This window comes from Patella vulgata, chromosome 4 (assembly GCF_932274485.2).
Source record: "Patella vulgata chromosome 4, xgPatVulg1.2, whole genome shotgun sequence".
Classification (NCBI taxonomy): Eukaryota; Metazoa; Mollusca; class Gastropoda; family Patellidae; genus Patella; species Patella vulgata.
In genome coordinates this window covers 72,173,144-72,417,347 of record NC_065882.2, presented here as the reverse complement: position 1 = coordinate 72,417,347, position 244,204 = coordinate 72,173,144, and the positions used below count along the sequence as shown (strand labels likewise).

The following is a 244,204-nucleotide window of genomic DNA, read 5'->3' as shown; positions in this document are numbered from 1 at the left end:
GTCTGTTTGAAGACGAGCGCTGATCTGATTTGCTGTGATGACACGATTTCTCAAGGCCAAGGTACGGATAAATCGATCCTGGGCTTGAGTTGTCGCCCTTGGTCGACCTGAGCGTGGTCTGTCCTGTACAGATTGTGTATCACGGTATCTGGACCATAGCCTGCTTATGACAGACTGAGAAACATTCATCGTCCGCGCCACAACCGCCTGTGTTGTGCCGATCTGTAGCATGCCAAGGGCACGTAACCTTTCATTTTGGGTAAGCCGACGCATATCAAAATTTGTTTTCTGGTCACTAAAACAATTAAACTGATGTTTCCACCCTGGAATTCAATGCCACAATGACTGTAACATTCAAAGTCAGAGTCGTGCAAATCTTGGGTTGGACCCCCATGATGATCCCAAGCATCACCTGCATTCCATGCGGTAGCTATTGGTGCGTTTGGGCGTCACATGTAACTGGAAATGTTTCTTCTGTTAGTTTCTATAGTGACTTTTTTCGTAGTCATTTGCATATTTTAGTATTATGCCCCCAAAATCAAATATCCCCTACTTTTTTTGAATAGTATATATCAAAGATCCGGGCATTTAGATGCATATAAACCGTAAAGAAATGAAATGAAATGGGGGTTTAACGTCCTATTGTTCTGCTCCGAACTGGGCTAATGAAGATGGGCATACGCCATACAGTGTGTTATATCGAATTCCATCCGCCAAGTGATCTTTTACGTGCCCGCCAATTTCTACCCGGGACCTCGGTTTTTCGTACCATCCGAACGACTAGACAGCCCTCCGTCCTGCATCACTGACAAGGAGGAACCACGCAAAAAATTTGGATGAATCTTTTCGGCCAATGCAGGGATCGAACACGACCCCTTCCCCTGCATAAAAGCCGGTCCTTGAAATTGGCTTTAGTTAGAAGGCGTTTCAGATTGGGTGGCTGTCTTAGTGATTTAATTAATTGAAGATTGACAAATTTCATTCGTAGGTTGTTGTGTGATGCCAGGATTGACCTGCTTTCATGCATTGTTTTAAAGAATTTGGGGTGTTGGGGGTTATGGGTAAAAACAAAGGTATTGGTATTAGTAGGCCCCAGTGTTTTGATATCAATTGCCAAAGCCTTATTCATTCCAACTTCTATTATCTCGATGGGGTAATGCTGAGTCAATCCAGTAGACGTGGTACAAGGGTTAATCAGCGAACTGTATGTATGAGATGTGTTGTTGACGTTTGGGAAAGTAGGACGAGGGGAAATGTGTAGGGAGTGCTGTAAAGGGATAGTTAGATGTATTATGAATGGTTAGAGTGGCTGTGGTGTTACGGTGAAATACTATGCCGCCACCGTAACACCACAGCTTTATGATTTGTTAGACAGGAGTGATGTAATGGGTGTCAACAACTGGGTATGCTGGTACCGTCGCAACGTAGCCGTGAAATATATATTGTGGGGGGGGGGGAGGGCGGAAACGGAAAAATATACAATGTTGACAGTATGTGCCAGGCATGAGACTGTGCAGACCGAGCGGCAGCTCGATAGGGAGTGTGTGGGAGGGTCACCCTCATAAAATTTTTTTTTTTAAAATTTCAGTTTTCTGTAAGCAGTGAAAACACTATTTTGGCATTGTTTGCGGGGTTAAACCTAAAAATCACATTAATACACCTATTGCACGATATTGTGAAACTAGCTGACGAAGACAGCTCGGGCGGCGATTGTTCGACTCGGGGCTGCTCAGTCAGTATCTAACAAACGCATTTAGTTCGCGTACAACTTTTAAAAACCGAATGTCAGTATGGTATTTCTCACATAATTGGTTATCGCAAAAACAGAGTAAACTGAAAGCCAGTAATCTCGACTCAAACCTATAGTCTATAGCCCACTTACTACACTGTCACTAGGCTTCCTATATTATTGTTTGTGGACGGTTTACTACTCAGTGATAAGCCTGCGCCGCAAAAAGAGGTCTCGCCTTTTATAATTAGTATAATGACTTCCTCATGTGCGGCAGGTTAGTTTGCTTCTAAAAACACTGTTTTCCATTCCAAAAAATACAAAAGTAATTTTCTACCAGATGACCATGGTTCTTTTCACCGAGACTAGATAATTTCTCTCGGTGTAAGGATATAGCTATGGATAAGTTCATACAAGGTCAATAAATCCGCGGTCACTTCGGGTCACACTGTTGAGAAAATAAACCGATGGGTTTGTTTAGTAGCAAATCGAGCGTGAATCAACTGAGTTTGTACTGAAAAATTTTTGAGTGATATGTATGAACTGTCTTCACACATTCGGTTTATAATTAGCGATACACAGGTACAGTGGCAAATGTTGTACTTCACAGACTGTTTACCTCCGAACTACCTCCGCACGAAATCCCCGATTTGGGTACTTGTTAAAAGAAAAAGAAATAGTACCTGTGCGCGTGCCAGTAAAAAAAAAACCTAAGAGTTCGCGCATAAAAATGCCCGAACGTACCAGGCGCCAGGTCATCAAGTTCTTTTTAGCTCACCTAAGGTCTTCATCGATCACAATTGTACATACTTTACTAGCTAAATGAAATGAAATGGGGTTTAACGTTACTAGCTAAAGCGAATGGTATAAATAAAATAAAACCAAGTACGAACAATCCAAACCATAAGACAGAATTCGAAGTCCTAAAAAACATTATAGCAAAAATTGTGTAATTAAGCAAAATAGTGTAATCAGACTTATCCATTATAAAGATTTTCCCCCGTCGTTTCACTAGAACGTCCAAAAATCGATTTGGGGATCAATTTGCAAATCGATCGTTTCAATTGTAAATTTGGTATCTAACTCAGTCACTATATTTTGTAAATCTACAATGTCGCCAGCTCGTTCATTCCAAATAGAGAATACATAGTCTAGGAACCGTTTTTATTGAATTTATAAATATAATAATAATAATAATAATAATAATAATAATAATATATATTTTTTATAGACCGTTACACACAAATTGTCTCAACCGTCTTTACATGGGCGTACTACACATTGTATTTACATAATAATAAATAAATAAAAACTATTAATAATTGGTACAAATGTATGCCTATAAAACATTAGATTGACTAGTAGTATTATTGCCTAATTGAATAAATATGTTTTGAGGTTGGATTTAAACAGGCTGAATTTGGTGAGTGATCTAAGTCTTAGTGGCAGCTCATTCCAGAGAGTAGGCGCGGCACGACTGAAGGCGCGATCGCCATACAACTCACTGGTTTGTTTTCCATGTGTTTTGTGGGAAAAGGGTCGCAACTTCACCTCATCACTGCTTCTAGTCCGATAAGATGGAACTTGAATACTAATGATATTAGTGAGGTAGCAAGGCGCTGACTCACTATGGCGTATTAACTTGAAAATTATACATGACAGTTTAAAATGAATCCGCTTCTCAACTGGGAGCCAGTGTAGTTCCCGAAGAATGGGCGTCATCTCTGCGTGACGCTCCAGCTTCCTTCGGATTACCAGTCGAGCAGCGGAATTCTGAACTTGTTGTAATTTCTTTAATTTGTATTTCGGGAGACCATAAAAAAGACTGTTACAGTAATCCAGTTTTGATGTCACAAAGCCATGCACCAATTTCTCAGTACTGGCCTGGTCTAACAAATGCCGGATTCGCCCTATACGCCACAGCGAGTGAGAAGCCCTGCTACACACACTCTTTATCTGATCATCCATCAGTCCAGCCGAGTCCATCATCACCCCCAAGTCCCGTGCGGAAGCCGATGGCGAAACAAGCACCTCACCAACTCGTACATCACCCGCGACAACCTGCGGACTCGCATTTTTCCTGTACGATGAGAAACGGACAATTTCAGTCTTATCGTCATTGAGTGCAAGTAAGTTTGCACGCACCCAGAGACGAATCTCATCTATACAGGCCTCAATACGACAGGCAGAAATTGAGTCTGTTCGCGAGTCACAAGTGATGTAGAGCTGGGTGTCATCAGCGTATATTCCGGCATTTAGACCATGGCGGCTGATAATATCCTCGACTGGAGTCATGTATAATGCAAACAGAACCGGTCCTAGGACCGAGCCCTGGGGAACTCCAAATTTTAGGGGATGGTCCTTCGACACCGCCGATCCAACTGACACTCTTTGTGTTCTTCCTCGAAGAAAGGAATTGATCCAATCATAAGCCTGACCACAGACGCCAAAACGTTTACGCAATCTGTTCATGAGGATGTTGTGATCGATGGTGTCGAAGGCAGCAGAAAGATCCAGTAATACCAATATGACATCATGTTGCTTATCAAGAGCAAGCACAACATCGTTCAGGACTCTAAGGAGCGCCGTCTCGGTGCTGTGCCCCTCTCGATAAGCAGACTGAAATTTGACCATGGTCTGTTGACCACGCCATAATTAATTTCAGAATTTAGTATATTTTCTTCTGTATAAATATTTCAACTTACCAGACACGTTGCTATTGCTAATATAAGTGACTTTACTGTAGTTGGGATTGTTACTGCTACCTGCATAGGTAGATCTTCCGGTTGGTGATGGTGTTGTGTTAGGAACACATTCAATGGTTGCATAATTTCGTGATGCACAGCCCGTTTTATTAGTATATGAACAGTTAAATAAAGATGTTTCGCCGCCCACACAGTCAAACGTATAAGATACAATACTGTAATTAAGTTGCGAAAAGGTAGAGGCAGCAACAATACGAATGATACCAGAATATCCTATTTCTCTACAAGCCACATCGCCATCTGCCAAATCAAACCCATCCGCACAAATAGCCCGTCTTTCAGTATTACCTGTACGAACTAGGGCAATACCAATATTATTTGAATCATCGTGGAGACGTACTAGAAAGAATTGAAAGAAAATAGCCATTATAAAAGTATAAGTATATTTGATCAACCTGGTGATTACAAAATATAATTTAAACAAGTGTGACTCCGTCAAGAACAATCTCATGGTGTTCAGTGAGCTCTTGTCAAATTGCGGTCATGAGGGGCTGATTTAATTCATGAATGATTCATTTCGGTGACAAACGAACTGTGGGTCACTAGAAATGAGGAAGGGAAGAACAAGCAAGTGGAAATTGGATACCTTATGGTGCTAGCACAAGGGGGTATTTTACCTATGTTTTGCGTATCGATTCAATAAATTAACAATATACCACCATTGATATGCCATGGATCAGATAACATAATTGTGACCTGTGGTGTACACATGTACACATACCTAACAAATGCTTGCTGTACATGTACATTTGCTTTAATTATCGAAAGAGGAATCCACGTCGTTTTTCGTCAAATTTCACCTAATAGGCACACCATAGCTGATGGGTTTTATGTGTAGCAAATGACAGAAATAAAATCGTTATATACTCTTCAAAAAAGTAGGGGATATTGAAATGCAAATACCTATGCGGGTTGTGATATGATAAATAATCATGGACACTTAACATGCTTTGAGAGTATGTTCACAGATGAAGAACTTATCGCCCCAACAGAACCACTGAGCTGCATGTGCGACACGCAATAGCGCCATACACGTGGGAAGATTTGATGAAAACTGCCGCTTGCTGGTTTATCCTATCCATGTTTGCTTTCCTATCGGTTCTTGCATAAGATTTGCTGTTTAACGTATCTTTGCTTTAGTGTGTTACGTTTAATTTGATCGACAGACGTGTTCGTCGACGTCAACGTCAACCGACAACACTGCAAGAATTGGCTGTGGCACTGCAAGAGGAGTGGGTTAGATTGCCCCAAATCGTGATTGGACGGTTGATTAGGAGCATGCCACGACGAATTGCTGAATGTCTGAGGATTGGTTGAGCAATTACTCATTATTAAGACAAAAATCAAAAACGTCAATTTTCACTTTTGTCAGTGTATCTCTTTTTGAGTGAAATGTTCATGTTCACGTGTAGGCAATTGGCCTGTTATTAACATACACTGGTTACCTCTAATAAAAACAGCAGTGCATTTCCGCAGTGTTGCTTTTTTTCTGAATATCCCCTACTTTTTTGAAGAGTATATATATATATACTATGATCTACGGTGAAAGAGTAATCATATATCGCTTTTTAGGCTGTTAAGCGAACAGATACTATCATAATTATACTCTAATAATGATCATTTAGCAAACGCGGAGTGGAGAGAGAGAGGAGAGAGAGAGAGAGAGAGAGAGAGGGGGGGAGTGGTACTTGGTAGAAGAGCGTAGGGTATGTTATCTTTTCATCTTTGATTATGTGGGCAATATCAGCAAATTTTCGTAAAAATCAGTAATTACCTTGTCCAAAACAGGAAACCGAAACAATATCACGACATTTATCAAATTCAGAATTGGTAGAGTTCAAACTTTCATTGTAGCTATATGACCAATCATCGTCTTTACAGGATTCAATTGTAGAGCTACCATAAAAGCAGCTTAACTGCGCTCCCCACCATTTAGTTCCTAAAAAATTTAGAAAATAAATTGACAAGCGACATATTCACGAACGTAATAATTCAACAACCACAAGAACAAGGAAAGTTAACTCTGAATCAGACAGGATCTCTACTTGTTTATAGTAATCTATAAATTATAACATGACTACCGTTGGATAGTGACATAATCCTCTATCACGTTTTACTGGTCATGATTCAGGTCACCACATTATTTGTGAGGTAGCTAATCCAATTTATAGTTGGTCCACGTAATACTTTTATATAAAAAATGTAGGCTCAGTGTGTAAGGTTCTACTTCACTAATCACGGAGTCCACGGCTTTGATTCTACTGTTGGCCGATAAATGAAATAAAATGATATGGGGTTTAACGTCCTACTGTTCTGCCTGGTGTCGTGCAGAATGGGTGGCCTGGCAAGGAAAAGGTATGCTAAGTGGTGTACTCGTTCGCGTAAACATAAACGAGTTGAAATACGAAGAAGAGTTGGCGGAAACGCAGCTCTCCGGGCCAAAACTTTCCTAATAACATACTGCATGGCGTATACCCATATCCATTAGCCCGTTTGGTACAAAATAAAATAGAATGTTAAACCGTTTTTAAATAATATAAGTTTGTAAAATCTTTATAAATGTTGACAGGCAAATCTCTTAATTTAATCCGGATACCCAATATTTTCTGAATATTTAAAAAGCCATCGTTATACGTTGATGCCGGCAGTATGTAGAAGCAGGATTTAATATCTTTACCTTCAGGAAGACTGGGTGATTCTAACGGTTCACCTCTGTTAAAGCCGATCGTTTTGCAAACTACTGTAGCATCGGTATCATAGAACCCATTAAGATCACAAACGTAACCTTCTTGGTTATCCTTGTTACGGATAAGTCTCCCATGATCACGATTTTCTAATCTGTATTCGTTAGCTGTAAAAGAAATATACACGCACAAAAGAACATAAAGGTGAAATGAATGTATGGATGAAATGGTGTTTAAGTGAATTCCATCTGCCAAAGGTTCATTTACTTGCTGGCCAACGGGTGCAGGTGATCTCGGATTTTCGTCCCTTATCAGGCTCTGTCGTGCACCCCTGACAAGGGGAAAACAAGCTGGACAATCCCGGCGCCACATACTGGGGATAGCTGTTTTCCATAAGTATGTGTTATAGCCTGGCGAGAGGTATAAGCGTGTAATCATTGTTAATTTATTACACTTAATACTAAAGATAGCTCCCGTGTATGTACATGTATACATGTGGTTGTTTTTCATAGAAGTAAAAACCCTGGTCACGGGTGTCAATTAATAAATGTATGAACGAATATATTGACAATCCTAATATTGTTCGGATTTTCTTGTCTTGGAGCCTAGATCAGTAGACCACCACTATTCATTTGGGTTAATGAGCTTGTATTCATCACCCTATTGCTTCATATGACAGTTTTAGATATGATCTTTTTGATTGATGAAGAGGTACTTTGCACTAGGACAGGACAAAAAGTTATAACTCAAACTAAAAGCATTTAGTCATATTTACCATCAGATCTGTTATAGCAAAAGACACGAGCATTGCCACGATAAGTTGCAGCATCATTATCAGTCGAGTCTTTGTAGGGACAACTGAAAATACTGTCTTCGTCTCCTTGACAATCAACATCAAACATCCATCTTCAAAGATAAGATCGCAGTAAAAGCCACTGGTAAAAACATCTATTAAGCTCATCTATTGAGATAAACTCTATATATTTGACAGATTATACGATACAAACATGCATCTACAGATTAAACACACGATTCTGTGAGGAATCCACAATTAAATCTCAAGAGATTATCCTATATTTCACGTCGATGGTCGGAATTGAACAATATATCGACTGGTATTCTTTTTAGAGATTCAACCCGTAAAATGACGACCACAGACACCTTCGAATCTTATAGTATTAACATTACCGTGGTTTGTCGAAGTACATTGATTGTTTCGTCTCGCCGGTCTCAAATCCCTGTTCTTTACATAAAACATGGGCATCCACATTGTCCCATTTATAAGCATTTATGTTACCCCATATACCATTTTTACTGACTTGAACAGTACCATCTATGATTTCTATCAAATTATCTAGGATATAAAAGGCACCGATTAATTCTTTTTTCAAGCAATAATTAATAAAGTATTTTATGGATTAGAAACAAACCATTTTAAGCAATCTGAAATATTTTTGGAGTATTATTTAAAAACAATTCCAGAAAAAGTAAACATATAATAAAAGTAATAAAATTATTCTGAGGACTAGGTTCTTGGAATGTAGGGACTCGATAGGCTAGTGTCAAGCAATGGACACTATTGGGCTAATATTGCAACTTGGTAGCACAACCTGTTTGTTGGAGTCCATACCCTGTAAAGATGCATCATTACACTAGTGCGGCATGATAAGAAAACACAAAATAATCCCCAGTAAAGATATGCTATATTTGAAACTAGCTTCCGCCTTTAGGACATAGCTGGCTTATTACAAGAAGATAAGTCCGTGGGCTTCTTAAATAGTTAATCCGTAATGCGATATTTAAATACATATTTAGCGTGTACAGGGCAAACCGGTGGCTCATTTAGTAAGACGCCAACTAACAAGGAGATCCTCGGTTCAATACCGGTGTTGCCGAGGAAACTGCTCGGGATTTAACAGCCTGATGTCCTCTTGTCAATGGCGTTGGACGGTGGGGCTGGCAAAGAACAACGTCTAGTCGTTCAGACAAATAACCAAGGCCAAGGTCCCTTGAACACGTTGTTTGTACGAAAAACATCATTGACGGTTGGAAATCGATGAAAGTAGTTGGACATGAAATGAATTGGGGTTTAACGTCCTACTGTTCTGTCCCTACCGGAATAATGAAGACAGGCATACGCCATACAGTGTGCTATGATGGAAATATTACCCGGGCAGCGGCACTATGGCGTACTCTTATATGGAATTCCAACTGCCAAGGGATCTTTTACGTGCACGGTAGTGTATACATTCGTTTCATCCGATTGACTAGACAGTTGTCCATGTCTGGCCCTCCGTTCTGCACCACTGACAAGGGGAAACCACGTCGGAAAAACCCGATGAACTTTCTCGAAGAGCAGGTGGAAGCGTCGCTATCCTGGCAATAAATTCCAGCATGGCATTTGTCCGTCCCGTCTTCATTAGCTTGATTGGTGTAGAAAAGTAAGAGGTTAAACCTGAATTTCATTTCAGTTCATTTTACCTTTTACGACTGACGTTCCATCATCACAGGCAACAGCTGCCGCACCTCCATGACATGTGGTATTGCTGTTATATACTGATGTACATTGTTTCATAGAAGTGGCACCATCCGAACATTGTAGACTAGAGAATCTGACAGAATATCCGATATTATATACTGATGCTGGTAATATTAATCTAGCATTAATAAATCCCAAATCTTTACATACAGCATTAGCTGAGTTCATGTTAAACCCATCAGAACAGAAAGCATAGTAGTCACGATTCTCTCCTTTTAAAATGGCACCACTACTATTCTTAAACTTGGTATGTAGTCTTACTGAAAGGTAAAAAGTTCATGTTAAAGCCATCAGAACAGAAAACATGGAAGGAACTATCCTCCCGTTATTAGGTTATCCTGCTACTGTTTCTGAACTTTGAACGTAACCGTACTGAACATACAAGTAACTTAAATTAAACTTTTGGATTAAAATACATACCCGTAAAATATAAATTAAGAAGGATAGAATATGACGAGCCCTGTGGCGTGTTAAATCCGAAAATAAACGAAATCTACTGAATTTTATGGATGAAATATAAAATAAGTTACATAATAGACCCTACAGGGCATGAGTTACATACATGCATTACCATCTCGACAGCACTTAGACATGCAAACACGATAAAGCCCAATAGTAAATCGGCAACTTCGCCTACATCCTCGGTATCCCCAGTGGTATCGTGCCGTTCAACTACACTAAACCCTGGACCCATTCACGGGGTTTTCACGAATCAAACTAATTTTCCCTTAGTGATTTCATTGACCACGTAGGTTGCTTTTACGAACCAATCAAAAACAGTTTACATACCACACCAGTACCCATTGCTATCTATGGAATTTTTTATTGTTTATGTTCAATCGGCGCATGTTCAGTGATATCTTTGTTCAATTTCCGCCTCCTTCACCGCATGGTGTACTTGTAACCATTAATGAATTATAATGTCTTTATAACCTCAATTGTTGTGTTCCTGTCGTTGAGTTGTTTTGCACTGGTCGCGTCATTATTTACGTTCACCACAATGAAACAGTTTTTACGCTCTATTATGAGACGGGATGCAAGAAATTTAATGTCAAACAACTGACATGCCTACAAAACGAATTCCTAAAATGCGAGTTACTTCCCCTTTTTGACTTGTCGATAAAAATTGCACAATTATGAATGGACCCGGTGGTTAGTGGAGTAGAGCGAACGATACCACTAGTCAGGCAGAACTATGACTGAGCCTGGAAATTGTATACAAAGTTTTTTATGATTGATTTTATTAGCCTAGGGTGTTCTCTTGAATTTCTCAAAACGCTCAAGGGTGACCGAGGTTCACCCGGCAGATTCTGAAAGAGGACAACATAGGCTACTAAAATCAATCATAAAAAAAATTTGTATACAATTTCCAGGTTCACTGGAAATATTGGGTTTGACGACCGGACTACACTGGGGATACCGAGAATGCTTCGTATATCACCACATGGGTTACAATGAGTCGAAACGACTCGCCTGGACAATTGTCCAAACTGCTGTCCCCCATCTCACGTCCCCTTTACCTAATAACCACATGGTTGACAATGAGCCACAACGATTTGGATTATGGCATAACTTGAGTTATGTTTTATATTTACTTACATGTTCCATAACAGAAAACTGAGAGTGTATTTAAGCGACACTTTTCAGCGGTGTACGTGTCACTGGATGTTATGTACTCCCAACCCCAATCATACCCTTCACAAACATGGAGGAAGGGGGGTGTTTCATAACAGTTAAAGAAACCTCTCCACCATTCATGGTTTGTGGTAGTCACCGAAGTATGATAATTTTCACCGTCTGTAAATCCCAGACTTCGACACACAGTTCTAGCTTCTCCATTATCACTGGTTCCGCAGATATAGCCTGTTTTACCATCTTTAGTGGCCTGTACAATTCCATAATTAGTCCCACGTCCTACCAGAGAATAGTCGATAACTAGAGAAATAAAAACACCAAATATATCAATAATTGTACTTAATTTAAAACTACAAATCAATATATTTATCTTGATGGTTTAATTGCTGACGTAAATTGGTTAATTAGGTAAATAATAGAACTTTTGTCGATAATCTTTTCCATCTAATAATTGTTATCAATTAAAAAGCCTATATTTGTAGAAATTATCCACATCAAATTTGTCACTTACCGTCGGTATCATTATAACAATACACCATTGCTTTCTGGCTATGACGACATGACCTGTCATTCCCATCTATTCTTTTCAGGTGACAATGCTTTAGTTCTTGTTCGGATCCCGAACAATCGGCTTCGTACAACCAGGTAGGCGTATCTTCATCATAGAAGTCAGCTTCATAAGCCTTTCCATTTTGAAACCCTGCAGATTTGCATGCTACGTTAGCGTCTCGATCTTCCCACTTTGAACCGCATACTGTACCCCAAATACCGTCATATAGTATCTCTATCCTTTTTGATTCTTCGATTTTAGAGTCCCCGTCGATGCCATCTAAGACAGAAAAAAGGTGAACAATTGTGTTTATATATAAAGTTGCTTTCGGAACCCACTCCTTACACTAGAGCAGTCGACATATCTTTAAAAGCGGTGGTTCTGTAATCCCCACAAAGTGTCCGGTGGTAAACATAATACATTTCAGAGCGATATTCCCAAAAGGCTTGAGTCACAATTACCATTTTCAGCTAGTTTGTATCTATAACTTAGAGTAAGAATTACAGTACACCTAATCATGTAGGTTGTCGTACAACTATTAATATAGTGCCTGGTGCACTTTTAGGGTCAACTACACTTACTTCCACTGGGTCCCATGCACCTAAACATATAGGATCTCGTACAACTAATCATTTAGGATCCAATGCATCTAATTTCATAGCGTCCAACGCGCCTACGCCCACAGGGTCCCATGTAAATGAAAGTGAAATGAAATGGGGTTTAACGTCCTACTGCTCTGTTTATGCACTTAAACATATAGGGTCTCGTACACCTAACCCATTAGGGCCCAATGCACCTAATATTATAGGGTCCCGTGCATCTAAACATATATGGTCTCGTACACCTAATCTCATAGGGTCCAATGCACCTATTCCCATAGGATCCTGTAGGTTACAAACAACCACATTAAGTATCGTACATCTAATCATATACTATTTCGTACACTGCATGTACATAATCACGGATAAGCTTTGGGAGTTCTCTTAGTAATAGTCTTAGGTTATAATACCTCGAATAATCTGTGGCTCCGTTATATCATCAAGAACCGGCGTTATTATGTTCAGATATATGAAATGATATACTAGGATATTTCTTTGAATAGTTTATGATATCAATTCCTTAATTTTCCAGATGCTCGCGCTGAAATAACAACGATATTGCACCCTGTACACCCTATTAATGAATAAAGCATAATATTTTATAAAGAAATTATAAATCTATAACATTGAGGCCTACTTTAACAATACCCCCACTTTCTGCGTTCATTCGTAATAAATTACACATACCTTGTATTCCTTGAACATTGTTGGAAAAGCAAACGACGTTGGCTATAGCGTCAATACTCGAACACGGTGATTTTTGTTCTGTACATTCTGATAGGCTGTTCTCTGTTCCTATACAAGAATACCATTTGCTTAGAGGTGTGCCGTACGTTGGATAGCTGTGGCTGTTGAGGAGTCGTCCACCTGATGGGAATCCAACTTCCCTACAAACTACATTGGCTGTTTGATTATCAAAATGGTCCGAACAAATTGGATAATAGACACCATCTTCATAAAGGAGAACAGCACCGCTTGATATAACGTTTGTTGTACTAAGTTTAACTGTTTGAAAAGAACGAACATTAAATCATTATTGTAATGATCTTGAATTCGAAAATGAATAACATCACTTTAATGATGTCGAATTTGCGAATGAATAAAACTAATATAATAATTTGAGAATTAGAGAATGAATGACAGTATTATAATCATTTATAGCTAGAATTCATACTAAAGTATTAACGCCATTATCATTTTCTATTCACAGCAAGTCGTAAAGAGAGAGAGAGAGAGAGAGAGAGAGAGAGAGAGAGAGAGAGAGAGAAAATGGGGTTTAACGTCCACTCGACACAAACTAGGTCATTTCGGGACTAACACATGGTTTAATTTTATTTCAATAATTCGCTTGCGCGTAGGGGTCTTTAGCAGCGGGAGGAAACCGGAGGACCCGGAGAAAACCCACAAGGTTGGACCGGCGACCCTCCTCCTTGCCACATACAGGCGGGGATTTGAAACCACGCCAGTTGAGTCAATGACAGACTTTCTAACCATTCAGCCACCCAACCCCCCAGCAAGTCGTAAAAGAAGTGCGACTACGTCTAGAAAGTCCCGCAGTTGCCAGTGAACATTACCAAGTTGCGGTCATGAACGACTGATTCATGCCATGAACGGTTGATTGTAGTGAGAAATGAAAAGTCTGTAAAAAGAACAGATAGGGAGAGGAAATAGAAGAAAAGACCACGAGCGTCGATGAAACTGGCCCCACGAAGGAAAATGCATTAAACGAAATTGATAACACGTAAGTAACAATACATTGAAGTATGTAACATAGAACTGACAATTCTCGCTATAATTGTTTACAAATAGATATTGAACAGGGGATATATTGAATATTTCAGTTAAATGACTTTGTTCTGATGGAAGTTATCAGAGTTTAAAGTTTTGATAAGAATACCGTGGTATCGATAATTTTCATTGCTACAACTGTTACGATAACATAACCAAAATCTCGATTATATGAAGTTATAATTATATAGAAAATCACAACCATCCAACATATTGTATTTTTTTAAGTAAAATACTTTTTAATTAAATTGATAATATATTAAGTTACACTGCATTTAAGTGAATATTTAATACTAATTTGCTAGATATTAACATGTTGAACGTACCATCATCATGACACCTGACAGCTGGAATATTGTTGTAACACTCCGTGTTAGAGACATTTTCATACGTCCAGCCAGTGTTCGAACAACCGTCGATCAACGGAAAAAACATATGACAGGAGAATGAAGTCTTCCAAGCACCTCCCATTAAGTTGATTAAGCCTGGACCGCTGTACTTGGTTCCAGATTTATAGCCCAGAGTTTTACAAATGGTATAAGGTTTATAATAATCCATTCCATTTATATCACATAACCAATCCCATTTATTTTGAATTAAAACTTCAACATGGCCAATGTTCGGTATTGGTCCGCCTTCAAGTCTGTACTGGTTTACTGCAGTTATTGAAAATAATCTTTAAGTGGCATTTAGTGATAAGAAAAAAACCCACATACTTATGGAAAACAGCTACTAACATAGTTGATAGAAGGAACTGTCACATCCCTGTACTGCCACAGTTGTTTTCCATACTTATGGAAAACAGCTACTAACATAGTTGATAGAAGGAACTGTCACATCCCTGTACTGCCACAGTTGTTTTCCATAAGTATGGTGTTTTGTTTATTATTGAAAATAGAACATTATTCTGGCACAATATGATATTGAAGATATTCTACTATTTAAAATATACCAAACAAAACCTAATTACATTCCCTTTAAATCAAATAACAAACTGAAACAATTAGGCTTTATGTATGGTATGCTATGAGCTAATTCATTTTTTGCTGTTATGTTTTCAAGGTTGTATGCATGATGGGCCATGAGATAATTCATTTTTTGTTGTTTGGCCTTACGTTTCACAATATTTTTTGCCACATCCAAACTACTAGAAAATCTAAAATACTGCCAAAAACTTCCAGAAATTAAGCATTAGCAAAACGCCAACTTACACTGGGTGGTGTTGTAGCAGAATGCAGCAGCTTTAATGCCATATAGACATACTGTATTCCCGGAATCCTGGCCATCATACGGACAATCCATTAAAGTAGACTCTGAACCATTGCACCGTATATTGTAGCGCAAATAGTTGCTTCCATAACCGTAATAAGCAAACCCCATGCCCGTTTCAAAACCAAGCTCCTTACAAAATACACGAGCATCAACATCATCCCAACCATATGAACACAATTCTCCCCACACACCGTCTTGTTTTATGAGTACAACATGACTCCTCTCCCATGCTATGTGTTCTGTAGAAGCTACAAAAGATATATTTGTTTAGTAATATGATACAATAATTTGCTAAACTTGGAGGGGGGGGGTAGGGGAGGGGATTCGGAGGAAACCCGCGTGGTTGTGCAGGCGACCCTACTCCTTGTCACATACAAGGATCGGATCGAAACCACAATAATCAACCGTTAAGGAAGGAAATGCCACAAAAGTTAGAGAACTACATTTAACCATACGATTGCTTTTCCCAAAGTTGTTACAATGTATCCGCGTGTATCATTTAAGGGTCTTTTATACTGAGCAAGACCACGAACGCGACGACCGCATTTGGTTGCTTAACTGCTACTTCAATGAAGTCATTCATACTGACGGCGAATGCAAACGCGGCTGAATGTTTGTTTGTGCGGAAAACCGCAGATATTGCCTCTAGAGTGATTTTTGGGAACAGTTCGGGCGAACGATTGTCATTAGCCAATCAGAGTGCGACGTCAAAAGTCGTACATGTGACGTATCTGTGGCAGGTGACTCAAGACGTCTTCGCCATGCTAGGTGACAAGACAGACGGGCGAATTTCCGTGCGCATCGTCGCTTTCAGTACGAACAATGATTCGCGCGGAAAATCGCAGATTTCGCGGTTGCGTTAGCGATCAGTATAATCGAACCTTTAGGCCAGCAAGCTTTACCAGCTATTAAGGAAAATAAAACCTTCATCAATTATATACGGATTCACATACCCTTATAATGCACAAATTAGAACGCACAAAGGGTGGTTTTGCTGATCAGGAAGACAAGAATGTATTTTATAATTACCAGGCAGGATTAAGAAAATGTAATAGGTTGAGCAGAGTAGAATGATTACATGGTATACTTACCTAGTCGTTCTTTTAAAGATGTTGTTGTCTTGAATGATAACGTTGTCAAACCTTAAAGCAATCACAACAGTTAAATTACTATTAGCGGCAGTGTAATCAATTTATGTGCAGTGCACTTTGAGAGCTACGCGCTTGTAATGCCTAGTGTTACGCGTTGGATTTGGAGAGCTAGTGGCCCGAATAGGTTTTCATTTTCGGCCGGTTTGTTATGCATTTATTACTGGCTTGTGTGCAATGCTAAAAATAAAGGTTTGTAGGAAAGCTGCCTCAAGCGATATTCAATGCGTATTAATCCTTAAATTCTAACTGTAAAGGATTCTTAACGCGTTTCCCTACAAGTGGCAAGTGTCCGCCAGGTCTACACCTGGATTCCAACCACATTAACCACTAGACAACTCGCTTAATATGGTCAGCGGATAGTTGTTTAAAGTTTATCAATATAATATCATAGTCACAGGACATACTTCACCTTGAAGCAACAAATACATAGCTGTAACATTTATATATACTATTCAAAAAAAGTAGGGGATATTTGATTTTGGGGGCATAATACTAAAATATGCAAATGACTACGAAAAAAGTCACTATAGAACCTAACAGAAGAAACATTTCCAGTTACCTGTGACGCCCAAACGCACCAATAGCTACCGCATGGAATGCAGGTGATGCTTGGGATCATCATGGGGGTCCAACCCAAGATTTGCACGACTCTGACTTTGAATGTTACAGTCATTGTGGCATTGAATTCCAGGGTGGAAACATCAGTTTAATTGTTTTAGTGACCAGAAAACAAATTTTGATATACGTCGGCTTATCCAAAATGAAAGGTTACGTGCCCTTGGCATGCTACAGATCGGCACAACACAGGCGGTTGTGGCGCGGACGATGAATGTTTCTCAGTCTGTCGTAAGCAGGCTATGGTCCAGATACCGTGATACACAATCTGTACAGGACAGACCACGCTCAGGTCGACCAAGGGCGACAACTCAAGCCCAGGATCGATTTATCCGTACCTTGGCCTTGAGAAATCGTGTCATCACAGCAAATCAGATCAGCGCTCGTCTTCAAACAGACACTGGTGTGAGAGTGAGTGGCCAGACGATTCGGAATCGACTGCATAGGGGTCACCTTCGCGCCCGACGTCCTCGCGTGATCCCTTGTTTGAGAGATCATCACATTCAGGCAAGACGTCGTTGGTGTAGGGATCGTCAACACTGGGATAATCGACGCTGGAGCAATGTGATGTTTTCAGATGAGTCAAGGTTCACTGTTGATTTTTTGGACAGACGTAGGAGGGTGTGGCGTCGTCGAAACGAGCGCTTCCAAGACGTTAACGTCATCAGACATGATCGATTTGGGGGTGGTTCTGTTATGGTGTGGGGAGGCATCACTGTTGCTGGAAGAACGGCTTTACATGTTGTTGCAGGGCGTGTTACAGGCCAGTACTACCGGGACAACATCTTGGCAGTCCATGTTGTGCCGTTCGCACGACGTCATGGCCGCCGTTTCATCTTCCAGGATGACAACGCAAGATGTCACAGGGCCAGGATCGTTACAGGTTACCTCCAACAACAGAACATCACCACATTACCTTGGCCAGCACTGAGTCCCGACCTCTCCCCCATCGAGCATGTCTGGGACATGCTTGGACAGAGGTTACGTCAACGTCAACAACGTCCTGCCAATGTCCAAGAACTTGCTGCTGCGTTGCAACAGAAATGGGACAATCTGGACCAAAATGACCTTAGACGTCCCATTAGGAGTATGCCACGTCGGATCAATGCTTGTTTGGCAAACAGAGGAGGATTTACCCGTTACTGACTTGGTTGTGATGCTGTGGTAACTTTGCTGTTTGACCCCGGGTATCATTTTACCCTTATAATGGTCAGTCTGTGCCTTACTTAGTCTAACGATCATTTGGAATAAATCGATGAATGTGAACTTCATTTCATGTTGTCATTTGTTTCTTCGTCAGTTTCATTAGGTGACTTTAATAACACTTAAAAATCAAATATCCCCTACTTTTTTTGAATAGTATATTATAAATACTACTATCGTTTTTATTGAATTACTTAACGTGATCACTATATTTATAGGTCGTTGTGGTTATTTAAATTAAGGGTTTTTTTTAAAAAAAATAAAAAAATATATATATTTATTTTAAAAATCATGCAAGATAGACCAAACCGTATTTATTCGTTCTAAGCAAATCATAAAAATGCATTTCAGCCAGTAGTAATCTGATAGGTCTATATTGTCCTTCAAAACTAATCAGGACAACCCTTATTAATAAGGCTCTGGTTTTATAAATCCAATATGGACAATACCTTTTTGGACCACAGATTAAAGAAGCAGGTCGGTTCTTCTTTCGCTAGATTTATCATATTTTAGATTAAAGATGCTTTATATAAGAGCTAAATATGTCTATTGTAGGTCTTTCTGTTAACCTCAAATGCTATATAAATGATAAATGAGACATTTATTCACATGCAGAGTCTGTAATCAACAATCTAGTCCATCGGATGGTCGCGATTATCAATGGATTGAAACAGGATCGTCATTTAATAATTTAATTTAAAAATGGAAAATCAAGACATTGTTTATTATCGTAAATATGGTGCTTGATATTTGAGGTTATATTGCGAACACATCAAAACCTGATAACTACGCCAAGAAATGAGTTATCTGACTCAAAATGTCAACATATTCATTTGTCGTTATCTATTTCTGAACTAGTATATCAAGAACGACCAGCTCTTTAATACATCTTTAAAGCAAGTTCTTCTGTGGGCCGAAACGATCGGCCAATGAGCTGTCTATAGATTATATTTGATGGTATAGAGATACTACATGACTCAGACTTGAACATTTCACAACGTTGTACACATTGTCTGAAGGTACAGTTATAGACAAACCATGTATTATTAGTAATGCAATTCACAACCCAAAAATACAAGTAGTGCACATATCAGACACCCCCAAATTATGCTACCTGGTCATAAGCCCAATTCAAATTCAAATTACTAATCAAATACAAGTAGTGCACATATCAAATACCCCCAAAATATGCTACCCGGACATAAACCCAATTTAGTTTCACACTACAATCACAGTTAAAGTTATATATATATATATACTCATTAAAAGATATATGATTGGGACGCGATTGGAAACATAGTTTGAATAGTTTTTTTGATGTACTCTGGAATAATAAGTTGTGTATATCAAAAGCTGTTAGTCAAATTGATTTCAACGAAAAACAGTTCTTATTAGCAAAAGGCATAAATACAGGGTTACCTCCCCCCACCCCAAAGAACAATCGCATAATTTCTTTTAGTAAATTCTACGAAGGTTCATCAAATTTTAAGAAAATCAAATACAAAATAACATCTTCATATGTAATAAATCTTACCATCAGTAACATTTATGAACACAATCGTTGATATTACAGAACACAGCAACAGTACGTTGCATCCCCAATATGTATCCATGCTAACTTACAGCGAAAAAGAATTTGATGTATTTCGTTAAGGGTTTTATATATATTTGAATTTGTTTCAGTAGTTATGCATAGTAGTCAAGGTATTGTTGATAAATAAATATTAATAAGGGATGTCTCCACCCTCAAGTTAATATTTACCATCATGTATCCTATATCCCCTCACACAATATCATTGCGAAATCGAATGAAACTTTAGTATAAACATGTTTTTTTATATTGCGAAATAGATAACCCATATACTAAAGTGACGTGAATACATGCTACGCTAGCAAATATTGCGCAAACTAATGGAAGATGTTTTAATATATATTACTAATTTTAAAATAACAGCATGATTTGTGTCAGTGAGTCCGGGGCATAAATGCATTACCCTCACTGATACACGGGTTATATTTTTTGTCGAAATTCAAGATTTCAAAAAATGAAAATATAAAAATAGGCAGTACTAGCGGTTGATCCGTACATGGTCAAAATTCGTCCACTATAGTTTTGAAGGAGTTTTACGGCAAAATCTAATAGCTTCTCCCGTATGGTATTGGTATCATGCAGTTGCCCGATTATCCAGTTAGTTATGATCAAGATGTAAAGACGTTTTATTGTTTCTAAAACAAGCCATTAAGTTTGAAACCGACCGCCCCCCCCCCCCGGGGAAATAATTTCGACCATCATTGGGGTAATTTCGACCATCGTTGGGGTAATTTTGACCACCTTTCATTTTAAAAAAAAAAACAAGGTTCAGAATTTAACTAGATCTATGTTATGATTGAAAGTGTCAACAAATCTTCATCTCATATTTTTTATTGAAGTAGTCTCTAGACAGAACACACTGTACGTCATAACATAGATAGCCAAAATTACAATATTGTTGAGTGCCGTATTTCTGACTGTACTTTTAGGGTAAAAACTTTGCCTTCAACTAAACAACACCATAGTTCAAACTTTTGTTGAGTATTTCAACGATATTTATGGAATCTGTTCGTTTCAAATACCCGGATTACTTTGTAAAGCACTTGTCGCTGTATATAGCGACATTATTTTTATCCCACTGGTTAATTGGTTCTTCTTTCAGATAATACGTTGTCCCAACGGCTAATTCCCGAAATCCCCAGTGATGCATTCCGCCGGTATAAACCCCTTTATCACGACTTTCTCCATGTCTATATAATACCTGAAATAGACGGAGAACATTACTCATTTCCTACCCCAAAAATGTATTTTGAGATTGTCTCATACGATCGGCAACCCTTGACAGGCCTTTAAATGGTTTATACATCACCTGTGTAGCTGAATAGGATGTCAATCAAGGAAGGAAGGCGGAGCTAATTATCCAAAGTTTCTCTTACGTCTGTAAACAAAATCAAAAGGTCGCGTTTCGCGGGGTTTCTGTTAAAATATTATGGGATATGTTGTTGTATCACGTGATGATCATATGACCCGGAAATAAAACAAACGACGTAGCGACTGAAAAGTATATGCATGTTAAAATTCAGGAAGACAGGCCTCCATAAAGTAACTGGTCGGAATTACCCCCGTGGATGAATTTTGACCCCTATTCTGCACATTATTTCAGAAAGAAATTAAATTAAATGAGGTTTAACGTCCAATTGATCTGCACCATCCGGACTAATGGAAACGGGTTTATTTTAGATAGAAAGATGTTTTAAAATATATTATCTTTAAAATAACAGCATGATTCGTGTCAGTGCATCCGGGGCACGCATACATTACCCTCACGTATACATGGGTTAAATGTTTTGTCGAAGTTTATATATTGTAAATATAAATATAGACAGTATAAATGTAAAGAAACACTGTCAAAGTAGGTGAGGAGGTGTACATCTTTAATGCGGTGTTTAACCCATAAAAAACCGAGTTATAAGTATTTTTAGTAAGTTCAAGTTTTAACATCATTAACGAGACTAAACATGTTACTCAATATTATTCATGATATTGTAAATTAAAAACACGAATTAGAATTCAACATTGATCCATTTCAATCAATAGTGGAAGGTCGCATCAGAGGTCATGCGAGCGGCTTTTGACCCTATGCTGTTAGCCATTTCATTAATCATTGATGCCTCTAGTGGGTTACCCACAGTTCCGTGCACCTCACGCCAAAAACTCGCCGTCAGGCCGTTTCATTGGCTAATCCCTCACATAATCCTGAACGCGGGTTATATAATAACTCTTCCAGATCCTAGTGCAGTAAAGACAAGTAAAACGAAATTTTGAACCATAAAAACGAAACGAAATAAGATATGCTTTTTAATCAGATTTGGGCCTACTTTTAGGTCGAATTCCATCTGCTAAATGATCTTTTAAGTGCACGCCGATGTGTACACGGGGCCTCGTTTTTTCTATTTATCAGAACGACTATACGTTGTATAATGAGAACAGGCGCGAAAAGGTAAAACTCTATAAAGATCAAAGGTCAAAGTTGGGTTTTTCCAAAGTAATTCAGTAGCTTATGACCCCGAGTTATCGTTTACGGTATGTTTTTTTTAAAAATATATATACTACCTGAATCTAGACTCTAAATAATGACTGGTATATTGCAACTACTTTGTTCGAAAAACCTGGTACTACTTTGTTATAAGGACGCCAGTATCAATACACTACTTCCTCACTCTGCATATTGATTTTGAATTTGAATTATTTCTGATTTTAGTTTACATTTGAGAAATTGTTGCCTAAACCCTATTGTTAATTCAAAATCTGGAAATACACTGAATAGAAAATTTAATTGCCTTTCATATAACATAACATAACATCCAAATTTATATAGCGCAATAAATATATACTTGTATTAGGATTTCCGCATGCGCTTGCAAAGTTGTACATTTTGGGTGAGTTTTCAGTCTTGTTTTGAAAAGGCAGACTGACTTTGATTCTTTTATATGAAGGGGTAGTGAATTAAACAAGTGAGCTGAAGTGTATTGGAATGAACATTTGGTCATTTTCCTGGAATATATGGGAAGATTAGATAATAAGGTTGGTGGGATTTAATAAATTTTATCTGTTTTCCTTTTGGGATTACACATTGACGAGAAACCGAGGTCCCGTGTCATTTGAAATTCGACGAATAGTAGGCATACATGCCGCTGTTCATACATACCGCTGTCCATACATTCCAATGTCCATACATGCCACTGTCCGTACATGCCACTGTCTATATACATGATGCTGTCCATAGATGACACTTTACATACAAAACTGCTATCATGGAGTATAATACTCACCTTCATTAGCTTGGTTTAAGACATTAAACCCTGTCACATTCACTTGGAAATACAGGAAAACGATGACGTGGAATAATTATATTTTGGGACAAAGTGCAGCCAAACGTTTAGTTAGGCTTATGACATATGCAAGACATATAATCTAGTAGCATTAGATTCACTGACAAGATGGTGAACGGTTTTATAAATATCGTCTAATAACCATGAGCGGAAAACCGTTTCCAGAAATCGCCGTGTAGTACTGGTTGAGCGATTAAGCACCAAGTCGGCTTATGAGGAAGGTGATACAGCATGTACTATGACGGAAAGTTTGCCCGGACAGCCGTGCTACGACCCACTTTTTCCATGCACGCCAAGTTATACACGGTACATCAGTTTTTCGTCCCATTAGACACTCTTCCTTGCCATACCCTCCGTCTTACACCATTTACAAGGGGAAACCACGCTGAAAAATCTCGGCCAACACCGGGATCAAACGCGGGACCTCCCGGTTAGTCGGCCAGTGCCTTACTCATAGGGCTACGCATAACAAAGGCAGCACAGTTTCAATACAATTTAAGTAATGTTAAAATTTACTTTAAGATAAGGATTAGAATGAAATTTGCTAACATGAAATGTCATGTAAACTACAAAATTTTGGCTAACCGTGCATTTCATTAGTTGGTAAATGTATGTGGTCATTTCTTTCTGGTCAGATCCCACGCGGTTGGGCAGTCGAACCTACACCTTGTAACGTACACATGTGGGCTCGAACCCAATTTTATTTCAAAATTGTTGTGATTGAGCTTAGAAACACTCATGTGTAATGAAGCGCTATATAAAACGAACAACAATAATAATAATTTATGATACCGTCATTTATTATTTAGTTGATCTAAAAAATATTACAGAATACAGAACTTCATGGGACTGTCAATGTCATTTATTTTTTAGTTTATCTAAAATTTATTACAGAATATCATTTTTATTCATTATGTTGTTTATATAAACACATGATCCTGTCATTGATTATTTTGTACTATCATTTATCATTTAGTTTATTCAAAGATATTACAGAATACATAACATATGATACCGTCATTTTTATTATCATTTACAGAATACATAACATTATGATACCGTCATTGTTATTTATTATTGAGTTAATGTAAAAATATTACAGAATAAATGACATATGGTTCTGTCATTATCATTTATTATTTTGTTTATATACAGACACTACATAACAAGTGGCACTGTTATTGTCATTATTAAAAAAATATATAGAAATACATATTTAACACGTTTTGGTATAAGGCATTTGAATAAAACATAAAACAATATCACAGAAAGTTTAAGAATTATTGTAAACAACTTGGTTTGTCTATGGTCCAACCATCAAGACCAGAACCATTACCACTAAACTGGTCAACATCAAGAAACTTGTAGCTGAAACGAAATGAAATGGGTAACGAGCTACTGTTCTGTTCCGACTGGACAGTGTGCTGAGGGAAATTTTGCCCGGACAGAATTCCAACTGCCATGGGGATCCCGTCTTGCATCACGGGCAAGAAGAAACCACGCCGAACTTCCTCGGCCATCACCGGGTGCGAACCGGTGACCTCTAGGCTACAGAGCCAACGTCTTACTCACTTAGCCACCGTGGCTTCCCTTGTTGAAAAGAAAACAGAATACAGCTGTATGAAACAAATCAATGCTACAGTATTCACAAGCACATCACGACAATTTATTAACAATAAACTAAGATTCTTAACTGATTAAAAATATCATATGTTAAGATTCATACTGTTTTCAAGAAAATACAAGCGGAGAAAAGGTGGCCGTTTCTTTTTGAAGGGTTATATTCTGAGGTCTATTATTTATTTGTGAATTAGAAGGACAGTTCGGGGCACGTATATAGACTCTCTATAAGAACATTTTTTAAAAATGTGGGATTACGAAGGTAATTAAAGCGTCCATCTCTTAAGCCACCTCTACATTTACCATGGACAGATCAGCATTATATTATGTTGTAGAGAAGACTTTATTAAACCGTTTGTACCATACAGCTGTAATGTTTGATCATATTACATAGTACAGAAGAAATAAACAGAACATTCATCCTGATTTAGTACGCTTACTGAATTTATTTATTTTATTTTTTTTTAGGGGGGGGGGGGGGGTACTGGGGCGGTGGATACAATGTATTATTTAGTTTATTAATGATTGTTTCGGCAACATCGGTAATATTTCAATACCTTAAAGAAATGTGTCTCGATATTTCATCTAATGGAAAATGTATTCAGGCTGACGGGAGAAGCACACATTTGTTGCCAAATACCAGGTAATACTTTAAAGCAAGCATATATTTCAAACGTTACATTACAGGTACTATTATATGGTAACATTGCCGTTGAATGGCCGGCTTCGCAATGCATTGCGTGTGATAACTGGGTAACGTGTGACTAAAGCAAAAAAATGACCAAACATTGCTTGTCAATGTAGTAAGACAGTATGCATTGCAAATTACACCTTTTAAAAACGAACCTGGCGTATGATGAAGGTTGGAACTTCCACTGTTATTGTTGTTGGTAGATTCAGGTGAGGTTTGGAGTTTTTGCTGTTGAGAAGTGGTGGTGGATTCTGCTCGACCTGTTGGATAAATTGAGAATTTAAACGATGCAGTTTAACCAAGTGAGATTATACCGAATTATTCATCAATAACATTGATGTCTATTTTAACAATACCCCCACTTTCTGCGTTTATTCGTAAATAGGGAATTTAAACGATGGGGTTTAACCAAGTGAGATTATATCGAATTATAAATGTACAACAGTGAGGCCTATTTTAACAATACCCACACTTTCTGTGTTTATTCGTAATAAATCACCATACCTTGTGTTACCTCTACAGGGTCTTAAGCAAGCAACATTGGCTATAGCGTCATTACTTGAACACGGTGATTTTTGTTCTGTACATTCTGATAGTCTCTTCTCTGTTCCCGAACAAGAATGCCATTTGTTTCGAGGTGTGCCATACGTTGGGTAGCTGTTGTTGTCGAGGAGCCTTTCACCTAATGGGAAGCCAACTTCCCTGCAAACTACATTGGCTGTTTGATTATCAACTTGGTCAGAACATAATGGATAAAAGCCACCATCTTCATAAACGATGACAGCACCTCTTGATATAACGTTTGTTGTACTAAGTTTAACTGTGTGAAAAGAACGAATATTAAATCATTATTATAATGACGTCGAATTTAAGAATGAATAACATTACTTTAGATGCGTAATTTGAGAATGAATAAAAATATTATAATGATGTCGAATTTGAGAATGAATAACAATATTTTAATGATTTGAGAATTAGGGAATGAATAACACTACCATATTAACGCCGTTATCACTTTCTATACACAGTAATTCGTAAAACAAGTGCGACTACGTCTAGAAAGTCTCGGTTATGAACGATTGATTGCGGTGACAAGCGTGCTATAAATGACTTGTAACATTGACACCTGCTCAACATGCTTGTTGTTATTGCACAGAAAACACACCCCACTTCTCTATATGATTTCTACTAAAACTAGTGTAAACCAGCAAAAGCGTGCAATAACATTGAACATGACAAGTTATTGCACGGTTAAGCTCCAGCCAATCTACTAGAGGGAAAACAATCTGCTTATTCGACGAAAAGAACAAAGGAAGATCTCCCTTCCATGTTACAAATTAAGTTATAGAACTACGATTGTGTTTCAATTCTTTGAAAACCACAACTATCCAATGATTAAGGGGGTTGATTATGGGCTTGTCGTGTCAATAAATGTCGAATTAGTAAATTAATAGGGAATGAGACCCAAAGAAAGACATGCAATAGGCAGTTGTAGCTCTTACACAGGCCTATTGTATCTTTCAGTAAATGTTTAAGTAAATTGATAATACATTAGGTAACACTGCATTTAAGTGAATATTTAAAACTGATTTGATAGATATAAGCATGCACTGTTAAAATTATATGTATATTTACAGACAGTAAAAATACAGTGTCGGATTTTTCAGATCACATAGTTTGTCAACTTATAATTAAAACGATGTAAATGCATATGAATACAAGGCGTGTGTAAGATTAATACAACTACATGCTATTTTATAAAATGTGAGCTGTTATATTAACAGAAATGTCATCTGAAATATTATTTTTACAGCGAATTGTAAATTTACTGTCAAATAGTGGCCACATCGGTTATTCCCCCTTTGACGACATGTCGAATATTTTTTGCAAAACATTTACCGTTCTGTCAGTCAGTTTAGTCTATTTTAGAGAAATAGTTTATTGCAAATATGAATGCACCTAACTGGATAATGAAGCAAGCAGGCATGTGCCACACATTGTGTTGTGGAATATTTTTGCTTGGATAGTTGCATCCAGCCTAATCCTTTCCATTGTCTAATGGTGTTTACCTCCTCTACTGGACGGTTCCCAAAACTTTCTTGGTTCGCAAGGATCGAATCTAGGACTACATAGCTAATATGGGACATCCCCATTCCTTTTATTGCAATTTTACCTCGGCAAATTACGTAATATATAACTCTACACTAGAATGGTAAATTTACTTCCAGAAAAATTGGCATTTGCAATGAGGTATAATTACATAAACTCTGTCAAATTACACAGCATGTTTCTTTTACAATGTTATTTTAACAATTTATGTTAATAACTACATGGTAATATTACATGTACTCCATTTAAATTTACTTTGGATGTATATATAGCTAGAGGTAAAGTTACATTACAGATTGTGAAATAACATGTTAAAATACAGGTATAATAATGACAACATTTCTGCCATCTTAAAAAGGGTAAAAATAAATGATAATTTTAACAGTGAACGTACCATCATGGTGACAACTGACAGCTGGAATATTGTTGCTACACTCCAAGTTAGAGATGTTTTCATACGTCCAGCCAGTATTCGCACAGCCATCAATCAACGGAGTATACACATTACAGGAGAATGATGTCTGCCAAACACCTCCCATTATGCTGCTTAAGCCTGGACCGCTGTACATGCTTCCAGACTTATAACCCATAGTTCTGCAAATAATAATAGCTTTAACATAACCAAATCCATCCATATCGCATAGCCAACCCCATTTACTTTTAGTTAAAACTTCAACATGGCCAATGTGTGGTGTTGGTCCGCCTTCAAGTATGTACTGGTTTCCTGTAGTTATTGAAAATAATCTTTTAGTGGAATTTAGTGGTAACAAAAACACATACTTATGGAAAACAGCTACTAAAATAATTGATAGACGCTACTGTCACATACTGTCACATCTCTATACTGCCACATCTCCGCATTAGTATCTGTTTTCCATAAGTATGTATTCTGTTTATTATTGATTAAAGATATTCCGCTATATAAAATATACCAAACAAAACCTTATTAAATCCCCTTTAAATTAAATAACAAACTAAACCAATTAGGCTTTATGAATGGAAGTTCTTGAGATAATTCATATTTTGATGTTATGTTTGGCCTTTAGTTTTACAATATTTTTTGCCACATCTAAACGACTAGAAAATCTGAAATACTGCCGAAAACTTCCAGAAATTAATCATTAGCAAAACGCCAACTTACACTGATCGGTGCTGTAACAGAATGCAGCAGCGTTTACGCCATGTTGACATACTGTATCCACGTAATCCTGGCCATCATACGGACAATCCATTAAAGTAGACTCGGAACCATTGCACTGTATATTGTAGCGCAAAAAGCCCTTTTCACTACTGTGATATGCATACCCCATACCCGTTTCAAACCCAAGCTCTTTACAAAATACACGAGCATCAACATCATCCCAACCATATGAACACAGTTCTCCACACACACCGTCTTGTTTTATGAGTACAAGACGACTTCTCTCCCATGCTGTGTTATCGGTAGAAGCTACAACAGATATATTTGTTTAGTGATATGATACAAGAATTTGCTAAACTTGGGAGGAAACCAGGGGATCCGAAGAAAACCCATGTGGTTGTGCAGGCGACTCTACTCCTTGTCACATACAAGCGTGGGGTCGAAACCACGATAATTGACCGTTAAGAAAGGGGATGACACACAAGTTAGAGAACTATATTTAACCATACGCTTGCTTTTCCCATAATGTGTAAAATGTATGCGCGTGTATCATTAAGGGCCTTTTATACTGAGCGCGACCAAGAACGCGGCGACGGCATTTGATTGCTCAACTGCTATTTCAAGGAACGCGACAGAATTTTTGTTCGCGCGGAAAGTCACGGAGATTGCCCCCAAAGTGAATTTTTGGAAACAGTTCGGGCGAACGATTGTCGTTAGCCAGAGTGCGAGGCCAACAGTCGTACATGCGACCTATCTGTGGCAGGTGACTTACGACGTCTTCGCCATGCCAGGCGGGCGAATTCCCGTGCGCATCATCGCTTTCAGAACGAACAATGATTCGCATAGAAAATCGCAGATGTCGCGGTTGCATTCGCGCTCAGTATATAATCGGACATTTAGGCCAGCAAGCTTGGCCAGCTATTAAGGAAAACATCGCTCATCAATTATATCCGGGTTCACATACCCTTTAAAATTCACAAATCAGAACGCACACAGTGTGGTTTTGCTGATCAGGCAGACAAGAATGTATCTAATAATTACAAGGCAGGATTAAGAAAATGTAATTGGTTGAGCAGAGTCGAATGATTACATGGTATACCTACCTAGTCGTTCTGTTAAAGATGGCGTTGTTTTGAATGCTACCGTTGTCAAACCTTAAAGAAATCACAACAGATAAATTACTATTAACGGCCCTATTTATGGGCAGTAAATTCTGAGAGCTACAGTGTAGATCATCGGATGGTCGCGAATTACAATGGATTGAAACAGAATTGGCCATTTAATGATTTAAATTAAAAATGGACAATCGAGACATTATTTATTATCGTAAGTATGGTACTTGACATTCGAGACTATATCGTGGACACATCAATACCTGATAACTTCGCTCAGAAACGAGTTATGACTGACAGTTTCAACATATTTATTTTTTCATTATCTATTTTTGAACTAGAGCAAGAACGACTCGCTCTTTATATAAGCCCTACATAATACATCTTCAAAGCAAGTTCTTTGTTGGGCGAAACTATCGGTCAATGGGCTGTCTATAGCGATTACATTTCATCGTATAGAAAATATTATACAAGACTTGGTTAGGAACATTTCGCGCCCTTGTACATATTGTTGTAAGGTACCATGATCGACAACCACTATTTTATTAGTAAAGTAATCCACAAGCAAGAACTAGTAGTGCACATATCAGATATCCCTAAATTATGCTCTGTTCATAACTCCAATTTAATTTCAAACTACCGTCACCGTTAAAGTTATATACGCAGTAAAAATATATGTTTCAGACACGATTGAAAATTTAATTTCACAATTTCATGAAGATATCTTGAATTGTTTATGTGATGTACTCTGGAATTATAAGTTGTATATCAAAATCTGTTGGTCAAATGGATTTCGAGCGAAACAAACCAACGGAAACAGTTCTGGTTAGCAAACTATTTTTTACGGTTAATAAAATATGCCCCAGAACAAATACTATATAATCAAAAACTAATTCAAATTTGTTTCCATGAAAAGACAAATATTATTTAAACCGCGAAATCTCTCACTAGGAAACAACAATACTTCTATAATAGACTGATGAATATACAATTCCATAAATATAAAACAAATAAAAAATATATACAAAACCAGATCTTCATATGCATGAATCTTACCGTCAGTAACATTTATAAACAACAGCAAAAGTACGCTGCAACCCCAATTTGTACCCATGCTAACTGAAGAACTTATACAGGTTTTCTATATATATGAATTTATTTCAGTAGCTATGTATAGAAGTCAATGTATTGCTGAATGCATTATGTTGATAAAATGACGTAAATACTGATAAGGGATGTCTCCACTCTCAAGGTAATATTTGCCACCATGTATCGTATATCCCCTCACAAAATAGCATTGCGAAATCAAATGTTGCTTTATTAGACACGAAACCGAAAATACTCGTTTTGTGTTGTAATAGATATCCCAGTTACCAAGGAGTCTAGAATACCTGCTACGTTAACAAATATATTGTGTACACTAATTCAGAAAGAAATTGAATTTAAAAAGAGGTTTAACATTAAATTTTCTGCACCATCCGGACTAATGGAAACGGATTTTAGAAAGATGTTTTAAACTATATTATCGTTAAAATAACAGCATGATTTGTGTCAGTGAATTCGGGGCATAAATACGTTACCCTCGTAAGATTTCAAGAATTGTAGATATAAAAATAGGGCAGTATAAGCACCCTCCCTCCCACCCCTAAAAACGTAGGTGAGGAGATGTACATCTTTAATGCGCTGTTTAGAACTTAGTGATGATTAAAGATAACCCATAAAAACCTGTTATGACTTTTGAGTAAGTTCAAGACCTCATGAGTTTTAACAACATTAACGGGACTAAACATCTAACTGAATATTTTTCATGATATTGGAAATTAAAAACACGAATTAGAATTCAATATTGATCCATCATGAAATATTTGCTTCTAATATCCAATATTTAAGACACAATGAACATTTTAAGACCACTACACAACCCATATATTCTGTAGACATAATGACCTCGACCACCATTTGCAAAGACCAAAGAAAAGCATATCCCAGAAGACAATGCGAAAGTACTTAATACCCCCCCCCCCCCAAACCACTCATATTACGGTAATGTGTGCTTTTAGACCCATTGTCGTTTATTTTAAGGTCCCAAAGAATGTAGCTGTATACACCCTTTAAATAAACAGTGTCACATCTTACTATATGTGTAAGAATTATGGAAAGTTGCAACATAATCCATGAAAAACTGCAAGATTTAATGATGTTAATATGTCACACCATGACATGACCTGTTAGAAAAATGAGTGATTGCACATCGAATTTTCTAGTTAGTGTTAATAGAACGGAAGCTCATCAAGTGAGCACAAAGTTCTATTTGAATCTAAACGGTTAAGTTGACGCCGTTTGTCCATTTTGAGTTATGCTAATTAGAAATTTTGTTAAATGGTACCCTGGAAAATGAAAGAGAAATAAAATGGGGGGGGGGGGGTAGCGTGCCACTGTTCTGCTCCGACTGGACTAATGAAGACGGTCATACGCCATACAGTGTCCTATGAGGAAAATTGTTCCCGGACAGCGGCGCTACGCCCTACTCTTACGTCGACTTCCAACTGCCAAGGGATATTTTACGTGGGAGTTCGGGTTTTCGACCTATCAGAACGACTATGTTGTCCCTTACCAGACACTCTGTCCTGTACTACTGACAAGATGGAACCTCTTCGGAATAAATGATACAAAGGGATGTACATCCTGAGCCCAAGGAACGAAAAGCAACACTGTGAATAATATCTGGGACGACACTCGGCTTAATAAGGAATGACGAATTTTGACTGTAATATAGCCCTGAACCTATGAGATAAGGAGGGACTGGGGACCAAACCTATCCTCGTACAACCTTCATACTATTAAAATAACTTCTAGAAAAAAAAACCCAAGTTCTCCGTACATGCTTAGGGTACTGGGATAGAACAAAGGCCACAGGTTAAAGTTGGACTCTTCCAAAGTGATTCAGTAGCTTATGATCATCAGTTATTAATTAGGTATGATATACTACCTGAATTGTGGTTTTTAAATAATGACTGATCTCGTGCAACTACTCTTTTCGAGACACCTATAGGACTACTTTGTTATCTATTGATTTTGAATTTGAATGCCCTGGTACTACACAAAATATTTCTGATTTTAGTTTACATTTGATAAATTTTCCCCCAAATCTCCTTTAAAATTTAATTCTCTTTGATATTAACGTTGGAGCGATTTGGGATTACACATTGACCAGAAACCGTGGGCCCGTGTCGGTTGGAATTCGACTGTCCATACATGCCACAGTGTATACATGCCACTATCTATACAGTCCACTGTCCATAAATGCCACTGTCTATACATGCCACTATCCATACATGCCACTATCCATACAGTTACACGACATGGAGTATAATGCTCACCATCATTAGCGTGGTCGATGCATAAAAATAAGACATTAAACCCAATTTCATTCACTTGGAAAAAATGGAAAACGATGATGTGGAATGGTTATACTTGGGAGAAAGTGCAACCAAACGTTTAGAATGTATGACACACGGTTTAATAAATATCACCAAATAACATGTGTCGAAAACCGTTTCCAGAAGTCACCGTGGGCTTATGAAGAAGGAATACGGCATGCAATGTACTATGAATTTTACCGTGCACGCCAAGTTATACACGATACATAAGTATTTCGTCCCATCAGAAAAAAACTAGACGCTCTTCCTTGTCAGACCTCCGTCCTGCACCATTGACAAGGGAAAACACGCTGAAAAAACCCAGCCAGTGCCTTACTCATCGGGCTACGCATAACAAAGTGAACAAAGTGTTCAATACAAATTACGTAATGTTATAATTTGAGATACAGGATTAGAATGAACTTTGCTAACATGAATAATCATGTAAACTACAAAATATTGGCTTATAGTGCATTTCATTAACTGGTAAATGTACGTGGTCGTAACGTACACATGTTGGCTCGAAACCGCGCCACTTGACTCAATGACAGACCTTATGATCTGTACCATACTTACAAACGGAGTCAACATCACAAGAAAGCAAATAAGGTTGATGTGTCCCATATATGACACCTGTTATTTTTATTTAAACATATATAAAACATTCAAAACTACATAATACATGATACGAAACTGTACATTGTACCCCATGTCACCGGTCCGAGATATTTAGGCTCTGAATTTTCAATACAACAATTAAGTTCTTAAAAGTGACCATACCTCTTAAAATTTCATTTTATTTAATCTGCACAAATTTTGATACTATACTGTAGTTTATCTAATGTCACCATTTCGCATAACATGGCTACAAAAATCAATTTACATTTTGTATTTTTGAATTTATGCACAATACAACTAGCTAAAACATGATCCATGTATTTAGACTCTGAATTCGGTTTTACAATATAACAATAAAGCCAAGACTAAAAGCGATTGAATTACACAATGCCACACCCCACATCACTTTAAAACAACAAAAATATTAGAAACTTACATTCGATATTTGAAAGAAAATTGTCATACAACACGTGACTCAGTTAGCCATCTGTATCCGTTAAGATCCAATTTCAAATTTTGATGTATGTTATTGTCATTATCATTTATCATTTGTTTATATATTAGAGAATACATAGTACTGTCATTGTCATTTATTATTTAATTTATCTAAAAATATTACATAACACATAACATATGGTACCGTTATTGTCAATTATTATGTATGGTACTGGCGTTGTCATTTATCATTTAGTTTATGTAAAAATATTACAGAATACATAGCATATTGTACTGTCATTGTCATTTATCCTTTATTTATGTAAAAATATTATAGAATACATTACATAACATATTGTACTGTCATTGTCATTTATTATTTTGTTTATATACAGCCATTACAGACACTATATAACACATGGTATTGTTATTGTCATTATATTAAAAATATAAAAATACATATTTAACACGTTTTGATATAAGGTATTTGAATAAAACATAAAACAATATCACAGAAAGCTTAAGAATTACTGTAAACAACTCGGTTTGTCTATATATATCGTCCAACCATAAAGACCAGCACCATTACCACTAAACTGGTCAACATCGAGAAACTTGTACCTGAAAAGAAAACAAAGAAAATTGTATAAGAGAAAGAGAGAGGGAGAGAGAGAGAGAGAGAGATAGGACACAAACTAGGCCATTTCGGGACGAAAATATGGATCAATTATTCCAATAATTCGCTTGCGCGGAACCGGAGGACCCGGAGAAATCCCACGAGGTTGGACAAGCGACCCTACTGGGTAATCGAAGCCCCGCCAGTTGACTCAATGACAGATCTTATGATACAACGCGCACGCGCTAACCATTCGGCCATCCACGCGCCCCCGCTTTCCCCAAAGAATTGTATAAAGTATAAAACATAATCGAGGCTATTGTATTGACAAGCACATCACGTTCTGTCAATTTAACAAACTAAGATGCTTTGTCAAACTGCGAAATGTAATTCAAACATAAAGATACAAGTAAGCCAATTTAGAGTTGTTTTAATTGGCTCTTCAGTGCTAGCCTTTTTACAAATATCTAAAATGATTACACGGTTCATGCTATTAATTCTAGCAAATGGGGTGGACCTAGAATTTTTGGAAAAAGAGGAAGATGGAGGAGGTGTACAACTATGTGAAGGGATGTGTTCTGAGGTCTATATTATAGTTGTGGACTAGAAGGAAGGTCGAGGCACATATAGTCCTTATGAGAACATATTGCTAGACAATGTCTAGTAATTGACTATTTTAATCTAATATGGTCTTATTTTGCAACTTCAAACTATGATGTTCTCTGTCATGATGGTAAGAAATATAAGACATAGTACTTGGCCTAATTACGAAAGATAAAATGGTGGATATCTTTATTGCAATGGTGGATATCGTTATTGCAATGGTGGATATATTTATTGCAATGGTGGATATACCTTTATTGCAATGGTGGATATCTTAATTGCAATGGTGGATATCTTTATTGCAATGGTGGATATTAATGGTGGATATCTTTATTGCAATGAAATACAAAATGTATCAGTGTTACAGTATTGATTAAATAATTAAACCTTTCAAAAACGTACCTGGTGTATGAAGGTTGGAGCTTCCACTGTTACTGTTGTTGGTAGATTCAGTGGTCGTATTCACAATAGGAGGATTTGCTGGATCCACCGGATTAGGTGAGGTTTTGGGGCTTTGCTGTTGAGAAGTGGTGGTGTTTTCTGCTCGACCTGTTGGATAGATAGAGAATTTAAGTATGTTGTTTAACCAAGTTAGATTCATGGACAAAACTATTGTATGTGTGTGTGACATTCTAATTTACCAACGCCATAATTACGAGATGTTTTGTAATATGATATTGTACGGATCTAACAACATATAATTGATTTTATGTCCTTAAAGAATTCAATTTGATTTCCCAGATTGGATTCAATTATATAATAATAACATGGACCGCGCAAGGCTACGTACATATGTTTTAGTGATATTTCCTTGCACAGACAGGAACGACACACATTGTAGTTAATTGTAGTTAGATGTTTACTTACTCGTCCAATTGTAATTAGAGGTATAAGGAGTAAACGGGGTAACTGTAGTATTGTTTGTATGTGTTGCGTTACCAGAACAAAGCACAGAGAAGGTGTTAGAGTCACCAAAGCATTTCGAGAATGAAGAATTATCTTTGTCTGATCCATACTGTAGTGGCGACATCAGACACGCTTCTAGAATAGGTTTGTCATTACACACAAAAGATGCTCCCCACCATTTAGTACCTAAAATAGTAAATTAAGATAATTAAAACCAGATGTCCACCATTAAGAAATTGAAACCGGCTACCTATCATACAGTATCTAAACAATAAAATAGTATGATTAAAAATAGCTACCCACCATACAGTACCTTAAATTGTCAATTAACATAATTGAAAATAGATACCCGACGTTCAGTACCCAAAATGGTAAATTAACATAATTAAATCCCGCTCCCACTATTTAGTAACCAAAATGGTAAATTAACATTATTAAAACCATTTAATAAGTAAATCAACTTGATTACAATTAGCTACAACCTAACAACAATTAACACCGCTTATACAGTTACGTTTTTATAAATTTCAAATCATAAAGATATGAAACTGAATGAATATAAAGCAAAATGATATTATGCCCCCCACCCCCCAAATGGAATTTCATAACATATGTGTGTGAATGATATATATTGTGAGTATGGCACACTTGGTTTGTATCAAATTAATTTCCAAACTGGCAACAATGTAGTATAATCATTACCTGATGGCAGGCTTGGGGAAGGATATTTATAACCGGATACATAACCAAGAGTTTTGCAAACTGTATTAGCATCATCGTTATCAATATAATCAAAATCACAGACATAACCAGTCGTATTGTTTCTTGTCCACAACAACCTTCCATAGTTACCGTTTTCTAGTCGTAATTCGCCGGCTAAAATAAAAGATAAAATAGGTATATAAATATTATTTCAATAAACATTTGCTGTCATTATGATTTAAAACACAAATTTATATGGTAAACAATCACTGGGTTTATTTCACACTACGTTTCAACAAGTTCCTCTTGTCGTTCTCAAGTAAGTAATGACAGTATAATAGCAAGAAATCAAATTATATACAAGGTAACAAAAACAATAACTAATATGAAACCATCAAAGGGCTAAAAAAGTACAATAATAACATTACCAAATAAACATAGAGGATATTGATTAAACAATTAATTAAAAATTACTATGTGAATCCATCACAGGGCTGACAAACAGAGTCGTAATAACAATATGAACATCAAAGATATTGATTAAGGATTAATTAATTAAGATTTGAATCCATCCAAGGGGTCATAAACAGAGCAGTCATAACATTACAAAATGGACATGAAGGTTATTAATTAAGGATTAATTAAGATATCATAACTCCTTGGGAGAAATAATCCCTTGTCTCTATTTAGTTCAGGTTTAAATCTATTGATTTGGATGGCTTCTTGTAGTTTTCTGGATAAACCCAGTGATTGTTTTCCATATACATTTGTGTTTTATATCATATGTTCAGTTACCAAGTTCCTTGGCGTAATCTTTGACCGAAGGCTGACCTGGAAACCGCACATCGACGAGACTGTAGATAGATGCACCAAAATTCTAAACTTAATGAGGAAAATAACGGGCAGCACTTGGGGGGCCAACAGAGTCACACTAATGATGGCGTATCGTGCTCTCATACGATCTGTATTAAACTACGGCTCTCTGGCCTTCATGAACTGTGCGCCATTACTCTTAAGGAAGCTTTTCACCATCCAATACAAAGCTCTGTGTATTGCGACTGGCGTAGGGCAAGGGACTGGGAGAGAGGCACTACTGCAGGAAGTCGGGGAGTTGCCCCTATCCCTAAGAAGAAAAGAACTAGCGACAAGGTACTGGGCTAAGATCTCGCAACTGGGCGAAAGATCCCCAACCTTTGTCAGTCTAAAAAATACAAGATATGTGAGAGATCCTAGAAAGAAAAGCTTCGGCCAGGGTATCAGGGAAACAATCAAGGAACTGCGACTGGGGGAGTTCGTGATAAATGAACACGACCCCCCAGTGATCGCCCCTTGGACGCTCCCTATACCGCCGGTTAATCTAGATCTAATACAGAAAACCGACAAGAAAAACAACCCCACTGCTGCACGTGCTTTCTCTCTAGAACACCTGGAAGACAACTGGCCGTCTGATGACTGGGACCATGTGTACACGGATGGCTCACGCAATCCTGAAAGGGGCACCAGCTCGTTTGGAATATACCTGCCAAACGGGGAACAGGGAATAAGCAGGAAACTACCCAATAACTGTTCGGTGTACACTGCAGAGCTTGTGGCCATTCGTGACGCTATATCATGGATTTCCCATCAAAAGACTAGTAAGTTCGTCATTCCAAGCGACTCTCTGAGCAGTCTGATTTCAATCCAAAATGACAACTCGGACTCAAGACCAGAAGTCATTTTGGAAATCAGGCAGCTGTACCAGAGGATTTTAGAGAAGGGAAGCAAAGTAGAACTCGTGTGGATTCCATCACATGTCAACATTAGAGGAAACGAGGAGGCAGATCGACTCGCCAATGAAGGTCTCAAGGACACAGCACCACTCCGCACCATAGACTACAGCACCACGGAAATCTACAGTATGGTCAAAAGACACGTCAATTCAATCTGTGAATTAAATCTCGTTGAACTTGACACATACAGATTCCGGCTGGATGACAAGATCTACACAAAGACAACACTCAATCACCCTAGAAGAGATATTTGTAGACTTATATCGAAGCTAAGGGTGAAAGAGCGGCTGCGAGACTACAAACACCAAGTCATCATCTGTGAGTGCGGAGAAGAATGTACCGCCAACCATGTCCTGGTAGACTACGAGGAGGAGAGAAGGGAACTAGTGAGAACAATGGAGACCAACAACATACCATTAAACACTAAGAACCTACTCTTCCCGAGACCAGATCTGAAACTGCAAATCTTCGAACAAATCCACGCCCTAATGGACACAGTTGGACTAAGTAGAATAGTGAAGTAAGAGGGGGTCACGGTTAGACGGGCCCGGCATCTAAACACTAAACTACATAGGGGATTTATACCAAACTGGCAGGATAGTGGAATATGGGGGAGTCACGATCAGACGGACTCGGCATCTAAACACTATTCCACCAAAAACAGACACCAAACCTGGGGTAGTGGAGTAAGGGGAGGTCACGATAAGACGGGCCTGGCACCTAAACACAAACCCCACAAAGATGACATCTACCAAACTAGCAGGATAGTGGAGTAAGGGGGAGTTACGGTCAGACGAACTTTGCACCTAAACACTATTCCGCAAATAAAACTGATACCAAACCCAGAGAGTGGGACAGTGGAGTAAGGGGAGGCCACGATAAGACGGGCCTGGCACCTAAACACTAACCCCAAACGATGACATCTACCAATCCAGAAGCAGACGAGATCATCTACCAAACGATATGTTTTGTATTAAATAAAGGGAAGAACTAAGGCCAAATGGAAAGATTGCAAAATCATATTCTAATAAACAGGAATCAGCTTCGGCTCTGCTATGTCTTTTCTGCGATATCACTTATGTGGAAGCAGACGTTAAACACCAAGAACGATCGAACGATATGTTCAGTTACTAAATGTCGTATAAGGATGTCATTATGATTGTCATTTAGTAAGTCTGCCATGGTCCTTTGAACATTGCAAATAATATGACTTCACAGCAAACCAGACAGAGGGGCGTACTCGTAATGCCACGGGAATGGATAATTCGACAGTTCCCGTTTCTGTCCCACTATATGTTACGGCTAACTACCATTACGTCCAATTTCAAGGGCACGCGTTTTATATTTGGTTTGTTCTAATATTGAGACTATGGCCACTGTTGGCCAGCCCCTCTTTATATATGGCCCCTCTAAGTACTAGTATGGGATGTTCTGATTGTTACATTTTATGTCGTCTAAACTATGAGAAATAAAAAAAGAACGAAACGAAAATTATATCGGTACTCTGACACTATTTTGTCTTCATTGTATATTTTTAAATGTTTTAATTTGAACCAACCTGTTGACGGATTATTACAATATACACCCGCATTATTATAATAATTAGAAGATTCGTTTCCGGCAGATGATTTATAAGGACAGTCAAAAATGCTCGCTTCACTGCCAATACATTCAACTTCATACATCCACCTGAAACAAAATAATGATATTTCTTGATATTTCACAGGGTTATTAGTGAAACGTTCCTTAATCTTGAAATATAAGATTGTTTAGATGACTTTAAATGGAAAAGTTCGTAAGCATTGTATTACCTGGCACTTTCTGTGTACATATATGAGTAATGAGATTTTCCTGTCTCAAAACCATTCTCTCTACAAATCACCTGAGCATCAATATCGTCCCATTTATAACTGTTAATGGTACCCCACATACCATTTTTACTCACTTGAACAAGACCATCTGCAGATATTTTAGTCAACCCATCTAAACAAACAGAAAACGGAACATATCAACACTCTATCAACATGGTATTACATATACTGTAATTAATACATCCTAAGGTGTATTTAAAGAGCATAGGCCAAAGGGAGATGGATAGAATGATAGAGATCTTCTGAAATAACCCCAAAAGGCAAAAAAAGGTAGAAGGTGTTCTTATAAGAGTATACAAGACCTGGGCGATGTTCAACAACCGTTAGTACTATGGCATGATTTAAGAAGCTCCAGCTATATTGAGTAGAATAAGATAATCCCATGGCACCTGGGCGATGTTCAACAACAGTTAGGACTATAGCATGATTTAAGAAGCTGCAGCTATATTGATTAAAATAAGATAATCCCATGGCAAAAATGTTACTGGAAAGCTTTCAATACATCAATAATGTCAGTCCAGCAATTTTGTTATAAGTTCCACTGTTCCAGACAAGCATTATTTTTTTTTAGAAATATCGGTTATATCTGAAAACAAAAACCTATTAGCTCTTTATTGTAGAAATATTAGAAATGGTCCGTAGTACATAAAACGCGTTAAGCCATCAGTAAATATCAATATTACCCACCTTTCACCAAAGGTTGGCCGTCATCACAAGCAACAGCTGCCGCTCCTCCATTACAAATGGTATTACTGTTATATACTGATGTACATTGTTTCATAGAAGTGGCACCAACAGAACATTGTAGATTGGAGAATCTGACATAATATCCGATATTATATACTGATGATGGTAATATTAATCTAGCATTATTAAATCCTAAATCTTTACATACAGCATTAGCTGAGTTAATGTTAAACCCATCAGAACAGAAAGCATAGAAGTAGCGATTTTCTCTTTTTAACAGAACACCACTGCTATTCTTATACTTGGTATGTAGTCTCACTGAAAGATAAAATCAGGACATCGTATGAGATACAACCGTTTCACTAATTGTAAACGTCAATGTATAGAAAAAAACCAATTTATTTTACATATACCAAGTTTTATATATTTTATTTTCGATTGATGGGATTATTTAAAGTAACAGCATTCTTAAAAGGCACACTATAAATCGAGCGAAATATCGTGATGTTAATACATGAATACTCACATGTTCCATAACAGAAGACAGAGAGTGTATTGTACATACAATAACTACTACTACTATTCATTGATACGTAGTTCCAGTCATTATCTTTGCTACATAGTTGTAAGGCTGGCTCAGAATTATAACAAGAAAGATAACTCTTCCACCAATTGTTGTCGCTAGAAATAGCTTGCTGAATAGGATAATTATCTCCATCAGCGAAACCAAGATCTTTACAAACAGTTTTAGCTTCGTTATCATCGAAACCTCCGTCATCACAGATATAACCTGTTTTACCATCTCTAGTGACTTGTACAATACCATAATTAGACCCAGTTCCTACCAGTGAATACTGTACACCTGGTTTGTTTTAAAAATAAAATGCAATTTAGAAATTATGCACGGGAACAGACAAATCGATAAACTTAAATATACACCCATGTTTATAAGAATATAACTATACTTACTGTTTGTATCATTATAACAATAAGCCATCGCTGAATATCTGCAGGTGGAATTGTCATCGTCGCTATTTCTTAACTGACAGTCCTTTAGTTTGGTTTCGGATCCGGAACAATCGGTTCCATAGATCCATACCGGTCTCGAATTACCTTCATAGTCATATTTTTCATATGCTTTACCATACATATGACCTGCTTCCTTACAGACAACGCTAGCATCTTGATCACCCCACTCTAAGCCACATACCGTACCCCAAATACCATGATACAAAACTAAAACTTGTCCTTGTGAATCTACTATGGCATCACCATCGTTACCTGTAATTAAATCCAAATCTAAATATATGCAAGTGTTGAGTAGAAAGTAACGGAAATACGTTTAATATTAACAATATTTTTCTTGTAAACTATACATTTGGTCATAAATCATTCTTATCAGAGAACAAATATTACAACGAGATTTCAATCGTATAATCTAAGAGCTGGGGCAGCTGTTTTATGTTAAGGTAGTACACCAAACTTCCGTGGTCGCTTCAGCCATGGCCAGCACACCAACAGAAATAAGTGTGGGGCTTGCAAATGGCAGATAACTTCCCTTTTTTTGTAGAAAAGTGAAATCTTAACTACTGGTTGCGGCCCAGATTTGTCAATGTTCATTATGAATGTGACTATTTCGGGTTAATAAATTCTAGTAACGACCGCATAAAAATTCATTGATACTACTTACCTGATATTGGTGCAGCGTTGTCGTCAATACACGCTACACTGGCATATGAGTTATTACTAGGACATACAGAACTTTGTACTGGACAATCCGATAATCTACTCTCTGTTCCTGTACAAGAATACGATATGTTTGAAGGTATACTGTAAGTATGATAACTGCTGCCGGGTAGTAGTCGTCCACCTGATGGGAATCCAAGCTGTTTACAAACCACATTAGCTGTATTGGCATTAAACTGAGCAGCACATAACGATCGGTAATTATTATCACCATCAAAGACTAGCACCGCACCACTTGAATTAGCATACTTTGTACTTAGACGAACTGAAGGAGAAATAAACATTTAAAATAAAATGGTAGTTTTGGAAATTAAAATATATAGAATGAGCACGTGATGGAAATGTGTTGGAGAGACTGTTTTGTAGGGGTTTAATCTCTAGGGGTTGTATAACGAATCAAACTAACAAAATCCCTGGACGCAATACTAGGTGTACACACATCCTCGGCAATATTGCATCACCGTTTCAGTTCCGTTGAATATCAGTATGTCTTTCTTGTTATGGGTTATTTTGGTTCAACAAAATATATAACAATGACCGACCTTGTATAAAACTGTTATTGTTATTATGAACAAAGGCATAGGGTCAATTTAATGTTGACCTTGTTTGTAAATGGATATGTTGTGACATTGCTATTGTCAGTTATGTTGATTGGTTTGAGAATAAACATGTTGCTGATTTGTAAACAAATTTATTATTTTTATTATGAGCACAATCATCAGGGTGAGCCCAATGTTGACCTTGTTTGTAAATGAATATGTTGTGGCATTGCCTTGACCATTTTGATTTGGAAATGAATCTATGGTTCATCTGGGAATAAACGTGATGCTGATTTGTAAATAAAAGTATGTTTGATTTTAAAATGAAACTGTACATTGTAACGTTCAAGAGTTGCTTCGTTGAATTTACTCATCATTACTTGGTTGTCAATGGTTTAGTATTGGTGGCAATAGTAATGCAGATGCTATGACAAAAGACTTATTATCTAAAACTTACCTTCACCGTAGCAGAATACAGATGCTGGTTGAGAGTAGGAACATTCCGAGTACGTAGAACCGTCCTGGTATGTCCAGCCATTGTTTTCACATGCATCCAGTATTCTCATCCCGTATTCGCACGAAAATGAATTCCTCCAGTACGTTCCAGTAATATTATTTAAGTTATTACTATAGTAGGGTTCTCCATATTTATAACCCATGGTTTGACAAATAATATTAGCTTTATCACCATAAATCCCATTCAAATCGCATAGCAACGCCCATTTATTTTGCGTGAAGACTTCAACTCTGCCCATGTTTGGTTTTGAAGCTCCAGTCAGCCTGTACTGTGCTACTGCAATACAGAAAATATACGCTGGTTTTCAATTCTATGTGAAAACATACATACTTAAAGATACATTATTGGAGATAAGATAAAGAGCTGGCAGTTCTCACTATAATAGTTAAAACTAAATCATGTAAAGGCAATTTGCTGACAATTTCAGTCAGATTGAATCACTATGAATCGAGCATTAAGCGATTAAAATTTCGGCCAAGCCTAGGTCATCATTAAAGTCTGTACGATAAAAAACAGTCTCGATCATCCATTTCATGATTAAATTATGAACGGAAATCGAGCAGCAAATGGGATCATAATCCAGTAAATATCGCAGGCTAGCGATGCCATTGAGAGTTGATTATGGTCTGGATAAGTTAATTAATAACTAATTAATAATTTAGATAACATTTCAGGCCTAATGAAAGACCTGCAATAGACAGAATTAGTTCTTGCATAATGTATGTTTATGATTTGGTTTTTAATATACAAAAATAAGTTTACAAAAGCGTCTTCCGTGCCTGTAAATATATATTCCTATGAAGTTTTGAACAAATCCTTTGACAACTGTCCTACATTGCATTGCGTATTATTCACTGGAAATAATCAACCAAGCAGTTTGTTACGTAAATTGTTCATACGATGTATGAAAGGTTCGACAGACAAACATCATGATTGATGCTTGTTAAGCGGTGATTAAAACAAGTGATAACAGTATCGTCAAAGTGGTTAACTGGTACTCGCATGGGATTAAGTATGTTATCCATGTAAATTTGTTTGATATCCTAAAATATTAATATCAGAATATCTAACTCTGAAGAAATCATTCAGCTACAAGTACCTAATTATTGAGGAGTGATAATACTATATACTTACATTCTGCTTGGTTATAACAAAACGCAGCAGCACGACCTGAATATCGACAGGTGCCATTTTCGGAGTCCTGCATATCATGGGGACAATCCATGAAACTTGCTTCTGAACCAGTACACCGTACATTGTAGAACCACAGTGGTCTATAATCATCACGATAAATGCGTAATGCCATGCCCGTTTCATAACCAAAGTCTTTACAGAATACCAACGCATCAACGTCATCCCATCCTTCACTACACACTCCGCCCCACATACCATTTTGTTTGACGGACACAATACGACTTCTTTCCCATGCTGTGTTATTAGTGGATGCTGTAAATAATTAAATATAAATGAATTATATTGGTTTAATATGATCATTGCCTTTCGATAAAATTTGACACACTCAAATTAGGTCAATATTTGTTAAATTAGTTTTTTTTTATTATTTTGTTTACTAGGACGACAATTTGCCTTCATACAAAATTTTAAAGATTTGTTAAGGCATGTGTATTCCTCTGGAACCTGTAATAAATTAGTAAAGACGCAGAATTTCGTAATTTATTTTCGGAACAAAATTTTAATCATATAGAGCTTGTACCACCACAAATTGAAATACCATAGTCCAATTAAATAATTTATAAGAAATCTAAATCCCTTACACCATTTTATGACATTTGTTAAATGCTAAAAAGTGGTTGTTCATGTTGCAGTGACGTCAAGAATAAATACTAGAATTACTAATCATATAGCGAATTATTTGATTAAGAAGAAATGAGAATAACTAATTATTATTAATCATGCAGATGAGAACTAGAACTCCATAAATTCGATAACTTACCTACAGGAACTGAGTAGGATGGTGAAGTGTAAAAATATGATGGGGTTGTCGTTGGAATTGGCAATGCTGTTGTTGTATGAGGGACACATGACACAGAAATAAAGTTAGTGGATGAACAGTTCATTCTAGATTCATCGATAGTGTACGAACATTCGTTGAAAGATCTTTCATGACCAAGACAGCGTACAGCCATTACCGAAGGATGCCAGTTAGAAGTAACAATAGAGTTGTCGTAAGAGTTGTTGGGAAGAACCTGACCCATCCCTGATACAAATCCCATTTCACCACAAACAACTTGGGCAGCTTTATCATCAAAGCCATCGTTACATACAGCTATCCACTTTTGATTATGGCGAACCAAAACGGCTCCGGTTGTGTTCAGATACTTGGTGTGAAGCCGGACTGGAAATAAAATATTACGATATGCTTACTCGTTTTAAACCGTTATTATCATTAATATAAACAAACTCGACATATATGTTTTGAACGTGGATTTGATTAAACGTAAAGTTTAAATTTTTGAAAGTGCTGAATTATGACCGATTTTGTTTTCAATAGTTCACGATTTTACCAAAACAATAATAACCAGACCTACGCATGCTACACCCACTTACTATAATACAGCCTGTGTTATTTCTAATCGTCGCCTGTCCAACCTCGTGGGTTTTCTCCGGGTCCTCCGGTTTCCTCCCACTGCTAAAGACCCCTACGTGCAAGCGAATTATTGAAATAAAATTAAACCATATGTTAGTCCCGAAATGACCTAGTTTGTGTCGAGTGGACGTTAAACCCCATTTCTCTCTCTCTCTCTCTTGTTATTTCTAATCAAGTTAACACGTGCGAACGACTTCAATCTATGGTTTCTTTTGATATGAATCCTCGTGGATTAAACATGGTGATTCAATATATAAATCATGTTTTTGTCATGTTGAGAATTTAATATCGCTTTAGCTGTTTGATGTTATTCTATGATGTGACTTGTGGATACGTATTCATTCTTAACAGCAATTTTACAAAATTCGATTAAAAATACACAAATTAAACACTACCTTGACCATAACAAAACATTGAAGGAATGTGATATCTACAGGTATTTCCATCAAAAGGTCCCTGGTAATTGTATTTCTGCCAATCTGTTCGTAGACAAGCATCGATTGAAGGTTCATTACTGTAGCAATCAATGCCAGTCTCCCAAAATACAGTTCCATAACCTGGTTCGAGTACAGGCATGTTTAATCTTTCTCCTTCAGTAAATCCAAATTGGCGACACATTATATTAGATTCTGTGTAATCAAAACTATAGTTGGGACTGCAAACGAAGCCCGTTGCATTTTCTCGGGTAACCATCAACCGCCCATACCGGATCCCATCCCCATGAACAAGACTGTATTGGTTAGCTAAATAAAAATACATTGCATTATATTAGTCCATACAACATATAACATATTATCTCTCAACTATATCGTATTGTGTTTTACGGCTTTTCGTAAGCTCTAATTGGGTTTTCTGTATAACTATTTACAAACTATGGAATACTATTTGATTATACAATATCAATTTTATCTAAGGGGTTTACACCTACCATCAATACCATTGGAACAATAAGCCCCAGCATCAAAGGTATAATAACAATACCCAGTAACAACTTCTTTATTGCACTCATCTAAAGACGTCTCAGATCCACTACAATTCATATTTTTATAAAATCTTGGTTTATAATTGTCCAGTTGTATTTGTAATGCTGAACCTTTATCATATCCCAGTTGCTTACAGGCAACCTCGGCATCCTTATCATCCCAGTCATCATAACAGATAGTACCCCACGTACCATACTGCTTTATTAATATTCTGTTCTGTTGACCGAATTTGATAGATCCGTCAGGCACTGAAAGAATACAATGACATAGTGGCCATTAATAGTCTGTACAATGGGATCTCCAGGTGCTGCTCAGGCGAAAGACCTTCTAGTAAACGAATCAAATATAATATAGTTATTATTACAATTCTTACTCTTCTTTCCTTTTTACCAAGGGCAAAGTTTGTCGAAATTGGGGCGATTCTTGTCATTAACTAGTAAAAACTCACGTGAACTATCTGGATCATTTGGATCAAAACAAGACAGGACGACTTTTTCTGAGCAGGAATTGACCTGGTTTTCCGAATACTGGTATGTACATTGATCAAATGATTTCTCCGTTCCTGTGCAGGAAACGTTGCTAATGCGGATTCCATACGGTGAACCATTGTAGTAGCTATCCCTTCCAAGCTGACCACCCTGGAAACCCAAACTGTTACAAACCACATTTATAGCATTTTGATCAAATCCGTCAGCACATACTCCTCGATATTGTTCAGCATGATATATTCCAAGAACGCCACTGGAGTTTCTGAATGGAGTGTGAAGCCGTGCTGGAAAAAGAAACAAAAACGGTTCTGATTTAGTACATTTAATCGATGGGTTATAGTTGTGGTCGGACCTCACATATTTTATAGTATAATTGCAGTATGTTTTTAATTACCTTTAATTAATGTTTAATGTTTTAATGTATGAATTAAACTTCCTTACATTGTGGTAGTTAACTATAATTTATTGGTTCAATTGATTTTAAACCAATAGTTAGTAAATCTGAATTTTTCTTACCGATTCCATAACAGAACACGACAGGGACCTTGTAATTGCACGTTGTTTGACCATTATTTGTTTCTTTAATCCAAGGTCCAGTTGTACAGGCATCAACAAAATCTACTCGATTTTGACAGTTTACATTATTTGACCAGAACGGTGCACCATATGGAAACTGGTGGGTTTCGATTTCTTTGTACTCCTGTCCGGTTTTAAAGCCTAGATTTCTACAGACCAGATTGCTTTCTTCATAGTTGAAATATCCACTTGTGTCACATAAGTAGCGAGTTTCGCCCTCTATTGTTATTTGAACTTTTCCGGCATTGGTAGAATTTCCATCGATGAGAGAAAAACTTGGAGCTGAAAATCAACACTTGACTGATTATATATTCCACTTAAATTGTGTATGGAGTGGCGTAGTGGGGATTGTAGCAGCAAAAAGGCCAAGAATTGGTAAGGGAGGAGCAGCTACCGCAGGTAGCGAGAAAATAAAAGCCAGGCGATTATGCCTTGAGGGGACTGGGGAGAGTTTTAAGCCTGTAGCTGTCCATTTACACTTCTGTCCCTAGCTATCACCTGAGGCATCCTTTTGGGATCTAGAAGGTGATACAGCGGTTTTGAGTGCACTTTGTTCTAAGAATTGTGTAAAACCAATTTCCCGCTGATAACTCATATTTGGCTCCTTGGGCATTGTATAGCCTCTCGCGGAACTAAATATTATACCCCTAGCTATCTGTAGGAGAACCCTTTTTCAAGTTTTGGATTCAATTTTGTTGTCAAAAATTAGCAATTAAACATCCAGATGTGTATAGTATTTCAAAACATATAAACGCCGAGACCCCTTAGTAAGCCGCCCGCTACAGAACGTAACTTGAAGAAAACCTCCCTTGTTTTAACCTATGCTAATTGTTGGCAAAACTCTAATCAATAGCCACTTTGTTTATTTTACACATCATCTGCGATCTTCGACAACTAGGTAACTTTGGGATCACTTTGATATGTGGCAGTAGCGTTTACAGAGTCTTTTTTCCCTTTAGATCTATATAGCGAAAAACTTACCAGATGAGCTAGCATTATAGCAGTAGGCGCCCGAATCAAAGGTGTAATAACAATACCCAGTAACTATTTCCTTACTGCACTCATCTAAAGACGTCGCAGATCCATTACAATTCATATTTTTATAAAATCTTGGTTTATAATTATCCAGTTGGATCTTTAGTGATGAGCCTTTGTCATATCCCAGTTGTTTACAAGCTAATTCAGCGTTGACATCATTCCAACCATCATAACAAATGGTACCCCACATACCATACTGCTTTATTAATACCCTGTCCATGTTATCTAATTTTATTGATCCATCGGGTACTGTTAAAATACAATAAACGGAGTAAGCGTTACAGTACTACTAAAAACAATAACAGGTTTCAGAGTTGACGGTTGGGCTGTTTTTTAAAATGTTTCCTGCTTCAAACAAGAATGTTTAGAGTAAACGTGTGAAACCATTAAATGTCTATTAGACCTCATTTCTTTTGTTTTTGGAATTTGTATCAGATTTCAAGATGTTATGGCAATTAAGAAAGGGTTTTAATGTCTACACATTTGCCTGGGATTATCTTTTACGTCACTAGCTTCCACGCGTATCGGGAGACGGGTTGTAGGAACGTTATGGGACAATTATATTATTTCGAGGTTTAATGATAAAAAGTAGGCATATCATGCATCTAACCTCTACACCTATCAGGATTACCTTACTATTCACAATCACTTAACAAATGTAATTAATTCAAAGATTTTCATTTGCTATAACTACTGTATTGTTCCGAAGGTAAGCAATACTTCAGCTGTTGTTAAATTACACAATTGAAATGTTTCGGGTCGATATATATGTAGTAAAAACTCACGTGAACTATCGGGGTCATTTGGGTCTAAACAAGACAGGACGACTTTTTCTGAGCAGGAATTTATCTGGTTTTCAGAATACTGGTAGGTACATTGATCAAATGATTTCTCTGTTCCTGTGCAGGAAACGTTGCTAATGCGGATTCCATACGGTGAACCATTGTAGTAGCTATCCCTACCAAGCTGACCACCCTGGAAACCCAAACTGTTACAAACCACATTTATAGCATTTTGATCAAATCCGTCAGCACATACTCCTCGATATTGTTCAGCATGATATATTCCAAGAACGCCACTAGAGTTTCTATAGGGAGTGTGAAGCCGAGCTGAAAAGTAAATTATGGCTATTTAAGTAAATTATGGCTATTTAACATGAAGAAATTTTCAAAAAGTCCTTTAAGGACACGAACAATGAACTTTTAGTCCCTGGAAAATTTACGTAATCTAGCCAAAAATGATTTCGTACTGATATACTTTCAAAGATTTTATTAATTACATCATTTATGTATACTGTTATTTTACCTGTTCCATAACAGAAGGCTGAGGGTGTATTGTATACACATTGGTCTGAGGAGGAAACGGGTCCAGTGCGACTTTCCCAAGTTGAACGGATACACGCCGAGTAGCTGGGCTCCGAACCTCCACAATTGAATGTATTCTTCCACCACGCGGTAACTGCAGTGATTTGAAGTTCATCAGAATATGGGTAGTCTCGCCCACTACGGTATCCCATACCTCTACATAAAACATCTCCAGAAGAATAAGAAAAATATCCATCAAGGCACAAATATCTCTCATATCCATCCTTGGTCACCAGGACTCGTCCATAGTTACCGTGCTCCAGTGAAAATATAACTTCTAAAACAGAATGAAGACACGGCATTTGATAAAAATATTCAGCGAAATAGATGGGAGATGAATTTATAAAAGCCAATAACTATATATTGTACTTAACCTGATTAAAACACAGGTCCTATGTCGTTTTGTTTTTTTTATAGTTCAAAATTTCGTTGTTTTACTTGTCTTTAAATATACTACACTAGGAACTGGAAGAATTGTTATATATATAACCTGCATTTTGGTTGATTTGAGGAATTACGGCGAGTTCTTGGCGTGGGGTGCATGGAACTGGGGGTACCCAAGTAGAAACAACAACACTGATTGGTTAATCGATGTATGGCGTCATAGGGTGAAAAGCCACTCGGATGACCCCGACACGACCTTCCATTACAACCGGTCAGATCTTCGTGTAATGTAGGTCATCGAAAGTATAAAAAAACGAAACGAAATATAGATCTGTTCTTTTATAATATGTAAGTATTTATCTAATAAATATTATTGGAAAAAAATGGATGGGTCAAGGACAAATTATTGTCGATTTGTTTTTTTCTAAAGACGCATTGTTGATTGTGGCAATCTATAAGGATCTAGCATAGTCGATACTTACCGTTAATCAATTCAGAATCGAAGAAGATTATTGTCCAGTAGACATAATCATTTATAACCAGGGAGTTGTTCAGTAGTGCAGAACGAAATGTCTCACAAGGAACAATGACTAGTGGGACGTTAAACCCCATTCTATTTTCATTTATAACCAATTACTGTTTATACGCGACATTTGGACCGGGATGTTTGTCGTTATCAGGTAAATAATATATAGATATATATTATGGTTTTGTTCATTTACAGAGTATGAAGATTCATATTTAAACCAAGGTGACCGAAGTTACACATAAAGATAATTACCACTGGACTGATTATAACAATAAGCAAAAGCTGAATTGTAGGTACTGCTATAAGGTCTGCATGTAGAACCATTATCGCCAACAACAGAATAACTGCAGTCTTCTAATCTAGCTTCAGATCCTTGACAGTCAAATCCAGTTGCTAGAGTTGGTATATTTGAATCCCCCGAACTATTGTACGCAGCACTGTTTGACCAGCCGAGTCCTTGACACAGCACCTCTGCATCTCTATCATCCCAGTCTGTAGCACAGATTCTACCTTCAACGCCATTCATTTTAACCTTCACGGACCCATCTGAATCTACCCTGACACTGTTTGCTGTGGATGAATAATTAGATATATTAACACGCATGTAAATGCAGAAGCATCCTTTTGATTTCGGTTAGCGGTCAAGCGGTCTAACGCGTGCGCATTCGATTATGAAGTTTGTCATTGAGTCAAGTGGTGTGGTTCGATCCCTGGCTCGCATGTACGGGACAATGAGTAAGGTTACCTGCCCATCATCGGTGGAAACGAAATATTAAAATATCTCTCTTTTTCTGCCATGGTCCTTTGAACATTGCAAATAATATGACTTCACAGCAAACCAGACAGAGGGGCGTACTCGTAATGCCACGGGAATGGATAATTCGACAGTTTCCGTTTCTGTCCCACTATATGTTACGGCTAACTACCATTACGTCCAATTTCAAGGGCACGCGTTTTATATTTGGTTTGTTCTAATGTTGAGACTATGGCCACTGTTGGCCAGCCCCTCTTTATATTTGGCCCCTCTAAGTACTAGTATGGGATGTTCTGATTGTTACATTTTATGTCGTCTAAACTATGAGAAATAAAAAAAGAACGAAACGAAAATTATATCGGTACTCTGACACTATTTTGTCTTCATTGTATATTTTTAAATGTTTTAATTTGAACCAACCTGTTGACGTATTATTACAATATACGCCCGCATTATTATAATAATTAGAAGATTCGTTTCCGGCAGATGATTTATAAGGACAGTCAAAAATGCTCGCTTCACTGCCAATACATTCAACTTCATACATCCACCTGAAACAAAATAATGATATTTCTTGATATTTCACAGGGTTATTAGTGAAACGTTCCTTAATCTTGAAATATAAGATTGTTTAGATGACTTTAAATGGAAAAGTTCGTAAGCATTGTATTACCTGGCACTTTCTGTGTACATATATGAGTAATGAGATGTTCCTGTCTCAAAACCATTCTCTCTACAAATCACCTGAGCATCAATATCGTCCCATTTATAACTGTTAATGGTACCCCACATACCATTTTTACTCACTTGAACAAGACCATTTGCAGATATTTTAGTCAACCCATCTAAACAAACAGAAAACGGAACATATCAACACTCTATCAACATGGTATTACATATACTGTAATTAATACATCCTAAGGTGTATTTAAAGAGCATAGGCCAAAGGGAGATGGATAGAATGATAGAGATCTTCTGAAATAACCCCAAATGGCAAAAAAAGGTAGAAGGTGTTCTTATAAGAGTATACAGGACCTGGGCGATGTCCAACAACCGTTAGGACTATGGCATGATTTAAGAAGCTCCAGCTATATTGAGTAGAATAAGATAATCCCATGGCACCTGGGCGATGTTCAACAACAGTTAGGACTATAGCATGATTTAAGAAGCTGCAGCTATATTGATTAAAATAAGATAATCCCATGGCAAAAATGTTACTGGAAAGCTTTCAATACATCAATAATGTCAGTCCAGCAATTTTGTTATAAGTTCCACTGTTCCAGACAAGCATTATTTTTTTTTTAGAAATATCGGTTATATCTGAAAACAAAAACCTATTAGCTCTTTATTCTAGAAATATTAGAAATGGTCCGTAGTACATAAAACGCGTTAAGCCATCAGTAAATATCAATATTACCCACCTTTCACCAAAGGTTGGCCGTCATCACAAGCAACAGCTGCCGCTCCTCCATTACAAATGGTATTACTATTATATACTGATGTACATTGTTTCATAGAAGTGGCACCAACAGAACATTGTAGATTGGAGAATCTGACAGAATATCCGATATTATATACTGATGATGGTAATATTAATCTAGCATTATTAAATCCTAAATCTTTACATACAGCATTAGCTGAGTTCATGTTAAACCCATCAGAACAGAAAGCATAGTAGTTACGATTTTCTCTTTTTAACAGAACACCACTGCTATTCTTATACTTGGTATGTAGTCTCACTGAAAGATAAAATCAGGACATCGTATGAGATACAACCGTTTCACTAATTGTAAACGTCAATGTATAGAAAAAAAAACCAATTTATTTTACATATACCAAGTTTTATATATTTTATTTTCGATTGATGGGATTATTTAAAGTAACAGCATTCTTAAAAGGCACACTATAAATCGAGCGAAATATCGTGATGTTAATACATGAATACTCACATGTTCCATAACAGAAGACAGAGAGTGTATTGTACATACAATAACTACTACTACTATTCATTGATACGTAGTTCCAGTCATTATCTTTGCTACATAGTTGTAAGGCTGGCTCAGAATTATAACAAGAAAGATAACTCTTCCACCAATTGTTGTCGCTAGAAATAGCTTGCTGAATAGGATAATTATCTCCATCAGCGAAACCAAGATCTTTACAAACAGTTTTAGCTTCGTTATCATAGAAACCTCCGTCATCACAGATATAGCCTGTTTTACCAGCTCTAGTGACTTGTACAATACCATAATTAGACCCAGTTCCTACCAGTGAATACTGTACACCTGGTTTGTTTTAAAAATAAAATGCAATTTAGAAATTATGCACGGGAACAGACAAATCGATAAACTTAAATATACACGCATGTTTATAAGAATATAACTATACTTACTGTTTGTATCATTATAACAATAAGCCATCGCTGATCCGGAATATCTGCAGGTGGAATTGGCATCGTCGCTATTTCTTAATTGACAGTCCTTTAGTTTGGTTTCGGATCCGGAACAATCGGTTCCATAGATCCACACTGGTCTCGAATTAACTCCATAGTCATATTTTTCATATGCTTTACCATACATATGTCCTGCTTCCTTACAGACAACGCTAGCATCTTGATCACCCCAATCTAAGCTACATACAGTGCCCCAAATACCATGATACAAAACTAAAACTTGTCCTTGTGAATCTACTATGGAATCACCATCGTTACCTGTAATTAAATCCAAATCCAAATATATGCAAGTGTTGAGTAGACAGTAATAGGAATACGTTTAACATTAACTTTGTTTTTTTTTCTGTAAACTATACATCTTTTCATAAATCATCCTGATCAGAGAACACATATTTCAACGAGATTTCAATCCTATTATCTAGGAGCTGTAACAGCTGTTTTTCTATCAAATTACAAGCCATAGCTGAATATCTATAAGTGGAAGGTGGAATGAGTAGCTTAATTAACTTGCAAGAAAAACATCTTGATAAACGAAGCATAAACTCGTCTTATCACCCATTTAAATCACGTGTATACATATACGTCAAGTGACCTCTTAGTACTCCGAACTCCCGGGGTCGCTGCAACCATGGTCAGCACACCCAATAGAAAAAATTGCGTGGCTTTCCTAATGGCAGGTAACTCCCTTTTTTTAGAAAAGTGAAATCTTAACTACTGGTAATAACCGCATCAAAATTCAGTGATACTACATACCTGATACTGGTGTAGCGTTGTCGTCAATACATGCTACACTGGCATATGAGTTATTACTAGGACATACAGAACTTTGTACCGAACAATCCGATAATCTACTCTCTGCTCCTGTACAAGAATATGATATGTTTGAAGGAATACCGTAAGCGAGATAGCTGCTGCCGGGTAGTAGTCGTCCACCTGATGGGAATCCAAGCTGTTTACAAACCACATTAGCTGTATTGGCATTAAACTGAGCAGCACATAATGATCGGTAATTATTATCACCATCAAAGACTAGCACCGCACCACTTGAATTAGCATACTTTGTACTTAGACGAACTGAAGTAGAGATAAACAATTGGGATTAAATAATTGGGAACAAATTAGATGACAAATTCAAAATCATATTGTGGTGTTGCAAATGTATAGTAGTAATTAATTTTTCATAATTCAATTGGTTCCAACAGTATCTGAAACTTACCTTCACTGTAGCAGAATACAGATGCTGGTTGGGAGTAGGAACATTCTGAATAAGAAGAAGCGAGCTGGTATGTCCAGTCACTGTTTTTACACGCATCCAACAATCTCATGCCGTACTCGCACGATGAAAATGAATTCTTCCAGTAATTTCCAGTCATATTATTAAGATCTTCAGCATAGTAAGTTTCACCAGATTTATACCCCATAGATTTACAAACGATATTAGCTTTTCCACCATGAAAACCATAGGTATCACACAGCAAAGCCCATTTATTTTGAGTGAAGACCTCAACTCTGCCCATGTTTGGTTTGGAAGCTCCAGTCAGCCTATATTGTGCTACTGCAATACAGAAATATATACATTTGTTTAATTATTTTTTTTTGAAAACACACATACGTGTTAAAGATAATTCAAACTCAACAAAACATATTACGAAATGTTCACTAAACATTTGCCAATTAGAAGGGCAACTGAGTTACCGTCTTCGTAACTCTAACCAAATTTATTGTAGAACAGACATATTCGAACACTGACATGGTAGAAGTGAAAATTAAAATAATAAGTTTACGTTTAAAACTTTTACAATACTCATCGCGAACAAGGACAGGCAAATACAATACAATACTTACAATCACTTGTGTTATAACAAAATGCTCCTGCTTCTGGTCCATAAGAACACGAACCATTATAGCTTTTCGTATCATACGGACAATCCAGCAAACTTGATTCGGAGCCAGAACATCTCACATTGTAACGCCATCGTACTTTTTGATCATAGAGATAAAGCGATAACGCCATACCAGCCTCACAGCCCAATTCCTTACAAAACACTGTAGCATCAACGTCGTCCCATCCTTCAAAGCAGATACCTCCCCACATTCCATTTTGTTTAACTGTTACTCGACGATTTTTCATCCAAGCTATGTTATTTGTACTAGCTGAAAGATAATACGTGTATATATATTTTAAAAACACATTCGTGATCATTTGCTGACCCTGAAGTTGGAAGAGAACTTTATTTGGAGACATTTAACTGACAAATTTTAGTCTTTTCCGCGGGAGGTACTAATGATAATAAATTAATAGTAAATCTACTTACCCAATATATCACTGACGTTAGAGTTGCTGTTATTTGAATAATATGGTGGTTTGGTAGTGTAATAATTTGCTGGGTTGGTAGTGTTATAATACATTTTGTCGGTAGTTGTAGCATAATCTCCACATTCCACGGCTGCATAGTTTCGGTATGAACAGGTTTCGTTAGTGTACGAACAGTTAAGTAACGATGATTCTCCACCATTGCAATTAAATCTATATGCTCCAATTTGATAACTGAGATATGAATAGGTGGAAGCAGGAATTAAGCGACTGATACCAGAATATCCCATTTCTCTACAAGCTACATCACCTTCAGTTAAATCAAATCCATCCGCACAGACAGCTAATTCTCCATTATAATCTGACTGTACCAAGATGACACCAGTTCCATTACCAAATGGAAGATGGAGTTTCACTAAATGATAAATGATTAAAGTTATTGCAAGATATATCCTAAAAAAAATAAGAATAATATATTGTTTGGAAAGATTGAACTGAAACTATCTTATATCATGGAAACATTTATAAATATGAAATGTGTAACAAACGAAAACAAAACCATGCGCATTATTTTAACAATTTGGTAAAGTTATTCTACAGTGATTATACCTTTTCCATAACAGTAAACCGACATCATATGATAGTCTTCGTTACAACTGGATAACATATAATTACTCTGTTCTGTACCATATGTCCAATTAGACTTAGTAATACAAGAATCTAACACAGGATAACCACTATAACAAGCAATATCCACTCCCCACCAGTTAGTTCCTGAAAATGAATGATATTATAACAATATAAGTACATGTACACGTTATAACATGCTATAGCTCACATATAACATACTTCAGCTATACATTGTAATTTTATACAATCAAATTATCTATGGTAGATATGACATATTTAAGCTCCCAATCTGATCAAATAATCAGTAATTGTTTTGCAATCTCCGATTTCCAATCAATCAAATTAAGGAAAAGAAATTGTAGGAGTATATTTACCATTATATAAGCGTGGAGATGTATATTTCTCTCCTCTACCGTATCCCAATGTTTTACAAACAACATTAGCATCCTCATAGTCAACATATCCTGTATCACAGACATAACCTTCTTTATTGTCTTTAGTTCTAATCAATCTTCCATGATTACCATGTTCCAGTCTATACTCATTACCTAGATATATAAAATCAGATTTCTATAATGATCAATTGTCCACATATTAATGATCCATTCAGATTTGTGTTATCTACAGATTCACCCTTCAATCAATCAGTATTTAGTTCAGTCCCAAAATGCCGGCCACCAGACAGGATTGGTCACACCTATTTGTTCTAATACGTGTACAGCAGCGTCGGCATTTTACCGTGCATCAATGTGAGCTACTGTCTATTCAATATCCATTTCATTATAAAGGCAATTGAACAAATTAGCTGTGTTGGCCCCCAAATACAAAATTACCTTTAGGTAAATTGTAGCAGTGAACAGCAGCGTCACTATAATACCGCGAATCATTTTGTGCTGTTGTCTTGTAAGGGCAATCTAAAATACTCATTTCATTGCCTTGGCAGTTTACTTCAAACATCCACCTGAAATAATACGAAAACAGTTACTAATTCTTTCAGTGCAAATGAGAAAACAAACTACAGATATCTCAGAGAATAATTGATTAATGTCACATTGTTTAATTTCCCTTAATAATATTGACCATCCACTAAACAATAGAATTTGTACCAATCAACACAACTAAGGTCCTTCGCATTGAATTACGTCGCGAGTATCCTAATACCAAGTCATTCCATTGCAAATCTATCAGGTTTATCAATCATTTCAATTCTATCAGGTTTATCAATCATTTCAATTCTATCAGGTTTATCAATCATATCAAATCTATCAGGTTTATCAATCATATCAATTCTATCAGGTTTATCAATCATATCAATTCTATCAGGTTTATCAATCATATCAATTTAAAATAATAATCCATTTTCCACTCAGTTTTTACAAAGCATTTTTACCTTGGTACGTCATGGTTCATACCATACTTTGAGCTTCCGGTTTCATACCCCTTCTCTTTACAGATAACCTGCGCATCGACATCATCCCATCTATAACCATTTATACTACCCCACATACCATTTTTACTCACTTGAACAGTACCATCATTTAAAATTCTAGTCAAACCGTCTGAAAACAGATTTAGAACAACATTCATTATGATAGGGAAATAACAAAACAAATAGTTACCAAATCGCTGGAATCATTACTGATATTACGTGTTTGTTGACATAACATAGCTAATCGTATTATGTGTACTTTAAACCATTTAAATGTAGAACTACATGGGAGATAAAATTGGTCTTACCTGTAACCAAAGGTTTTCCATCATCACAAGCGACAGCCACTGCACCCCCATTACAAAAGGTATTGCTGTTATATACTGATGTACATTGTTTCATAGATGTAGCACCATCAGAACATTGTAGATCGGAGAATCTGACAGAATATCCGATATCATATACTGATGCTGGTAATATTAATCTAGCTTTATTAAATCCTAAATCGTTACATACAGCATTAGCTGAGTTCATGTTAAACCCATCAGAACAGAAAGCATAGTAGTCACGATTCTCTCTTTTTAACAGGACACCACTGCTATTCTCATACTTGGTATGTAGTCTCACTGAAAGTTACAATAAGGATATATTATGAATCCCCATGTTTTAATATATAAATCTATCGAATCAACATAAAATGTGTTTTAGATTAAAACACGCATTCCGAGTGTGTAGCTGCAACTATAGGCGTTAAAGTTGCGGTGTTAGCTTTCTACAGATGCTAAATTCATAGGAGATTAGGAGGGGTGTTTCTATTTGAGTATCTATGTGGGGTGGGGGTCTAATTGAGTGTTGCCACGTTCTTCTGGTTCAATAGGTCATTGACGACACTTGTCGTTATCACGTTTCAAAGGTGTGGAGATATTGGTCCAACGTAAGGCTATCTGTTACGCAGTCCAACAGCGCATAGTCGGCGATGAAGAGAAGTACGCGAAGCTTGTCAGGTCGATGAGCTGCCGACAACTAGTAGACCATATCTGCTGAAAACTATCGCCTGCTTTCAGGATTGTAGTTTGGTGATATCCAAACCTTCGGGCATCGGATATGCTACTCGGACACTCTTAAATTAACGCAATGGTGCGTCGTGTACAAGTGCCAACGTTAGAATATAGTTACTTCTTTAGTCGAATTCAAATTTCCATATTTGCGATATACACAGTATAAATACTCACATGTTCCATAACAGAAGACAGAGAGTGTATTGTACATACAATAACTACTACTACTATTCATTGATACGTAGTTCCAGTCATTATTTGTGCTACATAGTTGTAAGGCTGGCTCTGAATTATAACAAGATAGATAACTCTTCCACCAATTGCTGTTACTAGAAATATTCTGCTGAATAGGATAATTATCTCCATCAGCGAAACCAAGATCTTTACAAACAGCTTTAGCTTCGTTATCATAGAAACCCCCGTCATCACAGATATAGCCTGTTTTACCATCTCTAGTGACTTGTACAATACCATAATTAGATCCAGTTCCTACCAGTGAATACTGTACACCTGTAAATAGTGTATATTATGTAAGGTTATATGCAAACAAAAGGAGATCAATATACACCAACCTGTTATTCTTAGTACACGGTGTGTATTTGTTTGTTTGTTTTATATCATCCCAATTTTCAGATCGATGTAAAAGATATTGTACACTGTACATGAGAAATACCATACATACATATTTTATATATACATGTATATTGTGAATACCATATTTTGTTCATGATGTAACTATACTTACTGTTTGTATCATTATAACAATAAGCCATCGCTGATGCGGAGTATCTGCAGGTGGAATTGGCATCATCGCTATTTCGTAACTGACAGTCCTTTAGTTTGGGTTCGGATCCGGAACAATCTGTTCCATAGATCCATACTGGTCTCGAATTACCTTCATAGTCATATTTTTCAAATGCTTTACCATAAATATGACCTGCTTCCTTACAGACAACGTTAGCATCTTGATCACCCCAATCTGAGCTGCATACAGTGCCCCAAATACCATGATACAAAACTAAAACTTGTCCTTGTGAATCTACTATGGCATCACCATCGTTACCTGTAATTTATTCCAAATATATATATATATATATACATGTATAAATGTTGAGAAGGCAGCAGTAACGCGGATACTATTAATTTAACATAACCACATCTCCCATCCCATGTAAACGTGTACGTCACGTGATCTCTTAGGTTAGTTCACCCAGTTTCCGGGGTCGCTCTTACCTTGGTCAGCACACCCACCATTCAAACGGGTGTCTTGACCACGAAGGGAAATAAGTCTGTGTGGCTTTCCTAAGGGGAGATAATCCCCTTTCCGGGAGAAAAATGAAGTCACACCACTTGGTTGCCTTCCAGATTTGTCAACGGTTATTGTGAATGTGACTTTTTCGGCTTAATAAATCTTAGTAACAACCTACTAAAAATTCAATAATAATATTGTAATTTTATGATACTACCTACCTGATATTGGTGCAGAATTGTCGTCAATACATGCTACACTGGCATATGAGTTATTACTAGGACATACAGAACTTTGTACTGAACAATCCGATAATCTACTCTCTGTTCCTGAACAAAAATACGATATGTTTGAAGGTATACTGTAAGTAAGATAACTGCTGCCGGGCAGTAGTCGTCCACCTGATGGGAATCCAAGCTGTTTACAAACCACATTAGCTGTATTGGCATTAAACTGAGCAGCACATAACGATCGGTAATTATCATCACCATCAAAGACTAGCACCGCACCACTTGAATTAGCATACTTTGTACTTAGACGAACTGAAGTAGAGATAAACAATTGGGATTAAATAATTGGGAACAAATTAGATGACAAATTCAAAATCATATTGTGGTGTTGCAAATGTATAGTAGTAATTAATTTTTCATAATTCAATTGGTTCCAACAGTATCTGAAACTTACCTTCACTGTAGCAGAATACAGATGCTGGTTGGGAGTAGGAACATTCTGAATAAGAAGAAGCATCCTGGTATGTCCAGTCACTGTTTGTACACGCATCCAACAATCTCATACCGTAATCGCACGACGAAAATGAATTCTTCCAGTAATTTCCAGTCATATTATTTAGATCATCAGCATAGTAAGTTTCACCAGATTTATACCCCATAGATTTACAAACGATATTAGCTTTTCCATCATGAAAACCATAAGTATCACACAGCAAAGCCCATTTATTTTGAGTGAAGACCTCAACTCTGCCCATGTTTGGTTTGGAAGCTCCAGTCAGCCTATATTGTGCTACTGCAATACACAAATATACGTTTGTTTCATTATTTTTTTTGTTGAAAACACACATACGTGTTAAAAATAATTTAATCTCAACAAAACATATTATGAAATGTTCACGAAACATCTGCCAATTTGAAGGGCAACTGACTTACGGTCTTCGTAACTCTAACCAAATTAAACAAATTAATTGTAGAACATAATCGAACACTGTCAAGTAATTCGTAAAAACCTACCCGTTGGTAGAAGCGAAAATTAAAATAATGAGTTAACATTTAAAGGTTTTACAATGCTCATCGCGAACAAGGAAAGGGAAATACAATACAATACTTACAATCACCTTTGTTGTAACAAAATGCTCCTGCTTCTGGGCCATAAGAACACGAACCATTATCGCTTTTCGTATCATACGGACAATCCAGCAAACTTGATTCGGAGCCAGAACATCTCACATTGTAACGCCATCGTACTTTTTGATCATAGAGATAAAGCGATAACGCCATACCAGCCTCATAGCCCAATTCCTTACAAAATACTGTAGCATCAACGTCATCCCATCCTTCAAAGCAGATACCTCCCCACATCCCATTTTGCTTAACTGTTACTCGACGATTTTTCATCAAAGCTGTGTTATTTGTACTAGCTGAAAAATAATATATCTATTATAAACCACATTTAAGATCATTTGGCGGATGTTGGAAGAGAACGTTTTACCGTGGTTATTACTGTGAATTTACATAACCAGTGTATCAGTGAAGTTAGAGCTGCTGTTATTTGAATGATATGATGGTTTGGTTGTTTTTGCCGCAGGGGTGGGGGTGGGGTGGGGGTAATAATGATAATAAAATAATAATAAATCTACTCACCAAGTGTATCACCGACGTTAGAGGTGCTGTTATTTGAATAATATGGTGGTTTGGTAGTGTAATAATTTGCTGGGTTGGTAGTGTTATAATACATTTTATCAGTAGTAGTAGCATACTTTCCACATTCTACGGCGGCATAGTTTCCGTAAGAACAGGTTTCGTTAGTGTACGAACAGTTAAGTAACGATGATTCTCCACCATTGCAATTAAATCTATATGCTCCAATTTGATAACTGAGATATGAATAGGCGGAAGCAGGAATTAAGCGACTGATACCAGAATATCCAATTTCTCTACAAGCCACATCACCTTCAGTTAAATCAAATCCATCCGCACATACAGCTAATTCTCCATTATAATCTGACTGTACCAAGATGACACCAGTTCCATTACCAAATGGAAGATGGAGTTTCACTAAATGATAAAGGATTAAAGTTATTTCAAGATATTTCCTAAGAAAATAAGAATATAGTGTTTGCAAAGATTGAACTGAAACTATCTTATATTATGGAAACCTTTATAACCGTTTGTAAATATGAAATGTGTAACAAACGAAAACAAAACCATGCGCATAATTTTAACAATTTGGCAAAGTTATTCTACAGTGATTATACCTTTTCCATAACAGTAAACCGACATCATATGATAGTCTTCGTTACAACTGGTTAACAAATAGTTACTCTGTTCTGTACCATATATCCAATTAGACTTAGTAATACAAGAATCTAACACAGGATAACCACTATAACAAGCAATGTCCACTCCCCACCAGTTAGTTCCTGAAAATGAATGATATTATAACAATATAAGTACATGTACACGTTATAACATGCTATAGTTCACATATAACACACCTCAGGTAAACATTGTGATTTTGTACAAAAATATTAATGGATGGTGTAACATATTTAGGTTCCCCGTCTGATCAAAACACCAGTTACTTTTTTAAAACCTCCGATTTTCAGTCAATCATATTCAAAAAAAGAAAAGAAAGTGGACCCAACCGAGATTAACTGTAGAGCTATATTTACCATTGTATAAGCGTGGAGATGTATATTTCTCTCCTCTACTGTATCCCAATGTTTTACAAACAACATTAGCATCCTCATAGTCAACATATCCTGTATCACAGACATAACCTTCTTTATTGTCTTTAGTTCTAATCAATCTTCCATGATTACCATGTTCCAGTCTATACTCATTACCTAGATATATATATAAATATATATATATAAAATCAGATTTCTATAATGTTCAACTCACAACATATAAATGATCCATTCAGATTTTTGCTATCCATAAAGTTGCTAAGAATATTTCACCCTTCAATCAATCAATCAATCAGTCCCAAAATGCGCGCCACTAGACAGGGCTAGTCCCACCTGTTTGTTCTAAAAGACGTTCAAATACGTCTAAAGCGGCGTCGGTATTTTCCGGTGAAACATTTTGAGCCAAACTGATTAAAACACAGATCCCAATCGTTTCGTTTTTTATAGTTCAAAATGTCGTTTTACTTGTCTTTACTAAACTAGGGTCTGGAAGAGTTGTTATATAACAGGCGTTCTTATTGATATGGGGAATTAGCCAATGAAACGGTCTGTTACGGCGACGTCTTGGCGTTCTCTGCGCTGAACTGTGGGTAAACCCCTAGAAACGTCACCGCTGATTGATTAATCAATGTCTAACGCCATAGGCTCAAAAGCCGATCTTTTGATCCTTGACGTGAAATCCCACTATAACTTGTTAGATCTTCATGTAGTGTAGACCATCGAAAGTATAAAAAAAACGAAAGGAAATATAGATCTGTATTTTACTCAGATTGATTTTGAGCTGATGTCTATTTAGCGATTTAACAGATTACCTATGTGTTGGTTCAAAAATACAAAATTACCTTTAGGCAAACTGTAGCAGTTCACGGCAGCGTCACTATAATACCGCGAATCATTTTGTGCCGTTGTCTTGTAAGGGCAATCTAAAATACTCATTTCACTGCCTTGGCAGTCTACTTCAAACATCCACCTGAAATAATACGAAAACAGTTTCTACTTCTTTCAGTGCAATCGACAAAACAAACGTTCGATATTTCGGGGAGTAATTCATTAACGTCACACGGTTTAATTTCCCGAATAACATTGACCATCCAGTAAACAATAGAATTTGTAGATCAACTGAATAAAACAATATCATTTCTACCAATCAACACAACTAAGGCCCTTCGCATTGAATTACGTCGCGAGTATCCCAATACCAAGTCATTCCATTGCAAATCTATCAGGTTTATCAATCATTTCAATTCTATCAGGTTTATCAATCATATCAATTCTATCAGGTTTATCAATCATATCAATTCTATCAGGTTTATCAATCATATCAATTCTATCAGGTTTATCAATCATATCAATTTTAAATAATAATCCATTTTCCACTCAGTGTTTACAAAGCATTTTTACCTTGGTACGTCATGGTTCATACCATACTTTGGGCTTCCGGTTGCATACCCCTTCTCTTTACAGATAATCTGCGCATCGACATCATCCCATCTATAACCATTTATACTACCCCACATACCATTTTTACTCACTTGAACAGTACCATCATTTAAAATTCTAGTCAAACCGTCTGAAAACAGATTTAGAACAACATTCATTATGATAGCTAAATAACAAAACAAATAGTTACCAAATCGCTGGAATGAATCATTACTGATATGATGTGTTTTATTATGTGTAATTTAAACCATTTAAATGTAGAACTACATGGGAGGATAAAATTGGTCTTACCTGCCACCAAAGGTTTTCCATCATCACAAGCGACAGCCACTGCTCCCCCAATACAGAAGGTATTGCTGTTATATACTGATGTACATTGTTTCATAGATGTAGCACCATCAGAACATTGTAGATCGGAGAATCTGACAGAATATCCGATATTATATACTGATGCTGGTAATATTAATCGAGCTTTATTAAATCCTAAATCGTTACATACAGCATTAGCTGAGTTCATGTTAAACCCATCAGAACAGAAAGCATAGTAGTCACGATTCTCTCTTTTTAACAGAACACCACTGCTATTCTCATACTTGGTATGTAATCTCACTGAAAGTTACAATAAGGATATATGTTGAATCACCATGTTTTAATATATAAATCTAACGAATCATCCTAAATGATATTTAAATTAAAACACGCATTCTGAGTGTGTGGATGCAACTATACACGTTATAGATTCGGCGTTAGTTTCCTACAGATGCTCAATTCATATGAGATTAGAAGGGGGTGTTTCTATTTTACCTTGACTTCTGCCACGTTCTTCTGGCTCAATAGGTCAATGACGTATATCACGTTATATTTGTGTCGTTGAGTAGGAAGGGGGGGGGGGGCTATTTGAGTGCTTTCAAATTCTTCCGGTTCAACAGGTCAATGACGACACTTACCGTTATCACGTTTGAAAGGTGTGGAGATATTGGTCCAATACGTAAGGCTATCTGTTATGCAGACAAACAGAGCGTAGTTGGCGATGATCAGAAGTACGCGAAGCGTATCAGGTCGATGTGTTGTCGACACCTAGTGGACTCTATCGCCTGCTGAAAACTATCGCCTGCTTTCAGGATGGTAGTTTGGTGATATCCAAACCTTCGTGCATCGGCTATGCTACTCAAGCACTCTTGATTAACGCAATGGTACCTCGTGTACAAGTGCAAACGTTAGAATATAGTTGCTTCTTCAGTCTAATTCAAATTTCCGTATTTGCGATATGCTAATTACTATACACAGTATAAATACTCACATGTTCCATAACAGAAGACAGAGAGTGTATTGTACATACAATAACTATTACTATTCATTGATACGTAGTTCCAGTCATTATTACTGCTACATAGTTGTAAGGCTGGTTCAGAATTATGACAAGATAGATAACTCTTCCACCAATTGCTGTTACTAGAAATATTCTGCTGAATAGGATAATTATCTCCATCAGCGAAACCAAGATCTATACAAACAGTTTTAGCTTCGTTAGTGTAGAAACCTCCGTCATCACAGATATAGCCTGTTTTACCATCTCTAGTGACTTGTACAATACCATAATTAGATCCAGTTCCTACCAGTGAATACTGTACACCTGTAAATAGTGTATATTATGTAAAGTATGCAAACAAAATGAGATAAATATACACCAACCTGTTATTGCTAGTACACGGTGTGTATTTGTTTGTTTGTTTTATATCATCCCAATTTGCAGATCAATGTAAAAGATATTGTACACTGTACATGAGAAATACAATACATACATATTTTATACATACATGTACATGTATATTGTGAATACCATATTTTGTTCTTGATGTAACTATACTCACTGTTTGTATCATTATAACAATAAGCCATCGCTGATGCGGAATATCTGCAGGTGGAATTGTCATCGTCGCTATTTCTTAACTGACAGTCCTTTAGTTTGGTTTCGGATCCGGAACAATCGGTTCCATAGATCCATACCGGTCTCGAATTACCTTCATAGTCATATTTTTCATATGCTTTACCATACATATGACCTGCTTCCCTACAGACAACGCTAGCATCTTGATCACCCCACTCTAAGCTACATACCGTACCCCAAATACCATGATACAAAACTAAAACTTGTCCTTGTGAATCTACTATGGCATCACCATCGTTACCTGTAATTAAATCCAAATTTAATATATGCAAGTGTTGAGTAGAAAGTAACGGAAATACGTTTAAAATTAACAATATTTTTCTTGTAAACTATACATTTGGTCATAAATCATTCTTATCAGAGAACAAATATTACAACGAGATTTCAATCGTGTTATCTAAGAGCTGGGGCAGCTGTTTTATGTTAAGGTAGTACACCAAACTTCCGTGGTCGCTTCAGCCATGGCCAGCACACCAACAGAAATAAGTGTGGGGCTTGCAAATGGCAGATAACTTCCCTTTTTTTTGTAGAAAAGTGAAATCTTAACTACTGGTTGCGGCCCAGATTTGTCAATGTTCATTATGAATGTGACTATTTCGGGTTAATAAATTCTAGTAACGACCGCATAAAAATTTATTGATACTACTTACCTGATATTGGTGCAGCGTTGTCGTCAATACACGCTACACTGGCATATGAGTTATTACTAGGACATACAGAACTTTGTACTGGACAATCCGATAATCTACTCTCTGTTCCTGTACAAGAATACGATATGTTTGAAGGTATACTGTAAGTATGATAACTGCTGCCGGGTAGTAGTCGTCCACCTGATGGGAATCCAAGCTGTTTACAAACCACATTAGCTGTATTGGCATTAAACTGAGCAGCACATAACGATCGGTAATTATTATCACCATCAAAGACTAGCACCGCACCACTTGAATTAGCATACTTTGTACTTAGACGAACTGAAGGAGAAATAAACATTTAAAATAAAATGGTAGTTTTGGAAATTAAAATATATAGAATGAGCACGTGATGGAAATGTGTTGGAGAGACTGTTTTGTAGGGGTTTAATCTCTAGGGGTTGTATAACGAATCAAACTAACAAAATCCCTGGACGCAATACTAGGTGTACACACATCCTCGGCAATATTGCATCACCGTTTCAGTTCCGTTGAATATCAGTATGTCTTTCTTGTTATGGGTTATTTTGGTTCAACAAAATATATAACAATGACCGACCTTGTATAAAACTGTTATTGTTATTATGAACAAAGGCATAGGGTCAATTTAATGTTGACCTTGTTTGTAAATGGATATGTTGTGACATTGCTATTGTCAGTTATGTTGATTGGTTTGGGAATAAACATGTTGCTGATTTGTAAACAAATTTAATATTTTTATTATGAGCACAATCATCAGGGTGAGCCCAATGTTGACCTTGTTTGTAAATGAATATGTTGTGGCATTGCCTTGACCATTTTGATTTGGAAATGAATCTATGGTTCATCTGGGAATAAACGTGTTGCTGATTTGTAAATAAAAGTATGTTTGATTTTAAAATGAAACTGTACATTGTAACGTTCAAGAGTTGCTTCGTTGAATTTACTCATCATTACTTGGTTGTCAATGGTTTAGTATTGGTGGCAATAGTAATGCAGATGCTATGACAAAAGACTTATTATCTAAAACTTACCTTCACCGTAGCAGAATACAGATGCTGGTTGAGAGTAGGAACATTCCGAGTACGTAGAACCGTCCTGGTATGTCCAGCCATTGTTTTCACATGCATCCAGTATTCTCATCCCGTATTCGCACGAAAATGAATTCCTCCAGTACGTTCCAGTAATATTATTTAAGTTATTACTATAGTAGGGTTCTCCATATTTATAACCCATGGTTTGACAAATAATATTAGCTTTATCACCATAAATCCCATTCAAATCGCATAGCAACGCCCATTTATTTTGCGTGAAGACTTCAACTCTGCCCATGTTTGGTTTTGAAGCTCCAGTCAGCCTGTACTGTGCTACTGCAATACAGAAAATATACGCTGGTTTTCAATTCTATGTGAAAACATACATACTTAAAGATACATTATTGGAGATAAGATAAAGAGCTGGCAGTTCTCACTATAATAGTTAAAACTAAATCATGTAAAGACAATTTGCTGACAATTTCAGTCAGATTGATCCACTATGAATCGAGCATTAAGCGATTAAAATTTCGGCCAAGCCTAGGTCATCATTAAAGTCTGTACGATAAAAAACATAGTCTCGATCATCCATTTCATGATTAAATTATGAACGGAAATCGAGCAGCAAATGGGATCATAATCCAGTAAATATCGCAGGCTAGCGATGCCATTGAGAGTTGATTATGGTCTGGATAAGTTAATTAATAACTAATTAATAATTTAGATAACATTTCAGGCCTAATGAAAGACCTGCAATAGACAGAATTAGTTCTTGCATAATGTATGTTTATGATTTGGTTTTTAATATACAAAAATAAGTTTACAAAAGCGTCTTCCGTGCCTGTAAATATATATTCCTATGAAGTTTTGAACAAATCCTTTGACAACTGTCCTACATTGCATTGCGTATTATTCACTGGAAATAATCAACCAAGCAGTTTGTTACGTAAATTGTTCATACGATGTATGAAAGGTTCGACAGACAAACATCATGATTGATGCTTGTTAAGCGGTGATTAAAACAAGTGATAACAGTATCGTCAAAGTGGTTAACTGGTACTCGCATGGGATTAAGTATGTTATCCATGTAAATTTGTTTGATATCCTAAAATATTAATATCAGAATATCTAACTCTGAAGAAATCATTCAGCTACAAGTACCTAATTATTGAGGAGTGATAATACTATATACTTACATTCTGCTTGGTTATAACAAAACGCAGCAGCACGACCTGAATATCGACAGGTGCCATTTTCGGAGTCCTGCATATCATGGGGACAATCCATGAAACTTGCTTCTGAACCAGTACACCGTACATTGTAGAACCACAGTGGTCTATAATCATCACGATAAATGCGTAATGCCATGCCCGTTTCATAACCAAAGTCTTTACAGAATACCAACGCATCAACGTCATCCCATCCTTCACTACACACTCCGCCCCACATACCATTTTGTTTGACGGACACAATACGACTTCTTTCCCATGCTGTGTTATTAGTGGATGCTGTAAATAATTAAATATAAATCAATTATATTGGTTTAATATGATCATTGCCTTTCGATAAAATTTGACACACTCAAATTAGGTCAATATTTGTTAAATTAGTTTTTTTTTATTATTTTGTTTACTAGGACGACAATTTGCCTTCATACAAAATTTTAAAGATTTGTTAAGGCATGTGTATTCCTCTGGAACCTGTAATAAATTAGTAAAGACGCAGAATTTCGTAATTTATTTTCGGAACAAAATTTTAATCATATAGAGCTTGTACCACCACAAATTGAAATACCATAGTCCAATTAAATAATTTATAAGAAATCTAAATCCCTTACACCATTTTATGACATTTGTTAAATGCTAAAAAGTGGTTGTTCATGTTGCAGTGACGTCAAGAATAAATACTAGAATTACTAATCATATAGCGAATTATTTGATTAAGAAGAAATGAGAATAACTAATTATTATTAATCATGCAGATGAGAACTAGAACTCCATAAATTCGATAACTTACCTACAGGAACTGAGTAGGATGGTGAAGTGTAAAAATATGATGGGGTTGTCGTTGGAATTGGCAATGCTGTTGTTGTATGAGGGACACATGACACAGAAATAAAGTTAGTGGATGAACAGTTCATTCTAGATTCATCGATAGTGTACGAACATTCGTTGAAAGATCTTTCATGACCAAGACAGCGTACAGCCATTACCGAAGGATGCCAGTTAGAAGTAACAATAGAGTTGTCGTAAGAGTTGTTGGGAAGAACCTGACCCATCCCTGATACAAATCCCATTTCACCACAAACAACTTGGGCAGCTTTATCATCAAAGCCATCGTTACATACAGCTATCCACTTTTGATTATGGCGAACCAAAACGGCTCCGGTTGTGTTCAGATACTTGGTGTGAAGCCGGACTGGAAATAAAATATTACGATATGCTTACTCGTTTTAAACCGTTATTATCATTAATATAAACAAACTCGACATATATGTTTTGAACGTGGATTTGATTAAACGTAAAGTTTAAATTTTTGAAAGTGCTGAATTATGACCGATTTTGTTTTCAATAGTTCACGATTTTACCAAAACAATAATAACCAGACCTACGCATGCTACACCCACTTACTATAATACAGCCTGTGTTATTTCTAATCGTCGCCTGTCCAACCTCGTGGGTTTTCTCCGGGTCCTCCGGTTTCCTCCCACTGCTAAAGACCCCTACGTGCAAGCGAATTATTGAAATAAAATTAAACCATATGTTAGTCCCGAAATGACCTAGTTTGTGTCGAGTGGACGTTAAACCCCATTTCTCTCTCTCTCTCTCTTGTTATTTCTAATCAAGTTAACACGTGCGAACGACTTCAATCTATGGTTTCTTTTGATCTGAATCCTCGTGGATTAAACATGGTGATTCAATATATAAATCATGTTTTTGTCATGTTGAGAATTTAATATCGCTTTAGCTATTTGATGTTATTCTATGATGTGACTTGTGGATACGTATTCATTCTTAACAGCAATTTTACAAAATTCGATTAAAAATACACAAATTAAACACTACCTTGACCATAACAAAACATTGAAGGAATGTGATATCTACAGGTATTTCCATCAAAAGGTCCCTGGTAATTGTATTTCTGCCAATCTGTTCGTAGACAAGCATCGATTGAAGGTTCATTACTGTAGCAATCAATGCCAGTCTCCCAAAATACAGTTCCATAACCTGGTTCGAGTACAGGCATGTTTAATCTTTCTCCTTCAGTAAATCCAAATTGGCGACACATTATATTAGATTCTGTGTAATCAAAACTATAGTTGGGACTGCAAACGAAGCCCGTTGCATTTTCTCGGGTAACCATCAACCGCCCATACCGGATCCCATCCCCATGAACAAGACTGTATTGGTTAGCTAAATAAAAATACATTGCATTATATTAGTCCATACAACATATAACATATTATCTCTCAACTATATCGTATTGTGTTTTACGGCTTTTCGTAAGCTCTAATTGGGTTTTCTGTATAACTATTTACAAACTATGGAATACTATTTGATTATACAATATCAATTTTATCTAAGGGGTTTACACCTACCATCAATACCATTGGAACAATAAGCCCCAGCATCAAAGGTATAATAACAATACCCAGTAACAACTTCTTTATTGCACTCATCTAAAGACGTCTCAGATCCACTACAATTCATATTTTTATAAAATCTTGGTTTATAATTGTCCAGTTGTATTTGTAATGCTGAACCTTTATCATATCCCAGTTGCTTACAGGCAACCTCGGCATCCTTATCATCCCAGTCATCATAACAGATAGTACCCCACGTACCATACTGCTTTATTAATATTCTGTTCTGTTGACCGAATTTGATAGATCCGTCAGGCACTGAAAGAATACAATGACATAGTGGCCATTAATAGTCTGTACAATGGGATCTCCAGGTGCTGCTCAGGCGAAAGACCTTCTAGTAAACGAATCAAATATAATATAGTTATTATTACAATTCTTACTCTTCTTTCCTTTTTACCAAGGGCAAAGTTTGTCGAAATTGGGGCGATTCTTGTCATTAACTAGTAAAAACTCACGTGAACTATCTGGATCATTTGGATCAAAACAAGACAGGACGACTTTTTCTGAGCAGGAATTGACCTGGTTTTCCGAATACTGGTATGTACATTGATCAAATGATTTCTCCGTTCCTGTGCAGGAAACGTTGCTAATATACATTCCATACGGTGAACCATTGTAGTAGCTATCCCTTCCAAGCTGACCACCCTGGAAACCCAAACTGTTACAAACCACATTTATAGCATTTTGATCAAATCCGTCAGCACATACTCCTCGATATTGTTCAGCATGATATATTCCAAGAACGCCACTGGAGTTTCTGAATGGAGTGTGAAGCCGTGCTGGAAAAAGAAACAAAAACGGTTCTGATTTAGTACATTTAATCGATGGGTTATAGTTGTGGTCGGACCTCACATATTTTATAGTATAATTGCAGTATGTTTTTAATTACCTTTAATTAATTTTTAATGTTTTAATGTATGAATTAAAATTCCTTACATTGTGGTAGTTAACTATAATTTATTGGTTCAATTGATTTTAAACCAATAGTTAGTAAATCTGAATTTTTCTTACCGATTCCATAACAGAACACGACAGGGACCTTGTAATTGCACGTTGTTTGACCATTATTTGTTTCTTTAATCCAAGGTCCAGTTGTACAGGCATCAACAAAATCGACTCGATTTTGACAGTTTACATTATTTGACCAGAACGGTGCACCATATGGAAACTGGTGGGTTTCGATTTCTTTGTACTCCTGTCCGGTTTTAAAGCCTAGATTTCTACAGACCAGATTGCTTTCTTCATAGTTGAAATATCCACTTGTGTCACATAAGTAGCGAGTTTCGCCCTCTATTGTTATTTGAACTTTTCCGGCATTGGTAGAATTTCCATCGATGAGAGAAAAACTTGGAGCTGAAAATCAACACTTGACTGATTATATATTCCACTTAAATTGTGTATGGAGTGGCGTAGTGGGGATTGTAGCAGCAAAAAGGCCAAGAATTGGTAAGGGAGGAGCAGCTACCGCAGGTAGCGACAAAATAAAAGCCAGGCGATTATGCCTTGAGGGGACTGGGGAGAGTTTTAAGCCTGTAGCTGTCCATTTACACTTCTGTCCCTAGCTATCACCTGAAGCATCCTTTTGGGATCTAGAAAGTGATATAGCAGTTTTGAGTGCAGTTTGTTCTAAGAATTGTGTAAAACCAATTTCCAGCTGATAAGTCATATTTGGCTCCTTGGGGATTGTAAAGCCTGTCGCGGAACTAAATATTATACCCCTAGCTATCTGTAGGAGAACCCTTTTTCAAGTTTTGGATTCAAATTTGTTGTCAAAAATTAGCAATTAAATATCCAGATGTGTATAGTATTTCAAAACATATAAACGCCGAGACCCCTTAGTAAGCCGCCCGCTACAGAACTTAACTTGAAGAAAACCTCCCTTGTTTTGACCTATGCTAATTGTTGGCAAAACTCTAATCAATAGCCACTTTGTTTATTTTACACATCATCTGCGATCTTCGACAACTAGGTAACTTTGGGATCACTTTGATATGTGGCAGTAGCGTTTACAGAGTCTTTTTTCCCTTTAGATCTATATAGCGAAAAACTTACCAGATGAGCTAGCATTATAGCAGTAGGCGCCCGAATCAAAGGTGTAATAACAATACCCAGTAACTATTTCCTTACTGCACTCATCTAAAGACGTCGCAGATCCATTACAATTCATATTTTTATAAAATCTTGGTTTATAATTGTCCAGTTGGATCTTTAGTGATGAGCCTTTGTCATATCCCAGTTGTTTACAAGCTAATTCAGCGTTGACATCATTCCAACCATCATAACAAATGGTACCCCACATACCATACTGCTTTATTAATACCCTGTCCATGTCATCTAATTTTATTGATCCATCGGGTACTGTTAAAATACAATAAACGGAGTAAGCGTTACAGTACTACTAAAAACAATAACAGGTTTCAGAGTTGACGGTTGGGCTGTTTTTTAAAATGTTTCCTGCTTCAAACAAGAATGTTTAGAGTAAACGTGTGAAACCATTAAATGTCTATTAGACCTCATTTCTTTTGTTTTTGGAATTTGTATCAGATTTCAAGATGTTATGGCAATTAAGAAAGGGTTTTAATGTCTACACATTTGCCTGGGATTATCTTTTACGTCACTAGCTTCCACGCGTATCGGGAAACGGGTTGTAGGAACGTTATGGGACAATTATATTATTTCGAGGTTTAATGATAAAAAGTAGGCATATCATGCATCTAACCTCTACACCTATCAGGATTACCTTACTATTCACAATCACTTAACAAATGTAATTAATTCAAAGATTTTCATTTGCTATAACTACTGTATTGTTCCGAAGGTAAGCAATACTTCAGCTGTTGTTAAATTACACAATTGAAATGTTTCGGGTCAATATATATGTAGTAAAAACTCACGTGAACTATCGGGGTCATTTGGGTCTAAACAAGACAGGACGACTTTTTCTGAGCAGGAATTTATCTGGTTTTCAGAATACTGGTAGGTACATTGATCAAATGATTTCTCTGTTCCTGTGCAGGAAACGTTGCTAATGCGGATTCCATACGGTGAACCATTGTAGTAGCTATCCCTACCAAGCTGACCACCCTGGAAACCCAAACTGTTACAAACCACATTTATAGCATTTTGATCAAATCCGTCAGCACATACTCCTCGATATTGTTCAGCATGATATATTCCAAGAACGCCACTAGAGTTTCTATAGGGAGTGTGAAGCCGAGCTGAAAAGTAAATTATGGCTATTTAAGTAAATTATGGCTATTTAACATGAAGAAATTTTCAAAAAGTCCTTTAAGGACACGAACAATGAACTTTTAGTCCCTGGAAAATTTACGTAATCTAGCCAAAAATGATTTCGTACTGATATACTTTCAAAGATTTTATTAATTACATCATTTATGTATACTGTTATTTTACCTGTTCCATAACAGAAGGCTGAGGGTGTATTGTATACACATTGGTCTGAGGAGGAAACGGGTCCAGTGCGACTTTCCCAAGTTGAACGGATACACGCCGAGTAGCTGGGCTCCGAACCTCCACAATTGAATGTATTCTTCCACCACGCGGTAACTGCAGTGATTTGAAGTTCATCAGAATATGGGTAGTCTCGCCCACTACGGTATCCCATACCTCTACATAAAACATCTCCAGAAGAATAAGAAAAATATCCATCAAGGCACAAATATCTCTCATATCCATCCTTGGTCACCAGGACTCGTCCATAGTTACCGTGCTCCAGTGAAAATATAACTTCTAAAACAGAATGAAGACACGGCATTTGATAAAAATATTCAGCGAAATAGATGGGAGATGAATTTATAAAAGCCAATAACTATATATTGTACTTAACCTGATTAAAACACAGGTCCTATGTCGTTTTGTTTTTTTTATAGTTCAAAATTTCGTTGTTTTACTTGTCTTTAAATATACTACACTAGGAACTGGAAGAATTGTTATATATATAACCTGCATTTTGGTTGATTTGAGGAATTACGGCGAGTTCTTGGCGTGGGGTGCATGGAACTGGGGGTACCCAAGTAGAAACAACAACACTGATTGGTTAATCGATGTATGGCGTCATAGGGTGAAAAGCCACTCGGATGACCCCGACACGACCTTCCATTACAACCGGTCAGATCTTCGTGTAATGTAGGTCATCGAAAGTATAAAAAAACGAAACGAAATATAGATCTGTTCTTTTATAATATGTAAGTATTTATCTAATAAATATTATTGGAAAAAAATGGATGGGTCAAGGACAAATTATTGTCGATTTGTTTTTTTCTAAAGACGCATTGTTGATTGTGGCAATCTATAAGGATCTAGCATAGTCGATACTTACCGTTAATCAATTCAGAATCGAAGAAGATTATTGTCCAGTAGACATAATCATTTATAACCAGGGAGTTGTTCAGTAGTGCAGAACGAAATGTCTCACAAGGAACAATGACTAGTGGGACGTTAAACCCCATTCTATTTTCATTTATAACCAATTACTGTTTATACGCGACATTTGGACCGGGATGTTTGTCGTTATCAGGTAAATAATATATAGATATATATTATGGTTTTGTTCATTTACAGAGTATGAAGATTCATATTTAAACCAAGGTGACCGAAGTTACACATAAAGATAATTACCACTGGACTGATTATAACAATAAGCAAAAGCTGAATTGTAGGTACTGCTATAAGGTCTGCATGTAGAACCATTATCGCCAACAACAGAATAACTGCAGTCTTCTAATCTAGCTTCAGATCCTTGACAGTCAAATCCAGTTGCTAGAGTTGGTATATTTGAATCCCCCGAACTATTGTACGCAGCACTGTTTGACCAGCCGAGTCCTTGACACAGCACCTCTGCATCTCTATCATCCCAGTCTGTAGCACAGATTCTACCTTCAACGCCATTCACTTTAACCTTCACGGACCCATCTGAATCTACCCTGACACTGTTTGCTGTGGATGAATAATTAGATATATTAACACGCATGTAAATGCAGAAGCATCCTTTTGATTTCGGTTAGCGGTCAAGCGGTCTAACGCGTGCGCATTCGATTATGAAGTTTGTCATTGAGTCAAGTGGTGTGGTTCGATCCCTGGCTCGCATGTACGGGACAATGAGTAAGGTTACCTGCCCATCATCGGTGGAAACGAAATATTAAAATATCTCTCTTTTTCTTTATCTGAATCGACGGGATGTGTACATTTATAAATAAATCTAACCCTCCTCGCAAACATGATATGCTATGGAGTAAAACGTTTTGTAGTTTTATGTCTATAGAGATGAAATGTAAAATGCATTGATAATAATCATAAATATGTATGAGGAAAATGTGATATTTCAAATCACTTTTTATTATCTCGCAATTTTCACTGGATTAGTTAATTTTTAATTTAAAAGGGCATTAGGTAAGATTACATAAAGAGCTGACAGTTCTCGCTATAATAGTGAAACAATAGATAATGAAAACAGAATATGCTAAAAATTTCAGTCAAATTGCTTCTCCCTGAACAGAAATATTAGCGATTCAATTTTAGGCTAGCCTTGAACGTCATTACTTACTTTGGTGCGGTAAAAAAAAAACAGGTCTCGATTATCAGCTTTTACGTTAAATTATCCATCACAAAATGTATTCAAATCCACTAAATATCGCAAGCTAACGGTGGCATCGAGAGTTGATTATGGTCTGGATAAGTTAATAAATGTCAAATTAATAGTTTATATAAAATAAAACCAAGTACGAACAATCCAAACCATAAGACAGAATTCGAAGTCCTAAAAAACGTTCAGGACTAAAGAAAGACTTGCAGTAGGCAGATTTAGCTCTAGAATAATGTATGTTTAATAAGGATGAATAAAGTTTAGTTTTATTATTCAGAGAACGACGAAGCACGTTTTATTTCATTATCGAAGTTACTGCTCGTTTTCATGGTAGAATCCAGAATGAATTTTGATAGAACTTAGGTTAACATTTAACTTGTTTAATGTTGTCTTAATTAAGTAAGCCACGAGGATTGTTGGTGGGGTTGGTTGATGGAATAAGACAACATTGTGGCTTAATGCGGACGCGGGCATTATTTCACACATAAGTCTCGACTCAATCTGTTTCACAGAGTGTTAAGAAGGTCTTCTAATATCTCTGTAAAAGATGACTACCGTCAACACGGGACGTCTCATCACGCGGCATCAACCCCTGGCTCAATGACGAGTGCATTGTTTACATAAGACGTTACTGGTTCGGGCAGAATGGTGTTTTTTACTCATTTTAATACCTATTTACACTAAATAGGAAATAATTTTTACATAAAAATACGTCAAACGTCTTTATCTATTCTTCTAATATATAAAAAAATGTTTAAGAATTTAATTTGTCGGAGGAAAAAAGTTAATATTTGTGGCTCATTAAGTTGCATCGATGTCATCCTTATCAGTGATTGTAGCGGCTCGACTTTCCGGTGTTTTCTTGTTTACAAGAAAGAGTAAATGCTATATATTGAGACACCGATTTATTACCTCTAACCGGATCTGGTGCAGCTTTAGTGTAAGGATTTAAAGAAGTTAATAGTTTTTTTTTTAAAAAAAACATCAAATCTAAATAATTCAAACGCACGTTAAAAAGGCCCAGAACGCCATTACCTGGATATTGCACCAAGGTAGATTACTGCACGATCCATAAAACCTGCGCAAAAAAAGCACAATCATTTGACCGTGTACCGTCCACAAATTTCATGGATCTTTTCCGCAATATCTTCGACGATTTTGGCACACGGGCCCGCTTACTTGAAATTATAATGCTTTGATGAAGCTTTGCTCGAGGCCAACTTTTTTGGTCTTTTAATCCATACATGATATATAATGCACATATCTGACATGTTCTGAACAACATTTTTGATTTTTTATTCGCTATTTAAAGTAATATTAAAAATATTCAGAATGTATTTCTAGAGTACGGCGCCATCAATAAAGAGAAAGTCCACGCATCCGCCAGAAAAAAATCGCACGCGTTTAATTGAAATTGTATCTTTTCGTTAAGTGTTAATTATTATTTTCTTTAAAAAACATGTCTCTTAAATTCAATAAAGTGTTTACCCTATTTATGTGTTTAATTTTTATGAGAAGGCGGAGTGAGAAAATAAAACATCAACATAATGATATCGATTAAAAATGCAGTCGGAAGGGGGGGGGGCTGTTGATCTTGCCTAAGACCTATTTTTAAAGTTTCGAAAAAATGCGAAATTGTTATTTTTCTGATGAATTTTCATCCATGAGTTTTTGAAAAATTGTCTGATCTTCATGTTAAATTTTGTAGGTGGATTGTTAGTGACTATGACGTTGTTGTTCTTAGTGTTTAATGTCCTCTTCCACTGAAGGTGATATCGAAGACAAGTCTTATTTTTTTATTTTCATTATCTCCGCGCACCCGCAGGGGTCTTTCCTGTGGGAGGAAACCGGGGTACCCGGAGTAAACCCACGAGGTTGAGAAACCACAACCGCAAGCCAGAGGTGACGGGCCAGCTAGAGATCGAAGCGCGGCACTCTAGACCACTAGACCATCCCAACACCCCTAATGACTATGACACGTCCTACACCATTTTTATAGTCGTCGCCGCGTCGCTCTTCCGCCTACAATGAATTTTTAATCCGATTTTCCATAAAAATGCTGTTTAGTAAAACGATGAGACTTACTCATTTCGGCGATTTTTGATAACAACGTCCAGAGTTATTGCTCTTAGTCACTTTATATAATCTTTTGAATGCTCTATCAACATGTATTATCCGATCAATTTGAAATTTACATACATTATTCGTAGAGTTGTGACCCTTGTTCACTTAATATGCATTGTACAGATTACTGATACAAGAACGTATATCCGAAAATTAAATCCGCCATGGCCGTAAAATAGATTAAATTTTAGAGAATGTCCTTCAGCGTAATAAAACGTGAAATAAGTCTAACGAACTGGGCTAATGAAGACGGGCATACGCCATTCAGTGTGCTATGAGGGAAATGTTGCCCAAACAGCGGCACTTCAGCCTATTCTTATATCGAATTCCAGCTGTCAAGGGATCTTTTACGTGTATGCCAATGTGTAAACGAGACATCGGTTTTCCATCCCATCCGTAAGACTAGGCAGCTGTCCTTGTCAGGCCCTTTGTCTTGCATCACTGACAAGGGGCAACCACGCCGGAAAATCTGGATGAACTTTCTCGGCCAATGCAGGGATCGAACACCCAACCTCTAGGCTGGCGAGCCAGCATCTTACCCGCTTGGTCACCGTGATCCCCAGTCTTTGTTTTTAAGTACATGCACTGTTGTTGTGGTACCGAGAGGTTGTCCATTCAAAGTTGTAAGCACTACGCAAAAATTAAATGACTATCATATTAATTTCATCTAAAAATAAATTATCATTATGGCAAGGTAATAAAGTATCATATATTATAAAATGTCGTTGGTTATTTATAAAATAGTCTATATTGTCGTTGCTAAGTAATGATCTCTTTTCAACATTGATTTTAACTATCTGATTCCTGGAATTCTATTTCAGGCGGTTCTTAGAAAGACTATTGTCCATAAATTAACGTTTATTCCAAAAATTCAATCAATCGCTATTATGGTTCTCGTTTAGATAGTAATTTTGCGGATTTTTTCTTATCCAAAGAAACCACAGTAAAAATAATAATATATGTTAAACTTTATTCCAGCGACATTAAAATGAAAGCCACTATTAGAGTCAGTTTTTGTTCCCCGGGCAAGGCATGAAATCCATTGTCTGTTTCTCCGTAAAATTACTATAGAAGAAACCTATTAAACAAAAGTGATATGTCCATGTTTCTCCTGGTTAAAATACAGCATGAGCAAAGATGGTTGTAATTAAAGGGTTCGCAAACTTGGTATTACATGTACATGATTTAACAAGGGGGTGGCCATTTGTGAAGTGGGGAGGCCATTTTGAGTTTCAGTCCGATTTTCACGAAATTCGAACACAACTGTAATTACGATGTAACTAACGGTGGTATATATGAACGTTTTTATATACGCCTACGTTTTCATGTGGACGTATTTTGTCGTCTCACATGTGCGCCCGGATCCCACAATTTGTTTGTGGACACTCAACAGGTACCAATTTTTATCCGATTTTGACGAAACTTGAAATACTGGTTTATTTCCCAAAGATCTTTGTTCCTGTCGATATTGGCATGTATCGAACAGTAACTTCATTGATTATGGTTCTTGATTATACGATAAATCATGTGCTGCACTCCGAACAGAAATATTAGCGATTCAATTTTAGGCTAGCCTTGAACGTCATTACTTACTTTGGTGCGGTAAAAAAACTACAGGTCTCGATTATAAGCTTTTACGTTAAATTATCCATCACAAAATGTATTCAAATCCACTAAATATCGCAAGCTAACGGTGGTATCGAGAGTTGATTATGGTCTGGATAAGTTAATAAATGTCAAATTAATAGTTTATATAAAATAAAACCAAGTACGAACAATCCAAACCATAAGACAGAATTCGAAGTCCTAAAAAACGTTCAGGACTAAAGAAAGACTTGCAGTAGGCAGATTTAGCTCTAGAATAATGTATGTTTAATAAGGATGAATAAAGTTTAGTTTTATTATTCAGAGAACGACGAAGCACGTTTTATTTCATTATCTAAGTTACTACAAGTTTTCATGGTGGAATCCAGAATACACTTTGATAGAACTTAGTTTAACATTTAACTTGTTTAATGTTGTCTTAATTAAGTAAGCCACGAGGATTATTGGTGGGACTGGTTGATGGAATAAGACAACATGGTGGCTTAAAGGGACAATAACACTCTTGCTGGCTTGAAAGCTCCAGAAAATAAATAATATCTCTATCTAAGTACTAGATGTTTAAGTGTCCTACCTGTTGTGTAAATTATCCATTTCATCCTAATTTACTTGTCCAGAGGGTTCGAAAATATTTTTAAATCGAAGTTTCATTTGAAAAGGTTTACGTTAGACGTTTCAAACCATTATGTTGAATTTTTCAAAATTTTTAAATAAGGTGTGTTAAGATGAATTTTGTATCATCAATTAAATGAAATATTCTAAAATAGTACAATTTGTTGACCAGAATAAAGATTGGGACATATTATTCAGTTACGACAAGAGTGGTATTGAGCCTTTAAAGGAGCTGAATCGCTAATATTTGGGACCTAGAAATGGACACAAATGGGTCGCAAGGCATATAATAATGTAATGTGAATGTATATAAACTGATTTACATTCAACCGTTTCTGTCTTTACTGTTTACAAAAGAGAGTAAATGTTAGTCTATACCCGTATTGGTTACGCTTAGTGGTGCAGAACATATGTTTATAATTAAGAGATATGCATTTATATATTGTGACACCGATTTATTACATCTAACCGGATCTTTTAAAATTTTGAAAGAATGCGAGATTGTTATTTTACTGATGAATTTTCATCCATGAGTTTTTGGAAAATTGTCTGATCTTCATGTTAAAATTTGTAGAAGACGTGATAGAAAGTTAGTGACTATGACGTTGTTCTTCATAGTGTTTAACGTCCTCTTCCACCGAAGGTGATATCACAGACAAGTCTTATTTTTTATTTTCATTATCTCAGCCCACGCGCATGGGTCTTTCTTGTGGGAGTACCCGGAGTAAACCCACGAGGTTGAGAAGGCGCCCCTATCTCCAAGACACATACGCTCACACCAGGGATCGAAACCACAACCGCAAGCCAGAGGTGACCGGTCAGCTAGAGGCCGAAGCGCGGCTATCTAGACAACTAGACCATCCCAACCCCCTAGTGAGTATGACACGTCCTACACCATTTGTATAGTCGTCGCCGCGTGGCTCTTCCGCCTACAATGCATTTTTCATCCGATTTCCATAAAAATGTTGTTTAGTAAAACGATGAGACTTATTCATTTCGGCGATTTTTGATAACAACGTCCAGAGTTATTGCCCTTAGTCACTTTATATAATCTTTTGAATGCTCTATCAACATGTATTATCCGATCAGTTTGAAATTTACATACATTATTCGTAGTGTTGTGGCCCTTGTTCACTTAATATGCATTGTTCAGATTACTGATACAAGACCGTATATCCGAAAATTAAATCCGCCATGGCCGTAAAATAGATTAAATTTTAGAGAATGTCCTTCAGCGTAATAAAACGTGAAATAAGTCTAACGAACTGGGCTAATGAAGACGGGCATACGCCATTCAGTGTGCTATGAGGGAAATGTTGCCCAAACAGCGGCACTTCAGCCTATTCTTATATCGAATTCCAGCTGTCAAGGGATCTTTTACGTGCATGCCAATGTGTAAACGGGACATCGGTTTTTCATCCCATCCGTACGACTAGGCAGCTGTCCTTGTCAGGCCTTGTGTCTTGCATCACTGACAAGGGGCAACCACGCCGGAAAATCTGGATGAACTTTCTCGGCTAGCGAGCCAGCGTCTTACCCGTTTGGTCACCGTGATCCCCAGTCTTTGTTTTTAAGTACATGCACTGTTATTGTGGTACCGAGAGGTTCTCCATTCAAATTGCAAGCACTACACAAAAATTAAATGACTATCATATTTCATTTAAAAATAAATTATCATTATGGCAAGGTAATAAAGTATCATATATTATACAATGTCGTTGATTATTTATAAAATAGTCTATATTGTCGTTGCTAGGTATTTATCTATTTTCAACATTGATTTTAACTATCTGATTCCTGGAATTCTATTTCAGGCGGTTCTAAGAAAGACTATTGTCCATTAATTAACATTTATTCCAAAAATTCAATCAGTTGCTATTATGGTTCTCGTTTAAATAGTAATTTTGAGGAATTTTTCTTCTCCAAAGAAACCACGGTAAATATAATAATATATGTTAAACTTTATACCAGCGACATTAAAATGAAAGCCACTATTAGCCTATAGCGGAGTCAGTTTTTGTTCCCAGGGCAAGGCATGTAGATATGGGTGCATGGAATCCATTGTCTGTTTCGCCGTAAAATTACTATAAAAGAAACCTATTAAACAAAAGTGATATGTCCATGTTTCTCCTGGTCAAAATACGGCATGAGCAAAGATGGTTGTAATTAAAGTTTGATCAAAAATTGTGACTTCTAGGGGGTTCGCAACCTTGGTATTACATGATTTAACACAGGGGCGGCCATTTGTGAAGGGGACCGGCAATTTTCAGTTTAAGTCCGATTTTCATGAAATTCGAACACAACTGTAATTACGATGTAACAGTGGTATATATATACGTTTTTATATACGCCCACATTTTCATGTGGCATGTGGACGTACTTTGTTGTCTCCCATGTGCGTCCGGACCCAACAATTTGTTTGTGGACGCTCTACAGGTACCAATTGTTATCCGATTTTGACGAAATTTGAAATACTGGTTTTTTTTACCCAAAGATCTTGGTTCCTGTCGATATTGGCATGTATCGAACAGTAACTTCATTGATTATGGTTCAAGATTATACGATAAATCATGTGTTTACCTTGTGGACACAACTCTAGAGGTCACAATTTTTGTCCGATTTTGATGAACTTAAATATTAGTGGATTCTTGGTGTGTGTCGAGGAGGGGGCGGTGTGGGGGCTAAGTGCCCCCATCCCATACATCTCGCCCTTTGATTTTCAGCACGTAGTAAAGGAATTGGTTTGCAGAAAATATTTAATACTCTTGTATTTAGAAAAATGCACACGGCTCTCGATTAACATAATTATGAAGATATTGATGTGTATAATATTATTGTCTGTGAAAATGGCGAATATTGTTTGTGAAAATGGTGAATAAAAAATTACGAATTTGAAACTGATATGAAATATGAAACTTACCATCTAGAGACTGGAGTGAATAGATTAGGGATATCAAGTTAAATATTAATATCGTCCACCAATGCCATCTAATTGTCATGGCTGCTGAAAATAAATAATAATTATATTGTCAAACAGTGAATCTATTTGAATATTTAAATTATTAGAAAGAAATCGATAATAGATTCAAAGATAATAATTCCCTGGAGGTTTATTTATGAACAAAACATATCCGATTCGGGTTTTGTTACATAAACAAGATTCATGAATAATACACACTGATTGTGCATGTGAAACACTAAAAAATAAATTTGCTGTTGTCGTTCGGTTTTAGTTGTGTGGACTTGTAATTTCCCGTTATTCAGCTAATGAGTCATCCTTCTTCTGTAATATACTGTATATAAAGAAGTAGTAAATAAACGCTGAAATTATGTTTGAAACTATTTAATACAGTAAAACTTATACGTAGAAAAGGTGGGTCAATTTAGCAGGTATTAAACCTAGAATGATGAAAGGGTGTGTACAATTCATCAGTATATAAAGCCGCTACCATCTAAGGATTAAGGTTAAGGTACAGTTACCAAACCTAGCTTACAATGAAATATAAAAACAATTACAACTAATGAAATTAATAAGGATTAAGCTTTTTACGCAAATAAACGTTCTTGTGTCAACTGTCTGTTACAAAGCACACAAGACTAATGGCTTCAGTTCTATAGATTCCAATCTAAATAAGTTATTAAAACAACACGTTAGACATAAAATTAATTAATGAATAAATGTGTGAATAAATACTTTAACGAAACAATGAAGAATACATACAACAACATGGAAATATATACCCAGTACAAATATATTTGTGTACTTAGAGCATGTAATAAACCAAGAAGTAATAAATCCATAAAGTTGTGTTATTATGAATACTTATATGGTATTTACAGAGTATATAAAAATGACCGCTGCAAAAATTACACATCCTATGTTCGAACATAACTTGAATGTTACCATGTGTCTATTACTGAACCATGTGTTAGTACCGAAATCACCTAGTTTGTGTCGAGGTAACCTGGATATCCCGTGCTTAATCCCGGTGTGCAACAGTTCCCCCCCCCCCTTTGTTCGTGGTAAAGAACGGAGGACCTGGCAAGGACAACATGATCCCTTGACAACTGGAATTCAATTGTCAGCAGGGGCGGATGTAGGAATTTTGAAAAGGGGGGGGGGGCGCCGCAAAATGAGGGCACTGACAGCGGAGACGGGGCACTTTTAGGGGGGGGGGGTCCCACAAGAAAATTATCCGTCATTTCCTTGCATCTGTAGCCATTCCAAGAGCTATTTGGCTGATATTTTCGTCTAAGTTAACGTTCGCAAATCGTTGAAAAAGAGCCTTAAAATCGAGCAAAAAAAAAAACCAGTTGAACGTGCGACTCGAAAATTGTCAAGGCGAGCGAGGCATTATGATGGGATAAAAGACGAATCTATTCCCTAGCCAATTCACTATTTAAACCTTGTAACTTGTACTGTGTACTGTCCACACATGAAACAATGCTACATCAAGTTGCACTCATGCGCGCCGGTGATGGGCATATACGCCGCCGATTCCACAAGATGCTATCATTGATGTCTGTCTATAGTCACTCTATAGGATTAGCGCACCGTCAGCTAAACAACAAAAAATTCGTTTGAAAGTGGAAGCATTAATTAGACCAGACTGGTGTGTTTGAGTCGATGGTTTGAGTCATTTGGGATCCCTGCAACGGGTTGGGGACGGACATATTGGGTCTGAGAAAAGGCACTTTCAGCACTAAAAAAAAGGCACTGTCAGCAGGGGCGGATGTAGGAATTTTGAAAAGGGGGGGGGGGCGCCGCAAAATCTTTCCTCTGATCATAGCACACTACATGGTGTATGCAAATTTTCATTACCCCGATTGGTGCAGCAAAGTAGGACGTTAAACTCTATTTCATTCATTCATATTTCTCACAAGGCAGTGAGATATTACACGAGGTTTTCATTTGAAAAAGAAAATTAAAAAGAACAAATATTTCAGTAATAAGGTATAGACTTTAACACCTGTACATTCATTTGGTCACTGGGGTTGCACGCTAATTTTACAAACTGCTATAATATAATAAGTACGACGTAGCTTCGATGACACCGTATAGAGTTTGGGGTTGATTCCCAATGTGACCCATCAATTGAACCGTAACGGTGGTGGATGTGTACTATTTAGATGTAAATAATAGTAACATCTACTGTATCCCCTATTAAATTGACATAATATTATGCTTTGTACACCTGTTATAACAACACCGACACATTTACTATATACGTCAGCGAATCCTTTAAACTGGATCATTAACATACATATAATGCGAAAATCTTTCCGCAAATAACATAAGCAAAAGAAATCAATGACGTATAATGACCATTAAGCAATGACACGCTTTGTTACATGCACAACGATTTACTACGCTGAAATGTATTATAGATATACTTCACCTACCTGCCACCTGGTGAAATAAGCCGGCTAAGCTATAATGTCACATATATGCATTTAACGCAGATAAATTTAGACATTAGTAATATCCTAGAACTGAGGGCCGTATTGATTGGACACACAAAGGATGTCTACGTCACTGATAAATGTGTACTTATGTGAAAGCAGTTATTTCTCACGTTTCAAAAGGGCTAGGAAATCATGTGTTACCATACCGACTCCTAAATAAAGACCACATAGAAGACGATCCCAGGTAGATTGCGAAATAGCTAATTGATCAGATACAATCTAACCTTGGCCGGAAAAATCGTGTGTTATAAAGCTGGCGTGACATTCATGGTGTATATAAACATATTCATTTGATATCTTAAAAGCTTATTCTGGCCGTATTTATACCTCCTGTCTTTCGCGAGTGACAAGTTAATATTTTCCACTTAATCAGTATATATCAAGGACATAGTAAACAAGCAAAATTTATACAAACATGATATCCATGGAAGACGTTAACAAAGGCCAGAGGGAAAAAAGCATACGTTTAATATATTGGCAGTCGTGAAAGCTGGTCTTGAGTTTCTGTGAAAATGTATGGGTTTTTTTTTGCTTTAAGAAAAAGGCATATCTCCGGCACCCAGAATTGAAGTGATTTGATGTTTAATACTATTGATTAACTATTCTTTCAACTCGGTTGCTAGGCAAGCTGCCACAAATCAATAGAAAACATAAGTATTATGCAAAGGATTATTAGATGACGTTTAACGAATTGAATATTGTTTATGCATATGGTTCTTAAAAAAATTCAAAACACCGTTTGCATTTCACCGACTAAATTTCAAAAGACAGTTATTTTAGATATCGCGTAGTTGCTATAATAATTAAAAAAATATAAAGAAAAAAAAAAAAAATAAATAGATAAATAAAATAATATAATATAATATAATATAATATAATATAATATAATATAATATAATATAATATAATATAATATAATATAATATAATATTACTATTACTATACTATACTATACTATAATACAACAGTCTCTGATCCCTATAAATTGGGTAAATGGGTTAGTTTATATTAAGTACGCTTCCATCGAGGAGATATCACAGACAAGAAAATAATACTCCAAAAGGAGAGTATAAAGTATACATGTGTTTGAATAACGATATTTTGTTTGCTTAGTAATTGTGCTTAGTGGGTGTAGCTGATTTTACACCCTTTTCAGAAGTCCGTGGACTATATTTAGTTTTAAAAAGTGACTGTGCCATTGTTTAGTAAATAAACCATAACGACAAATATGGTAGTCCTTGTAAATAAGCAATAATAATACATATGATAGGCCTTGGGTGGCATTTAGCGAATATTTGAGCATACAATCAAACCGAGACTAGTTTGACTTTTGCAGATATATATGTATATCTATAAGCTCTAATTGATTACCGACTGGAAATATATCCAAATTAGCAATCGCAGTTAATTAATGAGATAGAGGCAGTCCGCATAAGGTGATTATTAGCTTTATCGTGTAACCGATATTCATTAATTTTGAGCTTAGTCACTGTAATTATTTTCCGTCTATTGTCCCCGGTCATTAGAAATATCATATTGTTAAGAATATATATAATAACTCACGTCTTTATGGATTACATTCACTAGGTTTATTAACACCGGGATCGAATATTGGACCCGTGGAATAGCGAGCCAACGTCTTACTCACTGAACCACGAGAGGAATTGCGAGAGTTAAAACTATATTTATGTGCTGTAAAGTATATCCTTTGTGATCCCCTGAAAACTTTTTTACCTCGATAGTTTTTCTAGATCTTGCCAGTATCGGCGCTATCCATAATAACTATCATCATTTTTAATCAAATTTCAATATTTGAAAATTTCTCGTTTCAAGTAAATCATATTATATTGGAACCAATAATCAAAACGTGCTCGCTTGTAGAGACATTATGTGACAATATTTATTGAAGATTCAGGGAAAAGGTTTCCCGTCACAAAATCGAAAGAGCAGCCATTATGTAACCTAGCATGTTCAAATGAAACGGGGTTTAACGTTCTACATTTCTGCCTAACCCGGTTATTGAAGAAGGGCATACGCCATATAGTGTGGTATGGGGTGTCTTTTGCCAGGACAGCTACGCTACGATCTACACTTGTTTCGAATTTCGGATGTTCCCGAACTTGCATATCTATATGTACATCTGATCTATGTTTTTCGTCTCATCCGAATGGCTTGCAATACCAACAAGGCTAATAATAATAATAATAAATCTTTATTCAGTATATCAGGTCATTGACCCATAATACAGTGACATTTATTATGACATTTGTATATATTTGCAATACGAAGAACATAATATATACATTAATAATGTTTCAACAACCAGCAAGCTACCCCTAGAACAAGTAATGTGGTGCAGGACCGAGGACCTGGCAAGGGGCAACGTATAGTCGTTCGGATGGGGCGCAAAACCGAGGTCGCGTGTACGAATTGGCTTGCACATTAAAGATTCCTTGGCAGTCGATATAAGAGTAAGCCGTGGCGCCACTGGCAGGGCAAATTTTCCTCATACCACATTGTATAATGTATGTCTGTCTTCATTAGCCCAGTTGGAGCAGAACAGTAGGACGTTAAACCCCATTTCATTTCATTTCATTTCATTAATGAGCAGAATTTCAAATTGTTATGATTTTGACGTACATTGCAGAATATAGGTAATTGGAAACAAAATGTTATCTGCAACAGCGTTACAACACATTTTCCAAACAATTTCCTCATTCTTAATCCCATCACAATAAAGGGACACTGTTGACAATCGGTAGTGTATTTTGAAAAGCATTATAGATGATTGATGAACATTATAAAGGTTTCCATCGTATAGTAAATCTTACTGTCAATATGTCAAAAACTATATCATCTATCTTGTTCACAGTCATTTAGCGCATGCAAATTTATTATTTAAAAAAATACTCAAAATATTACTGACACTTTGTATTTTTGGCGACATGGGTCGGGCTTGTAGAAACTGGCATTTTGGTAAAAGGAACCCGCTCATCAGAGTGTAAATTGTCTTAAATGTATCAAAACAACCCAAATACATTCTTATGACTGCTGCATTCTCATTATATTACTATATCAAAGGCATATTTTATGTCTTAAAACCATAGCTCTTTAATGAGTTAAAATCATAATTGTACATTGCAGTAGCAACTAAAGCTCCCATACCTAGTCCAATCTTTTAATAATTACATACGACTGATTACTATTGTCTGTTGAGTATTCTTAATTTATTGTTTTGTACTTACCTGTTTACCTGTAGTAACTAAAGCCACCATACGTAACACAATCTTTTAATAATTATATATATGGCTGATTACTATTGTCGATGGACTATTCTTACTTTATTGTTTTGTACGTATCTGTTTACATACAGCTATAAAATATGTGTATTTTCTTCCTGGCAGATTGCCATCCAATGTGGACACCAATTATTCTTTGAGATGATTTCAAAACTATATGTTAGGACCTATACGATGAACGCGGGTTTAATACTTTAAAATATTACAGCACAGGTATTACTTTTGACAATAGAAATCAATTTTGACAATCGAATTTACAAAACATTTAACATCACGTTTCATTTATTTTGATTGTTGCCATAGTTACATCATGAACGTATACTTATATGAGATGGACTATTTACAAGTACTTCCGTGGATTATGAATGTCAAATACAACTCCATTTATATGCATCACGATAATGTGCTATTTTCAATACAGTACCATAATTTATAAGAATATAACCAATTAGTTACAAATTACAATATTAATATGAGGTGTAACAATGTTGGGCGGGGCATTTTAAGGTATCCGAAGCACCAGGGTATAAGTGACTCTCGAGGAGAACTCCCACTGGATTGAATTTCTGCCTTATACCTTCAACGGGATCTATCTCATCATGGCCGACGACAAATTTGTCTGATGGTGTTTTATTTTGCACCACCAAATCGTTCTAAATACTACTTCAAGCATTTTGTTTAGTTGGAGTAAATAGTTGATCAATTTGTCCCCTAAATTCATATGTCAAGGTAGAACCAGTTTATTCTCAATAAATCAGATTCTTATTAATATGCATTGTTATGGGTAGTGAACGCAATACGTTGTGGGTTATGAGTGTGAATGTCCATCTAAATATGCTTGTTTCGCTCTCAAGAACAGTACCAAAAACAACTAGAACTGCGATGCAGTAATGACGGGTTTCACATTACCCTGGAACTTATGTCACTTCCGGTGCCAGTTACCCACAAATATTAATTTCATTTATACATTTGTTACCATGTGTTACATATGTCAAAAAAGTGATCCTTACAAAATTTGTTACTAACTTACCGCTAAGTTAGCTGACTTTTTAATGGGAAATTTCTCGACAAGGGAAGATTCTAGAAGCAATTTTTGGACATCTATATGATCGTATTGATCCAATCTATATGTCCATTGGAATCAAATATCATAATGTTAAACGAATGGTAAATATAACTAACTTCAAAACAATTTGAAGGCTAATAATACAGTTTTTGCCAAAATTACATTACTTCCGGTGATAATAAAATTTTTACATTAATTCCATGAAAATATAAATGGCATAAGGCCTCACATGGTGAAATTTTTATGATAATCGACTAATAATTGACACTTTTATAGACCAAAACCTATATCTCTGCAACCGAACAAAATAGAAATCATTTTGTGATATCTATATGGTCGTATGGGTTTTTGCTCAAATGTCGTCATTTTCAGTGACAGTGAAAATGTTAAATTGGATTGACCTAGTCAAAGGTGGCATGAGGCATCACATGGTAACAAAAATTGAAAATCGAACGATAATTGACTCTTTTACAAGCACAATAACGTGAAAAGTGACGCATGCAAAATTGCCTATTTCTTTGCAAATGCGCATATTACAATCTAATTTTGACATACATTGTCCTCGTATTGATTAATGCTACAAAATTATGAAAGTTGCGTAGAAATAATTTAAAATATGAAGACGATGAATGGGTTGTAAATAGCTGATTTTTACTCCTTTTTTCAACCTTAAATCCAAATGGCGCAAATACAAAACTGATATAAAAAAAACCCAAAAAACTAAGCCCGACATATTTTGCGCCTGTAGTGGGAGCATTCATCTTCATTGATAAGATTTGTAGAAATATCATAATGGTAAACGAATACTAAATATAACTCACTTCAAAAGAATATTTGTTTTGAAGGCTAAAAATACAGTTTTTGCTAAAATGACATTACTTCCGGTGATAATGAAAATGTTAAATTAGTTTTATGAAATCAGAAATGGCATATGGCATCACATGGTGAAAATTTTATGAAAATCGAATAATATTTGACACTGTTATAGACCAAAAACCTTGAAAAGTGACTAGTAGAAAATCGTCTATTTCTCTGAAACCTTAAAAGTTAGAATCCATTTTGTGGTATTTATATGGTCGTATGGGTTCATTCTATTTGTTGATTGAAATTAAATATCATACTTTTAAACAAATAACATATACGACTCATTTGAAAAAAAATATCGGTTTTGAAGGCTAAAATTCAGTTTTTGCCCAAATGACGTCACTTCCGGTGACAGTAAAGGTGTTAAAATGGTTTAATCTAGTCAAACGTGGCATTCGGCATCAAATGCTGAAAGAAAATTCTGTATGATCGTATTGATTCATTCTATTTGTTGATTGCAATCAATGATCATAGATTTAAAAACATTACAAATCAGTCTCCTCTGAAAAAAATATCTGTTTTGTTGAAGGCTATAAATACAGTTTTTGCCCATATGACGCCATGTCAGGTGACACTGAAAATGTAAAATTGGATCCGCCCAGTCAAAAATGGCATTAGGCATCATATGGTGGAAAAAAAAAGAAAATCGGATTATAATTAACTCTTTTACAGGCAAAATAATGTGAAAAGTGACCCATGCAAAATTGCACATTTCTCGGCAACTGCTAATATTACAAACTAATTTTGACATAAATTGTCAAAATGATGCAAATGCAAAACCGAAATAAAAAAACCAAAACAAAGCAAGACATATTTTGCGTCTTTAGTATGAGCATTCATCTTGATCTATTAGATTTGTAAACATTAATATTTGCTTTTTAAAACACCTTTCGACACGTCAAAATTGAAGTTTTGGGCAAAATTACGTCACTTCCGGTGCCGTCAGAAACTTTTATATGTAGAAGTAAGTTGAGAATTTGCACCAGGTGGGCTTTTCTTTTACACAAATAAGGCAATACACCCATACACGGAAATTAAAATGCGAAAAATCTTAAAAAGTGATCCTGACAAAATTGGTTATTTCTCGGCAAGGGAAGGTGTTAGAAACTATTTTGTGATATCAATATGATCGTATTGATTGATACTATTTGTCCATAGGAATCAAATATCATAATTTTACACCAATAATGAATATCGCTTACTTCAAACAATTACTTGTTTTAGAGGCTAAAAATACAGTTTTTGACAAACTGACGGTACTTCCGGTGATAATGAAAATACTAAATTACTTGTATGAAATCGTAAATGGCGTTAGGTATAACATAGTGAAATTTTTATGAAAATCGAATAATAATTGCCACTTTTATGGACCAAAAACTTTGAAAAGTGACCTGCTGAAAATCGCCTATTTCTCCGCAACTGAACAAGTTAGAAAACATGTTGTGATATCTATATGATCGTATGGGTTTATTCTATTAGTTGATTGGAATCAAATATCATAATTTTGAAAACATTACAAACCAGGGGGCAGTTTCACAAAGCAACTTACGATGAAAAATTTGCGTAAGTTTATCGTAACGTAAACTTACGTAAAAATCGCGTTTCACTAAAATTCCTAACTTACGAAATTCGTAACTTTTATCGTAAAGTCTACGGCAACTCTCACCTTGTCGTAAGTTGGAATTTTTTTCGTATCTTTGACAAAATGGCCGCCTTGTTACTTTATGCGGATCGGCAACTTCGACGAGAGAGAATATTCTGGGATAGATTAAACCCTCTCGACACCCATACAGATGAGGAGTTAGTTTCGCGGTACAGACTTGATCGGACCAATATATTACATCTTATTAACTGTATTATTATTAATAATGATGATATCGAAACCGCAACTTACCGATCGAAATCCTTGTCATCACCTGTACAAGTCCTGATTGCATTACGATACTATGCCACAGGTAGCTTCCAAAAACTCATTGCTGATGCACATGGGATGAGTGTACCATCAGTGTCTAGAGTAATTTATCGTGTTTCACGAGCAATAACAACCTTTTTGACGATAAATTATCAATAATTTCCCCTATTCCATGGAAGATAGATATCAATTCTACAAAGGAAGGTTTTCACCAAATAGCAGGCTTCCCAAATGTAGTGGGAACGATTGATGGTACACAAGTTGCCATCATAGCACCATCGGGAGAAAATGAGCCGCTGTTCGTCTGCAGGAAAGGGTTTCATTCCATTAATGTTCAAGCAACAGCTGATTCTAAACTCAGGTAAACGTACGAATTATCGTCTTGTTTTAACTTTAAGCTTCAACATGACACGCGATAAGGGGAAAGCGATAAGGGGACTCGTCGTAAAATTACATAGTTCACTGCATAGTTCCTTCAGAATCCCATAATTCTGTTCAACCCCCTTAATTAAAACACCGAGAGCTGCCGGGTTCCAATTTTGTTTTCGCCTTTTTGGTTCCATTTCGGCTTTTGGCAGACTTACAGACGACGTATGGTACTATGTCACGCGCTATGACGTAGCAAACAAAAACAAGTAAACTAAGCTCAGCGTTTTTTGCGCCTTTAAAGGGCACACTCTTTTAGTTATATCAGTTTTAAAAAAACTAATATTTGCTTTTGAAAAATGGTACCTAACTGTCAAAATTGTAGTTTTTGGTAAAATTATGCCACTTCCGGTGCCGACAGATAACACTATCGGTAACAAAAAAAATGACAATTGAGACAACAGAGCATATGAACTTTGTTTTATACAAATCGAACAATAAATAATTTCCGCACAGGCACCCATTTTTCACAATTTTGTCAAACTTTGGATACCTTTCTTGACTACTTCCGGTGATTAGAGGATTTTCATTTATAGTTCATGCACTGATTTGGTCCTTCGACTTCATATATCTGAAGTTTCAGAAAAATCGTTCAGCCGTTTTAAAAAAATAAGAACTCTACGATTTGACCAAAATGCGAAAAGAAGTGAAATATCAAAGACAACATTTCAGAACAAAACTTATATTGTTGGAATCGGATGGATGTCAGCTATCCAAAAATATAACTGAAATTTCAAAATTTCCAAAATTAAAAAATTTAGAAAATTTTGAAAATTTTCAATTTTTCACCAAAAAAATGAGAGCTACACAGTTTTGAACTGCTATCTGCTCAGAAATGTCTCCAGCTATCCAAAAATGTAAATATCTGAAGAATCCACTGAGAATTAAGAGAATAATGGCCGTTAAAGATTTGACGCATTTCTGCTGTGCGCACAAACTTCGAAATAGCTTTAAGCAGTAGCTGCACACCACTTTTCCGACAGAAAATCAAATTTCAAACCTCTATCTCTTATAGTTGCTGAGATCTAGCTTCCCCCAATAAAAAAAAATAAAAATAATAATAATATTAATCTTAGTAATAACAATAGCCTTTCACCGAAGGTGAAGGCTAATAATCTTAACAAAAACAATAGTGTTTCACACAAGCTACGCAGTGTGAAACCCTAAAAAGCGCGTGATTTTCTTTTGACAATATTTCGGCATTGTCCTACTGTCTTTTTTAGTTTTTGCAAAGTATTGTTTTCAATTACTGGGAATGCAGATTGTGCAATTCTTATCGATTGGAGAATCAAACTCATATCAGACGATGCACAGAGACATATTCTAAAAAGAAACTGGGACTGTTTGATGAAATCACAATAACAACGTGATCAACACAATAATGGGGCGGAAAACGGAGAGACTGGGTTACTAAAATATTAGCAACACATCTATGTTGCCGAATAACATCAATTAGTGTTGAAATGTGTACTTAGTCTCTATTTGTAAATGATGTACATACTATTGCCTAGTGAATTTATTGATGAAGCTAAGGTAGCTGTGGCAATTTCTATAATGTATTGTTATTGTCATTGATTATGACGACACGGTTGTTAGGGGCGAAATTTCTTTTACAAAGAAAAACCTGGCTTCCTTGTTTCGCATTAACTTTGAATCGTTTTCCAAGAAAGTAGATGTCAGGAGTACTTGCATGCGCAGAACCTGCCTGTTAAGAAAGAAAGCAATTTAACCTCACCTCCATCAACCCATATCCAACTATCGTGGCCTTTAGATTTGAAAATTGACATAGTTGACAATTTGATATACGAATTTCTATATAAATACTTTATATAAAACAATATATTGAAGTTATAATTTGTATTTCTTTTATAAATTTACCAGCAGAGTACAGCGTAATGTTAGCATCACGACTGTGGTAGTTTATTATTACACACGACATAATTTGACTAGAGCTGATAGTACTCTATTAAAGATAATTTCATCATTTATAAAGCACATTAATACTAAAGAACAGTTTGTAAGGGCTGTTGGTTATTATATTCACTAATTATTTACAGTTCAGGCTTTTGAAACAAGAATGTTTTAAAATGACCCACAGATGTTAATTTTTCCATAGACTTAGGTAATTTATTCCACGGAAAAGGCCCAACGTAAGAAAAGGCACTTTTCCCAAGTTGTAAGTTAATAGCTGGTAGTATAGGGTTACACAAAACTTTTTACATAAGATTCAGCTTGGCCGTTTAACGCTTTGAAGACAAAGAGGAATAACTTGAACTTAATTCTTTGCTCATGAATTGAGAGCCAATGCAGGGATTTCAATACTGGGGAGATGTGCTGATGTTTTCTGGTTTTAGTGAGTCAAGTTGCTGAATTTTGCACATGTTGTAGTTTGTTAATCTGATAGGGTAAGCCGTATAGTAAGCCACGATGGTTATCTAAATCTAATTTAGTTGAGATGAATGCGTGAATGACTTTTTTTTTCATAATTGAGGTAACGTTGGATCTTTCCAGTTCGATGTATGATAGAAGGCAGCGGAGAAAATACATTTATATGTGATTTTAAACGACATGTTTGAGTCTAATATAGCACCAATATTTCGAGCTTTATGTGTTTCTGAAATTATTTCTTTATCCAAATTAACTAACGTTTGATCAACTTTACGGAGTTGTTGCTTGGTTCCGAGTACTAACAGTTCTGTTTTATTTGGATAATTCGATAGAGGGTGTATTCGCAGAAAAAAATACCTTTTGTGTAAACTATTAAAGTAGATAGTCTATAATGATTTAGATAGTGTACAAGAATAAAGCCTAGAATAAGAAGGGGGTAAATATAAAAATAAAATAAAACCAAGTACGAACAATCCAAACCATTAGACAAAATTCAAAGTCCTAAAAAAAAAAGGGTACAGGCAAAATAGTGTAATCAGCAAATGGACTGTTGACCGTGTACAAAATACACGACACGCAGTGGTAACAGGTGTCATATAGCCCCCATGGCCTATCACCCGTTACACTAGCATTAGAATTATAATGAAGATTATGTTGCTTTAGGCGCATTTTGAACAACAAAATACATCAAAGGAAGTCAAGTGTGATTAAAGTGTTGATAACTATAATTTTATCAGTCTTAATGATTGTGAAACGACCAGTATCCTAAGGCAACGTCTTGTAAACTATGGAATTTGAATATATACCTAATGGAACACCAGTGTGGTATGCGTTAAACAAGAATTGCTGGTTAATAAGCCCTAAGAATTTGATGTCCTCCACATTGTTTGAGTAGCTAAATCTGGTAAATAAATCTGGACATAGGGAACAGGGAGGAGGTGACCCATGATTTTGCATGAGGAACAAGATCCCGTCCGGGCCCCCAAAACAATATTTATATGTGTGTGCGGGAAAGGAGGGGGCTGGGGCTCCCAGTCCCGCTGAGTAATGTCTTTATTGAAACCAATGATTATGATTTGTTATCGTGACCGGAAAAAGTTGTGGTTTAACCCCTGTTCTTAGTGCTATAGGATAGTAGTTACCTCCCTTGAACTAACACATTATTGAGGTCACACGATGCGACTCAGTGTAGTAAGATCATCGCTGGAAGCCCTGAAGCAAATTGTAGACTTCAGAGTTAAAGCCGAGGGGTTTGAATCTTTAATGAAAGGTGTAAGTATATAACATTGGACATATCTAAACGAATTCGGATACTATTTGCATGTTTTAAGGGGCGATTGGGTGCATTACGGACGGGTGTAAAGGGAACTAACTCTTATTTTTGATGAAAAGGAATCAAACCACATCTCTTTTCTATTTAGTCACCTGCTATCTTTAAAAGAAAAAAAAGAAAGAAGACAAAAATCTGTGTAATGTAATCCTGGCTAGGTACGGGAAATAATTCACGACTCTCAAATACCCATTACTTACATTGCACATGCAGGGAGCAAGTGTTAGCGATGTAAAATAAAAGCTATAATGATATAGCTATTAGTTAGAATTAAAAAGTCCACTATATTTTTGAGGTCTGTTTTGTAATAGAATTTTCAATTTCTATGAATGTTTACATTCTGACTCTCTCACCTTTAAATTATGATTAGTAACGACTTCTCAGCTTTTTCATCCTGGTTCAATGAGAATTCTCTCGAAGGAAAATGCACCCTATTATCTCGCTTACCACACACCAGGGTGTAAACGAACTCACAGTCAATAGTATTGTGGTGTTAAATAAAGTTTAACAATGATTTGTAATGCAATTGTCACTCCTCGATAAACGCTAGTAAATACCGCGTTTGTAATTTATTCCGGGTCACGATACACACGGGAAGTAGGTTATTTCGATTTAAGATTTATAACCGGATGTTTTTATTTAGGCCTTCATTTTATGTAGAAGTATGTTGTCACTTCTTTCTGTTGTAAACACTCAATATTCATAATTTTAAAAGTGTTTAAAAATTGTTAGCCTATCCTATTTCAGCAAATTTTGTCAATTACTTTTAGATTTATGGCCGTTGTTTTACTTTGTTGAATATTGTGAACGTTCGAATGATAAAAGTTATTATCCGATCTGTATGAAATTTATATGCATTATTTGAATTAGTAAAACGAAAGCGCCTGTAAATTCCTTCCAGAGTTACGGTCCTTTTTTTCAGTTTGTAGAACCACGAAAATAACAATCCGGTCTGTATGAAATTGTCTTGTAAATGGCCCCATTTACCCCCAAAAGAACGAATAAGCGGCAACCCTTGTCGACCGCCCCGACGATTTAGCTGTTGTGGGCGTATGTTTTGTTGCCTGACAACCAATCTTCCAAACTTGCTGGGATTGTGCGGCTAGTGATAAGAAAGAGTCTCTATGGATGTTCCAGTCGCGTCTCTGCATAAAACTGCTGCTTGGCGTAGTTTTAGTTGTTTACTATACGATTATTTTTATTTAGATGGGGTATATAGCCAATCTAATTAAAATATAGATCTATATTTCGTTTCGTTTTTTATACTTTCGATGGCCTACACTACATGTAGATCAAACAAGTTATAGTGGGAGTTCACGTTGTATGACGTCAGGTACCAAGAAAGCGACATTTGACCCGATTACGTCAGTCATTCAATTAACCAATTAGCGACCGCGATGTATTTTTTATCTACTTTTGTTTTGTTTTGATTTCTATTGCCGCTAATGTCTACCCACAGTTCCGCGCAAAAAAGGTCAAACACTCGATTCGACAGACCATTTGATTGGCTGACCCCTCATTTCAAGCAGAACACGAGTTAAATAACAAGGCTTCCAGATCCAAGTGTAATAAAGACAAGTAAAATCGAAATTTTGAACTATAAAAACGAAACGAAAAAGGATCTGTGTTTTAATCAGATCGGGTATATAGCCATATGCATTTACTGGTCTGCTATAGTGTGTCGAAATCGAATATGACGATTCAGATAGAGGTTGTCAATAAGTGTTATTCTCCGAATATTGTAAATATGGCGTATTATGTGGCTCCCCTCTCTTTGTAGACTTTTCATAAAGAAAAATCAGAACAAAAAGAAAACGACAATATTCAGTTCCGAAATGAAATATTAAGTTTTTTTAATTTCATACTGTTTCGGTCAATATCGAACAACAACAGGTTTCGTAGGGTCGAAATGGCGATCACTATTTTACTGGAGTAATTTCTAATATACATTACAGATTAAGGTTGTGGATGGCGGAAATGGTAGATGTATTTGTGAATTAGCTGTAAAAGAACATGTTTTAAATGGTATTGGTTCCATGCATGGTGGAATGGCCGCCACGTTAGTTGATGCCGTATCTACATGGGCGGTTATGACCGCAGGGGAAAGCAGGCCCGGTATCAGTGTTGATTTAAGTGTTTCGTAAGTTTCTGCTATTTTGCATAATCTAATTTTAACCCTTTCGATGCCACTGTTAAACGTTTAGAAATGGCCCCTTTATTCCAGCATTGTTACACATTGTAAGTTAACTCCCTGTACTACATTTGCAGTACAAATGAAATGGGGTTTAACGTTCTACTTTTTTGCATTAACTGGGCTGATGAAGACGGGTTGTTGTACAAATGATGATGGAGTTTTTGGTGGCGCTAGCTAAATAACCATCCCTGTTTTGGCCGAGAAAATCCCCAGGGAATTTTTAGCGTGGATACCTGGCAGAATGTAATAAGGCGCTAGCTACATAACCATGGAGTCCCGGGTGAGACCCCTGTTTTGGCCGAGAAAATCCCCAGGTAATTTTCAGCGTTGATACCTCTCGTCTGTAGTGATACATGGGGAGTGGGTGTCGGGGGTCTGGCAAGGAAAGCGTCTGCTTGTTGAAATGGAACTACCCACCGGGGGTCCTAGGTACAAATTGGCATGTACGTAAATTAACCCTTGACAGTTAGAAACGCCAGTGACCATACACAAATTCCTTCATATGGTAACCTCATTAGATTTCATTTCGCAATATATGATTCCCCAGTTAAAGTATGCAATAAGCATTTCTATAACATAAACAACATACATCGTATATTGTTTAATTTTTTTCTTGCTTAGGTGAAAGTTGGGCAGTTAAACATGCCTCTGCAACTGTATTTCTCCCCTCTTCTTGCATAGACGGGTGGTGGGAGTGGCTGAATGGTTAGCGCGTGCGCATTGTATCATAAGGTCTTTCATTGAGTCAACTGGCGTAGTTTTTATTCCCCAGTTGTACGTGACAAGGAGTAGGGTCGCCTGTCCAACCTCGTGGGTTTTCTCCGGGTCTCCCGGTTTCCTCCCACCGCTAAAGACCCCTACGCCCAAGCGAATTATTGAAATGTTAGTCCCGAAATGACCTAGTTAAACTCCATTTCTCTCTCTCTCTTTATTGTATAGACATTAAAGTAGGATTTTATGTTGGTTTTTTTCTCTTGAAAGGAAAATAAGTTATTCCCTTCCAATTTTTGATCCATACGCTTTTATTACCACTTGTAGTATATATCGATACAGTCCAGACCTCAGACCCAATAAAGGACAGGAGTTGATGAAAAGCCTATGAACTGAAGTGTTAATATTCATCCGCGGGATTGCAAACTGCGAAGTTCTCTGAACAAGCAATGTGCAACGGTTACACGCCTTTTAGTTGTCCGTGAAACTCAGTTTTTTGTTGTTATTTAATTCGATCGATAAGTCTGCACTTTCTTTGTCAACCTCCCTGGCAAATGGGAAGGCGACTTAAAACAATTCTAGAGGACCTTCTTGGCCCACGCCGTTACTATTCAAAATTATTTATTTGGTAACTTCTAGCTTCAGTTCATGTAGTTTCTAAATCAAGAAATTTTCAGACGAAACAGAAGATATAATATTGTTAATTTAATTTGGAATTTTGACATTTCTACCTTAGCAAACCACCATAAAGACTTCATTATTTGATGTCGCCACTGCATGTACAATGACTGCTCCTATTTAGTCAGAGCTCTTCGTGCTGCCAATGTTATACACGGTGCACCTTTATTTTGTCTCAACCGAACGACTAGACGATTTCTATGCCCCCCACCCCCGCCAAAGATAACCCCGTGGCTAAAGAGCTCAGCGCACAAGCGAAATACGTATATCGTATAAGCTAACTATATTGACTTCATTTATTTCAGATATATGAAACCAGCTCTCCTAAATGAAACCCTGATCATTGATGCTACCACATTAAAAATTGGAAAAACATTGGCCTTTTTAAGTGTGGATATTAGAAACAAAGAAACAAATAAATTAATTGCACAAGGAAAACATACTAAATTTGTCGGTTAAATAATCGTATTTAATTTATTGTTGTAAATATTTTGTTATTTTATTATAGTAAATTATTGAAATGTCATAAAAAATGTCTAAGATTTTTTTTTTATTAAATCTTGGTAACCGTTACTTATAAATCTGCCACGTCAGTGATTTGTAAGAAATGTACATTTTTCAAGAAACGAAGACCACGTCAACAGAAAGTATATATATATATATGGATGCTAGAGCATGTTCTTTTGATGGAAGGACATTTCGAATGACTTTTATTGTGTATTGATTAACAATAATGATAAACATAACAATTAACATAGCATACCATTGCATCGAAAAGTCAAAATAGACTGCACATTATCATTCCCGCAAAAATGTCTTTATTCCTATTCTAATTGGATACATGTACTTGGTTTATTTTCCATACGGAAACAATCGAACCAACGACCGTCGTTTTATTAACTATTAGGAATTTCGAGGTCTTCCCAGGTACTTAAAGACGTCTTTATTCAGAGTCTGATTATTTGTCATATAGAATCGATCGACCTAACGATCTGATGGTGTATACCCTTTCTTCCATACCGTTTATTAACTGTTAGGAATTTCGACATCTTTGCAACCACTCTCAGAATATTTAAAAAAAAAGACATTGGTGGCTGTTATCCTTTTGATTGCTTAGTTATGAGCTGGTATTATCAATAAAACAGGCCCCCATTTGAAGGATAATAAATAAAAGATTGTAAATTCATTAGCGAATTCTACAGCCACGAAACGTCAGCAACGAAATTGGCATAGGAATGTCTATTAAGTACTTATATTAATTACGAAGCTTTAGAGGGGGTGGGGTGATCACACTTCATAGGACGAGTACATCATCATACAATCTAGGGGGTGGTCACACCTTAAAGGATAAACTTCATCTCCATAGAGGTGTTTCGTCACATCTACACCATATGAAGATTAATATCCGTTATTCTAAAAGCATAAATAAGCAGATTGTCTTCATAAACCTAATATTTCTATGGTTAGAATAGGGGAATTTGGCGATTTGCACAGGTAAAACAAGTGCTAGCTAACCAGTCTTTAATTGCTGTTTGTCTGGATTTAGTCTCTGAACTAGGACATATAAATTTAGGGAGTTCAATTTTTTGCTCCTTGAGATCGTCAAGATTAATAACATTCACATCCTCTAAAACTGCTTCTTCGGCAATGGGGTGTTCTTCGGAAACTTCAGTAACGAGTGGATCTTTGAATTCTACGGTGGGTGGACTGTTAGATTTGGCAACTGGTAATGTAGGCTGTTCAGCAGGACGACAGACGTCGACAGTCTGATCCGGTTGCTTCTCAAGGTTGATGTCAGTAGTCTCTTCATTTTCAGCTTCCGGTGGGTTAGAATGTATAGATGGGTCGCTTGAAACTGTGACGTCATCGACCCAACATCGCGGTCGAACTTTCTTCCGTCTCGGTGTTGAAGAAGCTTCCACTGGTTTCTTGGGTGTTTTGATAACTTGGCGAGGCGTTACCTCCTCTGGAGTTTCTTTATTTTGTTCGATCGCATGGCTGAAACGATATAAGAATTAAAAATAAATGATATATTGTAATATAAAATATTTTATATAGAAACAAAAAATAAAATAAATTCCAAGCTTTGTCAACAGCCCCCCAAAATTGAGAAGCTGTATCACTTTTCCTTCTTCTGAACACTCCTCACTTGCTTGAAGGTATATAGCTTCGGAGCACATTACTCAGCTGGACAGGATAATAGGAATCACCTTAACGCAATACGTCTCTAAAATATAATGAAATGGTTTTAATATCCAACTTTCTGCACAATGGAGCTAATATAGAAAGACATAGGCCGTCAAGTGTGCTATATGCGGGTAATTTTGCCCGAACAGTTGCTTTTCCGTCGCCTTTTATCGAATTCCAACTGTCAAGGGTTCTTTTACGTACATGCCGCGTAGGTCTACACGGCTGGACCATTGTGTTTTGTCCCCTTTAAACGATTAGCGTAACGCTCATTTAGCCACCGTGAATCCAATAGTTTTTGTTTTAAAGTGTAGGTTTAATGTCAGCTTCCACATGTAACCTTTAACAATTTAAATTATTTCTATTCAAGAATTTGACGAGTTTCATGCCGCCATATTATCTATATAAATACAATCAAAGATGTGTGTATGTATGTTCGCCCATAACGCTTCGTCGCCATGATTCACCCTCACAATATATGGTATCAAATTAACCCGCATGACCCCGTGAATCTTTTTAGGCCATCATTTATGAAGGTCAGGATCATCTATTAGTTTAACACAGCCAAAAATATGTGCCTCTGGCCGGACTGTTTTATTGCAATTAACGGTTAAAGGGGGGTTACTCTGCTTATTATGGTAAATAATTTCAACAATAGTAACGGATAATGTAAGCTTGCGGAAAGCGTCAAAAACAGGAAGATGCCGAGTAAGCAGATCTTAAATGATATTTAAAACCAATACCACCAACAGTTGTAGTTTAGTGGGTGGCCACCCTACCGAATATAATCTTATTGTATGAGTATACAATTTATAATGAAGTTTAGACAACTTATCTAGTTGACTGATTATTATATATCTAAGGTCAAGATGGGATCATCTAATATACAACACTTATTGTGTTTATCAAAGGTTTAATCAAACACTTCATAAATTACATATAAGATACTATACAATTGTTAGATTTATGACTGACTTTTTAATCTTTGGCAAAGTATATAGATTATTGTATATGTCGCCATTTAACTTGAAACTCTTTATCTAATATACAACACCAAGACCATGGTATTGGTTGACTTAAACTTTGATAAAAGAATTAAAGAATGTATACTATTCAACCGGTTCCATTGTATAGTTTATAGGTTTCCATTTATATTAAAACCCTTATCTGTGATCCGACTCCAAGATCGTATTCGCTGACTTCATTGAGGATAAATTTGAATTTTTAGAAATTGTATTCTATTCAACTAGGTCAACGGCCATTAAATATCTTATTTCTCCTATCATACTGAGACAGAGAGCCGGGTTCCCAAAGCAAATGTACGACATAATTTTCGGGACTAACATACAGTTCAATTTTATTTCAATAATTCGCTTAGGGGGTTTTTAGCAGTAAAAGAAACGGGAGGAGTGGTAGAAAACCCACGAGATTGGAAGGCGACCCTACCCCTTGGCACGTACACTCTGGGCACAAAACTACGCCTTTTGACCTTATGATCTAAAACGTGTCTTAGACCTGACAAGGAGTAGCTTCGCATGTCCAACCTCGTGGGTTTTCTCCGGGTCCTCCGGTTTCCTCCCACTGCTAAAGACACCTACGTGCAAGCGAATTATTGAAATTAAATTGAACCATGCGTTAGTCCCGAAATCACCTAGTTTGTGTGGAGTGGGGTTACCCCCGCCCCCCTCTCTCTCTCCCGCGCGCGCCGTCTTAGACCATTCAGCTACCCATCCCCCCACCAAGACTTGGTAGTCTTAAAATGTTGGCTATAATAACTGAAAGAGTGGGCGTGGCAAAAAGTCACTCATAGCGCACTGCATCACGTATGTAGGCCGAACGGAAGCTTTGTGTTGCTCAAATAAACTCGAACTCTACTGTGTGTTTTAATATCTTATATTTGATCTGTAGAACGCACGGAAGCTTTGTCACTTTGTGTATGGCTCAAATAAACTCGAACTGTTAAGTGTCTTTTAATATCTAATATGTGATCAGAGGACACCCTTGTTCCTTTTCAGGCCATACTTATTGACATATATTTTTAAAGGTATTTAAGGCAACGGGAACGAAGTGTAAAGGGCGTGGAGCCATGTTTTTATTATTCAGATCAAGGGTTGAACGACAATACTGTACACAATTAACCTGTTTGATCTATTGATGAAATCAGCCCAGTACACGTTACACTTTTTTGTCTATTTGTCTCACAACATCTTTCCCAACGCTATACGAGTATAAAATTGATTATTGGTCTATAGAGAAACCATTTCGCACAACAATTCGTGCTATAAGTATTGATTAATTTCTTCGTAGCAATAAAAAGGCAATAAGCCTCAGTATTATTCAAGCAAACCAAATTATATTTAATTACTCTATCATTGATAGATATATTGATATTTTAACTAAAACGTACAATACGTGGCTTGGAAAGAGGCGACATTGAAATAAAATGTTTAACTTTACTGTAACAACCGGGTTAATAACGACCGCAAGGTTAAAGTCTACTTTTACTTCGATTTTCAACTAGGGGGTCACGACACGGTTCTCGGCCAGCACCGATATCTAACTCTGGATATAAGGATGAAAGATGTATTTTTTCCTACTTTTGTTTTTGTAATATAGCTACCGTATCGACTTTCGGATAAAGAAAAACAAGAAGATCAGTATTCAAAACAAATGAAAGTATCTCATGGGTCACTTGATCAGTCTCTGATACGCCTAGAAATGGTTCCACTACTGATGTCTTCCGCCTTGCTCTAGCCACAGTAGTGGACCGTCTTAAGGCCTTCCTTTGAGCAAGTTTTATAGTCATTGACTACAAAAACGTTACTGACCTATAACTCCCTTAATTTCCAATTACACTGATCCCGTACTGTAATGTAATGTACATAGCTTAACATATAATAAACCATTTCTCTCGAAAATAAAGAAAAACTGTTCGGTAACATATGATTATGATTTCAGTGTTTCACTCTTCACTATTTGTAACATAATTACTTATTGCCATGCAAACAATTTTGCAGTTGAACCTAATTGTAATTGCTTCAAGCCTCGAATAGTGTAGGGGAGGGGAGGGGGGGGTGGATGGCCGAATGGTTAGCAAGTGCGTGCTGTATCAAACGGCCTGTCATTGAGTCAACTGGCGTGGTTTCGAATCCCCGGTTGTACGTGACAAGGAGTAGGGTCGCCTGTCCAACCTGTCCAACCCCTACCTACGCGCAAGCGAATTATTGAAATAAAATTAAACCATATTTTAGTCCCGAAATGACCTAGTTTATGTGTGGAGTGGACGTTACCCCATTTCTCTCTCTCTCTCTCTCTTTCTCTCTTTCTCTCTCTTCTCCAGGTCCTCCGGTTTCCTCCTCCCACTGCTAAAGACCCCTACCTACGCACAAGCGAATTATTGAAATAAAATTAAACCATATTTTAATCCCGAAATGACCTAGTTTATGTGTGGAGTGGACGTTACCATTTCTCTCTCTCTATCTCTCTCTCTCTCTCTCTCGAATAGTGTATCAAATAAAGCGCAGATAAGAATGATCACGGCTACAAATTGCAGCTATGCTACGCCCAACATAGCATTCTGACAGATTTCCTATTACAATAGAGAGGCAGTTAAGAAGGTTTGAATATTGGACAGAATGAATAAATATATGTACTTTCAAATCCTGAACAATAATCAGATTAAGTTATAATATGTAATATGGGAGAGAAAAATCCTGATCGATTCGTTACTGCTTGATAAAGTTTTATACATTATACAAGGGATTTATAATATACTATTATAAACGTCTTATCGGGCAAGACGTATAATATATTTATGATCCTACTATGTATTACATTATTGGACATTCAGCTCGAGTAGCTGAGTTCAATTAATACAAGCTTATTTGAATAAAAACACTTGACATAGTTTGAAGCAATTTGATCTACCTTTTATGCTTCTGTAATTATGTATAATAATCACGTACATTTGATCCGATAACTCGACAAAGTTAAAGGGGTAATAGAGAGTATGCATTTGATTGAACTTCAAAATCCAGTTCTTGTATTTAAGAATATTTATTTCGACTATTCTGCAGCTAAAATTTTTCCCCTGTTTTCAATACATGTCTAGATTTACATAAACATCATATGTTCTATGTCTGTAAATACCACTTAAATCACAATTTTTCGGGGAATTCACCAGGGCCAAAAAGTTTTGTATTTGGTGTGATTTTGTCCGGCTGTTACCTATTACCTCTCAAATATAAGAAGTAATGATTGTCGCTCCCATAAGCTACGTCTCATTTTACCAAGACGTTAACAAAGATGATACATTTTGTGGACCTTGTTTGGGATGATTTGTGGTGACTGCTGAAAGCTCCCCCTACCATCCGTGGGGTTGGATGGCCGAATGGTTAGCGTGTGCGCGCTGTATCATAAGGTCTGTCATTGAGTCAACTGGCGTGGTTTTAATTCGCCGCGTGTGCGTGACAAAGAGTAGGTCGACTGTCCTATCTCGTGGGTTTTCTCCGGGTCCTCCGCTAAAGATCCCTACGGGCAAGCGAATTATTGAAATAAAATTGAACAATATATTGGTCCCGAAATGACCTAGTTTGTGTCGAGTGGACGTTTACACCCCCACCTCTCTCTCTCTCTCTGTCTCTCTCTCTCTCTTATTACCATGTAGAATGACGTTCTATTGTTCTAAGACAAATGGGAGATGCATTCCTTGAAAATGAATAACATCAAAACGAAATATATTCTGATTATTTAAAACACGGGTGAAATAAAAAAAAAACAAGTAGGAAACTCACTCTGTTTGATCCAGAAGTTCGGCGTTTTCTTGTTTGACAGATCTGGGACTCAACATTTGTGTTGAGGATGATAAGCTGGATGATGATGCTGATGATATCGAAGGAGCTACATATCTCCTCGAATAACTTCTGATCTGTGATTCCGTTCTCAGCTCAGGTATTTCTTCACGTGGTAGTATTCCATTTTGTTTTCCAGATTCGATTAATTCGGACCACTCAAAAACACTACCATTTAGACTTTTGTCCGATGGGTTCTTGGGAATTAGCAAATATTCACTCGTAACTGAACTACATGTGGGAGAATTTCTTGGAGATCCGAATTGTGGTTTATTGGTAAATGCTACTTTATAATTACAGTTGCTTTGACTTAAAGTTTTTTTCAATATCTGGATAAGAGGATTGCTGATGTTCTATGGCACCAATATGGGATTTTGGACGTAATCTAATACTGCTCAACAGAGCAGATGTTTTGTTGTACAAGGGACTACCGATATGAGACGGTCCACTATAGTTCTGTTTGGGTAAATAATCACAACTTATTCTACGATTTTTTGATGGATCCGACTTAGCATTCTTCACTACATAATCGAACATTCTTCGACTGTATTGACGTTGGTTTTCACTCTCGGCACATGCTTTTAGTATAGAATGTTCTTTCAGATTCTTTTGATGTTTCCAGTATTGCGCCAAATTCTGGGTCTCGTTTCTGGAATAATCCATTGGAAACTCATCCAAAGTCCTGCGTCTCTGTAAAGGAGCAGATTGACATCGCATTTTAAACTTTGTATGAAAATCTCGAGTGACCGTTAAAGTCATATTTTCTATTGAAAATAATCTCTATTATTCTAACAAGAATTAATAATAACAACGCGAAGTGTTGATAAATTCACAAAATAATTATCCATCAATGTGAGCTGTTTTCCTACGATACGTAAACAATGTTATCGTCAAAACACACGCTGTATTTTTTTTAAAATGTCTATCCCGTTTGCACAGAATGACAGACTATGATAAATATGTGAATGATATCCCTTCTCGCGAGAAAACAATTATTCCGTAGGTAGTCTATTACCGATAAGGTCTGAATTAATTACACCTTACAATGACTGTATTCTTGTGGCTGGTTGCTAAGATCTATTATGAATTCGTCTGCTGTGTATCGGATTATCTACCCCCTGTATTTACGGTGGTATGTCTTAATCCTATTGATCAGGTAATATCACCTGTGTTTGTGACGCGATGTAATAAATCTACCTGAAATACCTAGCTATCAATAGAACATTATTCTACTTATAACTAGATCTTGTCATATTCATATCATATCACCCAGCCTTTGTTCTTTATATACGTTTGCCGTAGGACGTTAAACCTTATTTCATTTCATTTATCTGCATGTGCACTGGTATCTTTTTCAATGCAGTTAATTTGTGGAAAATGGAGTTAAAATAGGCGAATTCAGCGATATTATTCAACACCTACAAAAATTTGCCGAGATACAGTAGTTTATATGATTTATCTCATTTTAATTTTGGTACAGATGACGTGTATCTAATATTTTACTCCCGAAAACTCATACGTAACTTGTTTTTTTCTGCCAAAATACCCTCTATTTTTCAATTCTCCAATTAATATTTTCATTTGCTACAATGCCATTTGGGACGCTTACTTTGTCGGACAGTACAATTATATTTCAGATTTTGATTCTATATAAATCCTAAAGCTTGGGTTTGGGGATTCGGGGTTGGTAGGAGAGGTGGGATACTTCGCGGCTGCTACATTGCAAATAACGCTTGTTGTTCTATTGGGATACTAACATGATGCAATACACATAACACAATTTAATTTTTGCCTCATATATATATAATAACACATGATACAATTATATGGAATACAAATTATACTTGTAAGATTTATTTCTGGTGACGTTTCGACGAGGATTCCCTCGTCTTTGTGCTTGATATAGACGAGAGAAACCCTCGTCGAAACGTCGTCAGAAATAAATCTTTCAAGTATAACTTGTATTCCCTATAATTGTGTCATGTGTTATTCTCATTCAGTTACTAAATGCCGGTCAAACAATTCATATATATAAGTTTAAGTATGTTTTGTGATAGGTGTTCTGTTGTTTTTTTTGTGTGTAGGTGTGTGTGGTTGCGGTGGTAGGGGAAAACACAAACGGTACTAACTCTAGCTGCACCACACCATATAACCATTTTAATTATATTCTCTCAGGTTAATCGTTATCTAGAGCTCCTTCAGTATAGACGATTATGATAATCTTTGTACACCTTGCCCTTGTGAAGGATTTGTATATCTATCATTGGTATTATATTATAAGAATGGTATTATCATCACAAACAAAGGGGACTAGAATGCATTAATATTATAAATACTTATTGCAATATAGACGATCAGATAATCTCCATTGTTATGCGATCTGGATATATGATTAGATCAAAAGGTTGATTAGTTGATTGACGTGTACTGTAAATACGATATAAATTAAATAAAATGGGGGTTAACGTCCTACTGTTCTGCACCAACTGGGCTAGTAAAGACGGGCATACGCCATACAGTGTATTATTAGGGAATTTTTGCATGAACAGTGGCACTACGGCCTACACTTGTCAACGATTCTTTTACGCGAAAGCCAAGAAGAAAGGAATATAACTTTGTATTGATTCTGAACTATTTTTAGTAAGCACAAGACGTTTGTAAAGTGTTATGAGTCTTGTCAAATGTTTTAGTATTGTGCAATGGTTTGTCGAGGCAATAATATACGAGTATATTTAAAATTCGTTCATTTCTTTTGGAGTCATTTAATTAAGAAATCTTACAATAAAGGCTCGTTCTGTGAAGGCAATATGTTCAAAATTTAAAGATTTAATATCATGCCATTATCCGGCATCTTTCCTTAGAAACATGGCAGTAGTTTGCCGCTACTCCAATTGTATTATTTAACACTTAGATATGTAAGTCTCGATAACCCCGCAATGGAAAGAAATGTGTTTTGCACATTCGTAAACTATTTAATGCTTAGGGGGCATTATGAGGGATTAGAGCTGACAGTTATCGTTATAATAGTTAAAAAATAGATAACGTAAAGAAAATAATAATATGCTGAAAATTTCAGTCAAATTGCTCCACTCTGAACCGAGATATTAGCGATAGAACTTTACGCCTAGCCCCGATCATCATTACTGAAGTCTGTACGATAAAGACAAAGTTTCGATTATCCATTTTGACGTTAAATCATCCATCAGAAAATGTATTCAAATCCAGTTAATATCGCAGGCTAACGATAACACCGAGAGTTGATTATGGTCTGGATAAGTTATTTAATGTCTAATTAATAATTTAGATAGCATTCTAGGCCTTAAGAAAGACCTGCAATAGGCAGGGTTAGTTCTTGCATAATGATGTTTAAATAAAAGAAATGTTGTCTTTTGATATTCTTGTTAATGAATGCTCTGGCGAATCTAAGACATAAATATTTTGGTTGTTAGATTATAATCCTGTCCCACGACTTGATGTTAAATAATACTTAATTGGTCAAATATATGACTTACCAAAAAATGTTTTTCTTGGAGATAAATGGATATAACATCAATTATTCGTGACAATAGCTAAATCTTAACCACTACCTGCAGGTATTAGAAACTAATAAATACTTTAAAATGAGTCTGTATATTATAATGTAATAGAATAGCGAGTCGTGTAGCAACAACCTTTTGTTATATAAATATTGCACTTTCTAACATTTGAATTCGATTTGGAGTAAACAAAGCTTTGCATTATATGTCACTTTCCTTGGGGATTAGCGACAGATTAACCGAATACTATCTATATACATATCAATATTAGAATTCATATTTTTAAATAATAACGTTTGACATACATGTCTTGTTTTTCAATAGGTAAATAATAAGCATAGAATGCGTTGGTCTAAAACCCGTTGATCTTTAGGAAGCCTTTAGTAAAGATATACAATAAATTATGTCAATAATATATAGATCTGTGTAAGTTAAATTGAGTAGATTGGCAATATAGATCTATAGAAATAAAGCGCACAATACGGCTTCTTATGCAGCCACAAACCCATATCCATGTGCAAGCTCTGTGTACCAAGTTTACTAAATTCTGATCGATGTTAAAATGCGATTATTTCTGCTGACTGGTTTCTTATCCAGGACATACACAAAATCGTGTATTTCGCCAAGATTTGTGACATTTTCTATGAGAGGCCCACTGCCCCGCCCCCCTTCTGGAAAATTTTAGCTCCGCCACTCTCCAACTCGAAGCGTTTCCACTAGCAAGATTGATGAATGGGATGAGACGGAATTGAAACCGCAAGCTCTAGAATTCTCTAGAATTAGTTCCGGTTACCTCAAACAATGTATTATTGTTTTAATAAATGTATTATTGATCAAAATTATTCGGTTTGGGAATGACAGATTTCGATGTCAGCCAAAAGATAAATCGTTCAACGATGGAGCTAGGGTAAAGCATATTGTGGTCACCCCTAACCTCACCCCGTCAGACCAAGAAAGGAATAAGAAAAATTCCAACGCAAGAGAGAGAGAGGGAGGGAGAAAGAGAGGGGTTATTCTGGGACTAACATATAGTTCAATCTTATTGTAATAATTTGCTAGCGCATAGCGGTCTTTGGCAGTGGAAGGTAACCGCAGAACCCGACCCGGAGAAAACCCACGAGGTTGGACAGGCGTTCCTTACTTCTTGTCACGTACAAGCAGGAAATCGAAACCACATCTCTTGACTCAATGACAGACATTATGATTTCGCGCGCACGCGTTAAACCACTAGACCACCCAATGCCCCTTCAACCAGAGAACACGTCAACAAAATAGGGAAATAATATTTGTTTGTGATTTGTAGACTATAGGAGATACGCACGGTCTGTCTTGTGCAATAATGTTTCATTGAATATGACTGTCACTTTATTTAATGGCATACTTTTATATTCTCCGGGAGCCACGTTGGCGCAGTGAGTAAGGCGTTGGCTCGCTAACCTGGAGGTCACGGCGCTGGTCGACAAAGTTCATCTGAAATTTTCCGGTGTGGTTTCTCCTTGTTGGTTGTGCATGACAGGGGGGTCTGACAAGGGACAATGTATAGTCGTTGTGTACACATTGGTGTTCACGTAAAAGATCCCTTGACGTAGTGCAGCTGTCTGGGCAAAATTCCACTCATAGCACATTCTATGGCGCAGAGCAGAACAATAGGACGTTAAACCCCATATCCTCATTTCTATATTCTCTGTTCGATACATCATATCAACAAAACGCTACTTTTGGAGGATGGAAGTTAAATAAACACCCGTTTTAAGATCAGGCCCCGAGTTCGCAAAGCAGTCTCGGACTTAAGTTAAGAATTTACTAAAAATTGTACGCCTTATTTCAACTAAAATATAACCGTTTATAAAGCTTCTGTTGTTTTAATGCATACATCAATAAGAAACTATGTACAAAATTTTGTGTATCTCGATCAAAGATATAACTCATAAACAGTAATTGAAACTTGAGTAAATTCTTAACTTCAGCCTGAGAATGCTTTGTAAACTCAAGGCCAGAACGCTCATCAAGTCATTACTAATGTAATATATCATCAACCATTAAACTATACTGATGACAATGTGACAGAAGATATTCCATTAAAGGATAATTAAACACGAATAAAATATTGCTTACCATTTCACAGGTATCTTTGAAACACGCTTACAATATACCAATGACGCTTTAGGCAGCTCCGGTTTCTTTTAGACCTGTTTTGTATTAAAAAATCCCATCAATTAACTGATGATAAGGATCTACATGTTTATCATTCTAACTATTGGTCGTTATAAACTCATTGATTTCTGCTTAGTTTTGATGGAAGTCCTATGTTATATTCCTATTAAAAACCAATCCATTACAGAAAAGACCTACTTGACCATGGATAGACCTTAACGCTAAATAATTAATAATCACGCAAAGCAAACTGAATATTACGTACCACAATAAATCATTGTATAAGCCTTGGAATCATTTACGTTCTAATGGCTGAAGTTAATATTTGATTTCAATTCATTATCGATGATAAAATAATAATATCGATATAACATTAAGAATTGTAAACACGATAAATTAACGCGTCGTGCTAAAATACTTTTTTAGAGTCGTGATTCTTATTGAATGAGAGAAATGCCATAATTGAAAAATAATGATATTATGTTTATTGGTAACCACGAGTGGTGATCTAAACTGGGTGGGGCAGACGATATCTAAATAATTGAAGGGAGATAACTCGAAAATGAATGTCGTACAATCCCAAGGTCCAGCAGTGATTTCCCCACTGACTTTAGTGTTAATTCTCAATTCTCGTCTCTTTGATATTCACCTAAAACCCCTTACTTCGATTCCACTCCCACAAGAAGCAGCCAAATTCATTTACTTAATTCTTTTATGAGGGGTTTGGGGGGAGGGGCGGGGGGCTGTCATCGTCTAACTATCTACGTCACCCGACTTAATCTTTTCCATTTTATTGTTCCTTTAAAACTTTTCTAAAAGTTTGTTTTATAAATGACACTTTATTCAAGTTTTTGAATGGGGTTGGGAACCATCATCCTCAATGTGCATGTGTAAATATATTTATGGTGTGATTTCCCCTTGCCAGTGGTGAAGGTCCCGTGAAGTAAAAGAACCCTTGACAGTTGGAATTTGAAAAAAGGGTAGACCATAGCGCCGCTGCCCAGGCAAAATGTCCCTCTTAGCACACTGCATGGCGTATGCTTATCTTCAAAAACCCAGTCGGGGGAGAACAGTAGCATTTCCCATTTCATTTCATTTCACAAAGGCGTGTTGCCTAGCTACTGACGGAAGGCAGGCTAATACAGAATTTAGCTGTGATTTTTTTCAAATCAATATATATATTTTTTTGGGGGGGGGGGGGGGGAGAACTATTGTTTTTATGTGCGATTTTTTGGCAGGAGAACTGTTGTTTTAATGTGCGGTCTTTAACCCTGTATTTGACTTTAATTCTGACATGCCATCCCCTTACGGGACAATATTGGTGGCAGTCATTATCACATATGTGATAGAGCTGGTTAAACACATTCCAAATATAATTTTAACACAGATATCATTGCTACGATAGCTGAGTAAAACAGGTTTCCTGAATCGGAAGTGACGAACGCCAAAGAAAACACGAGTCATCCCTCTATAACTGACTGAAGTGACGGGTGATAACAGATAGATGGGCGAATTTCTGCTCACTAATAATTCCTTCGAAGATCAAAAGTTGGTGTGTGTCCTTTAATCTACATTATTATTCAAACCAGTGGTATCTAGCAAGCTTCGTTAAGTTTCGGCCATAAACTGTCGATTCCGGTCATTGACTGTTTCTTCCGGAGACAAACACCCTGTTTACAAGAAGGGCTAGATCTATTTCTAAATGCCAATTTTCGTCAAGGTCGATGAGATGTAAATAAGGTTTGGGCACGTGATTATGGTTGGGGTAAGCGTTAGGGCTAGGTCCAGGGTTAGAGTTAGGGTTGGGATTAGCGCTATCCCTGTTTACATCACGTGAACAAACTTGAAGTTGGCCTTATGAAAGAGTTCTAACCCTACAAGAAGACAAGGCTAGAACATAAGAAAAGAACACGGGCGGCGGTTAGACCAGAATGGTCTTTAAGAAACACGAAGTATAATTTCCTTTGTTGATTTATTTACATATCTTATTAGCCGATATTGACCGTTAAGTTCATATCATAGACAATAAATCCACAAAAGCAACTGTGCAGATTATTTCAGAGGGGAATAGCCGCCGTTCAGTACATGTTCAAATATACAAGACACCATTAATTCAACAGACACCGATACAAATTATATGAAAGCTAGATTAATTAATTCTGATTTGATTACCGGATCTGTTGTCAGATGAAAAAATAAACTGAATGAAAATTAATGAAACTTTGTTAATAAAGGAAAGATAATTTGACAACTGATATACGTTTTGACATCTAATCATAGTTATTAACTTAATACGTAAAAAATATCAGACAATATACACCAGTATATGATCTGTAAAGGCAACAGTGTAGTGAGTTTATATATTTCTATTTCAGAAGGGAAGAGGAGATCAAGTTTAATGATATATATCTTGTAACAAATTTAACAATGCTCACTAAGAAACAGACTTTGACAAAGGTAGGGGCTCTTTCTTTCTCTTGTTTTGGGAAGTGTGTCGGAGTGGGGAGAGAATTGGTAGGGTATGTGTGTATAAACTATGTTTCATAGAAACCCTAACAGGTTAATTCTAAATGTGTGTGTGTTTACTGTTGTTTATTTCAGTCCTTCTGCTTATAGAAATACAGACTAGAATATGAGCAGAAGGACTAAAATGGCGTCACGGTTGTTTATTGGCGGAAAGTTACGACTACTCACGGAGAACGGCGGAAATATACCTGTTGAAATTTACCCGTGGCAGGTAGCATTGACATTCGGGATCGTGTTATACTTATGTAAAGGATATGCTGGCATAATTCCTCACTTTATTTAAAACATTTACTTTTGGGGGTGGGAGTTTTCTCTTAATAATAATAATGATTATAATTTTCGATTTAATAGATTTACATTATAGATTGAAGTGCCAAATTTGAAAAATGAAATGTAATGGGATTTAATGTCCTATTGTTCTGCCCCAACCGGGCTAATGTAGTGTATTATAAGGAGATTTGTATGTGCACGTAGATGTGTACACGGTACTTTTCAACTCAATGGCTAGACGCCGTTCCTTGCCATACTTTTGCCCGGCGCCACTGACAAGTTGAAGTCACGCCGGAAAATGCCGAGGAAATGTCTCGGCCGACACCGGGATCGAACCCGGGAAGTTCAATTTAGCGAACCAGCGCCTTACCCTCAGATCCACACGTCAGTGAGTTTAGCTGAACAATTGTGCAGATAATCCAATTTAAATCAAGTTAGTAGAGGTATTTTGGAGGCAATTTTAGAATTACATGTATCTGCATATAATATTGTTAAAAAAAACTAATTACGTTTACATGTATAATTCATTGTTGAAAGTGATAATACCCCATTAAGTTCACTTTATCTGTAATGTATAACTGGAAAAAGTGTCCACTGTCCTCTTAAATAGTTAAGATGCAAACAAAGTTGGTGTCAGTCAATATTAAATATGTGATTCCAAATATAATTTTAACACACAGATTACATAGCTAAGATATTGGGTTCAAAGTATATTTGGAATGTGTTTAACCAGGTCTATCACATTTTGTCGTCAACATTGTCCTTTAAAGTAGAAATTCTACCTACTTATGTATTCGAACAATAGCATAGCGATCACAGAAACCAAAATGAGCTTTAAAAGTATTTAGACGCCCCCACACCAACACACACTAGCAACTGTCAGTCGGAAAAGGAAGAAAAGGATAAACATTTAATTTCGAAACACAAAAAAAGACCTATTTTATCGATTTACTTAAAACAGCGATATTTTCGTTCAGCTTAGGGTGCCACACTAACAGAATTGGTAATATTGATGTTGCCACTATGTAATTATGTAATTAATGATCGCTCTTCAATGGAGGCACCTAGAGGAGTTTTTTCAGTTGATCCAAGTAACTGCCATCATTATCTGTTTTTGTTACAATAAAGAAACGGCGGGACCATCCCCATTAGGTGTGAATTTTAAAGTAAGAGGAATGAAGGAATGCGTTCTGTTTAAAACTAAATGCACAACAAAAGTTTGTTAGGTACACGAAGGAATATCCCAAAACCAAAATCTGAAGATGTTACATCGACTATTCATTTGATAGGCAGTATACTGCACAATTCATAAACATTAGCTGGTTTAATAATTGAATAGCGCAATCGTCAAAATCTTTGTTTTTTACAGATGGCTTATGAAGGACTGCAGCTCAACAATGTGCACGTAATGCAGAGTAACATTTGTAGATCAGCTGCTTGCTGTTACAGCTTTCCGGATAAGGTAAATCATATCTGTACAGCTTCCTTTAATACACGTTTTGCAGATTTTGTTTTCAAACTTACTGGGATCGTTTGGATTTAAAAAAAAATGTTCACAGAGTGACTGCCCCTGTCAACGAAATATTTTAAAAACTCTAAAGGTCTTTTAGATTATGTTTTCCAAATTACTGGAATTGCTAGGAATCTTAAGGACTTTTCGTCGAGTTACTTTTTCTATCACCGAAACCTTGTAAACGCCGTTCGGATGGGGGTTATTCAGATTTTTGTCGCAAACTTGGTGAGATTTCAATAAAAACTCTATTATCGCAATTTTTCTTGGGTAACCAAAGCCTTGTAAACGCGGAACAACCCAAAGAATGTTATAGAACTTGCTCGGAATGTTCAACTATAGCCACACTGAGAAATCCTATCGATATTCAGAGTTGCGCTTCAATTCTACGCAGAGTTATCACGTCTGCTCTCAGATTTAATTTTACAACTGGAATTGCTCTGCAAGTCACAAAGAGTGGACTTTGGAAATTCAGAGTTCTTCGTCATTTGTTGGCGTAAAAATTGCCCCTGGGCGAAAAAAAAACGAACAAAAAAAAAAACAAAAAATAAAAAAACCCAACAAAAAACGTAACAACCAACTTTACAATTCTTCTGTTGGGCTTATATTCATTTCCTACAACCATGTATCTTGTTTCATTAGTTAACCAAGACAATCTTCGCATCAATATTAAGATGATTGAAGTGAGATTCGTGTAAACTAGACTGTTATTTAGAATATAATTAAATGTCATTAAAGGAGTTAAATCACTAATATTTGGGACGTAGAAATTGACACAAAAGACTCGCGCGCATATAATACTGTAATATCAGTTACTTTCGGCGAAATACGCCAGAACTCTCAATCGAATGGCAATCTTTAGACTAGTGTATGGTTATTCCAGACAACACCGATAATATTTATTGCGCATGCTCTGCAGATAAGAACATGGGGTCATCGTTTGTCATGACTTGTGGCATATGTCTAGCCTCGTACTTCGAGTACTTTGTTACAAATAGCGCTACAACGCATTATGGTACACGATTCGTGTACCAATAGTAAAATGTTTATTTTGTCTTAAATATTGGATATCAGAAGCCCATCTTTACCCGGTAAGATTACAACATCAATGTTGATTTAAATTGACAAATAATTCGTGTTTTCAATGTCGAAGACTTTGGATGATATTGAGTCAGAGACTTAGCTTCTTTAAATAGCACATGTCCCTCTTCATGTAAATGTAAACAAAACACATTACTATAAGAATGACTTGTTTCAATGGCGGTTGAACATCCAAATCTGCTGGACATTCAAAGTTGGTAAGAGAAATATTGATTGGTTATTTCTATAACTGATCGGTAAAATAACTGACATGAATTAAACTATTTTAGTTGATTTGAAAATTCGTAAGAACACTGTAAACTTGTTTTCTATTTTCAGAAGAGACAACGGACGACATTTTCCCCAGTACAAGTCTCAGTCTTAGAAGAACTTTTCACGCAAACCCAATATCCGGATATATTTCTTCGCGAAAAGATTTCTCAGAAAATATCACTTTGTGAAGCTAGAATTCAGGTACTGTAAAGTTTCTACGGTAAATTGTCTGGCGTAACGGAAGTCGCACACGTTAGGTGGGTTCCAGAAGTCTTCATGAGTACGAACAGAAAAAATCAGACTGGAATTCTATATTTCAAATTATTAGATAGTTGAGAGCCGTAATTATAACGGTCCTATGAGACATACTTTGCATTACATGCTTTTCAACTGCTTTAACTTACATATGCTAGTACGTCTGTCAACGTCCAGCTATCCGCCATATCATAATTAATTCGTATTCCATCTTTATTCCAGGTCTGGTTTCAAAATCGAAGAGCAAGATGGCGTCGAGAATTTAGAAAAAAGTATGGAAATTTCCCTTGGCCAAGAGGCCGAGTTAGCTCTGTATATCATGGCACCCAATCAACGGATGCTGTCCTGTCATCTACTGCGGCAGCCAACCCAGAAGCAAGTCTTTATTCTAGGACGTTATTGGATTTATATGCCAGACATAAGAATGAGTAGGTCATTTTATAAAAATTTTATATGTAAATAATCAAACACCAGTTGGCCAAACTGGTGTACTACAAAAAATACCATGCGTGCAATACTTCCCGAATAAAAGAGAATACCCGGAGCTCTACCTGCACGTTCTCCATCTCCGGTTTCTTATTGATATATGTGACTTCACAGATTGATTAAAATACGGCTAGAAAATGTAAACATGGCTACTTTAGAGTATGTGTATACTCACTATGATGATTCCAGCGCATTAGTCTTTATATTATGAAAAGAGATTTTTGATGATTCTTGATAAATAAGCAAATGGTATCTTCAATGCCGGAAAGATGGTACTGTTCTGAAATTTCACATTTTGAATAGTTTATTGTGTAAATTACTAAACGTTCTCATGTCACCGACCAATTAGGGTGTTTCCATATTCCTAAAAAACACACATTATCATGATGGTCTTTAGAATGCATGGGACTTATTATTTGTCTGGGTTGCAAATTCAATCATTCAGATGGTGACACCCATGACTAAATGATTTAACTTTTCAATCTTCAGATCTATGTATAGTGCAGTCAGTTTCGGCATCCAAGGGTCCCCGTCACTGATGCCGTTTTTATTACCAGTAGGATCAGCATTGCTACCAGCCGCTACCACATCTACCACCAGCAGTCAACCTGCAAAACAAACCTGATGAATTATCATCTGCATCTTCAATGCCAGTGAATGTTGTGTTTATTTGACGTGCTGTTTGTAATTATGTAGTGTCCAACCTAAAGACAATAATTTGATATCGTCCTATATTATCATATTGGTGTATGTCAGTATTACATCAAGACCTAGGCTGGAGGGAGGAGCCGCGGTGGCTCAGAGAGTAAGGCACTGTCTCACTAACAAGGGGTCCGGGGTTCGATCCCGGAGTTGGCTGATTTAAATCCCCGGGATTTTCCAGCGTTGTATCCCCTTTTCAGTGGTGCAAGAGTTTCTAGTCGCTTGGATGGGACGAATCACCAAGGTCCCACATACACGTTGACGTGCACGTAAAAGTGTAATGACTGATGAATTACGAAATAAGAGTAGGCCATAGCGCCGATGCTCGAGCAAAATTTCCCTCGTAGCACACTTCATTAGCCAGGACCGTACAGAAAAGTAGGACGTTAAAGCGAATTTCATTTGACTAGAGGTCATAAAAGTTTTTAAAATGAAATTTTAAATTAAATTATTAATTTGTAGTTTGTAATTCATCACATGGCGTATATCCAATGGAGGCAAATCATTATTGGTATGGATTAACTAACACCCATTCAGACAAGTTAGACTTCATAATATTCAAAAAAGTTGGTTTCTCATAAAACTTTAGGGCACTAAAATGTTGGGACCAAGTGCATTTAAGATTTTACACTTTAAGTGGACTGAGCTGTTATGATCGTCTATTTCATTCGGCCCGAGGACAACAAATGACATTTCCGCCATGTACAGACTTGCTGTCTGGATGGTTGGTTGGACATTCAAGTGCATCAGTCACCTCTTGATATTAGGAGAATCTGAAATATGATTTGGATGAAATGATTTTCAAATCTTTGGCTTTAATTCTAAATATTCTACACTCGGTTATATTCCAATCTGATTAAAATACAGATCTATATTTCGTTTCGTTTTTTATACTTTCGATGGCCTACACTACATGAAGATCTGACAAGTTATAGCGATAGGTCACGTCAGGGATCAAAAGACCGACTTATGACCCTATGACGTCAGACATTTGATTAACCAATCAGCATTGATGTTACTAGATGATTACCCACAGTTCCGTGAAAAACACGCCTAAAGCTCGCCGTAACAGACCGTTTTATTGGCTTATCCCTGACACCATTCAGAACACGAGTTAAATAACAACTCTTCCAGATCCAAGTGTAGTAAAGCCAAGTAAAACAAAATTTTGAATTATAAAAACGAAACGAAATAGGATCTGTGTTTTAACCAGATTGGTTATATTCAAATTGTTACTGTACATTATCTTTTAACCTTTTAACCAGATTGGTTATATTCAAATTGTTACTGTACATTATCTTTTAACCTTTTATTTAAAATTTAAGAATAGGCTTCACGTAAAGTGGCTACTCAAAAACCTAATTGTAATTGTGAAACCATGACATATAAATGTATTTCTCATTGGTTTTATGTTTCTGTGGGTTTTATTTCCAATATGTAACAAAACCTTAAAAGATAACATAACAAAACTTGTTGGAATTTGTTTTGCATTGTTTCTAAGGTATTAATTGTGATATTGTAAAAATTTGACTATCAATAAACAACTTTTAACTCACATTTCTGGAATCTCAATTTTATCCAACTAATGAATATGAAATTAAAATTTCTCTGTGGATCAAATTAGATTAATTTTGTTAGATATAATTTTCAATTTACATTATGGATATTAAATAAAATTCTTATTAGGTTTACTGTTACTGTGAGCTGTTTATAAGGTTCATTGATTTATATCATACATATTTAATTCTATAGACAGCCCTCTACATTAAAAGGGGCGGGTGTGATGGGTGGTCGTGCCAGTGAGTCCAGTGACGTGGTTTCGATCCCCGATTTGAACGTAACAGAGGATAGAGTGCCTAGTCTCGTGGGTTTTCTCCAGGTTCTCGATTTCCTCCCACTGTTAAAGTCCTCAACGCGTAAGCGAATTATTGAAATAAAACTGTACTGTGTGTTAGTCCCGAAAATATATTCAAAGTGTTTGGGCTGTCGACAGCTTAAATCATCTGCACTCTTTTCATATAGATCAAAATAATATCAAATGATATGTATTGGACGTTAACTTTGTAATAAACAACAACGCCGAGTCAAAATAGCAAAAATAGATAATCTCCTGGCTTGTATTCTTTATATAGTCTGCAGATGATACATTATGTTGGAACATTTTCAAGTCATGATATATTTGTAAATACTGAACTAAAATACTGAACTGAAATACTGGTTATGGGTAAACGATATGGTACAGTCAACATAGGAGACATGCGCCTATCAGTCTTTCTTAAATGTCAACAAATTAATTCATAAACTCATTTACCCCGAGTCAACACTTCAAACAAAGACGCGTTTTAAACGACATGGAGTTACCAAACCCTGGGTGATGAATTTTGACTCAGAATGAAAAGGGGTGTCAAAAGTACTACGGGCCCGAAATGATCTATTTTTGATGTGATATTCCTTTTAAATATTCGGCTTCCATCGCGGATTAAATATTTGGGAGTACATGTATTTATTGTTCATATATATATAGATATTTTAAAGATATAAAATAGTTCTCTGATCCGTTTAGATTGAGTATCTTTCTGTTAAATTCATTCATTACAGTTTATCACTATACATTAGTTACTATAGCCATGTGAACGTGACATGGCGAATTCCTTTAGCCTCGCGTCAATGATCATTTAAGGTCATATGATCTATATTTAGAATAGTTCACTGAGATTTTATAATCCAACCCGTGTACAGGATTTTGAAACTTGCAAACATGACATTGTAACGACGGTGCGCATGTGTGATATTTCATCAGATTTTTCTTTTAGTATATAAAGAAATCGAATAGTGCATAATTATTACTGGTTATCACCAACTTGATATTTCTTCATAACTGCGCATGCACCAGTTATAAGCTACGACAAGGTAAGTGTGTTAGTGTATCTGTATGCATTATATTCATACATCAATAAGTTATTATTTAACTGTGTATGTCGACCGATAACCGTACCTGAGTTAATTTTCGTATTATTATCCGTTGAAGCGTATCATAAACCATTAAGGCGCCCACGTACATTTGATTTATGTATATGTTATATGTCAAGGCCCATGTTCAAAGCAATTTTTAACGGTTAATTTCTAAGTACGCGTCTTATTAGCCAATAAACATCAACATATTCATATACATATCCCTGTGGCGCAAGAGAACGTACCTCGTGATCTTTCAGTGTGGTTTATTCTTGTAAGTTTTGCAAGATAGATGACTTGGCAATGAACAGCGCTTAGTCGTTTGGATGGGACAAAAAACTCACGTCGGATGTACACGTTGACACGCAAAAGTTTCCACATAGCACACTGTATAGCCTATATCTTGATTAGCCAGATTTGTGTAGAACAGTAAAACGTTAAACTCCATTTCATTCCGATAATGACACAGGTCTGCTGAAAAGTGTGTCATACCCTGTTTAATAGGTGAATTACCTCCCCTGAACCGTCCATGAGGTCTGTGCTGAGTGCAGACACTTGTCCACTAACTAATGTCTGGTCTCATACAAGCCATACCATGGTATATGGGTAGTGACAACTAGTTCTCAGTTATTAGGGCTAAAGATATTGTACAATATAAGAGTGATGGTGTTTTACATTCACCCTAAGTTACATATTGTTTAAATTACTACGCGAATTGCACATCGCGACATGGATGTTACGGCGTGGTTTCCTTTTGTCAGTGGGACGGAGGTTCTGACGAGAGACAGTGTCTAGTCGTTAGGATGGGACTAAAAATTGAAGCCCCGTGTACACATTGGTGTGTACGCAGTAGAACACTTGCCAGTTACAATTTGAGCTAATAGTAGCTCGTAGCGCTGCTGTCCGGAGACAACATGTTCACCATTGCACACAACATGGCGTATGCCCTTCTTCCTTAGCCCGAATGGAACAGAACAATGGGACGTTCAACCCCATTTAATTTCATTTCATATCGCGGCATGTTGATTTCAGGACAATTGTTAATGTTTATTAGTGTTACATTTTTTTTCGTGCTGAAAAGTTGGACATTAAAATCCCTTTCATTTCATTTTCGTTTTCGTTGCCATCTTCATCGTCAGTATCACTACGCGTAATAAGACAATATGGCACCCGATGACTATAATCTAAATCAATGTACCGTCCCTCGTATGCATTGAACAAATCAATTCCAATAATGGGATTATTTCTTTAATATCATTAAATATAGATGCAGCTTTAATAAGCTATGGTTTGGCTGCTTTTGTACAGGTAGAATTATAAATAAATAATTTGTTTCATTTGCCCCATGTTAACTCGCCGATGTTAACAACATACATTTTTAATAAAGAAGATTGTTTTGATGTTATAAGACAGCAAGAGACGAAAGCGAGTTATAGCAGTCGAGTTATATAATTTAATAATCCCACATCTATATAGATAGTTGTACTTATATAAATTGATAGTACAGTAATAATTAATCTCGTCCGTCTAACATAATGGGATGTGGTTCTAGCAGGCAGTTTGAAAATAATTTCAATACTACATTAATAAAACGTTTTGATGAAGAAGAAACGACATTTACTCATTTTAGTGAATCGTCAGAGTTTGCAGGTAAATGTCTATGTTAAGAAGTGAAGTGTAAACAGTTAATTATGGAGCGAAAGAGTGTATCTATTTTGTTTAATCACACAGCATGGAAAAGGATTATACGCATCATCAACGTAATGGTCTTAGACGTAAATGCTCCCCGAAGGTCCAAATTGAACGTTCTTTGAGCTGATCTGATAAGCATACAAATTGATAGCAATGGACTATGACCAATCATCGTAAAATACAGGGTTTTAATTGTTAGGATGGGGGTTACAACGAATGTTCAATATGTTTTGGTGGATCATTTATGAAACATTTAGTGCAGCCAAAGGCGTATCGGTATTACATCTAAATATAATTTTGTTTGTTTTTTTAGATCTCGATAAGGAAGAAATGGAAACACAAGTGGAAAAAATAAATCAATTTGGTGACGATAAAGATGTTGCTAATATGTCTGTTGGAGATTGGGAAGAGAGATGGGAACGTGGTCAAACACATTTCCATATGGAGGATGTCCATCCGTAAGTTGATTTTTACGCCACTGATTCCCATTCGAGATATTTTGAATAGTTTGCAAACTACAATATTATGAAAGTTGAATCTCTAAAAAAGAGAGAAGGGGGTGGGGGATGGGGTTTAACGTCCACTCGACACAAACTAGGTCATTTCGGACTAACACATGGATCAATTTTATTTCAATAAATCGCTTGCGCGTAGGGGTCTTTAGCAGTGGGAGGAACCCGGAGGACCCGGAAAAAACCCACGAGGGTGGACAGGTGACCCTACTCCTTATCACGTACAACTGGGGAATCGAAATCACGCCAGTTGACTCAATGACAGACCTTATGATACAGCGCGAACGTGCTAACCACTCGGGCATCTAGATCATACCGTTCCGTCTTACAAATATAATCAAGCCAGCAACACCCGCGTAAGTTGTCGTGTAACATCTTTTGGTGGGCCTCTTTTAATGCGATTGAATCCGAACCGGGATATTATTTAATATTGAATAATAAATTTCAGCGTGGATTAAGCAGTGATAAATTATATTTTGTCTGTAAAATACAATAATATAAATTACCTATTACAAATCGAACATTCTTCTTCGTTTCAGAAACCTACAGAAATATTACAAACATTTAACACGGGGTCGAGATAAACTGAGATTTTATTTACCTCTGTGTGGAAAATCAGTTGATATAAGATGGTAAGTACAGTCCATGAATTAAATACACGAGATAAAAGGTTTCTGGGGGTAACTCTAAATAGCTTAGTGGCAATCGATATCAATGTATTTGCGATTTCAATTGAAGTCAGTAAATAATTAATTATATGGCCATAGATTTGTCATTTACTTCAGTGTTTATGCCCGTCTCTTTGCCAGGTTCTAACTGTTTGTTTCTGAATTGACGCTGTGTCGAATTCTCTCCACCACATATGAAACAACGTGTGGCAAGTACCAGGGCTGGTTTAAGAAAATTCGCGGCCCAATTTGGGCGGCCCGAAATTACAGGATATGAATGCATTGCAGGATATGAATAGCTTTAACTAGGTCCATATTCACAATTAGTAATTGATTAGTAGCTGAAAATAACAACACCTTGCAGTCCTGCTGCCAGATTGCATGAAATTTTTTTTAAGTCGGTGAGCTGTGGGGCCCCTTTCTAGTGCGGGCTCCAATTGAGGGAAACTGGTAAAATGTGTCAAAAACTGGCCTTGGCGGCAACGTCTTGCTCGAACGCATATCTGATATTCAGCATGGTAAGTTTGACCCGTGACCTGTGAGAGTAAACATGTAACTTTCTTCGGTATATTTCAACTTATCTAACAGCTTAACATTGCTCTCCATCTCACAAAATCCGAAATAATCACTTAAATAACAAGCGCCAAGCAAAAGAGGGAAATTAGGGGGAAGGAGTCTATAGAAGGGACTACATTCCGACAAAGATGGGTTTAGTTATTGGATTTGTCTCCCTTTTGTATAAATTAGAAACACACTCGACGACTAGGTCTAGTCTGAACATCCAGTGATAGTACTGGATTTATGATTGAGATCCCACTAAAATAAAGTCAATTCTTTCCATAAAATGATTTTGTTGTTTTTTGTGACTTTTAATATTAATACTTTTAATGTTATTATAATTATCTTATATTTGTGGCTTGGTCACCAAAGTTTTAATAAAGCTTCCATTAAGACGAGGTATCATTATTGTTTCTAGAACATCTGATACCACTTTATATACATTGTAAAGTTCCCATAGCTAACAATTTTACACTTTCATTTTTATAATTTTGTAACCACGTGATCCACTAAACAAGCGGCCTTGGGTTCAATCCCGGTGTTTGCTGGGAAAGTTCGTCGGAATTTTCCAGCTTTTTGCGCCCCCCCCCCCACCCTTGTCAATTACACTCTCTAGTAATTGATAATCATATGGTACCAGGAAATTTGACAGAATGTCTGTCATTGAGTCAAGTGGCGTGGTTTTCGATTTCTCGCTTGTACGTGGCAAGGAATTGGGGCGCCTGTCCAACTTCGTATTTTTTTCACCGGGTCCCCCGGTTTCCTCCCACTGCTAAGACCCTTACGCGCAAGCGAATTATTGAAATGAAATTGAACCATATGTTAGTCCCGAACATCACCCCTCCCCCCTCTCTCTCAAAAATAAACAATAAGTGGTTCTAGGTGATCTAGCAAGAATAAGTATATCCCGCCTCATGTAAGATACCCGCCGCTATACAAAGATATCTCTTTCGAGTCAAGTTCCGTAATTTCTGGGTTAATACGGACAGTGTCTACAAGTTGTGTCACCCACTTATAGTTAAGATCAACTATAATTACCCTGAACATAAGAATTGGTTAAATAAAAGCCCTACCTGTTTACTTTGTTAAGCTAAGATTAGTGGCTGGCCTTTTTACACCATTAATCTAAGTTTCAATAAAGTGACACTGAAAAGAACCACGAATCTTTAAGTATACGACAATCTTATAACTGTACATATCCACAAAGTCTTAAGGCAAATAAATGACTGTTTTTACAGTTATTGAAATAGAGGACATTATCTGGGCATTGTCAACTGGTTTTTAAATGATGTGAACTACCCTTCAGTTGTCGATTTAGCGACCCCGTATCTTGCGTAAAAAGCGAATCGTGAATTGAAAAAAAACATGATACATCGCCCACGTTTTTTTTTTCATGTATAGAAATCTATTGAATATAGCAAAAATTTATCTACACGGGAATTGTTTTTCTTGACTTTTATTTAATTTTATTGAGTGACAAAAACTAAATTGTATTTCTAATGAATTATAGCGGGAAGAAACATGGAATGCAAAAGTATACAGAAAAAAATGTTTACCGTGTGAACTTTTAATATCATTATTTTGCCCGTCATTAATCTACTTTGAAATTAATTCTTTTAAACATACATTATGCAAGAGCTAAATCTTTCTATTGCAGGTCTTTCTTTAGGCCTGAAATATTATCTAAATTATTAATTAGACATTAATTAACCTATCCAGATCATAATCAACTCTCGATGGCATCCCTAGCCTGCGATCTTTATTGGATTATGAGCCGATTTACTGCATAACTTTTCTTCACAATTTAATGATTAAATGAATAATCGAGACTATGTTACTGATTTTAGTAATGATGATCGAGGCTAGGCGGAAATTTAAATCGCTTAATTCTCGGTTAATAGTGGATCAATTTGAATGGAATTTTCAGCAAATTGCCTTTACATTATCTAGTTTTTAACTATTATAGTGAGAACTGCCAACTCTTTATCTAATCTCCCATAATGTATCTTTACATGATATTACAAATCATCATTACATAAGTCCTGCTTTTGTTTCAAATACAGGCTGTTGACCCGTGTTCCACTGACAAAAACCTCATCTGGAAGTAATTGAACTCGAGCAGCCCAAATTTCAGCCTGAATGAATGAAAGAATGAATGAAATGGGGTTTAACGTCCTACTTTACTGCACCATCCAGGCCAATGAAGACGGAGATACGCCACACACAGTGCTATGGGGGGAATTTTGTCAGCACAGTAACTGAATTCCAACTGTCAAGGATTTATTTACGTGCAAACCAACGTGCACACGGGACCTCGTTTTTTTTATCCCATCCTAACGACTAGCCACTGTTCTTGTCAGCTTTTCTTTCATGCAACAAGCGGAACCACGCTGGAAAATCCCACAGAGCTTTCTCGGTCAACACCTAGATATATATATAACTTGGATTATTCAAACATTAATCAAAGAGTAAGTCTAACATGTTTTGCACGACACTTGTCAGGACTTTACGGCATAATAGAGCTAACAAATCGTATATTTCAGGTTAGCGGACAAAGGTCATACTGTCATAGGATGTGAAGGTTCAGATTTAGCCTGCCATCAATTCTTTGAGGAGAATTCTATACCATACGTCACATCAAAAATTCCTGGAGTTGATGGAATAGCTTATGTGGTAAATATTTATGTTATTTAGGTCAATAAATGGTTAAAAACTCGGTCGAATGTTCAAAATGACAGATTTAAATACCAGAACGAACTCGCCCTCCATGTACGACATCTTGGATAAGACACACTCAGATACGATTCGTTTCGTCATATTTAGCTTTGAAAACACTGATATTGATGGGTTATGGCTTTTATACATATTTTACAATAATGGAACTCTCGACTTCCGACGTAATATTATTTGTATTTGTATTTCTAGGCGGGGAATAGAGAAGCTATAGGTATTTATAGATGTGACTTTTTTCAACTGTCAGTAGAAATACTTGAACCGTTTGATTGCATATGGGATAGAGGATCTTTTGTAGCAATACCAGTAACCATGAGGCAACAGTAAGTATACACAAAATATAATCTGAATTGGCATATGATAGAACATATAATTAGTGGTTGTCTCAAGGATTTGAACTGAAATGAAATGAACTGACATAGGCTTTAACTTTAACTTTAAAGTAAGATTTGGATACACCAGGCGGTATGTAATGAGAGAAGGGTGCCCTCCCCCCCCCCCACTCGTAGCGTATAAAATCTCAACCAAAATTTGTTTTAGCCATGTGGACTCCATAAATGAGAAGTCGTATCTCACGTTCTAACTGAAGCGGTGGTTCCGACCAGGATTTCAGAAACCAAAGCTAATGGATAGAACTGGGCAACCTTTGCAGCCGCATTTATGTTCAAGTCAGATTGTACACGACGATAAAAGCCAGATTCGTGTAGACTTTCTTTTTTCGAAAATCGATCACAAAATGGACACATGCCGATTAATACACACGTATATATATTTTTTGATATTTCCAATTAATCTTTAAGTTATTGCAAAATAATTTTAATCGGATGTATGGATTTTAATATCTCGACAACACAATATTTCGGTACATTTAAGACAAAAAAATGGTTACGTCTTCAATGCGTTTCCGCCTACTCTTTTTTGATTTCCAACCATGTCACGAGTTTTGTTAACACTACCCCAGCGTGTACACGGGTTGACCATGGTTTTTCGTTCCATTCGAAAGACCAGATACAATTAGATTGACGGACTTGAAGGGGATCTTCTCTTTCTATGCCGACATTCGACCCTGAGACATACTAGTCTAGGGTCCAGTGACGTGACCGCTTGACTGCCACGTCCTATCATCATGGAAACTGCAACGCGAATTAACATAATACATAAATCATTTTACTATGATAGGCACACCTGTATTTTAATTGTGAATGATTTTAAATTGGTTTGTTTTAGATATGCAGACAGTATAATACCTACATTAAAGAAAGATGGTTCTTATTTGTTAGATACGTTTCTACTTTCCAATGATGTATTCGCAGGTTAGTCATTTACTCCAATATACAGTAATAACAGTCGCAGTCCTCTAACTGATAATTTGTTATTTTGTTCAAGAGAGAGAGAGAGAGAGAGAAATGGGGTTTAACGTCCACTCGACACAAACTAGGTCATTTCGGGACTAACATATGGTTTAATTTTATTTCAATAAATCGCTTGCGCGTAGGGGTCTTTAGCAGTGGGAGGAAACCGGAGGACCCGGAGAAAACCCACGAGGTTGGACAGGCGACCCTACTCCTTGTCACGTACAACCGGGGATTCGAAACCACGCCAGTTGACTCAATGACAGGCCGTATGATACAGCACGCACGTGCTAACCATTCGGCTATCTAACCCCCCTACTTTGTTCAAATACTACGTCCAAAATTTGTTTGCATATATTATACCTATTTATTCAGCAATAACAATTTTTGTATCCATTCAAAACAGTACAGCTTGATAATTTTGTGACTATTGCATTAAAATAACTAAAAGATTTACTGTTAAGGCCAATTTGTATCAACCCAGCAATTGTCTAAATAAGGGGATTTCAATATTAATGGGTCAGCCTGGTATATTGAGGTGGTAGATTAATATTTAATGGTTTTAGAGAGAGAGAGAGAGAGAGAGAGAGAGAGAGAGAAATGGGGTTTAACGTCCACTCTACACAAACTAGGTCATGCGTAGGGGTCTTTAGCAGTGGGAGAAAACCGGAGGACCCGGAGAAAACCCACGAGGTTGGACAGGCGACCCTACTCCTTGCCACGTACAACCGGGGATTCGAAACCACGCCAGTCGACTCAATGACAGACTTTATGATACAGCGCGCGCACGCTAACCATTCAGCCATCCACCCCCCCTAAATGGTTTTAGTCTCCTTGAACATTATTCGGTAGAGAAGAAGAATATATATTTTATTTTATTTTTTTTCTTTATTGTTTTTTGTTAATAAATCATTTTCAACAAATAATTACAGGTCCCCCGTTTAACTGTACAGAGGATGATGTATATAAATATTTTGGTAAGTAAAATGCGACATAAGACCTATAGACCGTACCAACCATGTAGATCAATTGTCCAGTAGTTACCAATACTAAAGTAGAATCAATATTGGTATGTGTGCCAAGAATGTTTTATACTTCCACGGTGTCCATAAAATTTAAATACATTTGAAGTAGACTAAGGGTACACTTCATCATACACGACATGAGTGCCCCTGTCTCACAAGCAACAGAAAGATGAGGGTACGGAATGGATCGTAGATTCAAAAGTTCCACGCTTCAATTCTTTTTTAAATAAATACAAACTTGTACATACTACTGATTTTGTAAAGTTAAGATTGTATTGTCGAGATATGTGCTATCAGTAATTTAAACACATTAATAATGGCAGATATTAACATTAACTTAAAAAGAAATAGAGGAAATATAGCATTAACTAATCTAGAAAATAGTAAACAAAAACAGTATTAATAACCTAATAGTAAATAGAGAAAAACTGGTACGAAATTAACTAAATCTACAAAACAGAGGAATGTAGTATTAAATGATCTAGAAATCAGAGGAAATTAGTAATAGCTCAATCTGATTAAATTAGGAATTAGCCAATGAAACGGTCTGTTACGGCGAGTTCTTGGTGTGCACTTGCACGTAACTGTTGGTAAACGCCTAGAAACGTCAACGTTGATTGATTAATCAATGTCTGACGTCATAGGGTCAGAAGTCCCTCGTATGGCCACTGATGCGACCTTCCAGTACAACTGATTAGATCTTCATGTAGTGTAGGTCATCGAAAGTATAAAAAACGGAACGAAATATAGATCTGTATTTTAATCAGATTGGTAATAACTGATCTAAAAATCAGAGGAAATTAGTAATAACTGATGTAATAACAGATAAATATTAAAGAAACATTATAGAAGATCTCAATCTCTCTATTGAATTTTTTTCTCTGGTTGCTAATATTATATAAATTCTTATTTTGACATTTATTCACATGGCAAGCCCAACCCCAACTCTCTAGAACATCGGGTGGCTGACATATTGAATGTATTAGACCACCAGCCCAGCTGGCCCACCAGCCCACCAAAACTTCAAACACTCAGAATGTCAATATGTTAATTCTTCATTTTCTAGTATTATAGCATGAACGACCAGCTCTTTATCTACAACCTACACAATACATCTTTAACTAATCTAGAAATAGTGTATTAAAGATACATTATGTAAGATTTAGATAAAGAACTAGCCATTCTTGCTATAATAGTTCGAAAGTAGATGATGTAAAATGAATAATTTGAAAAATTCATTCAAATTACTCTAATGCAAGCGAAGATATTAGCCTTTGAAGGTTTGACAGACGTGTGCAATAATTTCAACCACCGTACTGGTTGATCGAAGCTAAGTCTCGGTCCTCCATATTTGATTAAATCAAAGTATCGCTGAACCATTCTAATCTATTTAATATCGGAGAAATCTGATGCCATCGAGAGTTGATTAAGGCCAGGATCAGTTAATTAATGTCTAATTAATACTTTAGAAAACATTTCAGGCCTAAAAAAAGACCTGCAATAGGCAGATTTAGCTCTTGCATAATGTATGTTTAACTAATACATTATGGTCGAAACTAGTGCTAACGGTTCAAATCAGTAATCAAAATACAATACTTTTCGTCAGTATTAACTAATATAAATAAACAACGGACAATTACTGCTAGATAATCTATAGAACAATTAGTAATTAACCGATTTAGAAAAAAGGACATTTTAACTAGTCAAGAATATGAAAAAAATTAGAAAACCACTAGCAGAAATTGTAAATATTATCATCACCAACCACCATTCGTGTTCTTTTTATGTTGTTTTAAAGAAATTTATTTTAATTGTTCCATTCCAGGTAATTTGTGTAATATAGAAAAATTAGAATCTACAGACATATGCGGCGATGTGCACAGGCAAGAGTGGGGCCTACAATCATTTGATGAAGTAGTTTATTTGCTGACACTCAAGTGATGTAAAAACTAGTATTAAAACTAAAAATGTGTTTCAGGGTATTAAATTGTTAACATTCAATATGCACAAGATAGGAGGGATTACTGTGATTTATATATGTTAGGGTGATAATGAAATGAAATGAGATGGTCTAGAATGGCAAAATTCAATCTGGGATTCGTAGCCCAGATGGGAATCAAATATAAGATTCCAAAGACCCTCTCACCCCACTACCACCCAAAACAAACAAACGTCAACCCAGAATTAAGAAAAGATATGTCTTTTTTTTTCAAAAAAAAACAACCAAAAGACAGGCACCCCAAAATCCTGAAAAATAGTACGAGTTTTATCACATGACGTGGATCCATTGTAAGAAAACTATGGTCTATGTTATAACACCATATTATTCTATCATACAATATTGTTTAAATATTTTATTATATCATACAATGTTGTTTAAATATATTATTTATGAAACAATGTTTAAATATATTATTTGTGAAACAATGTTTAAATATATTACTTATCATAAAATTTGCTTTATTCATTCGCATAATATTTGATTAAGATTCATTATATTGATAAAATATTTAAATTGTAGCGAAAATAAATTTAATATATTTTTAATAATGATGTGATATTTTCTTTGATTTTTATAAGACTATTATTAATTTTGATATCCTCGAATATATATAAAGACAAATATGTATAATTGTTTGGTGGTTGTTTCCAATCGGTAAAAACATTTTAATTTGACATAATCTGTCCAATCATTAAAATTGTGATATTATGTCAATTCATATTGCTTAGGGTCGGGGTGGAGGGGGATACGTGGCCGAATGGTGACAAGGGGCGGAGTCGCCTGCCAAAACTCAGTTTTTTTCTCTAGGTTCCTCCTATTGCTAAAGACCTCTATGCGCTAGCGTATTATTGAAATTAAATTGAACCATATGTTATTCCCGAAATGACTTACTTTTTGGGGGTTAATCTCTCTCTCTCTCTCTCTCTCTCTCTGAGGTATAGTTCAGGTCGTACATACGTTATGTTTTCAATCATTTCAGCGATTCTCAAGTACATCGGTTATTCAATCGACCCGTGTTATTTTATATAGCTATGATATCAAGCTATTATTAGGTTATTTATTGTTATATAGAAGTGGTAATGTCACTTTTAAATATTAAATGAACATTTCTCATCAAGGAAAACACCAGATTTCATTTGTCACGTTATGTCAGGCCTTTATTTACTTAGTAAACCTATCAAAGATTCAGACCATATTCATCACTTGAGTCATCAATGCTCATATCACTTGTGATGAATTAACTCTTCCCATATGAAATCTTGATGAATTAACAAACAGTTACTGGATGTACGGTGATCATATCTTCGTCTTTCTATTCAAGTCCCCATCTGGTGTGAAATATCACCACCAACAAACTCCCTGCTTTTGCAAAAGCGCAATTACGCAGTCTTAATTACGTGTTTCGCGCGTGCAGTTTTGATATCTCGGTATTTACTTAATTCTCGCGAGATGTGTCGATTTCATGACCAAGACAAACTACAACACCCATTCCATTGACCCTCAAGGTCGAATTCAGTTTCAATTTTAATCAAAACGCGCACAATATTGCTTATCTCTGTTAGTAAAATGCATTGAATGGATGCAACAATATGGCGACGAGTTTTGAATGACACTGACAGGTGGCACTGCAAAGAAATTGTCTGCTCTTTACAAAAGAAGTCGACAATTGCCGCTCATATCCATGACGACATATTTAGCATCTTAGTTTACTTTCCATCTTGAAGCGAAGAAAAGAAGAGACAGTTAATTTAGAAGTTGATGGCTCTTATGGTGGGCTTCCAATAACCAGTCAAGCGTGTAGTGGAAATGGGAACTAAAATGACAAGAAACAGACAGATAAGGGGAGATTGAAATTAGGATGGCACCCGCTAATCCTGTAGCATAAGTCAATTTACTGGGATATAGAAAGAGCATTAGTCTAAATGTAATTTGTAGCACTTTGTCTGTTTTAGGTTATAAATCCGATGAAGAAATAATTCTAGCTATATTGCTTTTTAAGTAGCCTTTCTAGTTCGTCTCGAGGGAGTGGGAAAGCTGAATGTGCCATTCGAGAATTTATCGCCATTGAACAAATGGGCATAAAACGTAACTATTGAGTTAGTCTTATGGGTGCGATTTACTTAGCAACAGACGTAAATGTCAACGGGGTCCTAGAAATTTCTTTTCCAGCTTTTTTCAAAATTGAATTTTCTAGTAAAAGCCATTACAATATGGTCGTGTTGGTTATAAATTCGACAAACTCTTTGAATTAGATTTTTTTCCTTTACAACATATTGCGTGTTTACTACTTTTCCGGGCCAAATGTAATTTAAATAATGAGTGTGGTGATTTAGTAGTATTTTAACATTTACAATGGTTAAAAAAAGTAATATAAAATAAAATCTGATAAAACGTTCAACCTAAGACTTAGTTAAAATGTTTCTGTAAGTAATTAACATTATCTTTAGTGAATGTTTGCCGGGGGCAGCTCAAATCTGACAAAGAAAATTAAAGGAAGATCCAAACTTTGTATTAAATGATTAAAACATTTTAATTTAATTATTTACACTCGACTAAAAAAAGTGTTATTTATATAGTGCTGTAGAATAATTAAAGGTTAGATAATGTCGTGGCCCTGATGTAAGTGGCCACAAATACAAGCTTACAGTCTTTAGAGGCGGCAGTAAAACAGAATACTAACTAATGGCTGTAACTTACTTTAGATTGATCTGTATAACATTTAGACCAATGTACCGTTTATTGTGTAATTTTATTTTTTTTTTAATTTAGAAAATGTCCCAAAACACTGATTTTTAGAAAGATGTGTTTTCATAGATGACTAACCTTAGGAAATGTTTCCTTTCAAAGAAGGTTTAGTAGTTTAATGAAACATATGTCACGCTTTCTGATGCTTGTGAAATGTGTTCGGATGACAGCAGATTAACGAGATTAGTATGGATTTCTACCAATATTTTAGATGAGTGTAAAAGACTGTAAGAATTAAAATATGTTAGATCTCTGAACACTGTTTAATGTCAAACCTTAATTGAATAAAGTTGAAGGTAATTGTCATGAAATGGGAGCTTAATTAGCTTAGAGAAATTAGATCTATTGGCAACATAGTCCATAAACTTTCATTTCATCAATCCTCATTAGGTTTTAAGTCCATGCGGCAAATCGACGGGTATTATATGTTCTGGCTAGGGATTCCACATTAGAAACAGTTCTCAGAGGACGAGATTTACACCAACAACTCTTTATTGAAAACGTCTCATAAATGTCTTGTTCGTTGCCCATTTAGGATGAGCTACTAAGCTGCCGGATTTATTCCCTGACATTCGGTCACTTAAAGATCCATTGTCTTCTTCCATTTCGGGATGGGCGAAAGCTAATAAAACGGAACGAATAAATTCATTTTATGAGTAAACAGTTAAGATGGCTCATGTCAACAATCTATTGAGACGAATAATGACTTGTGTACAATGTCCATCTTAGTGATCTGTTTGGATGTGGACATCGGCATTAAGAGAACTATAGCATATTTAAATGATCAAATGAATTATAGCTTCTCTCACACCTGCTCAAATGCTTCACGACAGATTTTCTTTGATTGAATTATTCTTTCAAGTGTTAGTGCGCTGTTTAAATCATATTTGTTTTGAACATATAGCGCGTTGTATATGGATGACTTATTTGATGATAAACTGTATGTATATCAGTGTGGTGTGTGTCCCATCCTATCAATATCAGCGGATTTAGGCTTCATTTCATTCTAAAGAATAATTATTCACATGTATAACGGACTTCTTTAAAGACAATTTCTTTATCAGTGAAGCGAGTATCCCGTCCTGTCAACATTAGAAGATTAAAGCGTCATCTCATCCTAAAGAATACTTATCGAATCTGAACAATATGACTCTCGCCCCTGATTTTAGTTTTTATTTTAGGATGATTGGGAAACAGTTTATGACTATGTGTAGCTCTTCTCTCGGAAGAGTAGCTGGCGTCTGACTGGTGGTTCAACGTCTACTGCCACAGTAGTGATATCACAACCATCCGTACTAGTTATATATACAAATTACATGATAGTACGTATCCCGATAAACAATCCAACAAAGCCCCAGTAAGATTCATCACTGCACTTTACAAACTTCACGCGCTCTGCGTAGGGCGTTCACAAGTTTTTCAAGAACAAAGAGATCCTTCAGCATGCTGTTGTCGACATATCCTGATACTAAATAATTACCTATTTCACTTTATATTGTTTTGCCAACTACTCTATAAACACTTATTTGATGGCTCTACTTATATGAATTTAGCTAATAATCTATAGATTCTAAACGACCCAAAATGAAACAAAATTGACAAATTTGAAACAACCAATCTGATTAAAATACATTTCAATATTTCGTTTCGTTTTTTTTATACTTTCGATGGCTTTCACGTGGGTTCACGTCAGGGGTCAAACGAGCGGCTTTTGACCCTATGGCGCCAGACATTGATTAATCGGGGATCACGGTGGCAAAGTGGGTAAGACGCTAGCTCGCTAGCCTGGAGGTCGGGTGTTCGATCCCTGCATTGTCCGAGAAAGTTCATCCAGATTTTTCAGCGTGGTTTCCCCTTGTCAGTGATACAGGATGGAGGGCCTGACAAGGACAGCTGTCTAGTCGTTCGTGTGGGACGAAAAGCCGAGGTTCCGTGGAAATATTGGCGTGCGCGTAAAAGATCCCTTGGCAGTTGGAATTCGATATAAGAGTAAAATTTCCCTCATAGCACACTGTATGGCGTATGCCCGTCTTCATTAGCCCAGTTTAGTTAGGAGCAGAACAGTAGGACGTTAACCTCCATTTCATTTCATTTCATTTACATTGATTAATCATTCGGCGTTGACGTTTCTAGTGGTTTGCCCACAGTTCCGTGCATAAACAGGCCGTAACTCGCCGTAACAGGCCGTTTCATTGGCTAATTCCTCACATCAAGTAGCAAGCCAGTTACATAACAATTCTTCCAGACCCTAGTGTAGTAACGACAAATTTTGAACTATAAAAACGAAACGAAATAGGATCTGTGTTTTAATCAGATTGTGAGACAACAATACTATTACAAAGTAGATAATCTATAAAATAGGATTTTACTTCAAACTGCCGAAACATACACTAGGCAACTATAAGTAAAGGTTTCCAAATCATAAAATATCGTCCCGTGGTCATTTATCAAACGGTTGCCAATACATGTAGATAACACTTCGACATTATTAACGAAAACTTTTAAATAAATGAGACATAGTTTAAAGGTAGCATGAATGACAGTTATTTTACGGTCCTTTCTACACTGGCTAACCCCTTTTAGATAGAGGTCACCAGCATTATTGGGATTTGTCAGAACATAAAACGACAATATGGCCCATGAATCTTGGTGAGCACTTACAAGACTTGCTACTTGAACAATCTGCTGGATTAGATGATTAATAACTAAATTATGAACGATCGTTATACGCTTCAAGTCAGTCAACTGTTTTTAGATGTTTTGAAACTTCGAGGAACTTGTACAAATGATGTCCACGGGGAAGATCGTTAACACACACACAACTGCCGATTTCCAGCTTCGCAAAGAATAACTAACGAACTGTAAAATAAATTCTAAAAGAACAATGGAACTTCCCAATTGGGCCTTTTAAAGTTAGTAGTAGTAGCACCACTTTAATTTCATTCTTATATTGGCTTGAAATTTAGTATAGAACTTGAATTATAGTTCTGATAAATAAGATCGAACATTTCTGCTAGTTTCATTTAAAGAATAAAAATCAATGAAAATAATTCATTTATATAGTCATATTTATTCCTATTTTAATTACATACTTTCATGGGGGTGGATGGCGGAATGGTTAGCGCATGCGCGCTGCATCATGAGGTCTGTCATTTAGTCAACTGGCGTGGTTTTGATTCCCTGATTATGCGTGACAAGGAGTAGAGTCGCTTGCTCAACCTCGTGGGTTTTCTCCGGGTCCCCCGGTTTTTTTCCTACTGCTAAAGACCCCTACGCGCAAGAGAATCATTAAAATAAAATTGTACCATGTGTTAGTCCTCCAATTACTTAGTTTGTGTCGAGTGGACGTTAAACCCCATTTCTCTCACTCTCTCATGCCCGATGTTAATCAACAAATCTCGAAGAAAGACATTTAAGCCTCTAGTATATACAATCATTGCAGTTGTCATTATCATTCAAGATTATTAACCCCACGATAAGAACCCTTGAAGACAAACACGGACAGGAAATAACAAGGAAATAGATAGCATTACATACAATCAATCGGATTCCAGAGAGCACTACGTAACATAGATTAATCACATAATTCTAAAATAGCTGTACCTAATACACCACACCCCAACCCCGAAAAGGAAAAGAAAACATAAAATAAAAAAAAAAAAAAAATTATATTTCATCAATTGGATAATTTTTCAAATATTAGCTAAAGCAAATAATTTATTTTTTGTGTTGAATATGTTTATTTTTAAGACACTGTGGGGTTTTAGATATTCATATTTATTTGGTCTCTACCCGAGCCAAACAGGTTCCGTTGTTAAAATGAAACAATTATCCGTATGACAGAAGAAAGATCCCCGACATTATTAGCATTATACCAGTCATTTATTGTGTTTAATCATATGGGTGTATAGAGGTAACTGTAGCCATCCCGACCTTTTGCATCTGTCCAGATAAACGTTTTGATATTAATCACGGGAAGGTACCAAGAAGAGACAAATTACAATGAAGTGTTCGCACTAACGATGATATAATAGAAGCCGGTTATTGTCCTGACCGTCCCCTGAACTTATCCAAAACAATATAAAGAACAAATGTTGTTTTACGCTCGATTAAACACTGTAATAAAGTCACAAGATTCGCCCAGAATAATCACTTGATGGATTATCGGACCGCATGACCTTATAACGAGGTTCTGACCTCACGCGCGATCTCTCACCTTTTTGTGGTCCTATAAACCAAAACCGCAGAAACAATTCATTTCTGAAAGTATCAATTTCATTAATCTTTGCACTTCGAATGACCATTAATAATCGAAGGCGTCTCCCTTGGGCTTTTTACGCCTAACCATATGGCCCTTAAAGGGTCATTTTGGCTGCTTTGTGAAAGGACAATGGTCACTCGGTATACACAAAACAACTGACGGATATAGTTTTGCTCTAAAATTTACATTGGATCAAGATACCTGGAGATAAGATCAAGGGAACTCAATCAACCATTGACGATACACGAGAGGGCAGAACTTCATTAAGTTGTGACCTCACCATAGTGTGCCCTTCAAAGACAGATTTTGTTTCCTGAATTAAAAATCTGCTTCAAGTAATCCGTGTATTCTGTATTTGTGACAATTTATTAATGGGTTTAAAAATATACCCATCAATAATATCTGAAAGAATCATTCTTTTTGGAGAATATTTTTAAAACCTGCCGCTTAGTGTTATCACAAAACAATGGACGCGTGCCGGTGCACAAAACAAGCACGATTACCAGGCAATTATAGGTTGATTTCTTTTTAAATCCTGTTCTGATCATCTAATTAAAACCAATCTGCTAAGGAGTAAATGGCTAATTACAGTATTTACTAAATAACGAAGTTTGATGTGCATATGGTTCATGCACTGAATGACGCCTTTTTTTTGATGGTTTAATGTCAAAAGCATTTCCGTGTCAAATTTATATATTTGTTAAAATTAAACCTCTTCAAGATAATACATTAATACTGTCTATATGGTTTAAATCTGGCGCATTTATTCTGGTCACGTATTTTGGAATTATACAACAAATGTAACCGGTGTGCCTGTATTATTAGGTATATTCAATGGCATTAGAAACTTTAATGATATATATAAACAGGGAATATCAGTGATGAATGTATATTTAAATTAAAAAAAAAACTTGTATACTTCCCCGCCTCCCACCCAAACCAGAGAGAGATCCCATGATATTATTTTTTTCGGAATAATAGTATATTTAATTTTTTCTATTTGAAGATATTCTTTGAGAATATACATCTATGTGATTTGGTTGTGCTGTGTTATTGTATTGTTTGTTGTTTTATATTTTTGTGTTTTGCTGTATCGTCTGTAGAGAAACAGCTTTTCAGGAAGTCCGATCGTGCGTTATCGATACTGACTATCATCAATACCCAGTAGAACCAAAGGAAGGCCATATTGTAATCACCCGTAACATACTTGAATCTCTGTATTGTTTCTTTACAAGTAAAAAGAAGGCTACAGATTTGTTGTCAAGTACTTTTTGTTGTATGTCGCTCATAAATATTCTTGTATGGCGATCGTTGTCCGCGGGCAAAGACCAGAAGACTATTGTACTTAAGAGAAAATGAATGCTAACCAGTTGACACAGTGAATCATATTTGACAGATATTGAAAATAAACGAATGGTTAACAATATTTCCGATGTAATATTGGATGACAAATTTATCAAGTTGTCAATGATTATCATTTTGAATAGCTGTTGCGGCCGATACAAATATTTTGTACCTTTTAAAAGATAATTTATTTCTTGTATACAAGGTTCTGAACGACTGGTCTAACAATGATCGACAAGATTATTATTTATTAATGTAGCATTAAAACACTTTATTTAACGTTGAATGAACCGGAAGTAAACAATACGAATATAATAGTAGTATTTCGATTTACATGCAAATGATTAATAATGGTAGTTTGTCCCGCTGTTCTTTGTGAAATTAGTATTCCATTTATTATCGATAATGACTATGTGATTTCATATGGTCTGTTTCCTTTAATCAATCGTACATATTTCGCGATGTGTGACCTTTCACGACACCCGTGTTGTTCACCCCAGTATAAAGAAAATAGACTAAGGACAAGAGGATCTTGTCTGCGATATCATCCTAGTTAGACGAGCGACGTCAGATACTTCAAGTGGTTATTTGCTTTGTCTTGGCTGCGAATGTCTACCCACAGTTCCGCGCACCGCACACCAAAAACTCGTCACAAACCGTTCCATTGGACTATCCCCCATATCAACCAGGACATGGGTTATACAGCTCCTCCCGATCCTAGTGCAGTGACGACAAGTATAACGAAATTTTGAACTAAAAAAAATCGAAATGAAATAGGATCTGTGTTTTAATTATATTGGTAGATGACGTATAGTATGGTCAATATATTAAAAAAAAGAACCGTGATTAAGTACTTATTTTAAGTAGGTTTAATGCTGTGGTTGTACATTTAAAACTGTATTATTATGAGGTACTGTACATGTATATATATTTTTATTATTATAATTATTATTATCTGTTTTCTTCATGTGTTTTACAATACACTATTATTATCTCAACTTAAGAGTAATAAATACATGTCTATATAATTTACATGTCTGTTTTTCTTTCAAATTACATCACACAGAAACACTACTGTGTAGACAAATTAATCGAAATTTGAACTGTAAAAACAAAAAGGAACGAAATATGATCTTATATGTTTTAATCAATTTGAATATTTTATGTATATTCTTAAGGTATATAGTGAACTAAAATTCAGTAAAGCCGAATTTAACAACACAATCATATTGCCCGAAACACAGCAATAATATCAATATTAATAACGAAAAAGCCATTCAAACACAAAAGGATTCCATTACTTATCTCTATCATCTCTAGACGCCCAACCTTTGGATTCCAACGATACCATTTGATGATAATTCAATCCGAATAACTTTGGCCTTGTGTAGTGTTCTTTCAAACGCTTTGATACTTTATATGACAAACGCATGGATATATTGTTTTAATCCGGAAAATAGAAAAACAAAATATATCATTATTATCTTAGGTTTATTTCATACGAATTTCTATTAACACGACAGTCTGAGTCATATAACTTCAACTTAGAAACATATTTGGCTAAATTGATTGTTTTTCTGTTGGGGTTTATGGGTTACCCGCGAAATAAAGATCACGGTGCTTCATAGTTTTTGGACATTTCTAATTGAGCTGAGTAATATCTAACCACTCAAATGACCATAAGTCTTGAAACAGATCACCAGAAAGAAAAGAAAAAGTAAATTGTAATAATGATATATGACGGTGCCTGCCAAACCCGTCCCGGAACTCCAAAATACCATTAGGGAATTTCTATATTGTTGGTAATTTGTCTGTGTGTATGATCGTGTCCATCTAGACCTATTATTCGTTTAATCAATAACATAAAGTCTTATAGCACAACTGGTGTGTGTTGGTGGTTCCCTATAGTAATTAAACTCAACAGGCTTTGTATATCAACTCTAACTAAATTCCCATAATCGTTGATTAGATCAATGCAAATTGTATCAGTCGCGATGGAAACTGATTATATTAAGAAATCTACGACTAAAGAGATATGTTTATAACCGATCGCCCTGTCCCAAGACATATTCCAGCTTTTAATTGTATGAACGACTTTGTGTAACGACGGACAACAGACAATAAATAGGTTACTGAATATGCCAGTATTTACAGTATTGTATTCTAATGGTTAATATAATGAAAAATCTGGAACAACATTTTGAAGAATATTTTTTTTTGCTTCAAAGTACGTCACATGAATAGTAAATTTAAAGTAACTTGAATTGGCAAATGTGTTAGCTGTCAGCAGGTTCTGTAATAAATATTGCAAAGATATGTTCGGAAAATGCACTTTCAGTGATTTAGTCTCCTTACGTATGTTTAATCGTCCGAAATTCTCGGCTGCTGCTCAATGTTTTCTGTTGGGAAGCACGTGACGTAGTGAGCAGGGAGCTGACTCACTGACCAGGAGATCTCTGGTTCATTCCTGGTGTTGGCTGAGAAAGTACCTCATTTCCGTGGTTTAGTATGAAGGGCCTTGCTGGGATATTCTCTGGTCGTTCGGACGGTACTACAAACTAGAAAACAATCACGCAACAGAACCCTGTGAAGAGCATTGGCGGAAACGCCAATGTCCTGACAAAATTGGCCCAATAGCACATTGCCGGTTTTCATTAGCCCGGATGGTGCAGAAAAGTGTGACGTGAAACTCAATTTCATTTCTTTTCCGATATTCCGGTATTATACAATACCTCTTGCCAGTTCATGTGCAAAAAGTGAAAAATAAACACTACCAGGATGTCAAGCAGTCTGAGGACGACAAGTAACATTTCAAGTAGAATTTTAGAGCCGCCACAGTTTTTAAATCTGAGTTCTGAGAAATATGAAACAATGTATTAGAAATTAAAGGACCAAATAAATGTTATTTTGCATTCTTACGACTGAATCGAATAACATAACGTTGTTTTAATTATGAAACGAAATATGCATGGATTGGTAGGGAGAGACCAAATACCCATAGTTTAGGTTGTGTAGACATACAATCCAGTATAATTATATTTGGTTTGTACAAGTTATTTAGTCTTTTTGATAAAGGCTACATCTGAATATATCTGAATAACACAGAATGTATCTAGAATGATTTATTTTATCCTGAAATTAACATTTCACAAAGATTTAAATAGTGGTTGTATTTATCAAATACATATACGTAAAGAACCGCATCATGTGTAGATTTCTAACATCTAAAACATGCCTAATATCTGATTTAATACGTCCTAAATCAGCCATTCAATGGTTCATTGTTCTAATGTAGAACTCCACGCCATTCCGTCTGTCTGGACTTCACAACCTCTCTTCACCTAACCCAGTATTCCATTAGGAATAACACGTCTGGAACAATCAAAGCAAATCTAGATTGTGCACAGGTTTTGGTTACGTCATCTAATGTTGTTAAGTAGCACATTGTTTTCAATTGGCCACTTCTTCTCGTCATTATAAGCTGTCAGTCATGATGAGGAAACTTACATGTAATGGAGAGTAGGGGGATTGCCTAATTATAGTGACTGAGTAGTCGTTTAATTGAATCGTATAGATCTAATTTGTATTCGGAATGGAGTGCGTGTGAAAATAGAAGACAATTGTAATCTTATCTAATCTTAAAGAAGGCTTCGCGTGCCAATACTTTCTGGTAAAATTACATCTTGATAGCAACTAGCTGTTTATTAGATGGAAACAAGACCAAACAATTTCACAGAAACAATATCATCTCACGACTGTGAAGGACAAAAAGATTTAAGACAAAACGCTTAAATATATTTAATCCAGAGAATTTAATCTGTAACACAAAACTGTTGTAAACATCTCCATCTTAATCCCGATTGTAGTATATAATTGATATTGAACTAAATACAAAGGAGATGTACGCAATTTAAGCTGATGTAGCCAACTAATTCGAAATCAGGCCTGTCTTCTCCTTTAAACAAAGGTGTCATTTGATATTATATAAACTCCAGTTGAGTGGCTATCTTTAGGGAATTTGGATTTGAAGAGATAACAGGTAATGGCCTTACATTGTGATCAGCTATATAATGCAAATGGACAGTGAAAATCGCAAATAGTAATTGGTATACGATGTTCTAATAATGTTGTTTGGGGTTTTGTTTTTGGCGGGGGCGGGGGAATCTGTATATGTACCAAAACATATATGATAATCAGTTGGGAACATATAACCTGTATGTAATTCTATTCGAAAGTGAGAATTAAAATCAATAAACACTTATGGGTCGTTTACATTACAAATTTTAAACGTGCCAGGCACGTAAAGATTAACTTTTTTGTAGTGTAAACGGGTCAAACATAAGCGTGTCGTACTGAGTACCCTGCCAATTTGGTCCACTGAAGTGAGGTGGTCTCAGCACGGTGCCAGGCACGGCACGGTTAAATTTTCGTAGTGAGAACGGTTCTCACTATGGATTACTGCGCATGCGGCAAATGAACCTTGAACTTTTTCCCCGCGAACGTTGACAGTTCTGTCATGAGTTCTGTCAAAATGACTGCCCAAACTAAATCTACCGCCATACTTGTTTTCATCCGGGTAATTTGTATAGGGACTGAAATTAACTTTTCTGTGAAGAGTTACACATTTGGCAAGTCTGGCACGGTTCCGAGACCGGTTATTGTAGAGTAAAGTAAACGGGTCAATTTCTTAAAATTTATCGCGGCCTGGTAGCGTGCCGAGAACGGTACACTTATTGCGGACAAGTGTAAGCGAGACTATTAGCGAGTATTTAGACATTTCTGATCGTTGAGCATGAACTATAGTCAAGAAGCTATTATTACCTCGACATATGAATTACTATTGGGCTGTTAGAAATAGAAAATCAAAAGTGACCAAAGATCTCACCATCAAATGGGACATGTGCTTAGATATCTTGTAAATCTATACGTGGATACATAAAATGTTAAAAAAAAGTTTCACTTTTCAATCGTTGCAGTTAAAAATCCTTAAAGCAGGTCTGTCTTCTAAATGTTCTTTAACTTTTCCTACTCAATGACTCATTATAGCCAGACAAGTGAATTGTATAGTTTATCTGGTAATAACATTCTAATCACAGTCACTGATCATTACATTTCTTTCTCTAGGCTCAAACACTTGTAAAATAACCTATCACAGATCATCTTTGAGATTCTACATCATCTGTCTACCATCAGCAGCTTTTATTGGATAGATTTTATTTCTAATTCGCAACGATATTTAAGATATATCTTTTAACGATGTAAAAACTAATGAGAAACCGTGAACTATAAGATCTATATTTTATGATTATTCGAGATGGCGCAATTGAGTTAGAAATGATGCTATGTACCGGATAGACCATCAATTTTATTTTTTAAAAATAATTGCTGGATTACCTTTCAAAACACAGATTGTCTTATATTAAAAACTATATAAATAGTTCTGGTGATGGTTTTGATTCTACAATCTCTGGTATCCATGCAACTTGAAATGTCCGTATAATATTACCATTAGAATCACCACTATAACTGCTACTACTAAATGTTCTAAAATATGAGTGTTTACCAGTAATGAGAGAATCAGCAATTTAGAACATCTCGTCTTGTAGTAATAGGCTCAACGTAAACTCGTGCATTATGCTGTACTCCACTTTCTAGGTTACTGCTTCTTACCTATTAATGCATTATCAACTTCCCTTTTCCGGGGAATCGAATACCAACAGTTTGTTTGTACCATCAAGGTATAATCACTTCTAATGATATACGCGAGAAAAATATCCTGGGAAACATCTTTTTACTAGATTGATAACTTACTCTTTATGGGAAAAGCTCAACGTTATATGGTAATGATTTGTTGAACTTTTAGAAGCATCAGTTCATGCTGTAACCAATTTAAATTTCTATTTAACCACTGATCAACTTCCGAGCAACAATGCTGTCATAAAATTACTAGACCAATTCGTTCTAGCTTCGTACTTGTAAAGAGTGTGCATAAATGTCTGGAAGTAAAGTGTTGCATAAAGTTCTGGAACACAGCGTCTTACTAGTAAAGAGTTTCATAAATTTCTGGAACACAGCTTCCACCTAGTAAAGCGTATGCACACATTTCTGGAACACAGCTTCCTACTAGTAAAGCCTATGCACACATTTCTGGAACACAGCTTCTTACTAGTAAAGAGTGTGCAAATTTCTTGAACACGGCATCTTACTATTACAAAGTTGCAATAATTTCGAGAACACAGCTGTTTACTATGAAAACCTTGCACTAATTTCGAGAATACAGCGTGTCACCAGTAAATAATTTCTGTAATGCCAACTTTCTAGAACACACATCTTACAGGTAAAATGTGCTTAACTTTCTAGAACAAGATTTCATGTCCTGGGGCACTAGCTATACCTTACCAGAGGTAAAACATTTTAGAGATACAAAGACGCATAATAAACTACGTTTAAGATGTTATTAATTTTACAATCGTATACGGACTCTAAAGTGTAAGCATATCCACATATTCACCACGACTTAGAACTAGAGACTAATAACGAGGGTACGCGGACGAGTTAATCTTAGAGCAGTGTTGTTTAAATGTAAAAGGTACATTTTAAAAAATATAAGAAAACTTAGTTACTTTGTTTCACGCAATATCAAGAAATTATTCAAATTATATTACGTTTTATTTACTTAAAAACTTTCGTTTTGACTAATTACATCAAAATTATTTGGCATAATACTTTATCAAAGTATTAGATGTATTATAGATTTGGCTAAAATGACAAATTGTGATAGCAAATAACACATTTCAATTACAGTTTTTCATGTGGTAATTTATTGATAAAGTTATGAATGCTTCATAACGCCATTCAATCAATGTGTTTTTATAAACTTCATTTCAAATTAGACAGACGCTAAATCCGTTTCCATAATTCATATGAACTGGGCTAGAAATGGCGAGGATTCAATATAAATATTTCTGACCCAAGGTCAATCCTCATTGAATTATGACGTCACAGACACGATGTAGATTGACAGATACCGTTCACATTTCAGCCTTTAATCCAAAAGTCATTCATCAAACGCATTCTATTTGTTGAAAAATTAAACAAAGCGCGAATACAAATCCAATTTTCTTACATTATTTTTCTCTTTATTTCCCTTAAACAGACTTTCTTGTCATGCATATTCATGAGGCACTCTTGTGCAAAGAAACACAGCGTGTCGAGCGGTGCTGAAATTAAATTAATCAACGAGCTAATCGGATATGAAAGACCCCAGATCAGCTTTATGTCTAAGTATCTGTTTTGTCTTAAACCCCTTGAAAATAAAAACCATTCAGATTTTACACTTACAGTGGGATAATTAGCCGCTCATACTGATGACTATAGCTTAAAGACGTAATTCAGAATAACCAGGCTATTATCAAAGTTTAGTTACAACCAAATTAGACAATTATTACACAAAGCACAAACTGTCGGGCAGATGGGTAGGCGTGCTGGATGACACACGGTTTTCCTCCCTCGGGAATCCAGCCCGGCCATTTAGCAGTTCAACTCGAACGAAATTTGCACTAATGGTTACAAATGAGAACTCTAGTCCTTTGAGATTGGTTCAATATTGGCTGGAAGTTTAAGACCTACGGCACAATAGCCTGACACTCGAGACAGACAAGGCATGTCTTATATCATTAGGTCTCAAGACAAGATACACATTGCGATGTGTTTTATAGCCTAATGGTCCACCGATTGCAAACATTCTTTAAAGAAAACTCAGTGAGCGGAGAAAGTTAGGACTATCAGCCAGAAATAAGAACTGATTGAGTTTACTCAGCATCTCAGGCTTCATTGTTGCCTCTGGTCGAACAAATCGTCAAATCACCAAACGTATCTGCCAACTATTGTGAAAAGCCATTTTCTGACTAATTCGGATGCAAAACTAATTTGCCGGCTCTCTTAAAGCCTTTGACACGCGTTCGGGCAGAAAGGAAAGTGTTGGTTGGAAGTCGTCCTTATCGAGGTGTTACAGTCTCTCCTTATTGATTACAAGCACCCCCAAACAGAGGCAATGAGATGTTTTTATACTAACAGGTTTCGATAAATAACGTTTCAGAATGATTTCCAATAAGCACTTTACTTAATACATAAATTGACTGCCGTATAAACCTCACATCCTCCAGCGATCAATAAGCTCTTCGTTAGTGGAGAAATGAAATAATTTTCTCGCGTGCCGCTCTAAAACGCCAATAAACCTCATCGTTGACTTTTATGACCCTTAGGACGCGAGGAGACACAACGTTATCTTAATCATCGCCCTTTCCGCATGTTAGTGTAGACCTCGGGGAGAGAAAGCCGTATTCTCTAGAACCACGGGGAAAACACTTCTTCAAAATCGACATCAATTATACCAATAATGGTCTTAATATTTCTCGACGTTTCCGACAAGTCTTGGAAAAATTATCTGCTTGGCTCGATCGCTTCAAGACGTCTAAGGAGAATAGTTATTATCTTCGAGACTAAAAGGTGTTTAATATTTGCTGGTATGCAATGAATATTAGCACTCCTTTCATGTCCTCCAACACTAAAGTTGAATCTTAAATATCTTCATTATTTCCCCGGAGACGGAATGTTAGCTCAGTTTTTGACACTTAGCTCTGTTATTGCGGTCTTAGATTATGGTGTATGTCTTGTAAATAACAACTAGTTCTCAGACTAATAATAAGCTCCAGTTAACTCAGTTTCTCGCTATTTGTACAGATATGATTAATGTTTATAGCAAACAATATTAGCAGTTATTTGCGCTTTGTAAATTGCTTCCAATCTGAGATACGTCTAATAATGTTAGAAGACGGCTTATCATGCCCCATCATAATTATTAGTCTAGTATCAAAGATTGCCTTCTATTCCATCAATTTTCCATCAATTGCCTACTGTTTCCATTAAGCTTTATATTAGATTAAAAACAAAGAAATATGACGATGTCAAACAAGTGGCACCGAGTGGAATTAATCACCGAACGATTGGAAAAAATAAGATCTTCAAATCTGATGTAATTTTGATTCCATATTTGTATAAATTAGACGTTAATACGAAAATAATTTTGATGGGGTATTTTCTGGTTTATTGGGTATAGATTTATTTATATGATTAGATAGAATATGCCGTATATTGAGGTGAAAGATGATTTACAGCAGCCTAGACTCGAGTCAATAATGAATATGTAAGATTAATAAGATTTTAAACATTATATATACACTTATATACCCGTCATATAGGGTAATGTACAAATATGTACTATATATTCATAATGGCATTTCTGAAGGGTTTTTTCTTCCTTGAAGTGTTAATAAAATCAGCCTTTATTAAAACTATATTTTGAATGTGCGCATTAATTTAGAAAGTTTAAACACTTGTGCTTACATTTTAAACATTATACTTATATACCTGTCATAGGGTACAAATATATATTATTATGCTACATCTCAAGTTTTTTTCTCTCCCTTAAAGTCTATTTTTTAAATGTGCATATTAATTTAGAAAGTTTAAAACGCTTGTATTTACAATTTTTTATAGTAATAGCCATTGTTTATCTGTCTATAAAGTAACTTACTGTTAATAAAAGTTATTTTGGATGCCTTCTTTTTTTGTCTTGTGTAAAAAATAATAGAGTTTTCAAACGATTTTGTTTAGAAATGTGGAGAAATGTGTATAATATGTCCATAAAATAGTATGTTTACCTTTTAACGCATATACTGGAAATGAATAACAATAGTTCGACTTTGTGTGGACATACAAAGCACTAATAGACTTACAATAAAGGTATAGATATGCATAAATTGTCCATGATTAACTACTGATACTTTACTGAAATGTGATTGTGTGCTAAAAGCCATATATTATTAAACCGAATAGCAGTGGGGCGTGTATCACTCGCCCTAATATACCTGACACCTCTATAATTAAAAAGAAATAACTTATTTGGATAATTGAATTCGGACAAGAAACGTTCGATATCTTTTTAATGGGTGTATTTGTCTTGTGATAGTATAATATGACAATCTCGTGTAAATATAGAGAATAAAATATAAAATACACAAACATAATTTGCATTATACTTCACTGATTTTCTGGAAAGGAGATTATGGTGGGTATAACGTGTTTAATGCATAATTTTGTGTTATGTCATTTACGAGATGGGGTGCCTTTTATGGATGCAAAATGATTTAATGAAATATTGCTTCAATATTGTCGCAATTATGATATAACATATTTCCCTGAAAATATCGACCTACCATTTTTTAATTACTGACCAACTTGTGTTGAATTACTTTCACAAATATCAATATAGGTGTCAATTTTGTTTTGTTTCGTTTCGTTTCGTTTTATTTATTTTATACACAATAGTAAAATAAACGAAACGAAATTCAATTTGTGTATAATATTAACTAATTATTACTAGAAACATACGTAAAATACATGAGTATGTAGCGTGAAATTAAATTAAAATGCGTTCAAGAAAGTCTTTGTTCGTGAGTAGGGATATTTGAATACAACTCTATGAAGAACAGAGAATTGGTTAAGCATATCATTATTTTTTTCAAATCTTTCAGTATTAAAAGTAAAATTATACATTTTATTTTACAGAAAATTTAAAATAATTTAATTGGGAAACATTCAATTATTACCCTATTATAAAATTTGTTGAACGTCAATTATTACATTAATTTCTAGTTTTCGTCGATTTTCTGGCAAATTCGAGTAACGGTTGGAAAAATAAACAGAAAGAATTAAGTTAATGATCGTAGCAGAATGTTAAATTTTATTGAACAGCATATTGAAAAACACAAAGCTATAATTTTAAAGAACAATATTCTTTTAATGATAAATATTTAATGGATTAATTAATATATTAAATCATGTGAATCTGCAAAATCCTTTGTATTTTTTCAATAGAAATATGCGACTTTGCTTTATACGAGAGACCAAATCGTGGTTTGGGGAATATGTGACCACGTGCACTGACATAAGGATTGTTATCGAGGCAGGGAATGGGTTTGATCTCGAGTTTGTTCATGTATATCACATGGGGTACGGTCGGCTGCATAACGTCGCGAATTGTGATTGGTTACTCCGACTCCATACCACTTCTAAAAGAGAAATATTTAATTAAATATATTCCATATACTTGTATGGAGTGGACGTTAAACTCCAATTAGTTATTACAAAAATTCGAAACTCCACAATCAAAATTGTATTGGTGATTATATTATGTCTCCGACCATTAGAATTTAAATTTATAAAACAGAGCTGCACATTTTTGATCATAGTTGAAACTGGATCATAGTTGAAACAATTGACTTGATATAATTCATTAGTTATAACAAAAGATAAAACAAACATCCATTCTCATTGGGAAGTCTGATATAATATGCTGTTTTCAGAACAGGGCCCCACATAGGCTTGTGAGAGGCCTGTTTCAGGCCAAAACAAATAGAAACATACAGAATTGAAAGAATATTCAACGTGTTCATTTGTGAATCATAAAAAATAGTCATAATCTGAAATAAAACAATGGGGACTTCGTCATTTTTGAAGGTTGATAATATTTTCGATTTCTTTTAATCGGGTAATGCTCGTATTATGTTCCCTGCCACGGGGCTGTACCATCTGAACACGTGGCTCGTGTGTCTTCACCGATGGACTGGATTATAACAATTTTAATCCATTGAAAAAGGTAAGTTTCAAAGGTATCGGCACATTTAGGGGTAGTGGAACGGTATCAATATTGTCATATCAATGAAAGAGATAAAACAATACGCTATAGATTTAGTATATGTTTCCTGAAATTATCCAATGAACATTGTGTAAGTTTGATTGCCCTTGTCATTTAACGTTCTTCAGATTAAAACATGTAGTATTGCAAAGGTTATGCTACTCTCAAATATATACTAAAGGGGATTTTTGTTTCCTAGAATTCAGCAGAAAATGTTGGAGACTATCCTCTGTTAAGATATCGCTGACCCGTATTCGTTGTATGTATCTTTAATGTTGTTTAGTCGAAGTATTTTATTCTTATCGCTCTATAACATTTAACATGTACGGAAATGAAAGTACTATCGCGTCAGCTTCCATATTCTTGTCACTATGTTTTCCTTATAAATAAAATAAGCAAAACGAACATAGTTTAATTACTTTTCTTTACAAGTTTACAGAAGCGACGTGTTTATGCAAGAATACTTTATCGCCATTAATCATATAATACATGACCATTACAATTTGAAAATTATATAATTTAAGGACCGTTACATGCAACCCCTCGAATACCTCACATTTATACCGCACGTCATTTCATATTCCACAATTGACAAAACTATATCGGGGGGTTGGATGGGCGAATGCTTAGCACGTGCACGCTGTATCACAAGGACTGTCGTTGGGTCAAGTGGCGAGGTTTCGATTTGCCGGTTGTACGTGACAAGGAGTAGGGTCGCCTCTCCAGCCTAGTGGTCCTCCGATTTCCTCCCACTACTAAAGACCCCTACGCGCAAACGAATTATTGAAATAAAATTGAACCATCTGTTAGTCCCGAAATGACCTAGTTTGTGTCGAGTGGACGTTAAACCCCCTCTCTCTCTTTCTCTCTCTCTCTCTAGGTGTTTGTGGGATACAACAAGCTATGATGTGGTACGTTGTACTCCCTGACAAAAAACCCTGGCCATAATTTGTTTTATGAATTTAAATATTATAATATACTTCCTATATACTTTACATTAGAAAACAACTTCTATAAATTTTGATAACACAGAAATATTCTGGTCGGTTTCTGATGTTCCGTGGAATCAGTGAATGATATATGGCCAATCACTATTTCTCTAACCTCATGATTATTCTCGTCCCCTGTCGAATAGAGTATGTTGTAATAAATTATTATCACCCGATCGCATGATGATTGACGCATCAACAATAATATATTGAACTCAGTAGGGGATAGGCAGTGTATTAAAAGTTGGAATTACAGTCTGGAATTGAATTTTGATGAAGACAAAAAGAAATCCCTTTGAAAAAAAGTGTTAGTTTGGTTATTTAGATTAATACCTAAATGAAAGTGACACAAAAAAAAAATATTTGATAAATTATATTTCGGCATACGGATTCTCAACTTCGGTTTTGACTCTATTAACCAACTCCTACACAACGTTGCGCTTATGAGAACCTAAATTGTTTACAGCTCATTTTGATTTTTTTGTCTAATTTCTTGTCTAGGATTAGATATTATATATAATTGTTTTGTAATGATTATATATATACATTTCATGTCTATGATTACATCTATTTAAATTTGGTGCCTATGATTCCGTATAGGCTATCTAATTTCCTGTCTAATGTGCCATATTTGGTGATCTTAATATATCACTGATTCCAGGCTCTAGAATACAATGAAAATTGGGCAAGCATTGACGTCAAATATACATGTCTGGTTAATCGCGGCTATATTTACGTACGTCATGTAAATCAACCATAAACATTAAATGTAAAACAGTTGGTTACATAACCTCGATTATCCTGACATTGGGGCTTACTCACATGACAAATCACCCGCGAAAATGTACCCCGATTAGAACAAGTATGAAAAACTGCACATGCTTATAATGTGCTATTATTAGAACGTTGACAGCCCACAGCGTTAACTCTTGTCCTTCACGGCAAACAAAGTCGTTAAATAAGTCTGTAATATTTAGCAATACCCCTTTAAAACTACCCATGCTTTTATGTGCTATTATTGGGACGTTGACAGCCCACAACGTTAGCTTCTTGTCCTTCACGACAAACGAAGTCGTTAAACGCGTCTGTAATATCTGGCATTACCCCTTTAATAATGCACGTGTGTAGCGCTGATAAGCAAGACACTATAATTATGTAAAGCAAAGTTTGAATCATATATCCATGGTAAAAAACAATTGCAGTCATTTTAACAGCAATAGTTTTTGAGGATATGTATCTGGCCAGAACAATATCGTTAATATACTAAATATTAACCCCGACACATTTTCTCCCGATCCATTGCGGATCAAAATAGTTTTGTTGACAACTCAACTAGTTATCACTCCGGTATTTTCTTCTTATTATTATGGTGTAATACCTATGTGCCGATATAATACAAAATAGCCGATTCTTCCATGGACTTTGTTGATAACATGTTGATTGCTGAAAGACGCAGGTAATTTGTCTATTTATCTCAATATTCAAAGAATCGGCGATTTTGATAATTTCACACGTAAGGAATATTTCTCCAGGTCGACTACTAATAACCCCCAAATAAGGTCAATGAACAAATCAGACTACAATAATAAAAATACTTATTATTTATTGATATGCTATGAGCTGGCGACATCGTAGTATTTTGCTTGAAATGGAAGCACTGCATTCTTTATCCGGTCATTTTGAGCTATGGACTCTCATGGCCCAACATACAGAGTTTCACCATTTCAGTTAACTGTTAATGTGTGTGAAATAACTTTATTTAACGTCCGCATGCACAATAAAGCGATGTCGCTGTTAAACTTTTATGACGCTAACCCCATTTTTATACCCAGCATCAGAACTGTCATCACGATATTAAGGAGACGACTTAAGACGGCTCAATTTGGCAACAAAGTAATGTATCATGGTGTAAGTCGATGTTTAAAACTTGTGTTTCGGGATCAAATGGCGCATACAATTAATGCGGCCAATGTGTCATCAATTGCAATTTTTATTATGCTGTATAAAGATATTACAGATCCATATACCCATTGCATTTTCAATTTGACAAAATGAATTGATAGACAAATGCCATTTTTTTAATCAATTGATGAAAAACAATGAATAAATAAATAAATAATAAATAAATAAAAGATAACATTGATTTTATGAATATTTAATCCTGAGAAATTTACAATAATCTATTGTTGACTGCACAGGGATAATCTAATAATATTTATTTACAATATTTAATAAATAAACAAAGCAATTTAATCAGATTTAATATAATAATAATTTACAATTTATCTACAGTATATATTAAATTATATCGTATTATAAATACAGCTTGAGGGAATAGAACGAGGATCGATTCGTCACATTTAAAATCAGATAACAGAATATGGGATTTTCATTCTCCCGTTCGACATAATAACTCACATTCTCAAAGTTTAACACAAGCTTAATCGTGTTAATAAACGAAATCATTTCATTTCTAAATACATAAAATTTGTTACATTAAGAAAACTATCCTTTTTGGCATTGATTTACAAAAAAAAAAATATGCAATTAATACTCAATTTTGATAATTTGGTTGTCGATATTTTATTCAATTCAAAACTGAATAATCGAAATTGTGTAAAATCCACACAAAACAATTTGATAGAATTTATGTGAATGCGTTAAAACAACACTCTAAATACATTTCAATATCAGGTTTATCACAAAAAAAATCTATGAAAATTATCTTTTTGTGAAATATTAACATTATTACTGCAACAATGCATTTTTACATTTTACATATAATCACAAAACAATAACCGAATACTGTATTTTTCTCATTAAACTTTCATTTCCATTGTTTATCAGGAAAAGTTTAATTAAGCAGAATAACAATAAAAACTAAAATCACATTCAACGTTAATTAGTCCAGCGTTGACCGGATCATTTATCACCATCAATAATTTATTTTTCATATTTTTGTCACATTAATAAAGTTCTCCGTGTGAAGTTACAAAACACGCGTGATTATTGATATGAAATATATGAGCACGTGTCCGTCCTTTTTACCGGCATGCTCTCGACACGCGACTTGTCAGTTCCGCTTCACTTGGCACAGTTAGTTTAACAGTTTTTCATCTGTGAAATTTGAACATTGACGTTAAATTGTAACTTCGAATAGGAATAAATAAAGAGACTGGTTTAACTTGTCTTCATACCTTCATTGACTCGATGACCCAGGGATGTGGAAGGTATCTGTGGGCTGTACATAGGATGGGTGATGGTGTGGGGTTTGTCGTGGGATCCTGGATGTGGCAATCTTGTAAACGAGGATGAAAAGGTATCGAAACAAGGTGGCTGAGTTTGATTCATATAGTTAATAATCCGCCTCATTTCTTCTAAAGCATTAGCCTGCATTAATATGTAATTCTTCGCTAAAAGCATTGTAGCAATTTTTGAAAGTTTTCTTACCGATGGACTGTGAGCGTAAGGTATGACTGATCGCAATTCATCTAAAGCATCATTCAAATCGTGCATTCTTCTCCTTTCCCGGGAATTGACACCTAATCGAATGTGTTTACTTTCCTTGTTTTTTCCTTTGGATTTTCCCGTAAGTCGTCCCTGTCCATAATCTTCTTCCAGTTTTCCTAAGACCGGCTTAAAACCCATTTCCTCACGATCTCTCGCGGTTTCCTCACCCGATGAAAAACTGGTGCTCTCTGCTCGTTTTTCAATCACTTCAATCGGTGTTGAGGGGTCGATGAAGTCATCTTCGCTGCTTTCAGAAGGTTGATATTTATGCATTCTCTCCTCATTCATCGACATGGTCGGATAATCTGGTGACAGTGGAAATCGTCCAAGAGAATGACTGGGCATTTTATTTGTGCCTAAAATCGTTGCAATATCCATGCTGATTGATCTTTGATTTTTTTTCTGGTAAAAAAACAAAATCTAAGATTGTTTCTCTGGCATTGGAATCAATCTTTAAAATCCAATTCTAAAGATCTTAATCACATTAATTCGATTCAAATCTGATGACCATTTTAAATATCACAAATATTTTTTTCTATAATAACAAGCACTGGGAAAAGATGTTTCTCCTTTAACAAAGTTTTACAGTCTTCCGTGCTTCGTGTTGCTTTTTCTATAAATTTGCCGTCGTTAAACTGGTAGCTGTCACTTGTCTTATTAAAGGATATCAGCTTACAGTTGATTATCAATTTTCTATCATCGATGTTGACTGTTTCACTACACCGCTAATAAATACTTTCCGTTTTCCGTACCAGTCAATATAAATCTCCCTTTTTGCTTTTTACACGAATGAAAATCCGGATAATTCCAACTTCCTTTTAAAGACAAATTTGGACTGAAAAAGCACAAAAGCCGAATTGATTTTTGCCGAACTGTGAAAAAGCGTATGCTCAATCGTTGTTATCCTCAGACAATCTGTTAACTTGGTCGAGAAGTGAAGACGAAATCGTATTAACAAATTAATTGAAGTGTTTGAGGCTATAGTAAGTGAGCTTAGCGCTGATTGGCTGCCGCCTTTCAATGGAGGTTTGACAGACAGAAAGGGAAGCTAGTTGGCGAACAACGAGTGTATGGGATCAGCTAATTGTGCGTGTTTGGGGAAGAACTCATCTACAATCCAATAAAGATTACTCTGAGGATAGCAGCCACTTTGTGAGGGTTTATTTTATCACGACGGCCGCTAGTGCGTTATTCAATCAAGTCGTTAGATAGCGATCCCTTATTCCCTAACTAGGGTAAACAACTTACTCGTTCTAGATTGGAATGAGTCGGTAAAGAAGTCTTGTAAACTGACGAGAGATTAATTTGAAAATTATTGATTCTTCTAAATAGAAACTGGAAACATAGAAGAAAAAAGAAAAGAATTTACTCTCATCCTCTCAACCTGACCCGTGGATCGACGACCTACCTAATCTATTGTCTGTGTTTTATTTTGGGTGACGTAACTAATAAATAAAAGATTCACTTAAAAATCTTTAATTTAATGATTTAAGCTGATATACTGGTGTTCACTTAAAACGAATAATGCTGATTTATACGAAACGAATAAGTCGTGGCTTTAGAAATATTTTACATTACATTCTAAACAGTATTGAGTCATACCTAAATTTTCATTTGTCTAAAACTTTTCGATATCTGTCCCAGCATTTTTCATATTATTTCATTGCTTTGAAGATGACTACAGAAGTCTAACCGAATCGTTGCCCCGTAATAAAACACTAATTGTGCTCCATTCAGTTGTGTATGTTATATAAAGGTTTGTTATAATATTCAAAATTATTAAAAAGCTATCTGTCATAATATATGTTAGGTTATTTAACAAAAAAAATCAAAATACATATATAATAATGATATTAACAGATGTCAGTGTGATTTAAGCATTGTTATTAAGATAATATAAGATTAATATTAAGATTAAGATAAAATTCTCAAAAAGAATGCTCAAGTACCTAAAAATGAATACCACGTTAAGTAAGATTATGGAATTTCTATAGCCGACCGTTATTTTTTTAAATCAAAGTTCAATATTGAGATTTAAAGGATTTATGAAACACCCGATATAGCTCTGAAATGAAGAGTTCGGATAACTAACTAATTTATTTTATATTAATGAACAATGGCCCTATGTCCCTGGAGAACTAAGCAACACATTTTTGATGTTAATGGTAATTACAACTGTGGACACAACTCCGATGTTATGAATGTTCAAACCATTGAATAAATTTATATGTGTTATATATTGCAAAAAATACAGACAAAAATATACGTATTTATACAATTTACAACTGTTTTTATTAAAATCTTGGTCTTGATCTTAAAAGACGATGTTTTATTGATTAAGCGACGAAGTAAAGAAGAAAAGAAGAGAATAAAATGGTTTGATTTTATTAACAAGGGAATGTGTTATCTGGCACCATTTTCAGACGAAAAGTTGAGTCTAGAACAAGTAGAATATGGCCATCAACACCCAAGTGTATACTTTGGATTTCTAGTATAGATAAAGTCGTATTTGTTCCGTTCAATCTTATTAATCAGTCGTCATAAAGCGCCTATTATATTGCATATGCCTTTCTCTTCTCACATTAAATCTAGCCGTTTCTGGCGAGGTTCCAGTATGGAGATTGTAAGTAAAGATTAAGACCGTCTCATCAAATAGTTTATAATCTGTCTGCTTGAGACACGATGGGTAATATTGTTATTGGACCGATATTAAACGGCTTTATTACTTAAGCGATAAATCCTACGAGAAAACAAACCACATTAATTTGATATCAAATAAATAGTCTTTATATTTAATAGACAGAGACACATAATACATGTTCATAAATTCTTTGATTTTTTTACCAATTTAATTTCATTTCTTTATCAAACTGTTATCTACTAATCATTAATTAGGGTATAAGATGAAATGGATGCTTTTTTATGATTCTTTAACTTTTTACCAAATTTAGACGCTATAATACACATAATTGGAATTGTTGATAAGCAAATAAATCTAATAATTTTATAAGCATAAAAAGGCCGATTTGTTTCATACATATAATTAACCTTCAGTTTGTATTTAATAAGTTATGACCATTGCAAAGTGAACTTAAAATACATTAAAATCGTCAGTGCTATACCCGTTAACTTTCCCTTTGTTTTAAAGCAGTCGCGCTAAACCAGTCTACTGATTGACGGGTCTGGCTTATCGAGACTATTTAATACGAAATAATATTATTCACAAGTGAATAGAAAATTCGAATTGAGAATGACGCGAGAGTGGTACGTAAAATTATATTTTAATAATGTTATAGAAATTCGTGAAATATTAATAATATAAACTTCATGAAATGCAGACGATGATGTCTTCGGAGATGTCAATAATATTCATAAATACAATATTACATGGATATACATGCCAAGAACATTATATTGAAATGATTGGCTGTACCTCATATTTGGACACACTAATATAATATAATATAATATAATATAATATAATATAATATAATATAATATAATATAATATAATATAATATAATATAATATAAAAGGTTTGTTTATTTTTGTGTTTTCTGTTTAACTTAAAAATTTTATATAACTGGCAGATTCTGTAATATAATATTAAAATATATAAACATGAGCGTTAATACATTTGAAATATTGAGTACCACAATATACAGCATAATATTTCATAAGCATAACAATATTAGCATATAATAGTAAGTAAATGTAACTATGTAACGAAAATAAAATGAAATGGATAAAAACAGCAGGCCACTTTATTGAAGCTATTGAAGCAACGCAATAATTTGCACCGATTTGCTAATTTTGTGAATACGAATCTGATTTTCGGATAATTGGAACTGTTACTGGTGTAGCGGATAATGGGAACTGTTACTGGTGTTACTGGTGTAGCGGATAATGGGAACTGTTACTGGTGTAGCGGATACTCTGATAAGTAGTAGGGCTAATACACGTTATAATATTTAGTCCTTGTCTTAGATTGTAAGTTTAATTATTTTCATTTTCGCTTCATTTATCTTCAGGTTAGTCCTGATATTTTGTAGTCAAGTACAGGCGAGACATTAAAGAGACATATTCCATAGTCATCTGTTTACATGCAAATCCTAGCACTGGTTTATTTAGGGTAAAGCCCTCTTCAGAGTGTACGTTAAACACCTTGAAAACCACCAACAACTTAAATTTTGCAGACAATCTAATTGGAACATCGATGAAACTTTATGGTTAACTCACTTTTAATAGAAGATCAATTTTTTTTATCAATCGACAGTGAGCCTAAAGACGTAATGACTGTTTAACAAGCTGACTGTGTATAATAGTTTGTAAACTATTCGAGGGACATTGAATTACCCGTTTTCAGAATACAAACGAATGGGTGTTTTTAACACATGATCGGAACTTTGAATAGATTCTGGCAACTAGTATATGTTCGTTAACTTGTCTACAGTGGTACTAAAAATTTGAAACTGGCGGACATCCCGTGGATTGTTTCCGAAAACTACATGGATATTTGTAAAAGATGCATATGTTTGACTTCATGAATAAATAATTGCATATACACGGAAGACAACTATGAAGAAATCGTATATTAAAATCTTCCAGGTACTTATTTCTCCAGATTGCCCCCCCCCCCGGGCAAAAAAATACAAGTGATTTTTAGGGTTACTATACTTAACAGTTTAGTAAATTCAATAAAGCAGCAATAACAGTGTTCTTAAAAAAAACGCGAATGAGGAAATTGATCTTTGGTTGTTGCCAACATTAACAGAAATGATTATTGATGACTATTGATAAACGAGAAAGGCCATAAGGAGGAATCACTCAAAAAGTGATTAGAGGAGGATAATGATGATGAAGAAACCATTATTATGACTACCAGAAACAGTGGATTAACAAGACCAGCTTGATGAGATGATGCTATCTTAAACTAGTTCAATAATCTCTTCTCACTTAACAGACTCAGTTATCTCTAATTATATTCACCCTGTAGTCAGAATGCTGGACATATTTCTCCTACTAATTGACAGTTCGATTTGTTTGCAATTTCCAGCAGATCATATGCCGGAGCAGATACCTCTTCTAAACATGAAAAGATGAGTCCATAAACCCCAGGAAGCAAAGCAATATCAACAGAATTGTTTATCTAAAACCTTTCTATGACATAATGTGATTGATTAAAATGAAAAATCTGGAATCTATTTGATTTATTACGTGAGTTTATTTATGATTTTAGTGCAACTTATAAAATGGAACCCTGGTATCTATTGGCCCCCTGACCCTAACATCTAATCTGTTATTTAGAATAGAAATCTTCTCGCTTCAGCTGCAAACCAATTATTGTTTCCGAGCAATAAAAATTATTATTGCAGCACCTAACAATAAGCCAAAATAAAGAAATCTGTTAAATCTGCAAAGTACCCAGCAATTTGATTAAATTAAGAATCGATGGCAATTTCTGTTTCTTTAGAATCTGTTTATATTATATATTTAAAATCTGTTTACATTAAGAATCTGTGTATAGAAGTATATTTTGTAGATCACTTTTTAACACCTCATATTGATTTAGGAATGTTACAGAGCTATAGTAATTACTGATATATTTTAATCACCCAGCATGTCGGCGACAGCGTTAAAGGAAGCCTTCCATTATTAAACCATTCATACAATTACTAACGGGTATCATGCACAAGACAAGGCATGATCAAACCTGACATACGGTCTCACTTGCTTTGTAGTTTCGTTTTAGATTCAGTTGATTGGTGACTTGTTATTCAAAATATCGCTCAAATTTTTTAGGTGCGGGGAAGACAGATGATTTTAATGTAGTCCGACTGTACGCTGCATTAATTGCGCGATCTACGAAAGAAATGCCGAGCGTCGCAAGATGAAATTATTGTTCTTTTTACCTTTACATTAAGATAAGGATTAGCTTTGTGTTGCAATAAGTTCGTCTTTATCTAGAACAACTTTCTAGTTGCATTCATGAACGGCTGATTCCGGTCACAAAAGAACTGTCTATAATTCTGATATTTTTCTGCTTTCGACTATACTTTTTTACACGGCTGATCACATCCCGATTTAGCTTTTGAAATTGGACGTATTAAATACGTTTTTCATATTTCATTGTTACTTTCAATGGAGGACTACCCACAGTGCTGAAGGATAATATGATTACGTACTCTTTCTTCAACTGATTTCAGTATGATAATGAACCATCTCTTGGGATGGGCAGCCATATGTGCATTTACTTTGTTCAGAAATTCAGACCCAAATACCACTGCCATACTTTGGCACAAAAGAATATCGCCCGTACAAATACCTGTGTTGCAATGCTGCAAATTTTCATTTTTCACGTTCGACGTTTAGGATGGGTATTTTATTTTACAATATTGTAGAAAGGGAAGTTACTTGCCCATAACATATTTGTCATATTGAATTCTCTTTTATATTGTCTTTAATATCACAGATTGGTTATTTTATCTAAAGGCGCCACCTTGTGAATTGGGATCAACTCAATTGAACCCTGATACTGAACCCAGAGATGATATCAAGACAATTACAAACCAGGAGACCTTTCTAAATGACCCCAACTTTCTAGTTAACTTTTACTGTGTGTAATTTTCGGGGAAATCTATTACCGAAATCAGTTGCTACGACGAGCTTTCGTGACGGCGCCATTCGTGGAGAAAATAAGCCTTCCAACTTCTCACACATTGTCACTTTGTGAAGAATATGGTGCACCAGAAACTCACTATATTTTGTTAGTGATAGACAATTGAATTATTAGGCTTGTTAGTTCCTTTGATTGACCTGTCACGGCAAGTAATGGTATTATTTACACGACATCGCTAACAGAAAGTGTCTTCCCTTCACATCAAGGCTTTCACGATTCGAGACCAATGGAGCGAAAAGACGTTGAATAGCAAGTTAACTGCCAGAGCTAAATTATCGATGGTGTGCTTCAATCAATACGTATGGCCAGAGACAGATTGGTTTGCTGGTAACTGACAGACAACGGGCAAACTTTCCAGAACTTTGTGATAATGTTGTTTTTCTATCTCTCTTTAGCTGTAACGAGTCGTAAGTATATAAAACACGGGAAAATTATGGTATGGTAAGCATAAGAAATTTAAATATCCACAACGCCTCTCCACCAATATGCCCCCAAAAAACCCATTTCTTCGTCGGACGTAAAATCAAAAAATTTAATGATGACTGATACTGAAAGAAATAATCCTAAATTCAAAAGAAAAAAAAATCTAAATTAAAAAAAAAAAATCTAAATAAAAAAAAAATTAAAAAATCTCAATTAAAAAAGAGATACTAAATATACATAAAAAATCCTAATTTAAAAAAATCTTAATGGAAAAGAATATATACCCAATTATAAATCTTTCAAATAAAATACAGAATACACAAATTTATACTTGCCATCAAATCAAACTTGATCAATATATCGAAAGCATCGTCTGATTACAATTCTCTGTATTTTCTCTTTATCGGATTTCTAATTGTTGATTTTATATTATAAGAAAGAAACTATAAAACTGAACGAAAGAAGGGCTATAATAAACATCACAATTTTACATCATAAGCCAGGCTATGGGCACCGGCATGAACAATTGACCGACACATTTTTTACAAGTACTTGTCAGACGTGAATTGTTAAATTAAGTAGCCTCGACAATTTTTATGATGCGAAGAAAGAGCTGGAATTGATGATATCTGCTATAGCCCCTTTCTTGTTACATTGTCTTGATTAAAAAGTGTTTTAGATTACACTAATATTAGGCAATAATAACAGGCACAATTCTTTACTTTAATACCATTTGAGTCATACCAAATGTTCAGCTCTCGACAAATCTGCATGAAAATGCTCACCAGAATATAATTCATTAAGGGTTGCGTTAATTTAATGCCAATCTTTTAAAGTTTAATACGTCGGCTTTAAGTCACGCCAGTTAAACATAACATCGTGCCATATGGCTCATAGAACCAAGAAGGGGTAAAAGAGAAACTCTGCTTGTTTTAGCTTCACTTTTTTCTTTTTGAAAAACTGGTCACCATTTTTCTTGTGAAAGGCTTTTTTCGCCCGTTTCAATTCACTATCACAAAGGGAACATGTGTTTTGTGCTGCCTTTACAAGACTTTATGATCATTCGATACTCATATCATTGGCTTTTTATTAACAACTGTGGTTTCCTGATTTCAGTTCAGAAAAATTCCCGCTATACAAGCTGAAAAGTTGCAAATGTCGTTTAAACAATAATCAAGAATCTTTTTTCTATTTTAATATTCAAACTTTTTATTCAATATTGGAACCAATGTAATACCGTTGTTTTGTTTGGGTCACCATTCAACTGTGCTTGTCGTGTGAAAGAGGAAGTAATAAAAATTGAATAGAAAATGGCGAAAAATATTGTTACAATGCTGCACCATTTGGAAACACAACATAACACACCTCATGTGCTATTGCCGGTTTGGTGAATGATTACAGCTACTGCCGTATTTCAATCGATTGTTATTCATGCACCTATTAGAAATATAGGTATCAAATAAATCATCTGGGAAGGAAATAAAGATTGTGCTGCATGATCATGGCCCGGGGGATTTCTGTTGACACCTATTCGGTGTCGCCGAAGTTATCCCTTACGTAGTGGAAGCCGCCATATAGTATTTGAACCATTATAAATACAGATATCGTATAGTTTTAACGGAAATTATGTTGGATACTGGTGCAAACTTTGCTGCAGTATATTGACTAATAATATTACTTTTGTAAACATTAAGGCATTGAGTTCGGGAGTAATAACATAAAATATGATTACAATACAAAAGTAAAGTTAGGTGTTTACATATGTTTGAAATAATAAACTTTGTACGCATGTAAAAACACATCTATATGAGTTCGTTTGTATTAGATAAGAACATACATTATAAAACATATTTAATTCTAAATATTTTAATCAAATCGATCAAACATAACTGATGGCCATTTTGGGTAGATATTAATTGCTATTGACACACACCGTTAATTAAATGTGTCTTAGACGAATAAAATAATAATTCTTTTTTGCACAAGTCCGTTCAATCTTTGTGAATTTTTAAATACTTGAATGAGCTTAATTTCATTAATAACAAACGATATTTACATTAATAAAGTACATATTTTAACTCTTAATATATATGTGAACGATCTGACTCGTGTCTTTAAATTGAAATTAAAATTAGAGTATCAGTCACCAGTAACCTGATGTTCCGTGTTTGGTTTGAGATTTAAGATGTTGATCCTTTGACATGAAAAACATGAGCGAGTCGCATAGAAGAAGATTACATTTTACATCTAATAATAAAGAATGAAAAGAACACAGGAGTGAAAGGACCGCCTTGTTGTACCCCTATAACAAAACACGGGCAATGAAAGTAATTGGATATATGATATTTTAATGGAGAAAAAGCCGGTTCTTTGTTGGTAGAAGAATGTTCTATTGATGTTGACAAGCGAATGACAAGCGTATAGCTAGGTGTACACTTTGGTTATTACTTGGATATTGTAATACAGGTGTTTCTGGACATGTGGTCCATTCTTTGATGTGTGTTTCTGATGGAATACCATAAAGAACATGACTAATAATGGTACTGTGCAGTTTGAATATTGAAATATTTGAATAAATTTTATTTGATTGAACAGGGCCCATTTAATTTTAGTAATAACTTCGCTGACACGTTGTCCGAAGAACTCTTTTCAATTATGTGAATTAATATAAAATTTAATACTGAAGTTTGGAAAAAGTAGAAAATATAATTGCATTGTTATAAACATGAAATATCATGAATTTGATTTATTTACTATTATTTCGTGAACTTAAATATAACCACCGAAATTCAATGTTACACTATTTCATAGTCTTCTGTTCCTGTAATTCGAGTTGATGGAAGCAACATTGTCGAGACGTTTCCTCTCCAATAGGGTATGTTAGTCTCAAAATATTCCAATTATTGCGCCTCATTCAACCCCATTCAATTCCATACTAAGAATATACCAATTATTGCTTGATCTAGACAAGAGTACCATCGTCGAACAGTTGAGTGTTTATAAAACAGTAATTGTTATTCATTATAATGTGTTTGGTGTGCTACTATCAAATTACTAAAAGTCGCTCAAAGAAGCTCATTCAGTTTCATTCTATCCTAGTTCTCCCGATGCATTGTCACAAGGTCTTTTAATTATGTGCTGTAATTATCTCACTATCGAATGGATCATTTATTCCCAGTAAAGACTACAATAATTAGAAGATGAGGCAATATGGTATCGAGAAAATTAGTTAAACAAGAAAGAGGAAGCAATGAATTGTTTGATAATATAAATTTTCCAGTCGGTATTAATTACCAACCGGGGTTAAATCCGCCCCGGCGTTTTTCTGTGATATGAGAACAAACACGTGTATGAAGTGAGAAATCTGAATTGAGTTCTAACTTTTCGCATTGAATGTCCTAAACCAGATGACGTACAATACGATCTCCCATCCAGCACAACATCTCATCTTCATCCCCCATTGTTCAGCACGTGCTGACGGGATCGCGCGTGCCGACCTACCCATGGGCAACTAATGAATTGATTGGTTTCCTGCGCGCGTTCCAAATTAGCACCATTTCTGTAAATTTGGACAGTCTGCCAAAATTGTTACTGTCAGATACAAATAAATGGCCCTTGGTCAAAATATAATTCATTTACAAAAACGAGCGCTAGTGAATTAATCAAATAAGCTTTGTGAATTTTTTGATGTTAGTGTCTTGATTCTCGACCTCACGCCGCTGACACGTTCATCAGAAAGACAGGCAGTTTTTGAGAGATATAATCTAAATATTTATTTAGATAAAAAGCCATCAACTTCTCCGTCTTACTAAAATATTGCTTTTTGACAAGAAAACAGCTTTCAGGGAAATTGGTTTCTATTAATCTCCAGCCATACCGCATCAGCACATCGAACACATTGACGATAAAGAAAAATCAAATATAGTTTCAATAATTATCTTTTATATTCCATTGATGTAAAATCGGTGTTACTATAAATCTGTTTATCGCATGTAATAAAATTACATAGTTATTCCTTTAGGATGCTTCACCACAGATTAAATATATTATATGGCTGTTATTTTTCTTCTTTTATTTTCTTCAACTTTTTTTGACATTTCTTTTTTTTATTTGAAAACCAAGTTTACAAAATAATTTCTTTGTAGCTGTCTCATCATTAACTGGTTGGTGATATGTTTGGCGGGGCCGTGGTGACCTGTAATTTTGCATGACAAACCAGCCCGGTCAGGTGTATTATTGGGGGAAGTTGGAGGGGGGGGGGCGTCTTTTGTCTTTAAAAGTGTATATTTACTTCATCTTTGTCCAGCAGAATCATATAACCAAATATTGACGCTTGACAAAGAATATAATTAAATTTGAAGGCAGTTTTTATACTAACATCTATATTTTATATATTTTTTCACTTTTTAATTTCTATTGTTTTTCATTAATCACTGTTAATCAATGAAATTTGGTCTTTCATAAATTTCACGTTTAATTAAATTGATTTTATTTATTGTTTTTAAAATCAGCCATGCTTTAAATCAATAAAACTTCAGAGAACACACTGCATGAATAGAATCACAAAAGCTATGATTATAATTAGTCTCTGTTTAATTATAGCCTACGTATTATAAACTTACAATACACACCAGGAACAACAGATGATCGTCAGAGAGAAAATAAAAGACTCCCAGGACATGGTGCCAATTTATTTTCAATCATGTAAAGGACACGACTGTTTTCCAAACACTGAGTTTAATTTAACGGAAAACAACCACATACTTAACCGCTGATTAAACTGTCTGAAAGCGGCAAAAAAAAAAGACCCCAAAAAAATCAAATGAAAAAAAAGGATGCACCCCTTAGTCATTTATAAATGTAGCCTTTCGTGATAGATTGGGACGTTTAATTGCCAATTACAAAGTGTTTAATTTTCAAAAGAAAATATCTATGGGCAGATGGTTTAATCATTTTGTTCCGCCAAGTTTTTACCTCTTTAGTTAAGACTCTGAATTGTGTTTTTGTGTATGTTCATTGAAACTAGTCTTGCATCACAAAGTTAGATTTGTTAGATAATCACCTTGCGTGACGTTTTCAAAAATTCTATATTTTCAATTCAAATAATTAATAGCAGACTAACTTTAATTAACTGTTTTGTATATATATTTTTTCCTTTGCTTGGCTCGCGACGAGCCCGGGTGGCCCGGGAGTACATTGTCATACTATTAATCAACGATTTTTTACACTTTATCAAACATATTTGCATAACAGTGAAAAGTTGTATCAAATGTATATACATTGGCTATCTGAATTGTGAATCACGATGCGAACAGAATCAAGCCCTTCAAATAACAATACAATCTCTCATTAATCACAACTTTCAAATACACGTACAGATGGCGCTTTTATTGTCCGCCATCTTGCTCGTTTTGGTGTAAAGTGGCCAAACAAAGCCACTGTCATTTGTTTCGTATACGATTCTAAGCTGAGCGTAAAGAATCCGACTTTTCGTGCTTCACATCAACAAAAGGCGAATCAATTCCCGCCACAATCCTGTTGACGTTACATTTTTTCTCGCGCTCAAGCGGAAGGATCTTCAGATGGATGATTTCATTTCGAGGCTATAAAATGGTATTTGTATGCGGAAGACAAATGTTATGGGTATCTGCCAGAACAGGGTTCTTAAGCTGCAAACTGACAAATGATTTTATAATATTTAATATTTGCATGTTCTTGTTTCACTTGACATGGAATCATGGTTCGTCATATTTCATGTTCAAAATCAACCGACTAACCGCAAACCCTGTTTTGTGTACCTCGCATACGCTGATGTCAAATAGCCACCCGCCTTTAGAGCATGGACCCATTTATAACTTAAGACTCATTAATTTCATTTCACATTAACTTGAGTTATATCTTTATCATGATGTCAATCCATTTCATACACCAGCATGTAATTCATCATACATTTCCACTCCAGTGATAGAAAAAATACAATATATCTAATACAAGTTAGTTTTTTGTTGGTCATGAATGCATTATCTAGATTTATATTAATCATAAAAACTCCAGATAAAAACTTTCTATCTTATACATACGCCTGACAGACTTTGTTCGTCATAAAATTCTGAGACATTAACCATATATCAAATTAACTTAAAATAGATTTTTGAAATATGTAGTTCAATTATTTTTGGCAATTACTTAAATTAAATCCGCAGATCGCAATTTGAAGGAATTTGAAACCCTGGTGAAGGTTGTGAAACTTGAAACTCTAAGCGGAATATCAGTACAAAAAGTGTTCAATTCCGTTCATATTTACAAAGATTTCAGGGATTGAAAATTTCACAACATTCAGCTTCCTTCTCCGATGACGATATAGAAAGGCCAGTACCTATACTTTAAATTTTAGGGTAAAATCTTGTGATGTCCCCGTTTTAAATCGGATTCCACCCCAGCCGGAAACTTATCTACCGTTGATATTGTGGTTTAGTTGTCTTTAACAAAATGTTAATTAATCAATTTTAGCGTAGATTAAGCCGTGAAAAAGAAACAGATATCGTACGAAAAATGTACAGTTGGGATACGATGTAAACGCAGATACGATGTTAATGCCGCTTCTACCGACATTTGTAGAAAACAGCCGACTAGAACAACGACTTGCGTTTACTGAAATATCTTGTGAGACAATCAGTCCTTGTTTTGCCAACGGCACACCTTGGAACACATGAAAAATAGCGGCACACCTGGCTAAATATATATATGAAAAATATTTAAATTTTGCAAAATAAAAACATGGTAAGTCATACGGAATACAACCGTAGACAGAGACTAGTCATAGACACATAGAATGACTCAAACTAAATAAAGAAAAACACAACTATGAACTTATTAGTCGACACCAGCGAATACTCAATTGGGATCACGTGTTTTTTTACATTTTCTTAGTGTGCCGTTCAAAATTTCGCAGACCACTTAGGAAGATCCGCAGAACACCGGTTGAGAATCACTGAAGAAAGCGATATACGTAAATGCCAAACATACCAAAAGGGGTGGATGGGTTCCCATTGCCAATTCGAAAGCTAGTTTGTTTGGGCGTGGCTTCATTCGCCAGTGCAAACACGAGCCGCAATAATGAAGCTAATTTTAATATCGTGATTCGAAATGGGGAATATTTGGTTCGGTAACGCGATAAATTCAATGATAAAGCCTGATTCGAACCAAAACTGTATTTTCACAAAGTATGTGTACAATTTTCAGTGAATCCCATAGTTAAAAAAAAAATCGTGGATAAATGTGTGACACATGATTTTCGCAAACTTTATACATTTCCAGACAGATAGTACCTGGAAATTATGTTAAGATTAAACTGTTCCCGGTTAAAAGTCAGAGTAAAACACCACACAAATTATTAAAACATATTATCCAATAAGTCCATGCACTACCTTTATTAGTAATATTAAAGGACATATTATTTTATGAGAATTTTATAACAATTAAAGGGATATTGCCAGATATTGCAATGCGTTTAACGGTGGAATTCTCCTTGGAGACAAACAGTGGCGGTGTGAGCTGCCAATGCCACTAGCGATTGGTCTAGCATCCGTATCTGGTTAATCGAGATCTTTAATATGACTAGCGGAAATATAGCCTCGATTATTGAGGCAATATATTTTTAAAATGGATGACACATTTAGTGTCAAGTTTACTCGAATTAATTCTTTAACTGATAACGTTTGACAGAAGTATTGTTTTGAAAAAGCATATTAACACAACAAGGAGATAAACATATGTCCCCTTACAACCATAAATGGAGATACACGAATAAAACAGAACGTTTCATGAATTACCAGTATCCGTTTAAAGGTACATTCCTACGGAAGTAATTATCCGGTAGTTATTTCCAATAAAAGTATGACATAATTGGTATGGATGCAAAGTAAGACATCCATCTTAATGATAAAATACTGGATTCACTGAAAAACACCTATGGGACGTCCACAGGACAAACATGTTAAGATGTCTCTGACAGCCTGTCTCCTCGAGTGACGCAAGGAGCGCTTCTTATGTGTTGTTCTAACGGCTAACGTTTGAGAAAACATTAACAGACTTAAACGGCGGAAAACGAAGTTGGCATACGATAATCCAAGAATTTACATAGGACTTCGATTTTTATGGTAAATGGACAGCGACTAACGACAAATACAAACTAGCAATGGATTCTTCTTCAATCAATTGACGTGGCCTGACAAACAAGGCTACTTAAAATGATTCTTGTGGCATGTGAGTAGTTTTCTTGGGATTACAATGTTTTGAGAAGGATTTGAAGCAAACGTTTGATAGATATATTAGCTTGAATATGTGTTTAGTCCAAATATATCATCAAATCACAAAGTTTGTACACGGGGAGGCATCTTTAACATTATAAATGCGTATAAAAGAACGTACACACAAGAAAGACAAAAACCCACTTGGAATCGGTTTATACGCACACTGAAATAATAAAAAAAAACGATTCGCACCCTGAACATTTGTGGATTTTTATGTAGAGGTTTTGGTGAATGTTTTTAATTAATCACCCGTCACTTCAATCAGTTATATAGAGGGATAACACGTGTTTTCCTTTTGCGTTCGTCACTTCCGATTGTTGAAACATTGATTCCACATCTATCGTAGCAATGATCTCTGTGATAAAATAATATTTGGAATGTGTTTAACCAGTTCTATCACATATATGATAAAGACTGGCACCAATATTGTCCTTTAAAATTGAACATGGTGGATGGTAACTGTTTTAGGGCATTTGGAGAAACTCTATCGTTATTCCAGAACAGTAGGACGTTAAGCCCCATATCATTTCATTTCTATCGTTATTCAGAATAATTCCGCCATAAATTTCGGAGTTATCTCCCCCTTTAGATTTTGAGTGGTGGACGAGATACGGGATAAAGTTCGAGGCGATTTTTAAAATCTCTTGAAAACTGCTTTGTCGAGTGTAGAACTAGGACGAATTGCCTTTTCTGGCTTAAGATCAACAGCCAGACAGGGTGAATAGTTGAATTAAGAGCACCATTCTTCATTGGCGTAACCTTTAAGTCAAAAAAATGTTGCAAAACATGAGCAGTTGCAAGTGATTAGAACTAGCAGGAAATCATGCAACCGCTTGTAATTTACAGAAATCAACGATTCGAAAGACTTTTATATTTAATAACTGGGTGCTGTCCATCTCGGGGAAAAAAGATGGTTGAAATCAAATAATCATTTAACACGTATGACTAACAGAATGTCAATTGAATGTTTATATTGATTACTACTGAGGAAAACGACTTCACAAACGACCGCAAACCTCTTTTATTGATGACAAATATATTTAAATAGAGTAGATTTCAATAAGTATATGAAGCATTGATTGCTGATACTCATTAGGCTTGACCAGAACTCGGTGGGATTTTGAAGAGAATTAGATCCAGTTTATCATCGCCATGCTTAACGTGGTTTAATCGGGCTTACCTCAATCAATACTTCAAATTAGTATCAACATATTTAGTTATGCTTTTATGATTACGAAATTAGTCCTCGCTTCAAATTTAACGCGTGTCGTCAAGCACGTGGTATGACAGACGCACGCGACAGAAGGTGGTTAAAATTTGCATAATTCTATTAAAAGCACGTGAAGGCTGTAGAAGTTCATATACTGTTTAGATACAAAAAGAGAACTGGTTTAAATAGAATTTGATAAGGTGCCAATATGCTGCATGATGCCGCCAAACTTTACTATTCTTTTTATTAGAAATATACAGATGTGATCGGATTGGAAAATCCCCATTAAAAAATCTAGCATTGCGGTAAATCAGATTATTTCTTATTCATCGGTAAAAATTAAACCTCATGCCGAAAAGGGTGCAATATTATTTGCTTTTATGTTTTTATTCCAAAGATTTCCAACCGCGCATTAATATTCTTTTATAGAAAATGAAGTTAAATTTAAAATAAAAGACTGCAGCCAACCAATATTTTCTTTTCAAGTGTGTGCAGCATAAGAACGGTGCTTTGAATTTCTTTTATTACAAAGAAATATGTGGTAATGATATGAAATAATAACGTATTTCCTATTTCACTTTTAATAAGTCACATCAAAAGAAATATAATTATTGCATAAAAAGGGTCTAGTATTGTTTATTATTATTATTATTATTTTCCCAATGTGATATGGTCGGTAAAATATGAAATATTAAAATAAAATAATATTTATAATTAATACAAAAATCAATCTTTTAAATGCAAATATATTATTAGCTTTAAATAACCCGCTTGTGTTTCTTTCAATCTAATTACGTTGAAATTTCATTTCGTTTATAATTTTGGATTGTAGTATAATTTAAAAAATAAACTAAATGTAATTCACCCTTGATTCTATAAAGATTGCTGTTTTTGATCTCTCTATTATTTATTTTATATTATTTTATATATTTAATATATATATATATATATATATATATATATATATATATATATATATATATAAGGTATTGAAAGAGTTTATTTGCATTTGCTGTTAGTTCATAGATCCGCAGAAAAATAAAACGCAGACAATGAAATAAGGCTTAAACAGACATTGACAAAAATCGGAAGATAAAAATAAAATATACATGTACATTCTGAACTTCTTATTTAATGTAAATCAATACTGAACGACAAGTTTTAAACAAGTGCGACAAAAATTTCTAAAGGAAACGCTTTAATCAAATGATTTAAATCTATGAAAAAAATCCAACGTGGCATTAATATGTTGAAAAACAAAATACAGACAATAAAAGTGTCAAATAAAAATACACTGTGTCAACATATGTCGTTTATTAAAGCAGTGAAGAAAAGCACATGTACATCGTCTTCAAGTTTATATTCACTTACGTATAATAATTCCTTATATTTGACAGATTGGTGAAGTGATTTTTGACAACCTAATTCAGCCAAATCTCATTTTACTCTCTTAAGAAACGCATCTTAATACTTTCGCATACAAAATTGAAAACGAATTAACACATCAAAAGAGAGACATTATTTTTGGCGATTGTATTTTCAAGTAGATAAGTCTAAGATATGCTTTTTACTTTTCTTTTACAGTTTGCCGTCATAAGAGGGTGTTTTTATATACCATATGGTACAGAGCATGTGCAGAACATCTCGCCAGCTTGACTAGAAAGTTAGAACGAATTTTACCTCACATCGATGAATAGGACACCTCTTCAAGAATAAATGGTGCTCGAAAGTGTCACACCGTGTTATGCTTAAGGGAGACAAATTGCGAATTGATGAGCATTTATGTGGCAGTAGGAAACAAAGTTTCTATTAAAATCTGCAGGAAATTCAATTAAACATCCACGGCTACCAGATACTGATTACATGTGCGATCAGGCCGGGGGTTGAGCGTGCGTGCAGTCAACCTTTCCGCCATTGTAAATATGGCGACGTCAAAACGACACGCGCAAAAACAACTGCATACTTGAGTATAAAATGAAGGATAGCACTTGTCAGTGCCGGTGTTTGGTAACAGTTAACAGGATTTCGTACCTTATCGACAGTAGGGGGCGCAGTTTCAATACTCTCGGTCATGTGCAGGAAATCTGTTAAACCTCAAACACAGTGTCATGAAAAAAGAAAACATGCATGCTTGGTTAAGCTTAAATGGCCCAGTGAATAGCTGTAGGCGAAGCAATCTTATGAGATAGTATTACCGGCGAACTTATATTTTAATCCCATTAATCATTATTTTACTAATTTATCTTCTTGATACCGGATTAATTTAAAATTGACGAGAGTTTAAACAGATATTTCTGGCTATGTAGATATTCGCCCAGACGTTTTCTTACTAGAATCCCATTTATTTTGTTCGGATGGAAGGCAAAATGTAGAAATAAATATATACAAAACCTTGTTCCTGTAAATCCACATCAACATCTGTAACGAACATATTTACTTCCTCATTCCACGTATTTCAATATTTCAAATAAGTCTTAATTTTTCCTAATATTAATCAACATTTTAAACTTTTAACCGCTTTCTTGTTCTTCATTAGCAAAGTTGGTTCAGACAGAAAAGTAGGACGTTAAAGCCCATTTCATTTCATTTCATTTCCAGTTTCTTGTTTTAAAGAGAAACATATAAGGTATTTCTGGAGAGTGGAGACGTATTGACAAAATTTCAAGTTTTTCATAAAGCATATCAGTGTTAACGCTATTTTATCGTCTATGTGTTTTTATCGCTGAGTCTTAAACTCCTTTGATCACAAGTCTAGAATCATTATAATTATCAAGCTGGTAGGATGGAGAAGACTTATTATTGGTCATTTATGTAAATATCTAAAACAAGCCGTGATATAAGTTGTTCCAGAAACATACAGTTTTATGTACGACACAAGTAAATATTTATTTAGATAACTGGTGTGGACCTGGATTTTAGAAGCCAAAAACCGTGTAAATTATCTTTAGTTAACGGCCGTTTGTACTAATTGCCGACAGGAGCCTCCCAAACAGGCTACTGGGTTTATGTTAGCATCTGAGCCAAACGCCACAAAACCGGGCTAGGTATGTGAACTTCCGAAAAAAAAGTTGCGTTATTAGATATTCTACAGAGAGTAAGCACACCCAACCTCGGTCTTCGATTTGGGGCCAGTCAGTCTGTCACTTTGTTGTTTAACTTTAACAAAAGAGTCCAAGTCACCGACCCATTGGTTTAAAAGTATAGGCCCGTCTTCATTAGCTTAGTCGGTGCAAGTTTCGCTCAATCTCATTTCATTTAATTAAAGTCTACGTCCGCTTTGATTCTAACAAAATGATAATACTGTATACGGGACTTTTATTTTTTTTTAAATTTTGTCTGTGTTTGTATATGCTTGATAACGACGTATGAAATCTTGTTGAAACGTCGCAGTGTAATACACAATAGTAAGTGGTATCCATAAATATTGTTTTAATCGACAATGCACCATTACAGCACCATCCATTAAACATGTAAATAACGCATTTGTTGCGCATTATTACATTCTGCACATGGAAATCAAAATGGGATAACCGGATAATTGAAGTCTTTTAACGGAAATGGAAAAGTGGCTTGATGTATTCATATACCGCTCGTATTAAATGTGCTAATGACTTGATTTACGAACAAGTCACTGGTCCGGTTGGTGAATTAAAGTAGGACGTTAAACCCCATTTGTTTTAATTTCACGAAAAATGCAATATAACTTTTGTGTATTTTGATCTGAAACCTTCTACCTTTACCCGGTCGTCTTGGTCACAACAAGAAATTCCACTTTTATATAATCAAATAGATGTCGCAACAACGTCATCACCAGTTTTGCTATTTCCGCATCAGGGGAAGCAACTATGTCTTTCTGAGCTTTACGAAAATGACACTAGCTACTGTTTCACCCCTTTTGCATAGGCGATGTTTGATGCCCTTTTGGTGTAAAATCGAAGAAAGGCGCTCCTGTTTGCATTTTCTGTTAATTTGGTGAACATGTTATATAATTCCGACGCGAACGTCTAGAAGAGCTAAGGGATTGTTTACGTTGTTATGTAGGAAGGTGAAGCAACTATGTCTATTTCTAAACTTTACGAAAATGACAATATCTCCCGTTTCCTTTCACCTCTTTTGCATGGACGATGTTTGGTGCCTCTTCGGTGTAAAATCGAAGAAAGGTGCGTCGGTTTACATTTTCTATTAATTTGGTGAACATATATAATTTCGAGGTGGGCATCTAGAAGAGGTAAGAGGTTGCTTACGTTGAAATGTAGGGCGTATGATGTCTTTCAATACATCTAAGGTGATCAATACAAAGAGTATTAAAGGGAGCTAACTACAATTACTAGTTGGACGAGGTCTAGTACTTCTCTCTCCAACGTTAAATCCATGACATATCGTGACATATAACATGTTTTTTTTTTCAACATTCCCCTTATCTTAATCTTTATAACCACAAAGAGCCCTATGAATCACAATCATCTGATAAAGATATTGAAGGAGGCTGACGGTTTCTATGGGTTTTTTTTAGGTTCAGTCAATGGAATCTATAGGCTGTGACGTTATTTTGATATGTGAATTCCTGTCGAATACTTCCTGATCCTTCTGCCTCAAAATCATGAATATTCAACACAACAAAACTTGACAAAAAATGTGCATTCAAACATTCTTCTTCGATTCTAAACCAAAAAAAGTCAACAAAAACTGTCACGCAAAATGGGGGAAAGGGTAAAAGAAAGAATTGCTATAAAATAAATGGACCGTATTCGTCGGATAAAGGGAAGTAATCACTAACCCGAGACCGGTTTGTCTATCGGGAAGACTTGGAAAATGATTTGCTTTAGACAATGGTCATCTGTACAAGGGTAGAATTACTGTCCTTACCTGGCGATTCGACAACACTTCCTTCTTCGCCCCCTCACGTATATCCTCTGGGTCAAAACTAACAACCGAGCCTGGCACATCCTAATCGAGGCTCCCAACACAGAAAAAAGGAGAATTGGTGGACACGCTTACGGTATCAATAAACAACCTTCGGCAGTTTAAGGAAGGCGGAAACTCCACCCCTCTCTTTCCTCTGCCTAATTGCGTAGGGATTTGCCGTTTCCTTCGAGCTTCTCCCATCCAAATTCTTATTGTTTCGTAATGTTTTAAATGTTTTCTTGACAGAAGGAAGCTCTCTTGATGAATATAGTATAATTCTTTATTCGCTCCTGTTTGCCCAGTACATCGGCAACTGGCAGATCATCGGCATTCAGAAGGCGACCACAGTCAAGGCCAGTCGCATTACTTCTTTTTTGTAAATCCTTGTTTTTTCGTTTTGGGGTGAAGCCTGTATCATTACAGACCCGGGACTGCACAGCGCAGTGGACGCTTTCGACAGCCCCACCCCCCGATCAATTCACTTGATTTGATATTATGATGTTTTCTTCTTTAAATGTCCGTGTAGTTTCTCTTGTCCACATGTTTATCTTATCGGTTTGGTTTTACGTATAACATATGCAAAGGAGAATAAAGTTAGTAAAGTTTTCAGTGGAAAAATAAATGTCTATTTGTGGCTTATCTGGTATATTGAAGTTATTTGGCATACCCTCCGTGATCCATTTCCAAAGTCATTATTGATATGACCAACTCAGTGAATGTCCACGATATCCTTAAACATGCCGTGTTTGATCCGTGTTTAAAGTAATAAGATCGTGTCTTATCTGCTCCCCCATACTACCGTGATTGCTATTTGTTTACAGAGGAGTTGTGGATATGTTGTATTAATTTATACACAGGGTCCTTTTCCGTGAGCTTTTTTAAAAGCTAGGGAAGCATATACATAGTCAGATCGTTTCCATGGACTTCCATTACCTGTGCCCGTTTGGGTTTCAAAAATGGAACGTGGTAGTAACGCCGCCGTGAAATAAAAGACTATTAAATTTAGAAAATAGAATAAACGAGACCCAGACGTGAACAGATGTCATTGCATAAGGGAGGCAACTACGATTAACGCCTAGTAATTTATCCGGAGTCAGACTAGTAACTATCTCTATATATTGGCTTCCATGATAAATTCGTGCTATTCCTTTGGGTATGACATTTTCTAAAACTTTGAATTAGCATTATCTTTATAACCTCAATGGGCAAAACATTATACAATAATCTGGTTAAACGGAGTTGACAATCTGGATTGTATTTCTACGACTGTGTATAGAGCACCCCTATGTGGTTGCATGCTGTTATTTATATTTTTTATTGGATTAATATCCATAGTAATGGCGACATTTCTGGACTGAGTCTGTATAAAACTGGTGTGCTCTTTGTAATTAGATAAGTTTTTCATTTTTCATAGTTGCATTGTTAGTGATTGAATTTAACTCACTGGAATAAGTTTTAGTCTGTGAGATGTGTTATTCTGTACGCGCATCCAAATTATTTAAATAAAATTGAACCATGTGTTAGTCCCGAAATGACTTAGTTTGTGTGTAGTGGACGTTAAACCCTCTCTCTGTGTTATTCTGAAGCAGAGTATTTCAGACACACATCCAATCAACAGGGAGAGGTTGCAGTGCAGGTCAAACCAAACAAAGGCTGATTAAAACTATTAAAAATGTGTGAAAACATATTGATGACTTTTCAATCAATGGTATTAACTATCATAACCTAATTGAATTATCTACTGACTTGATTAAAATTGATGTGATGGTCATAAATAAAACACATAATTTTAAACTAACACACGAGGACTTAAAAGCCACAAGAGTGCCCGTGGTCAGCCTGTCTACGATATCACTCGCGGTGGAAGTGGACGTAAAACTCTAGGAACGAACGAACGAACCGTGGTCAGTCAGTTTTGATGAACAAGTCGGAACGCAACTAAATTGAAGCTACAATATTACACGAGGAACTAGACTTCATCTTCCTTACGGAGACTTGGTTATGTGGTAAAAATGACCCTGTTATTCCTGAAATTAGTGTCACAATTAGTTGTTTATCTTTCTATTACGAGCCACACATAAATCGACCAGGTGGCGGTGTGGCAATACTCGCAAGGTCTAACTTATCCCTAAAAAATAAACAATGCCACAGATTTAACTCTTTGCAATGTCTTGAATTGTCTTTGCGATCTATTAGCCGTCTCTTAAGACCTGCGGTGATCTACAGACTCCCGGAATCGAATAGAATCTATGTAACAAAGAACGATTTTCCAGATGAATGTTCTGCATTGCTGGAGATTTTGATTGCCCTCCCAAGACTTTTAATTATTGCTGACAATGTTAATGTACATTTGGATGATTGTAATACCAGAGACATTGCACAAACTACTGAATCCCTGGCGTTTAAAACAACATATTAAGTGGGCTACGCATGATGGGGGCCACACACTGGGTTTGATCATAACTAATTTCAGATATTCAAACCGAGAATTACCTCAACTTAGAATCATAGTCTGGTGAAGATCGGAATAAGAGTAACACGACCACAACATAAAAATAACAAACGGTAACACATCGCAAATTGAAGTCAGTTAACATTGATGTGTTTGAACAACATATGTGTTATCGTCTACTAAACGAAAGTTGTGCCAAAGATATCGTGAACGCTCAATATACGCAATTTGAAAAGATCATTACCGATGTCTTAGACGCTCTTGCTCAAACCGTTTCAGTGACTGATCCACCTAGGGTCCATGGTACAGTGACGCGCTATCTGACCTGAAAAAAAAAACAACAGAATATCGTTAATGCGAAAGAAGATGGTGTAAATCCGAAATTGTTGTACATCGTGAGACATTCACATCAAAACGACGCGATTATTTCCAAGACGTAGATACAGTCAAAATTACCACAAATAAAGAATTTCAGAAGCAGACACAAAGGGACTATTTAGTATTGTTGATTAGTTATCGGGTGGTAAAAGTGCTGATGTATTAGTAAAACACACTCACATCTGTGTAAACCAGCTATGCGATGCCCTTGCTGATTTTTCTCCGGCAAAGTTATACGACTATGGAAAAGAGCAACTACACTAAACATTGAAGAGTTCTCCACTCTTCCCAACCATAAATTCAATTTTTGCTTAGTAGCCCCGGGTACTGTTATACACATGCATGATTAGAAACTCTCCTTCAAAATCATGCTCGCCGGATATTCTACCAACTAATCTACTTAAAGACTGCCTTTCCGAACTAGCACCGACACTAGCATGATTATTTAACTCATCACTTCACTTCGGGTTAGTTCCACGTTGATGTAAATGAGCTGTAGTAAAACCACCAAAATATAGGGTAGTTGGGTGTAAATATAAGGATGGCCATAATATTAATATCGCGAATTTTGTATATTTTTAAGTTTTAAAGCGACGCTTTCACGTCTTTACTGTGGTGCTATCAACGTTATATAATTATGGGAAAGACGATCCCGATGTAGCGAGACGGTATTTGCCACAGTACTGAAAAGAAAATCGAAAGTGTTTCACGTTCTGCCGTTCAACGTTTCGTCAGAGAAAGGGGTTTGGTAGGTGGCAAAGTCAAACTATATATTTAGCCTTTTGCCATCATTCTAAGTTTAGTTTTTATTTCAGAACATAATCCCCACCCAGGGATAGTCGTAGTCTTGAGAGTGTCACCAGGGTAGTCTTTGTGCGAAGAGACTTTGTTTAACTGGTATTTCATCTTAAGACTCATTCCAAATGGGACTTACTCGGAGTCTTTTTAAGCAACTGATTGTATTAGATTAATAAAACAGAATGTTTCTACTTAGGGGGTTGTGTTAAACATACATTATGCAAGAGCTAAATCTGCCTATTGCTGGTCTTTCTGTAGGCCTGAAATGTTATCTAAAATATTAATTAAACATTAATTAATTTATCCAGACCATAAACAACTCTCGATGTCATCGCTACTTACTGGATTAGGATCCGATTTGCTGCTCAATTTTCATTCATGATTAAATCATGAAGTGGATAATCGAGCCTATGTGTTTTATCGTACCGAGTTTAGTAATGATGATCGAGGCTAGGCCGAAATTTCAATCGTTAAATTCTCGGTTCAGAGTGGATCAATTTGACTGAAATTTGATTAACTATTATACTGAGAACTGCCAACTCTTTATCTAATCTCCCATAATTTATCTTTAACTTTCGTTTAGTTGCATATTCTGTGTTAGTTTATAATTGGAAGTAATAGTCACGTCCTGTGGTGATCCTGTTCATTAAATAGGGTACAATCTTTACGCCGAGTAACATGGGGTTCCATGTGGCATTCAGTTGAATGGTGTTCCAGGTAGGACCAGGTGGTGACCAGCCTGATGAGAGTCCAATTGAATGGTGTCCGGTCAGACGGTATCGGCTTATGCTGGTGTCCAGTCAAGTGGTATCCACTTCGTCAGACGGTTTTGTTAGTCAGTCAAATGATATCCAGTTGTTAGATGGTTTCAGTCGAATGTTGTCCAGTCAAATGGTATCCAGTCCGATGATGTTTTGTCGTCAGGCGGTGGGTTAGATTGTATCCAATGGGATGGTATCTGCTTATCAAACGGTGTTCTATTATGTCGAACATTTCTGGTTTCGACCTGTCTTGCCTAGGTCTAAAATAGGGAATAAGATTATGGGCGTAGTTTTGCCCAGTGAATAGGTGTTCGGTATTTGATACAACATTTTAAAACATAGGTAAAGGTTGGTAGCGTCTCGCGTTCGAATCATCGGTGGGTTTATTGATTTCACCGTCGTTAGTAGTGTAGGAAATATCAACTGTGGTTGTGAATTTAACAATATCAGAATCGTGGACAGAGGAGCAATCATTGGTGGTAGCAAAGTTAACATGTCAGAGTAGTTGACAGCTGTTGGTAGTGTATGAAAGAGTATCGTTGGTGTTTAAGGAGTGTCGGTGGAGATGGCAATCCTATGTTTAATCTAGATTTTTAATTGGGGTCAGTGCCAATTTTGGCCTCCAACCCTTTCCTGAGGGATTTCATTTCGATAAAATGGGGAGAATGAGGAAGGGAACCTAGTTAGACAAAGATAATTAAAAGTGGAATTAATTACAAGAGTAATTGATGAGGCCAATTACAGTATATGAATAGTTTAAGTTTGAATTTAGTACAGATGTAGTTATTTATTGTTAATACAAGATGTGCGTATTTAAGATATGGAGTTGTCATGGTAAATTTTAATAGCCCTTATTTAACCTTCCTTCATTTGGTCGATCACTTCAGCATTGTGGCCTATCAGTTGTGTTCTTAACTCTCAGAACATGATTTGTTTGGGAAATTTCAGTCCGCGTATCGCGTTAACCACAGTACCGAGACTTCTTTAGTTAAGTTTAAAATGATATCATGACTGGTTTAAATTCTCAGAAGAATGGAATACTGGTGATGCTCGATGTATCGGCAGCATTTGACACACTAGATAATTTTGTGTTATTATATCGCCTTGGATTCAGCTTTGATATAACTGGCATTGCTCCGGAATGGTTCAGATTGTACCTACCACAAAGAATTCATACGGTAGTATCCGGACCACACTCTTCAAATCGTCAAAACTACATATCGGTCTACTGCAAGGGTCGGTCTTAGGAGCAATTTTCTTTACATTATATACCACCCAGCGTGTGCGTTGTATCATAAGGCCTGTCATTGAGTCAACTGGCATGGTTTCTATTTCCCGGTTGTACGTGACAAGGAGCAGGGTCGCCTGTCCATCCTCGTGGCTTTTCGTTGGGTCCTCCGATGCCCCCCCCCCCCACTACTAAAGACCCCTACGCGCAAGTCGAATTGTTGAAGTAAAATTGAACCATATGTTAGTCCCCAAATGACCTAGTATGTGTTGAGTGAACGTTAAACACCATTTCTTTTCTCAAAACGCGACAGTACGTTAGGTAACAACAGCTAGAAATAGAGAAAGACAGTATTATCCCTATCTTAATTGACCTTCACTGGCTTCGAATTCGTCAAAGCATAGAGTTCAAAATCCTATTTTAGTATACAAAATCTTGTCAGGTTTAGCAACCGCGTATCTTTGAAAACTGATAGAACGATATATCCCAGGTAGATCAACTCACAGGTTGTCGAATATACCAGATTTCTCCATTATTGCTATGATGCAAATGTTGCCCGAATAGTATACTTTCCACTGAATTACCGTCTTGCCTATAGATTTTAGTATTGCAGGCACAGTGCTTCTGCTCCGGAATCATTTTACGAATATCAAAACTAAGACAATGACAACAATATGAACTTTATTAACATCCAATACTATCTCAACTCACAACTCACTTCGCCCCATCACACACTTCGCCCCATAACACACTTCGCCCCGTAACGCCCCACAACACACCCCGCCCCATAACACACTTCATCCCACCACATATTTTCCCGTTTAACCCATTTTTGGTAATCTCGGTCAATTATTCCGCACATAAGGCTTTGAACTTTTATACATTCTGTTCCCATTTTTGAATATCTTCGTGGTTTCAGTCTCGATAATTTAACCACTATGATTCTAGCTAAATTTTAATGCCACAGATTAAAAAGGTCATAATGGCTATTATAGATGACTACCCAAATCCCAGATTGCTTTGCAACCTTTCTTTGATTTCACACAGATAAGCCCCCTTAAAAACTATGCTTCCACACAGGTAAGCCCCTTAATCTGCTTCTACACAGGTAGACCCCCTTTCACACAAGTAAGCCAACTAATCTATGCTTCCACACAGGTAAGCCTCATTTTGCTTCCACACAGGTAAGTCAACTAAACTATGCTTCCACACAGGTAAGCTCACTTACTTTGCTTCAACGTGACAGGGAAGCCATCTAAACTATGCTTCCACACAGGTAAGCCTCTTAATTCGCTTCCACACAGGTAAGCCCCATTTAATTTGCTTCCAGGTCAGCCATCTAAACTATGCTCCCCTTAAATTGCTTCCACTCAAGCCATCTAAACTTTGTTTCCACAACTTTCACGCAGGTAAGCCCCCTTTAATTTGCTTCCACACAGGTAAGCCCCTTTAATTTGCTTCCAAACAGGTAAGCCCCCTTAATTTGCTTCCACACAGGTAAGCCCCCTTAACTTCGCTTGCGCAGAGATAAGCCCTCTTAGTGTATGTTCCATGTTAGGTTGTGGAATAATAAGGCTGAACAATCTCACTCAAAGTTATTAAAGAAAAACATTCACTTTACTACTTGCCGACACAGAATAAATAAATTAAAACAACCTTAGTGTATGTCCCATGTTAGATTGTGGAACAACAAGGCTGAACATTTTCACTCTAAATTAAATTAAAACAACCTTAGTCTCTGTCCCATGTTAGATTGCTGAACAGGTTCACCCAAATTTATTAAAGAAAACATTAGCTTTACTACTTGCCTGCACACAGGTAAAGCCCTTTTATATACTAAAAAAGAGGTCAACCGTAGCGTATGTTCCATGTTAGATTGAGGAACAAGGCTGAACAGTCTCTCCTAAAATTATTAAAGAAAAACATTCAGTTTACTTCTTGCCGACACAGTAGAAATAAATTAAAACAAACTTATTGTATGTCCCATGTTAGACTGCGGAACAACAAGGCTGAACAGTTTTACCCTAAATTATTAAAGAAAACATTTGCTTTACTTCTTGCCGACACAGTTGAAATAAATTAAGACAACCTTATTTTGTGCTCCATGTTAGATCGCGAAACAACAAGGTTGAGCACGACTCGCCCAAATTATTGAAGAAAACATTCGTTACTTTGTCTACACAGTAGAAATAAATAAGACAACCTTTGGTGGATGCTCTATGTTATAATTATATTGCGGAACAACAAAGCCGAACAGGCTCACCCAAAATTATTAATAAAGACAAACAGACATTTAATACATCCTAATCAATCGACCACAGCTAAACACAAGTGACGCGTGACGCATGCACGTGGGTGACCCATATCAACGTTTTTCTTCAAATACTGATATACATATAATATTATTATGCTATTACTATACCTTCTAGATTCAGATTCAGATACTTTCATGTCGAACACTTTAATAGCCCAGAAATAATGCCAGATAATCCACCATTCTAGCATCCAAGATTTTCTCTGGCCCGTTCATTATCAAAGTTTATGTCAGTCGCAAACCTTTTTCGATCTACATGTATTGCATTTAAAGTTTCGGTATTTACATCAGGTACTATATTGAGCAATATCTTCGGGGTGAACCATTTCCTCTTAACGCCTTCAGAAATTTATTTACAAAGGGTTTACTTTCCCGTTCCACGCTGTTTGCGACATTTCAACAGATCGTGAACTTGTGCGCGAACTTGACTTGACTACTCAAGTGTTTCAGACAAAGTAACAGTTGGGACACTTGTCTCTTACGGCAAGGGCCGGTAACTCAGTGAATAGCGGCACTACGGCCTACTATTATATCGAATTCCAACTGTCAAGGGTTCGTTTACGTGTACGCCAATGTGTACACGTGACTATGTTTTCGTTAAATCTGACCGACTAGACGCTGCCCTTGCCAGGTCCTCCGCTCTGAACTATTGACAAGGGGGACCGCGCTGGAAAATGGGACCGTAGGACCAAATAGATTTTGTATATAGTTTTGTATACGATTTGGAGAAATATCAGTGGGCATTCTATTTTTTCCCATATTAATTTTTGCCATATTAATAATTAAATAAATAAGTCCTGGTAACGGATCACGTATTATAACAATGGTATATTAAAATTGCATTTGAATGTTGTTTAACCAATTTCCTCACACATTTGAATGCTGTTTAACCAATTCCATCACACATGTAAATCCTATAGATGTCAGTATTGTCATTTAAATCAAAACGAAAACTAGTCCATTTGTTGTGGAACCTATGATAACTTCCAGTCCCCTTATACATTTATATATTGACGAAGACGAGATAACGACAACGGAGACACGATAAGAATGGTCTGAAGAGCTAATTCAATATTAATAGTTGCTTCCCTTTACTAAGTTATCTTCCGGTCTGCTTTCTCTCGTCTCACGTCTTGGTGAAACAATGATCTATCGTGATACTGTTGCTCATCTTAGCTGTACGCAGTGTCAATCAGAAGACATACTATGCTTATACGCGGTTCCGACCCATATTTCTGATGTACCTGAAAATAAAAGATTTGGGATGCATTTCAAAACAAAGTCTTGTGTGAAATGATCTATATAATCTGTATATTCCAGTTCAATTACTAAATGTCATTGAAACAGTGTGCTTAGTCTGTCGGAGGATGTCCCTCATTAATTAAGATCTGACCATTCTCCGACCTAATTTAAGGATTTACTCAAAATTATTCGCCTTTTGTTGTTAAATACATCAATAAGAAACTATGAACAAGAATATTCAAATAATAATAATAGTGGTCAGAAAACCCTTGTCTAATTACCCACGAATAGATATGCTTGGGTTTTAAATTTCCATTTTAAAAAGGTGTTTCGTTTCACATAAATAATAAAGACATTATAACAAAATCTTTTACATAACCGGAAGTTTATGTAATCACGTGCCCTAATGATTGGGATATTATTGCATTTAATGATGCCAAAATAGCGGATGATAGTTATTCCTTTTATATCTTACTATGGTTAAAGAGCGTATCTTTGTTCATAATCGCAGAAAGGAGAATTGTATTGTAAAGTGCTAAATTGCTGAAACAGTTGGGCGCCATTTGCATTGTCATGTATATATTTTTGGCACATTATTCCAAATTAAACGTTTTATATAGGCATTATTGGAAATGAATTATATATCTGTCAACTACCCACAGAATTTCGTCGACTCCGCTATCAGTAAATTTGACGCGCTATTGCAAGTTAGTGTCCCGTTTACATAGTTTACGAACAAAATATAGATTTTAGGAACGTTATGATTCCATACCATTACTGACAACAGTTTCACTTACTATAATACAAATTGCAATCGTTCCATTTATATTGACACAGGAGAGAAGAGAGAGAGAGAGAGAGTGATATTACTTTCAATAATACGCTAGCGTGTAGGAGTCTTTAGCGTTGGGAGGACACTGGAGGACCCGGCGAAAAACCAGGGGGTGGACAGGCGATCCTACTCCCTGTCAGGTACAGCCGGGGAATCGAAACCACTCCAGTTGACACAGTGACAGACCTTCTACAACGCGCATGCGCTAACCATTCGGCCATCCGATCCCACTCATTAATATTGAAGTGGCAAGGAAATGTACATGAGGGCGACATGTCAGTAGTTTCTATAATGGCTAGGAGCCATAGTGGTGCAGTGTGTAAGACTCTAGCTTACTAACCAACAAACCAAAACGACCTGGGGTCGATCCCGGTGTTGTACGAAAAAGTTCATCTGGATTTTCCATTTTTTCCCCTTGGCAGTGGTGCAGGGCGAAGGGCATGTCATGGAACAGCGTCTAGTCGTTTTTATGGCACGAAAACCCTGATTCATCATTACACGCCAGCGCACACACGAAAGAACCCTTGGCAGTTGGAATTCGAAATAAAGAGTTATAGGCAGTAGCGCAATTGCCCCGGCAATATTTCCACCATAACACATTACATGACGTTTGACCTTCTTCTCAAACCCAGGTGGTGCTAAAATGCAGGACGTTGATCCCCATTTTATTTCATTTATTTTCTATAATAGTTATTTTCTTCTATGGAAGGACGTTTTAGCTATACATATTATATATAGCTGTTTTTTAGTTCGTATTAGGGTTAATGAACTCTTTGAAAGCATCCTACATTATATTTATTACATACTGTGACATAGAAACATGGTATAGTTCAAGAGCAAAGTTTTTTTTTTAAATTTTATCAAACGGCTTTCTTTTTTTTATAGACATGAACAATTAGTTCAGTATATTATATCGTTTGCTGTAGATCTTTGATGTGAACTATGCTGCTGTATATGTAATAAAATCCACCACTACAAAAAAGAGTTACAGAAAGAAATATTTTTTCGTGTACAGTTAGGTTTATGATTGCATGAATTTGTGGTCACGTATTCTAAAACCTTATGTGTGTACCATTTTGTACCAACGCTCTTCGTATCGCATCCCCTGTTTTGCAAACACTAACTACAATTGTAAATTTATACTAAAGCTCTATAACAGTAAATTTGATCTAATGGTTAAACCAAAATGTTCTTGATATGACCAAAATGAACCAAAGGAAATCTTGAATGAAATTAGAAGCCTATTAGTAACATCTGTTAAAGTTTGTGTGAAAACAACACAATTTAATAAACGCAAGTTATTAAATTTTGACACACTGCTTGTGCTAATTTCCACACAAATTTTCAACGCGTCTGGTGTCAATCAAAACATCTGTAACACGTTTGTGATGGCTAACAACCTTAAATAATTTGTGTTGCTAAATAGACACCCAAACAAAATTGTATTGTGTTAACACTAGAGTGTTTAAATTGCATCTGAAACGGGTATGTAAAGATAACAATCAATCATACGAAATGAAATGGGGTTTAACGTCCTACTGTTCTGATCCAACTGGGCTAAGGAAGAAGGGCTTACAGTGTGTTATTTGGGACATTTTGCCCGTATAGCGGCACAACGGCATACTCTTATATCGAATTCCAACTTCCAAGTGTTCTTTTACGTACACGCCAATGCGTACACGGAACCTATATGTTTCGTACCTTAAACGACTATACGTTGACCCCTGCCAGACTCTGTGTCCTTCACTAAATCATACGAAATCTCACTTGGTTCGTAAATCCTGATGTATCTTATTGTCATTGATTTCGATTTAAGAATAGTGTATATCCGACATATGTATATATTTCACGGTACTACTATAATAGTACTAGGACGTCTATAATAGTCTTTCGTCCTCTGGTCTTTCTGTAATTTCAGGTCAGTTATCATCAGTGTTTATTTCCCTAATAGCACGCTGTATGTCCCGCGTCAGCCTTCATTAGACTAGTCGGTGACGAACAGTAGGATTGTAAACCCTATTTACCTATAATAATAATTATAATAATATTAATTTATTTTATTAAAGTTTCACAAATCAGTTGAATATTTACAGAGAATATACAACATAATACAACTGATCCGTGGCCAACAAAGGCCTATGAGACACTAAAGATCAAACATTAAAATAATATAAGGCAATAAATACAGGTAAAACAATTAATTACGTTATCACGTGGAAAATATCTATTCAAATCACAAAACTTCATACTATGTTTTACACCAATCATAAAAGTTCTAAAACTTTCCAAAACTATAAGGCAATAAATATAGATAAAACAAAGTTATTATGTAACCATATGTATATAAAATATATATTCTAATAATAAAAACTATAAGACAATAAATATAGATAAAACAAAGTTATTATGTAACCATATGTATATAAAATATATATTCTAATAATAAAAACTATAAGACAATAAATATAGATAAAACAAAGTTATTATGTAACCATATGTATATAAAATATATATTCTAATAATAAAAACTATAAGGCAATAAATATAGATAAAACAAAGTTATTATGTAACCATATGTATATAAAATACATATTCTAATAATAAAATTCAATCCGATATGTTAAAAACCAACCATAAGAATTTCTAAAAGTAAACATTTGGAGTCAATCACAGAATTTCAAAGTATACAACGTTTTTCAGGATGTTTCGTCTAGTATTCAATTTATCTAAAAACATTCTAAGTTGACATTCAATGCGATTTTATTAGATATATATAGAAACTCGTCATATGTGGCTAAAAGATTGAAATCTTGATTTTTTAACTTTAATAAAAGTTCTGATCTTAGATCATTGTAACATAGGCATTGGAATATTCTTCATCCAGGTTACTATCACAGAGTTTACATAGTCTTTGCTCAATGGAGTTGGAGGTGTTGTATATCGGCCAGACTCTATTGCGATTGAAAAATAACTACTTCTCCCCTTTGATATCTGGATATGTTTAGGTCACAAACTGATTAAAACACAGATCCAATTTCGTTTCGTTTTTATAGTTCAAAATTTCGATTTTACTTGTCTTTACTACACTTGGATCTGGAAGCGTTGTTATTTAACTCGTGTTCTGCTTGAAATGAGGGGTCAGCCAATCAAATGGTCTGTCGAATCGAGCGTTTGACCCTTTTTTCGCGGAACTGTACTGTGGGTAGACATTAGCGGCAATAGAAATCAAAACAAAGCAAAAGTAGATAAAAAATACATGGTAGTCGCTAATTGGTTAATCGAGTGACTGACGTAATCGGGTCAAATGTCGCTTGCTTGATACCTGACGTCATAGAACTTGAACTCCCACTATAACTTGTTCATTTCCTACAGGCCCAGTAGACCACAAGGCCTGACATATATACAAGTAAAGGGTTCCATCGTGACATTAATTAAGGTAGGCTGCCTAACCTCGTAGAGTGGAGTTTCTCCTGTACTCCCACCCCTAAGCTCAACATACACTTACCCACAAACGAATTATTGAAATAAAAATATAACTTGTGTTGAATCCACGTTAAACCTATCTCCGTCTTGCCTCTAAAACCTTGTGGGTTTTCTCCGAGTCCTCCCACTGCTAAAAACCCCTACGCGCAAGCGAATTATTGAAATAAAATTTAATCAATGTGTTAGTGCCGAAATGACCTAGTTTTTGACGAGTGGACGTTAATCTCTCTCTCTCTCTCCCCCTCTCTCTCTCTCTCACGTAGATGTGAAATATAAATCAATATACACATTAATTCATTTGTTTTGCCTTAAGGTCACAATCCGTTCTTGGCATATACATATGTAGACACATTAATATAAATATGTATTGAATAAATATTAAAAAAATTATAAATAGCGCTACCAGACAATAAAGATGTTAGTGTCAAATAAAAAATCAAAAAATCCGAATCAATCATTCAAACGGCTTAGAATAAATCTTTTGTGAAGAAAAATCTCCAATGCATTAAAATCAACTTGCTCAAATTGATGTCATTATATATGGTTATATTCTCTACTAAATTAGGTCATAATTGTCTGGCATTCTGTACAATATGTGTAGATACATTATTAGCGAATTTAGACTATCTATTTTGAAAGAATATAAATAGGAAAAAATTGACAAATTCCTCTCTACATGAGATGTGTGCACGAACTGTTGTTTGTGTTCGCATTACTTTTCTGCATGTTTGAACAGGAAACTGGGCCTCGGGCACTAATCTTTTTCGTCTTCTTCTTGGGGGCGACACCCCATGCCTGTTCCATGGACGACTGCGCATCGATTGACGGACTGTGATTTTTCATATCACGTCACATGATGGCTGCGATGACGTAATGCTTGGTTCCTGGTCCATATAGTACGCCCGTATTTGTTTTGTTTTTTTAACTGAATGACCCAGTAACAAGACACAGTCATCAACATACAGCACACTTGAATACCGAAAACTAACCCACATATTTGACCACAGAAAGCACAAATTATTAGATCAGGGTCATTATGATATAGAAAAGTACACAATGAGTTGATGGTTGTACAAATTTTCAGGAAGGTATCTTGAACGTATTATGATGTATGCACCGGAAACAAAACTTAACTTTGCCTCACCTGACTTCATTTGGCGTGGGATAAATATCTTGGCACTCACGAATGTTTGATTCATTTGAAATAGATTTTATATGGACAACAAATCCCCCTTGATTCTAAGAGATTTTCTTAATTTATGAAATTTTAAATGGAATGGGGTTTAACGTCCTGCTTTTCTGCACCGACTGGGCTAATGAAGATTTGAAACACAAACAGATCGAACCAATATGATCCGAATGCACATCCGCAAACTTGTAAATTTGAAATAAACATGAGGGAGATCAGCTAATGAACCTACACACTGGTACCTTGAAACACGAGACAAAACGACTTGCGATGTGAAATATACAAAGGTTTGAAACACTCAACCATACTAGAAAAATATATAATCTTAATGTTATTTCCGATATTGTACATACCAGTAGCCTATATCGTCATGTCTGTAAGCAGCCAATTCCATCAATCAAATCGAAGAGGTCGTTTCGTTAAATCTGGTAATTTGGAGCAACCTAAGACATTGAGTAATCGTCTTCATGGAGTCAGTATATCTTACAGCCCTTTGCAAATCAATTACTGGTCTGACTATTATTTGTGGGTGAATAAAAATACCGAGAATTAAATTCAGATTGGCGTTTGCAGAATGAATAATATCTCTAAAGATACTGATGAAAACAATGAGATAAATATTCAAATTGGTTTTAACCTTCAAATAACCTTTATGTAACCTTAGATTAGTCTAGTTGTGTCATTTCTAGACACAAGTGCTTCTATGAAGGGACGATGTGCAATGTAGTTCAGTCGATAGTAGGCCGTTACGAGCATTGGCGCTGTGATCAGCTAACAGAATTTTATAAACGTTGTTTTGTAGGGTGTATTGTTATACAGAACCCATAGTAGGCCTATAATATTCGCTTGTAAACTCATATTTTTTTATTCATGTATGAGGCTTCTTAAGAAAGATAGAATACTACATCGCTAATAAAAGGTATTTTACTTATAAAAACGATACACACGACTTATTCACTACCTCAAATAAAATCAGATAATTGCGGCAAAGACAGAACTTTTGATCTCGCCTCGCGGTGACATGTTTGTTGATATGTACCTGTTTCTTTTACAAATTGGTACAAGTAATTCGGAAAAAACTACAAATATATGTACCAATAAGAGCTTTTCTAACAGATTCAACAGCTGAATAACATGTTATATATCCAATTAATGTCATTGTCCAGCAGTAGCAGCAGCAGCGTCAAATGCTACCCAGTTTGTCCTAACGCATTTTACAGCGTAGCTTGATTGCAAAAAAACATGCCGGATTTTATTTTAGTTAATGATGATCAGGTTGTTATTGTAAACTCGGAGGGAATATATGGGAAACAGAGTGTGGCCGTCCGATCCAGATATATCTTAAAATGATTACAGACTCATAAAGATGGTGTCGTGAATCCAGATAAACTAATGTAAACTTCAAATGTCCACTTATATGAAGATTGTTTAATCAATCTGTTTTATATAATAGCAATCATGATTGGGTATGGTTTTAAAGTCTTTACCGTTCCCCCCTGGCTATTTTTTGTATTTTATTATTTACTAGTACTTCTTAGCACACATTTTCACTTTCCTGGCGTCGACACTATTAATGGAATTAATGGACTTGCAGTTAAATTACAATTATATCGACAAATACTGACCGACTGTCTTGTTCGTGAGAGCGACCAGAAATTTCATAATTTGATTACTTACAAAAGCAATTTTACAATCCAATTATATAACAGTCTGTACTCTATGTGGAATCAACGCATCAAAGGAACGTATAAAAAAAGATATAGCATCTGATAGATTTAATGGGGGTCGGATATTTATTAGATAAAGATTTATTTTTTTAAAAAAAAAACATCTAAAAAAAAGTAGTGAGCTACAACCAATGAACAGATTAGATTGTAGACTGTGTGAATTTCTCAGATAAAAAGACAATGATGTATGGCATTTCCTTCGTATGCTGCACTTCTGTTTGACAAATAGTAAACATTCACTGTCACGTGCATGATGCTTGTCACTTTCTATTAAATCTATTAATTAAAACAGTTTTTTGACCTGACTTTCAAAAGCCGCTAAACAATTTAGAATGAAACCGCGGATAATCAGAAGAATACCCAGCCTGAGGAAACATGAAATCCTACCCCACCAGTCATTTTTGATAAAAACATCCCGTTTAATGTCATGACATGATATTGTATACAAACGTGTATGTATGTGGTGTCTCTCTAAAACGAGAACTTATTAACAACTAAATGATTTCTAAAACAGCGAATGCCATTTAAGTTTCTTCCGTATTGTTGAGAGAATGGATTAGCTAGCTAGACAATCTAACCAGGAAGAGAGGCATTCTGAATTGATCTGAATTGAAATTGGATATAACTGCTAACTTGTGAAGACGGTTATACGCGATTCATTGCGCCATGAGGTTAATTTTGCCCTAACCGCGGCGGTTCCCCCTACGTTCGTCTCAACGGAACGACCAAGAGCTTTTCTTTGCAAGGAACCACGTTGTGTTTCAACCTTGTCCCAACACCATGTATGGTTTACTAAATTGATTTCATCTAAATAAAACCCCTGAATCAAAAGCAAACACTAATATGTAGCATCCGATTTAAATAAATGCATATCATGTTAAAGCTCGTTGGAATATTCAAAGTTGTTCTTGCACCAGACTTCATTGATCATGCGCATTCACGTTTGACTCTGTCTAGAACAATCGCGTGGTTTCCAGCGAGCTTCGTCAAGTCACAAACTAGCTGTCTACAAGAAGAGAAGCGAACGAGAGTAACCATTAGAGCCCGCATGGCACTAATACTAGCAGTATGGAGTAAAAATGGTCTACACACACTTTAAACAACAACTATCTACAAAGTCAACCTATTATATATGAACCAAATTGTCAGTATTTCTAGAGTGTTACAGTTCTCATCCTGACCTTTCCATTGTCCAAATTGTTTTCAACCACCTCAGATTGAAAGTGTCGAACTGTCAGTTCCTAATCAAAGAAAAAAGATGGCGTATTCAGATAAATTCTATACGGCGGAGAAATGTCATTTCAAATAGACACAAGTTAGCCAGATAAAGCTACTTAAATTGGGAAAAGCAATGACACGCGTTGTAAAGATTACCCCAACCAATGGTAAATACAATCTTAGTAATCTATTCCATTGATTTCTACCTTTTAATATTTAACTAAGACGTTTCATGTTTTGAATTGCCGGAATGTCTAATAAGAAATTCGATGCTTCCCAGTTGCATTTGCTGTTTGAGTTGTCCAAGATCTATAAAATGAATTTCGTTTTATGGAATTTAATAATAATAATAATAATAATAATAATTTATTTATAGAGCGCCTATAATCCAATACTTAGATTGCTCTATGGCGCTATTACATTATTGTAAAGGTATAAAATATAAAACATCTCAATAATAAGAACATTGCACAATTAGAATAAAATATGGTATACAATAATAAAAAAGTAAACTCTAAAAAAGCTTAAGCATTTAGCAATTAAAATGGCTTTTAAAAAGGTGGGTCTTTAACTTTTTCTTAAAAACAGGCAGGGAAGGGGAATCTTTAATTTCAGAAGGTAACTTATTCCATAGTTTAAAAGCAGCAAAACTATAAGACCTTTCCCCAAATGAGGATTTTGCATGATAGGGCATTAGCAAGTTTTTGTTTTGTGATCTAAGTGTGCGTGTAGGAATATATGGGGTCACTAGTTGTTTGAGGTAGTCAGGTGAGTCTTCAATATTAATGACAGCATATGTTAGAGAGAGTATTTTAAATTCAATTCTGCTAGTAACTGGCAGCCAATGCAGTTGGTGTAAAATAGGGGTGATATGTTCACATAGTTTAGTTCTAGTAATGACTCGAGCGGCTTTGTTTTGAATTTTTTGTAATCTATTTAGCTGAAGAGAAGGCAAGTTAAACAATAAAGAATTACAATAATCAAGGCGGGAGGTTACAAGTGAGTTGACAAGCATTTTAGAAGTATCAGTATCAATAAAGTTTCTTATGCGACCTATATTATATAGTTGAAAATTGGCGGATTTACACATATTCGACACATGTTCTTTCATGTCAAAATTTTTCCCAAATTTAACACCGAGGTTCCGTACACTGTTACTTGGATGTATGACAGCACCACCCACTTTAACATATTTTGTAATAATTGATGAGAGTCTATGATCGGTTCCTATTTTTAATAATTCAGTTTTATCATCGTTTAGTTTTAAAAAGTTGTTTTTCATCCAGTTTTTTACATTATCAATACATTTCTCCAACTGAATGATTTGTTTACTTTCGTTGTCGGGTGTTACAGCCACATACAGTTGTGTGTCGTCTGCGTATATATGATAGTCTAAATTGTGATCTCTAAGAAGTTTACCAAGAGGGCAAGTATAAGCCGTAAATAATAACGGACCGAGTACTGATCCTTGCGGAATTCCATATTTTATGTCTACTGGTTTTGATGACTGCTTATTTATGACAACAGACTGTTTTCGTGAAGTGAGATATGATTCAAACCATTTCAGGGCATAGCCAGTAATTCCAAAATAATCTTTTAAACGTGTAAGTAGAAGTGCTTGGTCGATGGTATCAAAAGCAGCACTTAGGTCAAGAAGAACAAGAAAAACTACATTTTTATTATCTAGATTAATTAAAATATCATTTTGCACTCGGAGTAAAGCCGTTTCTGTACTATGGAGTTTTTTGTATGCGGATTGAAAGGGTTCGTCCAGATGCTGAAATTTTAAATGATCTTTAAATCTAACAGATACTGCTTTTTCCACAAGTTTAGATAAAAATGATAGGTTAGATACTGGCCGATAATTTTTGAAGATGTTACTGTCTAAAGTACTTTTTTTGATTAAGGGAAAAACTAAAGCTTTTTTCAGAACATCAGGGAAGGTACCAGTTGATAATGATGTATTTACAATATAAGTAAGAACAGGACACAGTTCTTCGATGCACAGTTTCAGAAGCGGTGATGGAAGCGGATCTAACTCGCATGTCGAAGACGATGATTTGGCAACGAGTTGCTTGATTTCTTTGTCTGATGTCGGGGAAAATTCTGACATGACTTGAGAAGGTGGTGATATAACAGATAGACATGTTGTCTCGGAGTTATTGTCTGTTTCAAGTTCAGTCCTAATATTATCAATCTTGTCACAAAAATATTTAGAAAACTCTTCAGCAAGGTCAGCATCATGGGTGTAATCTGGTAGTATTTGTTGATTATGCGGTTTCAGGATACTATTGACTATGTTTTGAAGTACTTTTGGGTTATCCTTATTAACATTGATTTGTTCTAAAATATAGTCTTTTTTTACTCTACCAATCAAATTATTTGTTTTGTTCCGCGCTTGAGTATATAGCTGTCTATTAATCTCAAGATTAGAATTTCGCCAAAGTCTTTCCATGGACCGTCTATGGATTTTACTCTGTCGAATTTCATCAGTAAACCATTTACGATTTGGTCGAATAGTAAATTTGGCTTTTTTAATGGGAGCATGGTCATCCAGAATATTTCTTAGAGTGTCATTATAAAGATTAATTTGTTGATCAATATTTGCTCTGTCGAGTTCCTTTAATATTTTAGAGTTAATAATATCTGATCGAAAATCTTCAATGTTAATATTACGTATTTTTCTATATGTAATTGTCTGTTGTTTAGGTACGGGTTTTTTTATCTTGAGCTTGGTAAATATGCTAAAGTGGTCTGAGACCAGGTCATCACAAATATGGACATCTTCCACAGTGTCGTCTAAAACCCTAGTTATCACCACATCAAGTAAATGACCTTTTCTGTGCGTACTGCCAGTAGTATGCTGTTTAAGATTAAATGAATCTAAAATATCATAAAATCTATTTGATATGCTACACTTGACATCATCGAGATGTAGATTTAAATCCCCAACAAGTAGTAAACGAGAAGATGAGTCAAAAGTTTCGTACAGTAGATCAGTGAATTCACTGAGAAAAACATCACGACTGGATGAAGGTGGACGGTATAAACAAACAATTCTAAGGACTTCATTTGTACATTTTACAAGTATGTCAAGGTGCTCAAAAGACGTGAAAGGACCAAGGGACTGATTTTTTGATGTTTCTAGTACCGATTTATGAAAAACAGCTAGTCCGCCTCCTCTACGACCTATTCGATTTTCAGTAACTGCAGAATAATTTGATGGCAAAAGTTTGTGTAGAGTAACCGTATCATTTGGTTTAAGCCATGTTTCAACGGCTACAAATATGTCCAAATCATTATCTAGCAAATATTCCTGAAGTTCATCAGTTTTATTCCTAATTGACTGACAATTTAAAACACAGAGATTAAATGAATTTAGTACATTACCAGACTTTTCACTACTTTTTGTATCAATAGATCTGAGGTTGTTATGGTTAACACCCCTGTCTTTTCTTGTTGGTCTAGGTTTATTAGTTACCCTTATTTTAGGTTGTATAACTTCAAACAAACAGTCGATTTGCCCTCTTCTAAATTAAATTTTGATAAAAATGATCTTGTGCAGTAGAAACAACGTAGGCGGTTCATTTTCGTCGTTAATTAACAATATCCCTGATTGTACGTGCCAGGAATGAATTATATAGAGTTCCCAGAGACTAGCTGTTGATTTCCGTCTTAAAGTTTCAATACGACAGACGTCCATTAACTATTTAACAAATATATAAGGACTGTAGTATAATTAGAAAAAACAAATATAAGCATTGAAATGTTAGCCTCGAAATGACTTAGTTTATGTTGAGTGGACGTTAAACCCAATATCCCACTCTACTGAATAGGCCATTTGAGTGGCAAGTACATCTAAATTAATATAACATTATTACCGGACAATGACCAGTAGCCTAACACAGACTATGTATAAAACTTGCTTTTTCATCTATTTACTCATATTATAAAAGATTCGGAAAATATGGAAGTAAATTCGAAATAGACCATTAATTTGTAATAAGACTAACATACATATGTAATACTGTATATTTTTTAAAATTCATAAATCAAGTTTAGCCGATCTGGCTGTAAAAAGGGTAATATTGCTAGAAATATTACTGAAACAAGTATTTATTATAATTATTCATTGAGATTACCAAAATATTTCTACAAACATTTATCACCTTAAGACTTGTCAATTTCAATATGATTAAAACACAGATCCTATTTCGTTTCCTTTTTATAGTTCAAAATGTCGTTTTACTTGTCTTTACTACACTATAATCTGGGAGAGTTGTTATCATTGATGTGTTTTGAATCGTGCGAGGGCTTAGCCAATGAAACGGTCTGTTACGGCGAGCTTTAGGCGTGTTTTGCACGGAACTGTGGGTAATCTACTAGTAACATCAATGCTGATTGGTTAATCTGACGTCATAGTGTCAAAAGCCGCTCGTTTGACCTCTGACGCGACCTATCGTTACAACAGGTCAGATCTTCATGTAGTGTATGCCATCGAAAGTATAAAAAACGTAACGAAATATAGATAGGTATTTTAATCAGATTGTGTCAATTTTAATTCAATTATTTTGACCAGACTACCTTTTAACCGTATTGATGAATTGCAAAAAGTGCAAAAATATTCAAACCCACGGTATAACTCTTTTTAAAATACCGGTACATAAACATATTACTCTGTAAATGTTACGGTTTGGTTATTTACTATTTATCTGCGTATGAATCGTCTACATGCCCTCAAGAAACCTTCGAAATCTACAAGCTTTCTTTATATGGAGGATGGTCCTATTAAAGCATCAAAATAAATGCCCATTTACGGTAAAATAAAGGCGCCTCAATTGAATCGTTGTCAAAATCTCTTGTCAAGACCCAGTCATATTCAAAATTATATGGCAGTTAATTTATACAATACTATTAGAAATGTCTAAGAACGTATATTTCAAGTTGAATAGATATTTATATATTTGATATATTGGAGGGAGAGAAATTGGGTTTAACGTCCACTCGACACATACTAGGTCATCTCGGGACTAAGATATGGTTCAATTTTATTTCAATAATTCGCTTGCTCGTAATGGGCTTTAGCTGTGGGCGGAAACCGGAGGATCCGGAGAAAACCAACACAACCGGCGGGGAATCGAAAACAGTTGACTCAATGACAGACTTTATGACACAGCGCGCACGCGCTAACCCTTCCGCCATCCAACATCCTTGATATAATATTGTAACTGAACGTTTATTATACAGGGCTTCTGAGAGAGAGAGGGAGAGAGGGGGGGGGGGGGGGCATTTTATAAATGTTCTTTAATAAAGAGTAAATAAATATATTGGTTATTATGCTACCATATCCATATACAATCCTTACCATAGTTTCCCCATCTATCATTATTTAAAAAACTGTCAAGTTATATCTAGTGGGTTGACGGGCCTGGATTATCGATACTATTTATACAAAACATTCTAGGCAGCTTGGATATTAATCCTAATTGAGAATCTCGTGAGCACGACACTTACAAGTGCGTGAAGCATATTAAATTCCTCTCCCGGAAGCGCGTCTAGTCGTCCGGTGATACGAAAGGTAGCGACCCTGTGTATACCTCGACAGCACGTTAAATATCCCCCGACAGTAGGAAATGGAAATAATAGTAGGCCGTGGCGCCGCCTTTGCGAGGTCAACATTTCCCAACTAGAACACTGTATATGAAGTATGTCAGTTTTCATTAGCCGGATTGGTGCTGAAAAACAAAACCTTAACCCCATTTCTTTTCGTTTTGTTTTTACTTCTAATTTTTAGTTTACCAATAACAAATGTGAATAAAGTGGTATTGTCAAGGACGCGCAATTACCAATAAGTGACATATCCAAATACTTCCTGGTACTGTACCAGGATGGAGTAGGTATTCTGACATAGTGTGAAATGGCATTTCAAAACAACAACAGCAAATTTATACTATACTAAATCTTTATTGTTGATTCAAGGACCTCGTATATGTCTACCAGATTCTTAAATTGGACATAAATATTTGCGTTACTGGGCAGAAATAAATACAACTATTCGCGAACAAGGCGTAAACACATCTGAACCTTAGCTTAGATATTACACAGAACGCGACAAAGCATTAGAAAAGGATAATTAACACAACGCAGTTAAGGAAAAGACAATTAAAATAATATTACTAACTGGAACCCCGACATCTCTTCCAGACTAAATCTATAATTACAAATACTTATATGTCTATTTAACATATAACATCCATGTGAAAAGTGGGAGAAGACTTAAACTTCGATCGTTTTTTCGGAATTTCGATGTCCGTTTTATTGATTTCGTCTGTCCTGCTACACTGGTCCTCTTTAAAGCAATTGTCAGGGAATTAAATTGTTTCCCGCCCTGTCGACATTTATTATTAGATAAAGAACTATTTCTACCAAGCTAAATTAGTACAGGTAGTAATTTATTCTTAATTATCAAACGGTGACTGTTCTTGTCTTTCTCATTAAATCTCTTGACATGAGGTTCCCATTTCTCACGCAATTAAATCCTATTACCAAACGTCAGATAAACAAAAACTTTGATTGGGTTTGGTCTTACTACCGGCGTTTTCCTCTTCTAAATTAAAAATCTATTAGATTAGACAATGCTTTATCTTCCGTGAACGAGATCGAACAAATATTAATTTCTTCTTTAAGTGTGGGCTGATATCACTTGACCATTACCCTTTCCTCTTTGTCCTCATCCATCGGATACTTTCCTTGCCTCTTGTCTATTTTATATGAGATTAAGAGATAATTTGACGATGTAAAATGGATTGTAAGTGTTAGAATGACCAGTAAGCGTGCAAAGTAACAAGTATGGTGGCCTTTCTAAAAACAGTCTTCAGGCCCCGATAAACATCCCAAAGGTAATCTAATGACAGAACGGAAATGAAAGTCAGTGTTGCGCGAGGTGATACCATCAACCGCTGTCCTGTATCAACTAAGACAAGTCGAATCGCCAGACGACATCTTAGTAATCACAGCATCCATTTTGAACGCGCCATCCATGTCTGAAAGCGAAGAACGAAAACCCGGGAAAGAACGTGAAAAGTCATTTAACTAAAGAGGAAAAGTGGCCAGAAGAGATGCATGCCTCATAAAACGAGTGATTAATGAGTTTTTTCTCAAGAATTTGTCTATCTTTAATCTCGCCTATTCTAACGCCAAGAACTCAATTGGAAAAGGATCAATGTTTACGTCATAGTAGGCCAAAAACCAAGTGAAAATGAAGCTTTGCCAATACTGACAAATTGCTTTCTAAACGTACCAAGCAGAGTCTCTAAAATCATGTAATTCCCACTTTCTCGGCTCCTAAGTATATATTAGCTTTGATGGATAGCAAGCATGGAATTTGCTGGTTGATATTACAGAAGTAATAGCATTATTAGCCTGAATGTCACGGAGTTCCTTCGCTACCAATAATGGTGGACGTTTTCTGATATCTGCTGTTACTAATAGCTGTCTTTCGTCTTGGGTTAATGTATTCTAATCACACAGTGGCATCTTAGAAGTGCTACATCTGAAATCTAGAATACTTAAGCCAAGTTCAATAATATTTTATTCTTAGTTTATATCTATCAGTCTGTTGATCAAGTTGATAGTTCATTAAAAAACGCAAATTAGTAAACACAAATAAGTGATTTTGCGTGTAGTAAATCGAAGCAATATATTGCATGTTGTGCTTTAATTGCATTAACAGCATGGAACTATTTTCATAAAGATTCTTGTTCTGGTAAAGCCCACGAATAACGCTTACTGCCAAACAAAACCCCAGAATAATGCAGACAATCCAAAATGTCAAAGATAATGGTAAAGCCATTCAGCGGTGTAGAAATAAATTATAATCACAAAATGCCGAAATTTACCTCGATGAATGTCAAGACGGACACAAAACAGTCAATTAAGTGAACATGCCATGGGACACGGTATAATCCACAGATGTGCCCAGTGAAAAGTGGTATGAAGTGTTCCCGAAAGAGTAACCATACCCTTCGCATGCATGAAACCCGTAATTATTTGTAGCTGTGAGGACCAAATTGGTCTGAGTTTATTGGTGCAAACATGATCGAGACCCAATAATATTTGCCAGGTACAGTAACATCAGTGTATAGTCATGGAACAGTGATTCGCAACCTATTATGGGTCATGCGTCTCGGCATCACCTCAAAAAGTGTGATGCCTTCTTTGGCATAAAATCCAATCACGTTCTGAAAAAAAGTAAAATATAAAATTTAAGTACTTGAATAAAATATAAACCAACGTCTACCAGACGCGTGGGTATTTTGATTTATCACCAACTCAGATTATTCTTAAACAATTACATTATATTATTTAGTGGTAGAAGGATATGCTGGTTTGTTTTTATATTAAAACTGCGATAGTATAGCATACATTCAAGCTTTAACGTAGAACTGGGCCGTCAATATTTGGATTTATTATTTCTCTGAAACATTAGTAGATCAGCTCTCTGCCACACTACGCCATCATTATCGTGTCTAAGTAATGTATTGGTTGCAGTATGTTGTCTACACATATCTCACTTACGTGTTGAAGATCATACTTGTAGGTTTAAAAATACCATTGTACATCACTGACCCCTTCAAGTATAGGAAACCGTTGAACACTTCACCTGGTTTTTTTTATTAATATATTTTATTTATATATGTATGCTTAACACGTTATTTGTAAAAAAAAAACGTCAAGAGTAATTAAGGTGGGTCTTTCGAAGTTAAAGAAAAACATGTATATCTAGTTGAATCCATTTCCATAGGCTACTATGCATCTTCATTTGCGTAATCGTATTCGCGCAGTGCAAAATTTGGAAAATGACCTCTAATGTCAACGTTATGGATGGCCACACCAATGACCAATATATCAGTCATCCTCGGGTGGCTTACAGACAACACAGCGAACTCTACTAGACTTACCCATTCGACCACCAAAGCCTCTAAATGCTATGGAATCGGATAGGGACGATCTTTGAACAGGCAGAGAAGTGGTAAATAGTTTTAACAGTATCAGTCACACCACCATCTTTAAGTTCTTTTTACAATGCTAAATGGATTATCAAACCAAAATATTCCAATAATGCGGACTGTCTTTATAATTGGATTTCGTCTCATATTTTCGGTGAGTACTTTATTCCGAATTCGACGTTTCCTTGGTGACTATATCGATGAAAATTTAATCATGTGCAAAATGAACTTTCTAAACATAGAATCGAGGAGTTCTATATTAACTGATTTTTAGACATGAATACAGAATATCAAAAATGATGTATGAAAGGTAACTACGGAAACAATAATTAACTGAACGGAGAATTCAGTATACAAAGTGCAGTGGCAGTGAAGGATGCAAAGAAAGAAATTTAATAAATTATTCTATCTTTTGAAAATGGTTATGAAGCAGACATTTTGACGAGTGTAACACTTGTGTTTTTAAATCCAGACTTTTAAGTGTATTTGTCGAGAATATCTGTCTCCTCCACGTCATTCCCAAGGTTGCTTTGCTGGTAGTCCCGATATCGCGGTTGTACCCAGAATCCAGTTTGGCGCGGTTGCAAGGGATTCACATGCTTTTCTATTTAGTTGAAAATATTTAATAAGAACTGCGAATTTATTTATTGTGCTGCTTCGCATTTATTTTAATTGTCTGTTTATACCTTAGGGGGAGCTACGGTGGGTAAAACGCTGGCTCGCTTGCCTGGAGGTCACATGTTCGATCCCTGCATTGGCCGATGTGGTTTTCCCTTGTCGGTGGTGCAGGACAGGGGGCCTGACAAGGTGAGCTGCCTAGTCGTTCGGGTGGGACGACAAACTGAGGCCCAGTGTATACATTGCACGTAAAAGAAACCTTGGCAGTTGGAATCGATATAAGAGTAGGCCATAGTGCCGCTAAGCGGGTCAAAGTTCCCTCACAGCATACTGCCACGCTTGCATTTGTAAAACGGAAATTAATTGTCTTTCAAAATAACATTAAGCCCGAACTCGATTGTCTTTATATTAATATAAGGGAGATAATCATATTCAGGTGGAAATAACTCGTTTGAAACCTCTTCTCACTCACTTCCAGTAAAAAGTTCCTCTTGACAAGTGCTAGTAATATACTACTGAAGCCAAGCAGATATAACATTGAAACGGGATACAAAAACAATTGTTTAAAAAATAACCCGACATATTTGGTTGTACTTTTGCTTTGTATCGTAATATTGGCCAAGTTTTTCATTATTGTTGGCCCGATCTTATTTCTTTTAATGATATTTTTTCTTTTGTAAAAACGAATAAAAAGATTTGAATTCATATTACATAATAATAAACAAACGTAGAATATTATCTCTTTACACCCACTTATTGCAAAGGTTATGAAAATGGTTATGCTTGTTATTTAAAGTTCAAAATAACATCCTGCCTTAAAGTCGTTAATCGCAAAATTTATTACAAATTTTGTACAAATATCTAGAAAAAAATCCCTGTTTTTACCACGGCTTCTTGGTGCCCAACGAAGTGGCAATAAATAATTCCAATCCTGTATCTAAAAAGTGGATTTCCAACATGCTCGCTTAATGTATACCATTATAGAGTAATACTGGGGGTATTAAAGAGAAGTCGGTAATGTTATTTCATTACTATAAAAGAAAAGTCTACAAAAGTTCCAAGACTCTATTTTCAATTTATCACCTTTGCTATATACATATATCGGTCTCATCACAACTAAAGGCTTAAGTTTGGGCAAAATAACTACTTTCCACAATTTCCCTGGAGACACACTGTGTTTTCTTTATGTCGATATCTCTGACATAAGGGATAATTTTACAGTTAATATTCAAGATTTAACAATGTTTGTCGCCGGCCAAGTCAATATACTTTGTTGTTGTGTTTTTGTATCTAGTGTTTTTCCGGCGGCCATGTTCTCTCATAATTACTTTCATTTCCCTTTGATATTTGTGTAATGAAAATTAGGATGCGTTTCAAAAAATTCTTTACGCCATTTCTCCTTTCGTAAATTTGATAAACATTCTATAGTCTCTACTCCTTCTTCTCTTAGATATTATCCCGTTTACCAGGGAATGGAATTAAAATTTCATAGGATGTCTACTGTAAGTAGGGCGAACCGCAATTTTACTTCTAATACCATACTGATTAGTTTGCTGGAGTTTGTCACTTTTGTGGCTTTTGTCCTGTTATAATGTAGAATGTCTTTGTCGCACTGTAAGCGTGTTATCAATCCGATATATTAAATGCCCTGCATGCCAGATGGTCTACAAATATCTGAATACTAGTAATCATTAGTCCTAATTTTCTGCTGTGATTGTTAATATTACAATCTAATTCGGCACTAATTTGAGAATTCGATTTCAAAATCGTGTATCAATCGTAGCATGGATAGGATTTTTTAAAAAAAATTCTTAATTGTTAGTACTACTTTATAAAAAAAAAAAGAAAAATGGCGTAGGAAATCAATACAAACCCGTAAAGGTAAAGTTGTGGGTATTAGAGATCTAGAAGGGTCGTCTAGGAACAGTTACACATGGATTTACTCTAACATTCAGACCAAATCGCTGTAAAAGGCTTAGTCAAGGCATTCGAATAGTTTTCGGAACTATTACCATATATTAAAGGGTATTAGGTAAGATTATAAAAGTAAAAATATAGATAATGAAAAGAGAATATGCTGAAAATTTCAGTTAAATTGCTTCAATCGTAACCGAAATATTAGCGATTCTATTTTAGGCTAGCCTCGATCGTCATTACTACCGTATTTGCGTTAATAAACAAACTCTCGATTATCCATTTTTACGGTAATTTCACCCTCAACAACGTATTCAAATCCACTAAACATCAAAGGCTAACGATGGCATCGAGGGTTGATTATGGTCTTGATACGTTAATAAATATCTAATTAATAATTTAGATAACATTTAAGGCTTAAAAAGAGAACTGCAATAGGCGGATTTAGCTCTTGCATAATGCATGTTTAAATGTATGTTTTAACTTTATAAATAAAAGTTTATTTTATAGTTTTAACTTTTAATCCAAAATAAAAGTGTTTATTTTTATCCTCAATCAAACATTTTCGCTTTCATCACATTCTAAGATGTACCACCAATTTCCGCTCATGTTCTTGCTTAACTTACCACAAATACCAATATGTCAATGTGGCGCAATGTAGTGTTTGCCACCCGCTAAAGAGACAAAAAATCTTGACAAGAATCAAAGCTGGCGAGTGTTACACAAAAGAGTACATGTCAAACAAATAGGGAGATCAAAGACTGAACAAGATATTAAAATAAATGGGCAAACCACTAACAATGATTGTTCTATCGTAAAATTAAATGGATTGGAACAAATGGAAGCAAATTGGGAGTAAAACCCCTGGGTTGTTTTTGACAGCTACCGGTAAGCGATACTGAATCACATCAATCGAATAACTCATTTTTTCTTGCTTTGTAACACGACGTGGTCTTATGGCGGATGGGTTGATGGCTCGATCTATTGTTGTCCTGGCTATTGTTTCCTAATGAAAGTGACAATGTGACGAAGCGTGCCATCCGTACAATGTTGAATAAACCCGACGATGGGACAGATCGGAGTGTGATGTGCGATGATTTACAACAGCCTGTATTCAACTACTGTTGTGATAATACATAATCTATTGAGCATTAGTACCCTAGGACGTATTTTATCATGTCTATACTAAAATACAAATATGTCGTAAATGTCATTTAGAACTTAATGTGATTCTATATAAATCTGGTGAAATTAAAATATGTATGGCTTCAAAGATATATGGGTTTGTTGCTATTTACTGATATTTCGTACGGTTCTTTAAGGCTTACCGGGAAATATCTCTCCAATTCGATGGGCATCGTCTTCAAGACCCAGTATGCTTACTATTTCTAGAACGCCTGAAATCAGTTCTCTTTTATGTAGGAAGAGAACATATTAAAAAAACACCTTTTAAGTAGGTCTCAAATTGGTTGGCCGACGATATTGTGTCACAATGGTTTTCGATTGAGCTTCAAAATTCAACTTGCAAGAGTGAACGTTAATAAAATAAATCGCCTTCAACATATAGTCATGTTCTCCGAATCTGTAGAACGTGTTTTAAGCTTTCTTTTAGTTAACATTGGTTTAACCGCGAAATAACTCCTTCCATGTAAAACGATAGTTTTTCCAATTTGTATTAAATTCACGTTCATTTTATTCAAAGATTATCAGCTTATTTCTACATCCTTACAGAATGTTCTATTTCAAATGTTAATCAAATATTCCTGCACTTTCTGCCATCTGGAAAATTGACAACTGAACTACACATATCCATTAGTCTTGATTCTTGCAGCATGCTAGAAAACACTTTCTATATGTAAATTCCGTTGAATACGACGGAAGGCTATTATTTGATGTAAATTAAACTGGAGCACGGGTCGTATAATGGATACGCCTACCTATTGCCCAGAGGGATTTAAACACTAACCGTTATTCAATATTACCATCGTGAAAAACATGTAACCACTTTCCGATGACGTCATCTAATAAAGCGGGTTTTAAAACGATCGATGTAGAGGAGAGAGAGAGAGATAATTTATCATATTATATCTGGTCAAATCTTGAAGAGAATGCTCAACCTAGTATAAACCATGTGAACAAATACGTGACAGACATGACTTCAAGCAAATAACATTCAATGGGCACATATTTCATCCAACTTGCAGCCGAAAAGAATTGAAGCATTACTTCTCCCAAAGGGCAATTCGAACAAATGACCTCTGTGGGGTTTGAACTTCATATTTATTTACTTCTAACAAGTTCACTTTATACTTATTTATTTTTAACAATTTCGGACAAGTAGAATTTGTGAAAATATTTCTTGATGTAGGCTGCTTCTGTATTAAGTTGGTGGGGGATCACGTGGCTAAGTGGGTAAGACGCGGGCTCGCTAGCCTGGAGGTCGGGTGTTCTATCCCTGCATTGGCCGAGAAAGTTCATCTAGATTTTCCGGCGTGGTCCCCCCTTGTCAGTGATGCAGGACGGAGGGCCTGACAAGGACAGCTGTATAGTCCTTCGGATGAGACGAAAAAACGGGTCTCGTGTATATATTGGAATGCACGTAAAAGATCCCTTGGCAGTTGGAATTCGATATAAGAGAGGGGATAGTGCCGCTGCCCGGGCAAAATTTCCCTCATAGCACACTGTATGGCGTATGTCCGTCTTCATTAGCCCAGCAAAGGAGCAGAACAGTAGGACGTTAAACCCCATTTCATTTTATTAAGTTGGTTAAATCTTACCAGAAAAGGGCTATGGAAGTAGTCAAAAGAAAACACATGGACACTGATGAGAGTACCAGTAGTAGAAAAGAATATAAAAATACAACAAATTATCGGAGTTTGTGAACATATTTCTTGATTCGGACTGTTTATGTAATGTGTTGGAAAAAGAGATAAACACACAACGTGAGTACCAGTAAATCGTACAAAAATACAACATATCCTAAGAAACCTGAACTGGTTCAATGACTCATTAATTATTACTGAGCGACGTTTCGACTAGGATTCATTTCATTTCCTTGATTTCGAATAGATAATTCTAATCGAAATGTAGCACACTAAACACGCTAAACAAAACATATCTCAGACATGCATCAAATCATAAGCAAGGTAAAACTCTGAAATCGACTCGCGAGTTTGTGTTCATACGAGAGCTGTCATTGGTTTTGATTCCCCGGTTGTACGTGACAAGGAGTAGGGTCACCTGTCCAACCTCATGGGTTTTCTACGAGTCCCCCGGTTTCTTCCTACTGCTAATTTAAATCAAAATTGATGTTGTTATTTTACCGTGAAAAGATAGGCTTTTGATATGCTCCATTTGTAATAAAGCGACTCGATGAACGAGGCTAATCATACCTCACATGAGAACACTCCCGGTGTAGATTGGAGTAACCAGACTGCCATTCAGTTTGGGCTCTTCGATTATTTCGCCGAACATAACTGATTACAGTAAAGACAGAAACGATTGCATGTAAATCAGTTTGTCTTCATTCATATTGCATTATTATATGCGTTGCGACTCATTTGTCACCATTTCTAGGTACCAACGAATAGAGATTTAGCTCCTTTAAACTTGAATTTCACAAGAAAGTGTTGATTGATAGGATTTTTATGAAGAGAAATTAAGTTATGGTGGGGTGCCCCACACAGCCAAAATTTGCTCTATTGAAAGTTATACACGCCACAGTATAGTCAGTAGTCCCGATCGAACTGATTTCTGACAATGAACGCAGTGCGAGAATAACCAGCAATATAGTCAATGATGCTATAAACAGCCATCGCACGTGGAATTTTCAACACATCTATCGACTATTAAAGCTGTACAAATTCTATTGTTAACGATTCTGAATAACAATTATATTTAGCCGATTCGTTGTTACAATAGCTTTAGAAAATTACGTTCGTTTTGTTTTTTAATTTGTTATATTATGAACTATATAGTTATGAGTGGCATCTTTTGGTTTAGTAAATTAATATCTCCGAAGCTCCTTCGTTAGGGAAGAATAGCATACTAGTAGTATTTTCCTTTTGTTTTTACAAGGTTCCACAACATTCGTTGAGTTGCCTAACATGCGTGTTTCTAAATTAGATTCAGTGATCTAGCTTTCTGTAACGTTTCGTAGATAATAGTCTTGATTATCCCAGACTCTTCATCAGCCGGAGAACGGTCGATAGACTGGACTAATTACATATCAAGGACAGATAACCTAGTTATGTTACAAATCCCCCGAGCCATTTAAATATAGCGCTTTTCAACAACCCACCGGTTTATTATTACTTTAGATTTTGTTTTAAATTATGGATAACGTTGCAATAAGGCGTGTCTATTTGATCGGGTGGGTCCAATAACAGCGTGTCCGTGTACACTTAAAATACGCATTGATAGTTTGAATTTGAAATTTGAGTAGACCGTAGCGGCGAGGTACGCCATAACACACTAAGTGGTGTATGCTCGTCTTCATTAACCCAGTTGGTGCTCCAGACTAAAACAAAAGTGATTGAACATTGAGCATCGGGTAAATTAAAGGAACTCCCCCTGAATTAAAAATAATATGCACAGCAATTACCCGTTGATGTTTTGGTATATTGTAAAGAAGTGTAAAATACTGGTAGAATAACTGGTACAGAATGTTGATGGACGACATCAAACAAATTGTTTCGATGCTGATTAAATCTTATATCATGTTGAATCTAGCCTTTTCATTAAACATCTAATGACAATACAATTATATAAATGACGTCAAAGAATCCATTAGTCAATGACGTGTCATTGTCATTGTTGTAACTCATCCCATTTGTTTCAAATTAATGTGGCGGTGTGATTTTAATTCCGAAATGGCCTCACATTTAAACATTAATTTTAACTTCAAGAATTACATGTTTGTCACGCCGTGCGAGTTACTGCTTGTTGAATGTTTTGTGTGTTGTTTTATGTAGATTGTTTCATAATAAAGAAATGTCATTATATATATGAAATCAAATTATAAACTAATAAATGCTTCAAGGGGGTTGGATGGCCGAATGGTTAGCGAGTGAGCGTCGGGTCATAAGGTCTGTCATTCAGTCAACTTTCCTGGTTTTGATTCCCCGGTTGCACGTGACAAGGACTAGGGTCCCCTGTCCAACTTCGTGGGTTTTCTCCGGGTCCTCCGGTTCCCCCCGCAGCTAAAGCTCATACGCGCAAGCGAATTATTGAAATAAAAAGTTGAACCATATATTAGTTCCGAAATGACCTAGTTTGTGTTGAGTGGACGTTAAATCCGATCTCTCTCTCTCTCTCCCTCTCTCGATTTAGGATACAAACTAGATATATATATATATATATATATATATATATATGTATATGTAAATTATGTAAGCCTTGATAGGCAGCAAATAACTCGTTTCCATGGAGATGAGGTTCATGTCTGTTATTCTTAAAACTATTTGTCGAAATATTCTGATAAACGATCGAACCCCGTCAGAAGAGTTGGAGATGAATGGACTCGGGACAGAAAATCACCATGACTTTTCGGTATCTGAAATCCGTAATGCAAACCATCGCTCCAGTTAGCTAAGACGTGGCGGGTACCGTGCACGAGTCTGCTTATGAATATTCTTTCAAGATCATTTCTCATATACGGACTTCATTGTAGCTAATATTTATTTCGTGTATGTAGTAATTTTAGTGTTAGAATGCATGTGCCTCGCCCAATAAATCCAAAATAACTTGCTCCTTGGAATCACTTGGTTTACATTTGTTATCAACTGGGGCCTTATTCACTAAAAAATGCTAATGAATCATTCAAGTAAACGATCCTGGAATTGTTAGTTAGAAAAACCTATTGGACTTCCAAACGAAAACACTTAACTAAGGGCGATAACTCACAACAAGTGTGCGTTATGCCTCCAAATGAAACCATTAGAATATTCGCGTGTTACGTTTATCACCAATTAACTCGTCCATTTACGTAAGACATTAGTCGCGGTCGACATTTTCCTTTGATTATGTGTAATCAGTTGATTTCGACTTAAGTTTTTAACTAATGGTGTTGCTTCAAAGAACATACGAACGCATTTCCGAAGTCTGAAAGCTAAATAATTTCTGGAGTCTAGAACAAGGTGTAATAAGGATTTTAAAACACTTAATCTGAAATAACTAAATAATTTTTTCCATGATAATTTACCAACATTGTAAAGATGGCGTTATTTCAAAGCTAGGCTGACCTGGTAATGCTTAAAGATAACATTTTCATAATCCATTAAATAATAAATAGAATGGAGCCACGGTTCCATATCGATATTTTCATATCAAAAAAGCTAGACAAATAATAAAGATTTATAGCATTTCCATTTATCGCCAATTTTCTTTTCCCTTTTTTAATAATATTGGCCAAAAGAGATGACTCTACTGTTTCAGACAAAGGAGATTCAAGAAAAACTACAATAACCGGTGGTGTTTATTTTCGAGGTTTATGTAGATTTTATTTATTACTATCGCCTACGTTAAAGTTCTCTTTTCAATTTGGCGATTTGTCTTTGTTAGTTTCTTTCCAAGATTAAAGTCGTCTACTCTGTATGGAAGATGTAATTAGTGTGGAACGCCAGACGCAGCAATTAACTAGAAGATGATCGTTCAATGATCCATTATAAATTATATTTGACAGTTTCTAGGAAGATTCCTCAGCGTTTTCGAGTATTTTTCAAATGCTGTTGTAGTTGCCTAATGCACAAATATTCTCGTTACGTTTATTGATGGAATAATAAATACTTTCCCTGGTAGCTGATGATCATTAAGATATGCACACTAATGATGATGGTTTACACCAAAGTGAGACTGGTAATCGTGTTCTTGGAGCTACGTCATTTTTAACAGGCCCAAAGTTCCGCCAATTCCAGTACGACCGACATGAGACCTGGCATGCTTATTTCGAGGACACTTGCGCATCGATTGCTGGTTCCTGGCACATGGTACGGTCTTATAGTGCATTTCCTGTATATGATGATGGAAATGCCTGTGGAAAAACTACACATTCGGTTTGTATTGATAAATATAAAGATAAGGATAGAGAGAGAGAGAGAGTGTGGTTTAACGTCCTCTCGACAAAAACTAGGTTATTTCGGGATTAATATATGGTTCAATTTTATTTCAATAATTTAATTGCGTGTAGGGGTCGGACAGGTGACCATAATTCTTGTCACGAACAAGCGTAGAATCGAAACCACACCACTTGTCTCAATAACAGACCTTAAGATCCATAGCGCACAACTTTAAGCATCCGGCCAACCCAACCCCACGATTAGTATAAAAGAAAGTATTTAGTAATTTTAGAAAAACAAAATCACACTAATCAATGGTAAAATTAATTAAATAACTAGAACTGCGATGGAGTGAAAACGGGTTTCTCCGGTGCTAAGTTAGCTTTGAACTGTCGTCACTTCGCGTACCAATGGAACCGTGAAACAGATTTTCACATAACACTGCACACGTGTTATAAAATTGACGCATAATAAGCCACTAAATCCAGAAATATCAGTTCCATTTATACATTTGTTACATATGTCATAAACTACAGAAAACGAAGCCTCGATACGATGACATCACTTACATTATCATCAAAATATTTAAATTGGATTACAGAAATAACATCTTCGATTGTCCTTTGCATGACATAAAATGTATCAAAAATTGAACAGAAGGAAGCACTCAAGAAAATGCGTAAAATCTTAAAAAGTGATCCTAACGAAATAGGTTATTTCTCGGCAAGGGGAGATGTTAGAAAGCCCGTTTTTGTTATCTGCATGATCGTATGAATTCACTCTATTGTCCCATAGAACCAAAAATCGTAATTTTATAGGAACGATGAATATCACTTACTTCAAAAAAATATTTCTTTAGGAGGCTAAAAATATAGTTTTTGCCAAAGCTACATTATTTCCGGTGATAATGGAAATTTTAAATTAGTTTTATGAAATCATAATTGGCATTAGGCATCACATGCCAAAATCTTTATGAAAATCGAATTATAATCGACACTTTTATGATACAAAACCTTGAAAAGTGACTTGTAGAAAATCGTCCATTTCTCCGCAACTGAAAAAGTTAGAAACTAATTATTGGTATCTTTATGATCGTATGGGTTTATTCTATTTGTTGATTGGCATCGAATGTCAGGATTTTAAACAGATAACAAGTGTGACTCATTTGGAATACAGTTTTGCCAAAATGAATCCCATTTCCGATGACAGTAAAAATGTACATTGGTTTGGCCTAGTCCAGAGTGACATTAGGCATCACATGGCGAAACAAAATTGAAAAAAATAATTTACACTTTTATGGGCAAAAATCCCATAAGGAATAATTCGTAACATTAACACATCTTATAATTTTATTGCAGTTCGTATACACTGCAAAAAAAAAAAATAAATAAATAAATAAATTCATAAATCGTCGTGTGACACGAACGAAGCCACGATTGCTATACCAATGGTAATATGATAATCAAACATCAAATAAGATGAACGGACGAAAGGACCCCGGCCTATGTTACTCGATGCCACCCATTAAAATTGTCAAACTTGATATCAGGTCTAAGACAAGGGACAGTGCAGATGTGCAAGTGAGAGCTGCATACAAATGCAACTGCAAAATCTTAGGATGTCCACAATGAGCTTCATAAGCTAGAAATAAAAGACATGTCCCGGTAAATAAATTAATAGTGTGGGAACAGCGCAATGCATGATAATTAACCCGAATCTCAAGCAAAAGACAAAACACGAACATTGTCAACCACGAGAGCATCAAATCAATTGAATGTGTCCAGGACCCGGTCGTAAGCGAATCGCAAACCCCCCATTCCAGAGAGTTTGTTACCTGTTTATAATGCCATTTCCACGAACTCTCTTGACAAACTGTTCTTTAATGTTTTCATAGGCTATTAATTATCTTCTGCAAATGTGACATGTCAGTTTAAGTATTCGTCAAATTCGACAAAAAAGCAATACAATCTCCTTGGATATTGGTATCTCAACCAGTAGTTTGGCTTTCAATTATACTATAAAAAGGCAAAATATCAATACTGGAATTCCAATGATCGGGAGAGCGTTTTAAAGTGGGAAAATACATTAGTACTTCAAGCAGGTCATAAAGTCACAACGGTGGAATTAGATATTGAGATAACGACACAAAATAAAATGTTGCGTTGCCTTTTTTTACGACTGACGTAGCAGATTTTATAACTACAGAGAAATTACGCAGTATTTGGACTTCTTTCAATTAGAGTAGGTGTTTTATGAGTGTTAGTCTTCTTGAGTCTTAATAATCCCGTGTGTCATCTTTCTGTGACGTAAATTTTCAGTGTTGCCGGATTTTATATGCCTTCCGGTTAAATTCTGGTCAAAGGAAAAAAAGACATCTCTTTAGTGGAAAGGTTATCGTGAACTTAAGGTATTTCCGTCAATATAATGGAATATCTCTGAAGACCGGAAATAAAAGCGGGGTTATGTGTTAAGATCAGCCTAAAATATGTGACGAAATAGCCCCACTCGGCAGTATAAAATTAGAATACTGACCAGATTTGATCGCTAGATTTGCTTAATGTGTTTACATATAACTTATTTAGGAATTTCCTTGTTCACTTATAGGAGTGAATTGATATAGCATCAGTCTGAGAACTTATGTATGAGTGACTTACTGATATAGCGTCAGTCTGGGGGCTTATGGATGAGTGACTTGATATAGCGTTATTCTGAGGACTTATATCTTTTCTCCATAACCCTATGCCAAGACTTATGGATATAGTGTCTGTCTGGGGGGCTTGTGTATCAGTGACTTATTGATATAGAGTCCGTCTGGGGGTCTTATGTATAAGTGACTTATTGATAAAGCGTCAGTCTGGGGGCTTATGTACGAATGACTTACTTTATTAATATAGAGTCAATCTGAGAACTTATAATTGAGTGAAGTATTGATATAGCGTCAGTCTGGAAACTTATTATTTGATTGACTTATATATATGGCGTCAGTCTGAGGACTTATGTATGACTTATTTTATTAATATAGAGTCAGTCTGAAAAATTATAATTAAGTGAATTATTGATATAGTGTCAGTCTGGGAACTTATGTATGATTGACTTATTTATATGGCGTCAGTATGAGGACTTACGTATGACTGACTTATTGATATGGCGTCAATCTGAGTGACTGATGAGGCGTTAGTCTGAGGACTTACATCTGATCTCTATAACCGTTTGCCAAGGAGTAGTAGTGTGATTAATAAGATTATTATTATCATAGATAACATACTTTGCTTTTTACAATTCAAATGTTCATTCGGTATTGTGGGTGGGGATGTGGTGTGACTCGGCTAGAAATGTCCATCAGGCTATTGGTGTCTTTTTAAAACTAATCCCGCTGTGCTATAACACCTTGAAATAAAGCAAAAATTAATTTTAAAGGTATATATTTTTCAAAGAAAGATGATATCGTGTAAAATCCAAAATACATCGAGTATGTCCGCTGTTTATAGTCAGTGTACATCCATTATACAGCTACGTTGATTATATAGTAACCTATGAAAGGGAGTTTACAGACGCAGGTCGACTATATAATTATAATCCTCGGGAATATTGTTGAACCAGGAGGGAGATACATTGTATAGAATAAATCTAATTATAATTGTCTAGATTATAGTATAATAATAATAATCGTTATGCCTATATAAAGACAGCAGATCAGTCTTCCGCTGAAGTATGTCGTGATAAGTGTATTCTCATGTCAGGGAGGTCAATAGGTCATCGAAGTGCCTTCTATCAATACTCATATTGATTTAATCAACAATTGCTGCACTTAATTTGTAATTGATTGTTCCATTTGTTGTCCAGTTCTGATATTGCATATAGATGTTATCACAGTTTACGACTATAGTAGTGGGCACAGCGGATACATGACCGCTGCGTTGTTTCATTATTTGTTCACTTTGTGGTTGAGTTAATGAGACCAACTAATTGTGACACATAGCAACCAGAAGAGAACATATCCTGCATTTATGTTGAGTTTTCGATTTAGAGCACCGACTAAATAAAAATAGAGCTATTTTAAAATGCCCGTCGTATGTGAAATTGAACTCCGGATAAACAATCTAAACGGGTTATAATTATTCCTGCAGCGCTTTCTCAAATTTTAACATTGCAAAAATAATCCAATCCATATGGGTGAAAACCCTTTTCCCAGGGCTCTATAAAACCATAGCCATCAATATTGCTATCTCCTTCTGAAGGGTCACGTTAAATATTACAGTTACTATGATAACAAGTCCGAATTTTACCAAATCAAATCTAAAGTTTTATTGTAGTATATTTTGTAATCCTGCACATTATAAATTCTGAATTGGAAACATCTCAGTATTTACCATTTGCTTTTTTCAGATATATATATACAAAAACATCAACAGATAATTGCAATATATTTTAGTTCGAATTCGAGGGGAATGTAAAGTTTGCTTTAATGTATCTGATGCTCATTACTCGGTCCCCTGTTTTTTAAATTTTAAATGAGAAAAGAGATCATCTGTTTTTTTTAGTTAAGAATAAAGCTTTGATATTTTTGCAAACTGAAATGAACAGGGGTTAACGCACTACGGTTCTGTACCAAACGGGCTAATGAAGACGGACAGGAAAAAATGCGACTTCCTGAATAGGAAAAATGATCAGTTGGGTTGTTTTAGTTGAGAATGAAGCTTAAGACATTTTTACTAACTGAAATGAAATAGGTTTAACGTCTTGCGTTTCTGAACCAACCAGGCTAATGAAGATGGAAAGGCAAATAACAGATTATAGTGACTTCCTGAATGCGAAATCGTAAGCAAATAATCATACCCATTAGTGAAGTAGTGTCAGATGTCCCGGAAAGAGTGAACATGCCCTACAACCTTCATCGGGAGCCTTAACAAATCCGAGAATACACACATATATATGTATAACTAAATGAGGTTATAAGACAGAAAAGGGGTCTTTATTTATTTTTAATAAGCGCCTTCGGCATTGGGTAGGATTAGATAAAGAGTTGACAGTTTTTGCTATACAAGTCAAATTACGTCACTCTGAGCCTAGTTATTGGTGATACATTAACACTGTAGTCTCGATTGTTATTGCTACGATAATAAAGTCTCGATTATCCATATTTACGGCTATTTCATCAAACGTAAAATATATTTATATCTACTTAATATCAGAGCCATTCAATGGCATCGGGAGTTCATTATGGTCTTGCTAATTAATTTAATTTATGTCTAATTAATAATATATGTAACATTTCAGGACTGAAAAAGACCTGCAATAGGCAGATTTAGCTCATTCATAATGCCTGTTTAATTTTTATTCATACAGGCTCCTAAAATTTTATGACATTTTTGTTTTATTTTCGTGATTGGACGGATTTTAAGACAATAATAGATAAAAAATATAATCCAGGTTTAAACCACCCCTGATCTAAAGATTTATGGAGCTGTAAATTATCTTTTTTGAACATGTCAACTGATTTATTTTCTTTTAAATTCCCTGCTGCGTTGGCCTGTGAATGCTAATGAGTTTAATCATGCACTAAAATCATTTGATATCATTTCTTCCTCTTGTCCTTACCGAAACCAACAAGCAATACATGTTTTGTTGACTCTGGCCAAGCATCTTAACTTTAAATTCTTTGTATAGCTCTATTAATATTTTCTATAGCTCTATTAATATCAATATTTTCTAGGCTTGGGTTTAAGATATTTTTTACATGTAACAACCGACAGTATTTCTAACATTATTTTTACACAAAGCTGACAATGGTGTAGCGATTTCTAGCTTAAAGTAGACAAGTCTTTAACACAATATCATCCAGTCTTCGACATTGCAAACACGACTTATTGGTCAATTTAAATGATGTTATCTTACCGTGAAACGATTAACTTTTAAAATTGTCACACGAATCGCGCGCCAGGATGCTTTCGAACGCTAATTGTAATGCAGCGACTCGATGAATGAGGCTAGACATATACCACGAGGGAATACTATCGGTGTAGTCTGGAATAAACAGACGCCAAAGACTGCCATATAATTTGAACTCTTCGTCGATCAAAACTAATTAGAAGTTACTGTAAAAACAGAAACGATTGAATGTAAATCAGTTTATATACATTAATATTCATATTACATTTTTATACGCGTTGCGACCCATCTGTGTCCATTTCTAGGTGCCAAAGAATGACGATTTAGCCCCATTAAGATAGTTGAAAATGGTCTGGAATTTAGGAGTCTTTGTTTATAAATGTCAGTCCAATACCGGGTCCACAGTTGCCAAAATTGTTCTATATCTAGTTTATTACCTGTTGTATTTGATTGATATCCAAGACTGTAAAAAAACTGAACATGAAGATGGTGTCTCCTGTAGTTTACAATTCAGAATTTTTAACACCAATTGTAAATAAAAACGAATTTGAAGCAACTATCTTGGACTCAGTCGAAACTGATTTTCCACCTTATGCAACTTCATATCAGAGGGACATTTTAAAACATTTCCGGAAGTGTTTTCAACATGGACAATGTACTAAAATAAAATGCATATCTGAAGCAGTCTGGTGCAAAAAAAAGGTAGGCCAAACAGCATCACATTTGAGTATGGCAATCTCTCTACCAAGGTAATTGATATTACTTACATTCTATGAAGGCTCCAAGTTCCAGTGTTACATATTATGTTGAATCAGGAGATGATTTGATCCGAGATGTTCTAATTTGCATTTGTCAAATTGTATTTCTGTCCAGGTAAGTCCTAAAGATATCTTGATGAACGTGACTTCCCCTTGGCATTCACCGCGTGCCTTAATACTACAAAAAGACCAAGGCTTTCACAGTGAACACAAACAGGTCATAAATAGTCAGATATCATTAGCAGTTACAAGATCTTCACACACATGATAATATATCTGGAACAACAAGTCTGCGACAAATCAAATGTCTTACCCCTTTTGTTTCCAAGCAGGACAATTTACTTTACCCTTTCTTGTTTACTTGTTTGTTTCAAACCTGAGGCGAACTATAAATTAAGTAAAATATACATAGGAAGAGAATGTATGTACACAAATCAATTAAGTACACGACATTTTCCTATAAGGTCACTCTGCCTTGAACCGTATCCACAGGGAATGCTAAATGTATTTTACCCCGAGAAACCATTGATCGATTTGAATGACTACCGTGTTATTGTAAACAATTTCATGAAACATAGTTAATAGTAATTCTTGAAATCAGGCCAGTTTGCGTAATAGTTTGATACGCATATCACTCCTCACGGGTTGAATTCAGTTGTTTCAAAACATCAAGTAATTCCAAAACCTTCCGTTAATCCCAACGGCAACGTTCAATAGCAAAGCAAAAACATCATGTTTATTGTGAATGTATTTCTCATATAAATCATTTTGAAAATGAATAGATTTTTATATTGTCAATTGTATGCCAAAGAACCGTTGTAATGATTCGATTTGTAAAGTGCCATACTATTAGGAGAGGTTCCAGGGTTCTATGTAGAGTAAACAGAATTGTGTGTCGTGCAGAACTCTAAGCAGTATTCATACTTATATGGAGCGCTATTTAGTCGTTCTAATCACCGTTGTACTTCGGTGATGTTGATAAAGATGTTAATAGACTTCTACATACTTGAAACAAAGCACGTCTTTAATATTATGTTGTTGGGGTTGGAACTGCACGCATTGTCATTTCCACAATGCAAATTTTATTGAACAACTGGTATACATAATGGATTTATCCACGTTCACAAGGATAACTCAAGGAATCATCATTATTCCAACACAACAACACAGGGGGTGGCCAAATCAACCATTTAATTGTTTGCAAAACGAAAGCCTATACCAAACAGAATACCAATGAAATAAAACATTAAGCAACAGGTTATTTCTTATTCCAGTAATGAATATACAAATGTCAAAACTATAATAAAGCGTAACCATGGTTAAGAGACGTCCTGAGACGACGAACAATTGTTACTGTTCTTTTCATGGGTAGAATATTAATTAATGCCAAAGGTTCATGGTTGAAATTTGCTTCCTGGTTACAGCGTACAGCACATTACATATAGAGCGGTATAATGAAAAATAAGAGTGACATAAATAGCAAGCGTTAGTTGTAATCTTATGTTGAAGCATTGCGTCTCTCTAATAGAAGAAGTTGACTTCCCCTTGGCATTCACCGCGTGCCTTAATAGTATAATCACACCAAGGCTTCCACAGTGAACACTAACAGATCAGCCATCTTAGTTCAACATTTTTCTTCATCTATCTAACTCCTTGCTATTGTAAGCATGCATACACATAGGCTTATATTTCCGCACTATTTACGTACTTAATTGCTTCTGGGATAAAAGTATACGTTGGTTTGTGTGATCTTCAAAAGAAAATGGGGTACTTCCTTGATTCATTGAATCTGAAGAATATGCCTTCTCCCTCAGTGGACACCAATTAATAGACAAGTCGGAAGAAGTTCCCAACAAAATTGACAGGCTCTATTTCCTTTACCAATTACTAGTAACAGAAGCCATTATTAAGAGTATCAAACATTTCAATTTATCCAAAATACGCATCTTGCAATCGGAGTGTTGGTAATATGCTTATCATTCGGTGATACAGCATAAATAGAGTTATTAAAAGAATCGCCAATTGTTCCAGAGAACAATGGACTTGTCAATGTCAGTATCAACATATCTAATACTATGGTTGTCAATATCAAATGATCTGATTTCGAAACTAAAGATTACCATGTCATTTTGGAATAAAAATGAACATATGTCAAACGATACTAATTTCACGACAAAAAATATCAATGTGAAACTAGAAATTATGTTGAAAGGAAATAGTGGGCAAAATGAGACATTGATTAAAGATGTAGCTCCACTCAGTGGGCGAATATCAAATATTGCAATTATAGATGTTTATCTTAAGTCAATGTTATTGCTGTAGTAAATTGATGTATTCCGATAAACACATGTAATTTATTGAGTGAAATCTTTTAATTCACACTGATTATAATTACAATAGAAAAAGTAATTGAGTAGTTCCGCATCAATAAAGACAATTGAAGCAGTGATATTATGGATTAAATAATAAATTGACACCTATACTGTGTAGGCAGAAAGAATTAATTATTAAGTGAAACGGAAATGACCTTTTCATTATATTCCGGCACCATTGTCTAATTTTACTTTCTATAATTTTTCACTAGGGAACGAATGCGTTTAACCCCACTTGTCCAAGAATTATCTTGTTCAATATCCGTTAATGATAGGAATTAATTTCGTTTTCCATTTGTCTGATTGCAGAATTTCGACTCACTTTTCTCTCGGAGGCATTTTCACATATTGGTAACCTTGACGACCAGCTTAAGATGGTTCTTAGCGTCCAATATTTTATGTGAATGTGTTACTGTTAAAAGGCAAGTTAAATTGACAGTTTATTGGAAACAATTATCTGAAAGCAGACAGATCCAACGGCACACACAGTTTGAGGACAAAAAATATCATTAATATTGAAGGAGACACTATAGCTGACCTGTGATATTTCATCCATGTCTACTATGGCGTAGAAGGTAGGCTAATAAAAAAAGCAATATAACCACACACAAATCTACTTTGTCAAAAAAAGAGACAAAGTACATATTATGTGTCATGTAATTGAAGTTCTTATTATGATTTTTTAAAAATACTTGTAAGGTTTAAAAGCTCGATGCGTCATTTGCACTTTTGCTCAAATATCAAAATTTTTACAGCTTAATACACGATAAATATGTACTCAGATTGATTATTTAACACATGATTAAGAAAACAAAATCAAGACATCAACGCTATATAATGTCCCGGCTTCGATTCATTCGGATTTAAACTAGGCCCACCAGGTTTCTCCGCTACCAATAAAAATGGCGGCGTCTTGTTAGCATAGATGGATGAAATTCCAATTTATCTTAAATTGATTTCGACTGATATCCCTAGCAGAGTTTAAACTTTCGCAATATTGTAGTTTGCGAGGGATTCCTATAGCGCTAATTGATGCATCATCGAGCCTTTAATTTTAAATTTATTAACAAAATAACAAAAAACCTGTAAATGCTTAGTGTTCATTGTATTAAGTAGTAATATGTCAATAAACTGCAACTGTATTTTACAAAACTGAGCAGGGTTATTGTACTGTAAACAAATAGACTAAACCTTTACATGGAACCTGTACAATGGCGGCATCCGTATACAAATACAGCTATACAAATCAGATTGTTCATGACCGAGTTTCATTTGATATACATTCTATTCGACGACACATAATAAAAAAAATTATCAATCAATTTATAATTTAAACAATACTTGTTTGTTTAAACATTAATAAAATTGAGAATTTATTAAACAATTTGATTTTTCACAAGGAATCAATAAATTATCGGTCGTATCTAACAATTTTTAAAACATTTTTCTTTGATGTTCTTGATTCTTTGTGTTTGGATTGATAAAATTTCCCAGGCAGGGAGTCAATTTAATCAAATGAATTATTATCTATTTTTACTGTCCAATATTAATCAATATATTATTCGAACTGTAAAATCCATAAAAAGTTCACGATAAAATAATTATAAGAAATATACAACACGCATATATCATATTGTTCTTTACACCATCCGTCAATTTGATTAAGAAGCCCGAGAATCCATCTAGTATTAAAGCAAGGCAGATGTCTGATTGATTGATCATAATAATTAATTTACGATTATAAATGAGCATTTAGTTGATTAAATTCTCTGTGTTCTGTATTTGAATATTAAATGAAACTAAAATATAGATTACTGGTTCAAATGGGATTTATCTCTGATTTCAAACCAGCGTCACTGCCACTTACGAGGAGTTTCTGATTTTCAAAACCCAAATAAGCAGAGATTAATCGCCATTTCTAACCAGCGTCACCGCCACTAACGAGGAATCCCCCATTTCTGACCAGCGTTACGCGGAGTGTCCTAAATGTGTTTAAAAGCCGAATGAGTACATACAACGGTTTCTAAGAAAATGATAATATACACATACCTTTCAATAAGTTTATAGATTTCATTAATAACAAAATAATAAGTCTCTTGAGTATTCGATATACTACATAAATCGTATGTCATTTATACGAGGATATGATCTTAATTAAAGATGCCAAAGGAGAAGCCATGATAACGTGACTACATATATTCCTATTGCTTTATTTTGTATGATAATCCAGAATGATTTGAGTTAAGAGAAACTCGGTGTCTGATTAGAAGCAAAATATCATCACCAGTTGACATTTACACGTTCGTCTTCTTCCATCAACTTCACCGCGACATCAAGTACATTATTCGATATTCTAAGTGTCCTGTTGAAATGAAACATTTCATTCCATCGAAGTGTGTCTGTGTGAAACCCATAATCATCCCCGTCGATAAATCAAATTTCTTTTCAATTACTACAAGAGGAAGAGAAGATGATGTATGTATCGAGCTCGTAAGAGTGTATATATTCATGCACAATGATATACCCAAAGCACAACAGTGTTAGGTGGGCATTACTGTTACATCCTAAAGCTATATTCGCCATATTTAATTTATTATCTTGATGGAAAAAGAACGGAAACTTACCATTTCCTTTCACAGTCTCTCTTTCTAAGGTTACATCAGATCACGTGACAGAAGCCCATTCATCTAAATAATTAAAAAAAAGAATAAATATTCATTGCACTTTGTATCATCCATAAATCCATTATTTAATGGCCGCTGTACTAATGAGTACAGCATGACATCTGTCTTCTTGAAATGGTCAGATAAAAAACCAACATGAACACACGCCTTGTATTATAACTAATTAAACTTAATAAATCTTCCAAAAGTAAAACAAGTAATGGCAATGTTCACAGACCTTGTAAAAATTACCAGTTTTCTTAACTAATACGGATATGTCCTGAGTAAAGTCTATTTCCGTTCCCATAAAGTCACTCATTCCAAATTTAGCTTTAAGCAGATATTTGGGAAACTATTACATCCCGTACTATAGATTCGGCATCAGTCCCAGAGGAAGCAAGAAGAAATACTGAACATTTTCTACACCCGTTCATCGATCTACTAGCTCGCCTCGTGTTACTTCAAATTATATCTTGGAATTCATATCGATTTTCTCTGTGGTCGGCCACAAGACTTAATTCATCTCAGCTTAGCCAAAACCCCGTCTGGGGTTGCACAAATACCGCTTTCAAAGCAAAATTTGGAAAATCAGATTTTCTTAGTCATGAATTGTAAGGCCATGGAGCTATTTTAACTAAGATACTGTGAGTTCTTACAAAGAAAACGAATGTTTGTACATATCGGGAAATTCACTTACGTGTTCGGGTAAATAGAGTTGAAAGCAATTTTATCGATATCAATGGCATCTGGCGACGGAAAATCTAAATATTCAGTCTGATATTGCCAGGATGAAAAAACATAGATTGTAAAGAATCAATTAGAATTGAACAAGTTAGAAAAAGATCAAAGTCTTTTCAATATCTCTTGTTTTCTATACCCAGCTTTCGCTAAACCGTTAGATTTTATTCTGTGTATTTAACACTGGTTGAATTTGCCCAGTTATTAACCGAATTAAAAATCTGGAATATGTAACACGAATATTCACATTGTTAACGGAATACGACTACATACCTATGAAAGATTTGAATCGTGTATTTTTATGATTTCTGATGCGCAGCCAGGGGTATTCCAGTTGAAGAATTATAACACCTTTCCATAATTTATATGTAGGTTAGCATTAAAATGGAATATCATAATAGTTCTCCATACTGATTGATATTGCCTCGGTTCTCTTTAACTTAAAATTCTAATGTTTTCGTAACATTTGTATTACTCAATAAAGTACTGCATTGATGAACAATATCATCAACTCCATTACATATTTCTCACGCTTAACATTGTCATTATTCAAGGTGTTATATTTTGGTATGAACGATGATATCACTCTCGCAAAACAGATAAAATGCATCTATTTTAATCATATTGGTAGGACACACGAATAATCGAATATCATAAATCTAGTGGAATCTTTTAACAATATCGAGTTGCAGCAAAACCCAAAATAATGTATTCGTGGCAGGTTTTAAATGAATTGACATTTAAAACGGAGTTAACATTATCAAAAACATCTGTTTAAATTATATTTCAAATAATAAATGTATTGTGTTTAGTTGAACAATAAAATACAGGTTGTTAATTTCTTTTACAGTTAATGTATAACTCAACTCACAAGTGACATGTATATTCAGTACAGCCTAAAACAAGCCGCCATGATCGCCCACATTCATTTTAGATTTAGAACGACATATTTCAAATATGTTTTATATTGATTTTCAAATTCATCTCCACCTAAAAAATATATGTGCAATCCTCTAGGCACGAATTACATTTCACAATCCATTTTACTGCTTCCGTTTATTTGATTTAATTTAATAGGAATCGGTTTTATGGTGTGACAATAATAACAGTATGGGGCACTGCATTTTAATCATACTTTAATAAGAAATACTGTTACGCTTGCGCAATCTCAAAAATTAGCTTATTTGAAAAACTGAAATTGTTTTTCCAAATGGATAGTTTTCTGAGACACTTCACAAATGTTATGAGAAGAATGGACAATCTGTTCTAAGATGTCTACAAAAAGACTTTTAGTGATTTGGGTAGAAATATGGTTGTAAAGACATCGGGTAGTCAATCACTTTAACCGGCTTTGTCACCATCATAAAGGAACACAACAATTGACTTAAGAAGATTTTCATTATAAATCCGATTGCTCTTTCTTTGTGCTAAATGGTCAATAACATCATCTCTTAAGCGCTGATTAAATACGACAAACTGTCCATGTTTGTTTCTTATACCAGTCTCCAGCCTACCCAGACAAAAGCATGTCCAGATACGTTGGAAAAGGAACATCAGATGTCCATCTGTGGGTCTAAAATACAATCAAGATTATTCCTGTTTTGACTTTCTTGTAATGGTATAGAGATCTAAAGAATCAAAATTTCTAAACGTCGAAATATGAATAAGAACATACAAAAGCAAAATTCTATAATATAAGAATATATATGGATTACAATCACTATGTCGACTACACTGCAACATTTTAATAAGCTTTTAGGAGTCAAATGCCCCAGTAAGATTATTCTATATTATATAAGTACATGTACTAGAATACTTAGTATGAATATAATTATAATCACTATGTTTTTTTTACACTGTTTCAATAAAATTTCAGAAGTTATTTGTTCTACGGTGCAGTTGGTTGTGTTCCCGCTAGTAGTTGAAGAATACTGTGGACGAAGTTGTGTACTCTTTGTTATGTTAAAAATCACGATATCTGATGTACGTATATCAATTTATTATCTAGCTCACTTCTGACACCAAGAAACCAATATATTAAACAATACCAATATACACGTCTATAGCATTAGCGTAAACTACTGATAAAAGCATTTATTGTTCAATAAAGTACGGCCTAGATTATAGTTTCATTGTTTCATCGCCGATATCTATCAACATTAATAAAGTTAAAATCACCTGTTTTATATGTGTTAATCAAGTTCAACCGTGTATTATATCGCCTTCGTTTACAGGCATATTAAGTCTGTAACACAATTACAATATTCTACCGTTATATGAGGTATTTAATATCAATATTTGGTATTAATATCAATGCAATCAACGTGAAAGAATAGAAAAATTGGAGTCATCGATTTTTCATTAATGCCCTTTAAAAGAAAATAAATTGGTTAACAAAGTTTCGATATACCGGAATCAAATCGAAAATCTTTATTGGAGCCAGCGGGAGACAGTTCATGCTATTAATATATGCCAACGTATGGGCTTAACGAACGGGAATTCATTTTCTACGGATATGAACAGTTCCGTAGTGACATGCAATGTTAATTAAGTCTATTGCTCTGGAATAAGAAAGGAGCGTGTGCAAGAGAAAGTAAAAATAAAATTTCTGAATGAGTCATTTCTTTTTGCATTTCAATACAGTTAGAAGGACCGGTCGATATCGGTGTGAAGTTCAACCTGATTTTGTGATTTTAACGAATAATTCCAGCTAAGCAGCATTTTGCAGAAGGGAGCTAATCTAGATCTTTCATATTTAATGGATTTCGTTATATATACCAAAAAAATATAAACCGTGTAAAATTGTTGTCGGGCATATTGACTTTCTGGAATTAAGAGATCTTTATGTCAGATGAAAAACAGTACCTCCAGCCTAACTATAATCTTATATTTAATGTATCCATAACTTCATTACCGGCTATCCTACTTAGTTAATCCTTATTCCAATCACACTGCCTGCATTAGTTATTCTTAACGTCAATTTAATTTTTCATCTCATTTGTCATTTAACGGTTCTAATCAGACTAGTGACCCCGAATTGAACTCCCTTAGATTGACCTCCCTTTAGGTCATGACAATATACCGGCTAAAACCATGTGCCCGTCTGTCGCCAGTGGCTACTACAACACTTCAGGCCAGCTTTAGACAACCCTTACTATTCATAGAAGATCATTTTGTTAGTTTAATAATGACTAATGATGTGTTAAGAAGCCAGACTAGCGAGAAAAGATAATTATAAGTTTGCTCCGACCAACGTCCACGGTTCTTTGCGGGACTATATTTTTATTTCTTATGCTGTTGAATATCCGCTAATAAAGTCTAAGCTAATTTCCGATAAAATGTAATTAATAACTGTACATTTGCATGAGTTCAAATATTCCCCTTCTGGCAAAATTCCTTAGAGCTAACAACTGCATTTCGCCGGTCCTAATGGGACGAAATCTCATTACAGAATTCTGGTTGCCATAGATACCACACGGTGGCTGCATATTGCCCAACAATGTTTTAAAGCAATTCTGTGGGGCGCTAATAGCGACATAAACCCCGGATTGATTAATAGAGAATAAATCTATATAAAATGACCAAAATTGGAAACCGGACAATGTTAGCCCTAGGGACGTGCTTAGCAAATAAGATGGCGACTAGTAATTTACAATTGTATTGGCTTCATAATTACCAATCAACAGACAGGGTAATATACACGAGTCTATCGTTAAATAAATGAGATGTGCTAATTATATTTCAGATCCGAATAAAAGATAAGAAATGAAAGATGGAATAAAGGATGACGAGTCTATACACACACTAGTATGCTCTTTATCTTGTTATTCATATTCCCCGCCCCTCATTCCACACCCAAAACATGTTTCTTTAGTATCGTTATCTTGTTATTGCAAATGTTAGATCACTCGAGACGTGGATCAAACATTTTATTTTTTGCGTCACATCTTACAGACGTACCACGTTTAATCATGAACTTTTTCGCACAAAGATGAAGACTTTTCCTGCAGATTTTAGAGGTAGTTACCATTCTAACTAGGAAATAATGTAAATAATTATAATCTTCTGAGTATGTTTAGTCCATGGTACAATCAGTAACGTTCGTAACATTACTTTCATGTTGACGACTGACAGTAAAGAGATTTGTGCCTTGTGTAGTCACGTGGCGGCCACGTGTAATAGTAATTTGGCTTATCTGGATTTTACTTTCACTTTCTATTAAATTTCGGAATACAAGGTTATAACCAAATTACTAGCCGAAAGACCTACTGGGTTCTTGTTTCCCAACATATCCAGTACTGCCTGTTCTGATGGCCTTGGACTGGAATTGTGACCAATACGTATATCGCTGTATCGCCATCATATATAATCACTTTTATCGAAATCAATGTACGCATTAAATCGAAAATGTATTTCCAAGAAGCCGTGTAGATACAAAGACCAAGTCGGTTGAAAATCCAATATATAATTCAATATAATCAGAAATATCTGACTTATAGAAGAAATTCTGTATAAACCTTATAATTTTGACCATCATGATTTATAGAATATTGTGCAATACTATAATTATTATGTCATGTAGAAACATATAATGAGCATCTATGCCAACCGAACTTATTGCCTTGTTAAAAAAAATCCTAGATGTTCTTAAGGAACGCGGCATGCATTTTCCGACATAACACGGTAAATGGCGGCAGCATCCATGTAATAAATCATCGAATGGCTGGCCCCGGACATGACAAATCCTCTGAAATGTCTAAAAGAGGATGAGGGTATTAAGGAACAGTTTTTCTATTATTTTATGGTCTTTAGAAACAAAGAACATTTTCTTTATACGTCACTAACAAATGACGGTCTGACAGTTAGCTCTCATTTTCTCATTACCGTTTATTGACGTTGATAAAATATCGGTGGTATCACGGCTCTGTTACTTAGCGGATTAATCTAAAACTCCCTCATCTTCTACAGTATCAGTGTTTCAATATAGATGTTTTTCTGTCCCAGCTTAACAACAACCATCAACTACTAATATAACCTCTTACTAATAACATGGATACAGACACATATACGTTATTCCCTCGTTAATAAGTAAATGTCATGGAACAATGGTAAACATGCACATGCAGGATTATAGTACCACAATAAGAAGATTAGAGGGATCTTTCTTCATCAGACCATCATTCACGTTATCTTCTTTTAAAACATAGCTAATCGACTATTGACAGTCGTCAAGTTTATTCTTTAAAATTTTCATTTAATAATCGATATAATACTCAACTAACTATCCACAGATATAAAACTAAAACCAAACGTTAGATAGACATACGTGTAAAATGAAATGAAATGGAGTTTAACGTCCTACTGTTCTGCTCCTAAACTGGGTTAATGGAGACGGGCATACGCCATACAGTGTGCTATGAGGGAAATTTTGCCAGGCCCTCCGTCCTGCGTCACGGACAAGGGGAAACCACGCCGGAAAATCTAGATGAACTTTCTCTGCCAATGCAGGGATCGAACACACGACCTCCAGGCTAGCGAGCCAGCGTCTTACCCACTTAGCCACGTGATCCCCCGACATACGTGTAATATCGATACAAAAATATTCCACTCGCAATCTGAAAGATATACCTTTCGTTCGAATTGGATCCGTCCCAGTAGATTTTATTGTTCTGTGATCCATGCTTTTATATTTTGCAACAGTTTTTGGGTAGAGTGTTTTTGTAAAAGAATGACCCATTATTTTCTGGTGTATTCATATGCGATAAAACAGATTTTTTATTCGCACGATTTTAAGATCCGACGTGTACTCACGTAAACCATCTGGGTCCGTATCAAGATGTTTTATTATTCTGCGATTTCTGTTTTTAAATTTGGCAACATTATTTGGGTAGAATGTTTTTGAGAATGACCCGTTCTATTCTGGTAAATGCATGAGATTATAAAAAGGATTCTTTTAATGACACGATTTTAAGGTTCTATTAATAGACAAGAGAGGGATTAACATTTGACTTATTTATATATCACAAATATAATCTTTATATAGAAACCAATTCTACCCAAGTAGTCATTCCTTTATAAAGTTATACAATAACCCAGGACATGAGATCGAATTGATTTACATTAAATGTAATTGTTTTCAAAAAACATGTACACGCTATTTAAATCCAGAAGAGAAATTAACAGAAACAGATTGTAGTTTAGGCCACGTTATATGACGTCAGAATACAGACATGTAAAAAAAAAACCAATAAAGAATGGCTGTGAGTATTGGTGAATGAAAAATTTAATGACGTCACGAATTATGATAGAGCTAGAGTTTGTAAAGATTTATTTTGAAGGATGTACATAAGTAATGCTTTGTTAAATGAAATTGTCTAGCTTCTTAAAATATCCACCATATATACATACAGACGTAAGCAATTTAAAATGTGAACGTAAAATCACTAGTAATATTGTTTCGTTAGTTTCATAAAATTCACCATTCAAATTCATACAACGGAGATTTATTGCCTGTCTCAAACAAACAATGCTGTTCTTCTAAACTATTGTTTAAGTCGCTTTATTGTACAACCATATGAAATCTAAGCCCTATTGATCGTGAAAAAGAAATAAGATAACTGGTAACGTAATTACAAATAGAAATAGTCTCGATTAACACTAATCAATACTTTTCTATTTATGGAAGTTGGTCAACATAAGAGTTGGTTATAAAGCTATATTAAGTAGTCATTGTTCATAAAATTGATCCCTTCTTAACTTAAACCCTAACCGTAACAGTATATAATATCTATATCAAAATTGTAGTAAATTATATCATTAACAGGAAGTCTATGTACCAATTAATATCAATAATTTGATGTCTATATACTATACTATGCCATTAACATCTCGTCTACTATCAGGGGAAACATAGATCACCTGTTTGCTTATAGATATTGTTAAATTTAAATCAATTCACAAAAACGTGATCTGACATTTCTAGCTGAATAGAATCTAAAACTTTGTCTTTTTTTTATAAACAATATTTTATTTAACTTAAATTGGATTAGAGGATGTGCCACATCTATCATGACCATAGTCTTTCTTGCAATGACAGCAAAATATCCGAACAGAGCCAGATATTCATCACGAACTTCACAAGAAAGCAAACTGAATTACGAAAAGCTTATTCATGAAAAACATTGCTGTGTGGTAAAATTGAAATATATTCTACACTTTATGTAATAAAATTAGAAACCCATTGCTGCATAAAATAACAATACAAACACCAGAACAATTTATTTCCATACGAGACCAATATTGCGATGCTCGGCTTCCATTAAAGGTTTAAATCCGCAACATTCCGATATTATACAGAACCTTTTTAAAAAAAAGTTACACAAAGAAAATACAATTTTTACGGTTTTAATAACTTTCGTATATCTTTATAAAGGAGCCGAAAGAGATGAAAGAACATTACGTAAATCAATAATGTCAGACCAAAGGAAATGAAAACCAGCATTAAAAACTAGCGATATCAATCAACCTTAAACTGAAATACCACAGCACCAAATGACGTCATCAGCAAGTAACTAGTACATTAAACTCTTTTATCCGATTACGTAGAATTCGCTCGTCAATAATTTGGCTCGGTGTGTGACGTTATAATCATGTTAATAGGTAGCGACACTAGTTCACTAATCGACTGAGCGGGTTTATAATATATTCAAGGAAAAGAAAGCGTAAGCGGATAATTCGCTGCCTTCTAGAAAGAAACGAAATAGTGACGCATGTAATAGACAAATAAGTGACTAGGATGACATGAGAAATGCTGTTCCTAGTTTTTCTGTAACCATGTTATAAATAAACATGTATATATTGTCATGTAAATGTCAAGAGCTGTAGACGAGCATCGGGTATGTAACTTGCAGCTCGTCATTAAATCCAAATAGAAAAAAAAATAGAACCAATGATTGCTATCGAATTTCCTGTAACTGATATTTCGGAGCAAGTTTAAATTGCCGTTCTTGCTATTGTCGATACAGGAATTAGCCTAGTTATTGTCAAGCAGCCAAGAGTCATCTTCTCAATTGCTTATCGTCTTGCATACTAAGCAGTCTCCTCGAGCACATCCCCGATAGGGAACCAATTCGATTTCCAGCTAGTATTGTACAGTGTTTAATACGCTGTCCTTCTGTAATAGGTTAGAACGTGGAAACAAAATATATCATTATGCAGTTTGTTGAGGCGTAAAGACTCGCTTCCTTTCGAGAACAAATCCTATCGTTAGTTTAAACCAGTGACGTCACTGGCAAGAGATGTTAGCGCGTGTAGCAATTACCCGTGTCTCTTCTCATTATGATGCATGATGGTTAAGCGAACAAATCGAGTTTCCAATCTCAAAAACCCCGGGTCAATCAATGAATAATATGTATTCATGCATACACTTATATGGCACGGTGCTATGTTTATACTCACAGACCTAAGAATTGGTGTCTCTTCCTGGTTGAAGATAATTATACACCTATTGAAATCCATCTATTTAAATTTTGCGTAGACATTAAAGCCGATCGAATTATATTATGTATGAATACTGGCCATCGAGTTAAAATGCCAATAAATGGAAATGAACTGTCTGTTATGATAATTCGAAAAATTGATTCTTTCACGAGCTGAATTGTATTATCATTTTAGATATTTCCTAAAACATGGCATATATTTACATGTACCTTAAATAATTGCGTTAATCGGATAAAATACAGGGACTTATTCTAATTTGTTGTACTGGAGTACTGGTTTTAATAGGCTGATTGGTATAGGTTAAGGATGTTGTGCCAGAGAAATGAATGCAACGCATTTTAACAGAAATCAATCTGCCTCATTATTCCCATTACTCACTGACTGCATTCTAATTACTTTGGTTATAGGAGCCATTGTATACTTTGTGCAACAATTCTGCTAAGTCTTTTTATAAAATAAATGAATAAATTATTATTCTGTTGGTTCGAAAGGGCATAATGAAGTTGCATGATAGCACGCTATCAGAACCGTGGCAGGTGGAGTCCGTTCAGATAATAATGCAAGTATAGTCAATGCTATGTGCTATGAAATTGCTATGGCTAATCAACGATACAGGCGACTAGATATTTAAGAATTAACCGGAAGCAACCGTTACTATGCAGACAGCGTTTCAAAAATACATTAGAGTTCGTTCTCATTTGTCAACAGTAAATTCACAATTATCCGATTATTATCCAAACTATTCATCACAGCTATTATTCTATTATTAGTGTTGGATTTGTTTCTTTTTGGAGTGGGCGGAGGGTTATTTTTTATAACCAGTTTCACTTTTCGTAAATATCCATTATTAATGAAAATCATAGGTATATTTGGAAAGGTTTGGCGTACAATATACGGATAGCTATCGCTAGTATGCATACTTTGGAAAACAACAAATCACATTTGTTAACATTGATGTCCTCACTGTTTAGATTTAGAAAAATACCTTCGAGTCAGTTTTGATTTGGCAACTTACATAGCTCATACATTTCTGAAAGGCATGATACCAAACAGCATTTTAAACTGTTTTACTGAGATTAACATCGCAATATTCATTTTAAAACAGATTTAACATAAATTTATCTAGCGCCATATTCTGGAATAATCAGTGAATGTTGACGAGTGTGAAATAGTTTTTATTAGAATGGACGGGATTTACCCGGTGGAATTGATTGATTAGACGATTGAGAAAATTGTCAGCACAATGGTGACATATAACAATGCTCTTAGTTTCTATTTAATAGCGCAGGTATAGACTAGTCTAGAATATCAATCAGCCGATTGCTAATTGCTGTTTTACTGTGGAATGAATCACTGCTTTTATATAATGACAATTCTAAACACGAGTTAGCTTGACTTTCTGCTCTGTTCTGGCACAGCAAATAATGGTTTTAAAATCTACAATAAAGTCCACACAATGTAATTGGGTCTCTGCTCCTCAACTACGCATCAACTAATCTTAATTTATCAAGTACTATATAGAAATAAATATATTAAATTAAATTAATAGGCACCTTTTGCAAATCCAAGTCATTTTAGTAATTGGATTCGTCAATCGTATGCGTGACTTGATATTCGCGACGATCAGTTTCCAGGTGTAGGCATGGTTATCCAGGTCAACCCCCGCCCCGCAGGGGTGCTACCTCTAAAGCCCGTGCCTTAATTCGGCATCGGACACAGGTATTCAAAGGTTATTTACCACGAAATAACCAAGTTTATTAATTAAACTATATAAGGGATTTCTCCATTTAAGCTTCGGAAATTGGTATCCTATACTCTCGCGGCCTTTATTACAATATCCCCCCCCCCCCGTATTACCATTCCATCAAATATATCACCCGCATCCTTGCACTAGACATTTAAATCACAAATAGTAATCGTTTACGTAGACACGCAATTTGAAAAAAAAACCTGGCTGGATGGGAAATAAATTATATTGTTTATTAAGTAGTCGCGATCGCTAGATCTGTAGTTTATGAACACGAGCGAAATTATATGTTATTATCCGTGGGCTGGACAGGGTAGAAGTCTGGATGATAAATGTGATTGAAATTTCAACACCTGCCAATGATTTAAGACTAAAATATTTTAATAATTAGATTTAATTCCTTCAGCTGTGTCATATTCCTTATAGTAACCGAATGGTTCGTATTCATTTGATCTGATCAATTATTAACTTAGACGTTGTCTTCTATATTTCTGTTCGAATATATTTACCCACAAACACAAGTTTTATAGTGTATATTTAACAAAATCATGCAAGAGATAATTCGGCCTATTGCAGGTCTTTCTTTAGGCCTGAAATGCTATCTAAATTATTAATTAGATATTAATTAACTTATTCAGACGATAAACAACTTTCGATGCCATCGCTAGCCTGCGATATTTAGTGGATTGGAATACATTTTTTGAAAATTTATTAAACGTAAATTTTTTTTTTTTTTTATCGTACCGACTTTAGTAATGATGATCGAGGCAAGCTCAAAATTCAAAACCCATTATTTCGGTTGAGAGTGGAGCAATTTGACTGAAATTTTCAGCATATTCTTTTTATCTATTCTCTAACTATTATAGCGAGAACTGTCAACTCTTTATCTAATCACCCATAATGCCCCTTTAATAAAAAAAAATAAATTAACTTGCCGCATTTGACTGGGTTTTAATTAGTATAACAGGATTTTGAGATTGGAGACCAGCCAGCTTATTACAGCTAATACTGTTACGATGACTTGGTATCCAGACCTATTTTCTTGCCATAGAAGTGGACAAATCCTTCAGACACGGGATAACGCAAAGAAGACGAATCAGATCAGACAATCGAAATGTTACCCTTTTTTTAACACGTAGAGAATGTATAGTAAACATAGCGGATACTGACCAAAGCAATTTATATATAAAAAATCTATATAAATAAGCTATAAACAATATATGCATTAAATAATTAAAAAATACAATCTTTATAGATTATACTTTATATTTTATGTTCACTTAAGAAAAAATATCTCTGATTATTACATTATATAATGTGTTAACTGATGCATACATGTCATTTTCCAATCTATTTTATTACTTTGTTCATACTTAGGATTTCTCGTTACAGCGATCAATACGTATTTAAGTCGTGCCAGCTATATATGAACTTGATCGAAGTGAAAATCAATCAGCTTTATTCCTGTTTAATTAAGTTAATTATGATCAATAATACATTACGTAATGAATAATTCAGA

At 35.7% G+C, this 244,204-nt stretch overlaps 3 protein-coding genes, 1 long non-coding RNA gene and 1 other non-coding gene across 5 annotated transcripts; 2 read left to right on the top strand and 3 right to left on the bottom strand.

The window, feature by feature from the left end:
- Positions 1–34,150: 34,150 nt before the first annotated feature.
- LOC126818053 (deleted in malignant brain tumors 1 protein) lies at positions 34,151–58,725 on the bottom strand. Its single transcript, XM_056100343.1, has 31 exons — positions 58,654–58,725; positions 58,046–58,459; positions 57,576–57,884; positions 56,947–57,285; positions 56,484–56,804; positions 55,671–55,988; positions 55,228–55,563; positions 54,700–55,017; positions 53,952–54,123; positions 53,699–53,829; positions 52,777–53,094; positions 51,553–51,888; positions 51,033–51,356; positions 50,191–50,496; positions 49,150–49,491; positions 48,594–48,917; positions 48,091–48,393; positions 47,558–47,905; positions 46,509–46,910; positions 45,689–46,000; positions 44,495–44,830; positions 43,443–43,763; positions 42,722–43,033; positions 42,279–42,614; positions 41,753–42,070; positions 41,006–41,177; positions 40,753–40,883; positions 37,426–37,599; positions 36,685–36,909; positions 36,220–36,366; positions 34,151–35,219 (listed from the first exon to the last, which is right to left on the bottom strand). Exons 1-31 carry the CDS (start codon positions 58,709–58,711, stop codon positions 35,149–35,151), a joined length of 8,574 nt encoding a protein of 2,857 aa, XP_055956318.1. The 5' UTR covers positions 58,712–58,725; the 3' UTR covers positions 34,151–35,148.
- A 1,015-nt stretch (positions 58,726–59,740) lies between these two features.
- Positions 59,741–101,317, bottom strand: LOC126818052 (scavenger receptor cysteine-rich type 1 protein M130). Its single transcript, XM_056100299.1, has 19 exons — positions 101,114–101,317; positions 86,930–87,013; positions 78,708–79,025; positions 77,484–77,819; positions 76,964–77,287; positions 76,122–76,427; positions 75,081–75,422; positions 74,525–74,848; positions 74,022–74,324; positions 73,489–73,836; positions 72,440–72,841; positions 71,620–71,931; positions 70,424–70,759; positions 69,372–69,692; positions 68,645–68,962; positions 68,344–68,406; positions 63,924–64,061; positions 62,087–62,224; positions 59,741–59,760 (listed from the first exon to the last, which is right to left on the bottom strand). The coding sequence occupies exons 2-19, from the start codon at positions 87,006–87,008 to the stop codon at positions 59,741–59,743; spliced, it is 4,728 nt and encodes a 1,575-aa protein (XP_055956274.1). The 5' UTR covers positions 87,009–87,013; positions 101,114–101,317.
- Positions 101,318–104,790: 3,473 nt separating this feature from the next.
- Positions 104,791–117,203, bottom strand: LOC126819761 (uncharacterized). The gene is made up of 3 exons (XR_008787834.1): positions 117,032–117,203; positions 111,324–112,070; positions 104,791–106,341 (listed from the first exon to the last, which is right to left on the bottom strand). It is a non-coding gene; the product is annotated as an uncharacterized LOC126819761 (transcript).
- A 2,218-nt stretch (positions 117,204–119,421) lies between these two features.
- Positions 119,422–125,401, top strand: LOC126819764 (uncharacterized). Its single transcript, XR_007679752.2, has 5 exons — positions 119,422–119,527; positions 121,236–121,328; positions 122,796–122,930; positions 123,207–123,412; positions 123,960–125,401. It is a non-coding gene; the product is annotated as an uncharacterized LOC126819764 (long non-coding RNA).
- A 1,535-nt stretch (positions 125,402–126,936) lies between these two features.
- LOC126819760 (probable thiopurine S-methyltransferase) lies at positions 126,937–137,893 on the top strand. Its single transcript, XM_050547961.2, has 8 exons — positions 126,937–127,082; positions 129,130–129,274; positions 129,868–129,960; positions 133,098–133,227; positions 133,480–133,610; positions 134,515–134,600; positions 135,572–135,616; positions 137,490–137,893. Exons 2-8 carry the CDS (start codon positions 129,147–129,149, stop codon positions 137,603–137,605), a joined length of 729 nt encoding a protein of 242 aa, XP_050403918.2. The 5' UTR covers positions 126,937–127,082; positions 129,130–129,146; the 3' UTR covers positions 137,606–137,893.
- Positions 137,894–244,204: the final 106,311 nt, after the last annotated feature.

Excerpts from the sequence above, each read along its gene's own strand:
- LOC126818052 (XM_056100299.1), bottom strand. The coding sequence starts at position 87,008 with ATGACAATTAGATGGCATTGGTGGACGATATTAATATTTAACTTGATA. Across the intron at positions 77,820-78,707 it reads TTGTTATAATCAGTCCAGTG|AAGTTATATTTTCACTGGAG; the intron begins GTAATTATCTTT and ends ATTCTGTTTTAG. Across the intron at positions 70,760-71,619 it reads TTGTTATAACCAAGCAGAAT|TAGCACAGTACAGGCTGACT; the intron begins GTAAGTATATAG and ends TCTGTATTGCAG.
- LOC126818053 (XM_056100343.1), bottom strand. The coding sequence starts at position 58,711 with ATGTTATCCAGTTGTAACGAAGACTATCATATGATGTCGGTTTACTGT. Across the intron at positions 48,394-48,593 it reads AAATGATCCAGATAGTTCAC|TGCCTGACGGATCTATCAAA; the intron begins GTGAGTTTTTAC and ends GTATTCTTTCAG. Across the intron at positions 37,600-40,752 it reads TTGTAATAATCCGTCAACAG|CCGGCGAATTACGACTAGAA; the intron begins GTTGGTTCAAAT and ends CTTTTATTTTAG.
- LOC126819760 (XM_050547961.2), top strand. The coding sequence starts at position 129,147 with ATGGAAACACAAGTGGAAAAAATAAATCAATTTGGTGACGATAAAGAT. Across the intron at positions 133,611-134,514 it reads CCAGTAACCATGAGGCAACA|ATATGCAGACAGTATAATAC; the intron begins GTAAGTATACAC and ends GGTTTGTTTTAG. Across the intron at positions 134,601-135,571 it reads TTCCAATGATGTATTCGCAG|GTCCCCCGTTTAACTGTACA; the intron begins GTTAGTCATTTA and ends AAATAATTACAG.